General features: G+C 43.4%; 8 protein-coding genes, 3 non-coding genes and 3 pseudogenes across 29 annotated transcripts; 4 read left to right on the top strand and 10 right to left on the bottom strand.

Annotated features, from left to right (window-relative positions):
• Positions 1-6,946: 6,946 nt before the first annotated feature.
• On the bottom strand, positions 6,947-20,723 carry Chst6 (carbohydrate sulfotransferase 6). 2 transcript variants are annotated; one of them, XM_074055641.1, is made up of 3 exons: positions 20,373-20,723; positions 10,064-10,137; positions 6,947-8,797 (listed from the first exon to the last, which is right to left on the bottom strand). In XM_074055641.1, exon 3 carries the CDS (start codon positions 8,780-8,782, stop codon positions 7,595-7,597), a length of 1,188 nt encoding a protein of 395 aa, XP_073911742.1. In that variant the 5' UTR covers positions 8,783-8,797; positions 10,064-10,137; positions 20,373-20,723; the 3' UTR covers positions 6,947-7,594. The 2 variants fall into 2 exon arrangements, with proteins under 2 accessions (XP_073911742.1, XP_020015749.1); XM_020160160.2 differs by lacking the exon at positions 20,373-20,723 and adding an exon at positions 19,013-19,141.
• Positions 20,724-20,752: 29 nt separating this feature from the next.
• Positions 20,753-37,054, bottom strand: Tmem231 (transmembrane protein 231). 2 transcript variants are annotated; one of them, XM_074055642.1, is made up of 7 exons: positions 36,810-37,052; positions 36,534-36,703; positions 26,471-26,599; positions 25,999-26,142; positions 24,372-24,453; positions 23,085-23,189; positions 20,753-22,729 (listed from the first exon to the last, which is right to left on the bottom strand). In XM_074055642.1, the coding sequence occupies exons 1-7, from the start codon at positions 36,946-36,948 to the stop codon at positions 22,548-22,550; spliced, it is 951 nt and encodes a 316-aa protein (XP_073911743.1). In that variant the 5' UTR covers positions 36,949-37,052; the 3' UTR covers positions 20,753-22,547. The 2 variants fall into 2 exon arrangements, with proteins under 2 accessions (XP_073911743.1, XP_073911744.1); XM_074055643.1 differs by lacking the exon at positions 25,999-26,142 and having other exon boundaries at positions 36,810-37,054.
• Positions 27,347-27,408, top strand: LOC141417671 (U7 small nuclear RNA). Its single transcript, XR_012442319.1, has one exon. It is a non-coding gene; the product is annotated as a U7 small nuclear RNA (small nuclear RNA).
• LOC141417643 (U6 spliceosomal RNA) lies at positions 30,963-31,069 on the bottom strand. Its single transcript, XR_012442294.1, has one exon. It is a non-coding gene; the product is annotated as a U6 spliceosomal RNA (small nuclear RNA).
• Positions 37,055-41,444: 4,390 nt separating the features above from the next.
• On the bottom strand, positions 41,445-42,608 carry LOC109684013 (elongin-C pseudogene; annotated as a pseudogene).
• A 1,789-nt stretch (positions 42,609-44,397) lies between these two features.
• On the top strand, positions 44,398-56,284 carry Gabarapl2 (GABA type A receptor associated protein like 2). The gene is made up of 4 exons (XM_020160166.2): positions 44,398-44,563; positions 44,929-44,984; positions 46,248-46,420; positions 55,655-56,284. The coding sequence occupies exons 1-4, from the start codon at positions 44,530-44,532 to the stop codon at positions 55,743-55,745; spliced, it is 354 nt and encodes a 117-aa protein (XP_020015755.1). The 5' UTR covers positions 44,398-44,529; the 3' UTR covers positions 55,746-56,284.
• Positions 55,583-92,359, bottom strand: Adat1 (adenosine deaminase tRNA specific 1). 14 transcript variants are annotated; one of them, XM_074055627.1, is made up of 11 exons: positions 92,217-92,359; positions 91,697-91,752; positions 89,745-89,950; positions 89,431-89,499; positions 88,353-88,407; positions 86,794-86,924; positions 84,351-84,942; positions 82,187-82,332; positions 81,065-81,164; positions 74,936-75,022; positions 55,583-74,398 (listed from the first exon to the last, which is right to left on the bottom strand). In XM_074055627.1, the coding sequence occupies exons 1-11, from the start codon at positions 92,343-92,345 to the stop codon at positions 74,266-74,268; spliced, it is 1,704 nt and encodes a 567-aa protein (XP_073911728.1). In that variant the 5' UTR covers positions 92,346-92,359; the 3' UTR covers positions 55,583-74,265. The 14 variants fall into 14 exon arrangements, with proteins under 14 accessions (XP_073911728.1, XP_073911729.1, XP_073911732.1 ...); XM_074055628.1 differs by having other exon boundaries at positions 92,066-92,356; XM_074055631.1 differs by lacking the exon at positions 89,745-89,950 and having other exon boundaries at positions 92,066-92,356.
• Positions 68,188-68,249, bottom strand: LOC141417672 (U7 small nuclear RNA). The gene has a single exon (XR_012442320.1). It is a non-coding gene; the product is annotated as a U7 small nuclear RNA (small nuclear RNA).
• Positions 74,394-82,190, top strand: LOC141417356 (large ribosomal subunit protein eL20 pseudogene; annotated as a pseudogene).
• A 3,364-nt stretch (positions 92,360-95,723) lies between the features above and the next one.
• On the bottom strand, positions 95,724-117,389 carry Kars1 (lysyl-tRNA synthetase 1). Of its 4 annotated transcripts, XM_074055622.1 has the most exons (15): positions 117,232-117,377; positions 107,625-107,804; positions 105,344-105,503; positions 103,953-104,118; positions 101,243-101,336; positions 100,872-101,058; positions 100,642-100,767; positions 99,365-99,484; positions 98,969-99,131; positions 98,676-98,849; positions 98,268-98,353; positions 97,905-97,990; positions 97,163-97,289; positions 96,499-96,642; positions 95,724-96,001 (listed from the first exon to the last, which is right to left on the bottom strand). In XM_074055622.1, the coding sequence occupies exons 2-15, from the start codon at positions 107,768-107,770 to the stop codon at positions 95,903-95,905; spliced, it is 1,878 nt and encodes a 625-aa protein (XP_073911723.1). In that variant the 5' UTR covers positions 107,771-107,804; positions 117,232-117,377; the 3' UTR covers positions 95,724-95,902. The 4 variants fall into 4 exon arrangements, with proteins under 4 accessions (XP_073911723.1, XP_073911724.1, XP_073911725.1 ...); XM_074055623.1 differs by lacking the exon at positions 107,625-107,804 and having other exon boundaries at positions 117,232-117,389; XM_074055624.1 differs by lacking the exons at positions 105,344-105,503; positions 107,625-107,804 and having other exon boundaries at positions 117,232-117,329.
• On the top strand, positions 117,390-126,987 carry Terf2ip (TERF2 interacting protein). The gene is made up of 3 exons (XM_074055626.1): positions 117,390-118,174; positions 124,033-124,157; positions 125,720-126,987. The coding sequence occupies exons 1-3, from the start codon at positions 117,496-117,498 to the stop codon at positions 126,104-126,106; spliced, it is 1,191 nt and encodes a 396-aa protein (XP_073911727.1). The 5' UTR covers positions 117,390-117,495; the 3' UTR covers positions 126,107-126,987.
• Positions 126,988-136,257: 9,270 nt separating this feature from the next.
• LOC109683819 (SEM1 26S proteasome subunit) lies at positions 136,258-136,506 on the bottom strand. The gene has a single exon (XM_020159856.2). The coding sequence runs from the start codon at positions 136,504-136,506 to the stop codon at positions 136,258-136,260; it is 249 nt and encodes an 82-aa protein (XP_020015445.2).
• A 2,282-nt stretch (positions 136,507-138,788) lies between these two features.
• Cphxl2 (cytoplasmic polyadenylated homeobox like 2) lies at positions 138,789-143,370 on the bottom strand. Its single transcript, XM_074056924.1, has 3 exons — positions 143,358-143,370; positions 142,795-142,979; positions 138,789-139,538 (listed from the first exon to the last, which is right to left on the bottom strand). The coding sequence occupies exons 1-3, from the start codon at positions 143,368-143,370 to the stop codon at positions 138,789-138,791; spliced, it is 948 nt and encodes a 315-aa protein (XP_073913025.1).
• Positions 143,371-191,903: 48,533 nt separating this feature from the next.
• On the bottom strand, positions 191,904-196,532 carry LOC109675400 (general transcription factor II-I-like; annotated as a pseudogene).
• Between the last annotated feature and the right edge of the window lie 47,261 nt (positions 196,533-243,793).

Raw genomic sequence — 243,793 nt, 5'->3', positions numbered from 1 at the left:
TGAGTAGCTAGGATTATAGGTGTGAGCCTTGGACACCCGGCTCCTTTTTTTTTTTTTTTTTGAGACAGTGGTTCATAATGTAACCGAAGATGGCCTGGAACATGAGATTCCAAGTGCTGGGATTACAGCCATGCACCAGCACACCTTGCCATAAAGGCATTCTTGACATTATCCCAGAGAGCATCAATTAGATCTCTGACTTTTAGAGTAATTTGGTAGTTTCATATATAAAACATGAATATTCTTTGATCCAGAAGTTCTACTTCGAGGAATCTGTACTTACAGACATAAAAACTCAGTGATTTCTTGGTGGCTTTTCTTAGCCTGGATTCCTGGGAGCAAGTCTTTTGTCTTGTTAAAGGAAACTTATTTCATGGGGACCAAGAAGGAGTCACGGTTCCTTGAATCAAGGCTCAAACCCCCAGTCCTTCTGTGCTTCTGTGTCTTCATGCTGTGTTTGATTAATTCCTAGTCATCACTTAGGAGGCTTTTCCTCTGAGAGCTTCCATGACTCTTCATACAAAAGTAGGTTACCTTCTACTCCTTCTTCTCATCTTATCTTTGAACACAATCAATCTAGGATTGCATGTTTATCTGTGGGACATTGATTTAGTGTCTGCACTCTTCAAAGATCAAGGGTGGTACCTGTTCTGTCTGCCTCTGTGTCTCCAGGGCCTGGCACAAGGTCTGACTCATTGAAGCACTTGATTGACTAACTTCATAAGCCAGATCGTGCTAAGATTCAGATGAACTGAGGCCTAAGAAACTAATGTTCAGAAATGACCAAAACTACTTGGATAAACGGAACTGAGAAGAGAAAACTCTGGGCTGGGTAGAAGAGTCCACCACGGTGTGCTGGACTCTAGGAATTTGAATGCACAGAACCAACTACAAAGTCAAAACTTCTGCTGACTCCTTTGTGCCCCTAAAGGACAGAGAAGAGAAATAGAGAGCTATTCCAGAGCCAAGCGGCTCAGTGAGATTTGGTTATAGAAATATCTTAAGGCAATGAGTGCAGAAAAATGTTACGAGAATGAGGAGTCAGCTCTGTGCTGTCCCATCTGGTAGCCACTGGCCATGTTGGGCCACTGAACACTAGAGATGTGGCTGGTCCCAACTGAAATGTGCTGTCAGTGTAGAACATATATTGGATCGGGAAGACAGTAAGAAAATAGAAAAATATATAAATTTACTAGTAATAATATTTCATATTGATTACATGCTAAGATGATAGTATTTTGGATCTATTGGGGTATATGGACGATGTGGTTAAAATTTATTCCACATGTTCTTTTTGGCTTTTTAAAATGCAGCTATTAGAAAATGCACCATTACACAGGTGGTCTGAATTCCATTCCTGTTGGTTCCATTGAGTTAGAGGCTAGTACACTGAGAGGAGAGGAACAGCCCCTGAACACAAAGCCTATAGATGGCAACAAACTGGGCCTAAAGAGACACAGGGGTCATTGTGAGCAGTGGACACCGTCCTGATGTACAAGAGATTGGATTTTCTTGATTGAAAAACAGCATTAAGGCACGCTATTGAAATCACGATGGCTTCTGAATAGTTGGTGGGTTCTACTTCTGATTCTAAGTAGTTTTTACTTTGTGCCCATATGGGTCCCTCCTGTGCTTTTCCTGTGCCCTCTGGAATTCCCACACCCACACCAGAGCCAGCAAGCATGCTTGACCTTGACTGTGGGTGACTGCTGGACCTAGACATTTCCTAGCTGCATCGCGTGGGAGTGTGATGGGCCGGTCTAACTCCATCACAAGGAAAAGGAGGCACAGCCTGGGTTTTGCTGGAAAGGCAGAGCTACAGTACACCAAGAGCACTCCATTCTCAGCTGCATCTGTTAGATACTGCTGTGTAACAAACCACTTCAACAATTTAAAACAACAGGCACATTAGTACTCTCAAAGTCTATGACTTGGCTGGACAGCTCTGGTCTTAGCAGAGCCCAATCATGTTATAATCACTGGTTTATACAAAGTTTGATTTAGGGAATAAAACCCCATGTTGCCTGCTGCTGTTGAAATACTGCATAAAAAAAAGTTATTTCTGTGTCTTGAAAGAATTTTTTAGAACCAAAGGTATGGCTCAAGTAGTAGAGTGCTTGCCTCGCAAGTGTGAGATCCTGGGTTCAAACAGACAAATAAATAAATAAATAAATAATAAAAATAACAAATGAGTTTCTCATGGGACTTATTCATCTGTTCTGTGAGGCATATTAATTGATCTTAAAGACTAGAAAGTCCTTAAATAAATAGTAAATAGTTTTGAACATCTTCAAAGCTGGAGCATTGAACCTGGTTCTAGATTCTGCTTTTTTTTTTTTCATCACTGGGGTTTGAACTCAGGGCCTCACGCTTGCTAGGGAGGCACTCTACCACTTGAGCCGCTCCACCAGTCCTGAACCTGGTTCTAGAAGAATGTACAAAATAAAACGTAAAACATATGAAGCAGTGTTGATTCTGTACACATGCACACACACACACTCACACTCCAAAACAGACTTGTCCAGTTAATGCACAGAGTCTATTTCCCTACTCTAAATCTAGGCTGGCCTATGACTTGACAGCAGAAGTGGCTGTGTGCTGCTCCGCTGGTGGGCTGGGCTGGGCTGGATGACCCCATGGGACCACTGGACTTTGGTTGTCTACCACTTTAGCCTGGGCTTGTTTTTATGGCAAAGACAGGAGTTCCTGAAAAAAAAAAAAAAAGACAAGTGTGCAAGGCCTCTTAAGGTTGAATGAAATGAGAATATGTATCCCCAAACATAGCTCTTTCACATTAAAATTGATTGTGAGCTGAAGGCAATTAAGAAGCAGCAAATGCCAGAAAAGCTTTCTTTACTCTCCCCCTTTTCTGCCTGTAGCCAGAATATAAATTCCTTATATTTCAGACAACTCCAAACTCTCATCAGCCCAAAGATAGCACCAGCAGAACCCACAAAAGACTCTCACCCCATTAGCTTCCTTTACTAAATTTATCTCCCACACTGGTCCTTGCCCTTGGAAGCCTACAATGCTCTCCTTCATCCTGTCACTTCTCTATAGGTTTATTGTTCCTTTTAAGGATGCTTTATAAGCCAGAGCTCCAAGTCACTGCTCTGAGTTGCTTTTCTCTCTCCTGCATGATTTATTACTGCGTGTGGAAATATGCTGTTTTCCTCCTGTTAATCTGTGTTTTTGTAAAGAGCTTTCACTGAAAAGCTAAGATGGGCAAAGGTTCAGTTTTACCTCCTCTACAAGGCCCAGGTTGGGAACTGGTGCTCTGACCCTGGCCAAAGCAAGAGAACCAGGCATGATCCAGAGGTAGGGGAATAGAATCCATCTCTGGATGGCAGGAGTGGTAGTCATGTAGTGAACAGTGTGGATACCGAGAGTCATTGATTACAGCTGTCAATACAGCCATCCCTAACCAACCCAGAGGCTGCTGCCCATCATAGGGCTGGCAGTCTTCAGTGTTAGGACAGAAACATCTGGTGGCTGGACCACCTGCAAAGCTACATATTCTTGCAAAGTGACAAGGCATGTGCAATCAGCAACACAAGTATCTGTTTTCCCCTGGGTCCCCAGCCTTGACTTTACTGTCTCCAATCAGCCAAGCTTGTCCTGAACCTGATCTGGGTTCACCCTGAAGCTTGCCCAAAGCCCTCTGTGCCAGGAGACTCACCCTGGGGCTTGCCCTGAGTACCCAATGGAGTCCTGGGCTCACGTCAGGTCAGGACTTGTCTAAAGTGTGTGGTATGATGCAGAGCAACCTGAGCCTTCCACAGAGACCAGGGCTTGCCCTTAGGCTTGCCTGGAATGCTCCACGTACAGGGAGCAAAATGGGAGCCAGTCATCTCTGTCCTGGGACCTCAGGAGTCAGAGCAAAATGGATGAGTCATGCAGCAAAGCATGTGAAATGAAGAAGCCATTAACTGTGGTCATCAATAGAATGTGTGACCTGAGCAGTAGCAAAGGAAACTTGGATGCTACTGTCAGGCTGGGCTCTGAGTCCCACACCAAAGCCTTCCTGGATCCCACGGGGATCAGTATCTCTTCATTCTTCACCTTTGGCATCACGAATCTCTTGCCCATCCTTCTTTGTCTGAACAGAACATAGTAACTGGGACTGTGAGTTTCTAGGTTGACTCTTCCTCTTGATACCAGACTCCTTGGGGGTGTCAGGCTGCTTTTAGCCTCAGTGGGCAGTACAGAGAGGGAGGGTATGTTGTGTTGGGGCATGTAGGCAGGAAATGGGCTGCAACAGGGACCCCCAATGTCCCAGTCAACTGCCCACTGTACCCTTCAACATTTTGGTCCTAAAAATGTTTGCAGCTAAATGCCAGGATGGCTCACTAAGCTCCAGTGACTGGTGTCAGTGACAGGGACAAATGCCTTCTGAGCCTGTGGTGAGGACCTTCATCTCTCATGTGGTTTATTTGTTAGGACCAATGGTGTTGAAATCAAAGATGTGAGTTTGAGTCTTTGCCCACATATTAAGATATGTGACCCAAGTCTTTCTGTTGTGATCTGAATGTGTCTCCTCAAAGTCTGGATGTTGAAGTTCTATGCTGTTATGGTGCCCGCCTGTCATCCCAGCACTCAGGAGACTGAGGCAGGAGGGTCATGAGTTTGAGGTCATCTGGGTACATAGAGAGATCCTGTCTTGAAAAAAGGAAGGAAGGAAGGAAGGAGTGAAAAGAAAGAAAGAAAGAGAGAGAGAGAGAGAGAGAAAGAGAGAAAGAAAGAAAAAGAAAGAAAGAAAGAAAGAAAGAAAGGAAGGAAGGAAGGAAGGAAGGAAGGAAGGAAGGAAGGAAGGAAGGAAGGAAGGAAGGAAGGAGGGAGGGAAGGAAGAAAAAGAAAAAAGTTGGGTGTCAGTGGCTAGCTGCTTGGGAGGCTGAGATTGGGAGGACTGTGGCTCAAGGACAGCCCAGGCAAATTGTTCGAGAGACCCCATGACCAAAATAACCAGATCAAAATAGACTGGAGGTGTGGCTCAAGCAGTAGAGTGCCTGCTTTGCAAGTGCAAAGACCTGAGTTCAAATCCCATCCCACCAAAAAAAAAAAGGGAAAGGAAAGAAGGAAGGTAAAGATATGATATTAGGATGTGAGGTCTTTGGGAGGTGCATTAACAGGGTGGAGCCCTCACAAATGGGATGGCCACCCTTACAAAAGAGGCCTCAAAGTCCTGCCCTGCCCCTTCCACAAGGTGAGGACAGAACTGGAGGCACCATGTGTGAGGAGGTGGGCTGACCAGACACTGCCAGCACCTTGACTTTGGACCTCCAAAAGAGCTCAATTTCTGTTGTTTATGAGTGTTTTGTTTCATCTACCCAAATGGACTCACTTTCTAAGCCACCCTCTCCCATGCTAGCATCAGCAGGGGCAGGGCCAGGTTTTATGTGGCCTGAAGCTCCTGAAACTTCAAATGAGTTGTCCTGAGGCACTAGCCTCCTTTGTCAACATATCTCTGCCTGCACTTCAAGGAGAGAAGCAGAAAATGTCACGTACCTTGTGCCCAACCAAGTTCCACAAAGGTCACACCTGTCCTGAGAATCAGAATCCAACAACAACCGGAACTCCTTCTGGCATCAGATGGTGACAATGACTCGGCAACCATCATATTTCCTAGACCAGCTGTGTGGCCCAGTGTAATTTGGACTGTTCTGTGTGGATTCAGAGCTGCTTCCTTGTCCTTCCTGAAGGTTCTGCAAACTTTTTATATCCCTTTTAAACATTTACTAAGCATTTATTGGCTATCATTTCCTGAACTCAGGACTGAGCCCTCTGCACACCCAACATTTTTGGGTTTTTTTGATGGTACTGGGGTTTGAACTCAAGGTCTTGCAATTGCTAAACATGGCTCTACCACTTGTGCCATGCCCCCAGCCCTTTTTTCTTTAGACTTTTTTCAGACAGAGTGTCATATTTTTGTCCAGGGTGGGGCTCACCTGGACCATGAGCTCCCTTGTTGCTGGTATTACAATGTGCACCATACACTGGGCTTATTTGTTGAGATGGGTAGAGGTGTCTCGATAACTTTTTGCCAAGCCTGGGCTCGAACTGATCTTCTGACTTCTGCTTCCTGAGTCATTGGGAATACAGGTGTAAGCCATCACTCCTGGCTCCCAACATCCCTTTAATAAGGCCTTTTGCTTCCAGAGCAAGGTGTTGTGGCGTACAGTCAGGAATCTTACCTGTTCTCCTCCAAGGCTTGGCCTGGAAGGGCTAAGGGAAGGCAGAACCACCCCCAAAATCTTTTTTCTTGTAAGTTTCTGGCAAGCCTGATTAGTTAACATTTACCGTAAGATCTGCCCTGGCTGCCTTCCAGGCACTGTGCCTGCTGCCACCCTCTTACTCTGCCACTAAGTCTCCTGGCTCGCTGCCCAGGCCTCTGCAGCTCTCTCCTTTCTCCTGTCTTCTTCACTGCCTTCGTCCATGCTAACTCTGCTTGCTCTGCAGATTCTGAGCTCTGGACCCAGTATTTACCACCTCCTGTATCCCACAGCTGGTTCTCTGGCCTGACTCTGCTCTTCCCTAAAGCAAACAAGATGGGAAAATCCCACTCTGCCAGGAGACAGATCTCTGCTAGCTGTGTTCATCCTCTTCTCCCCACCTCAGCTCCAGAATAAAATCTCTGTCCAGCTTTCATCCTTCCTCTCACCACGTGATCTCAGACAACTCCCTTCACCTTTTGTTTGTTTGTTTGTTTGTGGTACTGGGGCTTGAACTCAGAGCCTTCACCTTGAGCCACTCCACCAGTCCTATTTTTGTGAAGGGTTTTTTGAGATAGGGTCTCGATAACTATTTGCCAGGGTTAGCTTCAAACCATGATCCTCCTGATTTCTGCCTCCTGAGTAGTTTAGGATTACAGGCATGAGCCACTGGCACCCAGGGACCCTTCACTTCTGAGGTGCTTGTCAAACATTATCAGGTGCAAAGCTAATCTGTATCACACAGATTAATTATCATGTTTATTTCCGTAAGTAGGACCTTTTCCCTCAGGACAAATCAAAGACTCATCAAATATTCATCAGACATGATCAGGGCAATGGGATGTGTGGGAGCTCCCAGGAGGTGGGGCAGAGAGAGGCTAAGGAGCGACCATAAGACAGAGGGATGTACTCTGCTTTCTCAGTGAAGATGCAGGTGAGTGCACCTGCATCATGAAGTGTGGTGACCGCAGCCTGGGGGGAATGGAGGCCGAGGTGCCCATGCAGTGGGGTGGAGTGTGTGTAAACCTCAGGAGTAACTCATCACAGTGTCCCTCACCTGCTGCATCCTACATACCTAGGAGGAGAGAGTTAAGGGCAAAGAAAGTGCTTGAGTAGGAGCCAAGTCGCCTCTGTGCCCAGAAGGGGTAGGGGCAAGAGGGAACCTGATGAGAATCCAGCTCCTAAAGAGGACTCAAAGGAAAGACAAGAATCCGGAGAGGAAAAAGGCATGGAATTCCCGGGTTCAATTCCTTCCTAGTGCAAAGGCGGAGCTCCATGCTCCTGAACCCTGGTTGCTGGCCAGCTTCTTGGTTCACTTGGCCCCTTCTTCATCACACACTCCTCCAGGACCCTGCCTACCACCCGGCCACAACCCAGGCGCTCCGCTAAGGCCCAGGCTGGGGGTCGGTGGACGAGGCCCATCTGAAACTGCTCGAGCCGCGGGGTATCACCAGGTCCAGCGTAAGGTCACGCTGCTCTTGCTCAGAGAACACTGGCCTGTAGCCCAGCAGCTGCAGTGCGCCTGCGCACAGCTCCTGCACGTGGCGAATCTTGGTGAAGGGCAGCGCGTGGCGCCAGGCCTGGGAGACGTTGTGCGCGTCCCTGGACGTGGTCTTGAAGGCCTCGCGGCGCGCGCCCGGTCCGGCCCCGTGCGTGATGTTATGGATCCAGGTTTCGAGCTGCGGCGTGAGGCTCAGGCCGGCGAACGCGTAGAGCGCGCGGATCTCGGTCAGCGGCTCCCTCGCCAGGTCCTCGAAGCGCACCAAGCGGTAGCGATCTCGCAGGAAGGGCGGCGGCTTGTCCAGAGCGGCTTCGGCGATGCGCACGTGGCTGCGGCACACCTCGCTCACCACGCGCAGGCGGGGATCGGCCTCCACCCACGTGCCGTTGGTGCCCAGCACAATGCCGTTGTCGCGAGCCAGCGCCTTGGCCGTCTGCTCTCGGGATCGCAGCACCGCGCGCGGGTCGCGCACCAGGTGCACGATGTGCAGGTTGAGGGAGGGGTCGGTGAGCAGCGGGTAGAGCACCTGCAGGTTGAAGAAGCGCACCTCCTTGAGCACCACGTGGCTGTAGGAGAGGCAGGCCTCCTGCGCCAGGCTGAACGGTCGCCGCGCGCACAGCGGCTTGCACACCGCTTCGCTGCTGATGGCGCCCCGGCCGAAGGCGCTGCAGGCGGGTGGCGAGCACAGCGCGCGGCTCACCGCCCACTGGAAGAGGTCCGAGAGGTTGCGGCGCCACGGCAGATAAGCGTCAAACACGTCCATGTCACACAGGAACACGGAGCGCACCAGATCGCGCACAGCCATGTGTAGGGCCGGTGCACTGCCCTGCGACAGGGCCGCCCACACGTGCCACCCCGGCTCCATCAGGTAGAAGACATCCGGGTGCTGACTGAAGAGCTGGCCCACGAAGGACGAGCCCGAGCGCCACGAGGACAGCACCAACACGTGCACGCGCTCCTTGCCGCCCGCTGGGGACGATGGCCCTGGCCTCGAGACCAGGAAGAGCAGAAGGCAGGTCTGCGCCAGCAGGAGTACGGGCACTACTGCGCTGGAGAAGCGAGGCAGCCGCATGCCGGCGGCTGGGGCCTGCGGGAGGAGAGCGAGCGCCAGGGTTAGGGACCACCGCCTGCCTGCCCATCCCAGGCCTCAACGACTGTCCAATGCCGGACCACCCCACCCACAACGGCCTCCTGAAACCTCCGTTGTCTCAGTAGGGCGCTTTCCCCAAAAATGTGAAGTTAAGACATAAGTCATGATCTAGGCTATGCTAAGAGCAAAAGTCTACTTTTCTAGGTTACTAAAATACTGTGGGAAATCTCTATCTATCCATCCATCCATTCATCCATCTGCCTGTATATCTTCATCTACCTGGAAAGGGAAATACTATTTTTCAAACAGAAATCTTGCCTTTTGTTTAAGAATTCACCTTAAGACACTTTTAGGTGGTTTAGCTAAACAGATTGATGGACGATTTGGCCTTGTCAGACTACCACGAGGTACCTTTGGATTGAATCCTGAGCTCTTCCCGTTCCTCACCTGTGATCTTGGATAAAACTCTTAATCTTTCTGAGTCAGTTTATTCATCTGTAACAAGGGGATAATACTGGTGCCTGACTCAAGGGATTGGGGGGGATGATTGGAACAACACTGGGGGAGGGAGGACACAGTAACCCCCATAACAGAGGACTTGCACGTTCCATATAATGTGCTTCCACATTGTATGATTTTACTTGACAAGCAGGTTCAACATTTGTTATTAAAAATAAACAAAGGGAGTCAGGTGCTAGTGGCTCACACCTATAATCCTAGCTCCTTGGGAGGATCATAGTTGGGGGCCAGCCAGGATCAAACAGTTTATAAGACCCCATCTCCAAAATAACCAGAACAAAGTGAACTGGAGGTGTGGCTCAAGTGGCAGAGTGCCTGCTTTGCAAACACAAAGCCCTGGGTTCAAATCCCAGTACCACGGAAAATAATAGTAATATAAATAAATGAAAATAAACAAAGGAGGTTGGGAGTGTGGCTCAAGTGGTAGATTGCTTGCTGAGGCTCTGAGTTCAATCCCCGTACTACCAAAAACAGAGGTTGGGGATGTGGCCTGCTTTGGTCTAGAGTGCTTGCCTGGTATGCATGAGGCCCTGGGTTTGATTCCAAACCCAGAAATAAATACCAAAAATAAACAAACAAATAAATAATCAAATTAAAGAATACCAACTGTTACCATCACCCACAGGGAGTGAAGGGCTGAGGGAGCATGGGCTCTAGAGTCAGGGTGTTCTCTCTGAGCCATGTGAGTTTCAGAGGAGCCCAGTTAAGGGGGTTGCTTGCCCCTTCCCTGCTGGGGGTACTTACTGCTGTCTGAGGCTGCCAGGAGAGCTGCCTGTGCTGATCACAAGTCCATCAAGATGCCTGGATGTTCCTGAGGCCTGACAAAACAGGGGAGAGACTGGGTTAGAGCCCCACAGGGAAACAGCCCTGCACACAGAAAGCTCCCAGGGGCAGAATTGAAGCTGCTCTGCCACTGGCCTGAACTGGGCATTTTTCCAAATGGATGGTTAACTGATGGCCTTTCCTAATGGATGGGGGAGAGAGGGCTGGCTTTGAGTACCAGCAGTTACTTAGGAGCTAAGAGGCCTGGGGCAAGTGACTTGACCTCTCTGGGGCTATTTTCCTCCTTTGTAATACAGGGCTGGCAGCATTAACTTCTTAGGGTTGTTGTGAGGGATCATGCTGCAAACAGAGGGCTTGGCCCAAGAGGTCTCTGCTTAGATGAGATATCCTGAGGTCATCCTGGCATCTCCCAGGCCCACTTCTAGCACCCAACAACCCCTGCTCCCTTCAGTGGATCTTTAGACTGTCACACTTGTCCCACAGGTAGAAGGAACACAGGGCTCAGCTCCCACACCCCCAAGGTGCCAGAATTTCTTCTGCTGTGCACCTGTTGCTCCTGCATATGATCTTCAGGCTGGGTGACAGGAAGGGAGGGACCTGGCAATTTCCTCCTTGCTTTTGTAGCATTTGCTTCCCACCCAACCTGCTCGCCTATCCTTAGCACCATTGAGAGAAGTTGGGGTGTAAATTGTGAGCAGATGCCATCTGTGCTCCCCCTCGCCATGGGGAGGACACAGAAGTGGATAGAGGATGTCTAACAGCTCTGTCACAGCTTCTTCCTGAATCCCACACCCAGTCTTGGAAAACCCAGAAGACAGAGTGTGGTCAACCATCTGCTCTACATATGTCATCAACACCCCTGGACTTCTAGCTGCTGGTTTTCCTGAGAATAGGGTACTAGGAAGGAAGGGGACTTCTATTTGCCAGTAAGTACTAGATGCTTTATGTCTACTCCATGATTTCACTTAACAGCCCCTGAGGTGGACAGTATAATCTCAATATTTTAGCTGAAAGACTCAAGGCATAGAGAGAGCAGGGGAGCTGGGAACCTATTCCAGGACTCCAGTTGTAAGCTCCTGGCACTTCTGATTACAGGCTGTGGTCTCTCTAACCCCAAACTACTCCCTCGGAGTACAGGACCCTATTGCTTTGACCCAAAGCAAAGACAGCTGCCTTGGCCAGTCCAGCCTTCCCCAGGATAGAAAGGATATTGACCCCAGGCTCTAGGAAAGCCAGAGATCTTCTTAAGTGACTCATACATTATAGGAACTGCTATCTGATTCTCTTACTGGAACTAAAGAACTAGGACAGACATTGCAGTATCTTATGCCACACAAGGTGTCCAGAAGTCTAAGTCTGAGCTGGGAGTTTTCTGATAAGGAGCTTCTGTTCTGTGCAATGGCCAATTGCCAGAGAGTTTGAAGCTAAGAACAAGTCAGGCAGGCATTGTGATTGGTATGTTTACCTTCATGATTAAATTTTACCCTCCCAACATTTCTATAAGGTAGAGACTATTATCCTTGTCTGTTTTCATTGAAGAGACGGAGTTGAAACATGAATACCCAGCCAGCAAGGGCCAGTGCAGGAGTTAAAAATATGAGGGTTAGGGCTGCTCTGAAAACAGAGAAAAAAAAAAAAGAAAACCATGAATCAGGCCTCCGTCCTAGTGGAGCTGACAGTCTAGTTGAGGACATTAAAGACACATACATGTGATGGGCAAGAGACCAGATGGTGGTCCCAATGAATGGCTCAGACATCCTGACATGGGAGGACCATGGAAATCTTGGTATGCATACTTCTCTCTTGGATTTTGGCAAATTCCACCCCTTGGCCTTCCCCACAATCCATTTTGAACAACGACACTAATGATGTGTGCCTAAAACCACACATTAGATCATGTCAATATACTCAGCATCCAGTCTCACTTGCCATAATTCCCATTCAGTATCCTCCAGAATCACTAGTATTTGCAAAAGAGCTTCATGCTCCCTCACTGTTCTGCTGTGGAGTGCCCAGTCCTGACTCTTACCACGAGTCATCTCAGCTTCCTTTGAGGGTCCCTCCTGTGTGCCTCTCTCTAGCCATGCACAACTCTGCTCTGTTCTGCTTTGCTTCCCTTCTTGCCTTGCAGGCAACTTGGGGGTTGGGATTGTGGATTTTCTGCTAGTGAGTGTCTGTTCTTGGATATCAGTGTGGGAACACTGGACAAGATTGTGTCTGCTCAGTACCTATTCCTCCTTCCAAAAACAGCCTCTAGATTTTTCCCTGGGGAAGCACCTCTCACTCACTCACATGGTTTGGACAGAACTAACCCACCAGTTCCTGACTGCAAAGGGCCACATGTCTCAAGACTGGCTTGTCTAGTATTCCACAAACTTACCCCATCCAGCCCCACCCCCTGTCCCACACAGAACTATTAGCTTAGGAATGGAACACTTCCCAAACTCCACCCCAAGAATTTTTGCAGAGCTGAAGAGAAGAGAGAGAGACTGCCTGGATACAAAGCCAATCCAGAAGAGAAGTGAACAGAGAAAGTGAGTTCATAAGCAAGCTGCCAGCACCTGGATCCAGCTGTGGAAGGCTCACCAATGGATTTGTCAGCTGGGGAAAGTGCACCATTTCTGCTTAAGCCAGTATGAGCTGAGTTTCTGTCACAACCAAGAGCTCTGATTAGATGGTGGATGCCCTTGATGGGTGGGTGAGAGGGGGTAGAACTGAGGGGGGAGCATGGGCAGAGTTTCTGGGCACTGATCATGCTCTGTTTCTCCATGAGGGTGCTAATTATGAGTATGTGTTCAACTTGTGAAAATTTATCAAGATGTACTTTTATGATCTGTGCTCTTTTCTGATGTATGTTATACTGCAATAAAAGTTAAGGGCTGGCAGCCCTTAAGTGGCAGAGTGCCTGCCTAGCAAGTGCAATGACCTGAGTTCAAACCTTAGTACTGCCAACAACAACAATGAAAAAGTTAAGAATCCTAAAGATCAAATGACTACATTACATTAATAAATATTTGCTGATATCGGCCAAACCCAAAGGGAGTAACTAATCACCAACTTAGCTGGAATTTCTTATGCTGTGCCTCTTAAAGTTACAGTATCTTCTGAACATCCATTTCTTGGCCTGAAAGATACAGGAAGAGGCTGTTGTTCTGCCTGGTTCACAGATGGGAAAATCAAGATCTAGGGGAAGGGATGGTTTGCCATTGCAGGTGTTGTGCTGGAGCCCAGGAAGCGCTCTGGGCAGCACTCACTTCTAGCCAAGTTCTGTCCATCCTCAACTAGGCAGCTTCTCTTGTTACCAGCCTATCCCAGCCTTGGCGTAGAATCTAAGAGAGTGAAATATAATACTAGGTGCAAACCCCAGGTTCAGATTTCTTTCAGTTTGTTGTCAGCTGGAGGCCATCTCTGTTCAGGAATCCCAAAAGCCAGGCATAGTGGATCCTGAATCAGTAAACTTTACACAGCAGAGCCACTAGTCACCAGGCACTGGTAATCCTAGTTCAGGAATCAGAGAGTATGAGGATCAAGGTTTGAAGCCAGCCTAGGCAAATAGTTTGAGAGACCCTGTCTCAAAAAACCCTTCACACACACACACACAAAAGGCTGGTGGAGAGGCTCAAGATGTAGGCCCTGAGTTCAAACCCCAATACCACAAAAAAAAAAAAAAAAAAAAGCCACCAATGGGGCAAAACAGCTCTAATGGAGCCCAGCACATTCCTTAGGGAAAAGGATGAATAGAAGGGAGAGAGAAAAGAAGAGAAAAGGAAAAAAAAAAAGACAGGGGAGTGGGGCAACAAGGTAGATGAACGTTTGTGGTGGGACCAGAAGAAAAGCATAGTAATTATCACCTGGGGGGATTCCTATACGCCAAGCCTTTTCTGTCTGTTTTCTGATTTAATCCTTACAGGAGGAAGTGGACCCAACAATTACCCCTATTTTACAGAGGAGAAACTGAGGCTTAGAAAGGTTAAGGAATTCATACAGCAGCTGGGTTAGAATTTTAGTCCTGGAAAACTACCTTTGAAGGTTATCACCACAAAATGTCAAGCAGAAAAACAGCAGCAACAAAAGTTGCACAGGTATATCCACACAGTGTGGTAACAATTGTGTTTAAAATATACAAATATCAAAGAACAACCACAGACAGAGAAAACAACTGTAGATCATCTATGTGGAAAGGGACTTAAATTCAGAATATAAAAAGAGCTCTTATTTTTAGTCATTAGGGAAATGCAAATCAAAACGACAATGACATTTCACTTCCATTCACTAGGACAGCACTAAAACAAAAAAGAGGGGCAGCTGAGGGTGGAGATGGAGCTCAGTGGTATAGTGCTTGCCTAGGATTCACCAGGCCCTGGGTTGGATCCCCAGCAATACACACACACTCACACACACACACAGAGAGAGAGAAGAGAGAGAGAGAGAGAGACAGGCAGACACAGACAGACAGAGAGAGATAATAATTGAAAAAATTACAAGTGTTAGCCAGGCGCCAGTGGCTCCCGCCTGTAATCCTACCCACTCAGGAGGCAGAGATCAGGAATATTTTGGTTAGAAGCCAGCCCCGGGCAAAGAGTTTAAGAGACCCTATCTCAAAAAAATCCTTCACAAAACAGGGCTGGCGGAGTGGCTGAAGTGATAAGAGCGCTTGCCTAGCAAGCATTGAAGCCCTGAGTTCAAACCCCAGTGCTGCCCCCTCCCAAATTTACAAGTGTTAGTGAAAAGAGAAGAAATTGGAACCCTTACATAGTGCTGTGGGAATGTAAAATGGTGTAGCTGCTAGGGAAAATAGTTTGGCAAATCCTCAAAAGGCTAAACATAGAATTCCCATACAATGCAGCAGCTCTAGTCCTAGCCATATGGCCAAGAAAATTGAAAACATATGTCCACACAAAAACACTGCTCATGAATTTTCATAGCAGCATTATTTATAATAGCCAAAAAGCAGACACATTCCAAATGTCCATCAATCAAAGAATGGGTAAACAAAACAAGGTAGTGGGTACCACACAATAGGAAACCCTTTGGCAATAAAAAGACACGAAGCATTGATCCATACAATTCAGCATGAAGAACTTGGTGGCTACTGATCCACAGCACTGAATATACTGGAAATGGCAAGTTGCCTGCTTAAAACAAACAGACTTTTTTTTTTTGAACAGACTTTAAGGTATGTCAATAACGCCTTAGCCGGGTGCTGGTGGCTCACACCTGTCATCTTAGCTATTCAGGAGGCAGAGATCAGGAGGATCATGGTTCAAAGCCAGCCTGGGCAAATAGTTCAAGAGACCAGACCTATCTAAAAAAACAAAAAAACCCAAAAAACCCATCTCCCATCTGACCTGAGCACCCAATTAGCTAGAGAAAGCCAGGTGCCTGGGATGGAGATTATACTCCTATGCACTACAGGTATGGGTGCCTCCAAGCCCACCCTCAGCCTCAGGACTGGGGCGGGCCAGGCTGTGAAAGAAGACATGGTTGGCCCCCCAGCCTTGGCTATACCTGCTGTCTCTGCCAGTCCTGACCATGCAGCTGTGTGACAGCCTCCAAAGGCAGGGAGGTTGGAGCTTCACAGGCCACATGCTATTATAGGAAAAAGATCTGTTTTCAAGAATATACTGCGAAGTGAATTCAGATCAGTCTAGGAAAGGAGCCTCAAGTTTCCCAGCCTCAGAGCCTACCCTCATGCACTGGGGAGAAGATAAGCAGATACGAACACAGGAGCCTCTTTCCCTGGCTCCAAGCTTTGGGGATTCTACTTAGGAAAAACTGTTTCATTTTTTTCCTCTACTCTCACACTCTGATCACCACAGAAGACTTCTGAGACCCTAAAAGGTGTGGGGATTTCTCCTCACTAGCAAGCAAGCAAGCAAGCAATTCTGCAGCAGACACCAGCCTGGTGTTCTCTATTCTGATCCAGTTCTGATCCTGCCTACCTAGAGACACTGTCAGCTCCCACAGGTTAAGGGCTCAGTCCCCAAGACCGCCCTCCCCCTTTATGTGCCACTTGCAAGCCCCAGGTTGTTTTACTGATCAACCAACTATGAATTGGGGTTCCCATGACCCCTTCCTGAGGTTCAATTAATTTGCTTGAATGCCTCACAGAGCTTAGGGAATTGCTTATTTTTTCTGGTTTATCACAAAGGATGTAGATGCATAGGATGGGCGAGGTACAGGGGAAGGGACACGGAACTTTAGTGTGCTCTCCAAATGCACCACCTTAGTGGGCTCAGCTCTCCGAATTCCATCCTGTTGGGTTTTTATGAATGTCATTGCATATTTAATTACAGAAGACTGGGTGGGGAAACCCAGAAGGGCCTGTCTGTTTAGATTCTTCTTGTTTCTCTATACAGCATTCCTTCCTCCAGGGTATGGGGCCAGATCCCTTCTGAAACAGGGGTGACATGATCAGACAAGAGAGGTCAGACAATTTCTTTACAGCCGGCAGCTCTACGGCAGGGAAAAATCAGAGTTTCAATGACCTCCCTTGTGGAGGGAGTTAGGAGCCAGCAACTGTGAATGAACACCAAAAACTATGTATCATAACCTCACAGGGATTCTCAAAGTGCATGTTCTTCAGCACCTAGTGTAGTCTAAGAATATTACAGCTGGAGGGCCCTAAACACTGGGTCCCCATCTCCTTTACACCAACACATGCCCAGGATATGAGGGAGGGATTGTTTACATTTTACCATGTTCCCTAGCTACTGGCAGAGCCCTTATATGACAAGAATAATTTAGCATGCTCTCTGGTTATTAGCCTTTTATTTTACTTTATATTTAAAAAGTAAATCATTTCACAAGTCAGTGATATGAAAAGAAGGGATTATTTTAGAAGAAAACAACTCAAAATACATGCCAGTAAGCTGCTACATGTGGACCTTGTTTGAATTCTGATTTGAACAAACCAACTGCAAGAAGATGTCTTAGAGACAATGAGAGAAGTTTCAGTTGGCAGGGTGGCTCGAGTGGTAAGAGTGCTTGCCTTGCAAGCATAAGGCCCTGACTTCAAACCCCAGCACCTCCACCAAAAAAAAATTCAATCTGAACGGAGTATCTGGTGATATCAAATGCTGCTTTACACCAGAATAATCTTGCCCATGCATTTTTGTATCCGTCTCTCCTACAGGACTAGAGCAAGACTCTATTGGTCTCATTACAGAGAGCAGGTGCAATGTGCTGGTTATAAGCATCAACCCCATTTGATCATTTACTGCATGATCTTGGGAGTTACTTAATCTCTTTATGATGCTTTCTTTTTTTTAATTGATAACATGGGGAAATCGTATAATCCAACTCACGGGCTTGATTTGAAGACCGATCGTATTAATATTTGTAAAGCTCGTGGAACAATCAAACATATAGTAGTATACTTATAAGCATTTGTTCAGGAATCTTTCAAATTCTGAATCACACTAATATTCTATGACTCTAAGGGAAAGTCTATGCATAGGCAAAACCCAGAGAAAACAGCCCTAACAGATTTTGTTGACCCTGCTGCCCTAGCAACAAGTGACAAGCACAGACAGAGACCACAGTAGCACATACAAAACAGAAGACAACAGGGAATAACGGCTAGAAGCCCAGCTTGTGAAGCCAGACTGGGTTCATATCCTGTCCCTACTACTGGTGTGCTATGTGACTTTGAGCTAATCACTCAAAGCTAATCACTTTGAGCCCCTCTCTGGGCTCCTTGGTAAAGTGATGCTCTAACAGAACCTACCCAGAGGCTGCAGAGGACCAAAACCCAAGGCTCTCCCCCCACCCCCCCCAAGCCTGCTATTTCTAGTAACTCTGCTGCTTGACCCAGTCATTCATAGCTTCGGGTTAGCCAGGTCTTTCCTGTTCTTCTGAACTCATTTTTCCCATCCTTAAAAATGGGATTATTTTTAGCTACATGTGGTGGTGTACACCTGTAATCCCAGCACTCAGGGGGCGGAGACAGGAGGATCTTGAATTCATAGCAACACCCTGTTTCAAGTAAATAAATAAACAAATAGCCAGAAAAAAAGGGGATTTTGTTAAATGAGCATCTTGACTTCCTTGCTTCCCGTTTTAGAGGGAAGAAAAAGGAGAGTCAACATTTGCTGGGCACCTACACGGGGGCCAACAGGGGGCCTCTGTGTTGGCCAAGGTCAAGCAGCCAGAAGCTTTGAGGCAGGACTGAGATTCATTTGGGTCTGGCTCCAAATTCACTCACCAAACTATTTTTCCTCAAGAGTTCTTTGGGGAAGCTCTTGGGAGAACTTTTTAAAGCCATATCTTTTGAAACGCGAGTTTCAAGAGATGAGGGATCCTCCTCCCTGCGCCCCTCACCCTTTAAAGAGGTCCGGGTTGCTGCTGAAGCCCCCAGGACACGCTTTCGAAGAGGCAAAGCACTTTCCACGTCGCGGATGGGACCGCCTCGCTCAGCTCCCCTGCAGCCCCAGCCGGCCGGCAGGATGGGCGGGCTCCCCAACTGCGTCCCCGGCCCAGTCCTCAGCCCGCGCTGATGCGGGAACATCCCGCGTGGAGAGAGGGAGACGGTGTCCCCCGAAACTTGGCGTCTTTGCCCAGGGTGGCTCAGGGAGGAGACAGGTCTCTCCCGGGCTCCTCCGAGAATCCTAGACTCCTCTTCCCAGTCCCCCCGGCCCCGCAGCCAGCTCTTTCTCTTTGCTAGGAGGGTCCGCGGGGCTGACTTGGTTCTTAGGGTCCCATGACTGCTAAGAGGCAGCCGGTGACACCAGGGATGGGGTTCTGGGAGGCGTGGATTGGTGTCGGGGGTACCAAGACACTGGAAGACCTGGAGCCCCAGGCGGAGCGCATCTGGAAGCAAGCACGAGTCCCTAAGGACGCGATCGTGGGGGGCTACGGACGGGACCCCGCGAGCAGCCCCCTCCCCGGCCCCGCGCGGCCCCGCTCTACCTGCGCTGCTCCGCGCCGCCCGCCCAGCGCTCACAGTGAGGCGCTCACAGGGGTGGCTCGTGTCCCGGGCCCGGGCTGCCACGGGAGCCAGGGCGGGAGCGCAGGAAGGAAGGAGCCAGTTGGCCCCCGGCTCCCGCTACCCTCCCCAGCCCCGACCATGGGGCCACGCCTCGGAGGAGGGGCGCTGGCCGAGGGCGGGCGCCCAAGGGTCCGGGAAAGGGAGGACACAGGTGGGCTCCGGGATGCAGAGGCCGCACCGCCTGGCCGAGGATGTCAAAAGGCACTCGCGGAGTCACCTTTTATCCTCACTGATTGATAAAATAATCTGTCTCCCCTTAATCCCCAAAGGAGAGAGGCTCCTGGCTGGACAAAAGGCACTTGTGAAGGAAAGTGAACCTTAATCTTGTCCCCTCCTCGTTCTTGGTGGCATCTTTGTAGCCAAGTGATGGAAATCCTAACCGCTTCCCATGTCCTCAGCCTCAGCCAAGTCCCAGATACCTTGATGCCAGGGGGACCGAGCTGCCTTCCGCGCAGTAGGGAAGCGGGGAGGGGCCCAAAAACAGGTGGGTTTTAATGAGCCGGGCATGCAGCTGTCCCCTCTTCCGTCCCCTCCTTGTCTTAGCCGCGACCCAGAGGCGCAGGCTTGATAACAGGTCTGGATAAATACAGGATACATTTCAACAAATAAAACAGAACTTCCACCCTTAAAAGTAACAGGGCAGAGCCCAGGCATCTGTAAAGGATGGGGCTTCAGCCCCACAGGGGAATCTGAGACAGTCCCTGACCCTGGGCGGGTAAATTCGGGCAGTATTTCCTGGGTGCGGCTGTGCAGAATGAATTCAGATCCTTAACTGTGATCATACGCTTTTTGAACTACTAATTCCTTTCCAGGATCTATCTTAAGGAAATCAGCAGCAAGGATTTATACACAAGGTTTACAGAGGTGGTGTCTACCACAGGGGGGAAAAACTATAAGAGCATAAAAGATTAGAAAGATGAATGCCAACCATGATAACTCCTATGTAATGGATTTAGATAATTGCTATTTTCTTTAATACAGTTTGTGTAATTTACACATATTCTCCAGTAGACATTTATAACTTACCTGTTCTGAAAGGTATAAAACCTCTTTTAAAAAATAGGTAAATAGGAAGAGGAGGAGAGAAATGGGAGGACAGGAGGCCAGAAGTGGGGAGGAGGGAAAAGGGAAAAAGGGAGGTGAGGGGAGATGGAACTTAAACTGTATGTGATGGAAACTAAGTGGAGCTTTAAAGCCTCACTAAATCAAACAGAAACTGGACAAATCCTTTGATGAAATTAGGAATCCTCCCCTTACCCTCCCCCAATGCTGCATAATTACCTCAAACTCTGACTAGCTTTGGGTTATAGTTCAGTTGATGAATTCCTGAAATTCTCATTTTCCTCTTGCACTTCTGCTGTGTGATTCAGGTTCAGAAGCTACCAACACCGGATCTGAAAATAACTTGATATTCACCAGACGTAGTTGTAATTTTCCAGCCTATGTCTTCCACTTGCCATGTGGATTCCACTGAAAATTCATTTACTTGGGGTTAGACGGGGGAACTTTTGCCAAAGAGCTAACAAAAGCTCCACGGTCTTCGGGCGAAGTGTTGGCAGAGCCAGGCTGCTGGTGAGTAACTAAGAGAAGCGTGTGCAACCTCTGCCCTCCCCACTTCTTCAACCCCTAAACCCATTCCCTCTAAAAAGCCACAGGCAGCCTTCCACTTTGAACATTTTAATTAGAAAGTTATAAAACATCATGGGTTCTCTATACAGATTTTGCATTAAAATAATAAAATGCAAAGCAATGTTTATCGTTAGCCATCTTTCCATATCTCATCACCTTTTTGAGATTTCAACCAGAAACCATTTTTCATTTAAGTCTCAAGGAAAAGTTGAGACATATAAACAGCCTTAAATAGTAAAAGACAAGCTGGAGGAACTACTGTTACTGCTTGAATACTCAAAGTATCTTTGTTTCCAACTTTTGTTTTGGCCAAACTGAAATAAAGGTGCTTTGGAAATAAGAACTGAATCACGTGATGAGAGGTGTGTTTGTGGGTGGGCGTGAGGCACAGATCACAGAAGGGTAAGTGTATCCTTCCAGGGCTAATGACACGCATAGGATATAAAGCAGATCCACCTGTGCCTAGGAGAGGGCTTTCTGAAAGCAGCAGAGGCCCGTTCTAGCCATCCCTTCTGCAGGCACTTGCTTAGCCAAGAGGGTAATCTGGCTGGACTGCTTATCACTGTGTTAATGGTCAGCTGGACTGGATGCCCGCTAGCATCCTCTTCGTTCCCTCCCTGAGCCTCCTGTCCTCCCCCAGAGCTACCCCTTTGCTGGGCACCCTGTTCTTTAGTCAAGGGAAATGCAAGTAGCTGTGCTTCTGGCTAGCCCTGCAAATAAACCCTGTAGTTGTTAGGCAGTGGAACCAATACAAACAACAACCCCTCTGTCACTCCTATCCTTGCAGAGAGAGGGAGGGCTGTCAAGGAGGAGTGGCAAAGGTCCAGGCTGTTGGGTGAGGGCCAGAGAGAAAGAATCTGTTGTTAGAAGCCAGCCTTACGTCCCCCACTGCTGCTGAGGGACTGAATGAAACAGCACTTCCTACTTCACCCTGCCATTGCAGGGGCACAGACAGAGGGCAAGAGGCAGGCAAAGAGCCAGCCACAGTCAGGCAGGGATAGAGGGCTGTTCAGCTGAGCTGATGACAGACCACGTCTGTTAGACTGAGGGCAGGTGGATGGTCCTCCCATCCTTAAGTCCCCCACCCTGGCACACAGGCTTCTGGGGCTCTTGAGCTTAAGCCCGGGCCCCTCTGGTTCTCCAGTTAAAGTCTTCAGTTCTAGAAATCAAAGCTCTGAATGGGAATTGTAGACACCCAGGAATGGAGAATACCAGGAATTTACATATTTATCATGAGAGCCCTGAAAAGAGTAAAAAGTGGTTTACAATAAGGGGGAGAAGTGCACAGTGCTTCTCAGTTCAAAAGAGGAAAAGTCTTCACTTGACCAGAGATGGGACTCTTTCCCAGATGTCCAAACTGATTGTAATTTTCTTTTGAAATTCAAGGCTAAGGCAAAAACAAAGTGAATTAGAGCCTCTAGGAACCTTTTGACCTTCCCACAAACTGGTCCCTGATGATTTGTCAGTGCATAGAAGGCAAGGAATTCATGTAGAGAGAAACTGGGAAGAAGCCCACGTGTTCACTGGGCTCCTTTCAGAAATGTCATAGGGCTGGGCACTGGTGGCTCACGCCTGTGATCCTAGCTATCAGGAGGCAGAGATCAGGAGGATTGCAGTTCAAAGCCAGCCTGGGCAAATAGTTCTGCTAGCCCTTATCTCGAAAAACCCTTCACAAAAATAGGGCTGGTGGAGTGGCTCAAGGTGAAGGACCTGAGTTCAAGCCCCAGTACCTAAAAAAGAAAGAAAGAAAGAAAGATCATAGAATGGCAGTTCTCAATGAAAACAATGAGGTAGCCACAGTCTTGCTGAGTCTCCAGAAACCATTTCTTAGGATAAGTGTTCCTTATACATCTCTCCCCCTGGCATTGCTGTTACAGGGATTGTGGTCACCACTTGATTCTGAAACACGAATATTTTGATTCTTTCAAACACCCAGAGGAAGATGAGCAGGATGCTGACATACTGGACCCAGGCAAATTTTATCATCTCCCAGAAGCCTGGTTGGTAAGTACAGACAGTTAAGGAGGCATAGACAATATGGAAGAAACAGTTACAGCAAGGTTCAGGTCAGACGGGAAATAATGTTTCCAATACCCTTAAGATAAAAGGGATAACCAAAGATTATTAAGACATAAATATGGATGATTCTAACCCAGAAGAATTGCTCAGAAAGAAAGCTGAGCAGGAAATGAAATTTTTCCCCAGTATGAACAGCAGATAGATCCAGTCATCTGTGTGAGGATACAGTGCTGTAGCAATTTCCAATCTAAGCTTCCCATATCCGTTCCTACTAGGGACAGCTGAGGAATCCTTCCTTTCTTTGTGGAAACTGAGCCATGCTGTCTGTCTAACAGAAAGGATATGAAATGACTTCCACAGGGTATCGGATGACAGCACTGATGACAAATGGAGCGTCAGCAGCCCTGCCCACCAGCCAGATGGGGTTGGGGTCATTCAGGACGGTGGTAACTGCAACACAAGCATTAAGCATTAATCCAGGATGGCCCTTTGGCAAGGAAATATTGAGGACTATAAATGTTCTTTGATTCCTGGGGGATATTCTACATTTCATAGTGAAAAGAAATAACAGGAAAGAGAAATTGTGTGTGCAAAGTTCCTTACACATTACTTAAAATTCTTGTCAAATATTTCTGTTAAAATACCTGGAAAACTTGGAAACAAGTTTGTGCCTTCTACAATTGTGAATAGCTAACTGAAGGAATACTATGTTGCTGGTAAAAACGTGTCAATTAGAATGTTTAGCAGTGTAGGGGAAACAATAATATTAGTTACATAAATAAGAATAATTCGGATCCCAAAGTGTTTCTTCACTAAAACAACTGTAGGAAAACCCAGCACATAGATAAAGAATGAATGAAATAAAGGAAAAGGCTGGGGGAGAGCGCAGTGGTAGAGCACTTGCCTAGTATATGCAAGGTCTTGGGTTGGATCCTCAGTTTAAAAAAAGAAAGAAAAGACAGGGAAGAAAAGTTAACTTGCAGGCCTCTGAGTTTTAGTTTTGTTTTAAAAGTTCTGTTCCTGGAACAGTGCTACTATATTATATAAAATTAGGAAGAAATACTGGAATTGCAGGCCTCCTATTTATGAAATGTCTGTGTGTGGTGTCCAGGACGTCTGGTTGCCAAATAACACTTTCAGTGCCTTTAGGGAAAACCTCAGGCCACCAGCCAGCCCACGTGCTGAGTCAGACACCAGAGAGGCCTGAGCACTTTGCATCTGTAAGGAGCAGTCAGAACCATGGGTGCTTCTGTTCTCCTACTGAGGTGCCGCATTTCCATCCTCTGCTTCTATCAAAAGTGGGGAATAAAAATTGTCTTTGGTTTCTTTTACAGATGTGGTAGTTAGGCTTACACACACATTAGAAAAAGGAAATCATTAAGCCAGTGGTGGGACAAATATGGCAAGTAATCTGTAACCTGCTGGACCACAGAAGTGGTGGTGAGTGGGAGTAGGTGTGGGTCTGAAGATGAAAAAATGAACAAGTCCAGGTGAGCCTGTTCATCTCCCTCACCAAGCCTCCGATTTTGAGATTTTCATCACAACAAAGGTTCCAATTCTGTTTATTTCCACTGCCCCACACCTGGAAAGCCCTTGGGTAGACTTGCAATGGCCTACCCCTGCTTGACTCACCGTTCCTTTCTTGGTAGGCAGCAACAATGTGGGTAAGGTCGTAGTCATAGGCAAAGGGGCTGGTCCCATTGATCACAGACACCTGGGCCAAAGTAGGAGGATGAAGTGTGAGCACTCAGACTTCTCCTCTCTTCCTTCTACCCTCCTGCTTGCCCAGGCTGATCCCAGAGACCACCCTCTTGTTCTTGGTGACCTATTCCAGTATCAGTAATTTTTTCCCTCAAGAATGAATAAACTTTCTTGCAATAATTTAAATTCATTTACTCTCAGGCTTTTCTTTTGTGGGGATGGAAACAGAAGTCAATGTCCACTTTTCACAGGTTTTACTGCTACACTACAAACATAGCAACATCCTAACCTAAAAAAAAAAAGGCTGTTGCCTCAGATGGGCTCTGATGCCTGGGCTCAGGTGATTCTTCCACTTCAGTCTCCCAAGTGCTGGGACTACAGAGGTGCCCACCACGCCCAGCTATAAGTCCTTAACTCAGGGATGGCATATGTTACCTGTTCAATAAATTGGCTAGTATTTTTTAAATGTGTTACACAAGCATTTTACATGATCATTTGGAATGTGTGGTAGTTATTTATTCATTTTGGTTGGACTGGGATTTAAACCCAGGGCTTTGAGCTTGTAAAGCAGGCACTCTATCACTTGAGCCACACCTCCAGCCCGTTTTGCTTTGGTTATTTAGGAAATGGGGGTCTCACAAACTATTTGCTAAGGCTTGCCTTGAATCATGATCCTCCCAATCTCAGCCTCCCATAGCTAGGATTATAGGTGTGAGCCACTGGTGCCTGGCTATGATGGTTATTTTTGACTGTTTACTTGATTGGCTTGAAAACACTTAGATTAGTAAAGCACACCTCTGGATGTGTCTGTCAGAGCATTTCCAGAGATGAGATCATGAGGGTCCTGACCTAATGAATGGTTTAATCCCTTGATGGATTAAAAATGTGAATATACTATTAGACTGAGGGCATAGCTCAAGTGGTACAGCACTTGCCTAATGTGCAGGAGGCCCTAGGTTTACTCCCCAGTACTGAAAAAAAATCATATGTAGAAGAGGTGAGTGTATGAATAAATGCATAAATGCATCAAAGATTTTAAAAAATGTGAATAGACTGTTGAGAGGTGGTGGAATTGTGGAGGGCAGGACCTAGTTGGAGGAAGTAGGCCACTGGGGCATCTTACCCTGGCCCTTCCTATTTCTGACCACTCTACTTCCTGTCCACCATATGTGAGCTGCTCTTCGGCACACTCCCGCCACAGTGATGGACACAAACCTCTGAAACCATGAGTAAAGTAAATCTTCACTCATTTAAGTTGTTTTGTCAGGTATTTGGTCACAGCAACAATAAAACTAACAAACACAGAATACATTGGGGGGGAGGGGACGGGGTGTACCTAAAAGCAATGAACAATTTAGTTCTTCAAAAGAGACAAAGACATTTTTCTCTTTCTGGTTATAAATAAAAGTATACCTTTTCCATATCTTGAAAGAATTCATGATAAGAATTCCTCAGAAGTCCTGGTCTATGCCACCCACAGGGAATGCTATTTCTGACTCCAATTTCTTTGTCTTCAAAGAATGTAGTAAACATACAGAAATAAAGGAAGTGTCCTTACGTTGTATCGGACATCTAAGCCACTGTAACTCAGTGGCTGCTTCTGCTGCAGCCTTAGGTCTCCATTCACATATAACTGTGACCCTGGAATGGCAAAGGAGGACTGAAGAAAGGCCATGCTCTGCATCATGAATGTTGACATCCTCTGAAATCATTAGAAGGAGAGACAAAACCAACTGCCATCAGGTCTGAAGGGATCTATGTCCAAGAGTCACCTGTCTGCAGCTGAAGCTGAAGGGCCCTCACCTACTTGGGTTAGCCATGCAAAAAACCCTCTGCCCAAAATTCTCTGAGGTATTCATATCTAATAAGTTAATATGACCCCAATAAAAAACATTCAATTTGTCTATGTTAAATTTCCTACTAGGCCCCCAAAAAGAGCCTTCTACAGTGTGGGTCTTCCCACACTTTTAATGGCTGTGCTGCATTAAAAGATAAAAGGGAGTGGATTGGCCTCGGAAGGATGGACTCACGTGTAGTTGGTAGGAGAAGGTCAAGATGAGTTGCACACCAAGAACGTGCTCTGTGGACTGCAGGGGAAGCTCCAGTTTAAAATATAACATATCCATTTTCCCATCCTGGTTCCTGTCTTCTTCTCTAGTCTATGAAACACAAAGAGATTTCTTTTCCTTTTTTTTTTTTTTTTTGTGGCGTTTGGGATTAAACATTGGTCCTACTTGGGCAGGCGCTCTACCACTAAGTTTTACCCCCAGCCCTAGCTCAGTTTTTTAAAATAGAAAAAAGAAAAACTCAAAAAACCAAAACCCCACAAAACCTAATCATTATGCATTCCCTAAACAAAGTCAACAGAAAATCACCACACGGTATTTATACACTCTTAAACCACAAGTATCCTTGCTTCAGATTCTTGAACTTGGACCATCTATCTCATTATTCATGTTAGGACTTTAAGCTTTGTGCATCTTTTAGTTCCAGTCAATAAAATGAAAAAGGAAGCTAAGTAAAATCTGCAGGCCTTTAAAACTGCAATAAGTCACAGATATGAAAGTAAGAAAAACAGAAAAATCTGAAGGCAAAAGATAAATCATAGCTCATAAATCTTAAATCATATGTAGACTGTTTTAAAAACAGTCCTGCTGGCCAGCCTTGCCTCACAGTAACCCTACAAAGACCGGCAGGAAAGGATAGTTCCTGCAATGTAATCTCCCACAGGATTCCTGGGCACAAAACACTAGTCCTTTTCCATCAAGTTCCCAGAAGGACTAGATTCTACCATGGAATGCCAGCATCCCCATCTGAATCCCCCCTCAATTCATGTTGAGGGAGAGACTATTACTATTTTGTGAGGAAGAGACCGTTTTGTCCTTCAGGCTAATAAGGTTGTTTGAAAGTGTCACAGCTCTTTTAGAATTTGTCCAGCAGGTTTTCTGGCTTATGCTGAAAAACCCCACCAGTTTAAAAAAAAAGAAAAAAAAGGTCGAGATAAGAATATCTGTTTTAGAACCTTTAATCATTTTTTCCTTTCCAGACAATAAACTCCTTATCCTTTGCCTTGTTACAGATAAAACTACCCTCCTTCTTCCATTGGATACTACTGTCTATGTGCTATTCCATCAGCTTCCCGAGGGGAGGGAGGAGCTCTGCTGCCAGGGTTGATGATCAAGGTGCTGAGGCAATTATGTGTCCATCGTCGGAAGCAGGATGGAGAAGAGGCTACCTTGTCTTCCTGTGAGTCTGCTTAAGTTGGAAGCAGACTTGGAAGACAATGTGGCGTTAACTCTGTAAGTGGTCCATGCGTTCTGGATCTCAGCCGGACAGATCAAATTTCTCAACTTATGAAAATAGTGGTCAGCAGAATGGCCAGGAGAACCGAGACTCCCACATGGAAGGAGAAAACTCATTTCACTGAATTTTGATGATAGACATCAAGCCTAAGGTAGACCAAGTGGGTTATCCCACTGTATAGATGAGAAAGTCAAGGCTCACAGATGCTAGGGAATTTATCAGGGATACAGCTAGTAATGGTAGGGACAAGATTTCAGATCAGGTGCTTTTGCTTAAATCTGCTTTTCTTTCCAGGACTAAAATGACTAAAAAAAAAAAAATTCAGAGACATTAGGTAGAACAAATCTTTTTGCAAAATGGCAGTGTCCAGAGTGTAAGTCTGAATAATTGCTCATGTGCACACTTTCAAGTTCATGGAGGACAGAGATCTGGCTCAGCCCCACAGTTAGGTCCACTTATTAAATCCACTCATCAATCTGTGAAGTACTTTTTAAGGCCCTACGATGTACACTGAGTGATGCTGGGAACATAACGGTAAGCAAAGTTCCCACTCTAGTGGGGCTTAGATTTCCAGCAGTAAAGGAAGAAAATAAATAAAAAACATAAATATTTAACAATATTGGAAGGTGCTAAGTGCCACAAAGAAAAATAAAGCAGGCTAAAATTAGAAGGTGAGGGCAGAAATTCACAGGTTTTACAGAAAATATTCACGATGATTTAAGCTGTTGGTGACCTGAATGAAGACAGTATGAAGTGAAGGGAAAGAGATCCAGGTTAACACAGGGCCAGGGCAGCTGGACAGAGTGAGAGAAGAAGGCCATGGGAGAGGAGGACAAACTGAGAATCTTGGGGATGAGGGATGATTCAATGGTACATAGTCCATAAAAATGACCTGCCACCATGCTAGCCTCTCACCCCATGGCCTGGCTACAGTGGGTTGTGTCTGTGCTACCACTTGGACCCTTGATGAAATCAATTCCTTAATTCCATTTAGTTCAAAGTAAGTATAACAAGTGTACAATAGCAAAATACAGAAAGCTAGCATTTCCTGGATACAAATTCCAGGTCAGAACCTAAAATCCGATCACTGTCTAGCTTAAAAAGTTCATAAATCATATCACTGCCTTATTTTTGAGATATATGTGATTTGGAACAACTTATATATTCATTGATTGTCTCATGTGATCCCTCCATACATCCCAGGAGAGTGGAAGGAACCATCATGCCTGAATATAGTTGGAGTGAAGCTGAGTGAGTGTATGGAACCCAATGACAGAACTGGTACTAGAAACTAGGTTTACTGACTCCTGATTCAGTGCTCCTTTTGTAACAGCTCATACAAACTCAAATTTCAAAGATTTCTGGTACATAAAGGAAGATGATTTTTTAGGTGTAAGGGAAATTGATTATGATGTACTAGATAGAAAATGCATATCAGGTAATTCCAGCTTCCCAGAAGGTGGGGACAGTAAGGTCGGGAATTGAAGTCAAAAATTAGTGAGACTCCATCTCAAAAATGACGAAGGTGTGGTGGTACATGTGGGTGGTCCCAGCTATTTGGGAGGTGGAGGTAGGAGGATGAGGCCCAAGACCCTATCTGAAAAATAAACTAAAAGCAAAAGGAGTGGGGGCATAGCTCAAGTGGTAGAGCCTGAGTTCAATCCCCAGTACTGGAAGAAAAAAGTACATCAATCCACCTGTATCAATAATCAGGGTCCAATCAGGAAAAGAACTATGTTACTTTAACACGGGGAATTTAGTATAGAAAATAAGAGTAAATAGGTATTAGAAGGGGAAAGTGGATAGTGCACCTAGGGCTAGAGAAGAAGGGGACGAGGCTGGGGCCAGTAGAAAGGAGAGACTTGAAGGAGAGGCCTTGGCAAGTTGTGACTCAGACCTCAGGATGGAATGCTGCCCAGGAAGAACCAGTACCTTCAGCACTTGGAAGAGGGACTACCAGAGGGGAAGGCAAGGCTGAAGTAAAGACAAGTCTTACTTCTGCCTGTTTGCTTGTTGTCCCTGTTTGGGTTAACCCAGCAGTGGTTCTTCACTCTGACAGCTGGCAACTGGTTGCAGTGTGTCCCCACTCCTAGAACAAGGCTCATCATGCCTCCTACTGGCAGAAGCTCACAGGGAGCTGGTAGGCAAAGGAAAATGCGGTTTTGAGCTTCTCAGCAGGAGCATCAGAAACAGAGCACAGGACTGAGGGCCTGGAGCTGAGACAGGCCTCATAACCAGCATGCCATCAGGCTATAAGAGCTACTGTCAATCTAAGGAGTGCTATTGTTCCTGGTGGCCTAACTTGCAACATTTTTTCCCATCAGGGATTCTACAGCATCTGATGGTTTGCTGGAATTGTCTTTGGTTCCTGTTTCATACCTTGCATCCTTCTGAGTCATATTCTTTTACTAAATGTTAATTTCCTAGTTTGTACCCTGTCCATTTTACCAAATATTTGTTAACACTGGGTACTTCACTGTTTCTTTTTATGCTGAAAATATTCTTTGGCATCAGGCTTTGGTTTCAGCAAAGTAGGGATAGCTACTTCAAGGTTCCTAGATTCATCAAATCCTTGCTACCTGTATTTCGATGAAACAAAAACACCATCAATTATAAAATGCACCATTATCTTACATACCAGCAAGAATGGACAAATATTTCTAGTTACTGTGATAAAATGCTTTCTAAACACTTATTTGTTTTATACCTATTAAAAGAGCTTTGAGCCGGGTGCCAGTGGCTCACACCTGTAATCCTAATTTCTCAGGAGGCAGAAGTCAGGAGGATCATAGTTCAAATCCAGCCTGGGCAAAAAGTTCATGAGACCCTATCTTGAAAAAACCCATCACAAAAATAGGGCTGGTGGAGTGGCTCAAGGTGAAGGCCCTGAGTTCAAACCCCGGTATCGCGCACACACACACACACACATACACACACACAATTTAGTAAGTGCCCATATAAAACAAAGACAACCCCCCCCATGCCAAAAAAAAAAAAAAAGACCAATAAAAACTTAAAGCCAGGTAAGCATATAAAATGATGTACTTACTTTGGAAAACAGCTTGGCAGGTCCACAAAAAGTTAAACCCATCTGGGCGTGGTGGTACACACCTATAAATCCCTGCACTCAGGAGGCTAAGGCCAGAGGATCGTGAGTTTGAGGCCAGCCTGGGCTACATCGTGAGGCCCTATCTCAACAACAAACAAAGTTCTTTTTTTTTTAATATAATCTGCTTCATGAATTTATGTGTCATCCTTGCACAGGGGCCAGGCTAATCTCCTCTGTATCATTCCAATTTTAGTATATGTGCTGCCCAAGCCAGCACAAACAAAATTCTTCTTTGTATACGTTTAATACTATTGCAACAAAATATTTTTATTTTCTAACTCTAAATATTAACCCAGACTGGCTTCAGCATGTCTGGGAAACTGCCCAGAAGCCAATGAAGCTGTGGTTTTTAGGTCAAGGTTTTACCAACTCCTATAAGGCAGCTTTGCAGCTGATAATTTGGAAAAGTGCCTCAGAAGTCACAAACAGGCTGGTGGACTGACTCAAGTAGTAGAGTGCCTACCTAACAAGCAGGAGGCCCAGAGTTCAAAACCCCAGTGCTACCGCCCTCCCCCAAAAAAATAAAAGTGACAAGCAGTCTTGCTTTTGCTTGACCTTGCACAGTGTCTCTAAAATCCTCATGTTTTTAATGCCTTAAAGTCAGTTTTGTTGTTTTAATGAGAGAAAAAGGCAGAGTGGCCTTTTCCCTTGATGAGCCTAACATGGCTCTTACAGGCATGTGCGGACACAGAGAATGTGGGGGCTGAAGGGTCTAAGCACCTATTTTTTCTCTTTTCTGAAACTGAAGTGTGCTCTCCTGTCTGTGGCATCTGACGTTAGCTGTTGGCGAGGAGGCAGGCTTGGCATGGTTCCATCGCCTATTCCTGTATAAACATCAAAGTGCCAGCGTGGCTGGGTGTGATGGTGCCTACCTCTAATCCCAGCACTGGGAGTTGGAGGCAGGAGGATCAGGAGGATCTTGAGTTCAAAGCCAGTCTAGGCTATTTTTCAATATGTTGTCTTAAAACAACAATAAAATAAGCTAGCTCTACGTAACTCCAAAGGCTGCTTAAGAACCCAGACAAGGGCTAGGGGCATAGCTCACACAGTAGAGGTCTTACCTAGCAAGCACAAGGCCCTATGTTTAAACCCCAGTACTACTGAAAAAAAAAAAAAAAAAAAAGCCCAGACCAATGGACTTTAGTTCCCTTTCTGAATTATATTCTAAAATGTTGTATTATCAACATTATTGATGATACAAAGATAAATTTGCATAGAAAGGTACACATTATCACTGACTGAGTTAAAATGTGATTCAATCTGGGCACTGGTGGCTCACACCTGTAATTCTAACTACTCAGGAGGTAGAGATCAGGAGCCAGCCAGGGAAAATAGTTCAAGAGACCCTATCTCAAAAAAACCCATCACAAAAACAGGGCTGGTGCAATGGCTCAAGGTGTAGGCCCTGAGTTCAAACCCCATACCACAAAAAAAAAAACCAAAACTTACTTACATTTAAAAATCCAGCCCAACCTGATGGCACATGGGTGTAACCTAGCTACTCCAAGAGGTTGAGGCAGGAGGAATTCAACTTTGAAGCCACTGGAACTGCTAAGTAAGACCTCTGGCTCAGCTAGGGATAATGGCTCAAGTGTTAGAGGGCCTGACTAGTTAAGTTTGAGGCATTGAGTTCAAACTCCAGTACTTAAAAAAAAAAGACCCTCTGTTTCAAGAAAAAAAAATCTTAGGAATTAAGGGTGAGATTATGTTTACATTCCTATGGTACAAAATTAAAAAGGTACAAAAGGGCACAGAGTAAAACAGCTTCCCTCCAACCCTGATTTCAGCCAACAAGGTCCTTCTCCAGAAGCAGTCAATGCTGTCAGTGCTTCCGTACCTTTCCAGAGATATCCAAAGCATTCAGTCTTCCTATCTGAGCTCTTGCTTCTCTTTTTCTTACTGTATTCAATTATTTTAATAGACATGGAAGCATACGTTTTATAATTTTTTTATAACTATCAATTTCTATTTCAGAGCATTACATATTAGTAAATGTAGATTCATCTTTTTTTTTCTTTTTTTTTGTGGTACCGGGGCTTGAACTCCAGGTCTACACCTTGAATCACTCCACCACCCCTTTTTTTTGTGATGGGTTTTTTTCCAGATAGGGTCTTGAAAACTATTTCCTTGGGTTGGCCTCAAACCGAGAGCCTCCTGATCTCTGCCTCCTGAGTAGCTAGGATTATAGGTGTAAGTCACCAGTGCCTGGCTTACTTTATTAAAAAAGAATAGTGAGGGACCTGAGGTGTGGCTCAGTAGCAGTGCCTGCTTTGCAAGCATAAAGTCCTGAGTTCAAACCCCAGTCCCACCAAAAAAAAAAAAAAGTGGGGTTGGGGTACTATAGCTCTTTTTTTTTTTTTTGCAGTACTGGGGTTTGAACTCAGGACCTTCACCTTGAGCCACTCTACCAGCCCTTTTTTGTGAAGGGTATTTTTGAGATAGGGTCTCTCGAACTATTTGCCCTGGCTGGCTTTAAACGCTGATCCTCTTGATCTCTGCCTGAGTAGCTACAGGTGTGAGCCAAGGATGCCTGGCAAGTCTCCTCTTGATTTGTAGCTTGCTTACAATCTTTGGGTATTAGATGCTATAGACTTGTTTTTCTGTTGCAATGAGCTGCATTTTACATATGCCACTTGACAAGTCGCACAAACCTTACAGTACATTCCTCCTGCTCCTCCTCGCCCTTCGGCAGTTTTGGGGATCAGTATTTTATGACTTAGTATCACAGGATTTCAAATAATTCCCAAGCCAAGAGCTCAGCCAGGAAGGAAACAAATCATTTACTGAGAAAGACTGTAGGTGATGAAAAATGACTATGAAAAAGGAGTTTGGGTCCACTGTGTTTTACTAACAGTGTGAACTTATGTAGGCTGAGGATGTAGCTCTGTGGTAAAGCACTTGCCAGGCATGGTTGTGGTCTCGGGTTTGACCCCCAACACTGCCAACAAAACCAAAAAAAAAAAAAAATACAAAAAAGAAAAGAAAATCACCAAGAACAACTATCCAATATTAAAGAGAATTAGTAAAGTCTTTTTATTAGTGGCCTAAGATGACCTGTGGTTTTTTATTTTTTCTCCTTTTTGGCAGGCATTCTACCTCTTAAGCCATGCCCCCAGTTCCCTGAAGTGACCTGTGAAAATAGTTCACTACTCTCTTCACCCAGACAGCCCCACAAAATATGCAAATCAAGGGGTTCAAATCTTTGCATTCACTTTAAGAACACCTGAGAAACTGCCCAAGCCATCAATGATATGCGTATCTGAAAAGCCACCAAGTATGTGAAAGATGGCACTGTAAAGAAGCACTGTGTGCCACTCTGGCATTACAATGGTGGAAATGACAGGTGTGCCCCAGCCCAGCAGTGGGGCTAGATGCAGGGTCGGTGGCCCCAAAAGAGTGCTGAATTTTTGCTGCACATGCTTAAAAATGCAGAGAGTAAGGCTGAACTGAAGGGTTTAGACGTTGATTCTCTGGTCATTGAACATCTCCATGTGAACAAAGCACCCCAAGCCCAAAGTGCTGCCCCACTTACAGAGTCCATGGTCAGTTCAACACACCCACCAGCAACTCCTGCACACTGGATGATCTTTACTGAAAAGGAACAAATTGCTCCTAAACCAGGAGAGGGGGGGTCACACACAAGAAACAGAAATTCATGGCACAGGAATAAATTCAGCACAAAATAAATGCAAATAAAAGAAAAAAAAGGAATTAGTCTTCGCTTCTGAAATTTAAAAGCGGAACTGCACACCAGAAGCAGAGGGAGCCCTTAGGTGGCGCTCTCAAGGGAGTGGTTTCTGGTTACAGAGATGAGAGATTGGCCAGAAGTCCAACCAGGAAGTCAACCAGTTGTGGTGAGTAAGTAAAAAGAATGAATGAAACTGGGCGCAGGTGGCTCACGCCTGTAATCCTAGCTACTGAGGAGGCAGAGATCAGGAGGATCTCCGTTCAAAGCCTGGGCAAAATAGTATGACAGCCCTTATCTCAAAAAAAACCTATGTCACAAAAAGGACTGGTGGAGTGGGTCAAGGTGTAGGCCCTGATTTTCAAGCCCCAGTGGTGCAAAAAAAAAAAAAAAAAGAGAATGAATGAAACCTAATGTTCATCCTTGTTTTCATGATCATCTTAAGTTCTCATGATGATTTCTTAGACCCAAATATGAAAAGTGTAACAGGGCTGGTGACTCAAGTCTGTAATCCTAGCTATTCAGGAGGCAGAGATCAGGAGGATTGAGGTTTGAAGCTGGCCTGGGCAAACAGTTCTCAAGATCCTATCTCAAAAATACCCAACACAAAATAGGGCTGGTGGAATGGCTCAAGTGGTAAAGTACCTGCCTAGCAAGCATGATGCCCAGAGTTCAAACCCCAGTATAGCAAAAAAATAAAATAAAGTAACTGTCCTTCAGTAAAACCAGCTTCTATTCCCAATTCCTCACAATTTGATGTTAAAAAGTATAAGATTTAAGCATGGGCAGGTGGTGCTCTCCTGTAGTCCCAGATTCTCTGTGGGATGAGGCAGCAGGATCACTAAAGCTGAGGCTAGCCTGGGCAACCTAGTGAGAGCCCATTTCAAAAAGAAAAAAAAAAAAGTAAGATTTGGTCAAAATTTTGTTCAATGAGGGAGAATGGTGGTGGGGGGGTGAACCTAACCAAGGTACATTATAAGCAAATATGGTAATGTCACAATGAAACTTCCCTGTACAACTAAATATATGCTAATAAAAATGTTTTAAAAAATTTGTGCATTGGGCCGGGTGTCAGTGGCTCACACCTGTAATCCTAGCTACTTGGGAGGCTGAGATTAGGAGGATCAAATTTGAGGCCTGCTGGATCCCAAGGTTCACGAGACCCCATCTCCAATGTAACCAGAGCAAAATGGACTGGAGGTGTGACTCAAGGGGTAAAGTACCTGCTTTGCAAACACAAAGACCTGAGTTCAAACCCCAATTCCACCCCTCCCCCAAAAAATTTTTGTTCATTGAAACATTGCTGTACACCAGGCAAGGTGGCTGAATTCCCAGCTACTTGTTGGGTACATGATGATCAAGGTTGCAAGCCAGCTGGGGCAAAAACAGCAAGACTCCATCCATCCCCATACCAAGCCTGGTTTATAATCCCAGCTAAGCAGAAGGTTTAGGTAGGAGGACTGTGGCTGTTTAGTGAAACCCTACTTACTTAGCCTTTTATATTCTGTCATTATGTATACCTGTAGCTCAGAAGTTACTTAACCAGTCAGCGTCTTGGCTTCCAGGGGTCAAGTCTACATAAAAAACGTCTGCCCTTTCTGTCCCTAGTGTGGTGATGCATAAACCGCAGTGACACCTTGGAGTTGACAAAACAGGCCTTTTGGTTTCCAAAAAAGACTTCCATCAGGCACCGCCCACAGAAATGACCTGGCCCAGGGACAGTCTGTCCCCGGGCTCTGGCACACGCGTTTGATTGCACACGCGTTTGATTGCACACGCGTTTGATTACATGGCTAACTTTGTGGGAGCTGTGGTCGTCTAGGAGAAGCTGCAAGAGAAAAAACGGATCTCTCTAGGAAGTTACACCTGCGCAGGCCAAAGAGCCTGTGTATACGACCTTTGTGGGTTTGCGAGGCCACAAGGTCGAAGCTTGTCCCCTTCACGCTATCCCCCACCCAGCTCCGGGGACCGCCAGGCCCAGGCGGGAACCACGCACCGAAACGAGCGGGACGCGCAGGTGATCCCCCTGCAGCCGGTTGAAGGCAGGGAACGTGCTCCAGGCCAGGAACCCGCCGTGCTCGGGCCCCAGCAGGGCCACCAGCAGCACCTGGTGTTGGAAGCGCACGGTCGGCTGCTCTTCGTAGCTGCTCCGCTTCAGCCAAAATCCTGAGTCAAAGAAGGCGGGAGGAGGAATAGGGAGGAGGTCAGGAGGGCCGGCCCCGGCCGGCGGGCCGCGGAGAGCTGGGTCGTGCACGGGCCGAGGCGGGCTCACCGTGGCTCCGGAAGGCCACCAGCAGCGGCGGGATGTAGGTGAGCACGGCCGCCACTAGCAGGAACAGCGCAGCCTTGGAGCAAAGGCCCGCGCGGTAGCCGCGCTCGGCCGGGTGAGAATACAGTTGGTACAGCGCCATGAGCACCACGCGCAGTCCCGCCGCGCGCTGGGACCCCTTCGCGATTCCAGAGGGATAACCAAGTTTGGCTTCTCGGGGTTGCCATCGCCCTGGTCTCCACGGCAACCAACGGCGCCGGAAAGGAGCCAATAGCGAGGACCCTGCGCCTCAGGAGGGGAGGGGCTAGCGGGGGGCGGTGCCCGGAGGAGGCACGTCCACCTCGCTGTAAGCGTTTCGCAGGTCCTACGCGGTGCGTTAGTGGAAAAGAACGGCTGAGATCCTAACAGAGAGGTCAAGAGGAGTCCATTTGGTGAAAACTGTCTTTACCAAGAGACGACCACGCCATCAGCCATAACATGCTTCTGACCTGCCCTGTAATCCACTATTACCCATTCTTGCTATAAAATTTTACTCAGGTTAACAACTTATCACTTACTGAAATTCTGTCATTATTTGGACATCATATTTTATCTTTGCTTTAAGGATGACTTTCATTTATTTAAATAACCACTAAAATAAGGATCTTCTGGTCGATGAGGGTGGAACCACCTCAGAGTTGGAACCTGAGGAAGAAGGTGTTTGCCTCCAAACTCTCTCAACAGAAGGAAACCCACACTGTAGTAAAATCATTGCTGTAATAGAGGGAGGTGACTGCCAAGAGTTTTAAGTGTATGAAGTGCTTTAGCATCCAAAAAGTAATTAGTAATAATGGACACTGATAGTTCCTCTTTGCTCCCATGATTTGAGGAAGCTAGTCCTTTCTGGTTTTATTTCAAAAATTTAAAATATTGGACTTTTTTAAGTGCTAAAGATCTGTGTATATTGTGTCATTTTCACACAATCCTGAATCCTGACTTTTCAGTTCCCGTTTCCATAATGTTCTGCTGTCTTGTACAATTTACCTCCATTGATAGCCATTTTTGCAAAAGTACATATTTTAAACTATTTCTCTCCTTCACAGGAGCTCCTCATCAGAGTCTCTCAAATCATTTTAGAACTCCTGAATATTTGCCTTAAGGCTTTCCAACATTTATCTGTATCACTTTCTAGTTCTTTGTTTTATCTGAAAAGTTTACCTTTGAAAAAGGTGACTTTTTCTCTTTTTTTGCAGTACTGAGATTTGAACTCAGGGTTTCACACTTTCTAAGCAGGCACTCTACCACTTGAGCTACTCTTCCAGCCCTTTTCTGTATTGGGTGTTTTTGAGATAGGTCTTGGGAACTATTTGCCTGTGCTGACTTTGAACCGCAATTCTCCTGATCTCTGCCTCCCAAGTAGTTAGGATTATAGGCGTGAGCCACCAGTGCCCATCATGCCTTTCTTTTTGCATCAGAAGATTCATGTTCTCTGTGGTCTTTCTTGCTAAGCCTTGCCTGGCTTTATTCTGGCTCCATTGCTTTAACTGTCCTTCAGTACCACTGTTCCCCCACCTCTCCAACATGTGAAACTTGACCTGTGTGCTCTGTAGGTCTGTTAGTGTGCAACTGCATGCATTCATTATCTCATTTCTCCTCCTGACTCACCTCCTCAACTAACCACCTGCTCCAGGAGAGCTTCTGGTATCCTTGGGCCATTCAATAACCTAAACAGGGGGGAGAAATGAACCAAGCCTTGTATGCACATATGAATAATAAAAGAAAAAAAAATAAAAAAACAAAACAAAAAAAAAGGGTTAAAAAAAAATAACCTAAACACAATGACCCAACAGGAAAAGAAAGGTGATGGGTGCCTATCAAGACAGATCAGAGAAGCCAATTAGAATAATGAACTGAAAAAAGATTCCAAGAATGGAATCTCATACAGTTGGAACTGTTAGGAGACATGTGAGTTGAGAGCAGTGGATCTTTTCCTGAGAAATACTAAGCACTTTGCAAGGGACTGTTCATATGCTTTGGACTAGGAATAATGGTCAGCTCTGTAAAAGGAAGCAGTGTCCAGTCCAATCTATCTTCCTTCCTTTCTTCCTCCCCTCCTCTCTCCCTTCCTTTTTTCCTTCCTTCCTTCCTCCCTCTCTCCTTCCTCCCTCTTTTTCTCTCGTTCCTTCCTTCCCTTCTTTCCTCCTTTCCTTCCTCCCTCTCTCCCCTCTTCTTCTCTCCCAGCCTTTTCCCTTCCTCCCTTGTGCTTCTTCCATATGCTAGGCAAGCAGAGTGGATTACCACTGAGGTATAACCCAGCCCCTCCTGTCCAGTTTCTAACTCCTCCACTGATTTATTGATTATGAGAGGATATTTTCATTTTTGCTCACTGTCTAGCTGATCTCATCCACTTCAATGACTTTATTTTTTAAATTTTATTTTGAATTTTCATATATTAATAATACAAGGGGATTTCATAATGATAATTCCATACATGTATACAGTGTTCAATGACTTTAAAATCATACTTTTCTCCTGAATTTGAGACTTACAGAGGCATTCACCTACCCTGTATTGTCATTTGGATATCTCTTGGACACCTCATACTCAATATATTAAAAACAGAACTCTTTTTTTTTTAGTTCTTTTTTTTTTTATTTTTATTTTATTATTCATATGTGCATACAAGGCTTAGTTCATTTCTCCCCCCTGCCCCCACCCCCTCAATACCCAGCAGAAACTATTTTGCCCTTATTTCTAATTTTGTTGTAGAGAGAGTATAAGCAATAATAGGAAGGAACAAGGGTTTTTGCTGGTTGAGATAAGGATAGCTATACAGGGCATTGACTCACATTGATTTCCTGTGCGTGGGTGTTACCTTCTAGGTTAATTCTTTTTGATCTAACCTTTTCTCTAGTTCCTGGTCCCCTTTTCCTATTGGCCTCAGTTGCTTTAAGGTATCTGCTTTAGTTTCTCTGCATTAAGGGCAAAAACAGAACTCTTAATCCTAGCTACTCAGGAGGCAGAGGTTAGGCGGTGAGGCAGACCCAGCTGGTGCAAATGGTCTGTGAGACCCTATCTTGAAAATACCCTTCACAGAAAAGAGCTTGTGAAGTGGCTCAAGGTGAAGGCCCTGAGTTCAAGCTCCAGTACCACAAAAACAAAACAAAACAAAATGAAACAAAGAAACCAACTCTTGATTCTCATCCCACAAACTGGCCCCACCCTATCCCATTAAATGGCAGTCCCATCCTTCCAAAAACGTTGAATTTTTGTCCTTCACACTTCATATCCAATCAGGAAATTTGGTCAGCTCTACCTCAAAATGTATCCAGAATACAAATATTTTCCATCATCTCCACAGACCCAGTCTTGGTGTAAGCCAACATTATTTTTCACCTGGATTATCACAATAGTCTCTTGGTTTTTTTTATATACTTAAACAATACTGCATTTATAAAAAAAAACATAGGAAATTTCAACTCTTTGAGAGTTATAAAAATCAAGGTTTTAGCTAAGTTATAAGCATGTTTTTCTTTTTTTAATTTTAATTTTTTTATTATTCATATGTGCATACAAGGCTTGGGTCATTTCTCCCCCCTGCCCCCACCCCCTCCCTTACCACCCACTCCGCCCCCTCCCTCTCCCCCCCACCCCCTCAGTACCCAGCAGAAACTATTTTGCCCTTATCTCTAATTTTGTTGAAGAGAGAGTATAAGCAATAATAGGAAGGAACAAGGGTTTTTGCTGGTTGAGATAAGGATAGCTATACAGGAAGTTGACTCATTAATTTCCTGTGCACGTGTGTTACCTTCTAGGTTAATTCTTTTTGATCTAACCTTTTCTCTAGTACCTGTTCCCCTTCTCCTATTGGCCTCAGTTGCTTTAAGGTATCTGCTTCAGTTTCTCTGCGTTAAGGGCAACAAATGCTAGCTAATTTTTTAGGTGTCTTACCTATCCTAATATCTCCCTTGTGTGCTCTCGCTTTTATCTTGTGATCAAAGTTCAATCCCCTTGTTGTGTTTGCCCTTGATCTAATGTCTGCATATGAGGGAGAACATATGATTTTTTGTCTTTTGGGCCAGGCTAACCTCATTCAGAATGATGGTCTCCAATTCCATCCATTTACCAGCGAATGATAACACCCTTTCCTTATGTCCTCCTTCTTTCTACTGGTACCAACTCCTCAGGCAGGACCTGTTTTACCTTTTGTCCTCCCTCTTTGAAAAAAAAAAAGACATTTTTGTTTGTGACATTTTCGTGTATATATGGTTCATCTCATCCATTTTTTCTCCTTTCTACCTTAGTCCCCTTCCTATGGTGATTTGGACAGGTTTAACAGCTCTGTAGTCATTCTTGCCTTGGTATTTATCTCTGCATATGTTGTCCTTAAGTCAGTGTAATCCTCCTGCACTGTTGCTTATTTTCTTGAGGATTGACAATCTGCCTAGAGTGAAATGGAATCTCAGTGATGTTTTGATTTGCATTCCCTTTATGGCTAAGCATGGAGGACACTTCTTCACATGAATTTATTAACCATTTGTATTTCTTTTTTTTAATTCATATGTGCATACAATGCTTGGGTCATTTCTCCCTCCGGCCCCTACCCCCTCCTTCTCCCCCCCACCCCCTGGCTACCCAGCAGAAACTATTTTGCCCTTATCTCTAATTTTGTTGAAGAGAGAGTATAAGCTATAATAGGAAGGAACAAGGGTTTTTGCTAGTTGAGATAAGGATAGCTATACAGGGAGTTGACTCACATTGATTTCCTGTGCACGTGTGTTACCTTCTAGGTTAATTCTTTTTGATCTAACTTTTTCTCTAGTTCCTGATCCCCTTCTACTATTGGCCTCAGTATAAGCATGTTTTTCATGTAAGTATTTGCATGACTACTTAATTTGCAATTAACTTTATAGTTCAATTGTATACAGGAAACATGCTACATATGAAAAAATTACTAACTGAACTATAGGTATGAAATACTGAAAAAAGTAACAGTTTATTATCATTTATTTTATTTTGAAGAGGAAGATAGCCCTGGAACAGGGTTGTAAAACATGGTAAACTGTCAATTAAAAGCTGTAACCTCGGACAGAGCTGTGAGGAATTGCCCATTAGAACCCTGCAAAAGCTCAGGACCGAGATAAGAGGCACCAAGCAGAGATAAGCACCCATTCCTGCCCTTCTTTGTCTCCACTTGTAAATAAACTTCCCAAAGCAGGTCTCCCCTGCTGTTCTTATCTAAACAACACTAGGTCCCTAGCTCACTACCAGCCCAATTAACCTAAACAATCTAACTCACTGGTTAGGACACCATGACCTGAGCACATCTTTGTAACCTGATGCCCTACACTACCTTTTAAATATCTTGTGAATCCTTTGTTCAGGGCTCAGACACTGGTACACGTCTGGGCCCGCTAGCGTAAAAATAAAAAAAACCTGAGTTCTTCACTCCTCTGAGTGTCGCTTGGTTTCTCCTCTGACTACCCTGCCATAACAATTTAACTAAGAAGTTATAGCCATCAGCAGTTCTAGTGTAATTTTGGGTGCAATGGGGAATTCAGGAATCTTGGTGGAGCTGTTAGTGTAGTCAATCTTGTAGGTAAAATACATGCCTACTTTGAAAGAACATGGGAAGGGATCTGTCTAAAATTTACCTCATTCTCAGCAAACTGACCTGGGCCTCTCAACATGGCTTTTATTGTTCCTGATGTTAGTGCATGTTATCTCTTTACAATAAATTCGTGACCATCAGAAGATAGCGATTTAACATACATGGTACCAAGGCCTTCACAGCCACTATTAGGCTTTCTCCTCTCCATCCATTATGTTCTTATAAATTTCTACTTTGATTCCAAAAGGAACTTTAATAGTTTCTTGTCAGCCCTGCAGCCACTGCAGCTGTCTCTCCGGTGTACTGCCACAGCCCCTTTGCTTGAATCACTCCACTCACTTCTCATCTCATTCTAATAAAATCCAAAATTCTGCCTGGTGTGGTGGTACATACCTATAATTCCAGTTACTCAGGAGATGGAGGCAAGAGGATCGTGAGTTCGAGGGCAGCCCAGGCAAAGTTAGCAAGACCCTGTGTTAAAAACAAAACATACAAAAGGGTTGGGGATGTAGATCAAGTGGTAGAGAGCTTGCCTAGGTAGCAAGAGGCTCTGAGTTCAATCCCCAATATCACAAACAAACAACAATAACCACAAAATCCAAAGTTCTTTGCATGGAGTTCAAAGCTGGACTCCGTTTGTGCTAGGTCTCCTTGATCTCATCTCATATGTATTCTTCTTGTTTAGCTGCAGACACAGGGTTCCTTCATGTTCCTAGTGTTTGACAATTTGTCTAGTTAGCATTCCATCCCACCATCATTCTCTAGTCACCTACCCTGTTTTATTCTTCTAAATAGCACCTGTCATTTCCTGACATGCTTATATTTTTGTCTCCCCACTAGAATGCAAACTTATGACAGTCTATTTTCCCCCAGTATCTGGAACGATGTTCTTGTATGCAACAACATCAATTTCATACTTAGAAAGGATTTTTCACTCCATTAAAGACAAACTTGTTCTGGTTGCTCAGACACATGATCTTAAAATTACAGAAATACTTTTAGAATGAAGCTCTATTCCACAGCATCCATCAGGAATTTCAACTTTAGGAAATGATGAATTACAATGTTCAAACATACAGGCCTGGTAGATGCATCAGAATCACAAGCACACAGCAGGGGTCATGTGCCCAATTAAGTGAATACTCTTGCTACGTGTTCACCAGATCATAAACAGATGGTGACCCAGAACAGACTGCCAGGATGACTCGGCTTGGAAGAAAGGAAATTCATCACCAATAGGAGAACCTCAAGGCATATGCCTAAGCAGGTGACACACAGAGCTCAGGCTGTGTTTGCTGAGCCACTCCTGCTGAGCAGGAAGCTCGGCTCATGAGCAGCTCTCAGGGGGATTCTCCCAGCCCAATCATGGCAATTCTTCCTGCCAGTTAAGGATTGTGTGATCAGTGATGTTACACTCCTCACATGCATATTTGTGGTTCTTTTTCTTCAATGTGTATTTTAATATTTATTGATGAATAAAGGGAAGACATGAAATTTGTTTAAATCAACTTTTAGGTCCCAGGTAATGAAGGACCTCCGGTTGTCATCAGTGTCCTTCCTCACACCGCGCCGCTAACAGTCACTACCCCAATATGTAACCCCGTCAAACAATACTCCCCAAATTGTCGACACCATAAACACCCCCTTACCATAGCCAGCTACTACACACTTGTCATTCATATCCCAAATACCTACCTGTCACCTGCGTCGCACTTTCCTACGAACAGTCCTCTATAAATGTTCTACAGTATCAGTCCTACTCTACTCGTCATCCATTCGGGGATAAGCCCCGAATCCTTATTCCTGTCGCCAGTTCCCCGAACATCCCTTTTTTTAGTTGACAATATACCTCACAGACGCCCCAGGTCGGCAACTTCAGTGTTTACTTCCCGCGTGCCCCCATCAGCCCCTACTTGGCCCCGCCCCTTTACGTGCAGTCCCTCCCACTGGCGCGTCCTCCCTGTGAACGCCAACGGAAGCCCCGCCCCCGGCCGGTTGCTAGGCTCCGGCAGCCGGAAGTCCCGCCTGCCGTGTAGTCGCCGCCGCCGCCGCCGCTGCCGTCGTTGTTGTTGTGGTCGGTTTGCTGAACTCCGCGGCTCCGAGAGCCGGCTCTGTCCCCTCCCCGCCGCCGCCATGAAGTGGATGTTCAAGGAGGACCATTCGCTGGGTAAGCGCTGGGCCGCCAGCTGGGCCGCGGGAGGTGGGGTGGGCCGGAGCTCAGTTGTCCCCCTCCCCCACTCGGGCCGCCCGGAGCCGCCTTGGGCCGGGTCGGGCGGGGCAGATTGCGAGCTCTGAACTCCGGTCGCCGAGGCTCCGCCTCCCTAGGCGGCCGACCCCTGACCTGGTGCTCCCCTCCGCGGGCCCTCTCCGGAGCCGGGGGACGGAGAACCGCTGTCTCGGGGACGCCGGAACCAGCGCTCGGGGTGTGCGCAGGTTCTGGAGGGAGAAGGGCGGAGGAGGACTAGGGGCCCGGGAACCCAGAACCTGGCGGTGGGCAGGTGCGACGGTCAGCCAGGTGTGTCTCTCTCCCAGAACACAGATGCGTGGAATCTGCGAAGATCCGAGCGAAGTACCCCGACCGGGTTCCGGTGAGTGTTGGGACTCCCCGCCCCCTCAGCCCGCTGTCACCCCCGTAGTCTAGGAGCTGTGACGGGGCGCTAGGCCATTCAACAGTTGACAAGTTGAGGTTCCAGTCCCACTTAGAGCAGCGGACAGGCAGTCTGGGTTGGGGCCGGGGCGTGAGGGTCTGGTGCTGTTCGGGTTCTCGGTGCTGAAGCTCCCGATCTAGGCCAGCGAGCTATCTGCAGCCTCAGGCTCCCTGGCCAATTATGTAAGGAACGATGTTCTAGGACAGGGCAACAGGTCACTGCCACTTTTGGGAACGGTGATGGAGGGAGACTTACCATTTTGGTGTTTGAAGTCGTACTTTAGTATTAGGACTAATTTGGAGCCTCTAGCTTCACCCTGTCCCTGACCCTGTCATCTTGCCTGACCAAACATATGAAAAGCCGCTGAAAACTCCCCTTCCCTTTAATCAGTAATAAGTAATGATCTTGTATTTCTTTCATGATGATGGAGAAAATTTCTGTGATCCTTACTGACTTTTTAAATTTTTATTTCATCGTTTTTACATTTACTCACCTGTGTATACATTGCTTGGGCCACCACCACCTCCCTCCCCCACTTAGTGATTTTTAAAGGACATAAAGGCTTGCTATTGTTGCTCTTTGCTTGTAAACAATTCCTTTGGGAAGGAAGTTAGACAAATTCAAAACCTTATGAGAGAGAAGCAACAGACCAAATGAAGAACATGGTTTTTGGCTGGCTGGAATTGCCAGGCATACCCATTAGTCCATCCATTCTTGTTTCCTGTATTTGTTGTGATCTTAATTCTCCAGTAGGGTGAATTCTTGGGTCCTACTATAGAGGAAACTCTCACCAGATATTCTTGTGTTTGCCCAGATAAAATTTTGAAAAGCTTAGATGCTGTGTTTCTCTTACCAATGCTGAGATCAGGGATGAGAGGTGTATAGTTGACCACAGAAAAGCACTTACCACTTCCCTGTAACACATTTATACCATTCTTAACCCGCAGAGCGTGTGGCTTATTAAGCCATGGATGTGTTTTCTCATGTTATGCAGTTTCCCCATCCTCTTCCTTGACCAAACTTTGCTCATCAGCTCCCTGTGAGGCCAGACCCTCACTTTAGAAAATCCATTCCTGACACTCCCCTGCCCCTTTTTAAATATTTATTTGGATGGTGGGGATCAATGTCAGGACCTTGTGCAAGCTAGAGAAGTGATCTGCCACTGAACTACAACCCCAGCACCCTACCTCTCTACTTTCCCAGGTGATTGTGGAAAAAGTTTCAGGCTCTCAGATTGTTGACATTGACAAACGGAAGTACTTGGTTCCATCTGACATCACTGTGGCTCAGTTCATGTGGATCATCAGGAAAAGGATCCAGCTTCCTTCTGAGAAGGCAATCTTCCTGTTTGTGGATAAGACAGTCCCACAGTCCAGGTGAGAGGTGGTCACTTGATGGTCCTCTGGTTTTAGACATCTGCTTTGCTGCTTACAGATCTCAAATCTTTGGTGTCTGAAAACTCTTAGAGGTCCTAACTGTGTATCTGGATTTTGTGTTTCTTGCCGTCTGTAGCTCAAAGGAAAAATAATAAAAGCTGCAGTACATATGTGTGCACTTTGGTTAAAAAAATAGAGCAAGCTGAATGTAGTGATGCACACTTGTAATCCCAGCACTTGGGAGGCTAAGGCAGGAAAATCCTGAGTTCAAGGCCAGCCTGGCCTACATAGGTGATTCCATCTCACACAAACAAACCAACAACAACAAAAATAACAAAGACTGGATTTTTTTTTTTTAAAGATCCCTGAGAACCCTTTAAAACAGTTGCAGGCTTACTTGGACTTAAGCCATAGGTAGAACACTGAGGCCTGTAATGAGGTTTTCTCTTAATGACCCATAAAATCAGCCCTGTTTTTGTCCACTAGTTGCTTGTGGTTCCTGCTGAGGCTCACCTTCAGTTAATCACCATGCCTGCTTACTCCTTAAACTCAACTCTGTGCCATTGTGATCAATGTCTGCCTGATCCTCAAGTCTGATAAATTACTGGTGCCCAGGAAAGGAATCCGAAGTTTTTTTTACAAACTTACACTTCCCTTAGAACCACCTGCTTGACATTGACAAACGGAAGTACTTGGTTCCATCTGACATCACTGTGGCTCAGTTCATGTGGATCATGAGATTGACTATTTGACTATTATGTGGCATGGAAGCAATCTTTGGGATTATAATTTGGGGCCTGAATTTGCGTAGGGGCATTATAGTTCACCTGGTATAGTTGATAGCTGGCTTTAGTCCCCTGTGGAAAGAGGAAAATGAACTGGTTCTTTAAACCCTTGGTTAGTCTTTCCAGTTACTGATTGGGTACTTCTAAGCCCTGAGCCAAATTCTGGCCCTCACCTCTCCCCTCAGTGGTAATTCTTGGCCATATCTTATCTCACCCAAACTAGGTTTCAAGTTACCCCCAGAAGTGATACTTCCAAAAACTAAGGCTTTCAGAAGCCCTGGCAACTAGCCCAATTTGTCAGACTGTTCCACCAAAAATCTGTGAAAGCTCCAGAAGAGGCCTAAGCCAAATTCTAGACCTTATGTGTACTAAAGATGAAGATCTCTGTCTATTTTTTAGTATGATTACCTCTTTCCAAACAATTACTACCATTTCTACTTCCTGGTGATTGGTATAGAGGCAGGGCAGAGAAGAGATAGGAGTTTCTTCCCAAAGGCAAGTGCCCAGGCCTGCCAGTGAGTGCCCTTTGTCTGCTACAGCTGTAGTCCTGGAGGCTGTGGGGATCTTTTCACCTTTGGGAGCCTTCCTTCACAGGCCTCTGGGCAGTGTGTTGCTGGGTGCATTCTTTACCAGGGAGGAAGTTGGCACATGAGTGGGGTCACTCAGTTTCCCTTAAGGTAGTGTGTGTGGGTCATTCTCTCACACCACCTGGAACTTTAGCACCTTGGTGACCGTTTCCTCCTTTCTTCTTCTGGCTTAGTGGGAAGAAGTAAATGGTTAGGACCTATGGCATTCCGTTTATTTTCCTCAGTTCTGAAATGAAACAGGCTTCCTTAAGTCATGAAGATTTCTCCGATGGTTGCACAGTAATCTAGCAATTAAGATGGCTGTAGGTCTTATCAGCTGCCCACTCCCTGTTGTCCCTGGAGTATAAACAGAATTGGAAATGAAAATGAAAGGTAAGGGTAGCAGAGGCTGCTTCAAGGCTATTTATTTATTTATTTATTTATTTATTTTTGGCAACACTGGGGTTTGAACTCAGGGCCTAATACTTGTGAGGCATGCCTGTAATCCTAGCTACTCAGAAGGCAGAGATCAGGAGGATCATGGTTGGAAGGCAGCCTGGGGAAATAGTTGAGAGACCCTATCTTGAAAATACCCTACACAAAACAGGGCTGGTGGAGCAGCTCAAGTGGTAGAGTGCCTGCCTAACAAGCATGAAGCCCTGAGTTCAAACCCCAGTACGGCCAAAACCCTAAAAAAAACCCAAAATAAATTTGTTAGCCAGGTATGGCTAACAACATAAGATAAAAAACAAAATACCTCCAAATTTGTTTATAAACCAAAGAAAGAGGCATATGACATCACAATTTATGTGAATGTAATCACCTATGGCAGCACAAATAAAAGTGTCACAAGATCTTCTTGCTAAAGCTGATGTGTGATTCAGCCTTACCGTCTCCTCAAGACAATTCAGCAGATTGTCTTCAGTTTTTCCCAGCCTCCTTAGGGAAGCCCGAAGCCTCCCTTAACCTTCAGCCAAGTGCTTACAGTTTACAGAGTGTGTGGCTGGCTGAGGGAGGTTGGAGTAGAGAAAGGATGAATCCAGGCCTGCATGAGCCCTCTCCCTCCCATAACTAACGGCTGGCTGCATAAGGATTACATATGCCTAAAATCTGCCTAAGGTTGAACAGAATAATTTGTTATTTCTGTGGTGGAACGAAACACAGGCGATAACCGTGGAGAGTGTCAGGATTACTGTTTAGTATTAAATACTGATTTTAGAAATAGAGACAGAGGCAAGTCCCTAAGAGTTTTACTTCCTTAATTTTTTTGAATTCTTACTACTTTAAAAAGGAGAGACTCTCAGCTGCCTTTTTCATTTAGCATTGGAAAGTTTAATTCTCTGCCTAGGTGCCTACATCAAGAATCAGGCCAAAACAAGAAAGGGAACTATGCCTTGTTGCAGACAGAATGGACAAAGAACACTGATGTACAAGTTTCCTAGTCATGGCTTGAGAGGGGAACCCAGGTCTGGCAGTGGTCTCTGGTTTTTGTTTAGAGCACTTCCTCCCTCTCTCCTGCTCAGACAAGGATCTTAATCCTCTGCTTAAAAATAGAAACAGGAGTGTATTATTAAAATATCTCTTAAGATGTTATAATTTGACAGGTGGAAACTGGTGCTGTTTAAGACGATGGTGTCTACTTGCTTTTCTGTCTCAAAGGATGTTGTTATGTCTTACAGTTCATTCATTTGTTATTTAGAAATGTGCTTAAATTCGCAGTTTTGATCATTTTTGGTAAATACCTCTCAAAAACGATCTATTTCAGGAATGGCAGAAAGTTTGTGCATATTACAGAAAAATATAATAAGGAACTATGAATAAGCATGTCCAGGAGCCTTCAGGTCCATACTATACTTTCACTTTGCAGCTAGTGACTTTCCAGTTCCACAGTAGTGGTCATTGACCTGCCACCTCACCCCACCCATCCTGCCTCTCTGGAAGAGAGGTCTGGGTCCAGGGGAAACACAGGGGCTCTGCAATAGATGGCTGGCCAAGTGTACTCATCAATCCAGCCCATCATAGGCTGGATCTCAGGACGTGCCCTTGGTCAGGGACTGAGGACAGGTTTCACCGGTATTGGGTACCCACACAGTTCTAGGTCAGCCTCTCCTAATTCATAGGGCTATTAAGTAGTGTAAAACTAAAAGTTTGCCCTCAGTGGCATGACCATTCCTGAATGTGGATCCTGTTGAAATGTGCCTTTATTGTTGGTTAATCCGTCCATCTGAAAAGTGGGTTTGTCTGGATATGTGTGATCCTGAATGGAAGTGCAGAGAACAGGGCATTAGGGAGCAGTTTAGGTTCATTTCACTGCCGTTGGTTATTCCTATTTCTTTCCTCATCAGATTCAGAGTTGGGAAGTGTCCCTGGGACCAGAGTGGCATCTTTCTGGGATGAGTATATGTAGCACTTGATGCCACACCACTAGGTGTGTGTTAATCTAAGGGACTGGATACTATTTTTGCGTGTCTTCTATAGCTACCTCACAGTAACTCAGGCAGGAAGCTTGGGGTTGTAATGGTCTTGTGAGTTGTGTCTGACCAGACCATCCAGCAGCCTAGGGAGCTTGGCTGGATAGATGTGTTAGAATGCTTACTTGCTCAGTATCCCCAGCCATTCTGCCAGTGACATGTTCAGTGCTGTGTGGCTCAGGCCTCTGGGTTCTGAGAGAGAAGCTTATCCCCTCAGAGGTTTAGGGAAAGTTCCTTACACTGACACACCAGCCTTCTCTCCATTCTCCCATAGACTGCTGACTGACTAGAGTCACATTTTGTCTCCTTGTACTTTTACTTGAATATTCTTTTAATAGGACTTTTAAAACTTTTTTTTTTTTTTGGTGGTGGTGCTGGGGTTTGAACCCAGAATCTTGTGCATGCTAGGCAAGCAAGTGCTGTACCACTGAGCAACACCATCAGCCCATAAAACTTTTTTTTTCTTTTTTTGTGGGTTGGTGAAATGACTCAAGTAGTACAGCGGTTCATTTACTTTTTTTTTGGAGGAACCGGAGTTTGAACTCAGAGCTTCACGCTTGTAGAGCAGGCACACCACCACTTGAGGCACATTTTACTCTGGTTATTTGTCAGGATGGTCTCGAATTGTAATCCTACCAGCCTCAGCCTCCCAAGCAGTAGTGATGTGAGCCACTGGCACCCAGTAACTTGTTTTATGTGTGTGTGTGTGATACTGGGGCTTGAACTCAGGGCCTACACCTTGAGCCACTCCACCAGTCCTTTTTGTGATTTTTTTTTGATACAGCATCTCGCAAACTATTTCCCCAGACTGGCTTTGAACCGAGATCCTCCTGATCTCCACCTCCTCAGTAGCTAGGATTACAGGGGTAAGCCACCAGTGCCCGGCTCCCCAGTAACATTTTTAAAAACTTTGTGGCCCAATTCTGACGCTGCATGTGTATGTTCTGATCCTGTAAGTTCTGTTTTCAGATCATTTCACTATACAGATGTGCCATTCTGCTTTCATGGTATTCAGAAGAGTCAGAATCAGGCAGATGCTCAGCACTGAGCATTAGCAGTTGCTAAGTTCTTTGCCCAAGGGGTAGCCCAACCCAAACTATGAAGACATAGTGCAGCTGTCACCTAAGTAAAGTTTCCCTCTGGGCGCTGGTGGCTCACACCTATAATCCTAGCTACTCAAGAGGCAGAGTTCAGGAGTAATGCTTTTCAAACCCAGCCTGGACAAATAGTTCATGAGACCCTATCTTGAAAAAAACCCTTCACAAAAAAAGGACGGGTGGAGTGACTCAAGATGTAGGCCCAGTACCACCAAAACAAACAAACAAACAAAACTCAAAGTAAAGCTTCTATGTGTTTTTTTTTTTTGAGGGGTTATTGCTGAGGATTGTACCCAGGGCCTCATTCACGCTAGGCAAGTGCACTACCACTGAGCTGTATCTCCAGCTTCCACACGATTCTGCCTGACATAAAAGAACAGTGTTGGACTCTTAAATCATTAGACACAGCCATTAGTTATCATGTTACAGAATGTGAAGGAGGCCTTGGTACTCTGTGATGTGGAGACTGTCAGCAGCGCCCTCACCTAACAGCTTGATGTCCAGGTGATTGGTGCAAGCGCGTGTAGGTATGAGAAGCGCTGCTCCAAGGAAGACCTCTGCAGAAGGTACAGGGACTCTAATGTTAGGTCGTTAGAACAGACATTCACCTGTGCTAGAAGTAGCACAGGTTGTTTTGTGACCTTGTGAGGAATTATTTGACCTCTTCATGCCTTAGGTTTTTTTTAATCCATGAACTATGGATTATGATAGTACCTACTTCATAAAATTGTGAGGATGAGAATTTAAGAAGACATTGGAATGTTTGCTATTATAATTAGGATTTTTTTTTTTGGTGGGACTGGGGTTTTGAACTCAGGGCCTCTACCACTTGAACCACATCTCCCATTTTGCTCTGATTATTTTGGAGGAGATGGGGGTCTTATAAACTATTTGCCTTCCTTATCGCAGCCTCCTAAGTAGCTAGGATTAGATGCATAAGCCACTGGCGCTGGCTAATTAGGATTTTTATTGTCGGCCTCCATAGCTGCTTGGGCACTGCTTCAACGAATTGAAGGTTTACTTAAAGACAGTGAGTGGTATTACTCGGGAGAGTCCTTCATCTTGGGAAACGGGGTGCAGCCACAAAGGTTGGCTGCTCTCTTGCCTGTCATGTAATGCACATTTTTGTGGAACCTGGCACTAAACCATTCATAGGTGACGTGCTTCTAGGTTGGGTTTTGTATGTAGCAGAGCAGCTCCCTTGCTGCGATCTATCATAATTCAGCCCTTAACATAAGGGTTTGTATAAGAAAACAAAACAAAAAGAGAGTGGGGTTTTTTTTGGGGGGGGGTGGTACTGGGGTTTGAATTCAGGGCCTCACTCATGCTAGGCAGTCACTCTGCCACTTGTCACTCCAATAACCCCAAGAAAGTAGAATCTAAAAGCAAAAAGGAACAAAAGCCACATAATTATGAATCTCCTACCCTGTCAAAAGTCAGGGCTAAGTCTCAGAGCCACTATTACTTTAAACGGTAGTGGTCCCAGTGGTCATTGTTCACCACAGGCAGTATAGAGAGTCTGAGGTAGGCCATTAGTGCTGTGAAGACTCACCATGGCAGAGTTTAGAATTGTTGCACTAGGGCTTCTCACTTAGCAAACTTAAGCCTTGTCAGGTAGAACCAAACTTGACATAAGCACCAGGGGGTACTTCTTCAAATTGAACACCAGGTCTCCTACTTCAGTTTAAGCCATTTTGGGGGCTGGCAGAATGGCTCAAGTGGTAGAGCATCTGCCTAGCAATTGCAAGGCCTTGAGTTCATCCCCCAGTACTACAAAAACAAAACAAAACCAAACCCATTTGGTAATGGCAATGGTGAGGTACTACCACAGGTCTCATCAAGGGCGCTCTGGACACTTGATCAAATGGAGTAAAGAGAATTGTGGCACTAGTTGTAGTTGTTTTCCTATTCGTTTCATTCTGAGGAGTCTCAGCGAAAAGTGGGGTTTCTTCCTGGCTTTTACCAGCTACTGGGGTAGAAATCTTGGGAGCTTCAGCTACATGTTCAAGCTAGATGTTGGCTTTTCACTTGCTTCCTGGCTCATCACTCTACTTCGTACTCATGAACATAATCCCTTCACCCTTCCAAAAGAACAAGCATCTTCTCAACCTGGTTACACCCGAAATCATCTTAGATATTTAATAACATGCTGATGGCTAGGTTCCACCTCCAAAGATTCTAACTTAATTGTCTTGGGGTGGGGCTTAGACATGGAGATGTTTTTAAAGCTCTCTAGTGATTCTAATGTGCAGGCTGAGACTCAGCAGTGTAGGTGTTCTCATGAGCTAGGGTTCTTCCCTCTACCAACTGCCCCCTAAATCCTCAAATGTTCTTGGGCAATGCTATCAATGGAAATAGCATGCAAACCTCATATATGATGTAAAATTTTTTCTGGTAGCCACATCTAAAAAGTGAAAAAAGAACCAAGCATGGTGATGTACTTACCTGTAGTATGAGCTCTTAGAGAGGCTGAGGCAGGAGGATTGAAAAGTTCAAGGCCAGCCCACAAAAAGTTAGTGAGATCTTGTTGCAAAACAAAGCAAGAACAAAATATAAACAAAGGAGCTGGGAGTGTGCTTGAGTGGTAGAGTGCTGCCAAGCATGCATGAACCCCTGGGTTCAATCCCCAGTACACAAAGTAGAAACAGGTGGAATTAATAATTACTTAACCCAGTATATCATATATCAAATTTTTAATCATTGCAACATGTAATCAAACTTGAGATGTTTTACTTTCATACAAAGTCTTTGAAATCTTACGAAAACCAGGTTATATCTCACAGCCTGGTTGGGACTGAAGGCAGGTTCCACTGGGATTGGGCACCCACACAGTTCTAGGCCAGACTCCCACAGTATGGCTCTTGCCTATTCAAACAAGCCACATTTCAGTGGCTAAGTGTACCTAGTGGGTACTGTATTATGTAGCCGTGATATAGGGCGTTTCCATCACCACAGAAATTTTTATTAATCAGTGCTGCCAGGTAGTTCTCATTTTCCAAATTTCAGGTTAAGTGATTCTCACAGGGAGCACTGTTTTTGTACAAGATGCTGATGACAGGCCATTTCATATTCACACTCATCACCCCCCCCCCATCATTACTTAATAATCTACCCACTCAGCCATCTGAGTTAAGCTTGCAAATGGAGCAGGACAAATAGGAAAGGAAAAAACTTACCTTTTATAAACTTGGCCTGTGTCTGTTTATATGTTGGTCCTAGTCAGCTCACATGCAGCAAAGCAACAGGGTGGAGCAATTAGACGAGCATCTTACCACTGATTGTGGTTGACTCCACCACTCATGGTCACTCATCTCACATGTTACAGCCAGAACTTGCTGGTGTTACTAGTCTCACTCAGGCAACTCAGTTTCATGGCAGGTTACTAGAATAGGTTTCCATTGCAGTCTGCTTTACAGCTTAGGGAAAGCCAGCTTTCCCACCTATACATATTTAGTTTAAGGGATCTATTTCTGGAAGTTCTTTTTTTTTGGTGGTCCTGGGGATTGGATCCAGAATCCAGAGCTTTGTGCATGCTAGACAAGCACTCTACCACCGAGCCACATTCCCGGTCCAGGGCAGGTTTCTTTGGATCCCAGATACAATGGGAACTTTTTGTATTACATGTGAGGGTCTCTTTTATAATGCTGATGCAGGTCTCTGGGGGCTCAGAGATTTTGGTCAGGGAGTTTCCATAAGAATAAGCCCACTCACACCTATCATGTTAAGTCTAAACCCTGGAGACCCTATCTCCAAGAGGAGGTGGGGAAAGAGTGTGGGAGGGTGAATATAGTATAAATACTGTGTACACATGTGTGTAAATAGAAAAATGATACTTGTTGAAACTATTCCAGGAATGGGGGCAGGAGGGATAAAGGAGAATGATGGAGGGTGAATTTGATTATGATACATTTGATACAGTGTAAGAACTTTTTAAGTGACACAATGTACCCCCACCCAGTGTAACAATAAAAGAAATAACCAAAGCAAAATGGGCTAGGAGGCTTGGCTCAAGCAGTAGAGTGCCTGCTTAAGTGGGAGAGCTTGAGTTCAAAGCCCAGTACTGCCAAAAATATGTTTTAAAAAGGCATTCAGGTGCCTGATTCAAGAATGGAGACTTTTGATTCTGGTTTTTTTTCTGCTGACTCCTAATTTGTCTTAATCTTTTTGTGGCTTCATTTCCTTCCCATAAAACAGACTGCTGATTATAGAAGGTACCTGAATTATTACTGCCTATCACCAACAACCTCCTTATTCTAGGTTCGTCTTTCCCTCCTAACACCTGTACTCAATTTTCAATGATTTTTTTTTTTTCAAGCCTAACTATGGGACAGCTTTACGAGAAAGAAAAAGATGAAGATGGATTCTTGTATGTGGCCTACAGCGGAGAGAACACTTTTGGCTTCTGAGGGCCAGTGCTGGGCTAGGTGCACCGTTCCTGCTTGTGTATCTTGTAAATAGCTGGCCATTTTCAGTTATTATACCAGATCTTCTTCACGTAGACTTATTAGTGCATTTGTAACTGGATTTATTTCTTAATATATCGGAAGGTTTTGTTCCCTTAGAATAGTAAATTATCATACAGAGTTTTATTTTGAGCTTTTTTTTTTTTTTTTTTTTTTGTTCACTGTCCTCATGGCTATATTCTCCAGGGAACTTGATCCTCTGGGAATCATATTTAATGAAGATATTTCCATAATGAAGTGAGGTAGGTGTGGTATTACAAATGAAAAGGAAGAAGACAATACATTTATTCTGGATTATGTTTGAAGTGTTAGATGGCTAAGTATTACAAGCATCCAAATTAAATATTAAATCCTTAGCAATCAGAACACTTGCTTTACTAGATTTTGCCAACTGCCAATCATGTTGGACTGAGCTAATCTGTTCCTCTTTCTGAAACTATTAAGGTAAATAATTAACAATAAAACTTCCTCTTATAAAGGCACTGCAGTGTGAACATGTCTTTTATTCACCTTTGTTTGGCTGGGTTGGAGAATTGACTCCTGTATTTACCAGGCCAGAAAAAGGCTTTGTGTGGCAGCCTAGCTTGGGATGGAAGCAATGGCTAGTGTCATAAAAAGGGACATTTTTAGCCAGATGCCAGTGGCTTACTCCTGTAATCCTAGCTACTCAGGAGGCACACAGGAGGATCATGGATCAAGGCCAGCCCAGGCAAATAGTTCGAGACCCTAGCTCAAAAAAAAATCACAAGAGAGGCTGGTGGAGTGGCTCAAGATGTAGGCCCTGAGTTCAAATCCCAGTACCACAAAAAGACATTTTCTCAGTGATTTAATATATTCACATGGTTTAGGTATCAGGCCTATATAAGAGATTTACATGGCTAAATCTTGTTTTCTACCAGTTTTCTGATCTCGGTCCTTATGGAAAACTATTTTTACTGGCTTCTTATTTGTTTTTAGTAGTACAATTAAATATGAATATATATCCTTATTTTTCTTACACAAAACATAAGCCTGTATTGCTTTTTAAATATAATATTGATAGCCTGCTGATCTTTCCATACTGAACAGTATACATACTTTTTTTTATATGTACCTATGTTCTTTAAGGTGCTATTCTCCATTTTCCTCTTCTTGTTTTTTTTTTTTTTTTTTGGTGGTACTGGGGTTTGAACTCAGGGCCTCACACTTGCTATGCAGGCTCTCTATTACTTGAGCCATTCTGCCAGCCCTTTTTAAAGATACAGTCTGGTGAACTATTTGCCAGGGGCTGGCTTCAAACTGTGATGCTCCTGATCTCTGCCTGCCTCCTAAGTAGCTAGGATTATTAGGATTATAGGTGTGAGCCACCAATATCCAGCAAGTGTAATTTTTCTTTTTTTTTGGTGGTACTGGGGTTTGAACTCAGCCTCACGCTTTTATGCAGGTGTTCTACCACTTGAGCCACTTCACCAGCCCTCATTCCTTTCTTAAAAATCAAGATTAGGGCCAGGCGCTGGTGGTTCACACTTGAAATCATAGCTACTCAGGAGGCAGAAAGCAGGATGATCTTGGTTCAAAGCCAGCCCAGACAAATAGGTCAAAAGATCCTATCTTGAAAACACAAAACAAAGAACTGCTGGTGGAGTGGCTCAAGTGGTAGAGTGCCTGCCCTAGCATGCGTGAGGCCCTGAGTTTAAGCCCCAGTACTACAGGAAACCAACCAACCAAACAAAAACATGATTAGGTTTTTCTAGGTCTTTGAGTTTCATAGTTTCTCAAAAATTAGTATACATGTGTATGAGTGCCAGGATACAAATGCATCTAAGAGGAAATGTTTAAACTTTGTTCTAAGTCTTCCACAGGTGGACTGTTGGAAGCTACAGTTTTGCCTGTATCAGTCACCAGAATATGGAAACTAGACATCACCCCGGGACCTAAAAACATGTACTTATAATGATTATGTTCAACTTCCTGAGAAAGAAACAAAGGTCTTTTACCTTTACCAAGTTATATAATCAGGCAACAGAGCTCTGTACTGATGTCAGTTTCTCAACTGACATCAGAGGAAACATTGTCCACCTGTCATACGCATCTTAAAATTTACACACACACACATACATAAATTTTTTTTTTTTTTGTGGGACTGGGGTTTGAACTCGGCTTCATGTTTGCAAAGCAGGCACTCTACCACTTGAGCCACATACCTTCAGCCCTGTCATAAGCATCTTGTTGGCCTTTCCCAAACCTTAACTAAATAAAATCTTTGTTTATCTTTGCACAAGCTAGATGCAGATAGAAATTGACCAAGGGTCAAATGATAACATCAAAAATTTCTTTCCAGGGCTGGGCGTGTTGGTATACACCTGTAACCCCAAGCACTCAGGAGGCTGAGGCAGGAGGATTGTGAGTTTGAGGGCAGCCTGGGTTACCTAGCAAAACCCTGTTTCAAAACAACACCCCTTCTTTCTGTTTCTTTGTTTTCCCATTGACCTCATTGGCAGAGGTCAACATTCTCCATTTGTTAAAAGATGGCCACATTAACTTTAGCAGCTCTAGTAAGGGAAGATCTATTTCTGTTTTATAACCACAAGCCCACAAATGCAATTGAGAAGAAAGGACTAGAGAGAAAAACAAAAGGCAGTGTCACTCAAGCCAGTGGTGCTTTAAGTTACATTTATCTAGCATCCACTGGATACCAGATGATTCACATGTTATACCAAAAAGAGTTAGGGAGCCGGGCACCAGTGGTTCAGGCCTGTAATCCTGATTACTTGGGAAGCTGAGATCGGGGCATCGAGGTTCACAGCCAGGCTGGGCAAATAGTTTGAGAGACTATCTCCCTAAAAAGCAGAGCAAAATGAACTGGAGGTGTGGCTCAAGCGGTAGAGCCCTGCTTTGTAAGCTCAAAACCCTAAGTTCAAACCCCAGTCCTGCCAAAAAAAATGGGGGTGGGGTATACATAGAAGTGTTTTCACAGCTACACTGCTACAGGTGGCAGAACTAAGAGACCAAATGAGATTTACAAAAAAAAAAAAAAAAAAAAAAAAAAACGGTTGGGAATGTCAAGCCTTTTCCTATTTGTTTTTTCTACTTACTATGTGCCAGGAAGAATGCTGGCCTTGTTTGGATTACCAGACAGTCCCATCTGGTGAATCGATCCTATAATTGTAGCTACTTGGAAGGCAGCAATCAGGAGGATCTTGGTTTGAGGCCAGCCTGGGCATAAAAAGTTCACATGACCCCCATCTCAATCAATAAAAGCCAGGTGTGGTGGTGTACACCTGTCATCTCAGCTAGGTGGGGAAGCATAAATAGGACGACTGTGGTCCAGGTTCACCTTGGCATATGAGGAGACTATATCAAAAGTAACCAATACACTGGACTGTGGCTTGTGTGGCAGAGTGCCTGCTTAGCAAGCTCAAAGCTGAGTTCCAACATAAGTACTACCAAAGAAAATTAAAAAAAGGCTAGTCTCACCCTAACCCTAGTGCTGAAAGGCACTAGATTTGTAAGGTTTTACATCAGAAATAAAGTTATGGTAAGGCAGTGTGGTACTGACATTAGGATAGACAAAGATGAATAGAACAGAACCTAGAGTCCAGAAATATTTGTGTATAAAAAGTCAAAAGTGGGACTGGGGTGTGGCTCAAGCAATAGACCGCCTGCCTAGAATGTGTGAAGCCCTGAGTTTAAACCCAGTACCATCAAAAAAATAAAGCCAGAAGCAATATGAAATAAATTAAAATATTTATTGCCAAGTTGGGAAAAAAAAGTGGGGGGGGGGGCCTGGGAATTCAGTTCATAGTGCTTGCCAGTCATGGGCAGGGTCCTGAGTTCAATGCCTAGGACTACACAAGAAAATTCTTATCTACACTCAAGGCCCCTCTATATGTTGTACATTGCACCAACTCTGGAGTTTGACATTCACAAAGACTTTAACTTGGATAATGTCTAGGATCTAGAGCTGTTTGGTGCACAGCCCACACTAGGTAGTTGGTAGCTCTGTAAAAAGTGAAAAGGAAAGTTAACCATGAAATGTAACTTCACAATCATCAAATTGGCCAAAATTAAAATGTCAACATATAAAATGGTGGGATATCTGGAATTCTCATATGCACTATTGCAAAGCAAGCTGATGCCAGGCACCAGTGGTCATGCCTGTAATCCTAACTACTCAGGAGGTGGAGATCAGGAGGATCGCGGTTCAGAGCCAATCCTGGGCAAAGAGTTTCTTGAGACCCTATCTTGAAAATACCCAACACAAAAGGGCTGGTGGAGTGGCTCATGGTGTAGGCCCTGAGTTCAAGCCACAGTAATGCAAAAAAAAAAAAGCAAGCTGACAATAGGTGGGAAGGTTGAATGTGGGTAAAATCGATGGCCTGGCAAATTCCACTTCTGGTATACCAGAAACATCCCCTCACATGTGTAACAGATGTGTACAAGACCACTGCCACCTTGCTTGTATGGCAAAATTTCTGAAACTAAATGTCAACAGGAGAATGGAGAGAGAAAAGTTGTATATTCATATAAAGGGATGACTGCGGCAATTAAAATGAACTAGAGCTATGTGTCAATATAAGTCTCTAAAACAGTGCTCTTGAATGAAAAAAGCAAAATGCAGAAATACATTCAGCACAATACAACTTTTAGAAAGTTTAAAAGCATGAAAACTGGGTGTGGTAGCACAGGCCTTAATCCCAGCACTGTCAGGAAGCTGAGCAGGAGGATCAAGAGTAGAGGCCAGTCTGGGCTACACAGCGAGACTCTTAAATAAAACACTAGGACAGAAACTACAACCATATGCATCGCTTATAGATAATGCAGTAAAGGTATAAGCCACGCAAGGGAATGAAACGAGCTCTGGTGGGGGGGAGTGGGATCTGTGAGGACTAAAGGGGTTTCAGATACAAGTCACTTGAAGCAAATAGGTGGGATGTTTACTGATAGTTGGGTGGTGGTCACTTGTTCCTTTTACTTTCATGTTTGAAGTATACCATTTTTGGTTTAAGGTATATCAGTGAGACTAGACATAGGGCCCTGACAGCATGGGGCTGCCTCCTTAGCACAGGAGAGCCTGGCTTCCAGCCCCTCTGCTCCCCTGTCCCTGTGTTTGCTGGGTTATCAAAACCACCATGTCCCCAGTTGCTACTTATTTTTAAAAGCTCTTTCTTATCTCTCTTTAATATATTCTACCCTTTAGTCTACTCCTTCCTTGAAGCTGCTAATTGACCTCTGGTTTTCCTCTGGCTGCACCTGGTTACACTCATTCCTGTCTCTCTACCTGCTCCTGAATGCTCCATTTACCCAAGCTTCCATCCTCTGGAGACAGCGTCCCTTCTCTTCTCATTCTACACATTCTCTCTGGATGACTGCCTCCTAACCCGCATCTTCACTGACTCCTATAAAGAGTTGGCTCCAAGACCTTTATCTCCAGCTCACCTCTCCTGCACACTAACCAGTCCCTCCAGCTGCCCACTGAGGGCCCACAGAGGTCTCAAACTCTGTGAACTCACCCCCTGCCCACATTTCCTGCCCCCTTCCAGGAGCAGCTCCTCCCTCTTTCTGGATCCCCTTTCCTGATACACAGCACCACATCCCATCCTCTGGCCCACAACCACAAAGTTCTGCATCATTCAGACTCCCTCATCCTTATCTCCTACTGCACTCAGCCTCACAGCCTCTGCCAATTTCTTGGCCAGTCCTCATGCTGCCAAGCATGTCTGGGTCTCATCTCATCAGTTTCTTCCAAATTACTGCAGTAACTCCCCAGCTGTGTCCTACCTGTCATCATCCCTGTCTTGCAGCCTGTCCTCTTTGCTACAGAGGACAGCAAGCTTCCCAAATGCAACTTCCATCCCATGACCTTTTCCCCAAAAGCTCTGAAGTGCTGAGTTGTCAGGATAAAATCATTCTTCTTCACAGGACATACAATACTTCCTCCTTATGACCCAAGTGCCTGATCGGCCTCCTCCCATCCTCTCCCAGGCTCTGCCAGCCTGGCGATGCCCTCCTCTCATCTCTAGTCTTTGCAAATGCTCCTTCACCTCAAATACCCTTCCTTCAGAACTGTTTCCACATGCACGGCCTTTTTCTTTTTTTTTGCTTACTAACTCCCTCACCAGTCTGCCCCCAAGAACTCTGTGCCCTTCTCCTGGGTTGGGTTCTGGTCTCTCATAGTGATCCCACACTGTGCTGTTCCACTGTGAAGTCACTTGCCTTCTTCCCTATCATCAAGGAGCATTGTGGCCTAGTGCTGGTGCTGGTGGCTCACGACTATAATCCTAGCTACTCAGGAGGCAGAGATCAGGAAGATCGAGGTTCAAAGTCAGCCTGGGCAAATAGTTCTTGAGACCCTATCTCAAAAAAAAAAAAAAATGCTGGTGAAAATGGCTCAAGGTGTAGGTCCTGAGTTCAAACCCTAGTGCCACCAAAAAAAAAAAAAAAAATCATTAGGAGGACTATCCCTTATCCTTGTACCTCAGGGGCAGAGCATAAATGCCAGGCACGTCACCAGGTGGATAGGATTGACCTTACCTGGAACTGACAGCCTATTTAACAACCCTAACACATCTTAATTGTGCACCAGTGCCTCAAGCACTGCGGCCACAGAGGACATAGGGCAGGCTTGTGCACCAGGGTTCATCAATCCCAACAGAGGCCCAAGGATCTTTCAAGGAGACTTTGGAAGAAAGCAATAGAAATGTTCTTATTCTCAAAAGACTCATTCTTCATTAGACCGATATAGAATGCTTTAAAAAGTGCAACCGAGTCTCCCTTTCCATCTTTATTTCTTGGGGGAGAAAAAAGAAATCGTGGTGGCTGCCACAGAGAAGGCAAAGCCACAAGAGGTAGGTAGGAGGATCTGTATATACCTCTGTGATCAACAGACTTGCTCCCTCTGCCTAGCCCCTGGAGACAGGCTGCTGCTTCCAGACGTGGGATGGAGCAGCACAGCACACACAATCCAATGTGCACACACCTGGTGTGCAGCAAGAGGCCCCAATGTTCCTCCAGCAGGCTTCTGCTGAGGAAAATCATGTAACATTCATTAGCAAAAGCTCTGCAAGTGTGTTCTACCAAATTGGCAAGAGTGACTTCTAAGTTGAAGGGGCAGGCATAGGCTGGAGTTTACTTCGTGCTAGTCACTGTTGTAGCAGACAGCCCTCCTCATGAGCTTTCATCCCCACAAACACACGGCCAAGTGCATGGTGGTGCCCTCATTTCAAGGGTGAAGACACTGACATTCTGAGAATATAGTTTACTACCCACGCTCACAATAATAGTACATCCTGGAGAGACAAATCAAACTCAAGTCCATTGCCAAAACCCCTCCTTGTGCTGCTAGTTCACATGGTAAGAATGAAAGGCCTGTGTTTGCACATAACCCACAGAAATGTACATAAAAAAAAAAAAACTACTTTTTTTCTTCTGAAAAAAATCCTTTGGATTTGGCACCATAAGCTGGAGAGGTAAGAATGGCTGCTCTCTGGACCTGGGGTACTCTTTCCAGTTCATTTTGCTTGCTGTTTCCTACTCCTGAAAACACCTGGGCTCGTGTCCCTTGCATCACAGCTTTATACACCATTGTTTATTTTAGAATTCCTCTGAAGTATAGCAAGCAAATGTTAACCATGTTGGACCTTGTCTTAGTTTGACTGCTAAAGCAAAATGTCATAAACTGGGTACCTTATATTATTTTTGCGATATTGGGGTTTGAACTCAGGGCCTACACCTTGAGCTGCTCCACCAGCCCTTTTCTGTGATGGCTTTTTTTGAGAGAGGGTCTTGAGAACTATTTGTTGGGTTGACTTTGAACCTTGATCCTCCTGATCTCTGCCTCCTGAGTAGCTAGGATTACAGGTGTGAGCCACCAGCACCTGGCTCATTGTACATTATAAACAATGAACTGGGCTGGGGCTCAACGATTTGTGCCTCAAGTAGTAGAGCACCTGCCTAGCAAGTGTAAGGCCCTAAGTTCAAACCCCAGTACTGCCAATAAATAAATTCCTTATAGTTCTGGAGGCTGGAAGTTCAAGATTAAGGTGTTGGCAGATGTGGTGTTTGGTGAGGGCCTGATTCTTGGTTCACAGACAGTTATCTTCTCATTGTGTCCTCATGTAGCAGAAAAGGATCTTTCTTTTTTGCAATATTAGGGTTAGAACTCAGGGCATCATGCTTGCTAGACAGGCAGTCTACTACTTAAGCCACCCCTCCAGCCCTTTTTGCATTGGTTATTTTTTTGGTGGTATTGGGGTTTGAACTCAGGGCCATCATGCTTGCTAAACAGGTGCTCTTAAGGCTTGAGCCATTCTGCCAGCCCAAAGGAAAAAGTATAGCCATGCTGGCCTCAAACTCCTGATTCTCCTACCTCATCCTCTTCGCCTCGTTGATCTCCACTGTGCACCACCATGAGTGGTGGTTATTTCTTGATTTATGATAGCTCAGGCAAGCCTGGACCTTGATCCTCCTATTTGTGCTTCCCCACATAGCTGGGATGAAGGCATGAACCACTGCACCCAGCCATTGGTTGAGGTGGGGTCTTGAACTTGGGAGGATGGGCTTGGACCACAATCCTCCAGCCCTCTACCTCCCAAATAGCTATGATTATAGACTTGAGCTACCATGCAGGCCCTTTGAGGTCCTTTTATAAGGGCACCAACCCCACTCATGAAGGTTCTGCCCTCAAGATCTAGTCCCTCCTAATACCCTCACCAATGGAGTAAGGATTTCAACATGAATTCTGAGGCACACACACATTCAGGCCACTGCAACTATCATCCTTCATGAACAAGGCAGAGCTGGGTGGTGCCATCTGCCTGCTTTAGCACAGGTGAGTGAGCCGGTTCAGACAGCATTGCCAGGCCCTCACCCAGTGTTCGCTTCTTCCCTACCAGCTGGCTTCTCAGCCCAGCAGTTACTGACCTGCTAGGTTAGGACATTCACAGTGGCACTGGGTAAATTAAGCAACAGAAGTATAGCAGGAAAGGTCACCCCAAGGGTCAAAATAGTTAACAAGAAGCAAAATAAACAGGGTTTGCTGAAAGCTGAGGAAGGGGTGATATAGCACGTACACTGGAGGGGCAGGGTCCTGAAACTTCCATCAGGAAGAGCTGTCTTCTCTTAATCAACAAATGGAATTCAAAGCCCAGGGCAAAGGAGAGCAAGCACACATCCCCTGCTGGAAAGGCTTGGGCTGTCCATATCAGCTCTCATGGTTTCCCGAGAGGCTGTGCACAAAGGTCTGTTGTTGAGCTGCAAACAGGCTGGGAATGGGCTCTGTGATGCTGCGTGTTGTCAGGTCAGTTTCACCAAGGGGCCTGTGGTCCCTCTCCTGTGGAGACACTGCCGGGTTTCAATGTGCTTTTCATTCTCTTGGCTGCCTGAGTAAGCAGTCGTCACTGTTTCCATTGTGAGCTTGTCCCCTTTGGGAGCTGAGCCCAATTCCAGGGAACGTGTGCTGGAGACCGACATTTGGCAGCCTGGGCTCCCACCTGGAGTGACTTTCCGCCTCTGCTTTTCTTCCACACAGACATTTTCTGTGTTTGGACATTGCAGAGCAGCACCAAAGAGACTTAGCTCTAAACACTGATTCCTAACTCTGCTGGCTCATCTGAGTAAGAGGCAAAACATTCAGGCCCAAAGTCAGGGCTCAGGCTACTAGATTAAGACAAAAGTTTTTTCCGCTCTAACCTTGTCACCAGTACAACCAAGGCCATAAGTATGTCACAGCATCAACGGGCAGTTTCCAGGAGAATATCTCTCTTCGCATTACATATTTTGCTTTTTTGTTGTGGTTGTTCAGGCAGGATTTCGCTATGTAATCTAGACTGGTCTCAAACTTGGAATCCTTCTACCTTCACCTCCCAAGTGCTGAGATTACAGGCGTGTACCACCATGCCTGGCTCAAATTAAGAATTTTTATAGGGCCGGTGCTGGGGGCTCACGCCTATAATCCTAGCTACTCAGGAAGCAGAGATCAAAAGGATCATGGTTTGAAGCCAGTCTCAGGTAAATAGTTTGTGAGACCCTACCTCAAAAAAAGCCAATACAAAGCAGTGGCTCAAGTGGTAGAGTGGCTGCCTAGCAAGCCTAGCAAGCATGAGGCCCTGAGTTCAAGCCTCAGTGCCACTGAAAAAATAAAGAAACCCTAGTACTGCCAAAAAGAAAAAGAATTTTTATGGGGTCTGGCTCAAGAGGTAGAGTGTTGCCTAGCATGTGCAAAACTGGATTCAATCTCTGGCACCACACACACAAAAATCTTTTTAAAAAGCAGTTCTACCTTACAGTTCAAAAAACTAAGTATCCTAAGTGCTGGGACTTCATGTTGTAGAAGGAAAGGTGAGAAGTCAGAGATTAAGCAACCTTCCCCACATTCACACAGGAAGTTGTTGGCAGAGTTGGTATTACAGCACAATTACTCCAGTAGCCAGGCTACTTTTTTTTTTAACACTCTAATTGAGGTGCAATTACAAAAAAGCACATAGATCTTAAGTGAAGACCTTAATAAATTCAACAAATATTTACACTGCAATAGAAACAGAAAGGTATGGTAGTGCATGCCTGTAATCCCAGCTTCTCCTCAGTTACTGACATGCTAGGATAAGAGGACATCCATAGTACCACTGCATAAGGTGAGCAAAGAGTACAGCATGAAAACACCAGCTGAAAAGTCATTCACAGGAGGTGAAATTAAAAAATAAAAGTGTGTGTATAAAGGAATTTTCCTTCACTTTTGGACCACAAATACTACTTCAGATTTGTTTTGGATCCATCAGTGAGCTTTACAGGCAGTCAGTCTTAGCCCCAGTGCAGACACATTTAGGCTTAAAGGGATTCACAAGATAGGATGTGAGGGCCAACTAGATGTGAGGTATAAAAAGAACTCTTTCTAGAAAATAAAGATGCTTTCTCTGAGACCTCTGCCTCCTCTGCTCATTGTGTCAAACCATTCCCTCAGGATAACTGGCTCAGTTTCCAAAGAAAGCTGTCTGAGCCCTTGACCAGCAGCACATATTACATCATCTTTTCCCTTGGACGAGTCCCGGTTTCAGCGGCCGTCCAGATGTGCTGCAGGGGACTCATCCTATCAGCTCTGGCTTTCTCACACCACAGCAGTGGCTCTTGAACAGATTATATCCTCCTAAGCCATTTTACAGCCAGGAAGGAATTGGGTTTTAGAAACTGGAAAACTTGGGCTAAGGCTTGTTTGGAACATTGTCTTAAAAGCCAAAATATCAAGGTCAGGTGGGGGTGTCTTGTCAGCAGCCACAGACACAACAGATCAGACAGGGCTTGCATTTCTTCCCACAAAGCTATGGTGGCCAGGGCGGGCCATTTTCTCCCCAGACAGTGAGCTCATGCTTGGCGCTGGTGAAGTCCATAGAACAAGTCATTTAACCCATGCTTGGAGACAAAAGTTACTATGGGAATATATACACAAAATCATTTCAATCAGCCAAGTTTTAAAAAATTCTAAGAAAAAGTAAAATTATACACACATGAACCCAGGACAAACACTGGTGGAAGTTTAATCCTGCCAGAAAGAGCCAGACGCAAAGGGACAACGCTGTGGAACCTCTAAGCAGAGCTGTTTAACGCTGTTACGAGATATTCCCTGTCATTCCTGAGGTTTTTCTGGTACTTCTATAGCTTAAAATACAGAAATCTTATCCTATTAATTAACATGCATGAGTGAGGTACTGGGTTGATCCCTAGTACTGCAGAATTTCTTCTTTCTGTTCTTGTTTTTGGCAGTACTGGAGTTTGAACCCAGGACTTTGTACTTGCTGGGCAGGCGCTCTACTACTTGAGCCACACCTCCAGTCCTCAATTTTTTTTTTTAAAGAGAGACATTCATGTGTATTTAGCAAATTCCTCAGGGCTGTATTAGAATTTTATTGGAAATGTATTTGTTAAATGGATGCACAGCTCGTCTGTTCCTAGGGGGCAAAGGACAGTCACATGTGGTTAGCATTTGATTGTGTTTTTGAACTGGCCAGCATACTCACTTACTAGGTGTATCAGCTGCAACTAACTAGGAAAGCTGTCTAGCAGTGTCTTAGTCAAAAGGATGCTTCCATAGCAAGCAGTGCAGAGGTTGTCTGGGTCTAAGCCGGGTGATCTGTCACCCTGTGCATCAGGTTTATTCTCACATTGGCTCGTGTTCTGGTTGTGAGCTGGCTGAAGTAGTGCTAGGTATCATACCCACAGTGCAAAAAGGTCTGGAGGGCAGAGAATACTATCTCGTTTCTTTCTAAGGAGTCTAATTTATTTTTTACTAATTAGTTTTTTCATTTTTTTTTTTTGTGGTGCTTGGGATTGAATTCAGGACCTTTCAAATGTTAAGCACATGTTCTACCATTGAGCTCTATCCCCAGCCCCAAATCTTTTTTTTTTTTTTTTTGGTGTGTGTGTTCCAGCATAATCCAGAAAACCTGCTAGACAAATTCTAAAAAAGCTGTAATACTTGAAATTTATCTTTTAAATAGATACTATATTAATATGGTTCAAAAATTTAAAAATATTCAAACCCCAGTATCATAAAAAAAAAGTAACAAAATGTAAAGGATATTCAGTGAAAAGTCTCCCTCACCCTCCTGGGCCACAGCCGTTCCCCTTACCTCCCCACAGGCCCTGTTTGATGGTTGGTGTCTTGTGTAGCTACACAGAGATATTTTAGCATATACAAGCAAAACATAGCTATCTTTCAACTTTTTTAAAAAACAGAAATGGCACGCTGTAATGTTGTTCTGCATATTGCTTCCTTTGCACAGATTGTATTTAGAAATAATACTTGGAAGAGATATATAAATAAAAGCAAAATTAAATGTTCATTTAAGTTATGACCCAGCAACCTTACTTCTATGAATCTATCCAAAGTATACAGTGGCAAAAATTGTTATATGTAGACTATTCATAGAGCATTTCAAAGTGAAAGAATGAAGCCGGGCCTGGTGTCATAGACCTGTAACTCCAGCACTTGGGAGGCTCAGGCAGGAGGGTTGAGAGTTTGAGGCCAGCCTGGGCTACATACTGAGAACCCATCTCACAAAGAAATTACAAAAGGAACAAATGAAATGGTACTGCTAGAACGAAGGAAAACCAGAGCAGGGGGCAGGGGGGTGACAAGGATGGAAGACCTCTCTAAATGTATCTTAAAAACAAAACAAAAACCTAGTTTTGCAGGTCATAGTGGCACATGCCTGGGACCCCAGCTACTTGGGAGGTAGAGATCAGGAAGATCATGGTTCGAGGCCAGCCTGGGTAAAGGTAGCACAAGACCCTATCTGAAAAACAAACTAAAAAGCAAAAGGACTAATAGAATACTTGTCTAGCAAGCATGAGGTCCTGAGTTCAATTTCCATACCCCCAAAACAAAACAAACAACTAATTATGATGTTGGAATCAAGTATTTTACATACTTTTTTTTAAAAAAGCAGATGAAACAAAATTAACTGTGTGTAGATTTGGAACAGTAACTTGAAGGGACTTGAAAACACTGTCAATACTTTTTCTTTTTGGTGGTACTGGGGTTTAAACTCAGAGCCTCACACTTGATAGGCAGGTACTCTACCACTTGAGCCACTCTGCCAGCCCCTGAAAACGCTGTTGCAATACTCAACTTCAGCACTACTGACACTTTCAGCAAGGCAGTTGTCCTGGGAATCATAGGATATCGGTAACATCCAAAGCTCAGGTGAGCTTCCTTAACTGGCAGCCCTTTGCATGTACTGTCACCATCATTGTTGGGAAAATGAAACACCAGGAGACTGTTTTCAAATGTAGATTTTTCAAACAACAAATGCTGGTGAGGATGCAAGAAAAAAGGAACCTTTACACACTGTTAGTGGGAATGAAATTAGTGTAGCCACTATAGAAATTAATACGGAGGTTCCTCAAAAAACTAAAAATAGAACTATCATATGAACCAGTGATTCCACTCCCGGCCATGTAACTAACTCGAGGAGTATAAGTCAGCATACAACAGCACAGCCATTTCACAGCAGCACTAGTCACAAGAACCTAACTGTGGAATCAGCCTTGATATCCATCAACTGATGAATGGATGAAGAAAATGTAGTGTATGTATACACAAGGGAGTATCATTCAGGCATAAAGAAGGATGAAATACAAAGAAATTTATGAAAAAGAGGCAGGGCACTGGTGGCTCACGCCTGTAATCCTAGCTTCTCAGGAGGCAGAGATCAGGAGGATCATGATTCAAAGCCAGCCTGGGCAAATAGCTTGAGACTCTATATAAAAAAAACCATCACAAAAAAGGGCTGGTAGAGTGGCTCAAGGTGAAGGCCCTGAGTTCAAACCCCAGTACTACCAAAAAAAAAAAAAAAAGAAAAAAGAAAGAAATTATGTTGTTTGCAGGAAGATGGATGTGTAAATTATGTTAAGCAAAGAAGCCAGACTGAGAAAGACAAATATCACGTGTTCTCTCATGTATGGAATCTAGATCTAAAAAAAAAGAATGACATGAGTGTAAAACGGGAATTGTTTGGAGGTGAGAATCAATGGGAGAAGAGTTAAAGGAGAGGGTGAACGTGCTTGATGCACTTCATATGCATATATGAAAATACAATGAAACCTATTGAAATTGTTTTAAAATGGGGGGAGGTGGGATAAAAAAGTCACAGAGGGGTGAATTTGATCAAAGTACATTATATGCATGTATGGGAATATCACAATGAAACCCTTTGTATGATTAATATATGCTAATGATAGAAAAATGATATATTTTTAAATTTAGGTATGGTGAGACAAACAGATGAGGAGATGAAGGCCACTGACAAGGAACTTGCTCTATTACAGATCCTCAGGGGAGGGGCATGCCATGTCACAGGGATCCACAAAGGAAGCAGCAAGGTCAATGAGGAAGCAAGGCAGAGGAAGTGGGTAAGAGGCTTTACTGAAGTTTCCACAGAAGGGAGGCAGGATAACCAAGTTTAGGATTGGCTACTTTGATTTCAGCAGGTTCTGGGGTGAATGGCCTTATGTTAGTCAGGCTCTGTCACTTGTGACAAAATACCTGAGATAACTTAAGTTGGCTGGGGGACATTCCAGATCTAAACTATAGCAGAGCTATACAACTACTTTTCTAATATCTGGTCCTGGGGTGATTATCCAGGTGGATAGTGGAGAATCTGAGTCCCATAAAGGAGATGGTTGGGATTAGTTGGTTTGTATATCAAAATGTACACTGATAGATGAGTCATTCACTCTCTCTAGGAATTGGCCAGTTAGCCCTGGGCAGTCTCTCAGGGCCATTCCCTACCCCCTCCCCCCGCCTTCCCCCAACACCTACCATGGCAAAGCATCAAAAACACATTACAGGGATACCACCAGAGGCTCGTGCTAGTTTTATCTTGGACTTTGCTCATGTGCCTTTTCCTTTGGCTCACTTTTTTTTTTGTGGTCCTAGGGCTTGAACTCAGGGCCTTCACCTACCACCAGCCCAATTTTTTGTGGTCAGGTTTTTTTGAGCTAGGGTCTCTCAAACTATTTGCTGGCTTCGAACTGCAATCCTCCTGATCTCTGCCTCCTGGGTAGCTAGGATTACAGGGGTGAGCCACCAGTACCTGGCTTTTTGGCTGACTTTGATCTGTATCCTTTGCTCTGAATAAAGCAGGAGTGCACTGAGTATGACAGCTTTTCTGAGTTCTGTAAATCCATCTAGTAAATCATGGAACCTGAGGGCTCTTGGAGATCCCTGACAAAGCTGCTGAAACCAACAACGGAAGGAAGGGTGGTGGGACAGACCAGGCTCTCAGTCACAGAAAGTTGGACCTCAAGATCACGTTTCTTTTGATATGATACAAAGTAAGTATAAAGAATCACCTAAATAGTATTCATGACAGCCAGACATGGGTGGCTCATGTCTGTAATCCTAGCTACTCAGGAGGCAGAGATCAGGAGGATCTTGGTTTGAAGCCAGCCAGGGAAAATAGTTCTCAAAACCCTATCTTGAGAAACCCTTCACAAAAATAGGGCTGGTGGAGTGGCTCAAGGTCAAGGCCCTGAGTTCAAGCCCCAGTGCCACACACACACAAAAGATTCATGTCAAATCAACCCGATCTGAATCTGATCAAGTTTCTATATTTAACTGCAAATTGACAGGGAGGAGAGAGGAACATGCTAAACAACACTAGAGGAAATAAGCACCAAATCCAGAATGCAGGAAATTTTACAAAGTAGGGGGAATTGCTATAAATTTGGGATAAAAGACATATCACATACACTGTGGACCTTGTTTGAGCCTAATTTAAACAATCAATACTTACGATACGTGAAGGCTAATGTGTGTGGTCCTCTGAACCTTTTCTCATCTGCACATTCTGCCTGCCTTTGCCTCATGTCCTTGCCACACAGCAGGGCCTCAGTGGCAGAAGGGCTGTCACAGGTACCTGGCCATCAGCAGCATAAAGCTGATGCTTTTAAGTCTGAGGGATGGATCCATGGGGGTCCTAAATTTTTATAACAAGTTAAAAAAACGTGTCTACCAGGAACCTCAGAATTTGACCTTGTTTGGAAATAGGGTCTTCGCAGAGAAAGCTGTTAAGATGAGATTAAAATGGATTAGGACAGGCCCTACCCAATGATTTTTTTTTTTGATGGGACTGGGGTTTGAAATCAGGGATTGATGCTTGCAAAGCAGGTGCTTTACCACTTGAGCCACACCTCCAGTCCATTTTGGTCTGGTTATTTTGGAGCTGGGGGTCTCATGAACTGTTTGCTTGAGTGACCCTCAAACCTTGATCCTCCCAATCTCAGCCTCCCAAGTAGCTAGGATTATAGGTATAAGCCACTAGTGCTATGATTACGGTTCTTACAAGAAGGCCATGTGAAGACACAGACACACAAAGGGAAGATGGCAAATGAAGACAGAGGCAAAAACTGGGGTGATGCAGCTACAAGCCAAAGAATGACTTGGACTGAGAGCAGCCACCAGTGGCTAAGGAAAAGGCAAGGATTCTTTCCGGGAGTGTTTAGAGTGAGCATTAAGTCCCACTGACAATTTGATTTTGGACTTCTAGCTCCCAGAATTGAGAGAATTTGTTGCTTTAGGCCACACAGCTTGTATTTTGTTAAGAAAACCCTATGAAACTGACACAGGCACAAAGGTTCTTTTTGGAGTGATGAAAATGTTTTAAAATCAATGGTTGCACAACTCTGGGGATATTCTAAAAATCACTAAATTGTATACTTTAAGTGGGTGTATTTTATGGTATGTGAATTATATATCACTAAAGCTGTGATTTAAAAGTACTTAAAGCTATAAAAAAGGCTGACCTTGAGTAACCCCAATGGTGGACTGCTTCCGCTTTTAGTCCACTTTTCAGGATGTGAAGAAACTGAGAGCTAAGTATTAAATGCTAGTTAAAGGGGGTTGATTGCTGGGTCTGTTGCTGATTTGCGGTAGGACTGTGTCCTCTTAGAACTCTCAGCAAAAAGTCAGAAGCCCAACTCCAACAGGCGTAATCAAAATAGGAATTTGTCTCACATAACTGGAGTCTAAGGTTGGGGGTACTGGTTTCAGACATCCACACAATGTCACTAGAGCTTTGATTCTCCTGGCTATCTCTATAAGGTAGGAAAGATGACTATTAGTAGTTCTAAGATTATGTGGCTCTCACAGCTCTGATCAAAAGATAATCTTGAGGTCTGGAGGCATGGTTCAAGTTGTAGAGCACTGCCTAGCAAGTGAGAAGCCCCTGATTTCAAATCCTAGTACCACCAAAAACAAACAAAAAGATAACCTTGGGCCGGGTGTGGTAGTGCATGCCTAAAATCCCAGCACTTGGGAGGCTGAGAAGGATGGAGAGTTCAAGATCAGTCAGCCTGAGCTATAAGGTGAGACCCTGTCTCACAAAACAAAAGAATCAGAAGAGAATCTTTCTTGATAGTTCTGAAAACAGGGTTGTCTATGGCTGGCTCACAGCCTTATTCCTGAGCTACAAAATAAAATTACCTTTAACCAAGTATGACTGCTGAACACTGGGAAAATGATAGTTCCCTAAAAGGCAGAATATGAAATACATGTTCACTGTACCAGGCAAAGCTGTAAAGCTTGCAGAGATTCAAACGTCATTTCAAGCCTAATAAATACTTGCTGAATCAATGTAGAAACACATAAAGCAGAGCTGCTGCAGAGTACTTTTAAAGCATCATGTTCCAAACCCTAATTTTGTATCTTAGAGAAGCAATAAAACACAACTGAAGTCAACTACCAAGGTCATTAGTGAGATGCCGTTTTAGCAGAGAGCCATGTCAATCAAGTATAGATTGCTGTGCTCTGGATTCCATCCACGTTACACAAAAGACACAGCACTCTGGAAGAAGCGTTCCCTGTCTCCCCCACCCCCTTTTCTTTTTCCTGATTCAGCCACCAGTAGATCTCAGGCTTGTCCAGCATGAAGGAAGAATAGTTGAATATGAAGGGTCCTGCTATCAGCAAGCCTCTGAAAACTTTTCCTTCTCATTTAAACTGGTGATAGTCCGATGGATTTCTGATCCAGGATCCAAATGCCTGCTCCCGGAGTGTGCTCCAGGCTTCCTGATAAGCAGATGCAGCCTCCTTATACTCGTGGTAGGTGTCCAGCTTCTGCACCCTAATGCACACATACCACCAAACATAGGTTCTCACTGAAATACTCACCCCTGGGGCCTAGAAGACATCTGAGCAAGCAACTTGGTCAGACTGGAATGGGAGACCAGGAGCAGAAGGATTTCAGTGTGTTTTCTCAGAGCAACTGTCTCCTTTGTAGGGAATTCATGTCAAAGCAACACAGGTTAAAACAGGTAAGAATGAACAGAATACTAGTTTTCTATAGTCCTGGTAGAATCAGATAAAACTAGAATAACTATTTTTTTGGTTTAAAGTTTTCCAAGGGTTTATAATTTCCACTAGAGAATCTAGAGATTAAAACTTTGTTGGCTTCATTTTTCCTCACAAATAACTGCCCATCAAATCCATATTCTCCTCCTATAAGCTGCCAGTAAACATTCTCTTCAAAACCTTTAGCTTCTCTGACAGGTAAGTGCCCACTGGCTTCCTGAACCACCAACTCCTGCAAAAGCAGCATCCTGCCATTCACAAGCCACAGAAGTCTTCCTCAATATTCAAAAACATGGGTTAACAGAGTCACCTGAGGGAGTCTGGCCACTTGTCCTCTGCAATTCTGCTTAGAAGCTTCTGGAATGATCTAAAGAGTTCCATTTTGCTGATTTGGGATCTGTTCAGAAAAGAAGGCAAAGATGACTGATTAGGTGTTTACTTTGTACCAGGCCACCACTGGAATGGCTTTATATGGTGTTTATGTCTGGATGTGCCAGATCCCCTGTCCATCTTGTACTTTTTTTTTTTTTTTTTCAGTACTGGGGTTTGAATTCAGGGCCTACACTTTGAGCCACTCCACCAGTCCTTTATTTGTGATGGGTTTTTTTTTGAGATAGAGTCTCGTGAACAATTTGCCCAGGCTGGCTTTGAAACATGATCCTCCCAACCTCTGCCTCCTGAGTAGCTAGGATTACAGGCATGAGCCACCAGTGCCTGGCTGTCCATCTGTACCTGGCAAAGAGAAAACCTAGACCTCGGGATGTTTGATCAGGCTGAGGTACAAAAATGAATCTCTTATTTTAAAAACTGTCATCAGCAGTGGAATCATTAGAGTGACAGGCTCAAATGGAGTACATGCTGAGACAGACTTAAAGTTTGTCTCAGAATATAACACACATCTGGTTTTTAAGGGAGTTTGTCTCAGAATATAACACACATCTTTTTAAGGGAGATGGCCTCTGTCGGCAACACAGCTTATAAAAGGTGGAAAGCATGCTGTTCCCTATGTGAACTATAAAGTTCACTTGGACAGCCAGGCATGGTGGTTCATGCCTATAATCCCAGCACTCAGGAGGCTGAGGCAGGAGGGTTGTGTGTTTGAGGCCAGCCTGGGTTACACAGTGAGACTCTTCTCCTCGTCCCCCGCAAAAAAGAAGACCACTTGGATGAGCCACCTAACATGGAGTCTCAGACTACCTGCTATGGGGTTCTGGGCCTCTGGAGGTCAAGCCTTTACTCCAAAACAGCAAACTTGTGGTGTGAATGGAGGTCAGGATTTGGAATTCTTAAGGAGGTGAGTGGTTGATTCTTTCTTTTCTTTTTGAGGGACTGGGGATCGAACCCAGGACCTTGCACATGTTAGGCAAGCGCTTTACCACTTGAGCCATACCTCCAGCCCACCAAGACACTTTTGAAAGACAAGGGGACAGGCTCTAACAGAAACTATCTTATTATACAGACAGGGTTGAGAATATGGTGTTGGTATAGGGATAAACAGAGAGAACAATGGAATAGAATAGAATGCCCAGAAACCAATACACATCTGTATGATTCTTAGATTTGCCACAAATATTCACTTGTGTATAGATTCTAATAAAATGCTACAGTTTCTATACCTGTAAAGAATACAACATAAAATGAACTTGGCAGGAAGTCTGTATTGCACACAGGAGTGTTTGTGTGTGTGTGTGTGTGTTTATAAATGACCATAACTAGGTCACTGCAGGTGTACCAGAAAGATATTGGACAAAAAAAAGCCCCGTATCTTAAAAATGCTTATCTTTTCTCCTACCCACTGAATAAAGTAGCCTGGTAGAACTGAATTCACTTATCCATCAACAGCTGAAAGCTCTAATAAGGTCCTATAGTTAAAGTTGTCACAATGTAAGAACTGTCAATTTGAAATACCAATTCCATGGAATGGAAACTTAAGCTACACAACTAAATATTGGGTAACTTGTTTATATAACTGCATTAGTCAAGCCCAGCTTAACTAATTACTACTCAGAAAATTAATACTTAAGGACAAAGTTATCTGTTAAATGTTAGGGAAAATATACCCAAAAGGTGGGCATCAAAGGAACTATACTGTTAAATGTTTTATTCATCTAGTGGTTTTATTATAAACACAAATATTTTTTATTTGACTTAAATGTATTGACTAACAAAGAATTAATTTTATGAAGATTTTCAACTTTAAAAATATTTTCCTGGTACATTTATTGAGGCACAAACCAGCTACATTAATCTAACACCACAATGGCAAGAAACTGAACTTGTGCCCTTCCTATGAGGATCAGGTTCTGATGTTACCCTCTAGAAAAGAACCAGAGCCTGGTACTGGTGGCTCATGCCTGTAATCCTCTGCCTCTTGGCAGAGACCAGGAGGAACATGGTTCAAAGCCAGTACTGGGGCAAATAGTTTGTGAGATCATATCTCGAAAATATCCAACAAAAAACAGGGCTGGCAGAATGGCTCAAGTGGTAGAGACCCTGCCTAACAAGCATGAGGTCTTGAGTTCAAACCCTAATATCACAAAAAAAGAAAAAAGAACCACAGTGCTGCAGAGAGTGGATTCCATATCTTGGAGTAGTGGAAGAGATGGTTATGGATCACCTCTTACATGATAAAGAAATGGGACTCCCTGGCAGAGCTCATCATAAAAAGGGTGCAAGAGAACAGTGTTTACAGCTAATAAAGACATATCAAATATGAAAAATCCATGGTCCTCTGGGAAGGTTTAGGGTTTCTTTTTCTTTTCAAACAACTAGTAGAATACATCTAGGCTGATTTTATCCAGATGATAACAAATGATGTTTTTTTCCTTCATTTTGAGATAGGGTCTCATGATATGACCTGGAACTCACAAATCCTCCTGCCTCAGCCTCCCAAGTTCTGGGATTGCAGGTGTTAGCCACCATGCCTGGTTCTATTTAACTTTTATTGTACTTATGTGCCTGAGTGGATAAAAGGATGCCCAGCTGTTATGTTTGTTAACTAGAATCAAACATTTCATCTCTAGATTTGGAACTCCACAATCATGTTCGGTAACATGGCTGTACATTTTATTGTTCAGGAAGTCTGGAAAGTATTACAGACTCAACATTTTCACTGCCCACATAACCCAGAATCTGCAAAGAAGAACATCAAAAATATAAACTAACATCTTACCCATGATGCTCATATTTTCATTTGAAATATGGATAGGTGAGTCCATAATCCAGTAGCTACCAATGAATGTGCAAATATCAGAGAACAATTTATTAAACTCTCACCAAGCATTGCTGAAGTATGCTGAAGCACTTCATTCACAAGAATAAGAAGCCCTAGTAACCCTACGACATCATGCTGTATAGCCTGGAGAACAGATCCACTATAAGTTCAGCATGCCACAGAAACCTCATGGAAGGAGAAGGCCTGCTGCATTCTACTGACCATCATCGTGGTGGTGCAACCTCAAGGCCTCCAGCCTCACTTCAGTGGCTACCAGTGTGGGATAGCCTAATAGCCTCTTGAGAATAGATCTGTAAGGGTTTCAACATTCTGCTCTCTGAAGAACAAACAAGAACATTCTTTATGAATGTTTTTGACCTAAGTCATCTTATCAGTAATGTTAAGATGTTACATCTATAGCTGGGTATTGGTAGGCTCACACTACTTGTGAGGCTAAGATTGGGAGGCTTGCAGTTCAAAGCCAGCCTGGGTTAAATAGTTCCTGAGATCCCATCATCTCCAAAATAACCAGAGCAAAAATGGATTGGAGATGTGGCTCAAGTGGTAGAGAGCATGAAGCCCTTAGTTCAAATCCCAGTCCCACCAAAAAAAAAAAGAAAAAAAATGTTACATCTATAAGTCAGATTAGGAGCTGGAGGTATACTGATTGCCTAGCATACATGAGTTCCTGGATTCACTCCCCCACCACACACACACACACACACACACACACACAAAGCAGATTGTTGGGAATCTTTCCTCTGCTGGAGAAGAACTCTTTTACTTCTCTCATTGAGAGTAGTAAGCATTCTCTCAAGATGTATTCAAGTGCAAAACACAATGACCACACAAGTAACTGCTATGTCACAGAGAGATCTACACAATAAAAACGACTTTAGTTATCTGATGTACATAACAATCTTATAGGCAGTTGCTAGCTGCTACGGAAACACATTAGGAGGTAGAGGAACATAGGCAGTTAGGCCCATGGTATCAAGACTCATGAGCCACTGGAGTTCCAAGGTCTCTGTGAAAAAACAACAGGCATGGAGACTCTCAAGGTCTCCATGAAAAAGCAATAGGCAGAGACTCCTGAGGCTTCCATGGGAAAGTAACAGGCACTTTCTCATCTAAAGGAATGAGGCCAAAACCCTTCAGCAAATCCTAGCCATTGTCTGACATGTGATCAGAGACCTGATAGGGCAAGACACACATAAACAAAGCATGCAGATGCCTGGTTGGCCCAAGAAGGCAATCTGAATGGTTGCCAGCCAATCAGGATAAGGGGCTTTGTTTGAAGTTCCTTCCTTATAGCAATATAAGCCACTAGACAAAGACCAGCCAGCAGCTCTCTTTCGGGACCCCTCCCAGTTGTGGGAGCTCTGTTCTTTGCTTTTTCTCTCTCTCAGTATATTTTTCCTCTTTGCTCACTCTTGTTGTCAGTGATTTTTATTCTTCCAAATTGTAAGAAAAAGACCCTGAGTTCAAAGAGAATAAGTCAAAAATAATTATCAAAAAAGAGCTTCCTCACACCCCCATTCTGAGCAAAGCAGCAAATGGAAGTCACAGTCAGCTGGGAGGGGCCAGTATGAGGAGTTGCAAGGCTGTCACTGACAACAAAGACAGAGTTTAGCAGGAAACCTGTAGTCCTGGACCTCATGATCTGCTCTGCTCACACATCTGGCTTTGTGGCTGACAGCTGGTATACTAAAGAGTACAAAAGGGTGCCCAAAACAAGGAAGGCTCCTGGGGAAAAACTGATCCAAAAATCTCTACTATTAATAATTTTCATTTCAATAGCCTAGGCTTTCAGGAGACAGGCTAGTTTGACTGGGGCTGTGACTCAAGTGGTAAAGCACTTGACTTTTGTGCTTAAAGGACACTAAAAAGTGAAGAGACAACCCACAGAACTGGAGAAAATATCTGCAAGTCATATATCTGATAAAGGATTTGTATCCAGAGTGTACAAAGGAGTCTTACAACTCAGCATTAAACAGACAAACTAAATAACAACATGGGCAAGGAATGGGATAGATATTTCTCTCTGAAAGATATATAAATGGCTATCAGATACATACAAAGATGTTCAACACCACTAGTCATTAAGACAATGCAAATCAAAACAACAATGAAATACCTCTTCATACACAATAGAAAGACTACAATAAAAAAGATAATAAGCCAGGAGTGGTGGCACATGCCTATCTGTAATCCCACCACCCGGGAGGCTGAGGTAGGAGGACAGGAGACCAGCCTGGGTTACATAGTGAGACCTTGTTTCAAAAAGAACAAAACAACAACAAAAAAATCTTTTATAATAAGTGCTGTAAAGGATGCAGGGTAATTGAAACTTCCCTACATTGCTGGTAGGAATCTAAAATGGTATTGCTACTATGGAAAACAGTTCAGAGCTCCTCAAAAAGTTAACCATTGGTTGGGGACATAGTTCAAGTATGGTGGAGCACCTGCCCAGCAAGTCCCAGGCCCTGAGTTCAAACCCCAATACTACCAAAAAAGAAAAAAAAAGTTAACCATATGGTTACCATATGACCTAGCAATCCCACTCCATGCCCAAGAGAAACAAAAACAAAACTCTGTAGACAATTGTTCATAGTGGCATCATTTATGATAGCCAAAAAGTAGAAAAATCCAAATAGCCATCAGGAGATTGAAGAATGGAGAAGCCAAATGTGGCATGTCTGTTCAATGGAATAAAAAGCTATAAAAAGGAATGACGTGACTCACCCATGTTATACAAATGAACCATGAAAACATGCTAAGTGAATGAAGCTAGACACAAAAGGCCATATACTGCTGGGCACCAATGGCTCACGCCTATAATCCTAGCTACTCACAAGGTAGAGATCAGGAGGATTGTGCTTCAAAGTCAGCCCCCAGCAAACAGTTCTCGAGAACCTATCTCAAAAAAAACATACCACATAAAAAGGGCTGGTGGAGTGACTCAAGGTGCAGGCCTGAGTTCAAGCCCCAGCACCACACACACAAAAAAAGGGCCACATACTATATGATTTCATTTATATAAAATGTCCAGGCAAGACAAATCCATGCAGAGAAAAAGTAAAGGGTTTCCAAGGGCCAGGGTGAAGAACAGAAAGTGACTGCTAATGAGTTAGGTTTTCTTTTTGGGGTGATGAACATGTTCTGGAATTAGAGAGGGGAGGAGTGAGTTCGCAGCCACTGTCTCCTCTGCCCCACATGCTGTACCTGGCCTGAAGGCTTCCAATTCCTTTCTTTGTTGTTCCCTGTGGAAAGCCATTGGCAGTAACATCCAAAGGGTGCTCAGGAACTGCACTCCAGCTGATAGCTACAGAGAGAGAAAATGCTGGGGTTAAATTGTTCACTTTCCTGTGAATGACAGAATATTGTACTAAAAATATTTCTCTTACTCTATAGACCCAAGACAGCTGGATACGACAAAGAGAATGACTCCGAGTTATGATACTATAAAGTAGTTTGTGATTATCATCATTAGAATGGCTTACAATTTCACTAAGCATTTATTATACCCAGGACAGAGAAAATGCATTAATTAGAATTTCTCAATTCTCACAGTAACCATGATGGACAAGTCTTGAGGCCAGGAGAGGGTAAGTAACTTGCCACAGGTCAAAGTTAACCCAGTGTGAATGTAAAGCACCCACCCTTGACTGCTTAAGTAAACTGCCTTCTCAGGCTTCGAGGATGCAGACTTTCCCAGAAGAGAAATTGTTCCAGGAGCTTTTTTGTGGGTGGTGGCAAATGCGGAGACAGCACCATGAAGGCCTCTGGCACGCTCGGGAGTACAAGGTTGTAGGGCGCTGCCTGACGACCCCCAAGTGACCACGTGCCTGTACTGCATGTGCACTTTAGCGGCCAACCATGTCGTGGCCAAGTCTCAGTTCCTGTACTTTGAGTCGTAACTGAAGATGTTGTTGGGGGAAATCGTGCCCTGCGGGCAGGTGTTTGACAAGTCCCCACTGTAGGTGAAGAACTTCGGCGTGTGGCTGTGCTTTGACTCCCGCAGCCGGACACACAACAGGTACCACGAGTATGGACCTGACTACATGGGCGCCTGGCACCGCGCCCACACGCACTCCATCCAGATCATGAAAGTGGAGGAGATCGCAGCCGGCCACTCACTGGCCGGCTGTCAAGCAGTTCCACAACTCCAAGATCAAGTTCCTTCTGCCCCACCACATCTGTGGTGCCAGCACAAGCCCTGCTTCACTGCTAAGAGGCCCAACACCTTCTTCTAGGTGCAGCCTTGCTGCCCCCAATAAACCAGCGACCCAAAAAATAAAAAATAAAAGAAATTGTACCAGGGCAAGTGCCACTTGGATATTTTACCTGCCCCACAAGGAACAAGTCGGCCAGGACTGTCACCCCTTTTCGCCTGTACTGCACAGCGGCTCTGTTCAAATTGTAAATTTGACTGCTGTATTTTCAGTTCTTCAACTCTGAAGCCTTTGGGTAAAGCTGAAACTTTCTGACACCTGAATGTGAGGAAAACCACATTCAGTTTGTGGGCACTTCTAAAGAAAAAGTCTCAGATTGTGGACCACATCATCACCCCTGAGCCTTAGTGGGAGGCAGAGGCCTCAGCAGCTATGTGAATCTACTTGCCTGTTTATGGGGGTGGGAACAAGAAACCATCCCAGAATAGATTTAGATAGTAAGAACATTAAGGCCAGAGTAAAATCCCTTCCTATTGCTCTGAAGGGATAACTAAGAATTGAGTCAACACACCCATGAGTCATGTCAGAAACAATGAACTTCATTCCTTTTTTGGGCATGAACTCAGGGCTTCATGCTTAGAAGGTAGGTGCTATACCACTTGAGCCACTCCTCCAGCCCTTTGTGTTGGGTTTTTTTTGAGATAGGGTCTCATGAACTATTTGCTGAGGCTAGCTTTGAACTGCAATCCTCCTGATCTCTGCCTCCTGAGTAGCTAGGATTACAGGTATAAGCCACAGGTATAAGCCACCGTTGCCAGCTCAAACTTCACATTCTTCATTTGAAGAAATACTAACCTGCTGGATCCTAGAACTCCTTCAAAAGTAACAGAAACTAAAATTACCCTATAATACAAAGCCTTCATTTTTCCCTCTTGTGTTTCTTGCACAAACTGCATGCCACCATGATGCTGATATAGAACACGAAGGGCAGATAGCAACTTCAAAGCCAGGAACCTTATGCCTGTTACCAGTCACTATCCATCCCTTCTCCAGCCTCTGGTAGCCACTAATCTGCTGGTCTAATCCATAGATCACCACCATGTCTCTATGGATTTGCCTCTTCTGGATATTTCACATAAATGAAATTGTATTACTGCACTAAGCATGGTATTTTCATGCTGTACCATGTATTACAGCAATTAATATTTGACTGAGTGGATATATCACATTTTGTTTATCCATTCACCCACTGACAGGCATTTGGGTTGTTTCACTTTTTGGCTATTGTAAGTAATTTTGCTATAAATATTTGTGTGTAAGTTTTTGTGTGGATGTATGTTTTCATTTATCTTGGGAACGTACATGGGAATGGAGCTGCTGGTTATATCCTGGAGCTGCTTTTTGGACTCTGTTTCAGAGGCTATATGTTTGACATGGGCTCATGCTGCTTCCACTGGTATGGCTTCCCTGGCCTTCATTTATTGCAGCATTAAGCAGATTTGGCTGTCTCTTTAGGGAGATGACATATGAGTGATCATAAGTATGGTCATTCTTTGTCTTTAACCTTTTAAAAAATTAATAGAGTTGGGCATGGTAGGGCATACTTGTAATCCAAGAACTCAAGAGGCTAGGGTAGGACGATCACAGGTTGAGGCCAGCCTGGGCTACACAGTGAAACAGTCTGAAACAAACAAGAAAAATACAAACCAACCAACCAAACAAACAATACAGGAAAAAAAGATTCCCAAACTAGTATTTTAAGATTTTTTGTTCTACAATGACGATAGATGTATACTGTAGAAAGACTGGAAAATACTAGTAATAATGAAGAAGAAAAACCTGCCTGTAATTATAAACATCTTTCAATATTAAATTTTCATCAGTATTCATCAGTATTGTTTTAACAACAACAAAAAAATCACTTAAGTTCCCACTACTGGGTATTTCCAGCTTCCTTTTTTTTTTTTGTAGCATGACTATATATAAACTTAAGTGTTTATACTCTTAGTTACTTATTTAACACAAATCTCAATATGTAGCTCAGGCTGGCCTAGAAGTCACTATGTAGCCTGGGCTGGCCTCAAACTCATGATCTCCTGCTTCTGCTTCCCAAATATGGTTTACAGACTTGTACCCATGTTCAGCTACTTTCTTAATTTTAGGAAAAATTCCTTGGTGCAACTGCTAAATTAAAAAGACACTTTTCTTTTTCTTTTCAGAACTCAGGGTCTTGCACTTGCTAGGCAGGTACTTTACTACTTGAGCTACAACCCCAGCCTGTGTGGTATTATGTCTCTTCAGACATTCTCAGACTACCCTCCCCCAAGCCTGTTCACCTCTCAATCAGTGCTCTCTGCATGACTTCCTGGCTGTATGGGCACTTCCCAATGACCACAGCTGATAAGTAGATAGGCTCTTCTAGGAAGTGCATCAACAGTGCACCCTGGCATCCAAGGACATTCCATCGGGCCACCTTGTCACTGCAGGACATGGAGCAAGTCCTGTCTCCCCGTCCCGGCTTCACTCGCAGCAGCCCCACCTGGTGATATGCAGCACCTGGCTTCCTTGAGTCCCCAGCTTCTCCAGGCACACACTTGGCTCCAGTTCTATAAATGTCCACCACTTTGACATCATGGGGAGATATTCCAGTGACAGTGGCCAGTCTCTCTCCAGTGAGATTAGAGCTGTTTACATCTGGTGTGACTGGGACACTTTCCTGCTTGCCATGGTGACCTATACCATTGGTGACCAATCTGGCAGGAGTTCCAAGCCTCATCTTTTTGGCTAGAGGACTGTGAAGGTCTCCACAATTCCTTTTATTTTTAAGAACTTCCAGGTTACCAGTGGCTTCAACAGATGAGTTGTTGCTAACAGGACAGCAAGGCTGTTCTTCAAACTCAAGCATTGGAATGATGGAGGCATCCCCACCTGTAAATGAGAAGGAACCCTTAAATCAGCAGTTCTCTCCAGGCACCAGTGCCTCACACCTATAATCCTATCTACTCAGGAGGCAGAGATCAGGAGAATTACATTTTGATGCCAGTCTTGGACAAATACTTGCAGAGATCCTATCTTTAAAAAACCCATCATAGAAAAGGGCTGGCAAAGTGGCTCAAGTGGTAAGAAGTGAAGCCCTGAGTTCAAATCCCAGTGCCACCAAAAAAAAAAAAAAAAAAAAAACAAACGAAAAAAAATCAGCATTTCTCAAAATGAGATCCCTGGGCCAGCTACATCAACATACCTTACAGACTTGTTAGAAATGCAAAATATTTGGTTCCAGAGTAGACCTGTTGAATCAGAAGTAATGAAGGTGGGGCTCAGCAGCTGTTTTAACAAGTTATCCAGGTGACTCTGGTGCAAGCTCAAGTTTGAGAATCACTGCTTTAACCCAAGATCAATCAAATTCCCCCCAGCTGATCTGAGAGGAGAAGGGCATATATAAATTCCCCTAATGAGAATCTCTGGGGTTCTTATTGAGGGCCCTCTCCTAGACTCAGTGAGTTGAAATTTCTGAAGGAAATAGATGTGGAAAACTGAATACTTACACAAAGAGTTGGTTAGAAATACAGAACCTCAGTCCCACTCTGGACCTATCCAATCTGAATCTGCATTTTAACCAGATCCATGGATGACTGATATGCTTGATACTGTTTGAGATGTCCTGAATAGAAAACATCCTTTGGTCCTTGGACCAGGGCACCCACTGAATACAGCACATGAATACAGCACAGATAAGGCCTGTCTACATCTGTCATTTTTCTGGCCTTTGATTCTTAACCAACTCATTTCCCACACTTATTCTTCTTAAGCTATAACAATATTTTCAATTTGAGTTATATTCAAATCTTGACAGATGTTCTGTTTTTTTATAGTGACGATCCATCTCTGCTCTAGTTGCACTAAAGTTTAATACTCAGAGAACAATCTTATACTCTTATGTCAGTTTTTCAGGTCTGGAAATTTTACTGCCATCCCTGAGCTACTGTCTACATAAAGTAGGTATTAATTTCAGTTTTTGAGAAAGAAAAATAAAGGACAGAAACAACCCACTAGGTCATCTAGGTTAGGTGTGTGGGAGAAGAAAACAAAAGAGAAGTCTGGTCTGAGTAACCACAGGCCTTGAAACATTCCCTAATAACTCATCAAACTTTATCTTAACTAACCACAACTATCTATATGCCCTAAAAGACTTCTAGGACAAGCAATATGCTGGTTTTATTCATTACTATATGCTCAGTATATCATGTTGTGTTTGACTAGTAGAAAATATTTCTTCAGGATGTTCATGGTGCACACACCTGAAATCTTAAGGAAGATTGCGAACTTGAGGCTAGCACAAACTACACAGCAGGACCCTGTCTCAAAAAAATGAGAGTAAAAGTGAGAGAGAGAGAGAAAGAGAGAGAGAGAGAGAGAGAGAGAATGCAAGCGAGCTCAAGGCATTTATTCAATGAATGACTAAATGAAATGAGTTTCAGGAAAAGTTACTGTAGTAGAACTCTGACCTTCTAAGCTTCATTGTGTATTCACATCTTGGAGGGTTTAAGCCTTTAGCTTCCCAATCCTGATTCTGATAACAGTATAAATGAGAGTACACATCTCCCTACCTCTACATTCTTCCTTCTCCCTAGTTAGAGAAGTGATTAGGTACATAAAAAGACAGGTACCAGTTGTAGCTATACTTTAGCTAGAAGTGTTTTTGAGAAGCATCTTTATAGAAAAGACAGAAATAAGGAAGTAGACAAGGCAACATTACTCCAAAGGCTTGAATATACTTACAGGGTGTGTGGCTGGAGAAGAAAACAAAAGAGAAGTCTGGTCTGAGTTTCCATAGTCCTCTTTGAGAGCCTGGGACAAAGATACTATCCTCTTTCAGGGTGGCTGCCAAGTGGAGCTGATGGGTAAGGTATCTAAAGGTTGGAGATATTATTAGAATGAGTAACAGGGGCTGGCAGAGTTGCTGAAGTGCAAGGCCATGAGATCAACCACCAGAACCACAACCTTCCCCAAAAGAGTGAATGATGGGGCCAGAGATTTGCTAGTGGTAGAGCACTTGCCTAATGTGTGCAAGGCCCTGAGTTTGATCCCCAGCACCACAAAAATTAATTAATTAAAAAAAGAGAAAAAATGCATGAATAAGAAAATTCTGTGGGAGAAAGAGATCTCTGGTGGGGTGATTCTTTACTAAGAAAGAGTCACTGTAGGCCAGTAGGACTGGTAGTGGTTTGGAGTTATAAGAATGATCCAGACTACTGATTCTCAACATATAGCCCCTGTGCCAGCATTATCTGGGAATTTGTTAGAAATTCTAGGCAATTTTTCAGTCTGGCAGAGTGGCTCAAGTGGTAAGAGCACCTGCCCAGCAAGCAAACATGAATCTCTGAGATCAAACCCCAGTGCCACAAAAAAAAGGCCATTTCTCAGGCTCTGCAATGGATCTGCTGAATCAGAATCTCTAGGGGCAGGGGCTAGAAATTTTTTGTTTTTTCTTTGCAGTGCTGGGGAGCAAACCCTGGGCCTTGTGCATGTTAGGAAAGAGCTCTACCTCTAAGCTACATCCCCAGTCCCAGCAGTCTGGGTATTTATTAACAGCTGTCCAGGTGGTTCTGAGACATACTGAAGTTAGAGAACCACTGGTCTACACCCCAGTAGTTCACAGACTAACATAATCTGCATTGCCTCGGAACCTGTTTAGAAATTCAAGTTCTCAGCCCGGTGCCAGTGGCTCAATGTAATCCTAGCTGCTGGGGAGGAAGATCACAATTCGAAGGTAGCCTGGGCAAAACAAAACAAAACAAAACAAAAAAAAGCAAGACCCTATCTTAAAATAGCCAACACAGAATAGGGCTAGTGAAGTGCCTCAAGTGGTAGAGCACCTGCCTAGCAAGCATGAGGCTCTGAGTTCAATCCCCAGTATGGAGAAAAAAAAAAAAAAAGGAAATACAAATTTTGAGTTAGGTGTGATGGCTCATGGCTGTAATCCTAGCTACTCCATAGGCAGAGATCGGGAGGATCAAGGTTCCAGGCTAGTACAGGCAAAAAGTTTGTAAGACCCCACTCAGTCCTTAAAAAAAAAAAAAGATGGATGCAGTGGTTTGTGACTGTCATCCCAACGAAGTGGGAAGCATAAATTTGAGGTCCTGGGCCAGCCATGGCATTAAAGTGAGACCCTATCTAAAAAATAATGAAAGCAAAAAGGGCTGGAGGCATGGTTAGTGGTAAAGCATCTGCCTGGCAAGCACAAGGCCCTGAGTTCAAACTCTAGTATCGCCAAAAAAAAAAAAAAAAAGCAAATTCTGGGGTCCCCTCCTCAGACCTGCTAATCAGACTCTCTTTACCTTTGGAAACTCCTTCTGGCTATGACTTCGGCATGGCTATCATTGAGGATGTCTCCTGTGGCAAAGACAGGATACTAGGTGAAGACATATGGAACCTGGAGAGGTTCTGGTTTCTAGAAGCAGAACACAGCAGTCCCCCCATGCAGCTCAGTGAGGGCTAGAAAGTATTACAATTGTAGTGAGAATACATTTATAGCCGAGATTCTCAATTCAGCAGACATCTTGGGGCCAGAAAATCTTTGTTGCAGGGGGTCAGCAATATAGGATGTTTAGCAGCACATCCTGCTAAACACCCTGGCCTCAGTGGTGACAACCCAAACTACCTCTTGATATTGCCAAATGTCCTCAGGGGTGCAAAACTGCCCCTAGTTGCAAACCACAGATTTATAGAAATATTTTTTACCTGAGGTCAGGGGTACAGATCTTTTGTAAAATGTCATACTTGTGCTCATGGTGAAACAACACCTTGGGCCTATAATAGCTTCCTCATATCTGGAAGGCAAGGCTAAGAGAATAGAGGAAGCAAGAGGAAACTGCTAATTGGAGCAGAAGGTAAAGATCCCAGACCTCCTGTTGGTCCCTGAAACTCCATTTAATTCAAGATGGCTTTCTAGAGCTTCATAAGCCACTCAAGTTGCATCCATCATCTTCCAGACATTATGTGAACTAGGTAAACCCAGGGAACCAGTGGTTTGAGCATGAAAACACTGGTGCTTTCAGTTTACTCATAAGGTGTGTTCCTGTATTTTTTTTGGTGGTACTGGGGTTTGAACTCAGGACCTTGTCCTTGCTAGACAAGCACTTTACCACTTGAACCAAACCCCCAGTCCTTTATTTATTTATTTATTTATTTATTTTTAAGAAAGGTTTCAGCATGTAGCACAGTTTGGCCATGAACTTGTGATCCTCCTGGCTCATCCTCCCAAGTACTGGGATCACAGGCATGTACCACCACAGGTGGTACTGGGGTTTCAACCGAGGGCTTCACACTTGCTAGGCAGGTGCTCTACCACTTGAGCCACTCTGCCAGGCCTTCAGATAGACAATTCTGTGTTTAGACCTCCCCACCTTTGCTTACCACTCTTCCTCATTTTGGACTGGCCTATGCATTTCGTTCCTGTTCCCATTGAGACAACTTCTTTTGTCACTGAGAGGAAAAAACCAAATCATTAATGTTCCCTAGTGCACAGGTTTAATAAGTGGGCACATTCCTCCAGAGGATTCCCACAGGCCCACTCAACTAAGTCTGTGGTTCCAGTGGGTGGTCAGCTGCCACCAGAACTGTGCCATCTGGTGGAGATCAGAGAAACAGGCCTAACACTGCTAACATCCTGCTCAGGATGTAATGTATAATTCTATTGTCTTTGACAGGGAGAAGAGAAAAAGTCTCACCTTGTACTGGCTTATCAGGGATGTCACAAGCCTGGTCAGAAAACTGTATCTTTACCACAGCTGCCAACAAGGTCCACTGGCGGTTTGGCTCAGGCTTCCCTTGCTTGGGCAGCCTGATTGCATAATGCTCATAGCACAGCTGAGCAATCTCATCAGCGGTCCACATAGTGGGAGCTGGAGCCAAGGCCCTGACCAACAGCCACAACCTTTAAAAGTACAGAAAGGAGAACCAGCACAACACACCACAGCCTGTACCAGTTCTTCAACAGTCTTCCCAATGTAGCCCAAAGACTGAGATTCTTATAGCTAGAACTAATTTACTTATCTTACTACCTCCCTGCTTTCAATTTTTTTTTTTTTTTTGGCAGTACTGGCGTTTGAACTCAGGGCCTCATGCTTGTTAGGCAGCAGCTCTACCACTTGAGCCACTCCACCAGCCCTTTCTTGTGTTGGGTATTTTGAACATAGGTTCTTCCAAACTATTTGCCAGGGCTGGCTTCAAACTGGGATCGTCCTGATCTCTGCCTCTGAGTAGCTAGGATTGCAGGCATGAGCCACTGGCACCCAGTCCCTTTCATTTTTAATAAAAGAGTAAAGAAGCCCCAAATCTCACCAGCCCAGAATACACCTTGCTTCAAACTTTTAAAAATATTTTTAGATAGCTAACACATATTTAGTGAATCTGAATTTACCACTCAACACAAAAGCATGTGACAGGAAGTATCCTATTTCAATTTTCATTTGGAAACAATGTGCAAAGGGGTGCAGACTTCAGCTTGCTTTGTGCAGATCCTTACAGTGATACAATGCTCATCTTTCTGGACAGATGTTTGTCCATCTTCTTTTTCAGGTACTGTATTTTTCTCTTCTTTCACCAACAGCAGAGTAAATCTACTTTCTATTAGTAAATCTCTACTGGTATGTCCCTTAACAGTTAAATATTTTTATAGGAGTTGTGCTTAAGGGTATGGGCATGGAGTTGTCCTTTCTGGGTTCTGATTCTGGCTTTGCCACAAAATAGCTGTGTGATACTGGGTAGATTACTTACTTAACCTGTTTTAGTTTCCTTACCTATTAAAATAGGGATTATTATCTCAACTATTTATAAAGGCAACTGCTGCAATTCTGAGCAATTAAAGTCAACTGTGATTAAATTACAAAAGATAACATTTGATGATTGTCCTGAGTAATTTGCCCTGAGCTACTTGGTGGTGGGGTAAGAGGGTAGGGAGGATTGTAATGGGCAAATAAAATCACGAATAATAAAACATTAGGCAGATCAGACTAGAAAGAGGCCTGGGATACTCTTCCAGTGTGGAGACACTCTCCCACTCTTCCCTCCATTAATGCTCAAGATATATCCTGACCTTGTCTGGACTCAAGGATATGAAAAGATTCTTAGAAGAGGAGATAATATGTTGCATAGATACAGGAAAGCATTTGTAAAACAAAACCAAAATAGGCTTTACTGCCTCCAAAGCATGTAATGCTTTTGAAAGACATTTCTACAATGAGCTCCCTGCAAAGTGCAGGCCTGTCATTGTAGTAGAAAGTAATGATTAATCAGACCATGGTGATTTAAGATGAAAATCTGGCAGGAACTGACAGAAATTGTGACTTTAAAGTCTTATATTGGGCTGGTGGAGTGGCTCAAGTGGTAGAGAACCTGCCTAGCAAGTGTAAGGCCCTGAGTTCAAACACCAGCACCGCCTGAAAAATAAAAAGAAGCCAGCAAATGCTACAAATCAGGGCTTCAAATAAATAAAGTCTTGTATCTCTAGCAGCACGGAAAAGCAGGGGAGATCTTTAAATCCCTTGTTTGGATGGGGCTCCGGTTAGTTCCAAGGAGGCACCATAAGGCAGTTTATTTTCTGAAGACAGATACCCTGCCATCGATCTGAAATTAAAGCAGGGGTACACATCACAAACTTAACGGCCAAGCAAGCACGAACCTTGCAGAAGAAACATGCCATTCAGGTATGTGACTCTGCACGAGCATGCACGGTTGCTGAAATGAAAGAACGTTTTACTATCCGGGACCATTAGAATTGAAGCCTACACCCTTCCCAGAGCTTCATGAACTTCCTATGAAGCAGGCACTTCTCTGTCCACAAGATCGCATCTTGTACCAGTGGCAAGAAGCTGAAAGAGCCACTTCCTCATCGAAGAGAAGTCAGCGGCCAGGAGAAAGGCCTTCGCGGTGTGGGGAAGACGCCCACTTTCACCTGACGTCCGCCTTCAGTACCCCGGGGTGGGCTCGGCTGCGCGGGAAGCGGCGGCGGGGCACGAGGCGGTGAGGCAGCGATCACGTGAGCACCTACCTCACTGGTCACGCAGCACGCTGCCCGAGGCCACAAGCCGCGCTCGTCCGCTGTGGACCTGGTTTCCCACGTGACGCGGGTCTGGTTAAGGCACTATCCTCACCACCTCTAACCACGCAAAATAAGCTGGGTAAAGCCAGGCAGGAGTCACCTGACTTAGCGGTCCACGGAACCCCTTAACTGCGCACTCCGAGCCAGGCGACCCCAACTTCTCACAGATACACCCCGCCCCCGGCCTCCAAGCCGCGCGCCCTCGGACACAGCAGAACGTCTGCCGCATGGCGGCTGTGACGTCACAACCGCGACTGCCCCTTCCGCGACCCGCCCCCTAGGCGCGCAGGGCACGCTGGTCCTTGTAGTCATTGGATGCGCCGGCGGGCCACGCCCCGGTATCTGTAGCTTCCTGTGGAGTGCTTAGAAACACGGGAACCGCCTGCCGGGTGAGAGATTGACTCAAATAGGGTGGTGGGTTTTGGAACTTGCCTTTGAATTTCTGGTAAACTAGCGCTCTCCATTAGGAATATAATGGAGCCATATATGTAATTAAACATTTTCTAGTAGGCATATTTCAAAGGTCAAAAGAAATGGGTGAAATTATCTTTAATCATACATTAGTTTTTCATACTAGGTCTTAAGAAGTCTGGTGTATATTTTACACTTACATCGCAATTCAACCACATTTCAGATTGTCCACAGCCACTTGTGACTAATTGGCTGCTGAAGTGGACATCACGGGTCTAAAATCTTCATACAGCTGTCTGGATAGTTCAGGCGCCCTTTCCTGCTAACGTGAAGATAGAAAATTTTCTTTTTGCTACCCCTCAGAAGTTAGGAGGCGATTTAAAAAAAGGCAGAAGTGCAATTTCTCTCTAGTTAGCAGGGTCAGTCTTCCTCCAAGGCTAAGGGTGGTACTTACTCGCTTCTCTCTCAAACTTGTTTTTGTGGTTCTGGGGCTTGTACTCAGGGTTTGCACCTTAGGCCACTCCACCATCCATTTTTTTGTGAAGGATTTTTTCAGGATAGGGTCTTGGGAACCATTTCCTGGGGCTGGCTTTGAACCACGATTCTCTTGATCTGTCTCCTGAGTAGCTAGGATTACAGGCGTGAGCCACCAGCACTGGCTTCTCTCAAACATTTTAAAGCTGAAACTGACCCCCCTTCTGGCTTTAAATAAGTACCCATCCTGGTCTGGAGGGCCAATTTTGTCTCAGGTAAAGTTGCACAAACTAAAAAGTCAGTCACCTCATCAGCTCACTTACCTTCATACATAATACAATCCTGTTACCAAGTCCTGTGGTCTTTATCTCTTGAACTCACCCACTTGGCTCCACTTCCATGGCAGTGCCTTACTCCAAGTCACAGACATCTCCCTCTTGGATAGATTGCTACTCTAATCTCTGAATTTTCATCTTTTTCTTGCTTAACTTCATTTTCCAGAGCAGCCAGATTGTTTTCAAGCCACAAACATGACATTCCCCTGCTTAAATTCTTCAGTAGCTTCCCAATACTTGCCCTGAATAACCACTCTCTTCCTGCCTTCTCTGGCCTAAGTTGTCTGGTGTCATTGGCTTCTTCCATGCTCCTTCCCACCACAGGGCCTTTGCACTAATTTCTGTAACATGGAAAACCCTTCCCCCATTCTTCTACCTCCCTTCAGATCTCAGATGTGTATCCTCAGGGAAATCTTCCCAAACTAGGTTCATCATAGTTTCTCATGATAGAAACTATGAAGGATGGAAACCACAGACCTCTTCTTCAAAGTACTTACCAATGCTGCCATTTTTTATACAATTTTGAGGAATAGTTTATTAAATTTCTATTTTCCTTACAAGTTTAGAAGCTGGTAATGTTTTTCTGCTCCAGTACAGAAGTTAGTGAATTGTGAGCCTTCAGCTGTTTGATGAGGTAATGAGGATTTTGATTCTTCCATTCCTTCTAGCTCTCATTCTGTTTGTCAGTTTTCCTGCCAAATCCCACATGCAAGTTGCCTGCTGCTGCCAGGGTTCTATTATCAGCCTGGACAGCTGGCTTCTGCCTTCAGCCTTCTACTGACTCTTTAGGACACTTGAAGTCCTTGCAACTTCTTTCTGTGGTGTGCATTGTTTCATATCCAGTCTCTTGTCTGGCCTTTACCGGAAAGATGATTGTCTCCCATCTTAGTTCACATCTTCTTCTGAAAGACCAGCTGGTCACCTATGGCTTAAACACCAGCAAGGCCAGGGAGGGGGAGGCTCTATAGCCCCCAAAGTAGTTTCCAGGTAGGTAGTTGTGCATGCTTAGGGCATTTTACCAATTAACAGAAGAAACCTGCTCTGCAAAAGTAGACTAGGAACTCCCAAATGGGAACTCTTGCAAGGTTTTGCTGTTACGAAAAAAACACTCCGTTGTAACAGCAGGATTTCGGCCACACATTCTTAACCCTGTTGACTTGAGCTAAAAGTAATGAGAAGAGTTCAGGATCGCTATTCAAATTCTGATTACTTCCACCTGCATGGCATGTCAAACTTAATACGCACCACACCAAACCCTCAACCTTCCTTCCAAACCTAGACTTTTTCAATAAATGGCAGCTCTGCTTTTTCAGTTGTTCAGGACCCAAACCTTGAAATCATCTTTTCTTTTTCTCACTTGACACCCAATCAGTGTCGTCCGTTGCCCTCAGGAAAGTAGGTGAACTAGAAGCACTTGCAACCACTTCCATCCTTAACACCCAAATCCAAGCTACTCTATTTTCCCAGGCTGCTGTAACAGTCCAACTGATCTTCCTTTCACTTTTTTTTTTTTTTTAAAGACAGGGTCTCCTGATTCTCCTGAGTGCTGGAATTACAGAAAGGCATCACCATGCAGGGCTGACCTGCCTTCATTCTTGTCCTCCACATACTAAAAATCTTTTTTTTTTTTTTTTTTGTGGAATTGAGGTTTGAACTCAGGACCTCATGCTTGCTAAGTAGGTGCTCTATCACCTGAGCCACTCCAACAGCCTTTTTTTTGTTGAGACAGTCTTTCGAACTATTTGCCTGGGCTGATTTAGAACCTTGATCCTTCTGATTTCTGCCTCCCAAGTAGCTAGGATTACAAATGTGAGCTAATAGTACTCAGAAGAATCATTCTTTAAAAATACTTTTCTGCTCAGTTCTCTACCTGCTCCCCTCTCTCACTCATAATAATCCCATGTGACTTGTTCAGTCTGGCCCCTCACTGACCTTCACCCACTCCAGACACTTTGCTGTTCCTCAAAAGTCCAGTCCTCTAGTGTGGATTGCTTTTTCCTTCATATCTCCTTGGCTCACTGTCTGCAGACCCTACTTAAATGACACCTGGTCACAGGTCTTCCTGATAACCTTATTTAAAACAGCAATGCCAACCACCTCTAGAATAGCACTTGTCCTGTTGCCCTACTCTGTTTTTCTTCTTAGTGTGTACCACTAGAAAGAGTATATATATTATTTTGCCTAATTTTTCCTCCATCCCTTTACCCCAAAGAATGTGAGTTCCATGAAAGCAGTGACTTGGGTTTTGTTCACTGCTCTGTCCCCAATTTCTCAGAAGAATGCATGGCATCAAGCAGAAATTAACAAGTTTGTTGAAAGAATAAGATGGTAGAATTCTCAACATTCATTAGGCCAGAAAGTCTGGAACAAAGTTGACATTCCCAAGATAGAGACAAATGGTTTATTTGGTAATAATGAGTAAAAAGCAATTCTCAATTCCTCTTATCTCTCCTGGTTGGCTGAAATGAACTGTTGTGATCACACGGATGGTGACACAAGAATTCCCTTGCAGATCTAATCTGCAGAAATGCACAGATGTCTGAGTTGTAAGACTTGCAAGTATTTTCTAGACGGAAGTGCCGACTGTTGTGCTTTCCAGTGTATCAGTGGCTGCTACAGTCTCTTTCTTTTCTTCAGGTTTCATGGCAGGAAACAGAAGTACTTCCTACAAAAGATAAAAATTTCTTTGATGCTAAGGTGCATTCTAAACATTTTTTTCCCGCAGCTATCTATTCCTTTTGCCTCTGTTATTGTTACCAACCAAATCAGTTACATGTACTTCCGGAGCTGAATGCACTGCCTAGGGCAGCACATCAAGACTGAATAAACACAGGTTCTATTATAATTGGATTTCCTGATCTATAAAAATAAACAACAGTTTCCACACCTCATAGGGCTGGTTGAAACAAGCTAATGCATGGAGGGGTTAGAACTTCCCTGGATCCTCAAGATATACAAACAATTAGTGTTCCATCTATCTCGGTAGAAGACAACTAAAATCCTACAAGGTCAAATGCTTTAAGTCTCCGACTTAACAAGTGGCAGGTAAATTCCTCTAGTTGCTCCTCCTTCAGCCCAAAGCCCTTTGCTTATTCTCCAGGCCCACAATCTCTACATAATAGAGCTTTTGGGCAGCATGTGCTACAGAGAACTGCTGTGTACCTTGATATTATTGGAATCTGTGAGAAACATGGCAACACGGTCAATGCCCATGCCCCAGCCAGCTGTCGGGGGCAGCCCATACTCCAGGGCAGTACAGAAGTTTTCATCTATGAACATGGCCTCATCATCACCAGCAGCTTTGGCCTAGAAGAATAAAGAGAACCAGAAGATGATGTTCTTCTAAAACATTTCAATGTCCAAGTGAATGATTCAAATACTTTATTGTAGGGATGCTCCTAACACTCAGGACTTGCTGGGAATGGGTTTCCCAGTAATTCCATAGACTATATGATGACTCCAAAGACTCTTTCTCTCACTTTCTAAAACCACCCATCAGTGGCCATGATAGTACAGTGTTGATATTCCCTTCTTTATATATATATCTACCTCTCATCCCCAAGTCACTTCAATAAAACGTACAATCTGAAAAAAAATAATGTTCTTGTTAGACAAATATATTTTTAAGATGAGTGTCATGCTCTCTATACAGACAATCATGTCTCCATTTGAAATGTGACTTACTTCAGCAAAGCCTGTAGCCTTCTCCTTCACTTCTGTTGAACCACCAAGAATGTACACACTGACACAGACAGGGTTATGGCTGGTATTTTCTGATAAGCAAGCTCAGTGATGAAATATGTGCCTTTGCTCACTCTTTCCTTACCTTGGCCTGTTCTTCAAACAGCTGCCGCTGTCGCACAGGATCGTTCAGTTCAGTGTAGGCATTGCAAATTTCCTTCTTCATAACAAAAAGCTCAAAGCGCTCTGTCAGACCCTCTTTGGAGCGGTGCCTGGATTAAGAGACCAAAGAGAAGGATGAATATACAGACCCTAATAATGGTGTAAGAATCCCAAAATTATATGGACTCAAAATGTGGCTAACTACAACCTGCAGCCTGCATGCTGTCTCAGCACCAAATCATCTGGTACCACAGTGAAGAAGGTGAGAGAGACCAGGAAGATCTTATTATCTTCCTAAAGCAGTGAGGCAGACTGTTACACCAAACCACATCTGCATCTGTGCCCTTCTTTCTATATCCCACTCACGTGGACTCTGGGTTGGCTACATGACTTGGTTTGTTTGGTCAAAGGGGTATTAGCAGGGCCCTGATATGTGTTTGCATATTGAAGCTTGTTTTTTTGGAATGTTTCCCTTGGAACTCAACTGCCATGCTGAAAGGAAATCCAGGCTATGTTGCCAACGAGACCCCAGGTGGAAAAGCCATGTGGAGGTAAACCAAAGTACCCTGGAAGAATTTTCAATTGAAAAAAAAGCCACCTGAATTATCCCAGCCAGTACTACATAGAGCAAGAAGACCAGTTAACCCAGAGCGTCTTGAAAATCAATTGTTGCTTTACAACAGGTTTTGGGGTTGCTGTGAGTGAAATATCGTGCTTTATCTTACCATTTAGCCAAAGGGCTCATTATCTGCGGGTGATCACAGATGAATGTAGGATTGATGCATGTCACTTCCAGGAACTCCCCAACGAGCTTAACGAGAACAGGAAAGTAAAGCAGTATTAGATATAACTTCTGAATAGTATTTGACAGTCCTAGCCCAGGGGGAGACCTCCGTTCCCACTTTCCAGCTTTTTCACTGAGAGATTCACTGAGAGCACAATTCAAAGTACTTAATTCTCTTATTCCTCTGTATGATTTTCCTGTGAAACTGCAGAAATGAATTCTCTCTAGTGGGATCCATTTCCTAGAGAGTTGGGGACCAGTAAGCACTGATGAGAACATGAATGATAAGAGCACAGACTCTTACCTTATCAAGGAGCCTGGCTGTGGTCCGAGGTGGAGGACATTCGACAGCTTTTGCCACACAGATGTCATCAAGAATCTTGCGAGTTTCTGTGATATGAATACACAAGTTAGAACAGGAGACATCAAACTAGTCCAGTAAAAAATACATATAACAGCTGAATGTGGTGGTGCATATCTATAATCCCAGCAGTTGGGAGGCTAAGTGAGGAGGATCATGAGTTTGAGGCCAGTCTGGGCTAAATGATGAGACACCATCTCAAAAAATCAAAACAAAAAGGTACACACACACACACACACACACACACACACACACACACACACACACGTACAGGAAAATTATTTTAGAACTGACCCAAATTCAGAGCTGAACAGTGTGGAGGCCATATAGTAGAGGAATATGTCATTTTACCTTCAGTTTCAAAGAGTTTAGTCTCTGGCAGCTTCACCCCCAGGGCTTTCTCAAGCTCTTCTACCATGTTGATTCTCCGGAAGGGTGGGGTGAAATCAATCTCATAGGCTTGGCCCTCTGGGCCATCTGGGTGGTAGGCAATCTTGTAACTGCCTGTAATGTTTTTCACCATTCCTGGGAGAGAAACTAGCCATTTCAAGAGGAAGAAAGCACCCAGCAAGCTCTCCTCTGAGCAGCACACCAGCCCCTATCCCATCCAGGCAAGTGTAAAAGATGAAGAAAGCAGGACTCACCTGAAATCATCTTCTCTGTGATTTCCATGAGATCATGATAGTCTGCATAGGCCATGTAAAACTCACAGGTGGTGAATTCAGGATTGTGAGTCAAATCAATGCCTTCATTCCGAAATTGGCGTCCAATTTCATAAACCCGGTCAATGCCACCAACCACCAGCATCTAAGAACACATGTCCATGGTCATGGAAGCTAACCTTGTCTTAACAGCTCTGGAAAGTTTCTACTAACTGTTTTTCATCACTGTGAAATTCTAGAAGTGTTACACTTAGAAACCAACAAATTAGAACGCCCTCCTGGCTGTCAATGTTCCCCATATTTCTGATTTCACCTGTCTAGCCAATGATTTTTGAGCCTCTGCTTCTTTAAAGAAACAGGTGGGATATTATTGACTACCTTATGGTAGAGTTCTGGAGCAATTCTCATATATAAGTTCATGTCTAGCTCGTTGTGGTACGTGATGAAAGGCTTGGCCACAGCTCCCCCTGGGATGACATTCATCATGGGAGTTTCAATCTAAAAAGACAGGGAGAAACACTTAGTCCTCAGATAACCAGAGGCCCTAGAGAAAGCTTATGTGTTAGATGTAGGGGCCTAGGCCTGTCACATCCCAAAGTAAAACTTAGTAATTTCAACAGTAGTGTGCAAGTGCTTGACAAAGAATAGATTACCTGATTTTCTAGAATGGTGTCTCTATTTCTATTAATATCAAACAGTACCATAAATTCTGACAAAGTATACATGAGAATCTAAATGGATATAGTATTTCTTGAGTTCAATTCATAATATTTATTATAAATCTAAGAGCTGGCAGAGTGGCTCAAGAGGTAGAAAGCTTGCCTAGCAAGTGCGAGACCCTGCATTCAAACCCCAGTCCCACCAAAAACAAAACAAAACGAAACAAAAACCCAAATCTGCTTATATTCTTTGACATATTCTACCAGAAACCCATCCTGTAAAAACATTTGCACATATGCATAAATATGTCCACTGAAACATTTATTATAGAAGAAAACCTAAACTACCAATAGGGGAAGCATCATGCAGCATCAAGAAAGAATAAGTAAGCCAGGTGTGATAGCCTACGCCTATAATCCTAGCACTTGGAGCAGGAGAATTATGAGTTTGAGGTAAACTGGGCTATATAGCAAGACTTTGTCTCAAAAAACATAAAACATTTAGCAATGCGTACACCATCTGCAACACCCATATGTTCGTATGTATGTGTATATATTTGTAGTAAATGGTGAAGGAAGGATACACACAAATTCAGTTTTGAGGAGGGAAGTTAATTGCAAGAAGCAAGAGAGTACTTTCAGTTTTGCTTCTACTTATTATGTGAATTTGTGTTATAGTAATGCACTAGCCTTTGTCATACAAGAATATTGTTTAATGCTGCAAAACCCCAAAATGGTTTAGTGTATTGAACATGGCACCATTAGCACATGAATGCTGCTATACCTTGCTCATTATTTTGGAAGTCAGTTCCTGTACTCCTTATCAGAGGACCAAATAAACAAGATGAAACAAAAGACACCAGCTTTAAGAAAGGGGTGGTTCTCATAGGCAATAAGGATATTGACAGGCTATGCCTTGGAAAAGGAAGGGAAGGGATATTAAGACGCAAGCACAGCAAGGCAGTCCATCACGTCAGGTAAGCCATTCCCCATCACCTCTAGGAATCCCAGCTCATCCAAGAAACTTCTTATATATGTGATGATCTTAGAGCGGATGATAAATTTCTGCCTCACAAAGTCATTCAGGATCAAATCCAAGTATCTCTGACGATACCTTGTTTCCTAAACCAAAAGTAGCAGTTAGAAATCCCTGGTTTAATTTAATGGCAGGATAAAACAAATGGGATGCATCTCTGTGCCACAGCCAGCAGGACATGTGAGCTTACCTTGTCTTTGAGGCCAAAGTGCAGATGAGGTAACATGTGCAAGCATGGAGACAGCAGTGTGATTTCATAAGGGATGATGCTCAGCTCACCCTTCTTGGTTTTGCCAGGATTCCCCTGAACACCAATGATGTCTCCTCGACGCAGTTTGTTGTTGATACGAATAAACTCTTCCTCTGATTTATAATTCCTGAGTGAAAAGAAATGTAACTCAGTGTACAATAGTTCAAACTGGTGTCTACTACAGGTTTACTCTGAGCCTTCACTCAACCAATTCAGGGTAACTGTTAAAGACCACATCAGCCTCTGTCCCCAACTGTCCCTGCTGCTCCAGTTCAGCACAGAAGGGCCAGGAACTGGGTATTTCTATGTACCTGGAATTGGCCATGACTTGTAGCTTGACTCCCTCTCCCCGAAGGTCATAGAAGATGAGCTTTCCCCCAGAAGCTCTTTTGGCATGGATCCTACCTAGAAAAAGGACAGCAAAAATACTGATCGACAGAGCCAGAAGCCATTTCATTATACTAGTGCCAAAGAAGCCCCCTCTGCAACATAAACCAAAATAATTGGATTGTGGCCTGCTTTTTTCTCCATTTCAACGACTGTCATTAAATCCAGTCAAACTGGGCAGGGAAAATGGGCGCCGGTGGCTCATGCCTATAATCCTAGCTACTCAGGAGGCAGAGATCAGGAGGATCGTGGTTCGAAGCCAGCCCAGGAAAATAGTTCATGAGACTCTATCTTGAAAAAAACTCCACAAAAAAGGACTGGTGGAGTGGCTCAAGGTGTAGGCCCTGAGTTCGAACCCCAGTAAAAAAAAAGGCAGGGAAGATCTGGGTTTTAAAGATGTTATTGGATTCCTGGATGATGGGTAGTGCAGGTGACAACATAGATTTTGGATTTTCCTGAATCCTCACATAAAAGTAAAATGTGTACCTAGATAGGCAAAGCCAAAAACCCAGGGATAAAATTACTTTCTTTGGAAGGTATTACCAAGAACCCCCAAATATATGCAATGGAACAAACCACCAAGAGCCACCTCCATATGTTTAAAAAAAAAAAAAAAAAAAAGCAGTGAGGAGGAAAGAGGCATCAGATAGGTTGAGAACTAGAGAACCCCCAAACAGCTGAAGGTATTCACTGGAAAATGTGGACACTTTCCTCCAGGTTAATTGGAGAATACCATCTGAGATTGGGAGAAGATGCACCCATTTCCACACAAGTGAAATAACATACTTACTCCACAGAAACTTTCTAAACTTTAACAGGCAGGTTCTTTTCCAGGACAAGGAAAACAGAGACAAAGGAAAGAGAAAGCCCAATAAAAGTGGGGAAGGGGAAGAGATCTAGGGAATCAGAATGGTAGTCAGCTGCTATAATTTCTGAGTCACAAAAACAAAAGTGCCATAAAGTTGAAAAACTAAACCAAGCCTCCTTTCAATATTCACAAAAACTAATTTAATGCAAAAATTAAGCAACATAAAAGCAACACCCAGAAAATGACCAACATGAAAGAACACAAGAGTAAAAAAAAGTAAGAAATGAGGTGACTATATATGAAAAATAGACATAAAGTAAAAAGGCCATTTTGGAGATGAGCACTAAAGGAGAAAGAAGAATGACTCAGTGCAACAAATACTTAAGAGAAACAGGAAGTAGCCAGGTGCCTAACTCAAAATGAATTAAGTCCTTCATATAAGTCATGAAACTGAAACTACTAGAGGAAAACTTAATAGAAAAAACAGAAACACTTCTAAGATCTAGGCACAGGCAATTACTTTCTGAATAAGTTAGGAAATAAGAGCAAGAATCAACAAATGGAATTCCATCAAATTAAAAAGCTTCTACAGTAAAATTAACCGACACGGTGACAAGACAGCTTACAGAATAGACTATCTTTGCCAGATATTTATTAGATAGGCAATTAATATATAGAATATCTGAGTTCTTTAACTCAGAAATTAATAGAACAAATAATCCAATCAATATATGGGCAAATGAACCAAATACTTTTCACTTTTCAGCTATGTTTTTTTTTGCGGTACTGGAGGTTTGAACTCAGGGCCTCACGCTTGCTAGGCAGGTGTTCTACCACTTGAGCCATTCTGCCAGCCCTTGAATACTTTTCAAATGAAGAAATACAAATGGCCAATTAATACATGAAAATGTTTAACAACTTTAGCCATCAGGGAAATGCAAATCAAAAGTACACTGAAATTTTTCCTCACCCCAATCAGAATGGCAATCAAAAAACCAAACAACAAATGCTGGCATGGATGTGGGGAAAAGAGAAACCCTTATTCACTGCTGGTGGGGATGTAAATTAGTCTAGCCACCAAGGAAATCAATATGGATGTTCCTCAAAAAACTAGAAATAGAACTTCCATATCATCCAGCCATAGCATGTCTGGGTATATACTCGTAAGAATCAAAGTCAACTTAATATAGAGGCACTTGCATACTCATTTATCATAGCACTATTCACAGTAGCCAAATTATGGAATTAGCCTAGGTATATATCAATGGATGAATGGTTAAAGAAAACATGGTACTTATACATAATGGAGTTTTACTCAGCCATAAGGAAAAATGAGATTATGTTGTTTGCAGAAAAACAGATGGAACAGGACAAACATGTTAAGTGAAACAAGCCAGTTCCACAAAGATGCATTACATGTGTTCTCTCATAAGTGGAATCGGATGGGGGACACAGGCAGGCGTGGCATGGGGACTGACGACATGACATAAAGGTGAAAGGAGGATGTGGAAGTGGGAAAATGGGAGAGGGATTAAGAAAGAGTAATAGAGGGCATTAATGATCAAAGTACATTTCAAAGTACATTGAACACATGTACAGAAATGCTGTAAGTGAAAACCCTTTGTACAATATAGCTAATGAAAGAGGTAGATATCAATAATCTGCTCATAGTAAATACATTATAATGAAATAGTAATCTGCTTGTAATAAATACATTATAATGAAACAGTAACAAAAGATAAGACCAACCCACATACTCCTTTGTGTCACTGAAGAGGTCTGCCTGCTATGAGAGCTCAATGAATTGCCAGGGAATCTCTTCCTACCTGCCACTTTTAAGGTGATGTCAGTTAGGTGGTCTCCAGGCTGTAGGTGACTGTATTCTTGGATGAAGTGAGTGAGTGAGATGTCTACATGGAACTTGTGTGGGTATGGATCCTCCCCACTGACCTTCAGCTGTTGGACTGCTTGACTTCGGATCTTGTAGTATTGCTGTTAACAACAAAAGATAGCCCTTATCACACTGAACCTGGTCAGACCAGTGACCCATCTAGTTGATGGGCTGTATTCCGTACTCTGCCTCAGAGTGACCCCAATTACTGAGGTTATCGCTAACCAAACCCTCTGTACCCCTGAAAGCATACGCTGAATATGGAATGAGATTTGCACTTAAAATATGAAAAGTGACCAGATTCCCAGCTGGAAATAAAGGCCAGAATTCCAAAATGCAAGATTCAACAGAAAGAGAAAATGGATTCTACCTACAATAATAACAAGTGGCCTTGGTTATCACTTTTGTTGACTGAATCTACATGGTGGAGTTACTTCTTCATTACTCTTCCATCCCTGGCCACACATTTAACTTTTCTGTGAGATAGGCCATGTGCCCATGTGAACATGTAATATTCTACAGTGCAGGGGTCAGAAAATTGTTTCTTTTCTTTGCAGTACTGTAGCTTGAACTCAGGGCCTACACCTTGAGCCACTCCACCAGCCCTTTTTTATGTGAAGGGTTTTTTTGAGATAGGGTCTCATAGAACTATTTGCCTGGGCTGGCTTTGAACTGCGATCCTCCTGATTTCTGACTTCTGAGTAGCTAGGACTATAGGCAGCAAACTGTTTCTGATGCAGTTTCTCAGCTCTGATGTTGTAATGGAAAAGCAGCCTTAGATATATGTAAACAAATGGGCATGGCTGAGTTCAATACAATTTTCTGTACAAAACTAGGGAGGGATAGGGCTGGAGGAGTGGCTCAAGTGGTAGAGTGCCCGAGCAGCAAGCATGAGACCCTGCGTTCAAACCCAAGTACTGCCAAAAACAAAAACACCATCCAAAACCAACAAACTAGGGAGGGAAGAATGAAGTGGGGGAGTGGAGAGGTGGATCTGGCCTGCCAACCAAAGTAAGCCCTAATCCATTTTTAGGGAGACACTTTAATCTGGGGCTGCTATAAGGCTCACCTAGTTCCAAGGAAGATTAGTCACGTGGGATTACAGGACTTTTCCAGTTGCCTAATGGGAATTGATCTAAAAAAACTTAGGGCTTGGGTATTTAGCCAAATGGAATGGCATTCTCCCCCCATCTACTGGAAGTGACCCAGGGCTAGGGCCTGTTCCAGTTTCCATTTATTTCTTAGTCACTGGTCCTTCCTACTACCCAGTCCTAAGGAATCTGCCATTAGCCTTATCGTAAGTTTTCCTGGATCCAGGGGACTCACATTTGGGTCCAGGCTCTCCTCCTCAGCACCAACATCATTGTCAGTGGTGTGATTGGTGGCAGCAACAGTGGCCTGGCTTAGCTGTTTCTCACTGAGCTCTTTCTGTTTGGCCTCCTTCTCTGCCACTTTCTTCTCAGCTTTTAGGCGTCTCTTTAGCTCACTGTTGGGAAGATAAAGCATTCAATGTGAAAGTTGCCTGAAGAGCCCTCTGTCTTCTGTCCCAAAGCCACTTTCAAAAATATGAGTAACTCTGGGGAAATGCTTTTGTTCCAAGCTCTTTGTCAGTAAGCTCTATACAGGAACGAGACAAAGGAAAAAATAAGCTTGGAACAAAGATGCAAAAGATATTTTCAGTCTTTGCTTTCTCAGCTTAGTATTAGGGCCCAACTAAAACCAAGATGCACAAGGACAAAGAAATCTTATTAGTTTATGTTCAAAATAGTGTTTTTCCTATTTCTTGGGAGCTCTTTGACACCACAGACTGAATCTTGGTGGCTTGGTGTCCCTGAAGGTGAAGTTCCTATAGTACCAGATCAACAGTGCTAAGCTCTGTCTACCACTCTCCTTTAATGCCCCTCCCCGAGTGTGTGAGGCTGCAGTGAGTTCTGGGTTTTTCAGAGCTCAAAGAGATATTCAGGACAATCTTTCTGAAAATAGCTGTCAGCACTGGTCTCACCTTACCCATTAGAACCTGACTTTGACATCAGAGAACTGTACAAAGCACGTTAATACAGAGGATATTACACCATGTTTGTAGTCAAACTGCCTGCAGCTGAATTCTGACACACTTGCCAACAATGTGACCTTGGGCAAATGACTTAACTTCTCCTAGTCTAGAAAATGCAAAGAAGGCACCCTCCCCTCAGTTGCTGTGAGGACTGAGATTTTGTAAAGGAGTGACCCTGCTATTGACATTTAGGTAGCACTCAAGTGTGAGCTATTCTAGGTATCCCTCACTATCTTAACCCTCCACACTCTGGACTTAGGAAGGAAACTATACAAATCCATATATAATTCTAGTCGAATTTCTCATTTTCCTTTTTTTTTTGATGGGATTGTAGTTTTAACTCAGGTCTTTAGCACTTGCAAAGCAGGTACTGTAATGCTTAAGTCACACCTCCAGCCATTTTGCTCAGGTTATTTTGGAGATGGGGTTTCATGAGCCAGTTGCTGGGGCTGGTCTCGAATTGCAACCCTCCCTATCTCAGCCTCCCAAGTAGCTAGGATTATAGGCATAAGCCACTAGTGCCCAGCTCATTATCCTAACTCTTGATACTTGTTACCTGAGACTCAAAAACCAAAACAATATGGGCAATCCAGGTCCATTATGATCTAAACATGGTATCTGAATCTAGAAACAAAACAGATTTGGGTAGAAAGGGATATCTAAACCACTGACAACAGTCAAATATTCTGTAATAGTGAACCATGGGAAAAGATCATGTCATGCTTGCAGGTGTTCATTTTCTTTCCTTCCTTTTTATTTTTGGTGGGGGGAAGGGGTTGGGGGTGGTGGTGGTGGTGGTACTGGGGATTGAACCCAGAACCTAATGTGTGCTAGGAAAGTGCATTAACATTTCTAACTATATTCTTGGCTCCTTTTAAATTTGGAGACAGTCTTGCTATGTTGCCTAGTCTGGCCTCCAACTTGCAATCCTACTGCCTCTACCTACCCAGGAGCTAGGATCATAGGCAGGTGTCCCCACATCCAGCTATGACCTTCATTGGCTATGTCCAATCTTAGGTTCTGCCTAGGATTATGAAAACCTGTTATCCACTCAACTCAGTGTTGCTCTTAAGTCAACTTTAAGAATAGTACAAAAAAGGTCCCATGGATACCACCAATACTAGAACCAAATTAATCTCATGAGCAAATAAACCCCAGAGAAAGACAGAAAAGGGAAAATAATTCCCATTAGAAAATTTTTTATTCAGACAAGGGTCTTTTTCTCAGCACTATCCTAAAATAAGATTCACAAGTCATCTTAAGACTATAAGAAAGTTGGGTGTGATGGCACACACCAGTAATTCCAGCGCTTGGACGACTAAGGATCAAGAGTTCAAGGCTAGCCTGGACTATATAGCAAGACCCTGTCAAAAAAAAGAAGGTGGTAGGGAGAGGACTTGAATTCACAGAGAGAAAGTGAGAAAGACTATTGGTTTTGGTAGTAGAGCTTTTTGTCTTCTTTGCAATGAGTCCAAAGACTTAGCTAAGGTCTTAACAGACACTGACAGAAAGGAACTTGCTCCCAGAGCAGTAAAGAAGGTAATGGGCACCAACCTTCTCTTATCAGAAAGTGGCTTGTCCTTTTGAAGCGCTGTGAAAGGAGCAAGTTGGCCCAGTCGAAGTTCCCTCTGACCCCACTCTGCCCAGGAGGTTTGGCGCAGGGACCCCCTAACAAGCCTTAGAGCAGCTTGCGTCAACATGGCAGAACACCCTGGAACTAATGATTACCACGACCTAGCAGAAAACAGAGATGTGGAGTCAGATGGGACAGACAGCATACATGTACCCAACCTGCATGCTTGATTGGGGGAGGGGAGCTATGCTTGTGCTACCTTCTAGTGTCCCATTTAACTTGATACCCCAATAACTGACACCAATTCTGTCAACACTAACTGTTCTGCAACTGTAACTACAATGTTCTCACCCTGGGTTATGGAAAAAAGGTGCGTATCTAGAGTTAAGTTGAATACAGGCTGGGGACATGGCTCAAGTGATGTAGTGCCTGCCTAGCAAGCTCAAGGCCCTGAGTTCAAACCCCAGTACAACTTAAAAAAAAAAAAGTCAAATACAAACAAGTTGATCAATAGCTTATAGGTGGAAATAATCACATTTTAGAACATGGGAAAGAGAAGGCAGTTTTCTGAAGCCCTGAAGTGTGGTTTCTCTCTGGAGATGAAACACCTGGCTATAAGATGGCAAAGGAAAACGTCCTTATCAGGTGAAAACTTTAGAAAATGCTAAAAGCAAGCCATACAGTTGGATGTAGCAGTACATGCCTGTAGTCCCAGCTACCTGGGAGACTGAGGCAGGAAGAACATCTGAGCCCAGGATGAGACCCTGCCTTAGTAAAAATAAACAAATAAGTACATAAATAAGCAAGCCACAAAAAAACATCTGAGTCAAAGACAAAATTAATTTGGGGTTCTAGGAACAAAGTGGAAAGGAATGGTCTTAAGACTACATTATGTTTATACATCATTACACTGGAAGGAAACAGAATTATAAGGGTTCCACTCTACTGTGTTCAGATAAATTTGAGGGAGATCTTCATTTGAGAATCCATCTGTTTTAAGCTTGGGGACAATATCTGGCATAAACTGGTGCTCATTAAAGATTTCAGACCAAGGATGATCCAAGAACAATTAATAGAAGAGATGTTAATCACAAAAATTAATTTTTGTCCATAGTTACTAGAGGACTATATGACATCAACAATAAGTTTTTTGGAAAATGTGAGGCAGTACAGTGCAGTTTGTATACAGAACAGGGGCTGTGGAAGTATAGATTTGCTACAGACTTCACTTTACATCTCTATTCCATTGCTTCATTTCAGATCAGTATTAGTATTTATTTTGTGATGCTGGAGATGAAAACCAGGGCCTTTTACATGCAGAGCAAATATTTTGCCACTAAACTATACCCCAACCTCTGGGAACACACATTTTGGTGTGTATTTGATCACCTAGGGCCACAGTTTGTTAATTTGAAAAACAAACATTAACGCTTGTATAGATGTAGCATTGGGCCTGTAGCTGCTCAAAAAAGTAGTAGCTCAGGAGATTCCAAGATGGCGGTCAGAGGGAGGAAGCAGAAAGCTGCCTCCTAAAGTAAAATCTTGGAGAGATGCTGGAGATATACCTTACAGGAAAAACCACCGAGAAGAGGCAAAATTCCACACCTCCAGCCTGCGCATAGCATCTCCACTTCACGTTAAATGGAGAAACCAGGAGGGTTCTCTCGCTGCTGCCAGACGGCAGAGCCCAGACAGCTTGGAAAGACACGGACCACAAGGCGAGCTAAGTGGCATGCGCTACTCCCACAGACAACCCTGGGACAGATCAGCATAGCCCCCTGGACAGACCAACCCCCACCCACGGAAAAAAGAAAAAAAAAAATGAATAATAAGCAATAACAACAAAAAAAACCCACATAGCAAAGAGGGCGGGGCACTGTGAACGCCGAAGAGCGGGGGAGGGGAAATCCCTCACAACAAGCCAGCTGGAGAAGGCAGGAGTGGTGGCACCTGCCCAGCAATCAGGAGCCGGAAAGCCTGTAAAAGTGGCTGTGGGAAGAAAACTCCACAGGAGAGGGGGAAGACCCACTTCCCATGTCAGCTGTAAATAAACACGCAGGCCTGAGAAAGCGGGTGCAGTGTCACCTTCCCCAGTGAGTTTGGAAAGGGGAAAGCTTGTAGCAGTGGCGGTTAGGCCCAGCAGAACTCTAAGTAAACAAAGCCTGGGGGGGGGGGGCCAGGTGAGTGTTAAGCTCACTCCTGAGCGCTGACAGCAGTGGGCAGGTGAGCCACAGCCTCATATAGTCATTCACAAAGCTGTCTCCAGATTCTTTTTTTTCTCTCTCCCTACCTTTGATAAGAAAACAACCGAACTACACCTGCATGCTGAAAAACTTACTGAAACTGTATTGCATTTGAACTTGGAACACTTTGTGGGGTTTTTTGTTTGTTTTGTGTTGTTTTGTTTTAGTTTTTTTCCCCTTTGATGAGACAATGACAAAACTACTTCTGAGACACCATCTCCAGGACTGGAGGCTGAGGAACTAACACCAAAATTATTAAGACTGAAACCTTATTGCATTTGAACTTGGAGATTTTTTTTTCATTTATTTATTTTTATTTATTTATTTTCAATCCTTTCTCTGTCTCTCTAATGCCTTTTCAGCTTACTGTTGATTAGTACACTATCTCTCCCTGTTTATATCTTTGAAACTTTTTTTTGGTTTTGTTTTTTCTACTTATTTGTTTTTCCCTTTTTATTTAACTTCTTTGCTTTCCATTTCCTCTCACCCTTCCATTCTAAATATCACCATTGTTATTATTACAAGCTAGAAAATACTTAATTGCACACAGTAGAGGGACAATAACAACATCAAAGGCAATGACAGGAAGACAGAAAAAACAGGGAAACCAGTTTCCCTACAGCAAAAAATTAGTACAAGAACCAGAGGGAAATGAAGAAAACAGATACTCAGATCCAGACTCCAACAAAATGAAGATAAACTATGCCAAAGAACCCAATGAAGTGAACAAGAACAATCTAAAAGAAGAAATACTACAGGCAATCAATGAGAATTTTATAGAAATGATACTGGATAGAGTCAACCAAAATGTACAGGAGACAAGAAATTCCAAGACAACAAAAATAGAGAATTTGAAAAAGCAAAAGAAGAAATAAAGGAAACCATAGAAGCACTGTATAAACACCAAAGTGAAACACAGAACACGAATAATACAGAGATAAATGAACTCAGGACAAAAATAGACAACATTAAAGAGGAAGGGACTCTCAGGATATGGAAAACCTCAGAAAAAAGAACGAAACAGAACTGCAAAACAAAACGGAAGGCCAATCCAGCAGAATAGAACAGAGGACAGAATCTCAGAACTCGAAAATGAAATGGTAATTAAAGGAAAAACCAAAGAACTATTAAACAATTCAAGACTTGTGAAAAGAAAATGCAAGAACTCACCAACTCCATCAAAAGACCAAACTTGAGAATCATGGGCATTGAAGACGGAGAAGTGGTGCAAGCGAAGGGAATGCGTAATATATTCAACAAAATAATAACAGAAAATTTCCCAAATCTAGAGAAAGATATTCCCATACAGATGCAAGAGGCCTCCAGAACACCAAACAGACCAGATCAAAACAGAACTACCCCATGGCATATCATCATTAAAACAACATAGAGAAACCAGAGAAAGAATATTGAAGGCTGTAAGAGAGAAAAAACAAACAACGTACAAAGGTAAAGCCATCAAAATCACAGCAGACTTCTCAAAAGAAACATTAAAAGCAAGAAGAGCTTGGGGTGAGACCTTCCGGTCACTGAATGAAAATAACTTCAACCCCAGGATACTCTACCCAGCAAAACTATCATTCAAAATAGATGGAGCAATAAAAGTCTTCCATGATAAACAGAAACTAAAACAATACGTGACCACAAAGCCACCACTATAAAAGATTCTTCAAGGGATTCTGCACACAGAAATTGAAACCCAACATAACCATGAAAGGGGAGGCAGCACCAAACTACAGAGAAAGAAAAAGCAAGAAAGTAGAGAGTAACCTCAACTTAGGTACACACAATCAAACCTTCAAACAACTAAGACAACTAAATGACAGGAATCACCACATACTATCAGTACTAACACTTAATGGACTTAATTCCCCCATCAAAAGGCACCGTTTGATGAAATGGATTAAAAAGCAAGATCCAATTTGTTGCTTACAGGAGACCCATCTAACTGACAGAAATAAGCACAGGCTTAGGATGAAAGGCTGGAAGATTTACCAAGCCAAGGGCCCCCGAAAACAGGCAAGAGTAGCCATACTTATCTCTGACAAAGTAGACTTCAAACCTACATTGATCAAACGAGATAAAGAAGGACATTCCATACTAATAAAAGGGGAAATAGACCAAAAGGAAATAACAATTGTCAACCTATATGCACCCAATGTCAACGCACCCAATTTCATCAAACATATCCTGAAGGACCTAAAAGCATATATTAACTCCAACACAGTGGTTGTGGGAGACTTTAACACCCCATTATCATCAATAGATAGGTCATCCAAACAAAAAATCATGAAGAAATCCTAGATCAAAAATATATAATAGATCAAATGGACCTACCAGATGTCTACAGAACATTTCATCCAACTTCTACACAATATACATTCTTCTCAGCAGCCCATGGAACCTTCTCCAAAATAGATCATATCCTAGGGCACAAAGCAAGCCTCAGCAAATATAAGAAAACAGAAATTATACCATACATTCTATCTGATCACAATGCAATAAAACTAGAACTCAACAACAAAAGTAAAGACAAAAAAACATGCAAACAGCTGGAAACTGAGTAACTCATTGCTTAATGAACAATGGGTCATTGATGAAATAAAAGAGGAAATTGAAAAGTTCCTGGAAGTCAATGAAAATGAAAATACAACCTACTGAAACCTATGGGACACAGCAAAGGCAGTCCTGAGAGGAAAGTTTATAGCCATGAGTGCATATATCAAAAAGACTGAAAGATCCCAAATCAATGACCTAATGGTACATCTCAAACTCCTAGAAAAACAAGAACAAGCAAATCCCAAAACAAATAGGAGAGAAATAATAAAAATAAGAGCTGAAACCAATGAAGTAGAAAACAAAAAAACCATACAAAGAATTAATGAAACAAAAAGTTGGTTCTTTGAAAAAGTAAACAAGATCAACAGACCCCTGGCAAACCTGACTAAAATGAGGAGAGAAAAAACCAAAATTAGTAGAATCAGGAATGCAAAAGGGGAGATAACAACAAACACCATTGAAGTCCAGGAAATCATCAGAGAACCTATATTCAAACAAATTTGAAAGTCTTAAACAAATGGACAGATTTCTAGATACATATGATCATCCAAAACTGAACCAAGAGGATATTAATAAACTGAATAGATCTATAACACAAAATGAAACTGAAGCAGCAATCAAGAGTCTCCCCAAAAAGAAAAGTCCAGACCTGATAGATTCTCTGCTGAATTCTATCAGACCTTTAAAGAGGAACTGACACCAACACTCCTTAAACTGTTCCATGAAATAGAAAGGGAAGGAAAACTGCCTAACACATTTTATGAAGCCAGTATTACAGTTATCCCAAAACCAGGCAAAGACACCTCCAAAAAGGAGAACTATAGGCCAATCTCCTTAATGAACATTGATGCAAAAATCCTCAATAAAATAATGGCAAACTGAATTCAACAACACATCAAAAAGATAATTCACCACGACCAAGTAGGCTTCATCCCAGGAATGCAGGAGTGGTTCAACATACGAAAATCAATAAACGTAATAAACCACATTAACAGAAGCAAAGACAAAAACCACTTGATCATCTCAATAGATGCAGAAAAATCCTTTGATAAGATCCAACACCATTTCATGATAAAAGCTCTAAGAAAACCAGGAATAGAAGGAAAGTACCTCAACATTATAAAAGCTATATATGACAAACCTACAGCCAGCATTATACTTAATGGAGAAAAACTGAAACCATTCCCTCTAAAATCAGGAACTAGACAAGGATGTCCACTATCTCCACTCCTATTCAACATAGTACTGGAATTCCTAGCCAGAGCAATTAGGCAAGAAGAAGGAATAAAAGGAATATAAATAGGTAAAGAAACTGTCAGAATATCCCTATTTGCAGATGACATGATCCTATACCTTAAAGACCCAAAAAACTCTACTCAGAAGCTCCTAGACACCATCAATAGCTATAGCAAGGTAGCAGGATATAAAATCAACATAGAAAAATCATTAGCATTTCTATACACTAATAATGAACAAACTGAGAGAGAATATATGAAAACAATTGCATTTACAAAAAAAATAAAATACCTAGGTGTAAACCTAACAAAAGATGTGAATGACCTCTATAAGGAAAACTATAAACTTCTGAAGAAAGAGATTAAGGAAGACTATAGAAAGTGGAGAGATCTCCCATGCTCATGGATTGGTAGAATCAACATAGTAAAAATGTCTATACTCTCAAAAGTAATCTACATGTTTAATGCAATTCCCATCAAAATTCCAATGACATTCATTAAAGAGATTGAAAAATCTACTGTGAAATTTATATGGAAACACAAGAGGGCACGAATAGCCAAGGCAATACTCAGTCAAAAGAACAATGCTGGAGGTATCATGATACCCGACTTCAAACTATATTACAAAGCAGTCACAATAAAAACAGCATGGTACCGGCACAAAACAGACATGAAGACCAGTGGAACAGAATTGAGGACCCAGATATGAAGCCACACGACTATAACCAACTTGTCGTATAACCAACTTAACAATGGAGAAAAGATAGCCTCTTCAACAAAAACTGCTGGGAAAACTGGTTAGCAGTCTGCAAAAAACTGAAACTAGATCCATGTATATCACCCTATACCAAGATTAACTCAAAATGGATCAAGGATCTTAATATCAGACCACAAACTCTAAAGTTGATACAGGAAAGAGTAGGAAATACTCTGGAATTAATAGGTATAGGTAAGAACTTTATCAATGGAACCCCAGAAGCACAGCAACTAAGAGATAGCATAGATAAATGGGACTTCATAAAACGAAAAAGCTTCTGCTCATCAAAAGAAATGGTCTCTAAACTGAAGAGAACACCCACAGAGTGGGAGAAAATATTTGTCAGCTACACATCAGACAAAGGACTGATAACCAGAATATACAGGGAACTCAAAAAACTAAATTCTCACAAAATCAATGAACCAATAAAGAAATGGGCAACTGAACTAAACAGAAATTTCTCAAAAGAAGAAATTCAAATGGCCAAAAAACACATGAAAAAATGCTCACCATCTCTAGCCATAAAGGAAATGCAAATTAAAACCACACTAAGATTCCACCTCACCCCTGTTAGAATAGCCATCATCAGCAACACCACCAACAACAGGTGTTGGCGAGGATGTGGGGAAAAAGGAACCCTCTTACACTGTTGGTGGGAATGTAGACTAGTACAACCACTCTGGAAAAAATTGGAGGCTACTTAAAAAGCTAAACATTGATCTACCATATGATCCAGCAATACCACTCCTGGGGATATACCCAAAAGACTGTGACACAGGTTACTCCAGAGGCACCTGCATACTCATGTTTATTACAGCACTACTCACAATAGCCAAGTTATGGTAACAGCCAAGATGCCCCACTACTGACGAATGGATCAAGAAAATGTGGTATTTATACACAATGGAATTTTAGGCAGCCATGAAGAAGAACGAAATGTTATCATTCACTGGTAAATGGATGGAATTGGAGAACATCATTCTGAGTGAGGTTAGCCTGGCCCAAAAGACCAAACATCGTATGTTTTCCCTCATATGCGGACATCAGATCAAGGGCAATCACAACAAGGGTATTGGACGTTTGATCACATGATAAAGCGAGAGCACAAAAGGGAGGTATGGGGATAGGTAAGACACCTAAAAAACTAGATAGCATTTGTTGCCCTCAACGCAGAGAAACTAAAGCAGATACCTTAAAGCAACTGAGGCCAATAGGAGAAGGGACCAGGAACTAGAGAAAAGGTTAGATCAAGAATAATTAACCTAGAAGGTAACACACATGCACAGGAAATCAATGTGAGCCAAATCCCTGTATAGCTATCCTTATCTCAACCAGCAAAAACCCTTGTTCCTTCCTATTATTGCTTATACTCTCTCTTCAACAAAATTAAAGATAAGGGCAAAATAGTTTCCGCCTGGTATCGAGGGGGTGGGGAGGAGAGGGAGGGAGCAAGGGGGTAAAGGAGTGGGTAGGGGAAGTGGAGAGAAATGACCCAAACATGGTATGCACATGATTAAAAATTAAAAAAAAAACTTAAAAAAAAAAAACTAGTAGCTCAGGTGGGCTTGGTGGTGTGCATCTATAATTTCATCCCAGCTCCCCTGTAGTTGGAGTCAGGAGGGAAAGTTAGCAGACCCTAGCTCAAAAACAAACAAAAACCCAAAAGTGAGTGAGTGGTAGGTGTGTTTAAGTCAATAGAAAGGAACGCACTATTTTCCTCAATTTACCTGAAACCTTGCTTTTCAAAGCCCAATTACTTGCTTTTCAAAATCCAATTACTGACTTAACATCAAAATCCTCTCAATTTTCCCTAAGATCAGGTTCCAAACATTTACACAAATCCATCAAATCACTCTAATTTAGGACAACCTATTAGGGTGACAGCAAGCCACAAACTTAGACATTTCCTTTACAGTTTCTCTAAAATACATCCAAAACCCCCCAGAGACACAAAAAGAAAAAAAATATCAATTCTTATGCAGAGTGCCTACAGTAATTCCTTCAGGGTTCAGCAAGAGAGTTAACCTTTACTGCTCTAAAGCAGCCATGGTATGTAAAACTTTAACCTCTCCTGCATCTCTGGAGTGGGTACTAATTATGTACTCTCCTTTGGAGCATTAAGGCGACACGCAAATCATTGCTGTGTTCTGTGGTTCAAATGATGAACCCCGGTCAAGGGGAAATGTAGTGTTAAGAGAATATAAAACGGCCAGTTACAGGGTGGGTAATCTTGATCTACGTTCATCTACACACTTCTGGAGTGGTTAACAAAGATACACCCAGCAGCGCTAAGGGCAGCCTCAATATTCACAATTCTTAGAATAACCCATAATATGCACGACAGTCCCACAACAGACTCCTTTTCATAATAAGCTTCAGAATGACCTTGGTGAGACCAAGGAAATGTTGAGGGTCCTTCCGAAAAGCTAAGGTATTTGGCCTTTTTCCAACTTTTTCACTGAGGTGTGACTCAGTTACGAAAGGAATGCATTTCTCAGAGGCAAGGGTAGTAAACTTTTCTTTCCTGTCACTTCCTAGGTTTCCCCTTCACATTTTCTTCCGACAGTAAGATGTGTGGTGGGGGTGTGAGAGAGGGTAGCACCCGCCAGCGCCTGGCCGCAGCCTGGGAGCATCCTGGCAAGAGGATGTCGTTTCCAGGGCGCGGCGATACGTCCCGACATGTGCGTAACCCCGAACGCAGGCAGGAAGACCCCCGGCAGTCATCTTGGCGGGCGCCTCGAGGGCCTTCCCAGTCTGACACCACAGAGGCCTAAAGATCTGCAACCATACTTACTTCTTGCTCAGTTTAGGCTCGCCATCCACTTTCGCTTCAGCCTCTTGCAGCGTGGCCATCTTCTCCCAGGGCCAGACCCGAAAGTAACGAGGGTAACACGACAATTTCCAGGTCAAGGTTTGAAGCCCCGCCTCTTCCGGGGAGGAAAGGGGCGGAGCCCTTGGCGCGTCGCGCTACGCAGGCGCATTGTGGGGGCTTCGCCGCGGCGCTCTGTTACTTACCAGTGTACCTAGCCCGTCGCGCTTAGGTTCCTGGGTGTCAGACATGTCGGAGGCGATGGATTTGGGCAAAGACCCCAACGGGCCCACCCATTCCGCCACTCTCTTCGTGAAGGAGGATGGCAGCTCCTTGTCGTTCTACGTGCGGCCCAGCCCAGCCAAGCGTCGGCTGTCGACGCTGATCCTGCATGGCGGCGGCACCCTATGCAGGGTGCAGGAGCCTGGGGCAGTGCTGTTGGCTCAGCCCGGGGAGGCGTTGGCCGAAGCCTCGGGCGACTTCATCTCCACTCAGTACATCCTGGACTGCGTGGAGCGCAACGAGAGACTCGAGCTAGAGGCCTATCGGCTGGGCCCGGCCTCCTCCGCAGCCCACCAGGCTCCGGAGACAAAGCCGGGGGCTTCGGGCGAGGGCTCCGCAGAGCCGGAGCCGCAGCCGCAGCCGCTCACAGGGCGGATCGCCTTCACCGAGGCGGACGACATGGCCATCCTGACCTATGTCAGGGAGCACGCCCGCTCGTCCAGCTCGGTCACAGGCAACGCCTTGTGGAAAGCCATGGAGAAGAGCTCGCTCACGCAGCACTCGTGGCAGTCCATGAAGGACCGCTACCTGAAGCACCTGCGAGGCCAGGAGCAGAAGTACCTGCCGGGGGATGAGCTGGTGAGCCCTTCCTCCCAGAAGCTCAAGCGAAAGGCCGAGCCAGACCCGGAGGCTGCAGATGGCAGGGGTGAGGGCTGCTGCGGGGCGCGTGTGGGTCTCGGGGACCCCGGTGTGCGGGGAAAGAGGTTGCCTTTGCCTGCCGGTCCTTGTGGCATCATTGGTAGCATCTCTAAGCCCCTCCGTGGACGTCAAAATTGCACCATTTCTTCTCCTCGCTCTCTTCGTTTTAACTTAGCTTCTCAATAACTGCATCTTTTGTTTTGAGACGGGTCCTAACTGTATTGCCCACACTGCCCTCCAACTCTTGGGTCCAAGTGATCTTCTCACCTCCCGAGTGGCTGGGCCTACATGTAGGCGCGGGACAAGACGTTGCATAATAACTAGTTGATTGATGTGGTTCTGTATTCAAAAGTTAACAAAAAGAGGGCTGGAGATACAGCTCAGTGGCAGAGCACCTGCCTAGCATGTACAGGCCCTGTTTTGTTTTGCGGTACTGGGCTTTGAAGTCAGGGCCTACACCTTGAGCCATTCAGCCAGCCCTTTTTTGTGTTGGGTTTTTTCAAGAGAGGGTCTCGCGAACTATTTGCCCAGGCTGGCTTTGAACTGCGATCCTCCTGTTCTCTGCCTCCTGAATAGCTAGGATTATAGCATGAGCACCAGCGCCCGGCTAGGTCCTGGGTGTGATTTCCAGCACCGCAAAGATAAAAGTTACGAAAAAAGAATACAGTATATAGAAAAATCTACCACTCTGCCTGCCTAGCAGCTAACTACCCAACCCTCCCCGCCCCAGGCTACAAAGTAACCAACTTGTGTAGCATTTCAGAGATTTCAAAGGCTCGTGTAGAAAGAAAAAAATAGTTTCTCCTATGTTCTGGTAGATACAAGTCCATTTTAAAGGCATGCCAGACCATTTCATTTTCATGCTTTGGTTTCATTGAATGCACATTCATATAAGAACGTACTGGGGAGCCGGGCGCCGGTGGCTCACGCCTGTAATCCTAGCTACTCAGGAGGCAGAGATAAGGAGGATCGCGGTTCGAAGCCAGCCCTGGGCAATTAATTCAGCGAGACCCTATCTCGAAAATACCCAACATAAAAAAGGAATGGTAGAGTGGCTGAAGGTGTAAGTAAGCCCTGAGTTCAAACCCCAGTACCGCAAAAAAGAAAAAAGAACGTTCTGGGGTGGAAGGTTTCTCCCTGATTTTGTTTAGCAAGTTTTTAACGCAGTTGAATTGCAGATTGGGATTCAGGTATGGGTTAGGACACAGTACAGAGCTATTAAGATGTTTTACTTTTGCTGTAACTGGTATTGAAAGCTTAAATGATTGAGACTTTTGTTTAAAGAGGCATGCATTTCCCCATCCACTGTCCTTTGCTTTTCTGATTCTTGGGGAGGTAAAACCCATTTCTCCTGTTGAGCATGCTTTCTAGGAATCTTGTGTTTGGTAAAAGTGACATTTCAGATTCATTCATTCAACAGATATTTTGAGTGCCAGACACTTGTCCTGCTGGGATATAACAAAAAATAAAAGTCCCTGTGGTCATGGAGCTTAACATGCTAGCTGGGCAGTGGTAAGTGCTATAGAGAACAAATAAATCAGGGTAAGGGTTGGGGAGGAGATCACTGATAAATTGATGTTTGAGCAGAGACCAAAGGAAGTGAAAGAGCAGCCGAGGAGGATATCTGGGAACAGTGTTTCAGGGAAAGGGAATAGAAAAGGCAAACTTCTTGAGGTATGGCTTGTGTGCTCCTGAAGCCACAAGAGAGTAGAATGGCTGGCATGGATAAGTGAGAGAAGTGAGTCTTGTAGGTGAGGTCAGGGAGATGGGCATGGGTGATGTACCTCATCATTTAGGACCTTCTTTTGAAATCACTGATACTGAGACTATTGGTAAGCTGTTTGGAACTGGGGCAAAATAAAGCTATATTCACCCTGTTCTTCAAAATAATGTTTTGATGATCAATGTTTAAATATAAAAATTAAAATCATAAAACAGCCAAGAAGATACGGATGAACATACTTTTTAATGTCAGCACAGTGACTATTATAAATATGGTTACTTGAAAATTAAAAACCTTGTGATAAAGTCAGAAGGCAAAGTGGGAAAAGATTCCTAACACATTTCAGTAGACTTAGGTTCCTTCCTGTACAAAGAGCCCTCAGAAGTGAGTGAGCAAAAGGAAAATTAATAGGAAAATGGACAAAGTAAAGGGAACAAGAAGATCCTGGAAAAAGAAAAAAAGAAGTGGCTGATACCAAATGCAGAATTATGTTATTAAATAAAAGTACATCACACCCTGAAGATCAGTGCAAGTCACACTAGTTTCCATGGAACCTGTGAAATAGTAAATGTGTATGTTGGAGTTGGGTTTTTTTGGCGGCCCTGGGGTTTGAACTTAAGGCCTCATGCTTGCTGAGCAGGTACTCTTACCACTGAGGCACTTCACCAGCTGGAGTTGTTTTTTTAAAAATAAATCAGAACAAGAAATTGCTATTTTTTTCTGTAAAATGGCAAAAATTAGGAGTATCCAAATTTAGTGAGTTTTAGGAAAACAAGTGTGCTCCTATATTATTAATAGAAGAAAATTAGTGTAGTTTCTTTGGTGGGCATTTTGACAATGTCTGACATTTTAAAAATGTGTGTTCCCTTAAACATGGCAGTGTTCCTTCTAGGAATTTGTCTTACAGGTGAACTCAGTACAAAGGGTGCATGGTAAAGCCAGTCTCCCTGCTACACACTGCTTCCCCTGGTTCCTGTATTAGAAGCAACAGCTGTTATCAGCCCTTGTCTAGTTTTCTTTCGCAGTATTTACTGGGGATAGAACTAAGGGCCTCCCGCTTGCTAGACAAGCCATTTGAGCCACACCTCCAGCCCCGTCCTTTGTCTGTTGTATGTCCCCTTTGCGCATAGTAATACTAGCACACTGGACATCAGTTTGCTTTAAAAAAAAAAAAAAAAACTAATGATTTATCTTGAAGTCTTTCTGTGTCTTCACATAACTTTACCTCGTTCTTTTTTCTCATTTGTCGTATTGTATTGCATTATGTGAATGAATCATAATCATTTTTTTATTGTTTTATTATTCATATGTGCATACAAGGCTTGGGTCATTTCTCCCCCCTGCCCCCACCCCCTCCCTTACCACCCACTCCACCCCCTCCCTCTCCCCCCGACCCCCTCAATATCCAGCAGAAACTATTTTGCCCTTATTTCTAATTTTGTTGTAGAGAGAGTATAAGCAATAATAGGAAGGAACAAGGGTTTTTGCTGGTTGAGATAAGGATAGCTATACAGGGAGTTGACTCACATTGATTTCCTGTGCGTGGGTGTTACCTTCTAGGTTCTTTTTGATCTCACCTTTTCTCTAGTTCCTGGTCCCCTTTTCCTATTGGCCTCAGTTGCTTTTAAGGTATCTGCTTTAGTTTCTCTGCGTTGAGGGCAACAAATGCTAGCTAATTTTTTAGGTGTCTTACCTATCCTCACCCCTTCCTTGTGTGCTCTCACTTTTATCTTGTGATCAAAGTCCAATCCCCTTGTTGTGTTTGCCCTTGATCTAATGTCCACATATCATTTTTGAAGGGGGCGCTGCTGGGTGGCCTTGAGCATGCTGTAACTTTTTTTCTGCTACTGGGGTTTGAACCTGGCTTTGTGCTTTCTAGGCAAGTGCTCTACCACTTAAACCATGCCCCCAGCCATTCTTGCTTTACTTTAGCCATTCTTGCTTTACTTTCTTTCCTTCTTTTTTCAGCAGTACTGGAGTTTAAATTCAGGGCTTCACATTCTCTTAGCAGGTACTCTACCACTTGAGCCACTCCACCAGCCCTTTTTGCATTGAGTTGTTTTCAAGATAGGGTCTCTATTTTTTTTTTTTTTTTGCCTGGGCTGGCTTAGAACCACAATCCTCCAGATCTCTGCCTCCTGAGAAGCAGGATTACAGGCATAAGCCACTGGTGCTTACTTTGTTTATTAATGTATTCCCCACACTCCACTTTATTTTTCAGATAGGGTCTCAAGATTGCTGGGGTCAGCCTCTGACTGAGATCCTCTTACCTCTGCCTCATGTATAGCTTGTTTTTTTGAGATAGGGTCTTTCTAATTCTTTGCCTGGGCTGGCCTCAAACCTTAATCTTAAGATTAAGTAGCTGAGATTACAGGTGTGCACTGCAATGCCTTGTCCTTCTATTTCTTTCTTTTCTTTTCTCTTCTCTTTCTTTTTTAGACAGGGTCTTACTGTGTAGCCCAAACTGGCCTTGAATTTATGATCCTCCTGCTTCAGCTCCCTCTACCCCCCAATGCTGGGATTACAGACGTATGTCACCATGCCTGGCTGACCTATTACTTTTTATTACAGAAAATTTCAACCACTTGTAAAAATAGAATAGTACAGTGAGCTACACTACATGTACCTGTCACCAACTTTACCTGATTATACAGTTCATGGTCAGTTTTAAAATTTATGTATGGTAAAATGTAGTAAAATATATATAACATAAAAATTACCATTTTAGCTCTTTAAATATTTCAGTTTGGTGGCATTGCGCATTCATATATGCAATTGTTACCACTATTCATCTCTAGAATTTACTCATTTTCCAAAACTGAATCTATACCCAATAAACACTAACTTCCTATTCTTCTCCCAATCTCCTGGCAACTGCCATTGTACTTTCTCTGTGAATTTAAGCCTATAGGTACCTCCTCTAAATGGAATTGTATAATATTTGTCCTTTTGTGTCTGGCTTATTTCTTTTTAGTTTGTGTCTGGCTTATTTCATTTAGCATAATACCTTCAAGGTTTATCCATGTTGTAATGTGTATCAGAATTTCATTGTGTTCTAAAGCTGAGTAATATTCTCTTCCATCAACACTCTGAATTTTGTTTTATCCATCCGTCAACTTGATTTTTCCATCATTTGTCTCCTGTGAAGCATGCTGCTATGAACGTGGGCATACTAACAACTGTTTAAGAACTTGCTTTCAGTATTTGTTAGGCATATGCCAAAAGTGCAATTGCTAGACATGATCATTCTGTTTAATTTTTGGAGAAGCTTTTCCAGTTGCATATGATTTAACAGATTTGTATATACTACCACCAGAATTAACAGTTCCAGCACATACGCAAAAAAAACCCTCCCTTTTGCTGCTCCCTAGTAGTAAATTTTAGTAAGTGGGAAAAGTGCAGAGTCAAATCCTTAGAACAAGTATAAAGGCGAAATAAGAACTTCTCTGAATTTAGGTGATTTTTTTTTGTTTTGGAGACAGTCTGGCTTTGTAGCCCAGGCTAGCCTCAAACTCCCAACCCTCCTCCCTCAGCTTTTTGAGTGCTGGGATTATATTATAGATGGCATATGGTTGTGATGCAACACAACACACAAATATGCCTTCAGCTGCTGAGAGAATTTCCTTGCCCAGAGTCCTACCTTCTTATGGCAGCCCCAAAGACCCTGTTCCTTTACCCTAACTCAATCAACTCTGAAAAGCCTTCCTAGGTCCAGAATTCCCTATGGTTTTAGTTAGCTAAGGCCTCTTTGAGATGCTTTTTTCCTTCACAACTTTCTCTGCTCTCTCTTGCTTTTCTTTTCTTCCACAAGTGTTTTCTCAACAGCACTCCCTAATAAATTCCTTCAGTGTTAATTTCCATCTTAGAATCTGCTTTTCTGAGAACCCAATTTATGATATGTTTTTGTTCGTTTGTATCTGTAAATACAAAGCAAAAGGTGAATAAAGCTTGAAGAGTATTTTATATGCCAGAGCCTAGGAATATTACCACTATTTAGATAGTACAACTTCTTACAAGCAAGAAAACAGATGTCTTCTCAGAAAAGGGTAGACTTACTCCTGGCACAGTGCTCACATAGCGTGTATTACATTTTGATTTATGTGAGAGAAGCTAATGCTAATCTAGTCTATTCTTTTTAATAGAACCACAGAATAAGAGAACTGTAGACTTGCCTGAAGAAGAATATGTGAAGGAAGAGATCAAGGAGAATGAAGAAGCAGTCAAAAAGACACTTGTGGAAGCCACCCGGGAGTTTGAGGAAGTTGTGGTATATTAACTAGATGTACTCATATTTTTTTTCTGCCTCCATTCTGCTTTGAAACTGGTATCCCATCTGCCCATTCACCTACCTGAGGCCCATGAAGAAGAGAAGTTAAAGACAGAAGAGGAGAAGAGAAAGTGGGACTGACCTAGGCTTTAGGCTTCACAAAGCTTTTAGTTTTCGGCAGGACAGCTTGAGTGGGAGAGAAAAATCAGGCAGAGTAGGGACAGTTATATTTTAATAGCACAAAGCTTCCTGCTTTGAGAACTTTGATCTCAGTGTAAGTTTTTCAGAGTTAGAACAGTGGGGCTGGTGGTGTGGTCCATGTGGCCTAGCAAGTGCCTGGGCCTGAGTTCAACCCCAGTAAAAGTTTGTAGTTTTTTTTTTAATCAAACATTGAACTTTGTGTGTGCGTTTAGAGCTTCGGGGGAATGTTTTTGCTCTTCTGTATTCAGGCTAGCTTCTAGTATGTTCTGGAATCCTACAATAGTAATAGCTGTTGGGAAAAGCAGCTACAAACTAGTGAAGATGAATGCTTTTATAAAAACCCAAATTATATTCTCTAAGAAGAAGGATCTTACTAAGTAACTTTTCTTATTAGCACAAACTAAAATGGCTAAGATTCTTCTTTTTTTTAGACAGGGTCTTAAGAACAGGCTGGCCTCAAAGTCATGATCTTGCTTCCTCAGCCTCCCAAGTGCTGATATTACGGATATGCACCACCATGTCTGGCAGGATTCAGTATTTTGAATTTTTTTTTTAAAGGAATTGTCCCACTGTGTGTCCCAGACTGGCCTCCAACTGCCTCAGCCTCCCGAGTGATAGGATTACAGGAATACACCACTGTACCTGGCTAGGATTCACTCTAAAGAGGGAAATAATTTACGCCTTCTGAGTGAAGGAATACACAACTTCCAATGGCTTTTGGTCTTTTTTTTTTTTTGGTGGTGGTACTAGGGTTTGAACTCAAGGCGCCACGCTTGTTGGGAAGTCCCTCTGTCACTTGAGCCACACCTCCAGGCCTCCCAACAGCTCTTTACATGGCTCTTCTCATCTAGCATGCTTTGTAATGTGCCCAAATATAGTATAGCTTGGAAAGTGTAATATCATACAGCAATGTCAAATACTTATTGAGTATGGCCATTGGTAGGTGCTGGGGATGTAGTGATGGGCAAAACATACAGAGCTTTATAATCTGGAAGTGAAGTCAAGCATTTAACAAATGATCTAATGAACATATGTACATTCATACTTGTGTATCTGTCTCTCTCCATGTATGTATATATACACACATGTATTTTCTGTTTTCAGTGTAGCTTCTCATTTGTTGAAAGACCATAGTTAATTACATTTATATGTATGTATGCATATATACACATACACATATACATATATGCATACATACATGGGTATAAACATGCATATCCAACATAGCGAATTAGAAGAACTTGAAGGAGTCCAGTGTAATTGATAAGCAAAGAGTAAGAGGTGGGAGTTGGGGAGATCACATATTGCAAGAGTTCCAGGTTGAGTAATTAGGATCTGATCTTCTTCATCGTTCCCTGTAGGTAGACGAGAGCCCCGATTTTGAAATACATATTACGATGTGTGATGATGATCCTCCCACACCTGAGGAAGACTCAGAAACACAACCTGATGAGGAGGAAGAAGTTTCTGCAGCCGAGGTGGGAGCTGCCATTAAGATCATCCGGCAGTTAATGGAAAAGTTTAACTTGGATCTGTCAACAGTTATACAGGCCTTCTTAAAAAATAGTGGTGAGCTGGAGGCTACTTCCTCCTTTTTAGAGTATGGTCAGAGAGCTGATGGATACCCCATTTGGTCCCGGCAAGATGACTTAGATTTGCAGAAAGATGATGAAGCTACAAGAGCTGCCTTGGTCAAAAAATTTGGTGCTCAGAATGTAGCTCGGAGAATTGAATTCCGAAAGAAATAATGGGCAAGATAATGAACACAAAAAAGTCGTGGCAGATGAGTCTATGAAAAACAGTTGTGGCCGTTGGGATTTTACGTTGAAACTGGCACTTATCTTCTGACCAATGTTGCTGCTGTTCTGCATCCCAGGTTTTGTAGCCAAGCAGAGTTATGTGGCAGGATAAAATAAAAGAAATTGGCTATACTTAGAGCTCTGTGGCAAGTATCAGTGTATTTTTTTAAAGGAAAATGTAAACTAGAGAACCTGGTAAACCTTACGTTAAATTGATTTTAAAATCTTAAAAAAAAAAAAAAAAAAAGAAAAGGAAAGGAAATGTAAAACAGAGAGGTTGGTCTACATAGTAGTAATCCTCTGTTGGTATGTAACCCTTGCTGTATTGGTGACAGGAGCCAGTGACAGTCAAAGGAGGAAAACTAGGAGGTCTAGGTATTTTTTACTCACTATAAATAAGAGCCTCCTGTGCTTTGACAGAAGTTCTAGATTGTGGTAGATTCCAAATCAAGACTCTAGAAATGTGGGAAGATTTAATTATAAGACCCTTGACATGGACTGTCCTAAAGCATTTCATACTCCAGTGAGCTCTGATTTCTGGACTTTGAAAATTCTATATTCACTTTGCTCATTGGCTGTTGTTTGCTTCAAGTCCTCTCATCCCAGTCTCTAGTATCTGTTTCTTTACCTACCACTCTTTTTTTGTTTTAATACGTAAAACCCTAGAGAATCTCAAGAGCTGTCTTATTCTCTGTTAATAGCAATTTTTTTTATTATTATTAAGCATAGTTTTGTGCTAAAGACTGTGCTAGACTTAAAAAATAGTGGATTGGTCCACTTTGTTGTGTTTCTCTTGTTGAAAATAAATATACCTTTGTATTTGAGTCTCATCGATGAGTATTTTCTTCATACACAAAACCTTTTAGATATAAAAAACACAAAAGAGCAAACATTTTGAGCTATTGGTAATTAGAACCAGTAAAGTTCCATTTCGGAGCCAGGCACCAGTGGCTCACGCCTATAATCCTAGCTACTCAGGAGACAGAAATCAGGAGGATCGAGGTTCAAAGGCAGCCCAGGCAAATAGTTTGTGAGACTCTATCCCGAAAAAAACCCATCACAAAAAAAGGGCTGGTAGATTGGCTAAAAGTGTAGGCCCTGAGTTCATACGCTGGTACTGCAGGTATGAACCACTCCACCACCCCTTTTTATGTTAGGTATTTTCGAGATAGGGTCTCAGGAACTATTTGTCCAGGCTGGCTTCGAACTGTGATCCTCCTGATCTCTGCCTCCTGAGTAGTTAGGATTACAGGCGTGAGCCACCGATGCCCAGTCTTACAGGCTTTTTTAGAATGATGCTTTTTCTTCTGGATTGGAACAGAGAAGACCTACACCAGGACTATGCAAAGTGACAAAATAAGGTGAGTTGCTGAGAGCCAAAGAGAAGAGAAACCAATCAGGAACGAGCAGGTGTGTGTTACAGATGTCAGAGCTCTACTCACATGCCTCTAGACACTCACATTCCAGCACATGCCACCAGCAGGGGTCTTGTAAGTGTCTATTTGATGCTGCTCTGCTTAAGCGCTGTGGAGTTAATGCTCCTGGGATTTGAGCATGCATAGTCAGCTTCTTTGCTGACCAAAGAAGTCACAACTGGATTTTTGAAAGTTAGCCCTTGAGTGGGAAAATGCTTTTCCTGCCATCGTTTAGAGGTCCTCAGCAGGACTGTGGTAATCTGTTTACAAGTACCCCCTGCATAGCCTTCCTTTTCTTGTCTCACTCCCTATTTCCCTGCTAGATACATCTTGGAATCGTCAGCTGCATTCAGATTCTTTCCATAGAGTGTAGAACTTGGTGTAAGTCAAAGTGCTTGAGCTTGTCCCCTCTTTCTTAATCTTGACCCCTCCTGAATGTGTTGGAGGCATGCAGCATACTTCCAGTAATATAATTAGCTAGCTAAAGTAGTGAGTTTGTTTTGTTTTGTTTTGGTGGGACTGGGTTTTGAACCTAGGGCTTCATACTTGCAAAGCAGATGCTCTAAAGCCAAGCCACACCCCCAGTTCATTTTTGCTCTGATTATTTTAGAGATGGGATCTGTATAATTATTTGCCTGGCTGGCCTTGAACCACAATCCTCCCAAATCCCAGCCTCCCTAGTATCTAGGAGTGCAGGTGTGGGCCACTGGCTGTCAATAGTAGTGACTTTTACATGGGAATTGAGAGGGGTTGTCTGATAAGTATTCATTAAAATGTACTCTCCATTTTATATCTTTGTGTGTGTGTCAGCAATGGGGTTTGAACTCAGGACCTCATGCTTGCTAGGCAGGTTCTCTACCAATTAAGCCACTCCACCAGCTATATTCTCCATTTTAATAGGTCTCTAAAGCGGTGAAAAATTATTGCTTTAAATATAAAGTGGAGATGTCATCTAGGATATTTTAGTAAAGTTACCACAGTATGCTGGCTTTACAGGGCTAGAAATTCCAGTTTTGTTAAATATTGTACAAAGAGGGCTGATATACCCAGATTCTCAAAAACGTATTTAAGCCCAAACACATGCCAGCTATGTTGCTTATTATAAACCAATAACTTACAGACTATCTTGTGTAATTTTTGTGGTCATTAATCTCTTCTGGGAGGTATGGAAAAACTAATTTTTAAAAAATATTTCTGGGATCACAAAGAGAAGCAAGGAAAACGAGTCAGACCTAGTGGCTAATGACATTGAGCTGTGGCTGCATCTGTAAGTCCTGAAGTAAGAACACTTCTCCTTTGAACTGCCAGATTCTGGTTCTTTTGTGTGCATGTGGAGGGGGGGAGGGTATGGGTGTGGGTGTGGTATTAGGGTTTGAACTTAGGGCCTACGCTTTGAGTCATTCCGCCAGACCATTTTTGCGATGGGTTTTTTTAAAGATAGGGTCTTGTGAACTATTTGCTTGGGGTGGCTTTGAACCGAGAGCCTCCTGATCTCTGCCTCTTGAGTAGCTAGAATTACAGGCATGAGCCACCAGCGCCCAGCAGATTCTTGTTCTTAGGTTTTTCTTTTCTAAACTTTGAGTATGGTGTTGTTATTCTACTTTCCTCTCAAGGAAAGAGTTCCCACTCTCCTTCCAGAAATAAGACAGACTCTTTCTCAAACTGAGCCTAGAGTCTGGAATGCTACCTACTCTATCCTCTTATATTAGTTTGCTGGGACTGCCAAACAAAAATACCACAGACTAATGCCAGGCATTGGTGGCTCCTTTGTAATCCTAGTTACTTGGGAGGCTGAGATTGAGAGGATTGCGGATTGAGGCCAACTGGGCAAATAATTCATGACACCTCATCTCCAAAATAACCAGAGCAAGAAATGGACTGGAGGTGTTGCTCAAGCTGTAGAGTTCCTGCTTTGCAAGTGTGAAGCCCTGAGTTCAAATCCCAGTCTCACCAAAGAAAAAACAAAACCACAGACTGGATGGCTTAAACATAGAAATTAATTTTCTCAGTCCTAGAGGCTAGAGTCCAAGATTAAGGGTTGGGAAGGTTTGATTTCTCCTGAGACCTCTTGGCGATCAGATGGATATCTTCAAACTTTGTCTCTTAGAATGTGCTGTAATTCCCTCTTCTTTTAAGGACAACAGTCAGATTGCTATAGAGCTCACCCTAATGACTTCATTTTACCTTAGTTACAAATGTAGTATTTGGAGATACTATGGGTTAGAACTTCAACACATGAGTGGAGGACAGGGGGCACAACTCAGCCGTGCCATTCTCCAAGGGCTAATTTGTGGCTTCTGAGATAAATTTACCACTTCTGTCTCCTGAGGCTTTAGTGCCTGCTTTGACCGGTGATGTCACCCACAACCCACGTAACCAGGACTAGAACAGGCCTGCCAAATTGGGGAGCGTATCCTTGACGCTTAAGTTTGTGCTTCCCAAACACCAGAGGTCTGAGGAGAAGCAGTCAGAAGGAGCTCACTTGGTCCCTGAGTCTTCTGGTGGGTGTGGATGAACATGACTAAACAGAATGAGCCCCCCCTCCACCACCATACACATTATGTGCTAGGCATGAAACCTGACTAATCTGAACTGCTACCTGCTTCCCACTAGCCTGCCACTTTAGCCAGCTCTTTGCTAAGCCTCTACTTCTCACAGGCTGAGTATCAAAGCCCCAGGAACCGCTTGTGCACAGACAAAGCCTCCGTGTTGACAGAGCATGCAGGTATCTTTTCAGAAACCCTCAGTGGAGGAAGACATGGGCATCCGCTGGTGGGATCCTGGGCACTGAGCCTCCTCTGCATGCCCTGAGACCCCACCCCAGCAGGACCCCTGGTTGTCAGCATCTCCTACTGCCCCACGAAGTCTCCACATAGGGAGTAAGGCTACCATGATACCCTGAGTCTTTCCCACAGATACTGCTTTTTTTCATCTTTCAAAAGATGAAAATCAAGAAAAACTTAGGGACAGGGAATTGCGTATACTGTGCAGCAGCCGATGAAGCCTGGTGGCAGCCCAGGCACCATCTTTATAACCATTATCTCCGCCTCTCCCTGCCTCACCCAAGATGGACCAGCCTCAGTTTCCAGTGTGCAGGGGCCTAGCAATGTTCTGGCTTTCCTGATGAAGCTGTGGACCCTTGCTAGTGAGTGGATACTAACACGTTCATCTGCTGGAGCCTGAGCAGGAACAGTCCTGGAAGGCTAGAATTGGCCAGGGTCAATTCACTGAGAAGGTGCTGCCCAAGTACTTCAAACAACAATAGGGCCAGCTTGGTGAGGCGAGTTAACATGCACAGCTTCTGAAGAGTGTCCACATTGAGCAAAGGGACCCACCCAGTTCCAACTTCCATGCAGAGCAGCTCCTGGAGAATATCAAGAGGAATGTAATCATGTCCACTCTGAGGAGCAAGGACATACAGATCTGCCAAGACCCTGTCACCAAGTTACTGCTGGACGTACCACTAATAAAGAGGAAAGAGGAGCGCATGAACTCCAAGCTTCTAATGATGAAGCATGAGTTGGAAACTCCCTGGTGAGAGGCAGTCAGCCTGTGACAGAAGCATACACAACTTCAGAAAGTCATCAACAAGTTCATTGGGTTCCTGATCTTGCTGGCACCGTTGAGGTGGATCCTGGGGGTGAAGAGAGAGAGAAATCTCCTGACATAAATGACAGCAGCTGAACACATTCCAGGCCCATATACACCTGGAATTACTAATTAAAGTATGCCCCGGGACCACACTCAGCTCCATTCTTTTCCTACAGTGGCTCCTGCATCTACACTCCAGTCTGCTGTTGTCAGCTCTGGATCCGTAATCTCTGATGTCACTGAACTCGTTCACGCCAGCCCTTTGGCCTCTCCAGGTGGGAGGGTAGATAAGAAGCCACCGGCTAATCACCCCCGGCACATATCAAGCAGGAGCCTCCCACCCAGATCCCTTTGGAGCATACAGTAGAGGTGAGTCCCAGGCACCTGTTCTCCATGGACAGCCCTTTGTCCCCAACTGCCCTTGTTGACTCTGCGGGAGACTGAGCCTGCACTTGTAGCCTAGGCTACAATCCTTACCGCTACTGGAAACCAACACCATCCCCCAGTTCCTGCTCCCACTTCACCCCCGACAGGTGTCTCAGCATATCCTGGCTAGACAGTTTAGCCCCTGTTTCACAGATGTTTGGATTGCCCACTTTTTCTGTCCCTCCTCTTCCTTTCTGTGTGGTCAAGTCCAGCCAGGAAACAAGCTCAGTGACTACTTGGACATCGTGGACTCCAACCTGGACAATCTGCAGACCATGCATGGACACCAGCTCCCTGCTGGACCTCGTCAGCCCCTATTACTATGCCTGATATGAACAGGCCTAATCTTGACAGCAGCCTAGCCAGCACCAGAAGCCCCTGTCTTCCCTGGCCTCTACAAAACAGCCCTGACTCAGGAATCAACTGCTGCTTTACCTGGTCCAGTTCCTGTCCTACTGGACCCAGACATAGTGAACATCAGGAATAGTGAAGTGCCTGTGCTCTTTGAGGTGGGAGAGGGCTTGTACTTTTTTAAGAGGGACAATTGTAGACAGCCCCACAAGGGCTCTGAGTCTCACAGTGCCAAGGGCCCCATGGGTTCCAAGAAGCCTCAGTGCATAGAGCTGGTCTTGGGGTGGCTGGGCAGGCAGGCATGCAGTCCCGGGATACCTTGGCTTGGCCAACACAGCTTCAGTGGGGCAAAAAGGGAAGGGTAGGGCTGGACAGTGCTTCTATTGAAGAACTAGTAAGGGTTCCCTGGGCCTGCCCATATGCTGCTTTCACCTCAGCCCTGTGGTTGGGGTTTCACAGTGACCCTTAGACTACCTGTATGTTGTTCATAGTCAGAATTGTATTTTGGACTTTTCTTTTTGTGGTGCTAGGGATGATGAAAGTCAAGTCCTCGAGCATACTAGGCAAATGCTTTACCATTGAGCTATATTCCTAACCCATACTTTGGACTTTTACATGAGATTTTAAAGAATTGTATTTTGAGCAGCCTCTTCAACAAAAACTGCTGGGAAAACTGGTTAGCAGTCTGCAAAAAACTGAAACTAGATCCATGTATATCACCCTATACCAATATTAACTCAAAATGGATCAAGGATCTTAATATCAGACCCCAAACTCTAAAGTTGATACAGGAAAGAGTAGGAAATACTCTGGAGTTAGTAGGTACAATTAAGAACTTTCTCAACGAAACCCCAGCAGCATAGCAACTAAGAGATAGCATAGATAAATGGGACCTCATAAAGCTAAAAAGCTTCTGTTCATCAAAAGAAATGGTCTCTAAACTGAAGAGAACACCCACAGAGTGGGAGAAAATATTTGCCAACTATACATCAGACAAAGGACTGATAACCAGAATATATAGGAACTTAAAAAACTAAATTCTCCCAAAACTAATGAACCAATAAAGAAATGGGCAAGTGAACTAAACAGAACTTTCTCAAAAGAAGAAATTCAAATGGCCAAAAAACACATGAAAAAATGCTCACCATCTCTAGCAATAAAGGAAATGCAAGTTAAAACCACGCTAAGATTCCACCTCACCCCTATCAGAATAGCCATCATTAGCAACACCACTAACAACAGGTGTTGGCGAGGATGCGGGGAAAAAGGAACCCTCTTACACTGCTGGTGGGAATGTAGACTAGTACAACCACTCTGGAAAAAAATTTGGAGGCTACTTAAAAAGCTGGACATCGATCTACCATTTGATCCAGCAATACCACTCCTGGGGATATACCCAAAAGACTGTTACTCCAGAGGCACCTGCACATCCATGTTTATTGCGGCACTATTCACAATAGCCAAGTTATGGAAACAGCCAAGATGCCCCACCACTGACGAATGGATTAAGAAAATGTGGTATCTATACACAATGGAATTTTATGAAGAAGAACGAAATGTTATCATTCGCTGGTAAATGGATGGAATTGGAGAACATCATTCTGAGTGAGGTTAGCCTGGCCCAAAAGACCAAAAATCGTATGTTCTCCCTCCTATGTGGACATTAGATCAAGGGCAAACACAACAAGGGGATTGGACTATGAGCACATGATAAAAGCGAGAGCACACAAGGGAGGGGTTAGGATAGGTAAGACACCTAAAAAACTAGCTAGCATTTGTTGCCCTCAACGTAGAGAAACTAAAGCAGATACCTTAAAGCAACTGAGGCCAATAGGAAAAGGGGAACAGGTACTAGAGAAAAGGTTAGATTAAAAAGAATTAACCTAGAAGGTAACACCCACGCACAGGAAATCAATGTGAGTCAATGCCCTGTATAGCTATCCTTATCTCAACCAGCAAAAACCCTTGTTCCTTCCTATTATTGCTTATACTCTCTCTACAACAAAATTAGAAATAAGGGCAAAATAGTTTCTGCTGGGTATTGAGGGGGGGAGAGGGAGGGGGCGGAGTGGGTGGTAAGGGAGGGGGTGGGGGCAGGGGGGAGAAATGAACCAAGCCTTGTATGCACATATGAATAATAAAAGAAAAATGAAAAAAAAAAAGAATTAACCTAGAAGGTAACACACATGCACAGGAAATTAATGTGAGTAAACTCCCTGTATAGCTATCCTTATCTCAACTAGCAAAAACCCTTGGTCCTTCCTATTATTGCTTATACTCTCTCTACAACAAAATTAGAAATAAGGGCAAAATAGTTTCTGCTGGGAATTGAGGGGGTGGGGGGGAGAGGGAGGGGGCGGAGTGGTTGGTAAGGGAGGGGGTGGGGGCAGGGGGGAGAAATGAACCAAGCCTTGTATGCACAGATGAATAATAAAAGAAAAAAAATAAAAATAAAAACTGAAAGGAAAAAAAAAAAGAATTGTATTTTGGAGGGGGGGGTGACCCAAACAATGTATACACATGTAAGTAAATGTAAAAATGATAAAAGATAAAAATAAAATAAAATTCAGCAATAACAAAAAGTATTGTATTTTGTTTCAGAAGAAATTGGAGGTAAATGGGCATGTTCAAATGTTGTCATAACAGAAGCTGATTCTGAGTTTTCTATTACTTGCAGGTAAAATCATCCTGACTTGACAGGTTATTAACAGTTTTTCAGACAGAAATCTGTGAAGAATTTTCACAGGTGCACAGCATTCCTTCTTCAACTATTTTTGTGTGTGTGTGTGTGCATTATTGGAGTTTGAACTCATTACCTCACTCTTGTTAGACAGGTGCTCTACCCCTTGAGCCACGCCTCCAGTCCACTTTCCTCTGATTATCTTGGACATGGGGTCTCACAAACTATTTGCCCAGGCTGACCTCGAACTATAATCCTCCTGGTCTCCACCTCCCAGGTAGCTAGGACTACAGGAGTGAGCCACTGTGCCCTGCCTAGTATTTGTGAGTGTGTGTGTGTGTGTGTGTGTGTGTGTGTGTGTGTGTATGTGTGTTTGTGTGTATGGGGTTATGGAGCCCAGGCTATTACAAGCATATGCTAGCTACCGCCAAACCCAGTTCTAGAATTTCTTTTTTAAAAATAGAATTATGGAAGTTTCACTGCAACCTTTTTATGTTTTCACATGTCAAGGGGTATAGCACCTTCCACTTCTGCTCTCAGTGGAGGAGAGCACCAGTGTCTTCACACCCATCACAACCACCAAGCTTTGTTTACTGAGGTCTTACACCTTTGCGGTCTAATATTCATTGAGCAAAACTCAGAAAAATAAGTCAGCCATGAACTCACACCCAGAGATCTCTGCCATTACCACTTGTGCTTGTCAGTTGACACTAGTCTCTAGCTCTGCATACACATTGGTTTGGTGGTGCCTTTTCTTTATTGTACATGCAGTTTTATAAGCCATGTTTACTTAACACTGCTTCTGTGGACCTTTTTTCACATCAATATATGTTGATCTAATTGCTTTCAAAGATCTGTACACCATTTTTGCTTAATCCACCTTATTAATGGACATTTAAATTGTTATATTTTTCATAACTCCTTATACACCTTTTCTTAGATAATTCTTTTTTTAAAAAAAATTAGAATATATTCGTTGTACAGGAGGGATTCCTTGTGACAATTTTGGATAGGCTTACATTGTACATTGGTTACATCGCCCCCACCATCTCCTCCACAACCACCTCCACCCTAGTTAAAGCACTTGCAAGAGGTTTCATCATTCTATTTCATATATGAATATGAAACCCACCAACCATATTCCCTCCTCTCCTCCATTCCCTCTCCCCCTCCCTTAAGTACCACCCACACTGTACTTATTTTACAGTCCTGTCTTTCCTTATTAGTTCCAAAGTCAATGTTCAAAGTGGTTTCTTGATGTGTCTCCACTGTGAGTAGACTTTACTTTGGTCAGCTCAACCCCTTCCTCTTAGATAATTATTTTCTTTAGATGAAGAGCTATTGCTTGGTTAAGGGGTGTTTCCTTCTTTGCAGTTTTTAACATGTCCATATGAACAACTAGAGGCTGTAGGAAAAAGGCAGGTCAGAAATAAAAGCAGGGTGTGGACAGCATCCATGGATGGGCAGGACCCAACTCTTGGTCTTTTTTTTTTTTAAAGATTAGATTGAAACATTTATTTTTTGTTACAAAAACAAAAAAAAATCCAAGTAGATCATGAAATAAACATATGTTTTAAAGTATCCCAACCTGGTTTCTTTGTCTTAGTGTCTAGTATATAGTTCAAGTTTAGGGTACTTCAATGCTTCTTCTGGATGCTGTGAAGTCTCCATCTTTTTTTTTTTGAAGTCTTCATCTTATAACCATGTTTCTCTAGTTCAGCTCGTAACTGGTTGGAGAAGTAATCCTCTACATTGTCATCATCCTGATTATACTCCCAGACATGTGCATCTTCATCTAAACCATCCCAGTATTCCCAAAGAAACTCCTTAAACTCATCGTCCTCTTTGAGGAAACCGAAATCTACTGGCTGCTTTTTCTCTGACATCAAGACCCTCTAAGCCACTTCGTGGACCAGTAGGAAAGTTGGAATCCACACACCTCTTCCTTGGACTTTTAATTAGCAGGAGCTAATAAGTACATTTTTGCCTAGTTTGGAGAAATTTGTAATTTCAAATTCTCTCTAAAGAGAGAGTCACTTGACCATACCTATTTTGATATTTCAGTAACATAAAACTCAGGTTTCGACTGTGATGGGAACTACTAAGTAGTATGATTCACAAGAATGCCAACAAATCATTCAAAATTTCGAAGCTTCCATCTGATCTGTATACCTTTGTCTAAGTTAAGAATATGGGTTAAGCTGGGCACCCAAATTCTTACAGGTGGCTCACACCTGTAATCATAGCTATTCAGGAGGCAGAAATCAGCAGGATCAAGGTTTGAAGCCAGCTCAGGCAAATAGTTCAAGAGACCCTATCTTGAAAAAACCCATGACAAAAAAATGGCAGGTGGAGTGGCTCAAGGTGTAAGCCCTGAGTTCAAACCCTAGTGCTGAAAGAAAAAGAAGAAGAAGAAGAAGAAGAGCAGGAGGAGGAGGAGGAGGAGGAGGAGGGGGAGGGGGAGGAGGAGGAGGAGGAGGAGGAGGAGGAGGAAGAGGAAGAAGAAGAAGAAGAAGAAAAGAAGAAGAAGAGAAGAGAAGAAGAAGAAGAAGAAGAAGAAGAAGAAGAAGAAGAAGAAGAAGAAGAAGAAGAAGAAGAAGAAGAAAGAAGAAGAAAGAAGAAGAAAGAAGAAGAAAGAAGAAGAAGAAGAAGAAGAAAAGAAGAAGAAGAAGAAACCCACTACAAAAAAAGCACTGGTGGAGTAGCTCAAGCAGTAAGAATGTCTGCCTAGCAAGCGTGAGGCCCTGAATTCAAACCCCAATGCCACCAAAAAAATAAATAAATAAAATAAAGGAATAAGTGAGGTCAATGTCACTCATTATCAAAAATGTTAAAATCTTTTTATTTACTTTTTTAAACTGAAAGTTTGGGGGCGTGGCTCAGATGGTAGAACATTTGCCTAGCATGCCCCAGAACCGAGTACCAGAGGAAAAAAAGTAAGCCTAGCATGGTAGGCAAGCCTGTAATCCCAGCTTCTTGAAAGGCAGAAGCAAGAAGATCACAAGTTCAAGGCCAGCCTGGGCAAAAGTTAGCAAGACCCTGTCTCAAAATCAAAATCCAAAGTGTTAGGGTAAGAGGCCGGCCACCTTCCGAGAGGACAAAGGACACTCGAGACAAAGGAGGTCACACGGCGAGGTTTATTTCTAGCCGGGCTAGGGTCTGAGCATCCGCCTGACACAGCAGGTTTCAGCAAGGACCCTGAGAGAAAAGCTTAAGCAGATCTTACACTTTTTAAAGCATCAATCATCATCACATAGGAATTCCTCATGCCCCTGGGGTCACATTTTCCTGATCTTGCCCACATCCTGATCTTGCCCACATCCTGGTGGTGGGGTAATATTATTTATTGGGAACTGGGGAAACACCAGAGGTTTACTTATCAGGTTACAAGGAATGCGTTCTCCCATAAATTAGGGGCTAGTAGTGGAATAGAAACCTAAGGTTTAGATAAGAACAACAGGGGAGTCCTGCTTTGGAAAGTTTATTTACAAGTGGAGACAAAGAAAGGCAGGAATGGGTGCTTATCTCTGTATGGTGCCTTTCATCTTGGTCCCGAACTTTTGCATGGCTCTAATGAGCAATTCCTCACAGCTCTGCCCCAGGTTACAGCTTTTAATTGACAGTTTACCATGTTTTACAACCCTGTTTCAAGGCTATCTTCCTCTTCACGAGGTTACCCAAGGGTTATGCCGGTTATGGCTGATTTCTAGGCTAGGTGGGCTGCCAGTTAAAGTACCCCAACAAAAGCAAAAGGGCTGGGGGTGTGGCAAAAGTGGTGGAGCCTTGCCCAAAAAAAAAACGATGCATGTGGGCTGGTGGTGCAGCTCCAGTGATAGAGCGCCTGCCTAGCAAGGATGAAACCATGAGTTCAAACCCCAGTTCTACCAAAAAAATTTTTTTAAAGGTTTATTTAAAAATACATAAAAGTTGTGCATATTTATGGGTTACCATTTACCCAGTACCACCAAAAAATTATTCTTTAATTATTTTTATTGTGGAGGGTTCTGGAAAGGCCTTTGCCTTGGACTGCTCTGTGGGCGACTGTGGGCTGAGCTATTTAGCATTACTTCCTGGAACTGCATTCCCTGGTCCCTGAGGTGGACTCCGGTAGATTTGTCACCCTAAGGCTGCTGTATCTGAGCCCTGGGTTGCTCTGCAGCCGCTTGCTTCACATATTGACCAGAGGCAGTGATGGCGAGCTGTCCCCCATTTGAGAAGGCACCGGCTGCTGCTGAAAGAGCAGGGGCTCTCCCTGACTTTGAGGAAACTGACCCTGTGTCTGCAGCTCAGGGGAGGATAGCTGCTGCCCTAGACCCCTGGGACTCCAGTCCATTAGCGGCTGCTCCTGGACGATCATCTGCTCTTGATCATTTTCAGGTTGTTGATGCTGGTACAACTGACACTGGCAGTTCTGCTGCTGTCCTTGGGTTAGCTGGTTCTGCTGCCTCACCTCAAACTTACTATGAACATAATAACGCAAAAGGAAGGGGCTTGTATGCCGCCCTTCCCCAGCCTCAGGCCCGTCCGTGTCAGAATGCTGCACAGATGTAGGAGGATGGCATATTGCTGAAGTGTAAGTAGAAAAAAAACAGGCAAGAGAAGGCCCACTTCCTGTGTCATCTTGACAGTCCAGTGCACAGCCTGGGTACTTTTCAATGCCTGTGACAGAATGGTTGGGGTCCACCTGCTGACTGGGATTCCCTTGTATTTCCAGAGAGGACCAATCAGCTTGGCCCGTCGGAGCTTTCTGGGCACAAGAGGAACTCTGCTCAGTGTCACAGCCGGGAGCCGCAGCCTGAGTATCCCCAGGCTTTAAAAGTAGATAGGCGTGCTCTACGAAGCTGTTTTGCTTCCACCTAGCAAATATTCTGTGCCGCTCTTGAGGTGAAAGTCTGGCTCTGTTATTCTGGAACCAGTTCTAAAGGGAAAAGATAAGGTGTTATCAAATCCACTCTTCTGATTACATTTTTCAACGCATTTCCTCAATGTAGGAGATTTGTCTATTTCAGCCTCTTTCCAGACTTGCTTTCTGACATGGAGTAAGGTGATGGAAACTCAGAATAATCTTTCCCAGGACAGCACATGTGATTACAGGAGACAGGCAATAAGCATTTCTAGAATTACAACCCCCTTCCCTGGAGACAATGACCCCCCCACCCCCCCACCCTCTCCCACCCCCCCACCCCCCCGCCACCATGGTTTACCTACAAACCAAGGCTGTCCAGAATCTCCCCCAAACTCTTTACCCATTTGCAGTCTTCTCTCCCTGTTGACTGAGACCCACCCTGTACTCTCCACCCTACAGACAAGACTTCCATCTGCCCAGTCTATGCACGCATCCTCTCCAAACCCGTCCCCACCAGGGTGAATTAATGGTGTGTTGTCAGACACCCCATACTTCTGACCCTCATGCTCGTGATTCTCCTGCTCATGGGGTCCAGTGGCCACAAGTAAAGGAAGCAGTTGTGTGCATTGTTAATTTCCTGTATGACCCTGATCATTTCATTCAACTTTTCTAATCCTAATTTTTTTCCTCCCTAAAGAGGAGAACAGCTGAGCACCAGTGGCTCATACCTGTAATCCTAGTTACTCAGGAAGCAGAGATGAGGAGAATCGAGGTCCCAAACTGCCCTGGCAAATAGTTCCACGAGACCCTATCTCGAAAAACCCTTCTCAAAAAATAGGGCTGGTGTAGGCTCTGAGTTCAAACCCCAGTACCACAAAAAAAAAAGAAAAAAGAAAAAAAGTACAACTTCTGAGAAACTTTGGGCTGGGAGTGTGGTTCATAATTTTTTTTTTTTTGACAGTACTTGGATTTTGCACTCAGGGCTTCACGCTTGCTAGATAGGCACTCTTACCACTTCAGCCACTCCACCATGCTTTGGGAGTGTGGCTCAAGTGGTAGAGCCTCTACCTAGCAAGTGTGAGGCCCTGAGTTCAAACCCAGTACTGTGCCCTCCATAGCTTTTTCAAAATAAGGTCATTTCTTTTTTTTTTTTTTAATGTTTTTATTTTTTGGCAATCCTGGGGTTTGAGTCCAGGGCCTCGCATTTCCAAGGCAAGTGCTCTACCAGCCCCAGGCTAGCATCATTCATGTTTCCTTGAACGCCTGTGTTCTGTGACTCTGAACATATCTAGCCCAGATTTCTGCGTAATCGGTTGTACTGTTTGTTAACAGTGCGTGTGAATTAGTGATCTGTAAATGTACTAGCTTGGGACAACATAGCTTGACATTATGTCATGTATTGTCCCAGCTGCGTGTTACATATCTGTGGGTTTGTCTTCTCTTTGTGCCTCCCATTTCCAGGTAGAGCCATTTGGGAGAGATTTTCTTGCCAGGGAAACCACTACTTCACTCTTGGGTTCTAGCCCCAGTACCACCAAAAAACCCCAAAAAAACAAACCAAAAAAAAAAAAAGGATGACAAAAGATGTCTTTCAAGTTTCTAGGGCTTTCCAGACATGGTGGTACATGCCTGGGACCCCAGCACTCTAGAGGCTGAAGTAGGAGAATTATAAGTTTTAAGACAGCCTGGCCTACATAGTGAGACCCTGTCTCTAAAAAAAACAAAGATCCTGGTTTCTAATTTTTTTGAAACAAAAATATAACCACACTACAAACCAGATACCTCCAAACACACTCGTGCTCATTTTCTGGATCCAGGGCCTGACATACTCCTTTCTCTAGTCTTGCTTGGTCACACCTAACGATGGTATACGTGCAGCTCAGTTCAATATAATGTGACTTAATTTACCAGTTTCCATTAACTTTCTTTCACGACACTGTCCTTTGACAGTCATGGAAAGTGCTTAAAAAGAGGTATTGACATTGAGAAAGCCAATAGTCAGAAATGTGGAAATAGCACTATTTTCATATTTGACTACTGTTTCAACTTCTTCCCTACACAGTAACTTGTACAGTTTCTAAATTCCTTTTGAGAAATCGTTGATCTTTTTCCAGAAGTGTTTCTGTTTTTACAGCCTTTGTAATTTAGCAACAAAATTACATAATATTTTTCAATGTATTTTTTCTTCCAAACCTGATCTTTAATCCTCTTCTAGTTTATGAGTAGTTTCTTCTGAGTTTTATACAACCAGTAAATGATCTAAGCAGTATTATAGAATAGAGTATAATTCTGTTTAGAAAATAACTGATCAATTTTTATGGTATTTAGCAAAAATTCCCTAAACCAATTAGTTAGAAAAAAATCCAAAAATTTTGGTTCATAAAAAAGTAGTTACGAAGCACGTGCCACTCAGAGCCTGTGCCAGGGGCCAGGGCATGATCAAACAACTCTCAAGTTTACATCTCCTCTGAATATCACACTTCCATCTTCAACTGGTGTAGTTCCTCTTGGATATTTATCTGGCACATAAAACTTCTTATGTTCAAAGTGTAAGTTTAGATTTTTCTGACACATACCTGCTCTTCCTTAGATCCCTTCTTTACTCATCTCCCACATACTGAACTCAAAACATTGAAGCCACTGGGACACACCTGTCATCCCAGCACTTGACAGGCTGAGGCAGAAGGATCATGAGTTTGAGGTCAGCCTCAGCTACATAGTGAGACCCTGTCTTAAAACAAACAAAAATAACCATGACAACAACTCAAGTCATCCTTGAGTCCTTATCTTTTACTGTATATCCACATAGTAGTACACTGTCAGCTGCATCTCTAAAATGCATCCAAAGTGTCAGTCCTGTGTACCTGCAGTCAGAGAGCTGGCCCAAGTCACCATCACCACCACTAGTTACCATAGCACCAACTTGTCCCATGCTTCCAATTTCACCTCACTGCAGTCTGATTCCCACAACACATCCGTTCTATTTACCCACACACAAAATGATACCACTTTCCTGTCATGAAATGCTATTATTCCTTCACAGTTATTTTACATTTTTCACAGTGTATGTGTGCATATATCTGTGTATTTTTTGTTTGTTTGTTTGTTTTATTGCAGTGCTGGGGATTGAATCCAGTACCCAGGGGCTTGTTTGTACTTGGCAAGCACTCCACCATTGAGCTACATTCCCAGCCCTGTGTGTGTACCTGATTGATGACTCTTGTTTCTGAATTCTGTGGCTTCCTGTCCCCACCCTACCCCTTGCATCCATTTGTACTTATTTTGTCCTTTAATTTTCCAGGAAACGTGCATAAGGTCTTGAACTTACATTAATGACATGCACTTGGCAATGGAATTTTTGGGCCAGTTCTTCTCTGGTTGTAAAATCAGGGTAAGGGTTCTGAGTAAACAGCTCATGAAGTTCTTGCAGTTCTTCTTTAGTAAATCTGTGTCGGTGTTTTGTTTTTCCCTTTTTGTTTGTTCTACCAGTGTCGTCAAGACCATCCTCTTCACCTGGGAAACATAACAGAAAAATACTCATGATAACCAGACCAAAGAAAAATGTTAAGACAGAGTTAGCAGCTGGGCATGTGGTACACAGTTACTTGGGAAGTGGAGGCAGCAAGATCAGAGTTTGAGGCCAGCCTGGGCAGAGTCAGCCCCTATCTGGAGTTTGAGGCCAGCCTGGCATACACAGAGAGAACCTTGTTTCAAAAAACAATAGAAAACAGATTAAACCTTATGAATCCATGCCTGAGGTTCTGGATTCCATCCCCAGCACCACATAAGTTCAAAACGAACAACCAACCGACCTATAAAACCCTAATATTCTTAGAAACAGTTTTATCACAAAGAAACTCTCTGAGTTTTCCATCCATCAAAGGCACTCACCATCGGAAGCCATGTAGAAACTCTAGTTCAGGGTCTTTCCAGGTGACAAAGTGATGAATTCTGGAACTCTTAAAAATACTCAGATGCCCACCCTAATCACAGCTCCACCCTAATCGTGCCCTTTTGATTTCTTTACAGAGCCCACCTTTTAAATCCTATCTTCCAATAAATAAGCATCCACAAAGATTAGTTTCCTTTTTTAAATGATTGTTATTTTGTTACTTGATCTTTTTATTATATATATAATAATATATATTTATTATATATAATAAAAAATATATATATACACAATTTGTGTGTGAGGTGCTGGAACTCAAATCTAGAGCCCCAGACATTGCAGTCAAGCGATTTACCACTGAGTTACACCCTCAGCCCCAGTTTTCTTCTTTTAATTCTCCAGGATGGTTGAATATCTTTATCCAAAATGCCTGGGATTGGAAGTGTTTGGAATTTTGGACTTTGGAATATTTACATATGCATAATGAGACATCTTAGGGATGAGACCCAATTCTAAACATAAAAGTCATTTATGTTTTATATACACCTTACACACATAACCTGAAAATAAGTCTTTTTTGGGGGGACATGTTCTTACTATGTAGCTCAGGCTGGCCTTGAACTCGAGCTCTTCCTGCCTCAGTTTCCTAAGTGCTGGGATCACAGGCTTGCACCACTTTGCCTGGCAACATGAAGGTAATTTTATACAGTATGTTTAGTGTGCCTTTGTTTTGACTGTGTCAGATGTCAGTTGTGGAATTTTCCACTGTAACACCAATGATGATGTTCAAAACTTTCAGATTTTGAATAATCAGATTAGGGGCGCTCAATCTGTACCACGTTCTAGTCTTACTTTATTTTATTTGTCTATCTTACAATACTGAGATTGACCCAGGTCCCTGTGCAGGCCAGGTAAGCACCCTACCACTTTAGCCATGCTCCTGGCCTTTGTTTTTATTTTGTCTCTGCTATCTTTGCCTGGTCTATCCTCCACCCCCAATAATAGCTGAAATTATAGGCGGGTACCGCCACACCCAGTTTATTTTATTAAAAAAATTTTTTTAAAGACAGGATCTTGCTATGCAGCTCAGAGTGGCCTTGCACTCAAGATCTCCCAGCCTCAGCCTCCCAAGTTCTAGGGTTACAGGCGTATACCACCACACACCCAGCTCTATCCCCATTTTGTAGCTGAGGATCTTTGGGGCAGACTGGTTTAGAGCCTGAAGCCAGGCCTCTGAACCCTGAAGTCTGACAGAGTTGCAACTTAGGAGACACAGATTTCAGGTAAATTAAACATATGCCCTGGGTTTTAAAGGCAAAAGCTACAAATAGGAGGATTACATCAGTTGCTTGCAAAGGATTTGGATTGGTGCAGGCAGGGTAGCAAGCAGTCTTGTAAGAAGGATACTGGTAGTTTAGATAACATATGCTAAGCAGTTCTGACAAAGGGAGGAGGAAAGGGCAGGAAGGAAGACATGCTTGAAAAAGGAAGGGACTTAAGAGATGAGATGACCATATGCGGGATTGGAGTGTTCCCGCTCTCATGAAAGCTACAGCTCTTGCCAGGTGCTGGTGGGTCACACCTGTGATCCTAGCTACTCAGGAGGCAGAGATCAGGAGGATCAGGATCAGGGATCAGGAGGTTTGAAGCCAGCCCAGGTAAATAGTTCTTGAGACCGTATTTTGAAAAACCCTTCACAAAAATAGGGCTGGTGGAGTGGCTCAAGGTGAAGGCCCTGAGTTCAAGCCCCAGAACTGCAAAACAAAACAAAATACCAAAAAAAAAAAAAAAACCAAAAAACCAAATAAACAACAACAAAAAATACAGTTGTCAAGGTGGACATGCATGTAATGCTAGAACTTGGGAGGTGCAAGTTCGAGGCTCGCCTGGGCTACATATTGAGACTCTGTCTCAAATAATGAAAACAAACCAACAACAACAACAACAACAAAAAACTGCCACCACCACAACACACAGATTTATGGCAGTACATTCTGTGATTTAGATGAAGCCAGTGTTTGATTGAATCATACCCCACATAACTTCCCTCCCCTCTTGCCTTATTCCCCCCATCATTTCACTCCCCTTCTTCGGAGAGCTTCTTCCTCCTGAATCATTTTCACAAGATCCAGACCTCCAGACCTCAGGCTCTGCTTCTGCAGAACCTGATCCAAGACAAAAAGCTGCTTCTTCAGGGCTCTTTCCTACTACCTTGGCGTCTCCCACACTTTTGAACATCTTGGCACGAGGAAGCCAGAGGCAGGAGGTATTAAGAGAGTAAAAATCATACAGTGTACCATGTGAACTGAAGGAGGCTAGGGGCTGTGTAAAATCAGCAGCAGCAGTTGAAGTATACAAGAAAAGATAAGTAGGTGAAAGATGGGAAATTATCAAGAAGTTGCAAGCTTCCGTCATATGTTACAGTAACACTGTGTGGAGGCTGTGGGTTTTATTTCAGTGCTTCTTGTTTCAGCAGGCAGGGCAGCCAGGCAAGGCACATGGTTTAAAACAAAGTAGACACACATATTTTGTACAGATTGCTCATAGAAATGCAGAATGATTTCTTTAAAAAGTACGGAAGGAATCTGTTTTCACATATCATAAATGTATATTTAGAAAAACAAAAAAAAGAAAATGAAAAAATTATAAAAGAAAAAAATGTACATTTAGATAACATTGCTTATTAGTATTTGTCATCCTCTTATCTTTATTTTCCTGCAAAGTTATGAAATTCCACTTTGGAATGATTTAAGTTAAAACAACTATTCCAGGGCTGGATGCAGTGGCTCAGGCTTATAGTCCCAGCCACTTAGGAGGCTGAGGGAGGAGGATCGTTTAAACCAGGAGTTCCAGGCCAGCCTGGACAACGTAGTGAGACCTCATCTCAACTATAAACTAAAACCAAAGCAAAACAAAAAAAAACCTCTATTATTTCAGTTATCCATTGCCACCGAAAAGTTAGTGGCACTGTAGCCAAAAAAGATCCCAATTCTGTTATGGTCCAGTAAGGCCAATGATTTAAAAGTCAGGGACAGAGAAAGAGCTTTTAAGCAGTGGCTCGGAAGGTGGTAGATAAACACCCTAGTGACCATCTTATTGCTAATCGTGAGATTTTATATGGTTTTTGCAAGAAAAGCAGGGGGATAGCAGGTTCAAGACAGATGGATGCATGGATGCAGGGTAGTTTATTAATCTTCCTTTAGAGAAGATTAGATTAGAGAGTGTCCGACCCTATAAAACTAAAACAAAACATAAATGATTTAAAAAATTCTCTTGATGTTTCGGGTTTCTGTTATGGCCAGTTTCTGCTCCCTTCTCGGCTGGCTTTCATCACTCCAGGTGTGACTTGCCCCTAGCCTGGGACTGGGAGTGGGGTGGTTCAGGAAAGAGGTTGTATAGCATGCTCCTAGATCACCGTGGGAAGAAGTCTGATGAGGCAAGGAGAAAGCAAATCTAAGTCCAAGGAAAGAATTTAACTTGTGCAAAGATTTTTTTTTTTTTTTGGCAGTACTGGGGTTTAAGCTCAGAGTCTCAGGCTTGCTAGGCAGGCACTCTTACCACTTGAGCTACTCCACCAACCCTGTTTTGTGTTGGGTATTTTTGAGATAGGGTCCCAGGCTGGCTTTGAACCTTGATCCTCCTAATCTCTGCTTCCTGAGTAGCTAGGATTACAGGTGTGAGCCACTGGCCGTCAGCAAAGCTTTTTTTTCTTCTTCTAAAACCCATTAGGCGACTTCAGAAGAACAATTAGCACTTTTTTTTTCCTGTTTTTTTGAGACAGCATCTTGCTTTGTAGCTTAGGCTGGCCTTGAACTCAAGGTCTTCCTGCCTCAGCCTCCATAGTGCTGGGATTAGAGGCAGGTACCACCACACCTAGCTTTTGTTACTTTTCTTTCTTTCTTTTTTGAGACAAGGTCTCTTTGTGTAGCTCAGGCTGGCCTTGAACTAGCTGTAAACTCAGGATGGCCTCTAACTTTCTATCCTTCTGCCCCAGCGTTTTAAGGGCTGGGATTCTATAATCCCATGTACTGCCAGGCCCTACTAGGAAAACTTTGTATTACAACTCTTAAATGCAATGTGTCTCTTGTGATTTAAAAAACTAACTACATTGTCCCTTCTGATCTCTGTCTGCTCTTGGCTGCCAAGAGACAAGAGATCTGAGTTGCTAAGAAATTAATCCCCAAGGCCTCACACCCAAACATCATGACCTGCGGTGGCCTGACTTGGAAAACAAAAATTACATCCATTGAGAAGGAAACAATGCTATGAGAGTGAAAAAATAAAGAGACCATGAAATATAAGTAGTAAATCGAAGCCAGGCTCTGGTTCAAAGTCAATCCGGGCAAATAGCTCATGAGACCCTATCTTGAAAAACCCATCACAAAAATAGGGCTGGTAGAGTGGCTCCAGGTGTCAGCCCTGAGTTCAAGCCCCAGTACTGCAAAAAAAAAAAAAAAAAAAGAAAGACCCTACCTAAAAAATAAATGAACTAGAACTAAAGAGCTGGGGAGTGTGGCTGAAGTGGTTGAGCACTTGCCTAGCATGCTTGAGTCTCTGGGTTCAATTCACAGTCCTGCCAAAAAAGAAAGAAAAGAAAAACAAAGGTACTATTTTAAGGAAAACACCTTTTTTCTACTGGTGAGTCATAATTTAATTTTTGTCTAAATATCTATGCCAAAGAGTAGGTGTAGTGTTGTGTGCTGATGCTGGAGGCTGAGGAGGGAGGATCACTCCAGCACAGGAGTTTGAGTTCAGTTTGGGCAACATAGCAAGTCCCCTACCAACCCCAGGTCAAAATTAAAAAAAAAAAAAAGTTAAAGGCAATTTGGTGGTTTTTCAGCAATTGAGATGTATGTCAGGCATGATAGCACATGTCTGTAATCTTAGCTACTCAGGAGGCTCAGGCAGGAGGATTGCAGGTTCAAGGCCAGTCTTGGAAACTTAGTGAGTACCTGTCTTAAAAAATAAAACCAAAAACCCAGTAAACAAAAGGCTGAGGATAGAGAACTTCTGCAGCATGTGTGAGGCCCTAGTACCACAGACAGACAGACAGACAGACACACAAAGAAAGAAAATGAAACAATTGCTGTATGACCCAACACTTCCACTTCTAGTTATGTACAGAAGATAACTGAAAACCCCAGTGCTGAAAAAAATAAATAAAAGATAACTGAAAATATATGTTCATGAAAACACTTGTGCACAAATCTCCATGGTAACATGAATAATCCCAAAGTGGACACAATCTGAATGTCCTTCTGCTGATGAGTGCATATACATAAAAGATAAACGAAGACAAGCCAGGTGCTGGTGGCACACACCTGTAATCCTAGCTACTCAGAAGGCAGAGATCAGGAAGATGTCGCCGTCATTGCACAACCTGTGAATGTCCTAAAAATCCCTGCATTTTACAATGAAAAGCGTGAATTTTAGGGAGGTGGACTTGTGGAAGAGGGAAAGGTGAGCAAAGGAGATTAAAATGAGGGAAGATGGTTGATGGGTTTCACTTACTTACATGAAGTAGAACAATGAAACCTTGTGCAATTGCTTTAAGTGGGGTGGGAGGGGTTGAGAGGGTGGGTGACTATTCGGAACTGCCATAATGAATTCTCCCTGTACAATGAATATATTGTAATTAAAACAAAAGTGAATTTGGGGCAGGGGATGTAGCACTGGCATGGCATATTCGTGGCCCTAGATTCTGTCCCTTTAGCAGAGAGGATACAGGGGAGAGTGGACAAGATCGATACATGATATCAGTGTGTACGGAAGTGTCAAAATGAAGCCCATTAATTTATAAAACTTATATAATTAATACGTGTCAACTTAGAAAAAATAAAAAAAATACTAGAATAAATGGAGGATCTGCCAAACCTTTAACCGGAGGCTCTGAATGTCAATTCTGGGTTCAAATCCCTCTATCTCTTTTTTTTATTTCATCATTTTTACATTTACTTACCTGTGTATATATTATTTGGGCCACTTCCCCCCTCTTTTATTTAAGGATGAATTCAAATCAATTTTCACTTATTTATTTATATATTTATCATTTTTCAGGCAGTTCTGAATCTTGAACTCGAGGCTTCATGCTTGCTGTGCAGGTGAGTTACAGCTTGAACCACACCTCCAGCCCCTCCTTCCGTCTCTTGGAGTTTCAGTTTCCTTGACTTGGTGAGATGCCAGTTCCCCTACACCCAGACACTGGTTATGGTGAGAGCTTAGAGTGCGCACTGGCACTGCCTTGAGGAGGCCATTGCACGCATACAACAGCACGATGACGGCAGTACATTTTATCAATCATTAATATATTGGTGATAATGAATTTTTTTTTCAAATTAAATTTCAATTCATCAGCATTTTAATAGGAGTACCTAATGCACATATTGATAAAATAGAATTATTTATTAATGATTTTACCACCTAATATTGAAGCAGGCTGTTGCTGTCAGTGACTCCATCTTGCTTCATTCCTGTTTCCTTCCTAATTCCCAGGTATGGCCTCCACCTGCATCCCAGTGCATCTTTCCCCCACGAGAAGAGTAGGCCAGCCTAGTCACGTCTGGTTGTGCTCAGACACCAGGTTGCAGACTCGAGCTCCTGGGAAAAGTTGACCTCTGTACTCAGCCCTGTTCTGCACTTCTTGAAAAGAATGGAAGGGGAGGAAGATAAGACGGTAGGGTGTACCCCTCTCCAGGATGCTGACACCCTCAATGTGCCTACTTGCTTTCTCCCTGGGGCATTATTTTTTTGTTTTGTTTTTGGTGGTAGTGGAATTTGAACTCGGCCTTGCGGTTGCTAGGCAGGTGCTGTCCTGTTCGAGTCACACTCCCAACCCTTTTGCACCATGTCACCACATCGATCGTTGCTTTATCCATGCAATGAGCTTTGGACCTGAGTTAGGTAATTCATCACTGATATTAGTGATACGAACACAGATGGTACAATGTTCATAAAATTGGAATTTACAGTGTTTACCATCAGAACATTCAAATGTAACTCAAGTTCAAGATTTTTATTAATTAATTAATTATTAATGTATAGTATTTTATCACTTAAAGCTACCTTTCTACTTTGTGTGTGTGTGTGTGTGTGTGTGATATTGGAGATGGAATGCAAGGCTTCCCACATGCTAGACACGTGCTCCAGTGCTGAACTACACCCCCAGCTCGTCCTTTTCTACTTTAGATGCTTTAACGTTATTTTGGTTTTCCGAGATCTTCAAGCTGCTTCTTTCCTTGACTTCCAGATTTGATATCAATCAACATACCACTGTCCCCAAATCTGAGGTTTCTTGCTGTATGGGAGCTGCTTTCTTGTAGAATAGCAATGAATTCTCCAGGTGTTTTTTCAACCTGGGAATGTCTCCATTTCCCCTTCATTTCCAAAGGACAGGATTGTGGTAGTAGAATCGCCGATTGACAGTCTGATTTTCGTTAGCTTGAATATATCATCTATCACCGTGTGTTTTCTTTGGTTTCTGATGCGAAACGAGCTGTTAATACGTAATGAATCACTCCCCACTTGCTGATATTAACATTCTTCATTTTCACCCTTTAAGAGAGATTGCTTATGCAGTATTGAGGTATAGCTCAGAGGTAGAGCGCTTGTGTGTGTGAGGCCCTGGCACTAATATATTTACATTTTTATTCATGAAAACACTTGTGAGGATGAGCCAGGAGGATTACAAGTTCGAGGCCAACTTGTGCTATATGCTGAAACCTGTCTTTAAAAAAAAAAAAATGCCTGTAATCCTAGCTAATCAGGAGTCAGAGATCAGGAGGATCATTCAAAGCCAGCCCTCCAGACCATATCTTCAAAAAACCCATCACAGAAAAAAGGGCTGGTGGAGTGGCTCAAGGTGTAGGCCCTGAGTTCAAGCCCCAGTACTGCACACACACACACACACACACACACACAAAAGAAGTAAAAGCTGGGAGTATGGCTTAAGCTCAAGAGGTAATAACTAGTGTGCCTGCCTAACAAGCACAAGGCCCTGAGTCCAAACCCAGTTTAGGGGAGACAGAGAGAGAGAGAGAGAGAGAGAGAGAGAGAGAGAGAGCTATATGATATGGAGCAAATACTTCAACCTCTTGGAGTCAGTTCCTTGACTGCAAAATGGTGGTGACATACTAGTTCCCCTCCCCCAGAGGCTAGTAACAGTTCACACTGAGAATTTAAGAGTGTGTGTTGGGCACTGTTTGAAGACATTAACTCTATAATTAGCAACAAACTGGCAATGATTATCTCCCTTGACCCTCCCTTGAGATAACTAAAGAATGGAAAAGCTAAGAAACCGACCAGGTCGGTTTTTTTAAAAATTTTTTTTAGGTGATGGGGATTGAACCCAGGGACTCTTAAAGCAAGTACTCTTTCAATGAGCTGTCCATCCTCCAAACCACTGCACTTCACCTCTATCAGCAGTAAAATGCTTTGTAAACAAAACCAGGTTGATTCTATTTTTTTTTTTTTTTGGTAGTACTGGGGTTTAAACTTAGGGCTTCATGCTTGCTAGGCTGGCACTCCACCACTTGAGCCACTCTGCCAATCCCAGATTCATTCTTTTTATTGGCTTATATTAAATCATGCATAGTAAGTGATTTCACCATTCAGGCTCACTCTTTTTCTCTGCGATTGACATTTCCAGAGTGCTAGCCTAACTCAACATGTTTGCTGTTGCTAGGGTTTTAGTGCAGGAAAGGGAGTGGTGATGCCTGTGTGTACTGTGTACTGACAGCCCAATGTCAGCTTTTTCAAACCACGAAAGATGACTTGCAAAAGTACAATGACTTCTTGTTTGGTGGCAGCGGGATTTGAACTCAGGGCCTCATGCTTACTAAACAGGCACTCTTACTACCAGCCCTGTTTTTTTGTTATTTTTTTTTTTTCAAGACATTTTCTATTTGCCTGGGACTGGCTTCAAACTGTGATCCTCCTGATCTCTGACTCTTCAGTAGCAAGGATTACAGGAGTGAGCTTCTGGCGCCCAGCTAAAATGACTTCTTGTGAACATGGAACTCATAAGCTGAAGAGCTGGTATTTGAACACCAGACTCATCTTTTCCAAAACTTTGCAGTGTAGGGCTTCTTAAACTTTAAGCCAGGAATTGTGGTACAGAAGAGCAGGATTTGAGAACTTGGGTTCAAAGCCCCTTTCTGCCACTTCCTAGCTGTGTGACCTTGAACAAGTAACTTTGCCTCTCTTGGCTTTGGTTTGCTGGCTTGTAAGTGGAGATGACAATAGTGTCTACCTCACATGGTTATGGTGAGGGGCACATGTGTTACGTGTGGCATATGACATAGTCCCCATGGTTATCAAAGCACCAATTGTAGCCCTGGGACAGGAACAATGTATTTAATTGGTTTGACTTGCTGAGAGGGACCTGATACCCAGAAACAAGAAAGATTCACTTGGTGGTGGGTATTTGTCCAGGCAAGATCTGAGCTGGAAGCCTGTGGTGTGAAGGAAGCTGCTGGGAGGGTGGAAAGAGGCTGGGGAGAACCAGACACAGAAATTAGTGTTGTTAAGCCAGTAGGCGAGTGTGGGGGATGCAGAGTTGGCCAGCACATGGCTGTGTCCTTCCTGGAGTCCCATACAAGACTCAAAGGGCCTGACAGTGTCAGGAAACCCAGCCAGGCAGTCAGAAGAGTCTGGTGTGGCTTTCAGAACGGCAGTGTCAAGAGGATCCTGTATTACCAAGGATGTCAGAACTCACTGCCTTCCTGGCGATTTTGCAACCCCTTCCCACGTCTGAACATCTCAATAAAATGATTTAATCTCAAAAAAAAAAAAAAAAAAAAAAAGTCTGGTGTAGATTTGGACCAGGCACTGCCACTGGTCAGGAGTTTTGAGGCAAGACTGTATTTTCTGGTGGGTAGGGTCAGCAGAGCTCCCATGAGCTGATGGGGCAGGTGCCACCTGGCTGATTTAATGGGCTTGGGAACAGGAAAATCTTTAGGGACATAATTGAGCCAAGACTGGCCTCAGGTACAAAATTTAAAGGAGGGCCCAAAAACTCAGTAATCAAGACAGGTAACTTTGTGTGTATACCTGAAATTTATGCTATTTAATTTTTTTGTCAACTCTAACTCAAGGAAGCTGGAAAAAATTAAAAGTGAAACAAGCAATTCTGAGGAAGTTCCTGACAGAAATCAGAATAAATCTTACTTTATTAATTTATTAGCAGTTACATTTTAAAAACTAATCTGATGGAAAGGCTATTATCAAAAAGTCCAAAGAAAGTAATAAAAAAAATCCAAAGCTTACAAGTGTTTGTAAGGATAGAGAAAAGTGAAGACTTGTACATAAAACAGTTGACTTTAATGCAACCTCTAAAAATATCAAAATATGTTATGGTGTTGGGGGGGGTGGTACAATGAGCATATCACTGAAAACATGACTTTTTGGTTCATCACAGTTCAGTCAGATTCATGGGAAGGTGTTGGAGCAAGGTCAGCACAGAGACGCAGTTTTGGCAAGACATCACTTCTGCACTTATCTACACAGTGTGTGGTGGACAGCCTTACAGGCAGAGGCACAAGTGCCAGGTATCCCAGCATCAGTATTTGTTGCTAAAGTCACTCAGCAGAAGTCAGTGCTCCTCGTATGAGCTGGACCTTCAGTCATCACCTAGGGAATGAAAGCATACCTGCATATGTGCACACACATGTACAGGCATGCTTCTGCGCACATCTCATGGCACAAAGTGACTGGAGAAGGCTCTGATATAATTGTTTGGCAGTGATGGGACCAGGCTTATTTTTATTTTTAAATAAAATCCCCTGATGATTCTCATGGGCAGAGAAAATTCTCACATCGCTAATCACTTCTTCATACTTCCCACACACGTGGACCCAGTTCTCTCAGTTACAAACAAATGACATTAGTGAAGGGATTTTATATTTGCACCTGAAATTGTGATGTACAGATCTATGCAAATTGATCTGTATTTGCATCTATCTATATTACAACCATCTCTCTCCCCTGCCTACTCCTCTCCCCTCTCTCTGTCTCTAAATCTACATGTATATGTACATCTACTTATCTAAGTCCACATGTCTATAAGCTTTTGGAGGGAAACAGGATTGAATTCTCTGGAAGAAAAAGGAATCTGAGCTTCTGCAGCAACAAGATTGCATCCAGTCGCTACAGAAAAAGATAGGTAGGGATTAGGCGCTGAAGCTATAGCTCTGTGGTACAGTGCTGCCTACCATGTGGGAGGCCTGGGTTTGAGCCTCAGCAGCACAGTTAATTAAAAAAAATTAATTAATGAAAGGTGGGGATTCGTGTCTTTTGAGAGATGCCAGGTCTACCAGTCTGGCAGTCACGTGAGTCAAATGTCCTTTCCATGTGCAAGGTGACCAGATGTCCCATTCTTTATTTTTTTTTTCTTTCTTTTTTTCTGTTTTTTCAGATGTCCCATTCTTAAGTTGTATTGAAGAGATGGTAGGATATGCAAAAGGTTAGAAACATCCAGGCCTTAAGAATTATTGTGGGAAAGGCCTCTGTGGGCAGAGGACCAAGCTGAGACCTGTTAGGTCCAAGGTGGCAAAACCTGGAGCATCTGATTTCTGACGTGGGAGTTGCAGTGAGCCCATCCCTTCACTCTTTGACTCTTGAACTGGAAGGACCATGGATGAAGTTTTGTGTCCAGCCTAGATGGTGGGGCACTGAGTAGTTACTGCCCATCAAAGTGGAGACAAGTTTGAGGGGCTGAAACAAATACTCGGTCAACAGCTAGGGTCACGGTGAACGTTGCAGTGTATGGAGTAGAGCCTGATCATCTTCCCTATGGAGGGGGCTTGTTGGGGTCCTGGAAGGTTCAGCTCCTGTGATTGGAATTCAAGAAGGGTTTTCCTTTTACTGAGGCTCTGTGGATGACAGCAGCTGGTCTACAGGCTTGAGGCTTCTACATCAGGCTTATCTGGTTGGCAGGCTGGACAACATGGCAGTCGAAATGACGGTGCCTGCTGCTACCATGGATCTGTCTCACTGTGTCCCTTCACGAGGTTCCCATTCCTCAATCAGAGCCTGGCGGTCCTTCTCCCACCATTGCATTATATACGATACATCGGGGTGACCAGGATCCTCAGGATGAGGCAGAGAATGGTCCTTTAGCAGCGGGACTCCTGTGCCAGTGTGTTCTTTGTGACTTTGGCATTTTTCTTGGTATTGGTGCCAGAAAAGAGCCCGAGTGCTGGAGAGATCCTCTTGCGGAGCTGGCAGTTCTGGAGAGCATGTCATAAAAGTCAGAGAGGGGTCAGGTTTCTCTCCAACTTGCCCAGCTTGTGTGGGCTGCGTGATCATGACACTTGGTTCTTGATTGTTCATAACATAGACTCTGTTGGGATCAAAAAAGACCAGGATCACAGGAGTTGGGAGAGGAGTAAGTACCTGTGCTTGGTTGCTACAGAAGGAACTGGAGGAAGGAAGATTTTGAGGCTGGTCTGGGAGAGCAGGCGGGTCTGATTGCTGCTGGCCAGTGGCCACATCTGGTCTTCCATTTGAGTCATCTGCTGTGAAATTCACAGGCTCCTTTGTGCTCTGCTCAGTGAACAGAGATCTTTGCTTCTGAAACCACATCTAAGTGAGGAAAAGGGAGACACAGACATAAAACAAGCAGCTCTAATTCTGCTTCTCAGACTCCATCAAGCAAATAGGCCATTAAAAGAAGGCCCAGTGGGGTCAGTGGCTCACACCTGTAATCCTAGCTACTAAGGAGGCAGACAGAGATCAGGAGGATCATGGTTTGAAGCCAGCTCGGGCAAATAAATAGTTCACAAGACCCTATTTTGAAAAAAAAACCCATCTCTCTCTCTCTCACACACACACATACACACAAAAGAAAAGAACCCCCCCCCCGCCCCAAAAAAGAGGAAGCCCAACACAGGGTGTTTGTACATATGCATGAGTATTTTATATATGACCTCAACCTCTGATCAAGGATTCATGAGCACAGTTAAGTGTTTTGGGGAGTTTCTAAGGCGCAAGTGATGGATGTACTTCCTAAATCATGAGCACTTAGCATGTACTAAATCACTAACCCTGTCACTTAGGTAGAAGGTACTCATGTCTGCAAGTATTTTTAGTTGTCATACGTGGGAGAGGGGCACTGGCATGTACCTGATAGAGGTCAGGAATGCTGAAAAATATCTGCCATGCCCAGACACCATCACAAGAGAGAAATATCTGGCTGGGCATCAGTGGCTCACGCCTGCAATCCTAGCTACTGAGGAGGGAAAGAACAGGGTCAAAGTTCGAAGCCAGCCCAGGATGAATAGTTTGGGAGACTCTATCTCAAAAATTACCTCTCCCAAGCAAAAAAGGGTCGGTGGAGTGGTTCAAGTGTAGAGTGCCTGCCTAGCAAGTGTGAGGCCCTGAGTTCAAACCTCATAACACCAATAGAAAAAAAAAATATTTTTTTGGTGGCATCCCAGTTTTGAACATCCTTTGCAAGAATATAACGTATGAGGCTAGCTGTTACCACCCCAGACCTTTGTCCTGGATGACCCAAGGTAGCCCAAGGGGTGATGTTACTTACAGGTAGACCATACCTGGGATCAGAGACATACAACTTACTTGAATTCTGGACTCCCGGATGCCTGTTTGTTTAGCCAGTTTCTTTCTGGTGGCAAGAGTAGGGAACCGGTTCTTCTCAAAGGCTTTAAGAAGGATTTCTCCTTGAGTTCTGGTGAGGAGCACCTGGTGTTGTCTGGCTTTTTGTGGTAAGTATTCTGAAGAACACAGGAGCCAAAAGAGGCTTTCAGGGCCATTTTGACATTCAAGCAGAAGATAATGCTGAGTGGCTATTCCCTGAGTCCCCGAGGTGGCAGAAGAGGAGGATGCTATGCTGCTTGCTGAGTGGCACAAAACCAAAAGACCCATACCTGACTTGCTAAGAACCTGCATATCCAGAACAAGCTGTAGCTGACTTCTAAGCTAAGGAATGATGAGAATTTGGGTCCGATAGTTATTTCTACTCTCAATGGAACGCCCTGAGGAAGTACGTTTGGATCAATGGTTTTGTTATTGGTTTCTTTTTTTTAGGAAAGGGTCTAGTGTAGCCAAGTCTGACCTGGACTTCATCATGTAGCTCAGGTTGGTCTTGAACCAATGATCCTCCTGTCTTAGCCTCCCGAGAGCTATGATTATAGGCATATACCATCACTACCGTCTTGAAACAATGGGTTCTTACCTTGAGTGCGAGGCTGAGACTGGCTGTGCTCCTGGTTTTGACATTTTTCTAAGGAGTGTTTAAATTCTATTTTTCTCTGTAGTGATCTTCGTCTTTTAAACCAATTCTGAGTGAGAAAAGAATATGAAAAGTATCAGGTAACTCAGTCTATGTAACTCCAACAACAAAGCCAATTAAATAAACGGATCTGATCATCTGCCTTTGGAGTAATACCCTTATAAGAAAGGCAATGCTAGTATAGTAGACAGCACAATTACCATGTATGGATGGCACACATAACACATGGGTGATTGTGTTCTGGGCCCTCTCATGGTATCCAGAATAAATTCCCTGAATTTAAGAGATCCTGTCAGATCTCTCAAGGAAAACCTGAGTCTCTGTCCTTTTCTCTCCTACTAGGTGTTCAATGTCTGAATGCCTCCCTGGTCGCTGTCATTACTTCATAGGAAGTCATTTTATACTACCCAAAAGATGTGGAGTTGATGAAAGAAAGGAATTGTGTAGTAGGGTGGGAGTATCACCCACACTAAAGAGCTGGGCTGCTGGGTGCCGGCACTCGTACCTGTAATCCTAGAGGAGGCAGCAATCAGGAGGATCATGGTTCAAAACCAGCCCCCAGCAAATAGTTTGTGAGATGCTATCTTGAAAAAAACCTATCACAAAAAAGGGCTGGTGGAGGGGCTCAAGGTGTAGGTCCTGAGTTTAAGTCCCAGTACTGAAAAAAAAAAAAAGCTGGACTAATGCTTATGCAGGTTTGCTTTTGCTCTTATTTCATGAGTTAGAATTGGAGCATTCTTTCTGTTTCTAAGTGTTTACTTTGACAATTTGACGATCTTGAGATCTTATATCCTAGGTTCATGCTAAAAGGTTCTATTTTTTCTTTAATTTATCAAGATAATTTCAGATAATACTGAAATCCCATGAATAGATCCATGAATACCATGGCAGAGCCAACCATGCTTCTTAGACTTGCCCCTTCCCTGAATTGAAAAGGGCCCAGTACTTCTCTCAAAATCAGTCACCAGACACTACCATAGGATGTGGCTTTTATTACTGGGTTTTGGGTAAATTGTCTTCTACACTCTGTACAGATGCATGAAGAGCTAAGTAAAAGACCACAGCCAATGACTTGAGACTACGATACTAAGTCAAACTCTTTATTTTCCTCTAAAAACACATTTTACTTGATCTTCCTTCATTATAAATACTGCAGTCAGCCAGCATAATTAAATTCTTCTTGATAGCTGAAGAAATTTAAGTTGGTTTCATTTTTACATTAGTGATTCTGATGGAAGTAATTCAATAGTTTACTTCAAATGCTGTGCATGAATTACATTTAAGACACTATATAAAAAAAAAAAGAAAACTACCTTGAACATTGGAAATATACATCAATCTCTTGTAGCTATCACTCAGTTATCTCAGAAGCCATTTAGTTGAGAGCCTGAGCCGGTATATTCCCCTCCTCCCTCATTGAACACACACCAATGACAGTTCTCTTAGTGTCACATGTAAGCAGAGTTCTTATTCTTATTTTTTATTGTAGTATGAACAGGAAAACCCTTCTTAACAATGTCCTGCCTTAGTAGAGAGAATTGTCTGAAAAGACTGAGCCACGCTTTTGACTCTGACAACACAAGTCTAAAGCCTACCTTAATTTTAGATGCTGGAATGCCAAGTTGCTTGCCCAGTTGTTCTTTGGTAGATTTATTAGGGTGAGGGTTGTGTTCAAACCATGCCAGGAGGGTCTCCTTTTGGCTTTGGTTATAAAACATCCTATGTTGTCTGGCTGCTTTTGTAGTGTAAACCATCCTGCCTTCCAGGCTTCTTTTGTAGTTTTTTTTTTTGAAGAGAACTGGAGAGAGATGCACAAAGAAAATATTCATGAGTTAAAAACTCTGGTGTAAGCACATGCCTTATATTGACTCCAGCTTGCAAGCCTGTGGCTCCAGCTTGTTTGTGTGGTGGTTCAGACTTGCAGTAAAAAGCATGCAGGAGGCTGAGGCAGGAGGACCCACGATCTAGAGCTGGAAGTCCATGTGGGCTTTGCAGTGAGTGGGCTATACAGAGATCCCCTGTCTCAAAACACCCCCCCCCCAAAAAAAACCTATATATCCAACAATTCTCTACCTTTTTACTTTAGACATAGGCTAAAGTCATGCTAAATTGAAAATATACACATTTAAATATATATTAGGAAAATGACAATGATCCAAGTGTCCAAAGAAAGGACTTAAGGGAAAATGTACAAAATTAGAAACAAAATAGGAAACAATTAAGGAAGAAAATTAATGAAACCAAAACAAACAAGGAAAACTCATGAAAGAATGAAAAGGTTAAATAAAATATACACGATCTGGAGCTCAGTAGTAAAAAATAATACATTTTAATAAAATTAAATAGTATATATTAGATGGCCCAAGTATTTTCTCCACTTAAAAGGGTCAACTTTACAATTTTAGGCTGATGACCCATGTATATAGTACGCACAGCTAACATCTTACATTTTGAAATTCAAATTTCTAACCTCAAACCCCTCATTATCTCCAGACACACTGTATCACTGAAAAACAGCATCCTTTGCAACAAGCTGTCCATTTGTGTTTGCACTTCAAATTTCTATAAATTAAAAAAAAAAACAAGGCACCTGCATATTAGCAAAGAACAGAGTGAGAGGCTGATGAGCGCCTACTATTACTGGAAAGTTCAGCGCTGCTACAGACCAGCGAGAGAAGAATGCAGAGTTCAGGTGAATACAGGTAAATGACACCGAGAAAGAGCAGAAAAGATCGAGTAAGAGCGCCATCTTGAGGCCAGACTCTGGCAATTCGGTGTAAAACAGCCACACCACATCGCAAAGAATGTGACCCAGGGGTGAGTCTGCAGGAAATAGACGCCACAATTCCCCGTCCGTAAGAAGGGAGGAGAGCCAATTGTCCTGGTCCTGGCAGGGGATCCCCTTTTCTAGAGGGATGACCTAGGTTCAAGGCCTTGAGCATAGGTCACAGAAGGAGCATCCATCTGACCCAAGAGCTAGGTAAACCTTTGGGGTCACTTTCGAAACATCCTTTCAGTGACCAGCAAATTGGCGCTGCGTGCTCTTTCTAATTTCCTCCCCTTGGTGCCTCTTTTCCTTCCAGCATCTGTGTTTCCTCAAGGAACAGCACTGCCCTACCGATTTTTTAATGGCATGGGAATGTCATCTAATTGGGCTCACGGTAGCACAAAGGAGAGCCTTTGAAAAGACTGGGCAGTACCTAGCAACGCAGGGAACACCTTAACAGTGGGAGAAACCAGACTCCTAATAAGCTTCTCTCTCGAAAAGGGAGAAAGCCCAGTCCCATCCAAAAGACTGGAGCGACAGGGGCAGAGAGAGGAAATAATGCCTCAAGGTGGGATGAAGAAGGGTAGAGATCTGAATGAGTTCCGCTAGGAAAAGCAAGCGGCTGGCACTCAGTGACCCGGTAGGAATGGCAGAGGCAGCACCTGGAAGAAAACCCCAAAGCAGGTTGGGCAGAGCTGAGGCATCTCTAGATAACACCGGGTAAGGAAGAGAAGGGCAGTCAGAATCCAGACGGTGGAAAGCACTTGTAAAGTGAGCCAACAGACATGTCCTCAACGCTGACAGTGGCGGCAGGACCGTGCTTACCTCTGGTAGAACCAGCCGGATGCGATCCCAGTCACAGCACCAAAAATGTCACCGGAAAGTTTAGTGCTGGTGGAGACCTCAGTTCTTGCATCGGGAGAGAGAATTGAGGCAAGGTGTGAAACGGTAGTCAAAATGCTAGTAAAAATGTATTAGGACAGGAATTTAGTACAATGGGACAAAAGAGGGGAGATACAGGGAAAAAGAGGAGAAACATTTCCTGCTCCCCAGGCAGGAAATGGAAGGAAAGACTCAAAATGGCGGTCCTCACCCTCAGGTCACGTTGGGAGCTGGGGGAATGCAGGTGGTCATCTCCAACAGCCTCTAATTTTTAAGACAATGGATCTGGGAGGATAAGGTGGGTGTTAGAATAGGGAGGGGTCGTTCAGGCCTATCCAATAGGGACAATAGATGTGCTGTAGGACTTCCCTTAGCTAGCCGTGCCTTCCATTCTTTTTGTCCCTCCACCCATCCAAGGGGAGAGGTGGCTTGTTAACATCTCAAAAAGTATCCTAGTCGTAGTACATTAACATCTAAAAGGAGATGGGAGGGGTTGCTAGCTGCTCTGGCCTTTTTAGTTTTTACTTTCTGGTTTGAATGTCTGAGTCTGGTCCTTTCATTATTAATTAAAATAATATGATTTCCCTGTGTCCTTACTCCTCCCTCTGCCCTGCCTCACCCATCACTTATGGCCAACTGCTACCTACCACCACTTGCCTCTCACCTTGGGAAGAGGAGGCAGTCTGGGGAGAGGACTGGACGCTGAGCCCTTCCCAAAGTCACAGGATTTATCCAGGACCAGGATGACCACCCCTTTCTCAAATGCCTTTGTGTTTAACCCCTTCGTTAAGTAGTTAACGCTTTGGGGAAGAAACTTGAAGCAATCATATTGACAAAGAAATGAAATGAAATGAAATAAAAAATAAAATAAAATAAAATAAAATAAAAATAAAATAAAAAATAAAATATAAAATAAAATAATAAAATAAAATAAAAAGCATGTTTAAAAAAACCTGAAAGTGGTGGTCCAGGTCTGTAGCGCTAGCACTCAGGAGGCTTGAGGCAGGAAGATCTTTAGTTGGAGGCCAATATGACTACACAGTGAGATCCTCTTCCCCCTTACACCCCTCCCCCTAAAAGGAAAAGTATATTTTGAAAACTGTTGAGAAGTGTATGTGTATCCACCTTAACTACCAAGTTCTTAAAGCATTGGAGTTTGAATTTGAATTCAGGGCCTCACACCTGCTAGGCAGGCTCTCTTACCACTTGAGCTACTCTGTCAACCCTTCTTTTGTGTTGAGTATTTTAGAGATAAGGTCTCTAACTATTTACCCATGGCTGGCATTGAACCTCCATCTTCCAGATCTCTGCCTCCTGAGTAGCTAGGATTACAGGTGTGAGCCATTGCACCCAGCTTAAACTCTTTTAACGAAGGAAAAATAAAAACAACCAAAAGCACTGACCCAGGTGTGGCCTACAGTGCATTTATGTGGTTGGATTATAGAATTGAAACCAGTTTTGGACCCCAGGCCCAAACTCCTGGGCTTCTACATGTCAGGTTTGGCCACTTACCCCTTCAGGCTAAACAAAGAGACATGGTAAAGGGCAGAGAAAGATTTATTACACAGCCTGGGACTCACCATGGGAAGAGGCAAAGTAAGCACTCAGCCCGTCTTCAGCCATCTTCCAGGTACAGATATGAGCTTTGGCTTTAAGTCGACACAGGACTGGGGGCAGGGGACATGAAAAGTTTTGCTGAAAAGCATGACATCTGTTCTCCATTTTGTGTCTGTCTTTGCTGTTATTTTTTTTTGTTTGTTTGTTTTATGGTGGCGCTAGGGTTTGAACGCGAGGCACTCTACTACTTGAGCCATGTCACCAGCCCTTTGTGTCTGTCCTTGCTCTAAGCCATTCTCTTTGCAGTCACCTTGGAATCACCTTGGATCCAGGAAAGACAAATGATAACATCTTCATGACAAGGAACCAAAACCAACTCCCAACAGTAGCTCCTCCTCAGATGGAGCACCTTCCTGGCTCTAGATTACAACTCTGGAGCTGAGATAATGACCAAGTCAGACCACACCTGTGACTGGAGCTGTCAGGCATGCATACTTTACCTCCCTCCCTTGCCCCCACTTCTTTGGCCATGTAAACTTATAGCCATGTTCTTACCCCAAAGATGGCTGAAGATGGGCAGAGTCCTCTTCCCACGGCATGTCCTGAGCCATGTAGTAAACCTCCTTTCTCTGTCTTCTTCATGCCTCTTTTTTTTTCCCCTGGCACTGAGATTTGAACTCAGGGTCTCACACTTGCTGCTTGCTAGGCCGGTGCTGTTACCACTTGAGCCACTCTGTCATTTTTTGTGAAGGTTTTTTTTCAATAGGGTCTTCCAGAACTATTTGCCTGGGGCTGGCGTTGAACCGCCATCTTCCAGATCTCTGCCTCCTGAGTAGCTGGGATTACAGGCGTGAGCCAATGGGCCGGGCTCACCATGCCTCTGATTTGGCATGTGGAATCTCAAGAGTATTGGGCCTTGGGTCCAAAGCTCCCATTTCATTTCCTAGATTCCAAGGTGGCTCAGAGCAAAGGGCAACAGAAACAAAATGGAGACAGACATGCCAAGGTTTTCTCCTGGATTTAGTTAATTTGTGGGCCCAGCTAAGAAGTCAGTGCTTTTTGGCAAAAGCAGTTTAAGCATCTCTTATAGAATCACTTGATTTTGGGCAAATAGAATCATCCTGCATAATCTGGGTGAAAATCCTTCAAGAGAAAAATTGATACTTCTCTGAAGGAAAAAGTTTCACATCTGTGCATAGCAGCTTCACCTCTGCCTGAGTTTCAGCCTGCCTTTCCCAGGGACTTCCCTACAGATTTCATTGTTTCCTTTTCTTGTGGGTACTGGGGTTTGAACTTGAGGTCTCATGCTTGCTAGGCAGTCATTCTACCACCTGAGCCACTTCTCCAGTCCTTTATGTGTGTGATGGGTTTTTTTTCGAGATAGGGTCTCCTGAACTATTGTCTAGGCTGGCTTTACCCCAGTTCTCCTGATTTCTGCCTCCTGAGTAACTAGGATTACAGGCATGAGCTACCTGCACCTGGCTCAGATTTTACTCTTGTCTATGGGTGGATTCTTTATTGCTGCAGTCTGAAAGTTTATGTTGCCCTAATTTATATATATGTTATTAGATCATGGGGATAGAGTCCTCAGGAGTGTGAGTAGTGTCTTTAGGAAAGGGTAGGACAGAGACAGCTAGAGGGAGAGAGGAATTGAGGAAGCAGAAGAGGGAGAGAGGAGTGAAGGAGACCTCCACCTGCCTTCTGCCAAGCAGAGGTTAGCTAAGAAGTGAGCCCTCGCTAGATACTGAGGGGGCCTTGACTTCCCAGCCTCCAGAACTAAGAGAAATAAATTTGTAAGTCATTCAGCCTATGATACTTTGTCATAGCAGCCTGAATGGACTAAGATATGTATAATGGACGTCTTCATGCATAAACACACACATGATGTGTGTGCATCTGTGTGGAGCACTGTGTGTAGTCAGATAGACACACACATATGCAAGCACACACATGTATGCAGTCACTACTTTACCACGGGCCTGACTTTATAACACTGCTGATTTTGTTTCTGGACTGATACAGAACAGAATCTTATAGATATACAGTTATGTATTATATATTTATAAATATGTAATTAAATGTAAATATCGTTTAAATTATGTAAGTTTTGCTTTATGATTAGTGACTATTGGCACCTATTATTCTAGTCTAGCCGGGAAAACCTTGGGCAGTTAGCGTTGGCACCAAAGCATCGAGTAGCCCTGTTGGCATTGGACTCCTGCTGGGTGCAAACTGATAGCAGCAGAGACCAACACTGAGTTTTCACTGTGGCACTCTTCTCTAGGACAGTCACCTGGTGACAGATGCATTACATTGGGTCATTCTGTCAAAGATTTGCTTTGGTCTCGCCAGGATGCAGATTTACCTCCCCTGCATAACACTTCTGTCAAACTCCCACCTGTGACTTACAGAATGTCACATCCACCATCGTGCTGGTTTACAAAGCATTCCTCAAGCTGCTGTTGTAACTGTATAATTGGCATGGTGCTGTGTGATAATTTCATACATGTATGCAGTGTATACATGTACAAATCAGGTAGCAACATTTCTATCTCCTTAACTATTTAAGAAAAAAATTGAGTTCAGATGTGGTAAGCCTGTAATTCTGGGTACTTGGACAAAGAGATCAGGAGGGTTGGATTCAGTTGGTGAGGCCCCATCTCAACCAACAGCTGGGTGTGATGGCATGCGCCTCTCATTCCAGGCATGCGCCTCTCTTTCCAGCTGTGCGGGAAAGCATAAAAAGGCCAGGTGGTGGTGGCTCACGCCTGTAATCCTAGCTATTCAGGAGGCACAGATCAGGAGGATCATGGTTTGAAGCCAGCCTGGGCAAATAGTTCATGAGACCCTCTCTCAAAAATAACCAACACAAAAACAGGGCTGGCAGAATGGCTCACCTGTTAGAGTGTCTGCTTAGCAAGCACAATACCTGAATCCAAACCCCAGAATGGCCAAAAAAATGTTTATTTATTTATTTATTTTTGTGGTACTGGGGCTTGAACTCAGGACCTACACCTTGAGCCACTCCACCAGCACCCCTGCTCCCCTTTTTATGGGTTTTTTCGAGATAGGTTCTTGCAAACTATTTGCCTGGGCTGGCTTTGAACCGCAATCCTCCTGTTCTCTGCCTCCTCAGTAGCTAGGATTGCAGGCGCGAGCCACCAGCACCCAGGTCCAAAAAAATTTTTGATTAACACAAAATAATTGCTGGCAGAGTGGCTCAAGTGGTAGAGCACCTGCTTATCAAGCATGAGGCCCTGAATTCAAACTCCACTTCTGTCAAAAAAAATCTAAATAAAATATTTTTTAAAACCCCACAAAATAATTGTATATATTTGTAAGGAATAGTGTGATATTTTAACACATGTATACAGTAAGTACTCATCAAACTAGTGTGTTAGAAAAGAAAAAAAAATTGGTGTTTTGACATTTCTACCTTTCTCTCTTTCTCTAAGATTGAGTCTTGCTTTGTAGCCCAGGCTGGCCTAACTCTAGACCCTTCTGTCCCAGTCTCCCAAGTGCCAAGATTATAGTTGAGAACTACCATAACTGGCTATGTTTCCATCTCCTTTTAATTACTTTATGTTTGGAAGCTTTAAGCTCTTGTCTTTATTTATTTATTAATTTATTGGCAGTACTGGGGTTTGAACTCAGGGCCTTGAGCTTGCTAGGCAGGCACTTTACTACTTGAGCTACTCTGCCAGCCCTCTTGTCTTCTCTTTATTCATAGAGGATATAATAGGTTACTGTGAACTACAGTCACCCCACTGTGCTGTAGAACATTAGAATTTACTCCAATGTTTTAACATTGTTATTCACACCCTTCCTAGCTTCTAACAGTCATTATTCTACATTTAAACCTACTTTTATTTTTTTATTTTTATTTTTTATTCATATGTGCATACAACGTTTGGGTCATTCTCCCCCCTCCCCCCACCCCCTCCCTTATTATGCACTCCGCCCCCTCCCTCTCCCCGCCACCCCCTCAATACCCAGCAGAAACTATTTTGCCCTTATCTCTAATTTTGTTGTAGAGAGAGTATAAGCAATAATAGGAAGGAACAAGGGTTTTTGCTGGTTGAGATAAGGATAGCTATACAGGGATTTGACTCACATTGATTTCCTGTGCATGGGTGTTACCTTCTAGGTTAATTTTTCTTGATCTCACCTTTTCTCTAGTTCCTGGTCCCCTTTTCCTATTGGCCTAAGTTGCTTTTAAGGTATCTGCTTTAGTTTCTCTGTGTTGAGGGCAACAAATGCTATCTAGTTTTTTAGGTGTCTTACCTATCCTCATATCTCCCTTGTGTGCTCTTGCTTTTATCTTGTGATCAAAGTCCAATCCCCTTGTTGTGTTTGCCCTTGATCTAATGTCCACATAGGAGGGAGAACATACGATTTTTGGTCTTTTGGGCCAGGCTAACCTCACTCAGAATGATGTTCTCCAATTCCATCCATTTACCAGCGAATGGTAACATTTCGTTCTTCTTCATGGCTGCATAAAATTCCATTGTGTATAGATACCACATTTTCTTAATCCATTCGTCAGTGCTGGGGCATCTTGGCTGTTTCCATAACTTGGTTATTGTGAATAGTGCTGCAATAAACATGGGTGTGCAGGTGCCTCTGGAGTAACCTGTGTCACAGTCTTTTGGGTATATCCCCAGGAGTGGTATTGCTGGATCATATAGTAGATCAATGTTAAACCTACTTTTTAAAGTATCCACATATGAGAGAGGACATTCAGTATTTGTCTTTCTATATCTGACTTCACTTAACATAATTTCTTCAGTTCATTCATTTTGCTGCAAACGATGGGATAGAATTCTTTTTATGGTGGAATAATATTCCTTTGTGTGTGTATATTCCATATTTTCTTTACCTTTCATCCACTGATGGACATCGAGGTTGATCTTAGGTATTGTGAACAGTAAGATGTCATCTTACCCATAATGGCTGCTATGAAAAAGACAAAAAACAACAAATGTAGGTGAGGATGTGAAGGAAAGGGGATTTCTTATACCCTGTTGGGAATATAATTACTACAGCCACACTGACAATGGCATTTCCCATGGCATTCCTTTGGCTGGAGGCATGGTTCAAGTAGTAGAGTGCTTGCCTACCAAGCGTGAGGTCCTGAATTCAAACCCAGTACTATCACAATCACACACAAAAAAAAGTATTTCTCTTTCTTTGGTGCATCCTAAACATGCTGTACTACTAAGCTGTACCACCAGCTGCAAAAGCATTGCTTCTGACTCTGACCAAGGAACTTGTTCCACAAGTAATTGAAGTGTGGCAATGGCCCAGGTCATGGAGTTCACTGGTCTTACCATGTCTCCCATCATCCTAAAGCAATTGTGAAACTATTGTTTTTGGAAGTCCTGAAGCTCAAATGCAGGGTCTTTCACATGCTAAGCAAATGCTCTATCACTGGACTATAACTCCAGCCCTTATTTACTGATAAATATTTTTTACACTTGCTAGTGATTTATAAATATTCCTTCCTATGTATTAAAAAAGAGCCAGTTAAAAGATGGGAACAGGACTGGAGGTGTAGCTCAAGCTATAGAGTGCCTGCCTCATAACCATGAAGCCCTGAGTTCAAACTCCAGCACCATGCAAACAAAACAAAACAAAATAATAAAAGATGGGGACATGGCTCAAGGGTGGAGCACCTGCCAAGGGAACTCGAGGCCCTGAGTTCAAACCATAGCCCCTCTAAATCTTTGTATCCTGCTTCTTTCACCTTCCATCTCATTCATTCTACCACATTTCTAACAACAAGTGGCCCAATTTCAACCACCCCCACCTGACTTCCCTGAGAAATCCCCTCATATCCTTCAAGAATAAAAAAGATATTTAAGTGAAGGCAATGTGATCAAAGAAGTATATGTCAAGTCACGTGCAGTGGCTCACTCCTGTAATCCTAGCTACTCAGGAGGCAGAGATCAGGAGGATCGAGGTTCAAATCCAGCCTGGGCAAATAGTTCAAGAGACCCTATCTCGAAAAAACCCTTCACAAAAAAGGGCTGGTGGAGTGGCTCAAGGTGCAGGCCCTGAGTTCAAACCCTAGTACTGCAAAAAAAAAAAAAAAAAAAAAAAGCGTAGTTCAGATAAAGGAGAGGACACTGCTTTCTTCTCCTGATATCCTCACTCATCAGAATGAAAACCTGCAAAGTTTCCATGTAAGTCAATGTATGCTAAGTACCCTCTTCAGGATTCATATGTTTTAAAAATTCATGAAGAGGCCAGGCATGGTGGCATCTGATGATATACCACAGTCTGGAGGCTGAGGCAGAAGGATTGAAAGCTTGAGGCCAGCTTGGGCTACATAGGAAGACCCTGTCTCAAAAATCAAAAGACAAAACAAGATAAAATCACAAAGAGATAAATACAGACAGAATGGTATAATTATAAACATAACTATAAATATGAGTAGGAGGAAGAAGAAGGTAGACGAAGGGGAAGGAAGGGAGGAGGAAAGAGAGAAAAAGAAAAGAGAAGGGGATTTGGAGTAGGGTGACATCCAGAACTAACGCAGGCAGAAATGATTTCTGATCACTTCTTTACTGTCCAGTGAGAAAATGCCAGACTAAGGAATTCATAAGACAGGCTGGAAGCTAGGAGGTGGAGACTGGTCAGGAAGATTAGGGTGAGGCCTTGGGTGGAGAGTCCTTGAGATGAACTCCTTATAGGAAACTTGAAACTGTTGTAAACCTGAGGGTTGAGATAAACAGATATGGGCAGTGGGGAATCTTGAAACTGCCCATTTAGCCTTGAAACTGCTAGGGCGTGTGAAGGGCACCTGAACAGCTCCCTGATAAGGTGACCTCAGAGCCACTGGGAAGTGAAATGGGTTTGCACAGTGTCCCCATGGAACACCTTGGCTATGATGACACACATCCCATGAAGAAACCAGTAACACAGAGGTACAGCCAGTCTCCTTTCAACCAGGAAATAAAATCCTTATAAAAACCTCTAGACTTGGCTGGGGGTGTGGCTAGAGTGGTAGAGTGCCTGCCTAGCAAGTGTGAGGCCTTGAGTTCAAACCCATACCACCAAAAAAAGCAAACAAGCAAGAAAACCCCAAGACAAAGAGCCTCAAGGACTCAGTGTTTCTAAGACCCCTCCCATGTGTATGGGAGCTTTTCTGCTCTTTTCCTCTCTGCCTAAATAAAACTGTGCTCTTTTGCTCACCCTGTGACTTTGTGTGTGTGTGTGTGTGTGTGTGTGTGTGTGTGTGTGTGTGTGTGTGGTACTGGGGCTTGAACTCAGGGCCTACACCTTGAGCCACTCCACCAGCCCTATTTTTGTGAAGGGTTTTTTCAAGATAGGGTCTTGTGAACTATTTGCTGGGGCTGGGTTTGATCTGTGATCCTCCTGATCTCTGCCTCCTGAGTAGCTAGGATTACAGTTGTGAGCCACCAGTGCTGGGCTTCTCCGTGATTTTCATTCTTCAATCGTACAAGACAAAGTTCCCAACAACTACAACACACCTGAGACCAGACCACTGCAACAAGACCAAGAACAGAATTTTGAAAGGCTGTGAATGCAGACTTCTCAACCCTTTCGGTGTGTATTGCATCGTGGAGCACATGACTGAGTTCACTGCAGTTATGTGGCCACAGGGTCCTTGTTATTTGAGAAAGGAAAATATTGATACTAAGGAGAGTGGACTGGGGGTGGAGCTCAGGGGTAGACTGCTTGGCAAGCATGTGTGAAGCCCTCAGTTCCACCTTTAGCACTGAAAAAAAATTAAAAAAACAGAGGGAGAAGGCATGTCCCAGGGCAATTCTAGACTGGAATTGGTTGTTATGAATTTACGTTTGTATATACTTGTGTGTGTGTGTGTGTGTGTGTGTGTGTGAGCTCTGCCCACTGAAGAGGTCTAGAGATGATGACACCCCAGTAGCAATGAGCACAGCTGTTGCTCACGGTTTGGTTTCTAAAGTCCATTCCCCAAGCCTCTGTGGGAAAAGGGCCATTGAGTAGAAGACTGAGGTTGGGGCAAGGAAGCTGTGAGATGACTGGGTCACCTTTCGATGAGAAGCAAAGAAGTACTCAGGGACCCTTTGAAAGGACCTGGGAGCCAGATTGAAAGAGGCTTCCTTCCACTAGCTAAATTTGGGCCAGTTGCTGGATCATCATCTAGGTGTTGCTGTGAAGTAATTTTGTAGATGGAATTAGGATCTCAAGTCAGTTGTCTGAAAGTAAAGGAGATTATCCTTGATCGTCTGGGCAGGCTGGATCCAATCAGTTGAAAGGCTTTAAGAAATTCTTCTGTGTCAGGCCCCGTGGCTCATGCCTGTAATCCTAGCTACTCAGGAGGCAGTGATCAGGAGGATAGTGGTTTGAAGCCAGACTGGGAAAATAGTTCAAGACCTTATCTTGAAAAAAACCCTTCACAAAAAGGGCTGGTGGTGTGGCTCAAGGTGTAGGCCCTGAGTTCAAGCCCTAGTACTGCAAAAAAAAAAAAAAAAAAGCTTTGAAATATGCCCCTTAAAAGATGGTGAGAATATAACATTTATCAATCACTAATACATTGGTGATAATGAAATATTTTGGTTTTTCCAAAACTAAATTTCAATTCATCAGCATTTTAATAGGAGTACCTAATGCACATATTGATAAAAATAGAATTATTTATTAATGATTTCATCACCTAATGTTGAAGCAGGCTGTTGCTGTCAGTGACTCCATCTTGCTTCATTCTTGTTTCCTTCCTAATTCCCAGGTATGGCCTTCACCTGCATCCCAGTGCATCTTTCCCCCACGAGAAGAGTAGGCCAGCCTAGGAGAGTTTCACGTCTGGTTGTGCTCAGACACCAGGTTGCAGACTCGAGCTCCTGGGAAAAGTTGACCTCTGTACTCAGCCCTGTTCTGCACTTCATGTGAACAGGCCGCTAACTCCCAAAAGACTGGAAGGAGAGGAAGTTAAAATGTGGCCATGGGTGCCTGGCCAGATTTTAGAATTGAGGCCTAATTTTTTTGATAGACTTTTTATTTTATATTCCTTCCAGCTGATAGAGTATTTAGGACATTTCAGTTTTCAGAAAGGCAAGCAGTATGTAGATGAAGTATTGGAAGAATATTTATTGTCAAGATATATGTGTACGAGTGCTTTATGAACAATATATACAAAAATTTGTTTGTACATGTATGTACACTGATTTCCATACATATGTGGTGCATTCTATCCTAAGGAATATGCAGAGTTCTATAATAAAGATCAGCACAGGACAAGGACATGTGTGCTATAATACATTAGATGATCAGAGGTGACATAAAACTTAGTAGTTAGTCAGAGGCCAGTGGCTGACGCCTATAATTCTAGCTATTCAGGAGTCGGAGATAGGAGGATTGTGGTTCAAAGCCAGCCTATCTAAAAAAAACCCAATACAAAAAAGGGCTGGTGGAGTGGCTCAAGTGGTAGAATACCTGCCTAGCAAGCATGAGGCCTTGGGTTCAAACCTCAGTAATACTGCCAAAAACAAACAAGCAAAAACTTAGTAGTTAAGGAAATCCTAAAGCCAGATACCATTATGAAGGTTTTGGCTGCTTATATCAAGCTTTTTTAATTTAAGCCAAAGCACTATTTACCCAGGTGTTATATTGTCTTCCGGTTGATTAGTCTCTCAGTGATGGCAGCTCAACCAAGTCAGTGATGGTTGCCGGTGCACCATGCTCTGAAAAACATCCAAGTGTTGCCAGAACCAGAACCAGTTCAAACCCAAGGAGGTTCCTAGCGAGTATAAGCCTCAACCAAGGGAGCCAAGCTTGTGACATGGGGTGCTGTGTTCGTGGAACCGATGTCAACCAAGTTTCATGACTTCTTTAGAGAATTTAAGGATGGGTCTAGTTAGATGTGAAGTTTCTAGAAGTTTTATTTAGTCAAGTAAGAAAACAAAGCATGTCCCAGGAGGCTAGTGATGTGGCACAAGAGAACACACCAAATCCTTCAGGTGAGTGTAGGGTCGGTGGCTCCTTTTGTCAACTATTTATCATTTGCTGTGACAATCCTAATTTAATTGAATCTTAGGTTTCTAAAACCGAACAGTTCAGAATTCCCACTGACTCATTCGCTTGTTATAGGTGATAAGTGTTAAATGTAGGTGCATTTGCACCAATCCTAGGTCTTCTGTCCTGCGAAAGTACCTGCCTTCTGGCTTGGGTTGAATTGGCAGTTGTGTCAGTTGATCTTCTGTTGGGCCAAAGTCCGGTAGAAGCTGCTTGCTGAAGTTGGGCCTGAGATGTTGATATGAGTTGATTTGCTCAAGGCAACCTGGGCCTTGGAGAAGGGTCTAGCAGCTGTCAACGAGGGAGTTAAGTCTTCCCAGCCCCCAATATCTTAGCATATTTGAAGGAAAAATATAGGCCAGTCTCATTACTGGGGCTTCCAGGGAAGCAGAGATCAGGAAATCTCTGAAGTCTGATGGGGTTCAAGGCAAGCTCCAGCAAAATGTTAGTGAGATTCCATCTCAATATATAAGCCGGGTGTGGTGGTGTGTGTCCATGATCCAGTTACGTGGGAAGACCATAGGCAGGAGGATGGAGAGCAGAGGCTAGCCCCAGGCCAAAACTCAAGAGTGTGCCTTTCTGAAAAATACCAAAGCAAAAATGATTACTTGGGCCATGGGCCATGGCTCAAGTGGTAGAGCACCTGCCTAGCAAGCTCGAGGCTCAAACCCCAATACAGGCAAAGAAAAAAAAAATAAACCTTTCAGAAGGGTGCTTAAAATAAGGGCTTATCAGTCTTTAGCAATATGTAACAGTGCTCTAATAATGTCTAACTTCTTCCCACCTTCTGTGAGGTATGGGACTTCTGTTTGTTTCAAAAATACCAACTCTATGGACTGGCAGAGTAGCAAGTGCTAGAATGCTTGACTAGCAATCATGAGACCCTGAGTTCAAATACCAGTACTGTCAAAAAACCCTCCAAACCAACACTACTATATGGAAATAAAAAAATAGTTTAGGTGGGTGCCAGTGGGTCACACCTGTAATTCTAGCTACTTGGGAGGCAGAGACAAGGAACATCATGGTTTGAAGCGAGCCTGGGGAAATAGTTGGAGAGATCTTAGCTTGAAAATACTCAACACAGTCGGGTGCCAGTGGTTCATGCCTGTAATCCTAGCTACTCGGGAGGCAAAGATCAGGAGAATCGTGGTTCGAAGCCAGGCCAGGCAAATGGTTTGTGAGACCCTATCTCGAAAAAATCCTTCTGAGACAAATATGAGCGACCATGAATGACCCAGGAACACAGACTCAAGTTACCATGTTCCATGTTTCCATCATGGAAAAGGTTATATGAAGTTTTATTGTCACTGAAAAGAAAGTCATGTCAATATGTTTATGAAATACACAGGTGAGGCCGTCAGGTAGGCAGGATACAGCAACTCAGGGAAACGGACAGGATTTATAAGTTATCTTTATCAACTTCTTCATTTTAGGATTAGTGGAGATTACAGTTGTGTCAAGCTTAATGATATATTCCATGAGTTTTATGGAAATGTCAAGAGGATGTTAGGTCAGAGAGTTTGATATTCGAAGGGGCTAAAAAATAGCAGGGGGCTCATGCCTGCAGCCCTTACTTGGGAGGATGGCGATGTGAGGCCAGCGCAAGCAAATAGTTCTCAAGACCCCCATCTCCAAAATAAGCAGAGCAAAATGGACTGGAGGTGTGGCTCAAGCTTGGAGCACCTGTTTTGTGAAAGAGAAGCCCTGAGTTCAAACCCCTGTTCCACAGAAAAGGGGGAAGGGGCTAAAGATAGCCAATAGAGCTACAACGGTCTCTGTCCCCACAATCGTGGAGCCAAGGTCAAGCAGTCTGCAGGATCTGCTTCTTCAAAGGTGCAGCTTCTTCAAAGAACTCAGGTCACAGCAGAGAGAAAGGCTCCTGTTCTATGGTCCTAGGTTCAGTGTGGCTCCCTTCTGTTCCCAGGCTGTGTGGGCAGTGCTTGGTGTCTCATGGCCAGTGGAGGTTGGGGAGGATGGGCTGATCCAGGGATGATTCCTAGTCAATTTCTTCCTTTCTAAGAACAGGGGGAAGGACCAGAGAGTCCTCTTCTTATGAGCGTTTCCTTTAAGATTCTCTAAAGCATTTGAAGTCTGACAAGGGGATGAGGTACATGTTGAATGGGAAGAAAGCCCCATGCTGCTGTTCTCCACACCACACTTAGTCAGCTTTCATTGCTGTGACCAAACCCCTGAGAAAATCAACTGAAAAGAGAAAAGGTTTATTTTGGCTCACAGTACCCAAGATTTCAGTCCCTGGCCACTTGGCTAAACATGACAGCCACCAATGGGGGAAACTCGTACATGAATGCACCTTCAAAGTGTCCTTTCTTTTTGTTTCAGCTCAAACTCTTGGGACAGAACTGAGCATGCTCACTAGTTTTATGATGGCATTGAGCATGCTCAAGTGTTCCTAGCTGCCCTTTCAAGCATTGACACAAGTGCTCCAAGACCCTGAGCCAATCCTGCCTCAAAACACATCCGCCATCTTTTCTTCTTGAACTATGACATTAGTTCCTTCTTGAACATGCTCAGGCATGTTCTTGGGAATGGTCCCACCCCTAAAGTGGTTTCCTACATGAAAATGTGTAGACTCCCCAGTCAAAAATTCTCACACTCTCTGTTTGGAGAGATCATTGCTTTGCAAATAGCTCCTGTGCTGTCCTCACCTGAACTTTCTCTTCTCTTATTTCTTGACTGTGCTTGTGGTTGACTTGGCACTTATCAAGATGTGAAATCACTTTTAATAGTTACAGCGGAGCAAGCTACTTACTTCATGGTGGCAGCAGAGGGGGAGAGAAGTCATTGACTGTTCAAGGCCACACCCCCAATGACCTACTTTTCCCAACCTATGCTCTGCCTCCTCCCAACAGCTCATTAAGTTAGGAATCCATAAATGGATTAATCCATTACGAGGTCAGAGCCCTCATGATCCAATCACTTCTCCAAAGTCTTTCCTCTGAACTGGGACCCAAGCCTTCCACACAGGAGCTTTGGGGAACATTTCAGACCCAAACGATGCACTTTCTCTAGACCTTGTGTAGGCTCTGTCAGGTATGGTTGGAAGGCTCTTCCTCCTTGGGTCTTGATCCTGGGAGGGACCCTAGTTTCCTGGCCTGTCACAGCCTGGTGCTCCTTTCTTTTTTCTCACAATCTGAACATCCAGATGTTGACCAGTGCTGCCTCTGCCAGATGTCTCATTTGCAACATCAGTAGCATAAAGATATTTTTGAAAACTTTACATTCTTCCTCTCTCTCCCCTCTCATGCCCTTCCTCTTCCATCTCATCTGCATTTTCTTTCCTTGAGTTATAGAGGTGTCTGGACTGGGGGCATGGCTCATGTGGCAGTAAGCTTGCCTGGCATGGTCAAGGTCCTGGGTTCAATCCCCATCCAGCACCACCACAAAAAAATGAAAAAATAAAAAAAGGTAATCCATTTTAGCCAGTAGAGCTCTCAACTCATGCTCTTGAGCTTTTCTCATACAAGAAATAGTTTGGCTTCAGTAACAATCCTTGATTCTTTTGAATTTTCCTGAAAGAATTTTGGCTTGTGATTTGTAGGCCTAGCTCTTTGTACCAATGGCTGGTCTTGTCAACCATTTATTTAAACTGGGACTCTGATCTGGTGCCCTGGCAGGACTGAGCCAGTTCCAGGCAGGGGAAGTGGAAATCCGTGTGACACTGGATTTCTGGCACCCAGTGGCCTAGCCGAGGACGAGGACGTGTAACTGTACACTGCAATGTCTTTGCTGCAGACACACTGGGGATTGAGTGCAATAGAAACTTTGCTGACAGTCTCTCCCCGCACTGTAGTGAATAGGGAAGTAGCCTGGAAGGAGGACTCCACTCTCCACTGCCGCTGAAGATGGTGGTAACAGGGGAGGGTGTGGTTTTCTGGCATACTGGACAGTGGGCGCATCTCTGACAACCCACGTTTACTTCGTGCTGGGCACTCTGACTTAAAATGCTGCACGTAATGTTTTACTGGAGACCTTTCTTTTAGCAATGCAAAATGTATATGGATAAAGTTGAATTAAAAAATACTTTGAGCCAGGCACTGGTGGTACACCTGTAATCCTAGCTACTCAGGATGCAGAGATCACGAGGATCGAGGTTTGAAGCCAGCCAAATAATAGCCCAAAAATAGTTTAGGAGACCCTATCTCGAAAAACCCAACACTTACAAAGGGCTGGTTGAGTGGCTCAAGTGGTATAGCACCTGTCTAACAAGTGTGAGGCCTCAAGTTCAAACCCCAGTATCGCCTAAATAAATAATTTGTGCTCTATATGAAACATTTAAGAAATTTCTGTCAGCGCCAAGGTCTCCAAGGTTTTCTCTTGGAACTCATTTAGATTTTGCTCTGAAAATGAGTCTTTGAGATTTTTCCAAGGATCTATGTTATTGATTACTAGTTTAACTCCATGGTTGTTGGAGAACATCTTTGTGTAAAATCCTTTCCAATTTATGGAAACTTGAATGGAAGAACAGGATGGTCTGTCTTGTCAAATTTCCATTTGAATTTGAAAATAATGTGTCATCTATTGATTTATTGGGTGTCATGTTCTGTAAGTGCCAAGCAGGTCACTTTTTTGTTTTCTGCATCTTTTTTTGCAATACTGGGGTTTGAACTCAGGGCCTTGTGCTTGCTATGCAGGTGTTTTGCCACTCAAGCCACACCTCCCCCAGACCTTTTTTGCTCGTTTTTTGACTGGGCTGACCTTGAACCACGATCCAGCCAGCATGCCTGGCTTTTATTTTTGTTTGAGACAGAGTCTCATTATATAGCCCAGGTTGGCCTGGAACCCAAGGTCCTTCTCCCGGTGCTGGGATGATTATAGGAGTGTACCAACATGCTCGGCTTGAATCTTTAGATTTAAAGTGCTTTCTGGGGACTGCAGATGTAGCTCAGGGGTAGAGAACTTGCCTAGCATGTGCAAGCCATGGGTTCCATCCACAGCACTGCCACTGCCACAACAAAATAGATGTTCCCTCATAGGTGACATACACCCATACACTTATCTTATTTTTTGGTGTTATCTGCCAGCCCTTTTATGTGTTGGGTATTTTCGAGATAGGTTCTCAGGAACTATTTGCTTGGGCTGGCTTCAAACCGCGATTCTCCTGATTTTTGCCTCCTGAGTAGCTAGGGTTACAGGCGTGACTGCTGGTGCCCAGCATACACCTACCATTAAAGTGTTCTTTCATATTTTTAACTCTGAAGTTTCCTTAGGACTTTCTTCACCTTTCTCGTAGTTCAGACTGGTAGTCAATGTAGTCCTTGCACTGTTGTATGTTTGAAAAACTTTATGTTGCTTTCATATTTGAGTGATTTTTCTCTGATTATAGCTGTCCATAGAGTGACGTTTCTTTCGGTATATTAAAGTTCCATATAGCACATATGAATAATAAAAGAAAAATGAAAAAAAAAAAATAAAGTTCCATATATAACCATTCCTTTTGTTTCAAAAGTAGATGCCACTGCTGTTAATGAGTGGAAAAAAATTATTTTAAGAAGTGAAAAAAAAAAAGATGTCTCTCTACTGGCTTCTTAATCACATAGATTTTAACATGAAGTGAACTGTTGACCGTATTTCTGTTTCTCAGTATGCAAAAGCTGTCTTTTTTCCTCCGGCTGCTTTTAAGATTTTCACTGATCCTCTAAGAGATGTCTAAACTGCTTTGCTGAAAAGCATTGACTCCTTACTTGGGCCCACAAATTAATAAAAACAAGAGAAAAGCTTGGTACCCCTGTCTCCATCTTCGTGACAAGGGACTGAAACTTTGCTGCAAGGAATGGTGGAAACTTGCAGGACAGACCACCCTCCAAAGGAGGACAATTACCTACGATGATGAGGCTGCACCCTGGAGCAGGCGTCACTGTGTCTTGGGAACCAGATCACTCCCCTCAATTGATGATAGTGATAACAACTTTTGAACCCTCCAAGAACAAGGACTGAGATAATGACCCACTGGAACACAGCTGTGACTGGGACTATTGAGCTACACATCCTGATTGCCCCCTGCCCCAATTCTTTTTGTATTTAAAGGCAAAGATCACGTCTGTACCTGGAAGATGGTTGAAGAAGGGCTGAATGCTTACTTTGCCTCTTCTGATTGGTGAGTCCTGGGCTGTGTAATAAATCTCTTTTTTCTGTCCTTCACCATTACTGTCTCTTTATTTGGTACATCGAGGCAAGTGGCTGGACCTGACATGTGGAAGCCCAGTAATTTGGGTCTTGGATCCAAAAACTCCAGTTTCAATCCCTACTTTTAAGTAATTTGGTTATGACTTGCTTTTTTGTGCAGTCGTCTTCCTGCTGGGGCTTCCTGAGTCTTGGAAGAGAGGTAGCATACCTCTGTAATTCCAGCACTTGGGAGGTTGAGGCAGGAGAATCTTGATTTTAAGGGCAACCTGGACTTCACATTAAGTTCAGGGCCAGTGAGACTCAAGTGCCCCCAACCCCCAAAAAATCTTGGAATGATTTATGGATTCACTTCTACTTTCATCTCCCCCACATAACCATCTGCTCCTAATCTTATCCAATGTGTGTTTTATTTCAGACATTTTTTTCCATCTTTAAGTTTGGTTTTGGATTTCCCCATCTGCTCATGTTTTGCTTAAATCTTTAGAACATATGGAATGGAGTTTAATAATTTCCCCCTTGTATTGGTGGTTGTTTCTTGCTTTTGTGCATTTATGGTAATTTTTGATTGCATGCTAAATATTGTGGATTTGAGTGTTTTTTTTTTCCTCCCAGATTTTTTTTTTTGGCAGCACTGGAGTTTGAACTCAGGACTTGCTAGACAGGTGCTCTTACTGCTTAAGCCACTCCACCAGCCCATTTTTGTGATTTTTTTTGAGGTAAGGTCTCTCAAACTATTTGCCCTGGCTGACTTTGAACTGTTATCCTCCTGATCTCTTCTTTTTTTTTTTTTTCTTGTGGTTCTGGGGTTTGAACTCAGGGCTTACACCTTGAGCCACTCCACCAGTCCTTTTCTTGTGATGGGTTTTTTGAGATACGGTCTCGTGAACTATTTCCCCTGGCTGGCTTTGAACCATGATCCTCCTGATCTCTGCTCCTGAGTAGCTAGGATTACAGGTGTGAGCCACCAGCGCCTGGCATCCAGCACTTTTTGCATTGGTTATTTTTGAGATAGGGTCTCACATTATGCCTGAGGAGCCCGGACCAGGAACCTCCAGTTTGTGCTTCCCTGTATAGCTGGGATGACAGGCACGGGCCACTGTCCCCAGCCATCAGTTGGGATGGAGTCTTTTTTTTTTTTCCTTTATTGTTGTGCTGGGTGTGGGGCACATTGTGGCACTTCAGACGTTCTCACAATGTATCAACTATGAGATGGGGTCTTGCAAATTTTTTTGTTTGATTTGGTCTGGGACTGGCCTCCAACCATGATCCTCCCACTCCTCCTGTGAAAGGAATAGGAGGTCTCAGTGGGCCCCAACCCCCTTGTTGGAGAAACCAGTACCAAACACCCCGTGTAGATAAGATAAGCAATGCGGCAGGGCGCGGTTAGGGCATATAGAATGTGAGGAATGTGAGCAGGAGGTACGTGCAAGATGTGAGGTACGTGCAAGATGTGAGGTACGCACAAGATGTGCTCTGCCTGCTTGCCCAATGTTGATAACGAAAATATGCACGCCACCGCGGTCTATATAAGATTTCCCCTAAAGAGGCTCAGGGTCGTGTTTTCCTAACCGGTCCTGCGTGTCCGTGTGGGAGCTCGACCCTGGCTAGCCAGCCCAATAAACTCTGCTTTGTTGATTGCATTCACGCCTGGCTCTCTGTCTCTCGGGGGGGAATAGGATTCCGGGTCCTAACATTTGGAGGTCCCACCGAGATTTCATTTTCTCGAGAGACAGAACCTGCCTGCGAGAAAGCAGGGGCGATCCCAAGTCCTAGGCGTTGGGAGGGGATCCCAGACCCTCATTTGGAGGAACTTGAGTGTTCCATTTGGGCCGCGGCGGGGATTCGGCCAATCCCCAGGGAGATTCATTCTGGGAATCTCGCAAGGAGGACCACAGGGTCCTATTGGGAGAGGCTTTCCTCTCATTTGGGCTCGAGCATTTTAGGAACCCTGGCGCCAGGTGAAGAACTAATTGAGCTAGTCGACCGACCACCCGTCAAGTGGACGCCTTTCGGCCTGATATCCCAGTTGGACGGTGAGGAGGTTGAATGGGGTGCGCACCAGTGTGAGAGAAGGACCGGTCCGAGCGAGTGCTGGAGAGTGTTGTGTGTGTGTGGAATTATTGTTGCCTTTACCCTTTTTGTTCTATCTCTCTTGGTGTTTGAGTCTCCTTCCACAATGGGACAGGGACAAACAACCCCAAAGTCTCTGATCCTTTCTCACTTTTCAGAAGTTAAAGAAAGGGCCTTAAATGTGGGTCTGGTCATCAAGAAAGGTAAGTTCGACACCTTTTGTTCTGCAGAGTGGCCCACCTTTGGAGTCGGGTGGCCCATTCAAGGTTCCCTCTCCCTAGACCTGATCACTAAGGTTAAAGCAGTCATTTTTCAGCCAGACAATCGAGGCCATCCAGACCAAGTTCCTTGCATTTTGGTTTGGGAGGATCTGGTGAGGAACCCTCCCCCTTGGTTAACAGTTTTTCTGACCCACCCCTCCAGTTCGGCCCCCGGGGCTAAAACCCCAGTCACACCCGCCTTGGTCATAAAGAAGGAGGAAAAACTTCCTCTTCCCACCTTGACCGGTCCTCAAATTAGGGCATCTCCTTCACCATCTCCGGTCTTACCAGAGAGTTCCCCCCTTTACCCATCCCTCGCAGGGGCAGAGGAAGATTGGCCGCCTCCATACGTGACTCCCCCTGGCCAAGCCAGTGCCCCGGAGGAGGAAATTTCCTCATCCTCCTCAACAGGACTGGCAGCAGGAGGAGGAATGGGTCGAAGACTTCGTCCCCGAGGGGTCCGGGAAAGGGAAGGGGAAGTCGGGCCCTCCTCATCAACACAGGGGGAGGAAACTGTCCCTACACTTCCAGTCCGGATGGTGGGCCAAGGGGGACCGGGAGGAGGGCAACAGTTTCAGTACTGGCCCTTCTCCTCCAGTGATCTATATAACTGGAGGACGCAGAACCCGCCCTTTTCTGAAGACCCCAAGTGTCTCATAGATCTCTTGGAGTCCGTCATGCATACACACCGTCCCACTTGGGATGACTGTCATCAGCTGCTCAATATTCTTTTTACGACGGAGGAACGAGAGCGCATCCTCAACGAAGCGAGAAAGAACGTCTTGGGGGATAATGGGAGACCCACAACCCTCCAACCGGCCATAGATGAAGCTTTTCCCCTACACCACCCTGATTGGGATTTCGGGACCGCAGAAGGTAGGGAGCGTCTTCGGATCTACCGCCAGACTCTTATGGCCGGTCTCCGAGCGGCCGCTAGAAGGCCCACCAATTTTGCAAAAGTGAAAGCAGTCGTTCAAAGGGAAAACGAAAGCCCGGCCGGTTTCTTAGAGCGCCTCTATGAGGCATACCGTCAGTACACCCCTATTGACCCTGAGGTGGACCTCCACCGGTCTGCTGTGGTACTCTCATTCATTAATCAGGCAGCTCCAGACATTAGGAGAAAACTCAATAAACAGAAAAACTTAGGGGAGATGACTATAAGGGAAATGCTACAGGTAGCGGAAAAAGTCTTTACCACTAGGGAAACTCCACAAAAAAGGGAGGAAAGACGGAGAAAAAAAGACAGGGAGGCCCAGGAGAAATTGAAAAAGGAGGACCGGAAGTTCCAGGCTAAGGAAAACCGAAAGCAACAAAGAGAAATGGCTCGTATTTTCCTAGCGGGTGTCCGGGACCAACCCAGGGGAGGGGGCCACGCCAGGACCCCGGATAAGGAACACTGTTTTTACTGTAAGGAAACGGGGCATTGGAAGAGAGAATGTCCTAAGTTAAAGGGAAGAAGAGGGTTTGAAAGGAGACCGGGGGAAAACAGGAAAAGGAAACGAGCAGTAGAGCAGGCCAGAGTCCTCCTAGCCGGAGAAGAAGACTGAAGGAGACGGGGCTCAGACCCCCTCCCCGAGTCCTGGGTAACAATACATGTGGAGGGGAAGCCGATGGGGTTCATGGTGGATACCGGCGCCCAATATTCGGTTTTAAACAAGGCACATGGACCTTTAAACAAGGCACGAACAAGTGTTCAGGGGGCCACTGGTACGCAGTTATGTACATGGACTACCAAAAGAAAGGTGAACTTAGGAAAACACCAGGTCACACACTCCTTCTTGGTCGTCCCTGAGAGCCCTGCTCCCCTGCTCGGACGGGACCTACTCACCAAAATAGGGGCCCATATCCATTTTAAACCAGATGGAATAATTGTGACTGATCGAGAAGGGAGCCCGATTCATGTCTTGTCCCTATCATTGGCTGACGAGCATCGTCTGTTTGAGAGTCAACAGGAACCAGGAGGGGACATGACTCATTGGGTAAAAAGATTTCCCACGGCCTGGGCAGAGACTGCGGGAACCGGCCTCGCCAAACACCTCCCGCCTGTAGTTATACAATTAAAGGCTTCTGCTCTCCCCATTCGGGTGAAACAGTATCCTATGCCTAAGGAGGCCCGAAGAGGCATAGCCCCTCATATCCACAGGCTAATAAAGGAAGGAGTACTACGGCCTTGTCAGTCTGCCTGGAATACTCCTCTGCTCCCCGTCCGAAAGCCGGGAAGCGGGGACTATAGGCCTGTGCAAGACCTATGAAAGGTAAACGAGCGGACGGAGGACATTCATCCCACCGTTCCAAATCCCTATACCTTGCTCAGCCACCTACCCCCCTCGCAAGTATGGTATACAACCCTTGATTTGAAAGATGCTTTCTTCAGCATTCCATTGTCAGAAATTAGTCAGCCGCTATTTGCTTTCGAATGGCAAAAAGATGGGGGCCAATCCGGACAGCTCACTTGGACCAGACTGCCGCAAGGATTTAAAAACTCTCCCACCCTGTTTAATGAGGCCCTGAGCCAGGACCTGAAACCTTTTCGCCGGAGCCACCCACGAGTCACTCTATTACAGTATGTTGATGACTTACTGTTAGCGGCAGAAACCCGAGAGGAGTGCATCAAGGCTACTGAACACCTGCTAACGGAATTAGGTGAGCTGGGGTATCAGGCAAGTGCCAAGAAAACTCACATCTGTAAAAGGTCAGTGACATATTTGGGTTATCGGATTGCAGATGGGGCAAGATGGCTGACTGATGCCATAAAACAGACTATTCTGGCTATCCCATCCCCGACATCCACTAGGGGGGTGAGAGAATTCCTGGGCTCCGCGGGGTTCTGTAGACTCTGGATTCCAGGATTTGCGGAAATAGCCAGACCCCTATATGAGGCCACCAAAGAAGCTCCAGATTGGAGTTGGGGAGAGAGAAAACAACAGGCCTTTGATCAGCTAAAAGACGCTCTTTTGCAGGCCCCTGCCTTAGCCTTGCCAGATCCTACAAGACGATTCACTCTGTTTGTAGATGAGAAAAAGGGGGTAGCCAAAGGAGTCTTGACCCAACAGCTAGGTCCCTGGAAGAGACCAGTGGCATATTTTTTCCAAGAAATTAGACGCAGTAGCGGCAGGATGGCCCCCCTGCCTCCGCATCATAGCGGCCATTGCCGTGCTGGTAAGAGAAGCCGATAAACTAACCTTTGGACAGGCCCTCTGGGTCACGGCCCCTCACCCGGTGGAGGGAATCCTTAAACAACCCCCTGGGAAATGGATGACGAATGCCAGGCTCACCCACTACCAGGGGCTCTTGTTGGATTCCCCTCGGATCACATTCACAGATCCCGTAATCCTGAACCCTGCCACCTTGTTGCCTAACCCGGAACTGCAGACACCTGTCCATAACTGCAAAGAATTCCTCTCCGAAGTTACACAGATATGGGCTGACCTAAAGGATACCCCCCTGTCCGGCTGCAAATTAAACTGGTACACGGATGGAAGCAGTTTTTTCCAAGATGGAGCCCGAAGGGCAGGGGCAGCTGTAGTCGACCAAGAAGGAAATACGGTATGGAGCAGCGCCCTCCCACCCGGAACATCAGCCCAAAAAGTGGAATTAATTGCCTTGGCAGAGGCCCTGGAGAGGGCAAAAGGAAAGCGAGTCAATATCTACACCGATAGCCGCTATGCTTTCGGTACCATCCATGTCCACGGGGCCATCTATCGCGAAAGAGGATTCCGCACAGCAGAAGGAAAACATCTAAAGAACCTAGCCGAAGTCCAGCGTCTATTAATGGCAGTAGAAAAACCGAAGGCAGTGGCAGTGATGTATGTCCCAGGCCACCAGTCTGCCAAGACGCCGGAAGCTGTCGGTAACAACAGAGCAGATCAAAAAGCAAAGAGAGTAGCAATGGTGAGTCCTCCCATGGAGACAGGGCAACCTTCCACGGTTGCGGCGATAGACGTGCCGGTCCCAGAGCTCCCTCCGCTACCCCCCCGACCAGAATACTCCACAGAGGATTTCACTTGGATGAGAACCCACTCCCCCTTTAGAGAAGGGGAAGACGGATGAAAAAGCGACTTGAAAGGCAAGTTAATTCTGCCTGAAAAACTCGGACGATTCCTGTTGGCTAACTTACATAAGTCCACCCATTTGGGGCGGAGAAAATTACTAGACTTGTTGACATCTGCGCAGCTCTGATTTCCGAACCAGACCATAGCAGTCCGCCAAATTGTGGAAGATTGTGCCAGCTGCACAATCATAAAACCAGGACGAAGGGAGGGGCACCATACAGGTACTCGGGAACGGGGGAGGGCTACAGGAAGAAGTTGGGAAGTGGATTTTACTGAGGTAAAACCGGGAAAGTTTGGGTACAAATATTTGCTGGTATTTATAGATACCTTTTCAGGCTGGGTGGAGGCTTTTCCTACAAAGAAGGAGATGAGTCAGGTAGTGGCAAAGGCTTTGCTAGAGGAAATCATACCCAGATATGGGGTGCCCGAGGCAATTGGGTCAGATAACGGTCCGGCTTTTGTTAGTAAAGTCCTGCAGGGACTAGCCCAGACTATGGGGGCCAATTGGAAGCTACATTGTGAATATAACCCCCAGAGCTCAGGACAAGTTAAAAAGGATGAATAGGACACTAAAGGAGACCTTAGCCAAATTGGCCCTGGAGACTGGCGGTGATTGGGTGATGCTCCTTCCCTTGGCCATCTTCCGAGTCCGGAACTCCCCTTATGTCCATGGGCTAACCCCCTTTGAGATCCTGTATGGGGCTCCACCCCCCATCATTCAGAGGACCTTAAGCCCGGGACTAGGTGATCTGGCCCCAAATTACTTGACCATGTTACAGGCTCTAGCTAAGGTGCAACAACGGATTTGGCCCTTAATTCAAGCATACCACGCTGTTGAGAGGGTCCCGGCTCCAAAACATGGCATAGTCCCGGGTGACATGGTATGGGTTAAAAGGCATCAGTCCAAAACCCTAGAGCCTAGATGAAAAGGACCTTATGTTGTACTGTTTACTACCCCTACCGCCCTCAAGGTTGATGGCATCGGACCTTGGATCCACCACTCCCGCGTGTGTCGAGCCAATCATCAAAAACAAGAAGGGGTCAAGGAGTGGACTGTACGGCGGCACCCAGACAACCCATTAAAGCTAAAGCTTTTGTGGCCCCGGAAACATTCAGAGTCTTCAGGAGCAGCCACGGATGGGGTGGCTGATCGCTCTGATCTTGCTCAATGCCCAGAGCGGGAGCCTCGCAGAAACCAACCCTCACCAGCCCTATAAGCAAACCTGGATACTCACCGATGGGGAGACTCATACCACCCTCAACGAGACTACTCGCACTGCCCCCATAGGAACTTGGTGGCCGGAGCTTCAGTTCTGCTTCAGAGACATCAATCCTGCCTACAAGTCTACTGCCCCGGAGTCAGCCCGACGTTATGGGTTTTATGCCTGCCCCGGCCACAAAAAGAACCAGGAATGTGGGGGGATACAATACTCCTTCTGTAGGTCATGGGCATGTGTCACATCCAATGATAGTGAATGGAAATGGGGGATATCAAAATCAGACCTAGTCAAATTTGCCTTTGTAAATGGGATATTAAGGGGGCACAGAATTCCAATACCCACCCATAAATGCCAGCCCATGGAATCAAGGTCACTTTCACTGAAACTGGCAAGAAGGACACCCCTGGGTGGATACAAGGTAAGGTATGGGGACTTGTGTTTTATAAATATGGTGGACATGCTGGCTCGACCATAGTGGTCAGATTAAAGATTGAGCCCATAGGGCCACCGTCCACAGCAGTAGGCCCTAATAAGGTACTTAGGCCGCCCAATGTAAAGCCATCTCCCCAACCTTCCACAACTCACCACCTTCCCTCAACCGTAGCTCGGGCTAATGTGACAACTCCAAGACTATCAGAAACCAGCCCTCCCTTGGTGAGACCCAGTCTCATGACCGGATCTAAAGACCCCCTCTGGGACCTAGTGGATGCTGCATTCCTGACGTTAAACCACACCAACCCTAACATGACTAACTCCTGTTGGTTATGTTATGATGTGAGGCCCCCATTCTATGAGGCAATAGGGCTAAACACCACTCACGATACCTCATCTGAGGAAAACCCTACTCAATGTTCCTGGGGAGACCGTAAGAGAGGTCTGACCATACAGCAGGTAAGCGGCCAAGGAACCTGCTTAGGAAAAGTGCCAAAGAACAGACGGGACTTATGTACTGTTATTAACGCCAGTTCTACCTGGGAAAATGCTATTAAATGGGTAATTCCAAAGGACAATGGGTGGTGGCTATGCTCGCGGTCTGGACTCACCCCGTGCCTATCAACTAAGGTGTTTAACAGCTCTAAAGAATTCTGTGTCATAGTGGTTGTGCTGCCCCGCATCCTCTATCATTCGGAAAAAAGTCTATATTCATACTGGAATATAAAAACAGGTGAGAGAAAGAAGAGAAAGCCTATTTCTACACTAACCATTGCTACCCTACTTAGCCTAGGGGTGGCTGGGGCAGGGACCGACATAGCCTCCCTGGCTACTCAACATAAAGGGATGTCTTCGCTGCGCGCAGCCATAGACAAAGATATAGAGAGAATAAAAACCTCCATTAGCCACCTAAAAAAATCCCTCACTTCTCTGTCTGAGGTAGTACTTCAAAACCGACGAGGTCTGGACTTGTTGTTCCTCCAAAAAGGGGGACTATGCGTTGCTCTAGGGGAAGAATGTTGTTTTTACGCTGACCATACCGGAGTTGTTCGTGACTCCATGTCTAAACTCCGAAAGAGCCTAAAACAAAGAAAACGAGAAAAAGAGGCAGGGGAAAGCTGGTTCGAGTCTTGGTTTAACCAGTCCCCATGGTTGGCTACCCTTTTATCTGCACTGGCAGGGCCAATAATAATCATCCTATTACTTGTTACCATAGGACCCTGGATTCTAAACCGACTTATGACTTTTGTCAAAAGTCGAATTAAGACTATCCAACTTCTGGTCCTCCGCCAACAATATCAGGCTCTTCATCCTCTTGAGGATGATTCCTCAATTTAGGCCATAAGAAAGGGGGGAATGAAAGGAATATGAGGTCTCAGCGGGCCCCAACCCCCTTGTTGGAGAAACCAGTACCAAACACCCCGTGTAGATAAGATAAGCAATGCGGCAGGGCGCGGTTAGGGCATGTAGAATGTGAGGAATGTGAGCAGGAGGTACGTGTAAGATGTGAGGTACGCGCAAGATGTGCTCTGCCTGCTTGCCCAATGTTGATAACGAAAATATGCACGCCACCGCAGTCTATATAAGATTTCCCCTAAAGAGGCTCAGGGTCGTGTTTTCCTAACCGGTCCTGCGTGTCCGTGTGGGAGGTCGACCCTGGCTAGCCAGCCCAATAAACTCTGCTTTGTTGATTGCATTCACGCCTGGCTCTCTGTCTCTCGGGGGAATAGGATTCTGGGTCCTAACACCTGGTCTCCAATCTCTAGAGTAGTTAGGGTTACAGGCTTGAGCTGTGCACCTGCCTTATCAGATGTGTTTTCTAAACAGGTCTTCTGTAAAGAGATAGGTACTGTAAACCAGCTTTCCCCTCTTCTTCCCTTTCCTTGATTGTAGTGTCCCCCTTTTTGATCCCCTGAGAGGAGCCTGCAGGTTTCTGTCCTCTGGAGTCTTGGTTGTACACAGACAAAATGATGGCTTGTCCCAGATGACGTCACAGCGCACTGGCGCCACCCGGCGGTCAGGAGTGCAGCGTGGTTCTCCGCCTGCATGAATTTGACAGTAGTAACGTAAAACTCTTTAAAGCGTTTCCAGGTTCTTGGCCGATTAAAAAATGTTAGTTGGTATTACTTGTATAAAGGCATTCTATTGTGGCAGCTCCATAAGATGTGTGCTGGACTTTGGGCAAATTCACCCCCTCTATTACCCTGTCTCACCCCTGCCCCCTTCTCCCGCTTTAAAGGTTTCAGTGGGCTTCATTAACGCTGCCGCAGGCATGGATACCACTTGCCCCATGGTGTTCACCCCGTCACCTCTCCTTCCCGCCTCCTGCTTGTTCCCCAACAGCCCCACACTTAACATTTTACACGTACATATATACGTATATGTGAATTATACATATTTTAGGTCTAGATTCCACATGAGAGAATTCTGTGACATTTGTCTTTCTAAGCTTGGATTATTTTGCTTAACCTGATAATTTCCAGTTCCGTCCATTTTCCTGCAAATGATATAATTACATCCTTCTTCATGGCTGAGTAATACTCCGTATGTATACATCCACCACATTTTCTTTATCCATCCATCATTTGATGGACACCTAGGCTGATTCTGAATAGTGCTGCTGTCAACACGGCTGTGCAGGTGTGCCGGTGCCTCTGTTGTGTACTGACATATATACTTGTATACTGACTTGCACTCTTCAGATATACCCAGGAGTGGTATAGCAGGATCAGATGGTAGTTCTAGCTTTAGTTTTTTAAGGAACCTCCAGGCTGATTTCCATAGTGGCTGAACTAATTTACATTCCCACCAACAGTGTGTATAAGGTTCCTTTTTCCTTCACATCCTGGCCAGCATTTATTGTTTGTTTCCTTGATGATAGCCATTGTGACTGGGGTAAGACAGACTCTCAATGTAGTTTTGATTTGCATTTTCTTCATCTTTTTAGTTACTTACTGTTTTGGCGGTATTGGGGTTTGAACTCAGGGCTTCATGGTTGGGAGGCAGGTGCTCTACCACTTGACCACTCTGCTAGCCCTTTTTTTGTGATGTGTGTTTTTGAGATAGGGTCTCATAACTATTTGCCAAGGCTGGCTTTGAACTGCCATCCTCCTGATCTCTGCTTCCTGAGTAGTTAGGATTACAGGCGTGAGACACTGGTGCTAGTTTCCCCTATTTTAAAACAATTTTTTTTTTCTGGTGGGACTGGGGTTTGAACCCAGGGCCTCATACTTGTCAGGCAGGTGCTCTGCCTGGCTCTACTTGAGCCACACCTCCAGTCCTTTTTACTCAGGGCCTACACCTGGATTTGCTCTGCCAGCCCCTCCCGCCCCCTGCATTTTTTTGTGAAGGATTTTTTTTGAGATAGGGCCTCTAGAACTATCTGCCGGGGCTGGCAAACCGTGATCCTCCTGATCTCTGCCTCCTGAGTTGGTAGATTACAGGCATGAGCTGTACCCAGTCTAGATGGTTTTCTTTTAATTATGAAAAGACATAAACCATGACAGATAGCTTAGGAAAAAAAGTTCAGTCAATGCACAATTACTCACTGTTCAGTCATCAAGGAAAGCTATGAAAAAAAGGATCATTTAGTGATTTTGCAAATAGAAAAATAATTAAACTGATGAGCCCAGGAATTCTCTTCCTGCAGGAGCCGAGATGTTCTGGTAGGAGGGTATCTTCACTCGATTGGAAAACACAGCACAGCTGAAGGCTCTGCCAGATACATACAAAATCTGATGACATTCATCCCTGTCACTTTCCCTGTCATTATCCACGCATTACTGCAAATTCCTTATAACACATTCCAGAGTAAATCAGTCATTCTAAATCTGCAGTCGCTGTATATGTTAATTCACAGACTGCTGAAAAAGTAGACATTTCTATCCAAAAGTAGAAAAAAAAGGTTTGTATAGACGATATTTCTGGCTGGATGCTGGTGGCTTACACTTGTAATCCTAGCTACCTGAGAGGCTGAGATGGGGAGCCAGCCTGAGCAAAAAAGATTGTAAGACTCCATCTCAGTAGAAAAAAGCTGGGCATAGTAGGCATACTGTCATCCCAGCCATGGCAGGAGGCTTAAAATAGGGTGATCACAGTTCAGGCTTTTCCAGGCAAAAAGCCAGACCCTATCTTGAAAATAACCAGAGCAAAGATGGTTGGAGGTATGGCTTAAGTGGTAGAGAGCCTGCCTAAGAAGTATGAAGACTTGAGTTCAAACCCCAGTACTGAAAACAAAACAAAACCACACAAAAAGAAATTCCTTCTCTTTTTTGGGCAGTAGTGGGGTTTGAACTCAGGTCCTCATGCTTGCTAGGCAGGTGCTCTACCACTTGAATCACTCTGCCAATCCCTTTTAGTGCTGGGTGTTTTTGAGATAGGGTCTCCATTTTTTTTTTTTTTGTCCAAGTTCTCCTCAAACCTCAATCCTCTTGATCACTGACTCCTGAGTAGCTAGGACTGCAAGCAAGAGCCATGGGCGCCCAGACAGTATTTCTTTCTCCCTTCCTTCCTTCCTTCTTTCCTTCCTTCCTTCCTCCCTCCCTACCTCCCTCCCTCCCTCCCTTCCTTCCTTTCTTCTTTCTTTCCTGGAGTTTGAATTCAGAGCCTACACCTTGAGCCATTCAACTAGTCCTTTTTTTGTCATGGCTTTTTTGAGATAGGGGCTCATGAACTATTTGCCCAGATTGGCTTTGAACTTGATCCTCCTGATTTTTGCCTCAAATTGGAAAGATTTTGCAAATTGAAAGAAATAGTTACCAAAAGTAGGTAAGATTACAGGCATGTGCTACTGTGCCCAGTCAGTATTTCTTTTATATAGTATCTTGTACAGCATGAGACAGACAAGGTCTGAGAAGTTCTGCTCAACCTCTGAGACATTAAGGCCAGGAGGGAAGACCCCTACCAAGTGGGATCTGGTCCTGCTTGATTTGAGAGTTTCCATTCTTCTCTGTGTTTTTTTCTGTTGCTGGTATAACAGGACATAAAACCAGCATGCAAAACCTAGCAGCTTTTCTAGATACCAACAATGAACAGCTTGAGAAAGAGATCAGGAAAACAATCCCAGGGATAAACTTAACTAAAGAGGGGAATGACCCGTGCAATAAAAACTATAAAACCATGAAGAAAGAAATCAAAGAAGACCCCAGAAGGTGGAAAGGCCTATGTTTACCAATATTGTGAAAATTGCTGTACTACTGAAAGCAATCTGCAGATTCAATGCAATTCCCATCAAAATCTCAATGTCATTCTTCACAGAAATAGAAAAATCAGTCCTAAAATTGATATGGAAGAAAATAAATTGATACGGAAGAATAAAAGACCCTGAATATCAAATCCTGAGCAAAAAGAACAATGCATCAGAATAGCAGATTTCAAATTATAGTACAGAGCCATAGTGACAAAAACAGCATGGTACCAGTGCAGAAACAGACACAAAGCCGGGCGCCGGTGGCTCACGCCTGTAATCCTAGCTACTCAGAAGACAGAGTTCAGGAGGACAGCAGTTCGAAGCCAGCACCAAGTAAATAGTTTGAGAGACCCTATCTGAGAAATACTCAATACAAAAAAGGGCTGGTGGAGTGGCCCAAGTGGTAGAGCTCCTGACTAGCAAGTGAGAGGCCCGAGTTCAAACCCAGTACTGCCAAAAACAAGACAAACAAAACAAAAAGAAACAAGAACAAAAACAACCAAAACCAAAACCAAAACAAAACAATGGAACATAATGGAAGATCCAGAAATAAAACCATGCAACTACAGGCATCTGATCTTTGACAAAGGACCCAAAAGACACACGCTGGAGAAAAGACAGCCTATTCAACAAATGGTGCTGGGAAAACTGGCTATCTACCTGCAGAAGATTAAAACTAGACCCCTGTCTCTCACCTGTACAAAAACCAACTCTAAATGGGTCAAAAATTTTAATGTAAGACCCAATACACTGACGCTACTACAGGTAACACTAGTAAAAACTCTGGGAGATACAGACACAGGTAATTATTTTCTGAATAGGATTCCAGTTGACCAGGAAATGAGAGCATGAATTGATGAATGATCAAATTGGAAAGATTTTGCAAATCAAAAGAAATAGTTACCAGAATCAAGGGCTGGGGGTATAGCTCAAAGCATGAGGCCCTAGGTTCAATCCTCAGTACCACTAAGAGAGAGAGAGAGAGAGAGACAGAACCCACAGAATAGGTGAAGATGGATTCAACAGATAAGGGCTAATATCCAGAATATACAAAGAGCTTGAAAAAATTAAACAGTTGAACAAATAATCCAATTAATAAATGGAAAATGAGTTGAGTAGACAATTCTTAGAAAAAGAAATACAAATGGTTAATAAATTCATGTGAAGAAGTGTCCTCCATGCTTAGCCATAAAGGAAATGCAAATCAAAACATCACTGAGATTCCATTTCACTCTAGGCAGATTGTCAATCCTCAAGAAAATAAGCAACAGTGCAGGAGGGTTACACTGACTTAAGGACAACGTATGCAGAGATAAATACCAAGGCAAGAATGACTACAGAGCTGTTAAACCTGTCCAAATCACCATAGGAAGGGGACAAAGGTAGAAAGGAGAAAAAATGGATGAGATGAACCATATATACACGAAAATGTCACAAACAAAAATGTCTTTTTTTTTTTTTTTCGAAGAGGGAGGACAAAAGGTAAAACAGGTCCTGTCTGAGGGGTTGGTGCCAGTAGAAGGAGGGAGGACATAAGGAAAGGGTGTATGAGGGTGAATATGGCAGAAATGTTATGTTCTCATGTATGACAATGGAAAAATGAGACCTGTTGAAACTGTTCTAGGGCTGGGGGGAGGGGGTAAAGGAGAATAATGGAGGGGGTGAATTTAACTGAAATACATGGTAAGAACCTTTGTAAATGTCACCGTGTACCCCCAGCACAACAATAATATGGTAATAAAAGAAGAAAAAACAGTAACAAGTACTGGATGTGGGGTAGGGGTGGGGGGGAGCACTCACTGTTTTTGGGAATGTGAACTAGTGCAACCACTATGGAAATCAACATGGAGGTTCCTCAAAAAACCCAAACTAGATCTACCTTATGACCCCGCCATACCACTCTTGGGCATGTATGCAGAGAAGTGTAAATCAATATATAAGAGTGAGCCCTGAAATCCATGTTTATTGCAGATCTGTTCACCACAGCCAAACTGTGGAATCAGCGGAGGTATCCGATGAACGGATAAAGAAAAGAAAATTGTATATATACACACACACCATGGAATATTACTCAGCCATAAAGAAAACGGAAATTAGATCATTTGCAGGAAAATGGGTGGAACTGGAGACCATCATGCTGAGATAAGCCAAATTCAAAAGGCCACATGCCACATGTTCTTGCTCGTTTGTGGAACGTAGACTAAGAGGATGATGATGATAAAAAGGGACACGAATGCATAGGGGGGATGTCTGGGGGGGATCAGCAGGAGGAGGAGTGAGGGAAGGAAAAGATACTGAGTGGTGAAGAGGTTCGAAGCTCACTGGATACATCCGCAGAAAGACAGGGAGAGGGATGGGAATATAACGGAGGGGTGAACTTGTTCAGAGTACACTGTACACACGAGTGGAATTATCACAATGAAATGCCTCACATTATTAATGTATGACAAGTCAAAAAGAAAGAAATCGTCTTTTGCTGAAACTGGCTTGGCTCAGTTGATTCTTGTGTCACAGGACCTTCTGACTCACTCTGATCAACCCACTGGTTATATTAATCGTAAGTCCTGGAATGACTGTGAACTTGGTAGACTCGGGAGAACTGCTAATTTCTAGGTGTTGGGGGGGGCGGTTTGAATGACACCCAGGAAACGTGCCATCGACCAGCAGGCAGCCCAGGTTGATTGTGATTGTCCTGTAGGGATGTTCACAGGGAAACCCATACCCAATTTCTGACTGAAGAGGTCATTTACTTCTTTTCTTAGCTGCCTGCTTTTTCAGCTGGTGACAGTCTTTCATTATCATCCGAAATCGTCACCTGACTCTGGGTGCAGTAGTCCTACTGTTGGGTAATGAGGTAATTTTCCTGGGGCAGCTCTTGGAGAAATTTCTCTCCTTGACCATGGGCTCAACCTTCTTCTTAATGACGAACTTTATCTTGGCCTTGTTTCACATTTTCTTCTCCAGCCTCCAGATGGTCTTCAGAATAGCTCCCCTCCAGGTAAACCTTCTATAGAAAAGTCTTCTGGGCAAGATTCAAGTAATGCAAATGGTGCTTTCACGGTTTGATTCAGGCCAAGGGCTTGACTGCACTTTTCATTGAAAAAGTTTCAACTTTCTGTTTTAGGCCTTGGATTTTGGCATTCCAGGCCTGAAGGAAAACTCTCCCTCCCTCCCTCCCTCTCTTTCTCTCTCTCTCTCTTTGCCCTGGGCTGGTTTTGAATTGCGATCCTCCTGATCTAGGCTTCCTGAGTGAAGTGGCTAGGATTACAGGAATGAGCCACCACACCTGGCAGAAGTTCATGCTTCTTAATCACAAAGGAATCCTTTCCATTGCAGGCAATGCCTCTTGAGGTGAGGAATTCCACAGGCAGGTGGCCTTCTAAATGGAATTCCTTCCGCAGGCCCTTCTACATAGGGACCAACACGATCCCAGGAAGGCAGGTATGGGATTTGTCCCAGAACTTTTAATAATCCACCTCCCCCTTTTTTGCGGGAGGCAGTACTAGAGTTTGAACTCAGGGCCTCACACTTGCTAGGCAGGTACTCTATCACTTGAGCCACTTCACCAGCTGGACCTTTGACTTTTAGAGAAGATTTTCTCTCTAACAACTCTTGAGCTTGCTTACAGAGACCAGTAATTCACACACTCCAGTTTTCAATGTTGAACCCCTCACCTGCAGCACCTGGGGGCTGTGTAGCCTAGGTAGGCAGGGAATAATCCCCATCTCCAGTTAGCCACCCCAACTTCGGGTCCCTCATTTGTTTCTGAAGGGACATGTTGAGTAGAATGTTCTGCCAGAAATTCCATTTCTGTTCCTGCATTGTCTTCTGGGGAATGATGGCGTCCTTGCAAAGACTGGGGAATGGGCGCTTTTCATCTACCTCGTCGGTCTCAGGAGGGTCTGCTCTAGGTCGTGTGGACAGTAGTCAGGATCTGTTTTTTCTTTACCGTCACACCTGCCATTTCCAGGGAAATGCCGGAATCTTCGATGGGTTCGATCTTCACTCCACGACCTGGAGACAGCATGTGACTTCCAGCATCTGTTAGCATCACAGGACCACCTAGGTGTTTCTTTGGCTTTGGAAAGTTCTCATGATGATAAATGGTATCTATCCCTGCTTTGTTCTCCCAGATCCATTTCAGGGTTGCAGGGTCGTAATGTTCAGAGTGTTTAAAGGCAGCTTCCTCTGGAAGCCCCTGTGTCACCACAGAGGACCAGTCTGGTAGCATCTTCTCCAACAGAACAGGGACTGCTGTGGATTTACCTGAATCTTTCCAGAGCAAAGCAGAAATAGCCCTCAACTGTTTTTCTGAGTGTTTCACTTTCTACAGTGTTCAGTCATTGGATTTGCCTGGGTCATAGTTTCGTTTTCTGTATTTATAGAGCCTTTTCTTCTCAACACAGCATTTTTTCATCAGATCTTTTTGAAAATCCTTTTTGTTAGGATGAACAAAAGGGCAGCCATGTTAGAACTGGACTCCCATCCTCTTGAAGGTGACTTACTGGACACTCTCCAACCATCCCTAAAGAAAATTAAACACCCACTATTAGTCATTTACCAGAAACTCCCCACCTGGCCTGGAAAAATGGTCTGTCCTTAAGCCAATATGCTGGGAAAGTCAGGGACATTGGGGACTATCCTGCCTAGTGACCTTCCTGAACTTCTCCATCAACCTCCTGTGTCTGTCCCCAGTCTATAAGTCGTGGTGGGCTCCAGCTTTCTTGCTGGGGACCTCCTCTGCAGGACTGCTTCCTGAATAAACCCTGTGCCTTGTTCAGGCTAACACTTTTCTTTCTTGCTTTTTTGATGGTACTGGAATTTGAACTCAAGGTCACGTGCTTGCTAGGCAGGCATTCTATCAGTTGAGCTACACCTCCAGCCCTGAAAATCCTTTCTAGTTTGGACAAAAGTCTGCCCTCTTTGGGTTCCAACACAAACACATTTTTCTCCTACATTGCAAGGCAGGCCACTTCTGCCTTGGCCTTTTTTTTTTTTTTTTTTTTTAATATTTTATTCTTTTGCTGGGTGGGGTTCTTACAATTAACTTAGAAGGTAACATACATGCACAGGAAATCAATGCAAGTCAACTCCCTGTATAGCTATCCTTATCTCAACCAGCAAAAACCCTTGTTCCTTCCTATTATTGCTTATACTCTCTCTACAACAAAATTAGAGATAAGGGCAAAATAGTTTCTGCCGAGTATCGAGGGGGTAGGGGGGAAGAGGGAGGGGGCGGGGGGGGTTAGGGAAGGAGTGGGGGAAGGGAAGAGAAATGACCCAAGCATTGTATGCACATTTGAACAAAAAAAAGGTTCTTACAATATATCAAATACCTTATACTTGAATTCACCCTCTCCACCATTCTGATTTATCTCCCTTTCCCCCCATTCAAGAAATATTTTTTTCAACAGGTATTTTTTTTCCATTTTCATTCAGGTGTATGCAGTATTTGCACCATATTCACTGTCTTGCACCTTTTCTCTACCTCCCCCCCACTCCCCACTGGTGTCTGCCTTGGAGTTGGCCAGTACTTTACATGTGGGCTAGAGAGCAGACACAAGGGACGTCACCACCATCCTGCTTTCTGAGGGCTCTTTATCCTCAGCCGGCAGGGTGGACATTGCTGCTTGGGCCTTGGTCCCACCCACAGTGCAGCCTCTGGCAGCTCCAGCCAGGGTGTGATGGGAGTGAGCAGCCTGTGGTTGGTGAGCTGGGGAGGGGCCTGTGCGTCTCAGCTGGACTTGTCACAACAGCACAGCCACCCCAACAGGGCCTCGCCCCATGCCTCAAATGTTCCATACTTATACAAGTGTAGGAAGTACATCAACCATACCCACCGCCCTTCCCCGTCCTCATCTACCCTCCCCCCACTGGTGCCCTCCCCTTAACATGACCTGTTCTGCACTCCTGTCCTTCCTGTGAAGTGCCTGTTCATTGTTCAGTGGGGGTTACCTTGGTATTTGATCTATAAATATGTTGCACTTTAATCAGTCAACCCCCCTCCCCCCACCCCAGGCACCATTTTATTTAAGGAGTCTGTACATAACCCAGTCCATTGAGTAGTCTGTTTAAGTTGGATGTACTTGGTGACTGGAGTGACCAAAAGGAGTCATTGTCCTGTGGTGAGTGATGGAGCACAGCATGACAGATGTTGGCTGGCAGTGCCTGAGTTAGTGTTTGAAAGGCACACAGTTACGTTCTCTATGTGCCTTGAACGCAGGGACCTATGCATTTTTACCTGAGGCAGTGAGGTGTGTCATTAAATAGCACATTTATATTTTTGTTCCACTTCCCTGGTTCTCTGTGAAATGAACTGTAGCAGTCTAAAATCAGCTTTTTGATATCATAATATTATTTTAAAATTTGAGAATTCAGATGCAGTCATATGCAGAAAATAGTCCCGTGTTCCAATTTTATGTCAGTGGAAGCATATACTGCCATTTAGCAATTGCTGACTTTTTTTTTTTTTTTTGAGGAGGCGTTCATTCCTTTTAAGCAAAATTAAAGGGTTGGAGAAGAAAAACTGGGAAACAGAAAGATGATGTGCTCTTCTGAGGGAGGAAAAAAAAATCCCTTAGTTTACAAAAATGCAAAATTAGTTTCATGAAGACACACTGTACATCATAAGAGCCTGTTCTCCAGGACAGTCAGCCCACTGCTCACAGGTGAGAGTAGATCACACAGTCAACCAGGGACCAGAAGGGTATCAAATGACTGTATTTTTTTTCTTGAGAAAAGGTCTTTCTATGTAGTCCAGGCTGGACTTGAACTCACCATCCTCCTGGCTCAGCTTCCCGAGTGCTGGGATTATAGGAAAGCACCACCACACCTGACTCAAATGACTTTTGTGTGCCCACAACTGCACTCTCACTGCCCCCTTCTCCTAAGGATCCAGTGTGCACAGGTCCACTGGACTCTGTTGTATCATGTATGATTTAAACACTTATTTTTAGAGTAACAGCTAAAGTCATTTTGTTCTGAACTGAAGTACTTTTTCATACAAAAATGTGTTTCATGATAGAAATTTCTACTTTGTATTTGTTTCACTTCCTCTCTGGAATATTCTCAAATGAATGCAAGGATAGCCACCTGTGGTGCATGAATGTGGGACCCCAGCTCAGCTTTTCCTACTTCTGTGCCCTCTCCAAGAGGACATCTGGCCGTGGGAGAGTCTCAGCCATTCTCAGCCCCAGGCTTGTAGGGTTGACATTGAAGAAGTTTTGGGACTGAGTTGGTTGACAGAGAAGTGGGAGAAGGTGGCAGGGAGGGGAGGAGAATGGGGCAGAAGGAGAGAAGTGATGTGTTCCTGAAGGACTGAGGGCCACGTCAGACATCAGGAGACTCTGGGGAGGGAGAGACCCTGAGGGATATGGTCCAGACTCCCCAGCTTTTATTCTTTCCTTTCCTACCCAGGCTCACTGTGATTCCACTATTTCCTGACAGGTTTTTACTGCCTTTCTCTTTTATCCGACACACAGATTTCAGAGCTGACACTGACACCTCCATGACCTTAGCAGACTGTTTTTCTATCCTCAATGTCATCATTTCATCCGGGTAAGTGTTCAACTATTAAGTTGTATTTCTTTTTTTTTTAATTTTTTTGAGACAGGGTCTTATTACGGAACCCAGGCTGGCCTGGAGCTCTGCTTTGTAGCGTAGGTTGGTCTTGAACTTGAGATTCTCCTGCATTGGCCTCCTGAGTGCTGGGATTACAGACACATGTAACCATGCTTGGCTTTACTAACAGTTTTTGTCTTCAAGTACTCTGTCTTTTTTTTTTTTCTTCTGGTGTTAGTATAGCCAATTCAGCTCTTTGGTTTATGCTTTTGTGGTATATATTTTCCAACCTTCTGTGTTCCCTGTTTTGTGTCCTTGAATTTAAATTGTGTTTCTTGTAAATAGCATATAGTTGACTCATTTTAAAACAAATTCTCCCAGTCTCTTCCTTTTGAGAGTTTAATCCATTTACATTTAATATAATTACTGACAAGTGTGCTCTTTTCTGCCATTATGCTATTCATTTTCAATATGTGTTGTCTTTTGTGTTTCTCAGTTCCTTGATTACTGCCTGCTTTTGCATTAAAAAGCTACTTCCTAGTGTATCATATCGATTACTTTTTAATTTCTTTTACCTTGTATGCTTTTAGTTGCTTTGTTACTTGCTGCCTTTGGTATTGCAATTAACATCTTAATTTGTAATAATTAAGCTCAAAGTAATGCCAACTTTATTTCAGTAGTAGACAACAATTTACTTCTATGTAATTCTGTCTCTTCCTTTATGTTATTATTTTTATACAGTAGATTTCTATTATGGAGAGCCCATCAACACAGACTAAAAACCCACTTATGTGTCTTTTGTATTTACCTAGGTAGTTACTTTTACCCATACTCTTTATTTATGTAGGTCTCAGTTACTGCTAAGTATCTTTTTGCTTTGGACTAAAAGAATCCTTTACTATTTCTTGTAGAATGGGTCCACTAGTGATAAATTCTCTTAGTTTTCTATTACCTGGGAGTGTCTTAATTTCCCTTTTGTTTCCAAAAGATAGGATTACTGTGTGAAAAATCTTTGCTTGACAGTTTATTTTCATGGCCTCAAATATGTCTTCTTATGCCTTTTGTTTTCCTTGGTTTCTGATGAGCTGTTATTATTATTTTTTGACAGCACTGGGCTTGAACTCAGGGCCTCACACTTGCTAGGCAGGTGCTCTACCACTTGAGCCACTCTGCTAGCCCTGTTCTTTTTTTTTTTTTTTTTGTCTTCTGTAATAATCTTTATTGTGCCTTCTAAAGAAAATCTGTTTTGGACTTATTTTTTAAATTTTTTTTTATTATTCATATGTGCATACAATGCTTGGGTCATTTCTCCCACCAGCCCCCACCCCCTCCCTTACCACCCACTCCACCCCCTCCCTCTCCCCCCACCCCCTCAATACCTGGCAGAAACTATTTTGCCCTTATTTCTAATTTTGTTGTAGAGAGAGTATAGGCAATAATAGGAAGGACCAAGGGTTTTTGCTGGTTGAGATAAGGATAGCTATACAGGGCATTGACTCACATTGATTTCCTGTGTGTGGGTGTTACCTTCTAGGTTAATTCTTTTTGATCTCACCTTTTCTCTAGTTCCTGGTCCTCTTCTCCTATTAGCCTCAGTTGCTTTTAAGGTATCTGCTTTAGTTTCTCTGCGTTGAGGGCAACAAATGCTATCTAGTTTTTTAGGTGTCTTACCTATCCTCATATCTCCCTTGTGTGCTCTTGCTTTTATCTTGTGATCAAAGTCCAATCCCCTTGTTGTGTTTGCCCTTGATCTAATGTCCACATAGGAGGGAGAACATACGATTTTTGGTCTTTTGGGCCAGGCTAACCTCACTCAGAATGATGGTCTCCAATTCCATCCATTTACCAGCGAATGGTAACATTTCGTTCTTCTTCATGGCTGCATAAAATTCCATTGTGTATAGATACCACATTTTCTTAATCCATTCGTCAGTGGTGGGGCATCTTGGCTGTTTCCATAACTTGGTTATTGTGAATAGTGCTGCAATAAACATGGGTGTGCAGGTGCCTCTGGTTCTACTAGCCCTGTTCTGTGTTGGGTATTTTTGAGATAGGGTCTCACCGACTATTTGCCCTGAGCTGGCTTTGAATTGCAATATTCCTGATCTCTGCCTCCTGAGTAGCTGCTATTATAGGTGTAAGCCACTGGCACCCAGCTGGTTAATATTATTGAGAAGCCATTGTAGATGAAGAATCACTTCTCACTTGCTGATATCAAGATTCACTGTTTTCATCCTTTACTCTTGGGTATTGAGGTATGACTGAATCTGTTTTTTTTTTTTTTTGGAAGTACTGGGGTTTGAACTCAGGGCTTCACACTTGCTAGGCAGGCACTGTACCTGTGGAGCCACTCCTCCAGACCCCATGACTGAATCTCTTGTAGTTTATTCTACTTGAAGTTCATTGATTTACTTGGACGTGCTAGCTAACACTTTTTAAAAAACTCAAATCTGGGAAGTTTTCAGCCATAGTTTCTTCAGATATGCTTTTTGGATTTTTTCTCTGTCTCTTCTCCTTCTGGTTCTCATTAGGTACCTATTGGTGCTATCAATAATTCCCTACAGGTACTATCAATAATTGGTACTATCAATAATTAAAAAAAAAGATACCTCCTGGGAGGAGGCTTTTGAACTGAAGGAACTCCAGGGCAGCCTGTTAATGAGGTGTTTCAGGGAGCTACAAGGTAAGTTAAAAAATAAAAGCCAGTACTTGGGGAGAAAAGCTTTGACAGAACTCCAGCTCCATGCTGCTCCCTCCAGTGACTGCCAGGCTGCACCAGGAATGCAGGTGAGTCTTCTTCTCTTTTCTTCTCTTCCCTTCTCTCTCCCTCCCTCCCCTCTGCTTCCCTTCTTCCTTTTTTTGAGACAGGGTCTTGCTGTGTAGCCCAGGCTGGCTGTGAACTCAAGATTGTCTTGCCTTAGCATTCTGAGTGCTGGGATTTCAGACCTGTGCCATCACTCCAGCTGAAGGTGAAAAGTTTTTAGGTGCTTCCTGAGTGAAGAGTGGGGCTTGGAACCAGGTTACATTAAAGTGCCACAAAGCTGACTTTTTTTTTTTTTTTTGTGGTACTGGGATTTGAAGTCCACCAGCCACTCCACCAGCCCTTTTTTTTTGTGATGGATTTTTTTCAAGATAGGGTCTCATGAACTGTTTGCCTGGGCTGGCTTCAAATCAAGATCCTCCTGATCTCTGCCTCCTGAGTAGTTAGACGCTGGCACCCGGCTTCAAAGCTAGTATCTTACCATTTTTCTTTTTCTAAAAAAGAATTTTAACAAAGATTTATTTAAGTATAACAGGATGAAACATGGACAAGTCTGGGGGCGGGGTGGAGGGAAAGAGAGAAACATTTCCTGCTCTCATGCAGGAGATGGGAGCAAAGACTTCCTTACCATTTTTCTTGAATAAATTGTTCCTATGTCACTAGAAGCCTTTTATTCATTCCTGGAGGTCTGAAAAAAGCTGATTCTGACCAGTTTAATCTATTTTCCCATTTTTAAAAAAATAAATAGTGAGTTTTTGAAGTCTTTTGCTCTGACCTTTTTGATGATATCCCTAAGATCTTAAGCAGGGGTCAGCAAACTTTTCCTGTAAAGGACCAGTAGCAGACCCTGCAGGCTTGGGGGTCTAGATGGTGTTTGTCACAACTGCTCAACACTGCCACACAGTGTACACACAGCCGCAGTAGGTGTGTAAGCAAATGGCCTGGTTGTGTTCCTGTTCCAATCAAAATTACTTACAGGGCCTGTGGCTTAGTTCAGTGGTGTGGTTCCCAGCATGTGTGAGGCTCTGGGTTCGATCCCCATGACTGAAACCTTTTTCTTTGTTTTGGTGGCACTAGGTTTTGAACTCAGGGCCTCATGCTTGCTGGGCAGGCGTTCTTATTGCTTGAGTCACTCCACCAGCCCTTTTTTGTGATGGGTATTTTCGAGATAGGGTCTCTCAAACTATTTGCCCAGGCTAGCTTCAAACCTCGATCCTCCTGATGTCTGCTTCATAAGTAGCTAGGATTGCAGGTGTGACCACCAGTGCCTGGCTGGAAAAAAAAATTTACAAAAAACTCACAGACTAACTTGGCTCCAGGGCCACATTTTCTCAAATCTTCTTCCTGAAAATGAAAAACAATTTCAGAATTCTACACCACCTTTTGTTTACTCATCTGCTTCCTACCTGCATGGAGATCATTTTTCCTCCAACGGAGATGTTCACCCTAACATCTACACATCTAAGGAATATGCAGCTCTGCGCCTTTTCACTCTCATTTGCACAGTTTATTTCCTTCTGCCTCCGATTTTTATTTACCTTTCTTTTCTGAGTTCACATTATTACTCTAACCAGAGAGCCAAATCAAAACAAATTGATTCATTATCATCTAGGATATAAAATACATATTAGTTTCCAGAGAAATCAAAACAAATTGAAAACATATAATGATCTTGGCTTCAATAAAGTTTATTGTTTCAGAGAATAGAACCACATCTTATTCATATAAGGTACCCTGTAATAAAAAAGATACAGTAGGGTTCTGATTATGAAATGGAGACTACTTAGAGAGAAAGCTTACATTAAATGAAACAGGCAGAAAGCAATGATTGGAGACCATTACAGATCATATACCTTTTGGATAAAGGAGAAAACATTAGGGTTAAGAAGAATATTATAAATGGTTAATTTCTATGTAATTGTAGTAATAGATAAGCACTATAAAAAGTAATGCACAGTGGAAAATAAATCGAGTTCCAAGACAACCCCTAAACTTTCAGGTAGGGTATGTGGGGTGTACCTCATCTTTAGGTAGGTGGCTGCCTACCAGGTAGTTTAAGCATTGTTCAGAAAGGGCTATAGGGGCTTTCTTCAGCTCTTCCTGTGGTTTTAGGAAATATTTTTGAGTGTGGGATGTAGCTCAGTGGTAGTGTGCTTGCATAGCATGCAGGAAGCACTGGGTTTCATCTCTAGCACTGAAAACATCCCCCCCCCCACCAGTAACTTGCTGATGGTTAAAATTACACAATATATAGATAATTTCTTGGGAGCTGTCATTGTTTTTTCCTGATTTGTAGTTTGAATTAGACTTCCAAGGACATCTCTGAAGGACTGTACAGGACAGCATGGAAGTACTGGATTCTAGTAGAAAGGAAATGGCAAATTTAAAAAATAGTGGAAAAAAGGTGAAAAACCCAATTCCATTTCCTGATTTTGCCTGTGGTTTTTTTTTTCTAGTTGTCAAATCTCTTTATCTCTAGCATTGTATTTGTCATCCTTTTATTCTCTGTCTCTCTTCTTTTTAAATAGGGAAAGAAAGCAACGTGGCTGAATGGTGTCAGAGTGACCATCTCACTGAGGACAACTGTACAAGGATGAGCTGTGAAACGGTTTTGACGAGCTGGAAGAGCTACCAAAGCAGCACAGATTTATTGGAACCAATTCCTGGAGAGAAAGTAATCCTAAGACTAGAGCCCCAGATTTGGCACAATTTCTGTCCCAAGGCACTTGCTGATCGGGGAAGCAGGAGTCAGGCAGGCTGAGAATCCCAGTGGAGAGCAGTAGCAAGCACCGGAGATAACCTGCAGACCTGGGGTGATGTACTCAAGTTCAGAGCTAGCCTGGATTTTGACTTCATTTAAGAGAGGAAATGATCAAATGATCAATGATATATTGAAACAGAAACTAGAGTTTTATTGTAGTAATTGGACTTTTTTTTTTTGGTGGTACTGGGATTTGAATTCAGGGCCTCATGCTAGGCGCTCTACCACTTGAGTCACTCCACCAGCCTGTTGCTGGATTTTTTTATTCAATTCAATAAAAAGGATTGAATGCAAATTCTGGAACCAAAATATACAGTAACCAAACATTAAAAATTCAACCGATGAATCTAACAGATTAGATACAGCAGAAGTGAGCAAAATAGCAACTTGAAAGCTAGATCAGAGATGTACCAACAGAAGAATGAAGAAGAAAAATAATGGAAGGAAAAAAGAGCAAAGAGATTGCTCAAGGTCTAGCAGATGTGAAATTCCAGTTCCTGAAGAGGAGAGGAACTACAAGAAAGAAATCTGTGTCTGAGAACCCTCTTTACTCTGTCACTGTCAGAGTTTCTGTTTGGTCCGCCTAAGGTCTTACAACACTTAGCTCAGGTGCTGTAATAATTTCAGTATTCATATTTAATACTTTGATTTTAGGGAGATTTTTGTTCTTTAACCTATTTGAATTATTTATAGTGGGCTGAAATTGCATGGTGGAGACGTATGGCTTCACAATGACAAGTCATGGAAAACAGAGAATTAGAAGTTAAATACCAGCATTATTTAAACGCAAAGGTTTCTAAATAAAATTCTGCTATGTGCTGTGTCTGGGTATGTAGAGTTTTGTCATGGTTGTCATCTTTGGTGCGGGGTGAAGAATCACACATTATAAAATTATCAGCTATGTAATATTGGACAAAACGCAGTATTTCAGTCTACAAATAAATAGTTCAGTAGAGGTTGAGGGAGTTGGTTTAGAACATGGGGAGCTGTTTCTGCTGAAAACAGGACACTGTGAGACACACCTTCTCACTGAGTGCTGCCATTCCCACGCATCGTTCACAAATATTAGTAAAGAAAACTCTGAGAAGATGATATTCTGTCGCATGATGGCATTATGATAGCTGTTAAATAAAGAAACCAATGCCGTTATTAAATTTTGCATGAGCCAGTTGCTTTGCAGTCTGAGAGCTCAGATAGACAGTGTTTTAAGCCTCTTTCATTCTGACCCAGGAGTGAAGTAGTGGTTTCTCTGGAAAGAAAATCTCCCCCACCCAAATGGCTCTACCTGGAGACAGGAAGCACAAAGAGAAGACAAACCCACAGATATGTAACACGCAGCTGGGACAATACATGACATAATGGCAAGCTATTTTGTCCCAAGCTGGCAATACGTTCACAGATCACTAATTCACACGTACTGTTAACAAACAGCACAACCAATTAGGCAGAAATCTGTGCTAGATATGTTCAGAGTCACAGAACACAGGTGTTCAAAGAAATGTGAATGCTTGCCTTGCAAGTGTGAGGACCTGGGTTCTAGCTTCACGACTGCCAAAAAATAAAAACATTGAGAGAGAGAGAGAGAGAGAGAGAGAGAGAGAGAGAGAGAGGAGAGAGAGAGAAAGATGACCTAATTTTGAAAAAGCTATGGAGGGTAAGAAAAGAGGTTTTTTTTTTTTTTTTGGTACTGGGGTTTGAACTCAGGGCCTCACTCCCAAGGCATGGTGGAGTGGCTCAAGTGGTAAGAGTGCCTGCCTAGCAAGGGTAAGGCCCTGAGTTCAAAATCCAAACACTGCCAAAAAAAAAAAATTATGAACACACTCCCAGCCCAAACTTTCTCAGAAGTCATACTTTGTGTGTGTGTGTGTGTGTGTGTGTGTGGTATTGGGGTTTGAACTCAGGGCCTGTACCTTGAGCCACTCCACCAGCCCTTTTTTGTAATGGATTTTTTTTTGAGATAGGGTCTCACGGAGCTATTTTGCCCAGGCTGGCTTTGAACCCCGATCCTCCTGATCTCTGCCTCCTGAGTAGCTAGGATTACAGGCATGAGCCATTGGTGCTGGCTAGAAGTTGTACTTCTGAGAAAGAAAAATAATCATAGCATATGCCTTGGCTCTTGAGTATATTATATGTATGCAGTTATTTGTGAATATACTAATTTTGCATCATGGGATATATAGTTACACTGTCTGAAGTTTATAGAATAAGAAATATGAGCTTTATCTGTTAGACTGGTAAGGTAATAACCATGGCAGTGCCTCAATCTATAAATAGCAATAACATTTTACAATACACATCTAGACAGAATTGTCCTGAATAGACCTGGAAGCAGAAGACGTCTTATCTCAGGACTCTGTTTTTCCATGTATTTAGATGACTTTGATGAAATTATAAAATATTAAAACTATAGCAGTGATTTCAAAATCGAGTCAAGGGGTCTGCTTGCTTCCTTTCCTTTTGTTAACTTACCTTCCACCTCTGTAGTTTGGAAAAGTCAGATTGTTGAGTGTGGCTGGCACCAATCAGGAACGTCACATCTTGGGTCAGGGAGCCAACCAGATTTCCAGAGTTACCACATAGTGCTAGTCAGAGGGCCAGTTTACTGTTTAAATGTGAATTTATATTTTAGAATACACAGAGTAGTTTTAGGTTTATATTAAAATTGAGCATAGAATACAGAGTTCTTTTTTTTTTTTTTTTTTTGATGGGGCTGGGGTTTGAAGTCAGGGCTTCACACTTGCAAAGCAGGTGCTTTACCACTCGCGTCACACCCCAGTCCACTTTGCTCTGGTTATTTTGGAGATGGGGGTCTTGCAAATTATTTGCCAGGGCTGGCCTTGAACCATGATCCTCCTGATCTCAGCCTTTCAAGTAGTCAGTATTATAGGTGTGAACCACTGGAGCCTGGTCGAAGTTCTTATGTGTTTTCTCTTTTTCCTCATACGTTTTCCCTATAACTAGCATCCCACATTAGTGTGGTACATTTATTATGATTGATGAACAAACGATACGTTATTACTGACTGAAGTCCACAGTTTATGGTTCTCTCTCTCTCTCTCATGCTAGGTAAGCGCTCTATCACTGAGCCACACCCCCAAAACTCCATGTTGTTCAGTTGTTCTATGGGTTTTGATAAATGCGTAATAGCTTGTACCCATTATTGTAGTCATACTAAATATTTTCACCGCCTTAAAAATCCCTGTGTCTCAATTAGCATTTTGGATCTGTCAGTTTATAGTTCTCACAATAATTAAAAAAATATCTCAGGTCTTTTTTTCTTTAAATATTTCTCTGCCTCCCTCCCACCCTCTTTGGGGATTCCATTTCCATCCATACCAGGTCATGTAAAGTGTTCCAGAGCTTGCTGATTCTGTGTTTATTGAAAAGTTCTTTCTGTTTCTTTTTATATAGTTTTGATTGTTACCTTTAAACCTACTAACCTTTCTTCAATGTCTAATTTGCAATTAATTCTATCCTGGGTATTTTTTTTTTCTTTGAGACAGGATCTTGCTATTGTAGTTCACACTGGTCTGGAAGTCACTATGTAGCCCAGGTTGGGCTTGAATTCTCGATTTTCCTGGCTCAACCTCCTGAGTGCTGGGATTAGAGGTGTGTGCCACCATGCCTAGCTCTCCTACTTTTTGATCTCTAAAAGTTTGATTTGGGCCTTTTTTCATTTTTATTAGCATACATTAATTGTACAGGAGGGATTCATTATGACACTTCTGGGTAGCCTTACATTATAGATTGGTTAGGTTCATCCCCACCATCTCTCCCCCCTCATCCCACTCTCCATTGGGTCTTTTTTTTTTTTAATCTATGTTTCTGCCTAACTTTTTGAATGCATGGAATAGTTACAATAACAGTTCTAGTTTCCCTCTGCTAATCGAAGGGATTAGCCACACAACACCTGTGGCTGTTGTGAGTAAATTTTGATTACTTCATTATTCTTCTATGAGTTGTATTTTTCTGCCTTTTTGCATTTTGGTAAGTTTTGATTGGATGCCAAACATTGTGACTTATAATATCCTTGCTTAGTATTATTTAATTTGGTATTCTTTTCAGTATTCTTGAACTTTTTTCTGGGACACAGTTTAGTTATTTAGAAACAGTTTAAAATCAATTCACTTCTTGCTTTCTTTTGTGGGGTGAAGTACTGGGGTTTGAACTCAGGACCTTTTGTTTTCCAGGCAGGTGCTCTTCCATTGAACCAGGCCTCCACATCTTGCTTTTTTTTTTGTTTTTTGATGGTACTGGGGTTCAAACTCAGGGCTTCATGCTTGCTAGGCAGGTGCCCTACCTCTTGAGTCACTCCACCAGCCCCCAGTTCTTGCTTTTAATCTTGTTAGGTAGGACAAGGAAGTGGTCAATCTGGGGTCATCTCTTCCTTCTGTGCCACCACCCTTCTGTGATTTTCCAGTGCCGGTTGAGTCTTGAGGGTCCCTTTTTGGTGGTGGAAGCAGCCTTTCATTGGTGCTCAGGCACTGCCTCTCACTCTTTCAGGAGGTTCTTTTTCTGCCTGTGAGTGTTACACATATGCTGATTGTACTCAGCTGAGAATTAGAGGGAGGCCCCCTGCACACGTCCAAGTTCTCTCTCTGGGCAGTTCTCTCTGGTGCTCAGTCTGCTAACTAGTCCCCTGGTTCTTCCTGGACCCCCATCTCTGTCTTCTTAGCTCTGGGAGTCCACTAGGCTCCCCTGGGTTCCTTCTAGCACTGGGTCCTGGCATGTCTCTGAGGACAGTAATCTGGGGATAATTGCAAAATTGACCTTGTTTCCTGTTTCACAGGACACTGTCCTTTATTTCCTGATGTTCAGTGTGTCAAATATTTTGTCTGTTTTTTTTTCCTGGTAGAATGGAAATCTGGTCTTTGTTACTCCATCAAGCCAGATGCTAAAATCCTACTCATAGAGGTAGGTATCCATCAATGAAGAAAGGACTATCCTGAGTTACTCCGAGTCGAAGTACACCACTAGGTGGCAATGTCACCCAGCTGAGAAGCTTTTCAGAAGCCGCACCAGGCAGAGCATTTCTGGGGTCTTTTAAGAGCTGCAGTACATGAAGTTATATATTTGGAATTGGCTCGGGCACACCAGTCTGCTTCACTGAGCTCTGTTTTATTGATAGATCTGGAGAACTTTTATGTCAGTGGAAGATTTATAAAGATATTTTTCCTAAAATAATACACACTATAGATGGAAATGATAGATGACAAGCTTCTCATTAGACTTCAGTCGTAGGAATGATAAGAGTTGCTGGGGACAATTTCTACCTCTAAAGAGATTTAAATGTTTACGAGGGCACTGACATTCGTTTGTGTGGGTTACACAGGCGCAGCACAAGAAGAATGACGTGTGTCCTGCCTCAGATGGGGCTCCTGTTTCCAGGAGGAGAGGCCTGGGGACCCACGGTGACAGCACAGGTGAGAGCTCTGGAAGTTTCAGAGAGTGAGGGACCATAGTGCAGGGCCCGAAGGAGAATTTCCACTCCAGGGGGCAGATAACAGCCGCTCCTAATGATGGAGGTATCACATAGAAGGAGATGGGGTCTTCGGCTGCGTGTAGTGGAGTGCCCCTATAGTCCCAGTTACACGGGAGGCTGAGGCAGGAGAATCGCATGAGCCTGGGAGTTTGGAGGCCATCATGGGTGACATAGTGAGATCCATCTCAAAATACTTTCTATGAAAATATATTCAAAATGTATTAAATAAGTTATCTACCTATCATCCTCATCTCTCATCTTATCTATCATCTGTCTATCAAGACTGAGTCCAGAAATGAGCGGGAATAAGAAAAGTGGCAGGAAATAAAACAGGAGGCTGGGTACTGGTGGCTCATGCCTGTAAATCTAGCTACTTGGGAGGCTAAGATGGGAGGATCGTGGTTCAAGGCCAGCCGGGGCAAATAGTTCATGAGACCCATCTCCAAAATAACCAGAGCAAAATGGACTGGAGGTGCGGCTCAAGAGGTAGAGCGCTTGGTTTGCAAGCTGGAAGCCCTGAGTTTAAAGCTCCAGTCCCATTAAAAAACCCGCAAAACACAAAACAACCTTCCCCCACGAAAGAAAAAAATCCACCCCTCACACAAAAAAAACAAGGACAGGAAAATGATTGGAGTCACTTTGAAGGGACAAGTTTGCCGCAGCACGAGTTTGAAGAATGTCTGTAGCCAGTGGAGACGAGATAATAGCTTTCAATTAAGTCACTGATAGTACATTTTAGTGAGATAAATGCCATGTTAGGCATTTTAGAGTAGAGTCTCCAGACTCTTTTGACTGTACATTCCTATAAGTAAGATATTGTTTTAGTGCGCATTTAATATATTTGTCAGAAGTGATACATAGTTGTATATTATAGATAGATTATGGAGATGATAAAATGTACACAAAACTGTGGAGTTTATGGTAATAATGAAACAGTGTTGACAATTCTGAATTTTTTTTGCAGATTAAATAGCAGATCTGGTTAGATGACTGTTTTCTGACATAGTGGAGATGATTTAAGAATTTATAGTAGAGCTGGGCATGGTGGCACAAACCTGTAATCCCAGCTCTTGGAAGGCTGAGGCAGGAGGATCTTGAGTTTAAGGTGAAGATCAGCTTGGGCTGCATAGTCAGACCCTGTCTCAAAAAAAAAAATCTTCTAGTGAAGCAGAAGACATTTTAGTCTCATTATTCTCTTGTTCACTTCAAGAAATGTGAGCATTTCAGCAAGCTTCCAATCCACCCTGAGGACCCCGGCCTGCTGCCAAGTCACCTACAAATGATGCTGCCAGTGCTGAAGTGAACCCTGGAGGTTTAATTTCTGTCTTCTATTAATATTAGAAATGCTAGTCAGAGCCGGGCACTTGTGGCTGATGCCTGTCCTAGCTACTCTGGAAGCAAAGATCAGGAGGATCATGGTTCAAAACCAGCCCAGGCAAAATAGTTCACGAGACCCCATCTCAACCAACGGCTGGGCATGGTGGTGCACACCTGTCATCCCAGTTACACAGGGAAGCACAAATAGGAGGATAGTGGTCCAGGCCAGCCTGGGAGTGAAGAAAGACCTTATCTTAAAAACCACCAGTATGAAAAGGGCTGCACAAGGTTCTGAGTTCAACCCCCCAGTACGCCAAAAAAAAAAAAAAAAAAAAAAAAGGCTAATCAGAGAAACACTATTTTTTCTTTTTTTTGGTGGCACTGGGGATTGAACTCAGGGTCTCATGCTTGCTAGGCAAGTGCTCTTACCCCTTGAGCCACTCCTCCAGTCCTACTAATTTATTCTTAACCTGTGGACCACCCTGTGTATGGGGGTAGATGTACCTCCTTTGAGACTCCACACTGGATGACAAACTACAGCATGAGGGGACTTCAGGGTTTGGGCAGGAGCCAAACACAGAGCCAACTACAGGGCTCTTGTGTGTTGATCAAGAATTAGAGCACAGCTGGGTATGATGGTGCATGCCTGTAATCCCAGCACTCATAGGGCTCAGAAAAGATGATTTCGAGTTCAAGGCTCAGCTGGGCTACTTAGTAGGACCCTGTCTCAAAAAAGAAAAAAGAATCAGAACAGAGACCAATTAGAACTGAGATAACTGTAGTTCCGTTCCAAAGAACAAAATATACTTCCTTTCAGCCTCTTGTAAATAAACGAGACAAATTAAAATAACAATTATGATCTGAAAAGACCTCTTCTCACATATGAACTTTGTCTAGAATTAGCTCAGTGAGACAACTTGGCAATCAATTCTAAGGCCTAAACCTTACAGAGGACAAGGTGGGTGACCTGGGCCCTTCCTGGTGGCTCCGTGAGGACAACTGGGAACCGAACTGCTCCTTGTGAATGGCTGGGAAAAAAAGATGGCACCCATGTCACACTGAGTCATCCAGATCAGCGGTTCTCCAGGTGGGATTCTGGGGGCCTCACACTGCTTTCAGGGACTACACTAGGCCAGCGCTGCATTCATTGTAACACTAGGCCATTACTTGTCTTTTTGACTCTCATTCTACCTGGGTGTTCTGTGGAGTTTTCCCAAAACTACACAATGTGCCATATTCCAACACACTGCTACAGAAGCAGACCGAGTCCAGCTGTCTTCCATTAAGGCAGACATTAAGGAGATTTTCAGCAGTGCGAGCCAGTGCTGACTTCTGGCCTCTCGTGGTAGGCTGAGGGTCAGGACAGGCTTACACTAGGCCCTCTTGTTGAAGGGATTTTAGTTCCTGAGTCAGGAAAAGCTGGCTCTCCCAGAGAGTGACCAGCCACCTCTTTTTTGAAGGCTCTCAATTCAAGAAAGGAAGGAGAAATAGTAGTGTTTGAGGGGGCGACAGCATTTAGGGGTTTTTGGACTTATGGTAGTGTAACTAGGTAGAAGCAGGTAGTAAGTAGTATGTCAAGATGGATCCAAGAAGGAGATTTTGAGAGAGCAAGGTCAGGGCAGCAAGGATGGGCGCAGGGACCTGGACCACTGATGTGTAACCACACACGTAATGTCTACTGAACAATGCAGCTGGCAACGGGAAACCCCCATATGTTCAAGGTGTCCTCCATGGTGATGCCTTCAGGGATTTGTGGGCTGACTTTAGGGAATTCTATCACTACTGAGTTCTTAATTAGCCTTTATTGGGTGGCTTTGTGAATCCTGTCCCTGGCCTCCAGAATCCCTGGTTTGATGGGGGAACCACTGCAGCTAGGAACTTTCCACGGAAAGGGCAGGTCATGGGGCATCTTCTGGAAATCCCAACTCAGGCTCCGAAGGTGACAGATTCCTGGAAATGCAGGATGCAGAGTCAGTGAGTGAGTTGACACAGGAGAGAGTGTGACATGGGTGCTGGGGGGACAGTCTGCACAAGGGTGGTAGGAGAAATGCATTGCATCTGTGAGATCCAGGAGAGGAAGTGGGGTGGGAGGGGAGGAGGGCTGTCTTGTAGAAGAGTTCATATACCTGATGTCAATATTGCTCTCAGATATGCAACATTTTGCTGTTAAATTTGCAATGTTTTGGTCTCAAATATGCAATCTGAGAAGGTCGAGTAAAACCAAAATGGCTCACAAGCTACAAGGTAAATTGGAATATTTGACCTGTGTTGTCCAACCCAGTGTGGTAGAAGTGACTTCCACATCTCTGTTTCTTTAGATTTATCCACCAGTCTTTCTCTCTTTTTTTTTAAATTTTTTTTGTGATACTGGATCTTGAACTCAGGGCCTACACCTTGAGCCACGTCACCAGCCCTTTTTGTGTTGGATTTTTTTCCAGATAGGGTCTCGCAAACTATTTTCCTGGGCTGGCTCTGAACCACCATTCTCCTGATCTCTGCATTCTGAGTAGCTAGGATTATAGGTCTGAGTCACCAGTGCCTGGCCAACCACCAGTCTTTCACATCAACTCAAAATCCGAGTTTCCCAAGTGTAGCAAGAACTATGTCATCTGCTACTTGAATTTTTCACTTACCTTTCTTGCAGGAGTTTATAAATTTCATCAACTGTATTAAAGATGGTATACAAATTCAGAGAAAGCTTATTCCTTAGTTAGTGCCACATGCAGTATTAAGAAGAGATCTTCAGCGTCATGATTACAAATAATTTATATGTGGATCATTGCAGGGACTGTCCCCTCCCTGCAGCTGCACTTTGACCTTGCTCATTGTTGACTGGAAAACTACAACCGTTTTCTTTCTTTTGACTGTGAAGATGTTATTTCAGCAGTTCAGTGGACTGTTTCCAGAGTCACAGTTCATGAATTTTGTCTTCCAGACAAATTCTAAAGTGTGCCTTTTTATAGCGAAATATAATTGTGGCCTGTCTTTAGCTGACTACCTGTGGAAGCTGAAACAGGATTAAGCTAGCATGCACAGAAAGGAACGCCCACCAAATATAATGACACTTTACAGCAGACCCCAGTGGTGTGAGTTGAGCGCTCATTTATTGGCACACTGATGTTTTTCTTTATCTCTCCTCCTCCTTCATTCCCTCCTCCTCCTCCTCCATTCCCTCCTCCTCCTCCTCGTTCTTTGCCAGTACGGGGGTTTGAACTCAGGACTTCATGCTTGCTAGGCAGGTGCTCTAGCCTGGCACACTGATTGGTGGTGCGGCTTTCGAACACCCATTGTGGGACTGTTTCTCCCAGGGCCCTCAGAACAGGGGCTTCACTGGTCGAATGGGCCCGCTGCTGTCTTCCTGTGCGCCTCAGTGAACCTTTGAAAATACATAGTTCTAGAAAAAAAATGATGGAGAGTGACTAATATTGAAACACATCATATCTGTGTAAGAATAAGACACAACAGAATGCACTGAAAACTGTTGAACGATACAGGGGAGGGGAAAAGGGTGAGGAAGAGTGACAGGGGGTGGCTGACTAGAGTACAGTGTAGTCACAGGTGAAAAGCCATGGTGAAGGCCCCCTGAGTAACGAATGAACTTGAACTAGGAAGGGCAGGAATGCAGAACAGCCCATGTTGGGAGGGAGGGTAAATGAAGAGGGGAAAGGAGGGTGACTAGGATTGATCCATTTTCTACACTTGTGTGAGTATGGAACAGTGAAAGCTGCTGAAGTTACTTTGGAAAGTGGATGGGGTAAGGGAGAGAATGATGGAAGGAATGAACCAAACCGGAGCACACTGTGTATGTGTGGAAATGTTACAATGAAATCCCTGAACAGTGATTATATACCAATAAAAATGTTAAACAAATAAAAGCAACTTAGTTAAAAAAGAAAATACCTAGTTCTGCCCCATTCACTTCCTGTCTCATCCTTCAGCTGTATGTTCTTCTTAGCACTTAGCAGTATCTGAATTGTTTTAGGCTTATCTTCTGTCTCCCTTTACTAAAATGTAATCCTGCTTGAAATCCAGGCCTTGTCTTTCTTGTTCATGAGCCCAATGTCACGTCCACTTTCACCACCACCACTATCAAGAACCCCTGCGGGCTCTGCCCGTGTGGCACAGGACCAGACCCTGCACCAAACAGGTCAGAGCCAAAAAAGACCTGATCAAACCCAAATTTTCCATGAGCATTGCTTCTGGAAAATATGGCAGTGGATTTCCTTAGGTTTGAAATTATTTTATAACAACAACCTCTAGGTACATTGGAAAATAAACATCTTAGAGTAAAGACTCCCCCGACCCCCGCCATCTTAAGCAGAGTGCAGACTCTGCTGTACAATAAAAAGTGTTAATGGCAAAGAGCTCAGTGGCCCTTTCTTTCTTGAAGATTGATAATCATAGCAAGAAACTTTTTTTTTTTTTGGTACTGGAGTTTGAACTCAGGACCTCATGCTTGCTAGGCAGACACTCTACCACTTGAGCCACTCCGCCAGCATTTTTTTTGTGTTAAGTATTTTTGAGATAGTATCAATTTTTGCCTGGGTTGGCCTGGAACCTTGAGAGCTTGTTTGGAGGTTCTAGCAGGGGAGCGCAGCTACTCGTATACCCTTGACCGAAGAACGGTCCTCCTCTATCGGGGATGGTCGTCCTCTTCGACCGAGCGCGCAGCTTCGGGAGGGACGCACATGGAGCGGTGAGGGAGGAAGGGGACACCCGCCTAGCCAGCCAGATCAGCCGAATCAACCCTGGCGATCAATGGGGTGACAGATGTCGCAGCCAGATCGCCCTCACATCCTGGCCTGGAACCTTGATCCTCCTCATCTTTGCTTCCCGAGCTGCTAGGATGACAGGTGTGAGCCACTGGTGCCTGGCTAAGAAATTTTTACCTAAAATCAACTGTATACACAAGATAACAAAAAAGAAAATTGAGTTGGGATTAAGAGCTAACAAAGACTAATTGAGAGACACGGTTACGTTTAATTGACTGATTTGGGTAGGACAAAATGGTAATAATTGTTTGACATGACACTTAGGCTTCATGACTTGAATTTGTATGGCTTCTTTTCATGTGAGAATTACCTTGGCAAATACTACATAGTAGAAGTCATTTCAAAAAGCTTTTTCCTTGCATTTTCTCTTGGAGGGCACTGGTGTGGCACCCAGGGACTGGAGGCTTAGAGGGCATAGTGAGAAGATGAACAAGCCTCAACCTTCTAGGCGTCTCCATCACTGACTTTATTCTTTCCCTCGGGCTGAGTAAGGTGCATATAGAATGTCTTGCAGTTGAATAATTCGACTGCTTTTAGGCAAGAATTTTTGTGATGTTATAAAAATTGAGATCTAAAAGGAAGCTTAACCTTCAGTTCATTCTTTTGATGTATTTTGCCGGAAGCATGGTGCTAAGACCTGTTATCTCAAATAGGCAATATAAAAATATCTTTCTAATTCACTCCTACAGTTGAGCGATCCTCATGGATTGAAATTATTGTGATCTATCACAATTCACTGTGTTGTGGAAATAAAATAAAATCACATGTCAGATGAGGAATGATGACAACAGTGGACCAGCTCATTATGAAGCATCAAATGAAAAGGCTTTATTGGCAACACGATTGGACTTTTGAAAGATTGACAGGATATGTCAAATTCAGAGGCGCCAACAGTCTTGGTGTTTTCTCCTTCTTACTGACGGGACTCGTTTGGCCCGTGCTTTAGGTCAGGCTTTTGGAATAAGTTGCAATATTTGGTTTAATTGCATATCTTTTCTTTCCTGTTGAGATGTAATTCACATATCACAAGTTCACCATTTTCTAGCATACTAATTGAGTGGTTTTGAGTATTTTCAAAAGGTTATACAACCATCATGACTATGTAATTTTAGAATATTTTTATACACTCAGAAAGATGAAGTCACTACTGTACTTGCTGATTTTATGCATTTGTGTGTTTTTTTAGCTTTTTATATAACTGAGTCATATAATACGAGTTTTCACTTTTGTGCCTGAATACTGTTCTACTCTAGGGGCATGCCACATTTCATTTTTCCATTCATTACATGATTTCTTCGGCTATTATAGATAATGCTGCTATGAAAATTTGTGGGCAAGTTTTGGTGTGAGTATATGTTTTCATTTCTTTATTTTTTGGTGGTACTGGAGTTTGCACTAAGGGCCTCTTGCTTGTAGGCAGGCATTCTACCACTTGAGTCATTCCGCCATCGCTTTCATTTCTTTTGAGTGTGTGCATACCTCAGAGCAGAATTGCAGGGTCGTAGGGTAACTCTGTTTAACTTTTTGGAGACTAGCTGAACTGAAGCCTCTCCTGGGCCTCGTGCCTGGAATATCAGCACTGAGGAGGCTGAGGGAGGAGGATTGTGAATGTGAAGCCAGCCTGGGCTACGTGGAGAGCCCTGTTCAAAACACATAGCTGAGTTTTGTTTCTAACAGCAACTTTTTAATTTTACACTTCCACTGGCAATGTATGAGTCTTAATTTCTTCGCATCTTCGCCAACTCTTGTTACTGTCTATTTTTGTATGATAGTCATTTTGGTGGGTGTGAATTGTTACCTAACTGTGGTTTTGATTTTTATTCCCCTAATGACTAAGGAGTGATACTGAGTATCTTCTTATATGCTTATCTACATACCTATCTACCTACCCATCTATCTGCCTACCTACCTACCTACCTATCTATCTATCATCTATAAACTGTGTAGAGAAATTGCCATTTGAATCCTTTCCCACTTTTTATTAGAGATTTTTTTGTGTCTTTATTTATTTTGGCAATACTGGGGTTTGCACTCAGGGCCTATGCTTGCTAGGTAGGCACTTTTTTTTTGTTTATTCATATGTGCATTCAATGTTTGGGTCATTTCTCCCCCCTACCCTCCACCCCCTCCCTATCCCTCACCCCTTCCCTCTCCCTCTCACCCCTTCACTTCCAGGCAGAAACTGTTTTTAGGCAGGCACTCATATAGCTTGAGCCACTCCTCCAGCCTTGTCTCTTTATTGTTGAACTGAAGAGTTCTTTATTCATTGTGGATACTAACCCTCATTAAATGCATGATTTGTATTTAATTTTGTGGGTTGTGTTTTCTTCATGAATCCTTTCTCCCTTTGGCCCCAGAATGGAGGGTGTTACTTTCCAAGGGTACTCTTTGTCAGATGGTACTAGGGTAACTTGAACACCATAAGGTTTTCAGTTAGTATGGCTATATAGCCAAAATCTCTTGAATTAATGCTTATTTGATTGTTGCAAGCCTTCTAGAGTGCTGACAAAGCTGATTCTTCAGTTTTTGTCAGTTGTTGTCATGGCTTTTAAGAGAGGCTGTTAAATCTGTGGAGGTTTCATTCTGACATTTTCACTGATAGCACCTCGATCACCTGTGCTGCATTACATCAGGATGACTGCTTCTGGTGTGTGCTTTGCCTTGGGTCTAGTTCTGGGCATATCATAGGAAGATGGACAAGTTTCCTTTAAGTCTGTCCTCACAGACAGATTTTCTCATTAGCTCTCTCCCTGTATTTTGATAATTTATACATTTTGAAAGCTGTTAACAGCTTCAGAGATTGGTAGTAGTCAGATTCTCTTGTTTTACACAAGAAAACCGTATCCCTTGCCAAGGGAAGTGCATTGCTGGCTCCTTCCTGTTTCTGGGAGCCTGCGGGCTTGAGCTCCATATAATTCGTCCGTCCAACTGCTTCTCATCAAGTTTCCAGAGTCTCACCACCCCACCTTCTCTACATTTTCCTCCTGTTATTATTTATAGTTTTTGCTGGGCTGGGGATCAAACCCAGGGCCTTGTGCCTGCCAGGCAAGCGCTCCATCACTGAGCTACTTCCCCATCCCCACAATTTCTCTTTTTGTTAGGGCACATGGGCCAAACCTTGAGACTTTGGGTTTGATAAGATAACATAAATTCCATTCACAGCCCCACAGCTCTTCTCATGGATTTGGATTTCATGTTGGTATGATTAGGAAATTATAAAAATTCATAGTTCCCAGAAAGCTATCGTGTAAGCTACGATAGCAGACACATTTCTGTCTGGCATTCATTACTGGATTGTGCTTGGTAATAGTCACAGAGAAAACAATAGCTTAAAAGGAAAAGTCTGTGTTGAAGTTTAGTTGTACGAATGCATTTGGAAAACATTGTTTTTAAGTCCTAAGGGACACTGTCTGCTTGGTGTATGTATCAGTCTGCTTGGACTGTCATAACCCAGGGTCACATCCTGGGTTTCCAAAGTAACAGAAATGTATTTTCTCACAATCCTGGAGGCGAAAATCCAAGATCCAGGTGTCAGCAGGGTTTGTGTCTTCTGAGACCACTCTCCTTGATTTGTAGATGACTGACTTCTCAATGTGTCTTCACATAGTTTTTCCTTCTGTAACCAGCTGGGTCTTAATTGCTCTTCTTCATATAAGGATGCCAGTCATGTTGGACTAGGGTCACCCACCCCAATGACCTCATTTTAACCTAATTATATCTTTAAAGACCCTATCTCCAAATATACTTATGCAGTGCTAAGAGTTAGGGCTTTAGCAGATGAATTTTGGGAAGACACACTTCAGTCCCTAATAATCTATGAATCATTTTCCTTTTTTGTTTTGTATTTGGGTTTGAACTCAGGGCTTCATGTTTGCTTGACAGAGCACTCTGCCCTTTGCTCTGGTTATTTTGGAGATGATAGGGTCTTGTTTTTTTCCTAGGCTAGTCTGCACTGCAATCATTCTATTTTAGCTTTCCCACTGTAGCTGGAATGAAAGGCGTGTCACTGTGCCCAACTTTTTTCCACTGAGATGGGGTCTTGCAAACCTTTTTCCCTTGGCTAACCTGGAACTGTGATCCTCCTGATCTCAGGCTTCCACATCTCTATGATTACAGGGGTGAGCCATTGGTGCCCAGCTGAATAATATTTTTATAATAAAAAATGATTAGGATACTAGCAAAGCAAGTAACATACTCTTTCTATTTAGACTTGTCACAGGTCAGACCTGTGGGAGCTACTTGCTAAACATTCAGGAAGTTTGTAAACTGTTCAGACCTTGGTAGCTTGAAATTGACCAGCACTGAGTAGTTGTACCATGGAAATCAGCAAAAGCTATGCTGCTGATATCAGTCACCTACGTTCCTACCTAAAGCTGATTTTCAAGTTCACTGTTGCATGCATACCACATCCATTCTTGTAGAGCAGGTCACATGAGCAGTTTTTCTAGAGGGATTGCTAGTTTTTTTTAAGTAGGATTGCTTGAGTTGGCAAAGGGATATATATAGGTAAAAATTAAAGATCACTTGGGAAGACTTCTGGTTTCAGCTACAGCATGTAAAGAGTTTGAAAGTCATCATCTATGTGAGCCAGCTTTCTGTTACTGTAGGAAAATACCTGAGATAATCAACTTAAGGGGAAAAATATTTTGGTTCACAGTTTTGGAGGTTTCAGTTCATGGTTGGCCCACTGCTTTTGGGTTTGGGATAAAGCAGGACATCATGGCAGGAACACATGGCAGAGGAAGCTGCTCACCTCATGATGTCCAGGAAGCAAAGAGAGCAAGAAAAAGAGGAAGTGACCACAAGCCTCTTCAAGGGCATATCGTTCAATGACCTAAGACCTTCTAATGGGCACCACCTCTTAAAGTTTCCTCTGGTCCCAAATAGCACCAAGCTGGGGACTAAGCTTTTAACACAGAGGCCTTTGGGGGAATATTCTAGATCTAAACCAAAGCACCATCCCATCTGCACCACAAGAACAAGTCAAACAATTAAAAAGTTAGTGACTTTTGTTAGGTCATCAGATAATTGACAGCACAGGGCAAACCATGACTTCCAACTGGAGAGACAGGTGGATACCCAGCTAGCATCAGCTTGGAGAAGGCAGAAGTCACGGGGCCACCAACTGCCAGGAACACTTGCATGGCATTGACCCATTGTTTAGATGCTGAGTGTGGGGGAAGCCTGAGCGCTAGAAACTTCTGGATGATCAATCTTAGGGAATGGGGCACAGGTTTATGGGTTTTACCTCCAGGAAGTCCACCAGGTTGTCAGCATGAAGATTGGATGGACCAGTAAGTGACTCCAGCTTCCCTTAGTCTTCTTGTCACAGAAAAGAGTGAAAAAAGCTAAGAAATGCCTCTGCTGGTTACCATCCAGGGACTCAGGCCTCAAGGCTAAAAATTATTCGAAAGATGATAGAATGCTACACCTCACCACCTTCCAACAGGGCTGCAACAGAACAGCAGTGTTCACAACTGAGAGAGCTCAAGGCACACGCTCTGTGTAAGAAAGAGTTCTTGCAGGGCACCGGTGCTCACGCTTGTAATCCTTAGCTAATCAGGGGGCAGAGATCAGAAGGATGGTGGTTTGAAGCCAACCTGGGCAAGTAGTTTGTGAGACAATGTCTCCAACCCCCCCGCCCCACAAAAAGGGCTGGTGGACTGGCTCAAGAGGTAGAGTGCCTGCCTAGCAAGCATGAGGCCAGAGATCTTGAAATCCCAACATTCTCCAAATGACATGTCTACAGCCAGTTTCGACTATGAAGTGAGTTCCAGGTCAATTAGTCTGAGCTATGCGATGAGACCCTGTCTCCAAAAAAAAAAAGGAGTTCTTGGGGTGGTGCTGGTGAGAAGTCCCAGGACAATTCCAGTACAATAGGGGAGGAGAATTGAAAACCAAAACACAAAGCCAAACAAAACAGGAAAGCCAGAGGAGACAGAGGGCTCTGAGATGCACAGCTGCGGAGGACTCTAAACACAGCCTGAGTCCTGGTCAAATGACCAGAAAGCCTCACACAAAAAGCCTACTTATCTTACTTCCATCACATCCTGCCTTCCACAGAAATTTACCAACCATGCTAACAGGCAAGGCAAGGAAAGAAAAACCAGTCTAGAGAGAGAAAGCAAGTATCAGAGTCACACTCACCTGTGGCCTGAAGCTTCTGGATTGTCTGTTGATTTTCACATCACATCACCTGCCCATCCACCCCCCCCCCCACTCTCACACTCACTCTCACACACTGACAATCACACACACACTCTGAACAGGAACCACCCAAGTATGAATCAGCAGGAAACTAGCTCAAATGCAGAATGGCTCATCCATGCAGGGGAGTGTTATGACATCATGAGGTCTTAAAAAAGAGCAAAGCAGCTCGTGGTACATGGGTTCAAGCTCACACTGCTAAGTGGAACAGCAACCACAATGAAAGAAGACCAGGGTGTAGAACTGGGTGCAGATAATGCTTCTCTTTTTGTTAAAAAAAAATGCACAAGGGAGGACAGAGGAGGAGTTGTAGAAGGATCCTTGGGAGCAAAATTGACTGTATATAGGGCAATTTTTTTCCCACCTTCTTCTTCTCTCTTTTTTTTTTTGGTGGTACTGGGATTTGAACTCAGAGCCTCAGGCTTGCTAGGCAGGCGTTCTACCACTAGAGCCACTCGACCAATCATGAAGCTATGTCTAATGATTATTTTATAAAACTGACGAGCAGAAAAAAAACAAAGCACATAAAAATAAAAACACCCACAATCCTTCCTGCTAGAGATCATCAATGCTGACATCTTTGTGTTTTAACTTTGAATCTGTGCAGGAGTTTCTATTCTATAAAAATAGAATAATGCTATATGACACGGAGTTTGGAATTATCAGATAAGGAGTGAACAGCAACTGTGGTTATGCCAGGCATGGTGGCTCATGGCTGTAATCCCAGCAGTTGGGTTGAAGCAGAAAGATTGTGAGTTCAAAGGCTATGTAGTCTGGGCTACAAAGTGAGATGCTAAAACAAAAAAGCAACCCTTGCTAATATGCTCAGGGTTCTAATGGAAGAAGGAAACACACAGGAACAGATGGGAAACTCTAAGAAGAAATAAAAGAGAACTTCTAGGAAAAGGAAAGCACTACTGAGCGCCATTGAGGAACTCATCAGTAGACAGCACACAACTGAGGAGAGTCATCGAGTTGAGTTTGAAAGCGGTAGAAACTTCCCCAACTGAAATGCGCAGGAAAAACTGAAGCAGGAAATCCAAGAATTGTGGGATAGTTACAAAGGCGTAGCATGCACACAATGGCAGCAGTTGGGAAAGAGAAAGGAGCTGAAGCAATATTTGAAATGACAATCCCTGAGAATTTTCCAAATTAATGACATGCACAAAACGACGGAACCAAGAAGTCCGGAGGAACTTCTTGGAAGTGGGATAACTCACGAAATCACCTTTCAGAAGTGAAGGGGAACAGGGTGTGGTGGTCACGCCTGTAATCCTGGGACTCAGGAGGCTGAGGCAAGAGGACCACGAGTTTAAGGCCAGCCTGAGCTACATAGCGAGACCCTGTGACAAACAAGATAAAACAAGTGAAAGAGAAAGGCTTTCTCAGGCAAACAAAACTGGGGAAGATTGTTGATAGGAGACCTGTTTTACAAGAAATGTTAAAAGAGCCAGGAAACAGTGGCTCACTCCTGTAATCCTAGCTACTTGGGAGGCAGAGATCAGGAGAATTGAGGGTTGAGGCCAGACTGGGCAAAAAGTTAGTAAGACCCCATCTCAACCAGTTGAATAGGAGTGTCGTGACCCAGGCTGGCCTAGGCAAAAAGAGAAATCTTATCTCCAAAATAACCAGCACTTAAAGGGCTTGGAGCTGTGGCTTAAGCTGTAGAGCACCTGCCTAGCAAATGCAAAACTTTGAGTTCAATCCTGGTACTGCAAAAGAAGAAAAATTTCCCAAGAAGGAAAATGATGAAAGTCAGAAACTCAGATATACATAAAGGGAAGATCAGAAAAGGACGGCATGAGGGTGAAATGAAGTATTTTGTTTTTCTTTGTCTTAACTGATCCAATAGATAGTGTCTTATTAATGGTGGTGGCTCTCAACATGGACAGGTGACATGAATGGCCACCATGTTATATGGAAGATGAGGAAGCTTGAGGAATTCCGTGTGCTACCATGAAGGGGTGAGTGTTATTTGACAGTGGATTTGGATCAGTTGTAAATGAACACTGCAAACTCCAGGGCAACCTGAAAAAAGGTTTAAAAAGAACTGAATTTGAAATGTTAAAGGGACAGAGACAATGAGAATCCTATAAAATGCTCAATTAAAACCAATTAAGACCAAAAAGATGGAAGTTTAAAACCATGGAACAAGAAAGAGTGCAATGAATGGAAGATAGTCACAGGCTGGAGGTGTGACTCGGTGCAGACGTGCCTCGAGTTTCCATCCCCAGCAATGGGGGAAAATAAAAGTAAGAATAAAAAGAAAATAGCTGCAGACATGGTAGGTTTTAATCCAGATATATAAATGACGAATTTAAATGTGAGTGATCTCAACACACCAATAAAAACAGAGAAAGTCAGAATCAATTAAAAAACAAGACCCGAGGAGAAAGTTCTATCATGCTGGTAGTGAAAACTGAGCAGCTATGTAACTTTAGACAAAGCAGACTTTATGACAAGGAAAATGATCAGGAACAATTTTGAAATGGTGAAAATAGGGTCAATTCTCCTAGAAGTAATAATAATTCTTAAAATCCTTACACAAATTTGTTAGATGAAATGGACCAATTGGGCAGAAACTAACACAACTCAAGAAGAAACAGATAATATGACTAGGTGTATGTCCACTAAAGATTTTGAATTAACATTTAGTAAAAGGCCCAAAATGAAAGCACCAGTCCGGATTATTTCACTGGTAAATTTTACCTGACATTCATGGAAATGTTATCTAACAATCTCTTCCAGAAAATCTCAGTGGAAGGAAGACTTTCCAACGCATCCTGTGAGACTAGCATTATGCTAGCTCCAACACCAGATGAAGGTATTGTATGAGCTTGAGGTCCCGAGTTCAAACCCCAGTACCATCCCTCCCCCCGACATCATAAAAAGGAAAACATCTGACTTGTACTTCTTCTGAACTTATGTACTTACTAAAATATTTGCAAATTGAATCCAACAATGAATAAAAAAATTGTACATTATGACCAAGCAGGATTTATTCCATATGAAATGCTAGTTTGACAAACACAAAAAAATCAATAAACAGCCAGGCACAGGTGGCTCACACCTGTAATCCTAGTTACTCAAGAGGCAGAGATCAGGAAGATCAAGGTTCAAAGCCAGTCCAGTCCCTATCTCAAAAAAACCCATCACAAAAAAGGATTGATGGAGTGCTTCAAGCAGTAAGAGCGCCTGCCTAGATACTTTAAAACAACTGAGGCCAATAGGAGAAGGGGACCAGGAACTAGAGAAAAGGTTAGATCAAAAAGAATTAACCTAGAAGGTAACACACATGCACAGGAAATCAATGTGAGCCAACTCCCTGTATAGCTGTCCTTATCTCAACCAGCAAAAACCCTTGTTCCTTCCTATTATTGCCTATACTCTCTCTACAACAAAATTAGAGATAAGGGCAAAATAATTTCTGCCGGGTAGCGAGGGGTAAGGGGAGTAAGGGAGGGAGCGGGGGGGGGGGGGGCGGGGAAGGGGAGGAAGGAGGGAGAAATGACCCAAACATTGTATGCACATATGAATAAAATTAAAAAAAAAAGAGTGCCCGCCTAGCAAGCGTGAGACCCTGAGTTCAAATCCCCGTGCTACAAAAAAAAATCAATAAATATAACCCAATTCATTAACAAGCTAAAGATGAAAAGTCATATAATCTTAACCCAGGCAGAAAAGCATTTGACAAAATTCCATACTCTCTCATAATAAAAATCTCTCAGTAAACTAGGCACAAGAGGAACGTCCTCAACTAGAAGAACATCTAAAACACTCACAGCGAATATTGGGCACATTGGTGAAAAAAAGAAAATGCTTTCCTATAAATTTGGGAACAAGACAGGGATGTCCCCTCTTGTCAATCCTCATGAACACCCTGCTGGAAGTCCTAGCTGGTGCAATAACATGGAAGGTATGGCGATCAGAAAGGAAGAAATAAAAATATCTTTGCTTACGTGATCGTCCATGTAGAAAATCCAAAAGAATGGACAAGAGAACTACTGAGACTCGTCAGCAATTATTGTATGGCTACATGACACAGTCATGCACAAAATTAAACTGTTTTCCTATGTACCTACAACGAGCAATTAGAATTTGTAATTAAGACCACAATACCATCTTTAATTAGTATTAAAAAACCTTACACATTTGATATCTATGAAAAAATCTTACAGAATGTATAGAATCTTTATAAGGAAAGCTACAAATTTCTGATGAAAGAACTCAAAGATCTAAATAGAGATTTCTATATTTTTATGGATAGAAAGACACGATATTGTGAAGATGTCAGTTCTCCTTATCTTAATCCTTAGGTTCAATACAATCCTAATAAAAATCCCAGCAAGTTACTTTGTGGATGTGGACAAAACCGATTCTCTTGGGACAACAGAAGACCCAGGGCAGCCAGCACAACACTGCAGAACAGTTGGAAGATGGCTACCACCTGACCGCAGGCTTGGTACAAAGCCGTGGGAATAAGGAAAGCAGGGCACTGTCCTAGCACTGGGCAGGAGAATACCAAGTAGACCAGTGGGACGGAGTAAGGAACGTGAAATAGAGCCACACAAATTGAGACAAGCCATGGCTGACCACGGAGGGAAGCCTGTTGAGTGTGTGTGTGTGGGAGATGGTCTCTCCACAAACGATGCTGGAACAATAGGACAACAATGGGACAATCTGGAAAGACACCTTACACATGTTTCACAAGAATTAGCTCAAACTGTGTCACAGCCCTAAAATAAAACACGGAACTGTGAAAGTTCTGGAAGAATACCTTGGGCAAAGTCTACATGAAGTTGGGTTTGCAATCCAGTCTTTTTCATATTATTGCTGTTCCAGGGGCACATGGTGACATATGTGAAAGTCCTTGCGATATATCATAGTTGACTTCACCCTCTCCGTCATTCTCCTTTATTCCCCCCTTTTCCCCATTCCTAAGGTGGGGACTAAGATAGGAAGGAGAAAAATAGAGATGAACCAATTTGGGTTATAATACACTTATACATGGAAATGTCACAAGGAACTCCTTGTGGAGTGATCTTAAACAAGCAAATTTTTTTTCAAAAATGGAAAACAGGATAGGGAAACAGTTTCTGCCTGGGGGTTGGCACCAGTGGGAGTGGGGAGGACATAAGGAAAGGCTGTGGGAGAGTGAATATGGTAGCACTGAGTCTTTAAATGCAAGCACAATCCAAAAGGACAAAATTGAAAAATTGGACTTGATTAAAATATTCTGCTTCATTAAAAACACTTCTATGAACTTGTTCAAGGTACACTGTACACATGAATGGAATTATCACAATGAAATCCCCTCTTGTTAATGTACGATAATTCAAAAATAAAATAAAAAAATTAAAAAGACATTGTTAAGAGAATGCAAATAGATGCCATGTATTGAGAGAAAATATTTGCAAATCAGAAACCTGGTAAAACACTTGCATCCATACATTCAAAGAATTCTTTTTTAACAATTAAAAAAAAATTATGTGGGTGTGGGTAGCTCATTAGCTCATGCCTGTAATCTTAGCAACTTGGGAGGCTGAGATTGGGAGGATGGGGGTCGGAGACCAACCCAGATAAATAGTTCCTGAGACCCCCATCTCCAAAACAACCAGAGCAAAATGGACTGGAGGTGTGGCTCAAGCAGTAGAGCGCTTGCTTTGCAAGCCCAAAGCCCTGAATTCAAACTCCAGTCCCACAAAAAAATTTAAAAAATGAACATTAATAACAGAAGGGAGCCACCTGTGAAAATGTCATAGCTGCGTATGTGTTCTCTGAACACGTTCACCCCCATTATATTCCCCTAGCAAAGAACTCTTAAATATAAGAAAATGAACAACTCAAAAAAAAAAAAATGGGCCAAAAGGTGAACAGACATTGTCAGCAAAGAAGACGTACAGAAGGCAAACGGTCCTATGAATGAATGCAGAATCTAATATGTCACCAGGGAGTTGCGAATTAAAACCAGGCTCCATGTGCTCCTGTTAGGATGGTGAAAAGCCCACCATGGAAGAAGTTGGCGAGGACGAAGAACAGGACCTTGTTCGATGGTGGGCATGCATAATGGTGAAGTCACTTTGGAAGACACTGTGGCAGTACTCAGTATTTATCGAAATGAATTGGAAGTTTATGTCCACAAAACATCCCTGCATGATGCTGATGGCAGCATTAATCATATTTGCCAAAAAAACCCTAGAATCAATCAAGATGTTCTCCAACAGGGACTAGAGCAACATTCCGGGCACTGGAATGTCACCCAGTGACAAAAGGGAGGCAGCATGGAACCGCAAAAGGTATAAAGGACTCTTGATGTCCAGTTATGGGAAAGAAGCCAGCATGTGTGAGTGATTCTGGAACAGGCAACATTGTAAAGGCAATAAAGAAAATTGGTGGTAAGCGGGCGCTGGTGGCTCACGCCTGCAATCCTAGCTATTTGGGAGGCTGAGATTGGGAAGATCACGGTTCGAGGACAGCCTGGGCAAATAGTTTGCGCGATCCCATCTCCAAAATAATCAGAGCAGTACCAGAGGAAAAAAGAAACCCTGAATTTTTCGGGCAATGAAACTATTTTCTATAATACTGTAAGGGTGAATTATGATATTTGTCACAACCCCCAAAAATGTATAACTTCACTGTATCTTGGACTTGAGTCAGTAACTTGAAGGGACCACCCTCACTCGAGGTGTCAGTAACAAGGGAAAGTCTGTGAGGGTGGGGACTTTGGCTAACTGTTGAGTTTTTCTGTGAATCTAAAACTGCTCTAGAAACAAGGTCAATAAAAACTCCAGTATAAAAATAATCTGTGGCTGATTTCCATTTGGCTACAATCTACTCAGAAATCCATTCCACTGTAACAAATTTCAGTTTTAAAACCATCAGACTGTCCAAAAGAGGGTGCCAAAGACTCAGAGAGGTTTCTTCCTTGGTTATACAAAAAGAAATTAAATAATAAAATAGAGTTAGAAAGCAGAAGGGATTTCAGAGCACACCCAGCACATCTAGTCTCTCCTGTGGCTTCCATCCTTCCTCCCCAGGACCCCATCGGTGGCCTTCACTCCCTGGCACTGCTGCTTGCTGAGCAGAGCAGTGTCACCAGGCCAGGCTCGGACTCCAAAGAGGCCCACCTGGCCTCACTTTAATTAGCTTTAGGTGTGGACTTATATGAGTTAGAGTTTGCAAAGTCATAATTTTTAAAAAATTAAAATATTCTCCATGAGAATATTTTAAGCATATTTGGTATATGCTAACAATGTTTTTTTGGTGTGGTTGGTTTTTTTCCTGTGGCACTAGGGTTTGAACTCAGGGTCTCACACTTGCTAGGCAGGTGCTCTACCCCTTGAGCCACTCTACCAGCCCACAATGTTTTCTGGCATTGGACCTCCCCTGTGTGAGGATGAATGTACAGTGCATGACTGTGGTTCTAGCTTATGGATTTATTGTATTTTATTCAATCAATACTCTGTATGAAATTTACTTTAGTTCCTTGTTTTTTTGCTATTGAAAATATTGATTGAATAAAAATGTCTTATAGTCACATATTTATGTATTTGCTTTAGCTCTTTAATTTGTAAATTGAAGTTCCAAGTTTTAAATGTAAACATAGTTACATTTTTTTTCTTTTTGGCAACACAGGGCTTGAACTCAGAGCCTTGTGCTTGCTACACAGGTGCTCTTCCACTTAAGCCACACTCTCAGTTCTTTTTGCTTTAGTTATTTTTGTGGATAGGGTTTCATGTTTTTGCCCAGGGCTGGCCTGGGACTCTGATCCTCCCACCTATGCTTCCCAGTAGCTGGGGTTACAGATGCACACTGACACACTAACTTTTCTTTTGTCTGAGCTGGACTTCAACTGTCATCCTCCTGACCCCTGTCTCTGAGTAGTTGGAATTACAGGTGTGCTCCACCATACTCATTCCAAAATATTTACATTTTGATCAGTATTACCATTAATTGTCTGATGAGTTTTATAAATATAAACCCTACTCCCTTGAGCATTTCTTTGGGGTTTCCTTAAACCAGAGAACAATTGCATTTAAGAATGAATTATTATAGATCAGTCAGTGCTGCCCAGAACCTAAATGTTCCAGGACCAGGAAGCACCAGAATTGTATTTACCCAAGGGTCACAGATAGTTTGCATTCTCAATATTCCTGTTTTAATGAGCACGTCCTTTGACTGAAAATACTTCTCGCGGATCTCAAGGAGCTGCATGTTGAGGTTTGGCGTCCACACTGAGGATTTGGCGATGTGAGTTTTCTGATCTCTGGCTGTCTACCTTCTCTGTGGGTGGTGGTGTTTTAACCTTTACGAAAGCTTTCTTCTTTGCCTTTTCCAGAAGAAAAACTAGCATTTTTTTTTTTTTTTTTTTTGCTGTACTGTGGCTTGAACTCAGGGCCTTCACCTTGAGCCACTCCACCAGCCCTTTTTTGTGAAGGGTTTTTTCGAGATAGGGTCCCGAGAACTATTTGCCCAGGCTGGCTTCGAACTTCGATCCTCCTGACCTCTGCCTCCTGAGTAGCTAGGATTACAGGCGTGATCTCTGGTGCCAGGCTATCATCATTTTTATTGGGGGAGGGGTTGGATAAAAGAACCAGTGTCATTTGTCTATTCCTTTTTCTTCTCAGAAAATGTGGTTGAATAGGGTTTTCTAGTTATTTACACATTTTTTTAAATGAGAAGGACTTAGGAGCACATATGTTATTTTCTTTTGTGAATTTTTGGACATCATGAATGATGTCCAAAAAGATGTAGGTATTTAATGTACACAATGTGATGAGTTTGGTAACAAATACTCACTTGTGAAACCATCTCTGCCATCTCCACCACAAAACAATTCAGTACCCTGCAATTTCCCTCCTCCCCTTCCCACCATGTTTTGGTGGGGCACACATTTTATTTTGTCAATTAAAGATATTATAGCACACACACTCACACAGACACACACTTCTGACTCTCCCCAAAAGCAACACGACCAACATAATTTTGACAACAAAAATAATAAGAATCTTATTACCAATTTCATCATTTAATAGCTGTGTGACCTTGGTCAGGTTATTTAATTTCTCTGTTCAAATATAAAATAGAGTAGGGTAATTATAAATATTAAGTGAGATAAAAATATGTATAATGCATGGTAAGTACTCATTTTATGTTAGCATTTTTATATTTGTCATTATAATGACTATCCTGTAGTAACTTTTTTTTTTTTTTTGAAGCAGAGTCTCACTATGCAGCCCACGCTGGCCTCAAACACTTGGTCCTCCTACCTTAACCTCCTGATTGCTGGGATTACAGGCATAAGCCACCACACTCAGTTTCCATAGAAACATTAAAAAAATTATTCTAGTGAAATATTTGTTTTTCTTAGTTTGGATTTTTTTCCAAAGCTGAGCCTGAGACACCAGGTTGGGAAAGTAGGGAAAAGATAGGAGGGAGAGAGGAAACAAGGCCACCATTTAAGGGGGCTTTCAGGCCATCTGACACTATAGTCTACTGGAGCAAGATCCCCTAAGGAATTGCTGAGAAATAGGCAAAACACACACCTCAGAACTTACTAGTAGATGGACCCTGAGGCTATAGGATGTGTGCAGCAGCTCCCAGAGAAAGCAGGCTAATGCTCCTGTATAGGTTCCCATACCTTGGAGGTATATAAATATTAATATTTGTGTCCTGAAGCTTGATCTGATCTAGGCTCAGTTTTACTGGCAGGAGTATTTTGTCGGTGGTTTTGAACATTGTCATCGTGTCATACAAGATGTCTGATTGTCTCTCCTTGGGAATGCTACAAGTCATTTATAACCATGGTCTACCTTCATTAGAACTTTGCAAAATGTTAGTGTTCAATCATTCCCTCTTTCCATGTCACTTGGAATGAGCCTATAAAAATAAACTTTTCTTTTTTTTGTACTTTTTTTTAATTGTTGTGCTGGAGGTACATTGTGGTGTTTACAAAAGTTCTTACAATATATCACAGTTGAATTCACCCTCCATCATTCTCCTTTATCCCCCTCTCCCATTCCTGGAACAGTTTCAACAGGTCTCATTCCATGTGCACAGCATATTTCTGCTATATTCACCTTCTGTTCCCCTTTCCTTATATCCTCTCCCCCGCACTGGTGCTAACCCCCAGACAGGAACTGTTTCGCAAAAAAAAAAAAAAAAAAAAAAAAGACATTTTGTTTGTTTAAGATAGCTATACAGGGAGTTTCATTGTGACAGTTCCATTATATATGCATTATAACCCGAATTGGTTCATCCCTTCTCTTTTTCTCCTCTCTACCTTAGTCCTCTTCTTATGGTGATTTCACCTTCTCAACTTCCTTCTTTTACCCTCCCTTGCTTGTATGCATTCTCCCCTTAGTGTGACCTGTTTTTCATGATATTGCTGTATTTGTAATGGGTCTATATTCCACAAGAAACTTTTTCTTCATCAAATATTTGGTCTATATAAAACAGATCAAATATTCAATCTGTTTGTTTCACCTACCAGTTATCTGCATCAATTCCCCAGATACTCTAATTTAGGTGACTGGCAAAGGTTTTAATTTTTCTGTTTTAGTAACATTTGAAACTCATTTTTTCTTTTTTGGTGGTATTGGGGTTTGAACTCAGGAACCTACACTTGTTAGGCAGGCCCTCTGCTACTTGAGTGACTCTACCTGTCCTTTTTTGAGTTGGGTATTTTTGAGATAGGATCTCAAGAACTATTTGTTCAGGCTGGCTTTGAACCATCATCCTCCTGATCTCTGTCCCCTAAGTAGCTAGGATTACAAGTGTGAACCACTGGTGCCTGGCTTGAAATTCATTTTTTTGAGAAATTTGATATGTTTACTCTTTGTGGTTATTATTCTAATCACTGCTTTGGTCAGTAGGAGATTCTTCAAATTGGCTCCTTTGTCTTACAATAGAACCCTGGTAGTGTTAGAGATCTTTTTTGCTTGCAGGTATGACAAGGGTTCATTTAGTTTTGTATATTTCCTGCCCCACACCTACAATTAGTCATTTTCCCAAGGTGTTTTGATTTTGGAATAAAAATTTGACCTTTTCTTTCTTTTAGAGAGCAAAACCTGGGTGCTTGGACTGTTCATACTTCTGGATCAGTCTTTATTTCTAGAATTTTTAGTAGATAGCTCTTAAAGTGTTTTGCCAAAGATCTTTAACCAGTTCTTCACTGATGCCCCTGTGTAGGAGGCATCTCCTGAGTATATGCTACCTTCATTGATGATATTGATAATTTTATCTCCATTCAGCAAGAAATTGATACAAATGTACAGAAAAGTGGTTGAGCAAGACCAGGAAAGAACTTGAAAAAAAATCATAACCTAGCAAGAGCAAGAAATCCAATTTGGATAGAGCTGTGGGTGCAAGGTGGGTCCTAAGCCTAGAAAAATGTGTTGGGACCATGTTGGGAGGTGGAAAGCAGTGCCCAATGGCTGCCAAGGAGCTGCCCATAGAGCATCATAACTTAAAGTAAGGAATCATAGAACCACTGATGGATCACAAAGTAGGTGATAGGCCATAGATGATATGACAGCATTAGGATAAGGCAATCCTGACACCTAGCTTTGCCATTTACTAGACAATAACTTAACTTTATGTAAACTACACCAAATCACCTAAAAACATCCCATTAAACAAAAATTAATAACAGGTTCATCTGTCACTACCTTCCAATCTTTGATCTAGACTTTAAAAGTGACCATGGTCACTCTACTACCACTTTAGCAATGGGAACAATGGGAAGTAAAAGGAGGGAAAGTCAGAGTGGAAAGTTATAGCAGTTTCCCTAATTATTAATACAATATCTTATTTTCAAATTGTACAGCATTGGACCATGTGGATGTATTGCAAAAGCTCTCTCAAACAGACCTTGATGGTTAAGTCTTACTAGTCTCATGGTCAACCAACTTTGAGCACGAGAAAAGAGGAAGAACACGGAATTCTGCCTTGAATCAGTTTCTGTAAGCGAAGGAGCAGAAACCCTGGGGCACTTGAGGAAGCCTTTGAAAATAAGGACTATTGCCTCTTGGAGGAACAAGGGAGGTTCTACCAGGCTGCCCGGACCTCTCTTGCTTCACATTTTCATTAAAAAAGAAAGAAAAAAAAAAAAAACCCCATGAATTTTCTTAGCTGTAAACCTGTAAAGAGAAAATCTTTACAGAATGATATTCTGTATGCGGATACAAAGAAGAGTCACTTTAGATCTGATCTTGATAGAATTGTGGTAAAGATGGTTTGTCTTTTATCCTAACTCTTTATGTGGTTATTGAGCCAAGATGGCACCATCTTTGTGCTGAGTGCTTTGGGACTCACAGACAAGGTGACCAGAGAGATGAACAGAATCTTAGAGCAAGAAGAAGCCTGGAGTCCTTTAACACAATTCTCTCATTTCACAGATGAGGGTACTAATGCCCCAAGACATTTATAATCTTCTATATGAGGATGAGAAACAAAACTTGAAATAATTAAACAGTGATATACAAGGGCACAGGATTAAGTGCTGTATCTCATATGAGTTCATAGGCTAGAGGAAACAAAAGCAAGATCCATTGGAGTAAGTGGAGAGAGATAAGGCTAGAAAGTGTGCAAGGGCTTTCGCTATGTGACCTGGGGCCAAATATTTGCCCAGGAGATTAAAAAGTAGGAGAAAATGGTTTCACCAAAATGGGGAAGTCCAAAAAATGTTAGAAAGTCATGACTTGTGTGGAAGATGGCGGTGGGAGAATAGGAAAGAACATTTCCATAGAAAAGAAACAAATGAGAATGAGAACACCGTGAGGAGAGATCTGAATCTCCACAGAGGTTAGCCATCACTGAATTGACAAGATGAAATCTGTATATTAGAAAGACTAGCTCAGTAATTACTAAATCATATTGTCATCACTGATAACTTCATAGTCAACCCTGTCCTTAGAGAGCACATCCAAACAGTCTAATTTAACTATTCATATACATGAAAAATAATGCATGAAAGCTAATTGCATGAAAGGATTTTAAATCGAAGAGGTTATCCTGTAATTAATGGGTGGAAATACTCACTGAGCACTTGTGGTCGCTTTAATTTTAATCTTAACGTAAAAATTCTGTTATGATGGTTCAAAACTCTATTCACCATCACATGCATTCATATTCTCACGCACCTTGCAAACACAAGCTGTAAGGACTGTATGTCCCGAGAATTACGAGCGATCCTTTCAGATTGTCAGCATCCTTGTGGCATGCTGATTGATTATGCTATTTGTCTCTCAAAAAACCCCACGAAAGACAAAACTGCACACATACATTTTCATTATATATAGCAATCTGTGGTAGCACGGTTATATATGTTTTCTTGGGACCCTTAGGACCACCCTACGCTCTCAGCCAGGGTGAGCTGGCCCATATTTTTCTCTGTTTTATGTCCTGGGACCATGAGAGGTCCAGTGTTCTCGGCTTATGAGTTCTCTATTACTCCATACAGAGGCTGTGGTTTTCTAGCTAAGTTGGTAAAAACTATTTGCTCCCCAGTGACCTTTCTTTTTTCTTCTTTATTTTGAGTTCTGGTGAACATTTTTGACCCATAAAGGCTGGCAAGACTGTGCAAAGGATAGGAATAAACTTGCCCTAAAGGAACGAAGGATGCTGTCATGCACAATCACTAGGCTGTAATGACCAGCAGCAGTTAGGGACCAATGGGACTCCTTCTTGAGATTGTAAACCTCGCTGCAGCCTGGAGGGGTTAGGCCACCACGGGGACAGGCACCTGGAGGAAGCTATGGCAAGAGATATGACACAATGCCAGCAAATGTGTAAGGGTCTTCACTAGTGGCCCCCTCAGAATGCATCTCTGTGAGAAATAGGTAGTGTGACAGGGCTGAGGGCTGGGTTTTGGGGACAAGCCCAGTGGCCATTCTAACCCCTCTTATTTAATCTTTATAGAGAAGAAACATGTCTTTCTAGGAGTCTTGTAATGAGTGTGTTTACAGACCAGAATTGAGTGACAATAATCCCCCCCTTCTCCAATAAGGGGAGGTAAGAGACGATTTTACAGTATTTCCTCTCATCAAACTAACGCAGGCTTGTCTCTCGCTTCCTGACACAGAAAATTGCATTTTGTCACCCATTTGTCAGTTCTTACAGATTTTAAGATAATTAAAGAACATTATAGCAGGTGACAGCTGTTTCCAAAAGCCGTGTTGCTAGTTCTTCTGCTCGTTGGATACCCATGAATCTCGAATGATGATAGCTTAGTGCTCCAGGTTTAATTAGCTGGTTGTTTTGAATCTGCCTGGGCTCTCAGGTGTGGGGTTAGCAGGCTTACAGCTTGTCGACTCTGAGCTGTGTTCATCACTGGCTGCCAGGCCTGCATCTGACCAACTCTTAGAAGAGACAGCTGGAGGTCCCTTGACCCTTATCTGACAAGGGCACCAGAGGGATGAAGATGCAGGTTTTGGGCGAAGGCTGTTAAGAGCATCAGATGCTGATTGGGTTCCTGATGCTCTTGCACCAAATCGGGCTTTTGATTTTGAAATTTTTTTTCTGATTAAGTCTCCTTCAAGGCCACTTCTTCTATTATACTGCACTGCAATCCTAATCCGTTGGGATTTAGGTCCAAGTTAGTTTATCAAAAATTCCCTGATATGCTGAAGGGAGAGCTAAATGGTCTCAGCTCTGGCTTTCAGTAGTGCAGAATATTTCCTCTCTTTTTCTGGGAGATTTTGAGCGTCATTACACTTCTTCAGAGACACTCAGAGCACTGCTGGAAGTTCCCTGCTTCCTTTCTCTTTGATTCTCCCTAGGTGGGAGTGAGTTTCTGTGTGTTCTAACATTTTGGTCTTAAAAAATGTATATTTTAAAAAGCACATGATTTTAAGTTTACATTCTCAAATCATACTTGTTTTCAAACTGATCTTAAAACACAAAGAGCTTTTGGAAATAGCTTAAGCATTTTTGGGTATAATTGACACATAATAATTGTACCTATCTACAGGACTGTAGTGTAATAATTTGCTACATGAATGTGAGGCATAATGATCAAATCAGGGTCATTAGCATTTCAGTCTGCTTAAAAATTTAGTATTTCTTTGTGTTTGGAGCCTACAGACTCCTCTTGTCTAGTTCTTCATAAAATAGGTAGTGAGGTGTTGTAAACCAGAGTCACCCTACTGGGCTGTAGAACGCTGGAACTTACTCCTCTCTCCCGTATTTTGGAACCCATAATCCCATAATCCAACCTTTCTCTATCCCTCTCCTAAAAAGCATCCTTAATTTATGTGAAAAATTCATTCCTGACAATGTACCCTTATTAAAAGTGATAAACTAGAAGTGTGTCAAATTTTATTTTAGAACCAGAGCAAAACTCTTCTGCTTATAGAAACTGCACATAGTCCATCACTAGAGACGTTCTTTTATGTCTCTCACAATATCATGTCCTTTATTTGAATCCATTCTCACTTCTTTTGTACACTGGTCAAACTCCTGCTGATTTTTAAGGTGTTGGCCTAGAGGCCACCTCTTCCTTGAAGTCTTCTCTGATTCCACCCAGCAGATCTAAGCTCCTTTCTCTTTGGTTTTACATTCTCTGCTCTTTTCAGGCATACCCATGGAGAATCAAAACCATCAATATACTTGACTGTCTACATCAACAAGACTTTATTACTTCACTGTCTTCAACATAGCTTGAGTGTTACATGAGACTGTGTCCCAGGAAGATACAACTGGTAAATGGCTGTATTTTTCACTTCAAGGACTGACAGAGAGTCCCATAAACCCACTAGAAAGCACCAGTGGACAGTTTGTACAAGTCTCTTTGAACTTTCACTTCAGTATTCTTGTACTACTGTGTCCACCAATCTTAAACATGTCTTAATCTCTACTCAATTCTTTTTGGTTTTTTTTTTGGTGGGACTGGGATTTGAACTCAGGGCTTCATGCTTGCAAAGCAGGTGCTCTACCACTTGAGCCATGACTCCAGTCCATTTTGCACTGGTTATTTTGGAGATATGGTCTTGTGAACTATTTGCCCTGCACTGTGATCCTCCTGATCTCAGCCTCACAAGTACCTAGGATTATAGACATGAGCTATAGCGCCTGGCTCAATTTTGTTTCTAAGTCATGGTCTCACTATGCTTCCTGGGCTGGCCTCAAACATGCTATTCTTCTGCCTCATCCTCTTGAGTACTGGGATTACAGGTGTGTGCCACTGCACCTGGCCATCTCTACTCAATTTTAATCAGTCCTCCACACTAGAAGACCTACCTTAAATCAGAATTAAAAATCTGAATAGGTCTTTTGACTTGCCCTTCCTTAGTGATGGATCACTAAGACTGTTGATCTATCTTTTTCCCTTATCAGGATGAGCAGTTGAGTCAGCTTTGTTTAACTGACATGTGCTTTGGTGATAATTGAGAAGAACCAGCATTTGACGCCATCATAACCACGTTAGTTTGTCTTGCACTTGGTTCTGCCTTTCTCTTCCTAGTGTACCATGGACTCTTGAGGATAAGAGTTATCATTTTTCCCTCTTATCTAAACTGGGGTCTTAGGTCCAACTACAGCTTGAGGAAAAATAGTCATCCTTTGGAAAAATGGACTTAGTGAAATGGAGAGGAAGCTAATGTTTTGACATACAAAAAAATGCTTCTTGACAAGACTCAAAATCTTTGGTACTTTCCCAAGTCCTCTATGGTTTGAGCTTTTTTCTTTTGGCAGTACTGGGCTTTGAACTCAAGGCCTTGCACTTGCTAGGCAGGTGCAGTACTGCTTGAGCCCCAGGTCAGCCTGAGTTTTAATGGTCCTGGCCCCAAACCACCGATCTCACTGTGTGATTCCCACATATTCTCCACACCATTCTCCTCTTTGGTCCACATTCTCCAGTACCTACAAGTGTTAGTGTCTTCTGTTCCATGTGCCAGGAATGTGTTTTTCTTTACCCGATGATAAATCTTGCATCAAAGTCAAATAGGTTCTAAATTCTCTATTTAGTCTTCTTCAGTGTCCTCATAGCATTTGATTCTGTTTTCTTTAAACTTTTATAGTTCTTACAGAGACAGCACCTCGCTGGTTTTGGCACTATTCTCCCAGAATGGGTGTTTATCAGTTACTTTTGATATGTTGACTTGAGGTACAAGATCCTGTACTTATCTACTCATTTAGCTATTCAACTAATGTTTATAGAAACCACTTTGCAATCTGCTTTCATAGGAAGGGGGTGCTGCAGCAATAATTGAAACAGAGTGACCTTATACATTTTTTCCTTGTTAGTACCCCACATTCCTCTAATGCAGGGCCAGTTAAAACATCAGTGCTTGGCTAATCCTTTCAATGATTAGTTGGTTCTCCTTCCAGGCCTTGTTCACATTTGTTGAAGCATTCCTAGAATGCAAAGTGGCCGGCTCGGCATCGTGTACCTAATTTTATTGTATATTCTATCAATCTTGCTAAGAAGAAAGTAACCATAGAGAAACCTCACACAATTCCTTGGCTATTACTTGCTGACAAGTGTTGATTATATGGAAAAAGAAACAGTGACAAGGAGCTAAAATTAAATTGACCTAAAAATGTAAGCGAGTATAAGACTTTGAATATTGGCTGGTGTGGAGTGTAGAGAGAAGCAGGAAAGGGAATGGGTTAGCAAATACCACAAGCAAAGGCTTTGAATTGACTTCAGATAAAGTGGTTAAGTGTCTACACCGTTGTCTATGAGGAAAAGGCTGGCGAGAGCCATCTTCTAGCCAGCTATGGTATTCCATATGGAACTCCACAGAGCTGCTTTGCTGGCCTCTGTAGGTGTTGGAAATACTTCTAGTAAATGAGTATTTTGAAGAGAGTTTCAAAAGGGAGGTCTTCTCTGAAGCCATATCTGAAAATACAGGTACAGACACCGGCCCCTGGAGGAAGGAGGAAGGCAAAGGTAGAGAAGGAGCTGGGTGGATAGAAATCTATCCACATGAGAGCAAGATCAAGGACGAGAGACCCTCCAGGGAAGACAGTATTTTCAGGACAAAAAGATAGAGCCGCATATTTTAAGAGGAAATCAGTTGGGGAGGAATGGAGAAAGTAGTAAGCCTTGCTGTACCTGAAGTTCTTGGATTTGGGGACCAGGACTATTAGCAACCTCGGGGCCTGGTGCTGGTGCATTTTTACCATGTGAACAGCCATGCTAGGCATAACTGACTCCACCTCTGAGCTGCAGGTCAAAGGTTTTTCACAGCAAGGACTGTGCTGAGGATCAGCTGGCTTTGACCTTCAGAGCAACAGTTAGGTCCTTTTGAAATCTCTTCTCCTTTGACACTAACTAGAATAGCTTACATTATTTTGTCTTTCTTCTTACTTGGACGGTAGTGAAATTAATTAGCTGTGAAATGACTCAAGGCAGAGATAAAGATTAAGTTTGAAGGCAAAGCAAGGAGAATAAATACAAATGTACTAGATAGCCAATTCCTGATGTTCCTGGCAAAACCCAAAACCATAGGAGTTATTTTGAAAACAAAATGGCATGTTGATGAGAGATTATGTGGTTTCATTAGAATCTGTATTAGTCTTCATGTGAGGGTCCCCCATCCACAACTTACAAATAGAGTGTTTAATTTAAGGAAAAATAATACACAGTGAAGATCAATATGGAATCATCGAAGCAGAAGTTATTGGAGGAAAATAGCACAATTTGGAAAATTTAAAAGAAAATTTGTATTACAATCATTGTAGATAAACCTATTAAAACATAATTTAAAAATTTATGTACTAGACTATTGCTCCCTCTCACAAACAAGGATTTTATCAAACCAGACACGGTGTTCTCAGTAGCGTTAATTTATTTTTTCTCATATCCCAGTTGCCACAGTATATTCACTTTGATTTGAAAACTCACAGCTTAATCTCAACAAATAACTTAACTACTTATTAAATCTTGCTAAATTATATGCTTCCCCCATATAGTACTGCTATGTCAAGTTGAATTGCCAAACTTCGTTTCATATTATTTTTAGCTTTTTCCTTCTAGGATTTCCCATTTTTGTATTTGAAAGATGCAATTCTTCCTGATGCTTATAAGAATATGAGCATATTTTATCTGGTCAGAGGATAGTAATCCAAGAAGGAAATTCATGCAGAGGATAGACAACCGTGCAGTCCCCAAGAAACTAAATGGGTGAATCTGTTCCTAATTCTGATAAACTCTTTGCTTTAACACAGGCGGGTGATGTCTGCTAATTGTTCGCTAAGGTCACTTTATCATGCATGTTGATACTACCTGTTTTTCCTGAGTGGAGGCAGGCTTTGACAAGGTGAAATATGAAGAATTCCGGGAGGGACCATGTTCTCATCACAAAGGAGAAGAATGGCCTTCTCACGTCTTTCCTCCTTCTTTTGGACAATGGCCACAGAATCTCAAAAGTAGTAGGCACTATTTGTGATTTGATTTTTCCAACTCTTAGAACAGGTAAAATATGTATCAAGAACCATCTTGCATTTACAGAAATTCATAAGAAATGAGTTAATTTGATATTTTCTGTAAAAAGTTTCCCAAGGTTTGGTAAAGATATTCTATTTTAAAAGTTTATGCTGTTCTCTCACAATAAATATATAATCTTTCTTTTTTATTCATTTGTTCATATGTACATATGTTGTTTGGGCCATTTCTTCCCCCTGCCCCCGCACCCTCCCTCTCCCCCAAACCCCTAGCTTCCAAACAGAACCTGTTCTGCCTTTATCTCTAATTTTGTTACAGAGAAGCCATAAGCAATAATAAGAAAGACAAAGCGTTTTTGCTAGTTGAGATAAGGATAGATGTACAGAGAGATTCCTAGCATTGCTTCCATGTACAAATGTGTTACAACCCAAATTGATTCATCTCTAACTGATCTTTACATTGGTTCCTGATCCCCTTTTCGTGTTGACCTCTGTCACTTTAAGGTTTCTGTATTAGTTCCTCTGCAGTAGGAACATCAAGTGCTTCCATGTTTTGGGTTTCCTATCTATCCCCATACCTCCTGTATGTGCTCTCCCCTTGTCATGTGATCCAAGTCCAACCACATTGCTGTATTTGCCCTAGATAAACAGTCCGCATATTAGGGAGAACATATGATTTTTGGTCTTCTGAGCCTGGCTAACCTCGCTCAGGATGGTGTTCTCCAGTTCCATCCATTTACTTGCGAATGCTAAGATTTCATTCTTCTTCATGGCTGAGTAAAATTCCATTGTGTATAGATACCACATTTTCTTAATCCATTTGTCAGTAGGGGGACATCTTGGGTGTTTCCATAACTTGGCTATTGTGAATAGTGCAGCAATAAACATGGGTGTGCAGGTGCCTCTGGAGTAACCTGTGTCTCATTCCTTTGGGTATATCCCCAAGAGTGGGATTACTGGATCATATGGTAGGTCTATGTTTAGATTTTTAAGAAGCCTACAAACTTTTTTCTGGCTTGGTTGTACTAGCTTGCATTCCTACCAGCAGTGTACAAAGGTTCCTTTTTCCCCACATCCTCACCAACACCTGTTGTTGTTGGTGTTTTCGATGATGGCTATTCTAACAGGGGTGAGGTGGAATCTTAGTGTGGTTTTGATTTGCATTTCCTTTATGGCTAGAGATGGTGCTTTTGGCCATTTGAATTTCTTCTTTTGAGAAATTTCTGTTTAGTTCAGTTGCCCATTTCTTTATTGGTTCATTGATTTTGTGAGAATTTAGTTTTTTGAGTTCCCTGTATATTCTGGTTATCAGTCCTTTGATGTATAGCTGGCAAATATTTTCACCTGCTCTG

Source organism: Castor canadensis, chromosome 15 (assembly GCF_047511655.1).
Source record: "Castor canadensis chromosome 15, mCasCan1.hap1v2, whole genome shotgun sequence".
Lineage (NCBI taxonomy): Eukaryota > Metazoa > Chordata > Mammalia > Rodentia > Castoridae > Castor > Castor canadensis.
The sequence above is the reverse complement of the archived record's forward strand: the minus strand, read 5'-3'. Positions and strand labels throughout refer to the sequence as shown.

Excerpts from the sequence above, each read along its gene's own strand:
- Chst6 (XM_074055641.1), bottom strand. The coding sequence starts at position 8,782 with ATGCGGCTGCCTCGCTTCTCCAGCGCAGTAGTGCCCGTACTCCTGCTG.
- Tmem231 (XM_074055642.1), bottom strand. The coding sequence starts at position 36,948 with ATGGCGCTGTACCAACTGTATTCTCACCCGGCCGAGCGCGGCTACCGC. Across the intron at positions 26,143-26,470 it reads CCTTCTCCTACCAACTACAC|AGGATGTCAACATTCATGAT; the intron begins GTGAGTCCATCC and ends TAATGATTTCAG. Across the intron at positions 23,190-24,371 it reads TGCCTACCAAGAAAGGAACG|TTACCACCGTCCTGAATGAC; the intron begins GTGAGTCAAGCA and ends CTTGTGTTGCAG.
- Gabarapl2 (XM_020160166.2), top strand. The coding sequence starts at position 44,530 with ATGAAGTGGATGTTCAAGGAGGACCATTCGCTGG. Across the intron at positions 44,564-44,928 it reads CAAGGAGGACCATTCGCTGG|AACACAGATGCGTGGAATCT; the intron begins GTAAGCGCTGGG and ends TCTCTCTCCCAG. Across the intron at positions 44,985-46,247 it reads AGTACCCCGACCGGGTTCCG|GTGATTGTGGAAAAAGTTTC; the intron begins GTGAGTGTTGGG and ends CTACTTTCCCAG.
- Adat1 (XM_074055627.1), bottom strand. The coding sequence starts at position 92,345 with ATGCGGCAGACGTTCTGCTGTGTCCGAGGGCGCGCGGCTTGGAGGCCG. Across the intron at positions 88,408-89,430 it reads GTCCAAAATGAGGAAGAGTG|GAGACATCCTCAATGATAGC; the intron begins GTAAGCAAAGGT and ends TCTTTGCCACAG. Across the intron at positions 84,943-86,793 it reads CTTCTCCAGCCACACACCCT|GTGGGGATGCCTCCATCATT; the intron begins GTAAGTATATTC and ends TCTCATTTACAG.
- Kars1 (XM_074055622.1), bottom strand. The coding sequence starts at position 107,770 with ATGTTGACGCAAGCTGCTCTAAGGCTTGTTAGGGGGTCCCTGCGCCAA. Across the intron at positions 101,337-103,952 it reads CATCACCTTAAAAGTGGCAG|GTAGGATCCATGCCAAAAGA; the intron begins GTAGGAAGAGAT and ends TCCTTTTTCTAG. Across the intron at positions 97,290-97,904 it reads ATGAGCCCTTTGGCTAAATG|GCACCGCTCCAAAGAGGGTC; the intron begins GTAAGATAAAGC and ends CTCTTAATCCAG.
- Terf2ip (XM_074055626.1), top strand. The coding sequence starts at position 117,496 with ATGTCGGAGGCGATGGATTTGGGCAAAGACCCCAACGGGCCCACCCAT. Across the intron at positions 118,175-124,032 it reads GGAGGCTGCAGATGGCAGGG|AACCACAGAATAAGAGAACT; the intron begins GTGAGGGCTGCT and ends TCTTTTTAATAG. Across the intron at positions 124,158-125,719 it reads GGGAGTTTGAGGAAGTTGTG|GTAGACGAGAGCCCCGATTT; the intron begins GTATATTAACTA and ends CGTTCCCTGTAG.
- LOC109683819 (XM_020159856.2), bottom strand. The coding sequence starts at position 136,506 with ATGTCAGAGAAAAAGCAGCCAGTAGATTTCGGTTTCCTCAAAGAGGAC.
- Cphxl2 (XM_074056924.1), bottom strand. Across the intron at positions 139,539-142,794 it reads GCCAAGTGCATGTCATTAAT|AACTGGTTCCAGAATAACAG; the intron begins GTAAGTTCAAGA and ends TTTTCCCTTTAG.